Raw genomic sequence first — 288,358 nt, forward strand, 5'->3', positions numbered from 1 at the left:
AAGTGGCTGCTCATAAGCCACATATCACACTGGTAAACACCAAACAATGCCTCGTTCGGTGTAAGGAGTGTAACCATTGGATGATTGAACAGCGGAAAAAAATGTTGTGGGGAGTGATGAATCACAGTACACAACGTGGCAATCCAATGGCAGACTGTGAGTATGGCGAATGTCCGGTGAACATCATCTGCCAGTGTGTGTAGTGCCAACAGTAAAATTCGGAGGCAGTGGTGTTATGGTGTGGTTGTATTTTCCATGTAGGGGGTTTGCACCCCTCGTTGTTTTGCATGGCACTATCACAGCACAGGCCTACATTGATGTTTTAAGCATCTTCTTGCTTCCCACTGTTGAAGAGCAATTCGGGGATGTCGATTGCATCTTTCAACACTATTGAGTACCTGTTCATAGTGCACGGCCTTGGAGGAGTGGTTACACGACACTATGATCCATGGAATGGACTGGCCTGTACAGAGTCCTGACCTGAATACTATAGAACACCTTCGGAATGTTTTGGAACACCGACTTTGTGCCAGGCCTCACCGACTGCCATTGATACCTCCCCTCAGTGCAGCACTCTGTGAAGAATGGGCAGCCATTCCCCAAGAAACCTTCCAGCACCTGACTGAACATATGCCTGCGAGAGTGGAAGCTGTTGTCAAGGCTATGGGTGGGCCAACACTGTATTGAATTCCAGCATTACTGATGGAGGGTGCCACCAACTTGTAAGTCATTTTCAGCCAGGTGTCCAGATACTTTTGATCACATAGTGTAGCTCAGGAACAGTTGAGCCAAACATAATATCATCCCTGAAAGGGTCTCTGGTCACCACGACTAACCAAAATTGATTCAGACATGCAGTTGAGGAAATTATTTGTTATTTAACGTATGTGCGTTGGTGAAAAAGAACTTTTAATAACCAAAGCTGCTGATACTGAGTACTGTACCCTTTCCTAAACAAGATACTAATGTAGTAGCACAACTTTTATAAATTTTGAATTCTTAATTGAAGGACCCCTGGAAGGAATTCAGTGATGATGGATTAACTGATGAACCTTCCCTCATGCTGAAATTGTGCAACTGATTAACAAGGACCTGTGCAATATGGTAGATAATGAAATGTATTGTAATCATATGAGGCATAACTTCCATGTTCTGTGTCTTAGAATAGTGACTGAATGTTCCAATAATGTTCTTTTAGCGTACATCAATACAGCAGGCAACTTTCCATTCTGTCAACTTTTTTCTGTAAAGTAACAATTTGCACACAACCTTAAGATTAAAATCATCCTTCAAGGTACATTAATGGCTTGAATGGTGTAAACAAGCGATTACTGGACCCACACAGCACTCTATTGAATTGCACTGAGGATGCAGCTTTGTCACCTCATGATACGCGGGTGGCTGTACATAGCAATTTCCTTGTTGAGAGAGTTTTGTGAAAGTGGTTTCTGGAATGGGAAAAAGAATCACAATGGAAGTGATAAGGGTGGTGCTACACTTCCTTTCAGCTGCTTATGTCATGTTAAAATATGTAGTGTGAGATGCTATAGTGGCGTGCTATGTGCTAATGTAACAGAAGCATGGAAGCCTTTCAGAACATACAAGATTGTAAGAGTACACATTAACATGTTTGCTGATGTACATATAGTAATGGATGCTTCACTGGCAGGTCAGTGCAGGCAAGGCCAGTTCACATTGACACAAAAATTTGGAAATCATATAAAAAAGTTATTTTATTCCAGCCATATGTAAAACATGTTCCTTATAGATCTTTTTTTTTTTTTTTTTTTTTTTTTTTTTTTAAATCTTGAAGTGTTCCTGCAGACATGTGTGACATGTGAACTCAGCACACCATGAGGCTGCTGACTGCTGCAGGTTAGCTATAGCATAATGAGAATTATAATCAAAAACTAGTTGTAATCAATAGCTAAACTATAAACCAAAGGAAACTCAACCATGTATACTGTACGGTATACAAATTACTGGGTAGGTGCACAGGATTGAAGATGAAGGTACATAACAATCAGTGCATCTATGAATAACAAGGTAGACAGAGCCATTTGTTGCAGGTTTCACAGAGTGTGACTACCTTCCCATTGGTTTCAAAACTTCAGACGCTCTGTAAGTTTCATAAATGTTCAAATAAACACTCCTCCAATTTCTTTCACATTTTTCTATTTCTGTTATCCTTTTCTTGTGTAACTGTCAGACAGTGGCACTTTATATTTCCTTATACCAGACCATTATCTTGCAGTAACCTTTGTTGGCTTGTAGAGCTTTGCAAAAATTCTTGCTCAGCTTACATTCCAAGTAAATGTATAATTGATACATGAATTTGTTTCTTTTTATTGGGTTGGGTTGTTTGGGGGAGGACACCAGACAGCGAGGTCATCTGTCTCATCAAATTAGGTAATGATGGGGAAGGAAGTTGGCCATGACCTTTCAAAGGAACTATCCCGGCATTTGCCTGGAGCGATTTAGGGAAATCATGGAAAACCTAAATCAGGATGGCTGGATGTGGGATTGAACCGTTGTCCTCCCGAATGTGAGTCCAATGTGCTAACCACTGCACCACCTTGCTCAGTTTATTTTTATTATGTTTCCAGTTAGTTTCCTATTCAGTTCTGATGTATTCACCACTGAGGTGTTCAAGAGGAATCAAATAGAAATTTTTGGTACCATCAATTGTTTTATGCAAGTATGAGAAGTAATTAGCTATTTGATCTGAAATGTCTACCCTTTGTTATGTTCAATGATGACTTCTGGTTTTAATTTTTCATTTCCAGACTGGTCTTAGCCTGATGGAACTGTATCTAACAAGTGTTTTGTTGAAAGAAAGACCATGTCTCTTCTATTTTGCATCTACAATGCTTTCAGATGACAGTTTACCTACTACTTAACCATTTTTATGGTATATTTCATAACTGGTAATAGATGCCTTCTGTTCTTTCTCAGTGTCCCCACCAAATTTGTCTCTTATTCAAGGAGTTGTTTTGCAAGAGGAACTGGTGTTGAATAATGTGTAACAACTTTTTGGCCCTCTATAAAAATGATCCATAAGCTGCAGCACAATTCTTTCTGCCAAAATTTTGGACACAACATTTACTCATCCTCTGCAAACTGAATACAATGAATGAGTAACTACAAGCAAGATTTCCTCTTTATTTTGGGCAAAATGTTGTTCTTGACCAAAGCATTTGTGCTCTAATAATCTTCAGTTGTTGGATACATTACATACCTATTTTTATTAACATCTGCAAAATGGCAACTAAACTTCTTGCCAATGCCATCATCATTACAAAGATGTTCATTGTCATCATAACTTCCATTGCTATCAGTTATGCCCACAGCCACAGCTTCTTCAAAATGAAAATCTGATTCTTACAACATCCTAAGTACATCATGAAACCAATCTTTTTTGATATTTATAATTTTGTGACTTCTCACTGGTAGACAGTAAGGGATCCGTTTGAGCTAAGACCACTTATGCTTTATTATACAGTAAAGTAAATCTCAGTCTTCATAGTAAAAAATAAATTAGCAGTCAACTTTACAATGGGTGTAAACTGATATTGAAATTTCATAATAATCAGTAATAAAAATGTTGTTGAAGGTAGAGCTATAAAATACTAAATTAAAAATGTTTAACAATATATTATATCTGATTTCTTGGACACTAGTGACAACATAATTAAGAAATGAGAATTAATGCATACTGAGACAAGAGATGTACAGCAAGTATAACAGTAAGAAGCCACAACTGCAACAAAGACTAGACTGATTATATCTCACCAACCCCACATTGCATCTACAAGCCATGTTGATCCACAGTACATGTTTCATCAATAAGCTGCATATGACTGTGGTTGTACTGTAAAAGCTGCATATGACGGTGGTTGTACTGTAAAACATCTCATCCAAAGATATACGGGGTACTTAACTAAATGGAGTGGAGCTCATGGTCAGTGGTGAACACATGGTGTCTTGTCCACTGGCAGACTTATGGCAGTCAACATGTTAAGCAATATCATTTTAATGGCAATAATCTATGGATATATGTCACATTAAATTTAGTTATACAGTTGTTACAATTCATTGTTGTGTAACTGCTACTTTGAACTGGGAGAAGGGGAACTACAACACATTGGTGAATACTTAAGTTGGTCACTGTGGGTATTAAAACCCAAATATTATACAAAAGCAGGAATTCTTGCCTGCAGTGTCCAAATATTATTCAAAAGCAGAAATTCTCACCCACACTGTCACATCTGCCATACATATCTATATCACAGTTATGTTTATGTAGTTAGTTATTGGTGAGGGCCTCCTTTTGGAGTTCTCTCTATCACATTTTCCAGTGAAGATTTGGAGTATTATATCATATCATATACATAATGGTGCAGAATTTTCTTCATACCATCTCACAGTACAAATTAAAGAACCTTTTGCTTTCTATTCTCACCAGTTAATATTCTGAATGAATTGCTCAAAATATAAAATAAAACAAAAATTTAGTCCTCACATGAAATGAATAGTTCCGCTTCAAACTCAGAATACAAAATAAAACAACATTTTTATTCTGAAAGTTTTGTTACACTGGAAGGCATGTCATAAATATACAGCATTTAGGAAGAAAACAGACTGCATTATGTTGCCATACATGAACCTTACATTTTGTGAGTCTGAGACTGAACCACATACTTGCTTCAGTGGATTTGAGTATTAACTGTCCCATGTCACACAACTGATCCAAAATTTTATAACTGAATATCAGCTGTGCTGTCATCTGGTGGGCCTTTTAATATCAAAGAACTCACCCAAAATTTGATTATAATTGAATATTAGTCGTACTGGCATCAGGTGGGCTTTTCCTGAAAGATAGCAGATCACTGATCAGTTTCTGATTAAAAAGATGAAATGAAATTACACTACTGGCCATTAAATTTGCAACACCATGAAGGCAGCACACAACAAACTTCAAATTGTCATGAAGTGTACTACATTCTTGGATATGCAAATGATTAGCATTTAGCACAACAACACAAATGAGTTAATAATAACACCATCTACAGCCTGTATATAAGGAAAGACTAGCTTAGCACCCACTGCTTCACTCACATAGACTGTGTGGCCAGAGGTTTTTTTGTTTTTATTTAATCAAATTTTCATGTTCTTCACAAATTGCAAAAGGTTCTAAGCTTAAGACCATATAAGCATGGCCTTTTCTGAATGTGCTTCTGAGAAAAAAAAAGCAGTTCTTGTAGCTGGAGTCCAAAGTTCTTGATAGTCTCGCCTTTCGGATTCTTGTGTTGATATTTCCATAGCAACTTTCATTCCCTCACAAATATTTCTTTATATCTGACTGAGAAGTGAAATACCAATTTCCATAAATTTAGCTTTAATTTTTTTTAATGTAATGAAATATGTTCTCAAAATTTTTCAACCCCATTGCACTACCTTAGGGGTTGAATATCCAGAAATACTGAAACAACTACTTTCTTATTTCTAACCGAGGAGTCAAATACAAATTGTCATAGATGTAGCCTTAAAAATCCTTTTATAGTTCTTTAGTAATTAATTATTTTCAAAAAAACTTTCCCACTGTTTTACCCTCTTAGTTGTTGAATTTCCAAAAATGCTGAAACTCATGCTTTTTATTTTCTGGCTGTGAAACCAAATACCAGTTTTCGTAGTTTTAGCTTCCAAATTCCCTTAATAGTTACATACTTTCAAAAAGCCTTTCACCCCCTAGGAGGTATTTTGGACAATCAGTTCTTAAACAATGCATATAATATAAGATCGAAACCCTCACCAGACTTTAAGTTTCTATCCTCAGTGGCTTCGGCTGGGGAATCAGTCTGATCCTATTTCATGCCATCAGGGGTTGAATTTCCAAAAACATTGAAACACATATTTTCTCATCTCTAACTAGGAATCCGAATACCAATTTTCAAAGAATTAGCTTTAAAAATGCTTTTGAAATGAAATATTTTCACAAAATGTTTCACCCCCTATTTCAGCCCCCCCCCTCCCCCCTGTAGGATTTGAATTTCCAAAAACAGTGACATGCATATATTTTATTTCTAACAGAGAAACCAAATACAAATTTTCATAGGTGTAGCTTCAGAAATGCTTGCACAATGAAGTGTTTCCATAAAAGCTTTCATCCCCAATTCACCCTCATAGAGGTTGACTTTCCAAAAACAGTGAAACAATTTTTTTTTATTTCTAACTGAGAAGCCAGCCTAAAATTTTCATAGACTTAGCTTTAAAAATGCTTTCATAATAAAATATTTTCATAAAAACTCTCATCCCCTATTTCACCCCCTTAGGGGTTAAATGGCCAAAAACACAGAAACACGTTTCTCTTTATTTCTACCTTAACTGAGAAGTCAAGTACCACTGTTCACAGATGTAGCTTTGAAAATAATTTAGTAGTTCTTTAATAATAATATATTTTCAAAAAAAGCTTTCACCCAATATTTCACCCCCATAGGGTTAAATTTCCAGAATATGCCGAAACACATATTTCTTTATTTATGACTGAGAAATGAAATACCAATTTTTGTAGGTCTGGCTGGCTTCCAAATTTCCTTAAGAGCTTCATTAAAAAAAAGGGCCATCCCCTATTTCACCATCCCCTTAGGGCTAGAATTTCAAAAAATCCATTCTTAAATGATGCCTAAAGTATGAGATCCACATCTTCTCCAAATTTCCAGTTTCTATCCTCAGCAATTTGGGCTTGGCGATGATGAGTGAGTCAGTAAGTCAGTCAGTCAGGACATTGCCTTTTGCATACAGTGGAACCTTGCTTAATGAGCACTTCCCATACTCCCACAGTTCGCAATTTGTATAACAAGCAAAACAAGTTACAAAAAAATGACTTGCTTAATGAGCCATGTTTTGCATAATGAGTGATGATGATTTAGTGTGATGTCACCAGCGGTTTGTCCATAGTGAGGGAAATGTTCAACAATATAAACACCTATCATTGTCAGCAGCATCACATGAACAATGTCTTTAGTACAGACTGCAGTCTGGGGAGCGCTCTTTCTGCTACCATCTTAGTGCAGCTTGTGCTCACACATTTTTCTGAACTTGTGTTCACACAGTGTTTTTTGTGTGTAAATTTTAATAACCTTTGTAGAAATGTCCCCAAAAATAAAGTCATAAGAAGACAAACATAAGAGAAAGAAAATGCCTTAGAAAAGAAACATAAAATCATTGAGAAACATGAATGTGGTGTGACTGTTGCTGATGTAGCACACACATGCAATAGGTCTTCATCCACTATTTGCACTATCCTTAACAGCGAGTACAGGATTAAGGAGATAGATGCCTCAAAGGGAATGACAAGAGTAGCTAAACACTGGTTTCATATTCTGGATGATGTTGAAAGGTTGCTCCTTGTATGGATAAATGGAAAGCAATTGCAAGTTGAACTATTAACGAGAACATCATTTGTGAGAAGGCATGAATGATTTTGCTGACATTGTTAAGAAGATGCCAGGATCATCAGCTGCCAAAAAAATGTTTAAGGAAAGCTGTGGGTGTTTCAAGGAGCTTAAGATAAGAACCGGCATCCACAGCATTGTGAAGCACAGCGAAACAGCCAGCTCCAACACAAAGGCAGTAGAGAACTTCTTCAGCATCTTAAAGATGCTCGTAGATCCTGAGGGTTATCTGCCACAACAGGTTTTTAATTGTGATGAGACAAGTCTATTCTGGAAAAAGATGCTAAAGCAGAGGAGAATCTATTGCCCTGCTACAAGCCAATGAAAGACTGTCTCACACTGCTATTCTGTGCCAATGCAAGTAGTGATTTTAAAATTAAGCCGCTGCTTGTTTACTATTGAGAAACTCCACAAGCCTTCAAGAAGCGTTAAGTCCAGAAGAGTAGGTTAAATGTGGTGTGGAGGTCCAACAACAAGGCTTGGGTCACATGTGATCTTTTTTGTGATTGGATCAATGAAATGTTATGTCATTCAGTGAAAAAATATTTGCTAGAGATGAATCTGCCTCCCCATGTCTTGCTTGTTATGGACAATGGTCCTGCCCATTCTCCAGGCCTACAAGACCACCTCCTTGAAGAATTTCAATTCATCAAGATCCAGTTTCTGCCTCTCAACACCACTCCATTACTCCAGCCTATGGACCAGCAGATTATTTCTAACTTTAAGAAGCTCTACACAAAAGGACACTTTGAGCATTGTTTTGAGTTGACTGAAGCTGCAAGTCTTACTCTCAGAGAGTTTTGGAAATATCACTTCAACATCGTTGCCTGTGTAACCATGATCAGAAAGATGGGGGCAGTGGTTACCAAGAGAACTCTCACTTCTGCTTGGAAGAAGCTTTGGTTGGAGTGCATTGTCAAATGTGACCCTGAGGTATTTGCATCAGTAACTGTTGAGCCTGCAGTCAACAAGATTGTGTCTTTGACCAAGAGTATGGGACTAGAAGTGGATAACAATGATATCGATGAGCTTATGGAAGATCACAGCCAAGAAATGATTGCCAAAGAGTTTATAGAGTTACAGTGTTTTTCACAGCAGGGAGTTGTGGAGAGGAGTCCTTCAGAGGAGAGGAGGCTGTAACAGCAAAGCAGCAATCTTCTAGCACAATAAGAGAAATGCTGAAAGCATGGGAATCAGTTGCATAATGCATTGAAAATCATAAACCCAATAGAGCAGTGGCTAGGCATGCTACAAATTTGTTTGATGATAATGCTGAGCCACATTTTCGCCAAGTGTTGAAGCGTTGGCAGATTATAGACAGCTTCCTTGTAAAAAAGAATTATGTATATATTGTGAATAATAAAGTACACAATACTTTATATTTAATTTTCTTTGAATAAATAGCATGAATAAGATAAAATGTTTAGTACTTTTTCTGAATGAAACACATTATTATATTTTACATTAATTCATATGGGATAAATTGTTTTGCTTAATGAGTGTTCTGCACTATGAGTAAGATCCTGGAATGAATTAAACTTGCTATGTGAGGTTTCACTGTATAGAAATTACAGAGCAGGTATCTCATTTGGAAATCACATTTGAATGTTGTCCATTCATGAGAAGACCATATTACGCCTCATGTAAGGAGGATGAACATCTATCAGTATGTGTCAGAATTCAAAACTGGCAGAATCATGACCTATCGACACTGTGGAGCATTGTTACATGATACTGCTTCTCATGTTCGTCAGTATCCCATGACTGCCATGTGAATATGAAACTGATGAATTCAGGGCTGCCATACACAATGTCATGCAGGTTCTCAGTGAACCTGTGTGACTAGCACACAGAAACAAATGGCTGTGTTTGTAGCATGAGAAATATTCACATAGACTTTAAGTAGAGCAACTGTTGTTGAGACTTCTCTTAACACAGCAATAGAGAGAGAGACTTGCCTACAGTAGTGTGCATAATGGCAAAACAGGATACAACAGTGGCAGCACATCATCTTTTCAGAAGATTTTCATTTTTGTGTACAGTGTCAAGGTGTACATATTCATAGAGGAACTTTCTGAGTAGAACAAAAGTTGCCAGATTGCAGTTGTTATCGCCATACAGGTCGAGTTTGTGGTATGATGATCTGAGGTTCCACTGGGAACACAACATGATCATCTATAGTATGTTTAGCCTGTAATTTGGACAGCAGGCATTATACGAGGGCGGTTCAGAAAGTAACCTCCGATTGGTCACAGTGCGGGTTGTGGGGGGAGTAGTGACGCCATCTGTGCGTTCACGCACTCAACAGGTCAGTCGGCATCAAGCCGTGGTCGAGTGAACGTCGTACCTGCGCTAGTTTAGTTTTTGTGGCAGTTTGAAATGTGTGCTGCAATAGAAAACCCTGCCAAATGTGAAGTGCGTGCTGTCATAAGGTTTTTTACAGCCAAAGGATATTCTGCAGCAGCTATTCATCGTGAGCTTTGTGCCGTGTACGGACCAAGAGTTATGAGTGAAGGAGTTGTCTGTGAATGGGTACGTTTATTTAAAAGTGGACGAGAAAACGTTCATGATGAAGAGAGGAGTGGTAGACCATCATTGGTGACTGATGAACTCGTTCAGACAGTTGATGCAAAAGTTCGTGAAAATCGACGTTTCTCAATGTCGGAGTTGTCTACTGGTTTTCCACAGATTTCTAAGACTCTCTTGTACGAGATAGTGACAGCAAGATTGGGTTACCGTAAGTTCTGTGCACGATGGGAGCCCAAAATTCTTACCGACCACCACAAAACTCAAAGAATGGCCTCTGCATTAGACTTTGTCACGTTATGAGGACGAAGGAGAACCATTGTTAAACAGAATCGTGACCGGTGACGAAACCTGGATTAAGTACGTGAACCCTGAGACAAAAGAACAATCAAAGATGTGGGCACATTCAAATTCGCCTACCAAACCAAGAAAAGCCTCGCAAGATTTTTCTGCCAGAAAACTGATGGCAACGGTGTTTTGGGATGCCAAAGGGGTGTTGTTGGTTGAATTCATGGAACGTGGTACGACCATTAATCAAGACGTGTACTGTGAAACAATAAAAAAGTTACGACGGGCTATACAGAACAAACGCCGTGGTATGCTGACTTCCGGTATCGTTTTTTTGCACGATAACGCCCGTCCTCACTCTGCTCGCAGAACAACGGCCCTTCTTGAGTCCTTCAAGTGGGACGTTATCAACCATCCACCTTACAGCCCAGACCTGGCGCCAAGTGATTATCACCTCTTCATGCATTTGAAGAAATGGCTCGGGTCACAGCGGTTTGATGACGACGAAGAGCTCAAAGATGCGGTCACAGGCTGGCTCCAGGCACAAGCGGGTGATTTTTATGCAGAAGGAATTTCAAAGCTTGTGAAGAGATACGATAAGTGCCTCAATCGCTATGGAGACTGTGTAGAAAAATAGTGCAAAGATGTAGTTGTAAGATGTATATATTAAAATATTTTTATTTAACTTGGTGTATTTTTTTAAATCAACCGGAGGTTACTTTCTGAACGGCCCTCATATATCTGATGTGTTATTCCCAGTGATTGTACCTTATATTCCAGGTCTCCTCGATGTTATTTTTCAGCTCCTGTTTTCCACGCTGTACTGGTGTACCCCAATACAGGGGGTGTTCAGGTATTACCCTGGCCAGCATAATTTCTACATCTCTCACCCACTGAAAAAATCTGGTCATGGGTTGCTGGTAGATTGACATGCCACCACTTGCCTTTCCCTTTACAGTTTTCATTTTTCAGTTTTATCACATACTAAAAACCTGTGTTCCAGCTCACCAATAAAACCTGAATGGCATTAGATTTGAATCTGTACTAGGATCTGTTAGGCATGTCACATTGTTATATATCAAGAAGTTAACAGTTGCCATAGGAAAAAGTGAAAATTTGTTTGGGAGATTATTTGGTGTTGTATCTGGAAGAGACCAGGAAGTTCAGCAAATCGTGAAGTATCATGTAATATAGTTCTCTGCCACTAAAAAATTATTAAAATAAATTAGCCTTCATGTTTGTCAAAGAATTAGTTAGAACAAGCAGACAGATGATAAACATGTCACATACACTAAAGAGCCAAAGAAACTAGTACACCTACTATATTTTTTACAAATGTAGTGTTCATTATCTTACTTGAACACATCATCTCCAATGAGAAAAAACTGACCAGTCACATCCAGTTTAGTCCAGCACCATCTATTGAGTGTACAAAGTACCTGAAATGCCATCCAGCCACAACCTTTCTTTGTACCTGCTAGTCGTGACATGCAAAGCCATGACTTCTCGTTGGCTGACCCCTTGTGATCGTGCCTGCCACTGGCCATGGGCTGGCATCACTAACTCCTACCACACTGCGAGTCAAGTAGGTGCAGCTTGGGCATCAAGTACTAACTGCCATTCCACCCCCCACGTAGACTCCCCAGTTAAAAAAATCCACTTTATCCAATCCAAGATGGGGATGTTGTTGTCCGTACACCTCCCTTCTATGCATGTTATTTTCGAACACAGAAGAAATTGGAGCATACATGTATTAATACAGCACTAAAGTATCGCTCTTAGTGTGAAAATCCTGTACGACAATATACACTGAAGAGCCAAAGAAACTGGTACACCTGCCTAATATCATGTAGGGACCCCATGAGCATGCAGAAGTGCCACAAAATGATGTGGCATGGACTCAACTAATGTCTGAAGTATTGCTGGAGGGAACTGAAACCATGAATCCTACAGGGCTGTCCATAAATCTGCATGAGTATGTGGGAGTGGAGATCTCTTCTGAACAGGACGTTGCAAGGCATCCCAGATATGCTCAATAATGTTCAAGTCTGGGGAGTTTGGTGGTGTTTAAACTCAGAAGAGTGTTCCTGGAGCCATTCTGGATGTGTTTTCTGTGATGCGCAACCACCCCTCCTCCCCCTCATTGTAGGCACCTCACTCTATCCCACAAAGAATATCCCACCCTGTCAGCCTTGCAATATGGCTATCGCATTTTTTCTATGCTTAGTGCCTTCCCCACCATGCTGCCCACTTGGTCATTTTTTGAGTTCACTCCAGCTACAAGTTGCAAAACAAAACTGCAAATATCTGCCAAAACAACAGAAAAAATGTATGTGCCAACCCATAGGAAAGACACCTGGTAAATATGAGTTACTGTAATTCCATCTGTCACAATAGTGCATCATTCAGAGATACGAGAATTATTTTTAGTTCTTGTTGTGTACATTAGCATTGTATCTACCATTTGTAGAGTCTGTGTGTTATTTATAGATATAGATGGTTCCATGATTTACTTTTATGTGGTGCTGCTGTTGAATAGGTATATAGAGCTGCTTTGTGTTAATCACTCTTTGGAGACAATTTCATATACTGTAGGAGTGGCATCACTTACATGTTGTCAGTAGATTTCAGACCTGTCGTTTAATGCACTGTGTTGATATATTAAACTTTTGATGATCTAGTAGATTGAATGATAGTTTGAAACCAGGCTTTATCTGCAGTGGCAATGAAGTAGAATAAGTTTGTAGCCACATAATTTTTCATTCATTTCTTCAAATACTATGCAATCAGTAATTTTCCATGTGTTTTGCTACAGAAGGAAATTAGACTGGTATTGAATTAATGGATTTTTTTTCAGGTGATAATAGATGAGTTAGTGCGTAACATTCTTACATATGAAAACTGATAGGAGATGGGTTTAGTGTGGTAGGCATCAACCATTTGTCACGGTAGGGCTTTCCACATTTATGTTCTTTTGTGCAATTATCTTGTATTTTAGTTTCATTCCCTTGTTGAGCTAATTTTTCTGTGGGACTTGATTAACAGCAACAAGTGCTATTATACAGAATCATTGCAGTCCTTTATCTTTGATTATAAACACATGTTTAGTTTTGTTTTATGAACATGTGAAGAAACTTTTGAGGTAGTTAGTGTTTTATTTACTTTCTGTGGGGCTAAAAGGAGTCCATACTTTAATGATTGTACTTTTACCTGTTTAGGGGAATCACAAAACATGCTGTTTCAGTACACTGGTTCTAAGACTTCATTTTTACCAGTAATTCAAATGCCATTTACACCCTCATCTGGAACAACTTTTCCAGTGTACTGATGCTTTTGGCAGCTCCTAATTTCTTTTACATTACCTTATTTTAACTTTGTGTTGTTTTTCATGGCAATCAGAGATGAGTTTCAACATTTGTTTCATGGCACAGTTTCTTCACACAGCTGAGGGGCCAGACCACTATAATCTATTCCATCAATCTGTGTTGTGATTTTATATCCATGGCGATTGCCTTCAGTGGCTCAGCTAATTTTGCTCTCCCCTGTCTGATTCTTATCCTCTTGCTGTGTCACCAATGATATTCTTTACTCTTTCATTTTCTGGCTGTACCAATTTCCTATTTTGTCTTTCCCAGCCAAGATTGCTGAAGCATCATGTTTCCCTTCTTGCCATGTCCAACTAGCACTCCTCTCATTTTCTTGCCATTGTGAGTGAGCTTTTCTCTTGGCATAACCAGTATCTATAACACATCAAGCACGCAAGTGCATATAGCTTTTGCAGTACAAAAGCAATTTTATTAATGAAGTTTTTTAATACTGGGAATACTTATGGTGTCATTGTGTTTTATCCAATTATTATATTATAATGTAACATATTCTCAAAGGATAAGATTAATACTTTCAAATTATTGTATGACTTCTGATTGGAAGTCCAGTGATTCTGTGATATGAAAATCAACATCACTTTTCCCCTGAACAATCTGATTGACTACAAACAATTATAAAATTAGACATTTAGTATTGATTGTTATTTACATCATTGATAAATCCCAGAAATTTAACTACATATAAATCCCCCCCCCCTCCCCACTTACACTAACTACAAACAATTGTAACATATCCCTCCCACAGATTTAAGCTCCCACAAGCGTCAATGCCCCACTAACATGAGCCTTATGGAAGGGAGAAGTATTGTACAGGGTGCCAAGCCAGTTATAGTTACTGAAGTAATTCATTGATACTTTATTGAGAATTTTAAATTTACTTTGATTCATGTAGCTGAACCAGCCTACATGCTTAAGTCCACAGCATGAGTTCTTGCAGTGTGTGACCAACAGACTTGACCCTTCAGGACAGAGGCAGTTCTTTCTGGTAAAAGCAGCTGACAGGTTAACCTTTCAGCCTTCTGGTGAATGCACTAAATTACTCATGCCACCGATCTGTCAATAGGGAGGCATTGTTCCTAATGGCCATATCCTGGGGAGAAGAAAACAGTGAAGTCACTCTCTTGGTTTCCATATTTAAGGCAGAACAGGCACTCATCTTGGTTTGTAGCTTTCAGGTGTAGCAGATGGCCTTGTACATTCTGCCATTTGCCTCCATCTCTCCTCTCTCTGACCAGTCACCAGCTAGTTCAATCATGAAACAGATTTCTCTCCTCTTTCTATTCCCATATTCAACTATCACTCAGTCTGTTGGACACTCCTCCAGTCCAGCCTGGACATGCACTTACATACACCTTACTGTCAGAATAAAGTCAAAAGTTTTTCTTACTCCCCTCTTTCATTTCAAACTGCCTCCCTTCTGGCACTCATTCTGATACTTGGTACAGACCACCTCCATACCAGTTGTGGTATGTACATATTGGTGTCAGAAGTTTGGATCACATACCATTTGGCCCAAAAAATTGCTGGAGATCCATGGTCCACATCCAACACTGTGTGGCTAGTCAGAAGTATTCATCACTATTTCATCATGTGAGCTGGGAGCTGTCCACAGTGCACTGCAGTGGCACATTGCTTCATGCTGGTATAAAGTTCACAGAGTCCACTGTGCCACTTGATACATGCCACAGCACAGGCAGAGTTCCAGCACCAGTGGAACAAGCCCCACCATGTTGCTGCGTGCTGACCATGTACATGCAACATTGTTATTGGAGTTGCATACAAATATGTTTGCCCATCACGGTCTGCCAGACAGGGGCAGTTGGAATTTACCAATCTCTGCATGCCACTTCCATGGCTTCACCAAGCACATGGGTGCAGTATGTAGTCAATGCAGCTCACCTACCATTGCTGCCACCTGAAGGTGTTGGCCGTCAGCTGCCCATTTGTCTCCAAAATTAGTTGTTTTTTTCTGTATGGCTTTTCTTTCATTTATACTCTGCCAACCTCTAACTGTTTCTTTTTTGGTGCTAGTTTCATGAAATTTACTTTCATTTTTATCTTATTCACTATATCACATGTTATTTTGACTAGAATCATATTATCACCATTATTAAATTACAAAGCTGTATTATTTTTTGCTTATCGTTTTGGAAATCTACATTTTAAACATTGAGAAAGTCTGTGTAATATTAAACAAGCAGTGCCAACTAAAAATCCATCACCAGAACAGTCATCAGTTTTATTACATACAAATTAAAATTACCTGAATACTGGTGATTCGATAGAGATTTCCTTAAACTCACTATAAAACGTGAGAATAAACAGGCAGAAGCTGACAGAAACAACCCATTCAGATATAGCACTTACTAGGTGCGTTACATATCCACGATCAGTGGGTTTCCATTTCATTGGATCTTCTCCTGAATAGGAAATACAAAATTATTGAGAATTTATGCATCTATGAATATGGCAGCAGCTATATTATTGAACATTACAAATTACTTTCTATGTAATGATTAATAAATTCAGTGTTATACACTACATTGCATTGTATAAGATCCTTACTATACAGTGTCTGATCAGATAACTGCATAATTTCAACTATACTCCAGTTCTTGAAATCACTAATACCCTCTTGTAGGATATTGAACTCTCTTCGACTCAAACACAATATTAGACTGTGATACAAATACACATTTTGGACTCAAGCTTAAGACTAATGAAACTCCAGCTCTTTATACTGCAATTATTATTTTGTGGTTTTAAAATTACATGCTTTATATATACATCCATGTTTGTTCTAATGGGACACAATTAGCAGCCTAAACTAGAAAAATGCTAGCATTGGCATAGTACAATAACTACAGCACCAGTTTTTTTTTTCTGACAGAAAAGTGTGTTATCTCTATGAAATAAGGTATTCTCTGTCATAAAATATAAATTCAGAAGTTAAAAATGGAAATTGTAAGCCATGTTCAGGTCTTCACAAGGGGGCATTGCCTTATTGTAGCACTGACTGTGTGGGCAAAGAGGTCTATGAATTCACATGAAATATCAAAACTAAATGAGTGTCTTCCTAATTTATAACTTATGATCAGCATGCTCAATTTAAGCTGATGTCAAAGCAATATATGATCAAATTCATTCAAGAAAGCTTGACTTCTTTGGATAACTGAACAAAAGTTGTGTACAAAAACAATACAGAGCGAGTAAAACCAAAAAACCTGTGAAAAGAATGCACACACAGACTGCTATGACATGCTATTTGCGATGAACTATGTAAACTCCAAAAGCAAAAAAAGTGCTCTTCAATAGACAAGAAATAATGAGGATAGTAACGCCCTTAAAATAGGTCATAGTAAGTAAAAGTAGGGAAGTTTTATGCTGAAAAATGTGCAGGTGCAAGACACAAGATGTTATTATTAACATGTTGTCGTGGATAACTCTGGCTAGTTTACTAAATCACAGACTGCCACCAAGATCTTTTGTGTCATCCATAATCAAACTGAAATCACAACTGAAATATGGTTTTAGCAAAAAGAAAAAAAAAGGGTAAAGAATTTTAATAAACTTCACTGGGTGATCGTTCTCGATGGAGCAATGACATAGAATTTCAAAGAATTCCAGAATATTGTGAACAGGCTACTTTCAAAAACAACTAAAACAAAAGTGATTCTGTGCACTCATTTCATAGGGGAGACTGGAATAATATACCATATAATGATGGAAAGTGTTGACCAGTGAAGTCATGCTAATATAGCAGATGTTAACTGTTTTTTAAGGAGGAGTGATTATATGGGACATGGACTGCATCTGGTTATGAAAAGAATTCTTTGTAGGAAGATATGTTATTCAGCTGTGCTACTTGGAATTTCGAACTGACTAAACAGTTAGTCAAAATACACAATTGTGTTTGGACATTTCAATGTCAATTTCATGGGTAACTGCAGAAAAGGATAGCAACTGATCAATCAGCTAAGAATGTACAATGCTGATACACATAGTGATTCTTATTAACATTTAAAAACCTCTGAAGTGACATAGGTGATGATCAGACAAATAATTTACTGTAAGACCACAAATGTTGGGAAATACCACAAAAATGAATGACAAACATTGAACATGTGAGGCCACCAGATGACGTATCTTGCCACGCAAGCAGCGATTAAGCCACGCCTGACCATCCCAACCCAAGTCAAGTATTCACATCCGTGTGGCTCTGCAGTTATGTGTCTGACTTCAGTGTGTCAGGCTCAGGGTCTGAGTCATGCATTGAGCAGACAGTATTTTTTTCATCGCATGACACAAATATGTGTTTACATTGAGGTATTAATTTATTAATTTACTTACCAGTTTCATGGTCTCTGCTGGTTTATTGCAAAGTACTGTACAACAAAAAGCTACCATGCTGTGCCACAATCAAATGAGTATAAGCTTCTGAATTGCATCATTACCAGTAAATGACCTGCATTGTCTTTACAAAAAAAAAAAAAAAAATATATATATATATATATATATATATATATATATATATATATATATATATATATATATATATATATATATATATATATATAAGAGGCGAGAGAGAAAGTGAGAGAGAGAGAGAGAGAGAGAGAGAGAGAGAGAGAGAGAGAGAGAGGAGAACAGGAAAGAAACACAGTATAAGAACTTCGTTACAGTAAGGACAATAATTCTTTACCTTCTACATTTACAACAGCTCACATTTACAAAAGGTGTTTTAAATTTGCTCCATTTGCTTCAATGCAACCTCTGCATCATTCACTCATCCATTTACACATGGGCTCAAAAACACCCTCTGTATTATGGATGTGACATTACATGGTCACCATTTGTTATACACCTTAGGGGTATTTCCCAACATTCACAGCCCCAAGTGTCTCCTATTAATTTACTTGTCTTGCACTATCCATGTCATTAGGGTTTTTTTTTTAAATGTTTATAAAGAATGTGTAGAAGGTACCACGAGGTGTTAAAGCAAATGTGAAACTACTGTTGACCAAACATTCATTGATAAATCAAAATGTGGCAATAGAGCTGAGCCCATTGATACAAGTTTCTTTGATCAACAAGCAATTAAATTGATTTTAAAGAAATCTCACAAGAAATGCAATACTGACAAATATGTAGATAGAAGATTAATTAATGATGAAGGCATTAGGGGCTTCAATCACATATTGAAAAATGTCAGCTGGAACAAGGACACTGACAGTTCTGTACCAGTAGAATCCTAAGAAATGTTGATCTTATGTCAAAGCGGTAGGTGGATCAAAACAAAATGTCCAGACACTCTGTGACCAAAATGGTACTGAAACAGAGGATGACAGACTAAAGGCCGAAATACTAAATGTATTTTTCCAAAGCTGTTTCACAGAGGAAGACTGCACTGTAGTTCCTTCTCTAGATTGTTGCACAGATGACAAAATGGTAGATATTGAAATAGATGACAGAGGGATAGAGAAACAATTAAATTTGCTCAAAAGAGGAAAGGCCCCTGGACCTGATGGGATACCAGTTCGATTTTACACTGAATACGTGAAGGAACTTGCCCCCCTTCTTGCAGCAGTGTACCGAAGGTCTCTAGAAGAGTGTAGCGTCCCAAAGGATTGGAAAAGGGCACAGGTCATCCACGTTTTCAAGAAGGGTTGTTGAAAAGATGTGCAGAACTATAGACCTATATCTCTAACGTCGATCAGTTGTAGAATTTTGGAACACGTATTATGTTCGAGTATAATGACTTTTCTGGAGACTAGACATCTACTCTGTAGGAATCAACATGGGTTTCGAAAAAGACGATCATGTGAAACCCAGCTCGCGCTATTCGTCCACGAGACTCAGAGGGCCATAGACACGGGTTCCCAGGTAGATGCCATGTTTCTTGACTTCCGCAAGGCATTTGATACAGTTCCCCACAGTCGTTTAATGAACAAAGTAAGAGCATATGGACTATCAGACCAATGGTGTGATTGGATTGAAGAGTTCCTAGACAACAGAACGCAGCATGTCATTCTCAATGGAGAGAAGTCTTCCGAAGTAAGAGTGATATCAGGTGTGCCGCTGGGACTGTTGCTGTTCACCTTATACATAAATGACCTGGTGGATGACATCGGAAATTCACTGAGGCTTTTTGCGGATGATGCTGTGGTAAATCGAGAGGCTGTAACAATGGAAAATTGTACTGAAATGCAGAAGGATCTGCAGTGAATTGACGCATGGTGCAGGGAATGGCAACTGAATCTCAATGTAGACAAGTGTAATGTGCTACGAATACATAGAAAGAAAGATCCCTTATCATTTAGCTACAATATAGCAGGTCAGCAACTGGAAGCAGTTAATTCCATAAATTATCTGGGAGTATGCATTAGGAGTGATTTAAAATGGAATGATCATATAAAGTTGATCGTTGGTAAAGCAGATGCCAGACTGAGATTCATTGGAAGAATCCTAAGGAAATGCAATCTGGAAACAAAGGAAGTACGTTACAGTGCGCTTGCTCGCCCACTGCTTGAATACTGCTCAGCAGTGTGGGATCCGTACCAAATAGGGTTGATAGAAGAGAGAGAGAAGATCCAACGGAGACCAGCGCGCTTCATTACAGGATCATTTAGTAATCGCGAAAGTGTTTTGGAGATGATAGATAAACTCCAGTGGAAGACTCTGCAGGAGAGATGCTCAGTAGCTCGGTACGGGCTTTTGTTGAAGTTTCAAGAACATACCTTCACCGAGGAGTCAAGCAGTATATTGCTCCCTCCTATGTATATCTCACGAAGAGACCATGAGGATAAAATCAGAGAGATTAGAGCCCACACAGAGGCATACTGACAATCCTTCTTTCCACGAACAATATGAGACTGGAATAGAAGGAAGAACCAATAGAGGTACTCAAGGTACCCTCCGCCACACACCGTCTGGTGGCTTGCGGCGTATGGATGTAGATGTAGATGTAGATTCAATAGTCTTGTCTAATTATAATTACTGTTATAATATTTCATTCCCTCTAAACAGAATTACAATTAACAAAAAATCAAATGCATGGATAACAAGCAAAATCAAAAAGGCATCAGAAAGTGTTTGATATATAAATATTCAAAGCAGAATACTACTTTGAAACCATATGTGAAGTGCAATAGGCATAAGTACCGGGAAGCTGTAGAGGCTGCAAAAAAGCAGTATAATGATTTATACATCAGACAGGGGAACAACAAAATGAAATCAACATGGGAAGCTGTTAATAATCATACAGGCAGCATGATAAAGCAAGTAATAAATTCACCATAAAACACAAAAATGAAATTGTTGCTGATCCACTTCTAATAGACAATGTATTTAATAGTCATTATACTAATATAGCTCAAAATCTGATCACAAGTAAATATAATCAAAACACAATGGTAGAAATTCCAATAGGTGAAAGTACAATGCACCTATATCCAGTAACACTCAAATAAGTACAAAGGGTTATCACTAAATATGCAAAATGTATTTTGACAAAGCCAATTGCATTGTAAACATGCTAAATGGCTAATAAATAAACATATAAACATATGAACTAAACTAAAGACAAAAATGACCTGTGGATTTGATGGTAGCCCTGACAAAAGTATTGCATATACTGGTAGTGCTGGTAATACTGTCCCTCAACTTGTTGACATAACTGGTGACTCCTTTGCCCCTGAAGTGTTTCCAAGAGGACTTAAGCCATAAACAGTAATACTAGTGTATAAAAATGGTGGCAAGTTTGACATCAGAAATTTTAGACCACTAACAATATTATCTTAAAAAAGAATTGAAATATAATGTACGGTATAATAGAGTGTTAGACCTCCTAAACAAAAACGAAGAGCTTATAAATGTGTAGTATGGTTTCAGAAAAGACAAATCAATGCAAATAGCTTTCTTCAGTTTCCTAAAACTTGTTTACAAAGCTGTAGAGGATAATGCAATAATTTGTGGATTGTTTGTGGACCTTTACAAAAGATTTTGACCTCATAAATCATTATCTAGTTCTTTTAAAACTATATGTTTGACGTGTCCATGGAGTTTCCTATGACCTGTTAAAGTCAGATATATCTGATAGGAAAAGAAGAATAGAAATTTATCATGAAGGTAAAGTGTACTGAATATGAAAATGTTAATTATGCCACAGAGTTATGTATTGGGACTATTATTGTTCTTGGTTTTTATTAATGACCTATCATAACAATTTTTGATATTATTTGCTGATGATGCAAGCTTCTTTATGAAAAGAAAGACTGATTATGAATAGCAGCAGAAAACTAATAGAACAACAGATGTAGCAGAAAAATGATTTAAAGATAATTGTCTAATTCTTAATGATAAGAAAACTGTTTGAATGACCTTCTACCATAGAAGAAATAAAACAAAAACCAACACAATGGCTACATTAGGAAACAACGAAATTCAGCAAAATAATTATATTAATTTTTTAGAAATATGTGTCGATTGACATATAAGATGGGAAAAGCAAAAAGTTAAGCAAGTGCATACCTACTAAGAATATTCAATGACTGGTGCAATACTGAAATAAGTGTACCTATTATGCCTATGTGCATAGTCTCCAAACAAGAGAATGGTCTAGTCCAACATGTCAAAACCTACCCTGAAATTTTTCAGATAGGAAGAACATACTGAGAGAAACACACTGTTAACTAAAATGCAATGTGTCTATGGAGTGATGAAAGCAAACATTTTCCTTACACCAGGGACATGTGATGAAACAAACATTAATGCATTAAATTCATAAGGTGTGGTATTGCAAACTGACAATGCAGAAATGACTGAAGTTTAATAATACTGTTCCGCTGATAAAGCTGGAATGAGAAAGAGCTATAGGAAATTATATTGTCATAATTTTCTGAAAAATGCTTTACACTGTTGAAAATTTTTATCGAGAGGCTGAAACACACTATTAGTTCCAGGTGAAATCTGAAGTGTATTAAAAGTATTTTCATTGTCCTCTTGAAGACAGTGGTGTATTATGTTTAGGCCAAGAGCCCAACAAAAACAATGAATTATTTTTTGCAACTGATAAGAAGATATTTTGGATGTAATACTGAAACTTATTCTCTTTGATTCTTCCACACTTTTCTACACAGATTACAATATTTTTGCAGCTGAAAAGTGTTTTTTTTTTTTTTTTTTTTTTTTTTTTTTTTTTTTTTTTTTTTTTTTTTGAGGTTCCTGAAGACATACACTGAAGAGCCAAAGAAAATGGTACACCTGCCTAACATCATGTGGGGCCCCCATCAGCATGCAGAAGTGCCACAACACAACGTGGTCTGGACTCAACTAATGTCTGAAGTATTGCTGGAGGGAACTGACACCATGAATCCTACAGGGCTGTCCATAAATCTGCGAGAGTACGAGGGAGTGGAGATCTCTTCAGAACAGGACATTGCAAGGCATCGCAGATACGCTCAATGATGTTCATATCTAGGGAGTTTGGCGGTGTTTAAACTCAGAAGGGTGTTCCTGAAGTCATTCTGGATGTGTGTAGTGTTGCATTCTCCTACTGGAATTGCCCAAGTCTGTCAGAATGTGCAATGGATATGAACAGATGCAGGTGATCAGACAGGGTACTTACATGCATGTCACCTGTCAGAGTATCTAGACATATTAGAGGTCCCATATCACTCCAACTGCACACACCCCACACCATTACAGGGCCTCCACTAGCTTGAATAGTCTCCTGCTGACATGCAGGGTCCATGGATTCTTGAGGTTGTCTCCACACCCATGCACATCCATCCACTTGATACAGTTTGAAACAAGACTCGTCTGACCAGGCAACATGTTTCCAGTCATTAACAGTCCAATGTCAGTGTTGAGGGGTCCAAGTGAGATGTAAGGCTTTGTGTCATGCAGTCATCAAGGGTACATGAGTGGGCCTTCGGCTCTGAAAGCCCATATCGATGATGTTTCTTTGAATGGTTCACACGCTGACACTTGTTGATGGCCCAGAATTGAAATCTGCAGCAATTTGCAAAAGGATTGCACTTCTGTCACATTGAATGATTCTCTTCAGTCACTGTTAGTCCCATTCCTGCAGGATCTTTTTCTGGCTGCAGTGATGTCAAAGATTTGGTGTTTTACTGGATTCCTGATATTCATGGTAAACTCGTGAAATGGTCATATGGGAAAATCCCCACTTCGTTGCTACCTCAGACATGCTGTGTCCCATTGCTCATGTGGCAACTATAACACCATGTTCAAACTCACTTAGGTCTTGATAACATGCCGTTGTAGCAGCAGTAACCAATCTGACAACTGTGCCAGACACTTGTTGTCTTATATAGGTGCTGCTGCCACAGCACCATATTCTGCCTGTTTACATATCTCTGTATTTAAATAGGCATGCCTATACCAGTTTCTTTGACACTTCAGTGTATATAAAACTGCTGAGACAATAATCCACTGATACTTACTTATCACAGGCATTGTTTTATATGAATGTGTCTTAGAACTCTCCAATGGCAAAGAGACTGTATTGCCTATACCAGTTTCTTTGGCACTTCAGTGTATATAAAACTGGTGAGACAGTAATCCACTAATACTTACTTATCACGGGCATTGTTTTATATTAATGTGTCTTAGCATTAACCATAGGCACAGAGGCTGTATATTTTTTTGCTCAGTATGATAAAGTGCAGTTTGTATGCAGTTCTTGCATGAAACCTGACTGATTGGCTTTATACACAGCATTTTGGGGGATAACAAGAGGCTTCATCTTCACATCAGCTATGAATTTCTCTATAGTATTATTTATTAATGACAGCATTCCTGCATGTTTACTTGTAGTAAACATCGCAATTTTGCAACTTCCTTTTCTGGAAATCAGTAATGTTCACCTCACTTGCAATTCAGAGGGCCTCATAGATCTCCCTCGGTAATGATGCTTTCACTCTCAATAGCAGTTCTAAATCTTTAGAATTGTTTTTCTTTCACACTTTTGCAAAATTCATTATTGTGCATATTTCATGCAAACCCTTCTTACATTTATAAAATTGATATTCAGATTTTGTGAAATGAAACTGGCTTTACACACTGCTTAACTTTAAGTGTTTTCTCCCTCCTTCATTTATCCAAAAAATTTACAGTTTTTGTTTTTCTGTTGCCAAAAGCTATTTCTGTAATGTTTTCTTTGGGCTAGGAAGATACGATATTTTTTTGGGCTTCAATTAGAACAATAGCCAATGTTGAAACACAATTCACAGAACTGTCAGTTATTTCCTGTTTTTTCTAATATTTACACAATTTCTAACTAAATGTTGATATGTTCCAAACGAATGTCCAATAAATTAACTAATAAATAACACTTATTTAGGTCTGCAGGAAAAGTAGGCTAGTTCCAGTGCATACTATGTTCTTCACATTTTATATTTGCAAGGTTGAAAACAATAACTGTATTCCACATTACTGTGAAACTCTGGGACCTGCTCAAAGACCTATACCATTAGCAAACATACGCGAAGAAAACATGAAGAAAATTAATTCATTTTTATCATAATTGTTAACACTTAGTGATATTGTAAAGACAACTGCTAATTATTAAGGATATTAAATGAGTTGCAAATTTGAGTGAATAGTAACTGTGAACAACTGTATCAGAGAAACTATCAAAAGAATCTGAAATTTGCCTTACAAATTATGGCCATGTTGTGCCGTGATATCTGTCTACTGATGTGGTATGGTAGCTCTTGCTGTGTTTAGTGTTCGCTGTCTGCTACAGCTATGGGAGGGGTGTATGTTGCTCCAGCCCCTTGGTGAGCTACAAATTTGGCAATTTTATAACTTTTTTTCAAAAATACTTGTGGCATGTCTTAGCAACAAAAATTTTGACCCAGTGTTGCTTTCAGTATATTGCCCCTGTATAAAAAATTTCAGAGCTCGTTTCAACATATCAGACTGAACCGTTACCTTATAAGGTATGGTATACTATTCTTGGTATACATCACTTTTGCAAAGCTGTCTTTTAAACATGTGACATAAGGGTGAACCAGGATACTTCATAGACTGGCTAGCAACAGACTGTCACTCTGGAAGAGCTGAGAAAAATTTAAAACAGGATGAAGGGCACAATGAAAGGTAGTTGAAGCCTTGATGGAGGATGTACTTCAGCATTCACAGATGCCTGTATTTTATCAGAAGGGCTTGTTTAATGTGGAAGGAATGGTAGCTGTTAAATAGGAGGTACTGTTGATAATTGGTGCACTTTGTATTGACAGAGTCTCTCACATAGCTGTTGAAGAGATTGATGTCAGTCTCATGCAAGATGGTATGCTGAGCTGAAGACGGCGAAATGTTATGGATAGCAGAGAAGAGATTAAGGCTGTTAGGGAATGAGGATAGTATCATAGACCTGGATTCACATCATGAAGATATCATCAACAAGTTAAGATCCTAGATGACTAGAAAGGATTCCTCTAGATGGCCAATAAATACGTTGAAATATGAGTGTGCCATTAGGATTCCCCAAACTCTCATTTGGCTTTGTTTATAAATTTTGCATCAAAGAAGTAGTAGTTGGGTGAAGATATAATTGGTCACCTGATCAATTAATGGCTACCACCAAACTGTGGCCAAGAGGAAAGTTGCCTACCCTGTGGCAGAACTTTCTTCTGAGCACAACATATTCAACTGCAATGGCTCTTTCACAACTCATACCACCTGGACTCCCAACCCCAGTATCAGTGCCTCTAAATTACATGGACAGGAACTGTCTCCTGGCCTGATTCTCTCCTAGCCCCTCTCCCACACCAATCTCCACTTCTCTCCTCCTGATTCTCACTTCAGTTCATCACTCTTATCCCATTCTCTTGCTGCATCTCCTTTCCCACCACCAGTCCCCTCTCCCTCCATCACTCCCTTCCCCCTTGTTCCCCTTACCCACTGCACCCAATACAACCCTGCACAATTGAGCTAAAGAAAAGGAAAAATTTAGACAGCCAGTACAACATAACTATGTATGTGTACTTGTGTTTCTGTCAGTTGGCTTTGAAGGAGTACTTATATTATTTCACTAAGATTTCCAAGGGCAGTGTGTGTGTGTGTGTGTGTGTGTGTGTGTGTGTGTGTGTGTGTGTGTATGTGCTGGATGCATGGCTTAATTATTATTGCCTCTGTGCAGAAGTGAGAACACATGTTATTTAGCACACTATAAGTTAAACTAAATTTCATGGGATTATTATGTTACAGCACATTTGCCTGCTATGATTCAATGGAAATGCTGGAGGGCTATGTGATCAGGCAATTACTCTCCCAGCTGTTAATGTCTTATTTGAGAGTGAAAATGTTACAGTTAATTCAAGAAGTTCTTCAGTTGACCTCAGAAGGCTTAGTGTATCTCACTGCAATCAAGGAAAATCCCTGACTGCACCATACAAAGGGAAAGGAAAAATTTAGCCATCTGGGTTCTGTGTACAGCAGTCAGACATGCTAGTAATAAACAGGAAAGAAAAATATAGCAGTATCGGTGGTAGTTGAAGCAACATTGAGATCTTAAATTATGTTAATAATTTGTAAACTGCTTCATTCCATTTCAGTACAATATACTGTTCAAGTAAGTCATGGAACATGCAATTAGCTATAACAGGATAGAAAATCTGCGGGCTTTGCTTTGAAATTGTGTATCTTTAGAACAATGAAAGTGCTGTTTCCAGAATGTGCCATGTGTGCATGCTGTGCTACAGAGTGATGTATTCATTCTGAAAACCATCCTCTAGTCCACAGCTAAGCCATTTCTTTGCAATACCCTTTTGAGTGCAAGTTCTGCAAGCTACACAGGAGAACTGTGCAATTTGGTAGGTGAAAGAGAGGTACTGGGCCAAGTTTCTTGTTCCATGTCCTGGTACAGGACAGGAGGGTTCAAAATGTCCACCCTTGGCACATACAAAAAATATTGTCAGTGAATTCATCCTGTGCCAAATATAGTAGAATGGATGATGCAGGTATACATATGTGATATAGATTATACATTTAAACTAAAAAAGAGAAGTATGTATTTCCAACCTATCATTTTTTGGCAATGACCAAGCAAAATATAACTTTTGATAGAAATCATGAAATTATCAGCTGTCTGTTTTACATAAAAATATTACAAAACTTTGTTACCAACATAGAATATAAAATTATACTACTCAAGATAAACACAGTGTGATTTGTCACACAATGGTGCAAATATAATTAACACGTGAATGTAAGATCAATCAAAGCAATAACCTTTTTCTTTTAGTATGCAGATAGTTATCAGAATGGTGTGTAACTTTGAATGAAGATCATTGATATGCAGTGTTCATCACTAGCATATCATACAACTGGAAATTCTGGCAAAATGAATGTACACTTTTGTGAATTGTTCTCAAAGGAATTGTACTCAGTGAATCATATGATGTAAGAGTGAGTTCCATCAGCAACAAAAGGGAGGGAATGTGCTCTAGATTATCTGCATTAAAACTAACAGTAGATTCCAAATAATGTTCAAGCCAAGGGATTGGAAAGACCAGATGTAATGTTGAAGTTTATTTGCATAGTTATTGTATCATATCTGTATAAAGTTAGCAGCCTCAAATGGGTCGTAGTTACCTTTGGGAGCTACATCTGTATCAAATGTCAAAGTTGGTTATGTAAAAATTCTATGTAACAGTTCTTCATAATTTATCCTCAGATAGTGACAAAAAGGGCCAACAGGAAATCTTGGATTTTGACTCACACCATCACATAGCCACATTCATTTAGGCTGTCCAGTTCATTAGTCTCTTAGTACATTTGCCATCTGTAAACCTGACTCATTGTTGGCAACAGTGTGAAGGGTGACTCATTCTGTTATATTACTGTTGACTGAGTTTTATCATTTGTGCCACTTTAGTTCTCTAGCTCTTTGTGAGAACGTTCTTTAGTGTTTAATGCATGTAGTCACAGGGGAATGATTGGCAACCATTGTTAACCAACACTGATTGTCTTGCCATGGGTGGTGCTGCCTTTATTATCTTGAAAGTAAACTGGCTCCATAGCTGAAGTTGCTATGTCAGAGTAGTAGAGTGATACTTGAAGGAGGAGGAGATAAATGTTTAACATTCCATCAACAGTGAGGTCATTAGAGATGAAACACAAGCTAAGAATAGGGAAGGATCAGGAAGGAAATCAGCTATGTCCTTTTAAAGGAACCATCCTGACATTTGCCTCATGTAATTTAGGGAAATCATGGAAAACCTAAATCAGGATTGCCTCCCGAATATGAGTCCTTTAGTGATACTTGAACCAGATGTAGAATGATAATGGTGGTAGAAAGTTTCACCACCAGTATGTGGTTGGAAAAGAGAGGGAGGGAGTGAGTGAGTGAGTGAGTGAGTGAGTGAGTGAGTGAGAGAGAGAGAGAGAGAGAGAGAGAGAGCGAAAGGTAGTAGAATCTCAAAACCTTTCATCAGTGTCCCAGTGTGAAGCATCTCACACTGTTAAAAACAGTCTGCTGGATTTTGAAATTAAGCTCAGTGGGCATAGTTGCACTATTCAATAGGAATAGGCTGTGTGTTCTCACTGAGTTTCCTGCTCCCCTCCCCTTTCATTATCAACAACAACACTCACTGTTGAATTTACAGTACCACCATGAAAGCTGCTGGAATGGCCTATTGTCTAAAGGCTTGAAAAATTTCACAAGCCATATAATATCATTATTAAGTTGTCTTGGGAACTGTGTCACCTCACATACTTAACTGTCTGACTGTTTGATACAGATTTTTGAGCTGAGCTGAGTGACAATTGTCATTGAAACTAAGACAGAATTTTCATTTTGTCTTACCTCTATCCAGTCAGTTGCACACATAAAAAATTAACACACAGCCTAATGTGCCATATTCAACCTCTGTTTCCTGCTAAAATAGGACATGACTGATCAACCTTACAAATATAAAATGTGATGTTAAACTGAAATATTAAATGGCAGGGAAAGACTTTTGCACCCCCCTCCCTCCTCCCTACCCAAAAAAAAAATCTCTGATACCTGTTTGTCAGATATGTTGCAGGGTGCCTTACAGTGCATTATTAGATTGTGTTCGTGGGAAAAATTGCATATTTTACTTATTAGCTACGATGAAAACTGTACAGTGTGCCTTTGCACAAGAAAATTGCTACACTCTTTTTCCGTACCAGTACTCATATCTTTATCAGACTTCATACAACACTAAATCATACATAAGGCAGTTATTATTTGCTTTTAAATGTAACTAAGCAATGATTAACATTCAAAAACAAAAGTGGAATAGCATCTCATTTCGTCTAACAAAACGATGTATTGTGACAGGTCACATCTATGATTACTTATAGTGTCTTGAGATTCTTGTCATTATGCTTTTTGCAGTTACACACACAAATCATCTATAACTCAGAAGGGTGATTGATGATTCAGCAGATGTAACAGATTCAAAGTAAGCTGAATAATGAAAGAGGGTACAACAGGGTTTAATGACCTATTGACATTAGAGATGGAGGTGAACAACAACATGGACTTCTGGAGTAAGGAATGGTATCAGCACTTGCTAAGTGTTTCATCCTGACATGGGAAAACAAAATTTTGTTGTAGTTTGGTACAGGTAATTCTGACACCAAAGACAATAAAACAGAACAGCAATAATGTGAAATAATAATCAGTCTTGATTGCAGATTTTTATTAAAAATTAAAAATCGCAGGTCAATGGTAATGGGTTCTAATCATATATAGATTATCATCAGACCATTTCTCTGGAGTGCAAAAATAATTTTCCTTGGAGTGTAAAAGGTACCAAAATTACAAAATCCATCTACACAGTAAAATATGGACACACAATTATAATAAAATAAGAAGCTTCTTATACCATTATGTGGTGAACAGAGACAATGAGGAGAGCACTTACAAGTGTCATTGTTGCCAGAGGTGTCTTCCGACACTTGGTAGTGCTCTGCTCATCATCTCTGCTCACCACCTAATGCTATAAGAACCATCTTATGTTACTATGACCATGCATCCATATTTTACTCAGTACACAGATTTTATAATTTTGATATCTGTTACCCTGAAACAAAAATTATTTTTTGCATTCCAGAGACATGGTCTGATGATGATCTAGATATGATTGAAACCAATTACCACTGACATGTGATTTTCAATTTTTAATAAAAATTTGCAATCAAGACTGATTATTACTTCAAATTATTTAATCAGATCACTGCTGTTCCCAACAATGTTTTCAAAAATGAAGAGCTGATGTACCTCAGTAGCACATTGCCTAATTGTCTTTCAGTCTTTAACTAATACTGAAGGAGATGGGTAGTCATATAACTGACAGCAAGCTCAAATCATAGCAGCTAACATCACTTTATGAAATGTGCTAAAGTACTACAGTCTTCTTTATGGCATAACATTCTCAAAGAAAAAAAGTGTGCTATCATTCTAGTGCCCAATTGTGAGTACCAGTACATACAGCATTCCAACAAGCTAAAGATGCAGAGAACACTCGGGTTCTGACTCATTCAGTCAGAAAATGTGAGTCACAGATTCACAGGGCATTATTACTTGCTTATGGCTCCACTTACAACTTCATGAACTTACTAGTTCTCTTTAATATCCACCCATGAACTAGAATCTTACAGGAAGAATCTCCCTGGATGTGGTGTCATTGAATGCTGTCACAGTGCTGTGAACATGATACTCCATTCCTCTTCAACAAGCTTGGAAATAACAGTATCTGGTTAATGAGATATATATATTGTAAATGTCTTATCACACTAGTGACTGCAAAACCAAGATGACTGCTGACAGTATAATAAAATCCACAAGTTTGTAAGTAATTATAGACTGCTGTTATGCAATATCATGGCACAAATATCATCTTAATATGATAGTTCTGCCTATCTAGAGAGCTACACAGTGTGGTGATTCACTGGCTACCGACAACTAACATCACACCTAATATGCTATAATAATTTATTTTTTATGTCACTCTGTTTCAGGTTCACCATATGTAATTTGTATCACTGATATTATGGCATTTCAGTTACTCACTATGAATGCACCAATTCCATGTCCAATAATATATTTTTGTTGGCATGAAAGTAACAAGAGAGATAAGTTTAAACTGAAGGAGCACACTGCAACAACCATATCCACAAAGCATCAAGAAGAAAACACAGTTATAGAGGGTAATGAAGGAAAACAGTCATATCTCCACTAATTGGATGTGAGATGATTGAAATTACAGAAAAAAATAAATGTTAAACCACTTAATTTAAACATAGTTTTTTTTTATGTCACCTGTGAAACTGTTATCATACCATCAAATATAAACATGGCAATGCCCCCTGGTATTACTGTGGAGAAGCAGCAGCAACAGCATATTAATGACAATAAAAGGCGCACATAAAATAGTTTCTGTTGTTTCATGCGTCGTGTTATTATTGTCTGAAATCATTCATAAAAGTTAAATATTAAAAACACCACTATATTGCAAACTGCACAAGAAAAGTACAGAATGAAGAAATATTTTAAAATTTAATTTCTAATATTAGTGTCTGATACTTTAATAGAGTGTTAAACTACCTACAAACAGTAAAGACATGTATATCAGTAGTAATTTGAAGTGAACATTGCATCAACAATAATATTAAAAAACTGAGTAACAGAGTCTACCTTGAGAGACAAAGGAAATGAGGAGAAAGATCATAACTCTATGACTCAATATTAAATCATATTAGGAATAGTGCAGCCAAGACAATTTTATATAATGGTAATGCAGAGGATCATGTTAGAGGAGGATAACAAGGAAACAAAAACTAGTGCACTGTCCTGTATTAGCTGAACCATCAAAACTGAAGTCAAATTAAAATATCAAAATTACAGCAAAGGTCCCCCAATAGAAACATAAAATGTGAATGAAAATATGAATAGCATAAATCATGAACTGGCCTAGTTGCCATACAAGTGATTATATCTCTTCATGATATAAAGAAATCAAGAGCAAATTGTAACCTCAGTTGTCATCAAACTGAATAATCACGTGGAAAACTCTTCTGTTTACAATAAAGCACACATTCCCAACAGATATTTTAAAAATACTTTTAGTGAAAGTATTGAAAAATGAATAAACTTACCTCAGCTTGATTTAAGAAGACAAAATGGAATATTTCATTATTTATGAGGACATTTTGTTCAACTGTAATACACAGCAAAGGAAACTTTTGAAAACCCATCAAAGCCAGAATAATTCTAATGAATGTGTTTTATTGATTGAAAATGGACTATTACAACTAAACTAGCCTTTCAAAGATAGTAATTCAAATTATTAATGATTGAAAATTACATAGTGTACATAGCTTTCTCCTTTACATGTATTAATGTGCCCATTGGCTCACTCCAACACATCACCTGGTATGCCATGAATGTTCTCGTAAGTTCATTGTTTTAATTCACTCAGAGTCATTCACCAAATCATGAAGACAATTTTTTAGATAGCTTTATATGGGAACAATTTCACACAGTAATCAACTGAGTGATCTCAGATATGAGGGAATCAACACTTAATTTCGACTTGACATTCTTAAGCATAAGGTTTTTCACAACTGTAATTGACTTCCTTGTGTTTCTGGATTTGATGTTACATAATCCTGTTGAAATCAGGCACTTTGAAGTTGCAGAAAATTGTCCAATGAAAGGGTAACAAAAGATTACAGCTTTCCAGCATACTGATCCAAACTGAGAGTCGTTATTACCTGATCATTTTCAGACAATGAAGGTATAATATTACCTGAGAGGAAACTATGCACCATATTGTTGTATTTCATCTGTGTAAAGTGAGTTCCTCAAATGAACTAACATTAAAGTCTACCCAGCGATGACAGTCACCTATTCTATATAACTTACAGGAGGAAACGGTTTATCCTGATATCTACAGGTGACCACACAATCACTGTATTTGTTTATGTTTGTATTCATTCCCCAATAGAATCACAACTGATGATTATTTTCCCCAGTACGTGTATGATCTGTAGCTTGTATGAATGAGAGCATAGGGAGCACACTAAATGGTAAGGTATTCTTTAGCTGATGGTATATTTTCTGCACTTGATTTCAAAAATTCCTCTTTTTTGTGTTATCTTGTACCAGTTACACAGCTAATGTTTTACAGTACAATATTCATGAAAACTACTGTATTCCTGTTCACAAAACCACATCAATCTCTTGTGTTTCTGAACGTATGGATTGTAACTTTCTCATTCAAACAAAACTGAGTGCCAAAATGCTTAGAAAAGATTTGTTCTACATGTATTACTAAATTAAAATCTTCCCACCACATTCTTCTGTTTGTATGTAAAGGCTAATCTCAGGAACTGCTGTAGGGATTTTGGTATGGTTTTGATCAACAGAAGACTGATACACAAGGAAGATTTATATATATGCAATTTATTATTGCTCTGTAAACAAGTCATGTGGCCATAGATACTTAGTGCTACCGCAGCGAAGCAGGGGTGAGTTGCTAGATTCCATGCAAACAATAGCCTTTTAATGTAAAGATTTATTACTTACAACCCCAGAAACAACAACGATGTGTGAATATGTGAATTGCAGAAACATATACCTAAATTTGATGCTATAGTTTCACATATACACTGATGGAAAAAAAATCGCATCAATAAATAATTAATGTAGAGTAATGAAATTTCAGGAATATATCTGACTGGGTAACATATTTAACATATTGATATTGTGAGATCACAGGTTAATGTGAACATGAGACATTGCAAATGTGAAATGCTGATACGTTAATAACCTGTGTAACCACCAGTCTTGAATGCAAGCATGCAAACATTGTGTTATACACCTGCCAGATGTTAGTTTGTGGGATGGAATTCCATGCCTGTTGCACTAGGTTGGGCAATACAAGAATGGTTAATGTTTTTTGTGGATGATGCTGGAGTTGTCATCCAATGATATCCCATATGCTCTTGATTGCAGACAAATCTAGTGAACGAGTGGGCCAAGGCAACATGTCAACACTCTGTAGAACATGTTGGGCCACAACAGCAGTGTGTGGGTGAGCATTATCTTGTTGGAAAACGCCACTTGGAATGCTGTTCATGAATGCCAGCACAACAGGTAAAATCACCAGACTGACATACTATTTTGCAGTCAGAGTCCATGGGATAATCACAAGAATGCTCCTGTTATCATGCAAAATTGCACTCCAGAGCATAAGTCCAGGTGTAGGTCCAGCGTGTTTAGCACACAGACAGGTTGGGTGAAGGCCCTCAACTGGCCTCCTTCTAACCAGCACACAGCCATCACTGGCATTTAGGCAGAAACAGCTTTCATCAGAAAACACAACAGACCTTCAACCTGTCCTCCAATGAGCTGTCAGTTGACGCCACTGAAGTCGCAAATGGTGTTAGTTTGGAGTCAGTGGAATGCATGCTACAGGGCATCTAGCATGGAGCTGTCCTTGAAGCAACCAATTTGTAGCAGTTCATTGCATTGAGGTGTCAACTGCTGCTCACATTGCTGCTGTAGATGCAGTATGAGGTGCCAGAGCCATACATCAGGCATGATGCTCTTCCCTCTAGGTAGTGCCACATGGCTATCTAGAGCCAGTCTTCTTGTGATCATATATTCTCGTGACCACCACTACCATCAATCATGTACAGTGGCTACATTCTGCCAAGTCTTTCTGCAAAATTGCAGAAGGAACATCGAGCTTCTCGTAGCCCTATTTTGCATCCTTGATGAAACACAGTGAGGTGTTGACAATGGCATTTTTGTGGTCTTAAAGGCATTTTTGACTAACATCAATTCACCACATCCAATCTCATAGATAACTAACACTCACAACTGTTACAGCATGTATTTAAAGCACATGTGATTTGCATCATCACAGAGGTGCTACTAGCATCATTCTTATGCAACTGGCATGAAATCTCAATAGATATCATCTTTCAGGTGTAGAAATGCACCTACCAACTTTCATTTATATCTCACAACTCCTTCTTGGTGCTGTGGTTTTTTTTTTTTTTTTTTTTTTTTTTTTTTTTTCCCAAGTGTATATTTGTTCTGTGGAGAGTCATGAAGGCTGAATATTCTTGAAGAAAATTTGTCTAAATAATTTTGACATTCTGAGTGATTGTTAAAGGTCTTACCTGCATCACAAAGTAAACTGTTCCACCAAAAAAACAAACACCAGCACCAACCAAGTGCACAACAAATACACTTCTTTCCTGGAAATTGGCCACTAAGTCTAGTCCCAGACATGCAAGACTACCAATTATTGCTGAAACAAAGTTCAGCTCATCTTTATCTGCCTCAGTCTCTGTCACCTGTCTATATCTAATATAGACACATAGAAGTTCTGTAACAGAATGGAATCCTTTTTCAGCACATTGTTCTTGATTTGCATCATATTCATTGTGACACAGGGCTTTCACTTTAAACAAATGTATAAACCAGAACTACTACTACAATCTTAAAAATGAGATGTTTGATGATATTAATAATGAATGGACAAAAATGTGATGTTACATGCATTTATATATAAATTTTCAGTTCATCTTAATACAAACAGAAATGATAAATTAACACACACTTTCATTACAGGGTCATGTATTTATGTTAAGAACGGTATTGAATTTAAAGTCAGAAATTATATTATCATGCTAAGTGTAGACAAAGACTTTGAAGTGTCAGCAACAGAGATAGTTGCTATAAATATGTCCAAGAAACTAACTGTATTATGTGTGTACCATTCTCCCAGTGGTAATTTAGAAATACTCTTTTCAAAATTTATACACTACTGGCCATTAAAATTGCTACACCAAGATGAAATGCAGATGATAAATGGGTATTCATTGGACAAATATATCATACCAAAATTGACATGTGATTACATTTTTGCGCAGTTTGGGTGCATAGATCCTGAGAAATCAGTACCCAGAACAACCATGTGTGGCCGTAATAATGGCCTTGGTATGCCTGGGCATTGAGTCAAACAGCTTGGATGGCGTGTACAGGTACAGCTGCCCATGCAGCTTCAATACTATACCACAGTTCATCAAGAGTAGTGAACGGCATATTGTGACTAGCCAGTTGCTCGGCCACCATTGACAAGATGTTTTCAATTGGTGAGAGATCTTGAGAATGTGCTGGCCAGGGCAGCAGTAGAATATTTTCTGTATCCAGAAAGGCCCGTACAGGACCTGCAACATGCGGTTGTGCATTATCCTGCTGAAATGTGGGGTTTTGCAGAGATCGAATGAAGGGTAGAGCCACGAGTCGTAACACATCTGAAATGTAACGTCCACTGTTCAAAGTGCCATCATGTGAACAAGAGGTGACCAAGACGTGTAACCAATGGCACCCCATACCATCACGCCGGGTGATACGCCAGTATGGCGATGACGAATACACACTTCCAATGTACATTCACCGCAATGTCACCAAACACGGATGCGACCATCATCATGCTGTAAACAGAACCTGGATTCATCCGAAAAAATGACGTTTTGCCATTCGTGCACCCAGGTTTGTCGTTGAGTACACCATCACAGATGCTCCTGTCTGTGATGCAGCATCAAGGGTAACCGCAGCCATGGTCTCCGAGCTGATAGTCCATGCTGCTGCATACGTTGTCAAACTGTTCGTGCAGATGGTTGTTGTCTTGCAAACGTCCCTATCTGTTGACTCAGGGATCGAGACATGGCTGCACGATCCATTACAGCCATGCGGATAAGATGCCTGTCATCTCGACTGCTAGTGATACGAGGCCATTGGGATCCAGCACGGCGTTTCATATTACCCTCCTGAACCCACTGATTCCATATTCTGCTAACAGTCATTGGGTCTCGACCAACGCGAGCAGCAATGTCGCGATACGATACACCACAATCACGATAGGCTACAATTCGACCTTTATCAAAGTCAGAAATGTGATGGTACGAATTTCTTCTCATTACACGAGGCATCACAACAATGTTTCACCAGGCAACACCGGTCAACTGCTGTTTGTGTATGAGAAATCGGTTGGAAACTTTCCTCATGTGAGCACGATGTAAGTGTCGCCACTGGCGCCATCCTTGTGTGAATGCTCTGAAAAGCTAATCATTTGCATATCACAGCATCTTCTTCCTGTCAGTTAAATTTCACGTCTGTAGCACGTCATCTTCGTGGTGTAGCAATTTTAATGGCCAGTAGTGTACAAAGCCTAGAACTAACGTTGACGCAGTAACATAATATCCTTTTGTGTGGGGACTTTAACATAAATACAGCTAAAACAGATGACACCAGTAACACATTTATGAATATGCTACATAGTTTTGGCATGTCATCACTAATCAACTGTGCAACAATAATAAACACACATTCATCATCTACCACTGACCATGTAGCTACAGATGTAGGCAGAGAAAACTGTGATATACTTCTTAAAAATCTGGGACTGTCTGACCATCTATGTCAGATTATAAAAGTAAAAGCTTGTGTAAAAAAAAAGAATCAAAACTGCATGTATATAAAAGAGTCTACTCTCCATCAGCTTTGCAGGAGTTTTCTTTAAAGTTAACACATGAAAGTTGGGAAGGAGTATATACAGAAATTAAGTGAATAGAAAATTCTCCAATTTTATATATGAGTTTAAATTAAAGTTTGAAGAAACATTTCCCAAAGCATTAATTCCTATTGGAACACCCACCAATTAAAAGGATTACTAAAGAAATTAGAAAATGTGCTCAAACTTGTAAATACCTAAACGCCATTAAAAAGGACAATATTGATCCAGTTTTTTTGCACTACTACAAAAACTAAAAAATAACTCTTGTTTCACAATATTTAACTATATGTAACGTTTTGATAAGGACCAAAAATGATTGTAAATAACTTACAGGTCACAATGTTTAACTACAGGTAACAACAAACTGTATAAATATAAATATATGAATGTACATAAACTGACAACATCCATACATTTTAAAATGTCCACAGATGGCTAAATAAATAAATAAATAAATAAATAAATTATGCCATATTTCTTACACTAGCTGTTTTTATACTTGCCTGCATAAGCTAGAGCACTGACAAACAGTCATTACCTTGATCATCAATTCCCTATTGTCCTATCGTCATTGCTGTATCACGACAAAGGTGCAGCCCATTTTCCTATAAGACCTTGATTTTTTAACCACTTGTTTTATAATACATTTTTCTCTCAACCCCTCATATTTTGGTCCTCTTCTTCAGAAAAAACATTACTTTTGTCCATTGAAATTGTTATAATACAGAGTGTTTCAAAAAGATTCATCCAGTTCACAAGACTATACCTTCTACATGAATGAAGATGGAAACTTGAGATGAATTTTAACGTATGCATTGAAGTTAAAAATTTATCTTGGCATCATTTGCTGATTCATGTGGTTGTTGGTAGGGGTTTGCCATGTGCAGCTAGTTTGGTTGCTCATTCATTTCTCAGTGTGTGAAATGGCGATAACATAGCAAATAAATTCATGTTGTGATCTCTGTTTCAACAGGTGTAATTGAATTGAAACTGTGCATCATGATTTTCATTGAGTACAACACTGCATCTCCTACAGCTTACAGCATTTGATAGTAGCACCAATAATTTCAGTACTCTGATTTTTATGTAATGGGAAACCCACAAGCTTTTCCTTGAGCTCATGCATGGTGTAGATGCATTTAACAGATTTTTGGAAACCATCCACAAAAGCCTATTTGTCACACCAGTCAAGAGTTAGATGTTGCACATGTGTCTGTCTGGCATGTTTTGCAGCGATGTTTGTGTTTCAAACATTCTGGATTCATTTGTTATGAGCTCTTACATTGACACAGCAACAGAAGTTTAACAGTTTAACTGACATAAAAGGAACATATCCTAAGTAAGAATTTAATTCAAATGTTTGATAGGGAATTTAAAGGAACCTGAAGGTATGAAAGACCACCCAAAGGTAAAGAATGTTTATTTATACCTATAAAAATGAAAATAATGACAAATTGAATCCTTCAATATCATGATTTCACTATACCAGATAATATGTGTATTTTAGTAAATAATATCATTAGCCAACACTTTGAAATAAAGATCATGATTGAAAACCATTAAAATATTGATGGGGTTTTTGAACAATGCCTGAAAAATAAATTGATTCTCTGTTTCAAATGCAAATGCATTATTACGGTGTATCTTATTTATTTATTTAACAAAGAAATTCGCCAAACAACCATGAAAATTGAGAAGTTATTTTATTTTGTAATGGCAGTCCAATATACCATCTTGTTATTGGTCCATTACAAAGAAACAAAACAGTAAATTTGCATAAGGTGTTTCAAAAGATTCATCTGATTTCACAAGACTATATCATCTACATGAATGAAGATAGAATCTTGTATTGAATTTTAACTTATGCATTGGAGAACGAAGTTTTTATTTTCATAAGAACCACCTGTTCTTTCAAGTGAATATTGTTTACACTATACAAACACAATCCTGGATTACTTTTCACAATTACATTTAGGTTTCATTTATCTTTTGCAAATGTTCCGTGTTCCCTCCACCAGACCCATGAGAGTCATCCATACAATAATCAAATTCATCTTATACTTTTATGAGCATGCCTAGGGTTACTGCATTCACTGGTGTTGTTGTATATATAGCAAAACACTCAATGCTGTTAGAAGCAGAGGCATATTTCACAAACCCTCACAACAATAAAATATCACATATCATGGAATCTGGCATCCTTGGAGGACAACTGTACATTCAAGATTGATATTACCCTTATGGCCAAACCACTGTCGAGACAGTTTACTGTTGTGGCATGCTTTTAAGTATTGCCAGTGTGGTAGTGCCCCATATTATTGAAACATGAACATTTTGGTATGTTCTCACAATTGTGGAAAAATCCAGATCTTCAAAATATTAAGATATTTGATTTCTTTTTGGCAAAAAAGAATGGGCAGTAACTGTTGCCTTGGTAAATGTCACAAAACACTTGAAGCCTAAGAGTGTCTCTCCCATACTTGACTATAGTATGTCTGGAATCATGGTATCAAGCTCCGTGGAAATTGAGTACCTGTCAGGGGAAATGGATCCACATGGTCATTAGAGGGCATAGTTTTACTGCAGTGCTGTGCTCTCATAGGGAGCATGTTACTCTTCTCACCATGTGAATATGCTGGCCAATAGTGCTCCTCATGGCCAGTATAAATGCGGCTGCCCAGTAAACAGTCAGTCAGTTCTGTACTCGCATCTGATATTGTTGGTTACTATTTGTATTTGTATATACTATAGACTGCTCAATAAAAACCTTTCTTGGCACTTGTTCTTCTCTCTGGCTATGTCCTGGATTGTGTCTCTCTTTGTTCTTGGCCTGTTGACATAATTGTGGTGGAAGATTTTGCTTTGCACCTCGTTGTTGCATAGGTTCCTTTGGGCTTGTCCTAGTCTGTGTCTTGTACACCATCAATCAACCATGCTGAGCTCAGCTACTGCTCAGTATCATGTTCTCTTCTGCAACTGCCCTTCCACCTTGCAGCTTCGTCCATTTCTGTCCTGGGTTATAATGATGAACTCACATCCAGTCACTCACAGATATAACAGTACTTGGTTGTTGTGTTCACCAGATTCTTATAGTGTGGTGGTTCACTTTTCCACATGAATGGCATATAGTCTCATCACTGAACACTGAACAAGAAATGAAATTGTTATCTTCCATCTATATGTATAAAATTAATTCATAAAACACTACAATTAATGTCTATCACCATAATAAGCAGCTTATAACAACACCCATAGTTTAAATATTTTTTCTGATACCTTGTACTTTATTCATATAGTATGCCAAGGGAATATTTCTTGATGGGTTTGTGTAACCTTGATTAGTATGCTAGTTTTTGTACCACTTTTACATGAAAAAGTGCTGTATAACAGGCAGACGTATTTGCACTGTCAGTGATAGAAATATGTAGTACTCAATCACATTTCTATTAGAATAATATGTCCACTGTGCCATTTGCACACATTAAATACATACACCTCTAGTCCATATTATGGTATTACTCTTGTTACTGGCTTATCTTGATGGATTGCTCACAGTACTAGACATTTACTGTTTGCACATATATACTTTCATATAATTTATGAACAATAACTGGGTCTGTAAAATTTACACAAATTATGCCTTATGTCTTCATTTTGGTACTATATTTGTCACTGGCTTATATACAATATATTTATACATCTGTGAAATGAATGTGATTAAGGAGACGTATTTTAGGCTCACAGGAAAGTATTCTACTGGCCCACGATATTACGTATGTGCCATAATAGCATATGAAATAGTCAAGAGCTGAAACAATCTAAGTGTCAACTATAGGTCACATATTTGAAGAGATTCCTGCAAAACTAACAAAGTAAAACTTGTACATGTTTCCAGTAGTGTGGTATGATTCGGATATGGTATCATTTTGGAAATCAGATTTTTTTGACATTCATTGGATAAATGCTGAATAGACATGTTTGGTAGAGTATTATAATTAGCAAGCCCTCACATATGGGTGGTAACCTGAGGTAATTCTGTTATCATTTAATGTATTAAACTCTTTTGAATGTCTGAAGTAATTTTTCTCTCTTGGACATGTGTCAAACTGTGATATGTGGTATGAAGCAAGTATCATGTCACTACATAGCTTTACACACCTCCTGCTGTAAACTACCTTATTTGGGGGGAGTGTGGAGTGGATTCTGCAGCTAGTTCACAGTGAAAAATTTAAAGATATGTTTTCTGGCTGTAAAGAGGTGCCCTTTTAATTTCTGCATACAGTACTCATGTAACTGCATGTATGTTTACATCACCAGTTGGGAACTAAAATGATTCTTCCATATATGGGGTGATAGATTAGATTTACTTTCATTCCAATTGATCCGTAGTGAGGAAGTCCTCCAGGGTGTAGAACATGTCAGAAAAACAATAATACATGACAAACAAATAAGCTAATGTGCCATTCCACAGGTCCCAATGAACACTATATGAAAGAATCATTTTACAAACACTAATGCACTGAATTTAAAATAAAAAAGTTTTTTTCTTTATAAGATAATAAACATGTAATAGAATACTTATTTACCATGAACACATTACTGTACTGATGTGGTGCAGAAGTTAGATTGTACACACACACACACACACACACACACACACACACACACACACACACACACACACACTTATTTACAATGAACACATTACTGTTCTGAAATTGTGCAGAGGTTATATTCAACTTACACACACACACACACACGCACGCACGAAAAAAAAAAAAAACCCCGGTTGGTTCTACTGAGAAGTTAATCAATGGAGTAGAAGGAGTTGGCCACCAATAAATCCTTTAGGATTCTCCTAAAACTGAATTTCATTGTTTGTTAACCTTTTTATTGCTGCTGGCAAGTTATTGAAAACTTGTGTTCCTGAACAATGCACACCTTTTTGTACAAGAGTAAGTGGCTTTAAATCTTTGTGAAGGTTATTCTTATTTCTAGTATTGATTCCAAGAATTGAGCTGTTGGTTTGAAAAAGTGATATATTTTTAATGAGAAATTTCATTAAGGAATAAATATATTGGGAAGCAGTAGTTAGTATCCCTAGTTCCCTAAACGGGCTTCTGCAGGATGTTCCTGAGTTCACACCACATATAACTCTTACTGCACGCTTTTGTGCCCAGAAAACTTTAGCTTGGCTTAATGAATTACCCCAAAAAATAATCCCATATGACATTATGGAATGAAAGTAAGCATAGTATGCCAGCTTTTTCATTTTTATATCCCCTATGTCTGAAACAATTCGCATTGCAAATAGAGATTTATTAAGACGCTTCAGCAGTTCTGTGGTGTGCTCCTCCCAGTTGAATTTATTATCAAGCTGTAATTCCAAGAATTTAACACTGTCCACTTCTTCTACCTGCTTGTCATCATATGTTAGGCATATACTTGTGGGACACCCCTTACAAGTTCTGAACCGCATGTAGTGTGTTTTTTCAAAGTTTAGTGACAAAGAATTGGCTAGGAACCAGTGATTTATATCCACAAATATTTTATTAGCTGATCTTTCTAAGAATACACTTGATTTGCTATTTATTGCAATGTTTGTATCACCGGCAAACAAAGTGAACTTGTCATCTGGTAATGTTACTGATGAAAGGTCATTGATATAGACAAGAAAAAGTAAGGGCCCTAAAATGGAACCTTGTGGGACCCCACATGTAATTATGATGCCTGATAGCTTAATACATGTCACTTTCCTAATAACACCCTTTGTTTCCTGCCAGAGATATAAGATTTGAACCATTTTGCAGTATTTCCTGTTACACCATAATATTCTAATTTACTTCAAAGGATATTGTGATTTACACAGTCAAATGCCTTTGACACATCACAAAATGTACCAGTTGCCTGCAATTTTTTGTCTAATGAATTAAGCACATTTTCACTGTAAGTGCAGATAGCCTTCTCAATATCACAACCCTTTAGAAATCCGAACTGTGACTTTGACAGTATGTTATTTGAAATAAGATGGTTATGAAGCCAATTGTACATTACTTTTTCCAAAACTTTTGAGAATTCTGGCAAAAGTGAAATTGGGCACAAATATGATGCTATTTCTTTATCTCCCTTCTTAAACAGTGGCTTAGCTTCAGCATATTTCAACCATTCAGAAAATATTCCACTGATAAACGACTGGTTACACAGATAGCTTAATATGTTACTTAGCTCAGAATCACATGCTTTAATTAACTTTGTTGATATTTCATCATACCCACTAGATGTTTTTGATTTTAAAGATTTTATGATGGACATTATTTCTGCTGGGGTAGTGAGGGTCAAATTCATATCATGGAAGTTACTTGAAATGTCTGGTCTGAGGTATTCCATAGCAGCATCTAAAGAACCTGACAACCTCATCTTTTCACTAACAGTTATAAAATGTTTGTTAAAAAGTTCTGGAACACTATACACATCTGTCACCAATCTATCATTTACTCTTAATGCTATTTGTCCCTCTTCATATCTGGTTCTACCAATCTCCTCCTTCACTATATCCCATATTGTCTTTATTTTGTTATCTGATATGACTATCTTTTCCTTGTAATATATTTGCTTTGATGTCTGTATTACAGTCTTTAATATTTTGCAGTATTTCTTGTAATGTGCTATAGCATAAACATCAGAACTGTTTCGGATTGACAGATACAGTTTTCTTTTTGTTTTACAAGATACCCATATTCCTTGAGTAGGCTTCTTTGTAGACTTTGCTCTAACCTTGGTTAGTTTTGGGGGAAACAGTGTTCAAATAAGGTAAGCACTTTATTAGCAAAAGTGTTATATTTTTCATTCATGCCGTGAGCATTGTAAACAACAGCCCAGTGAATGTATCTGAGGAGTGTCCTAAAATAATCAATTTTTGGCTTATTGATTACCCTCTTGAGCTCAGATTTAAGTGACAGAGGCAACATGAAGCATTAGAAAATCGACAGGAAATATGTAGATGCGGAATAAATTTCAATCAGTATATGGCCCCTAAGGAGAGTAAAGGTGCCAGTGAACAATTTTTGGTCATGGGATAGTGCATCACGTCCTTGTTTAAAAGAGAGTTGTCTGGAACCTCCCATCTGTTCTTATTGCAACTCTACTAATAATTGATCTATTTATTTGTTTGTCTGTTTTTTGTACTTATTTTTCAATTTCTGTACTTTTCTGAATAGTGTACAAGTGATAGGTGCTTAAATATTTGAGAAACTTAACTAAGTTTTTCTCCACTTAAATTCATTGCTCAAGGCATTATTTTCAATTTACTGATTACCTTGATGCATCTAGTTTTACTAGAAAATCTGATAACCACAATATGTGACTAATTAAACTTTTTACTAAAGTTTCACTTGCAGTTTCCATGTGAGATAGCAAGCATTTATGGACTTAGTGACAACTGAGAAAGATGGGCATTCCAGCTTTTCAGTGACATATTTAAATTTCTTTAAAATTAATGGACTGATGAGATAATAAACATTAAAATTTGGGAGTAGCTACATTTTTTTTCAAAATGATGTGCTTCACTCACTGATTAAGCTATTAATCATGATTTTTGCATAATTTGATGTAATTTTCAATGTTTTGCTTGTAATGCTTGTAATCATAAATAGAATATTCCCAACATGAATGTGTAAAATGTTTTCATAAACTTTTCTAATTTCCTAGACCACCACATATTTCATAAACAACAAAATTACTGTTAATTCTCACAGTTCATTCTGAGTGGCAAAGTGATTACATAGTTTCCAAGGTCACAATATGTTCGTATGCCAGTCATTGAATAGTCGGAAGCCACCCAAAATTTTCAATCTGGGCTCAGAAACAGCATCAGTGACACCTGCATACAACTAGCCCATAAATACAGTATTGCAGAGCCTGTGTTTTTAAGAAGAATGATTTAATATTTCTATGAACATGCATGCACATTCGAAAGAACATCTCATCATTCTTCTTATCCCCAAATACCAGGCACAATGTTCAATTAAAATGTTATATCCTGCACAGCAGTTCCATAATGTGTGTATAAGTTCAGGTAGTGATGCAGAAATGATGACATATGGAAGTTTGGGTCTGGTTGTGAGTTGTGGGTGGATAGCCAAAGCAGTTAGATGGAAATCTGGGTTTGAGTTCCCATCCGGCACAAATTTCCAGTGTCATCATTCCCTCATCCAGCTGACAGTTTTTTGAAATTGCAACTGAAAATACATTTCATGTAGCCCATAAAGAGTATGTAGTCAGGAAGAAAATGCTTAACACCTGTGTATAGCTTTATCATGGAAGTCCTGGTGAAGTGAATAAAGGAGCAATGTCTATGGTCAAAGTGTCTGGAACCTGGTAGTACTCACCTAATGCCTATGTGAGGTTTTGAGAAACTGTGATTAGGCTAAGTAGAGTTTAAAGGTTATTCTGGCATTTGTGTTCTATCTCTATAGTGTCTATGATTTACTGTACTGACACTTGCACAGCTATTCACTATTCACAAAGTTCACATTGAGCATTTCTATGAAAAACATTGGACTGTGTATATATGAAAACATTCATACATGGATTATTTGATGTACTATTATCAAGCAGTGCTGTGTTAACTCTTTTGAACTGATTAATGTGTTTTACTTTATGTACTGCATGTTAAATCATCTTTGTGACTGTCTCAAGCCTCAAGTGTGTGAACTGTTTAAATAATTTACAGGCCTGTTTTCTGAAAATATTGTGTCTAAAAAGGATTGTAGCTTCAGACATTCATGGTGTTTGCCGCTGCATCATCATGAGAGTGTGGTTGTCTACTTGCATAAAAACGTTTTATGTAGAACCAAATCTGGTCATTACAGTGTTTTTAGAGTTAATAAATGTATAAATAAAATACATTACATGGAAATCTGTGTAGTTTAATCATTTCCACAATTCATAGAAACCAGTTTACAGCTGTTCTACAAGACTTTGATCATTAAGACTCTGAGGGCATAATGGACAAACTTGGTAGGCAATATCATAAGATGGATCTTAAATTTTCCCCAATGACTCATGGAATCTGTATATTGACAATATTCATGGTGACTGTAGGACAGGGGCTCAGTGGTCAACTGAAGAGTAACTATGTACCAGTATCATGTTTTGCCTTCTCTTTGTTATCTCCTCACCATTAGCAACATGAACACAGTACACAGTGCTATCATTATAATCATCTACACTAAAAACAAGACACAGTACTTTCACTGTACAAAGATTAGGGGTCCAAGGAAACGGTCCTTTCTAATTAGGCAGCTGAACTTACCCATTTGGCCATTTTCATGGTCCAGTCAGTAATGATACATGAATTTACATTTATCGTATGATAGCATCTTCACAAAGGGATAGCTTGTTGCCAAACAGCTCCTGACTGTAGTCTTATCTTGGCTTCGAATGTACACCCATAAGGTGACAAATAAGACTATGTGCTTATTAAGAGGTGTGCCCTGATTATCAGTTCCTTGCATCTGGGATGAGTTTTGTCTCATCAGGCAGTAGTTCAAAGAGTCTAGAGTATGCAGCTACACAACCAGAAATTTTGCTAATGTAAATGGAAAATGACTTGTGTTAGCAATCTGGGAGGTTTTGAGAGAGACTATATGGCAGAACAAGCAAGGCTTAAGGTTAAATCAAAAGAATGGTAATGATATGAATATTGTTACAGTCAAACAATGTGTTTACATTAACTGATATGGCATTGAGAATTATTCTGAATTTCGTTTTGGTTGTCCCTCAGAACCATGTTCATATGATGCTTGTGCACATGATAAATAATGTATTAATTTATGGTGATGATCACTGATCACAGAAGTTTTCATGCTTGTGCATTTATTATGTACATTCCTAAACAATGAAGATTTATGCTGACACAGGAAATCTGAGCTCATATTACCAGAATTTAAACAATCTTCATGTAACTTATAGTTACACACTATAGGGGACAACTAATTTCCACTAAGATTAAATATGAGTTTAAGTACACTGAAACATATTGTAAAAAAGTATTACAAACTGTCAAAATACTATAGCTGAATTTTCAGAAACAATAAGGTATTATAGACAGTCAAAGTACAACAACAGCTAAATTTCCAGAAATTCCTTCCAAAACTAAAACAGTATTTCAGGAGCAAGAATTTTCAGTTGAAAGAAAACCTAGCTTCTGATTTGCTTCTTTTGTTTCTTAAGGTAGATGGTTATACAGATTACACACATATTCTTCAAACTATCAGCATGTACATTCATTTTATGAGCTACTAATTGCAGCTGACATTTTGTTCTGGCATTATGGAAACAACAATATTGATTTGTATGCAAGAGCTACATTTTGGCTTCTGAAGCAAGTTTGTATTCCAATAGCATTAGTACGGGTGGATTTTAACTTGTTGACTTAGAACCTACCATGCAAAGGGGCAACCAGAGTGATAAATTGAACTGTAAGTTTCAAATACAAGTGAAGATTCCCTGTTCATCAGCTACTGATCATAGATGTTAAAGAGCCAGCATTTGAAGCTGACTACAGAATGATTCTGCTGTCACCAATGTACATTTCACATAAGGACCACGAAGACATGATAAGAGAAATTAGGGCTTGTACAAAAGCATGTAGGTAATTGTTTTTCCGTCACTCTATTTGTCAGTAGAGCAGGAAAGGAAATGACCAGTAGTGGTACAGTGTACCCTCTGCCATGCACCATATGGTGGCTTGCAGTGTATGTAGATGTATGAGGGGCAAACAAATGAAAACTGAACACCAACCACAACTGGACCATGGAATGTTTCTATTCAAAAGTAAACTATTTGTATTTGTATTTCACTACATGCATTAAGACATTTATCCCACTGGGAGATGAGTAACCAGTTCCTGTTTTGTAGAATACAGTCAGCCACTGGTGGATCCACAACCACACCCACTTTTGCACTTCCTTATCTGAATGAAACCAACATCCATGCATGTCTTCCTTCAGGTTGCTGAAGACGTGGTGAAGGATACAGGCTGTACGGATGATGTTGTGTTTTCTAACCAAATGGTTGAAGCATAGCCTTCACCCAACTGGCAGTGTGGGGGTAGAAATTATTGTACAACAGGATGAGACCATCTGATAACATTCCTGGGCATTTTGAGTTTATGGCATACCACAGTTTCTGCAAGGTGTCTTCACAGCACTGTGCATTGACTGTGGTTCCATGCTATAAGAACTTTATCACTAGAGGGCCCCTGCAGTTGAAAAAGAAAGTCATAATGAAAGCAAAAGGAAATGGCTGTGTGAACTAACGCCATGCACAACCAACTGCAAATGAACAATCTGACCTCTAGGTATCCATTATGAAAAATGCACAAACTTCCCAGCACTGTGGTGCATGAAGAAAATTGGCAAGGGAATTCCTGAAATGGAAACTGCATAATGACATCAGATTCTCTTCACCAATGAATGGAGGGTTTGTCTGATGCCTAATGATTGTTGTCAAAAAATGTGGAGGTAGCCAGGGGCCCATGCATCAGTCAACACTGTGCAGTATTTGGTCAGGATCCCCCAGCCTGTTGTGCTCCCATAAAGTCATCATTATGGCAATGGGTTCATATTTCACAGTGATAATGCAGAAATACCCCAAGACCACCTAATGAACTCCTTCCTTCAGGAGACAGGAATCAACAGGACTGAATGGTCTGTGGTATCTCCTTTCATGAATCTGAGTGAGAACAACTGAGACCAGTTGCAACCTGCATTGCATTGGTGCGGAAACCCTCTTCATACTCTGGATAACCTCAGGAGATTTCCAGATCATCATACCAGTTGGTTCTTTTTCTAGCCCTTTCTGTTGGAGTACTTCACCTAGGTACTTAAACTTCTTGACCCTTTCAGTCTTTCCATTGTTAATTATAATCCATTCTGGCCCATTGCTAATGTTCATCATGTGTGTTTTATCTTCTCAAAGGAGGTTTGTAGTCTTACTATCTTTGCTGCATCCTTAAGAGAGTGTACTTTCCTGACTGCTGAGCTGCTGTTGCTAGTAAAAATGGCCAAGTCATCTGTGACTCATAAGCTCCTTTGAATTTGCAGCATAGCTGAAACTTTTCTTCATTTTATTCTTTATGGTTCAGAAATAAAAAGAAAGGAAGAGAGTTCCTCTCCTTGTCTGAGCCATAGTTTTACCCCAGAGGAGTCTGAAATATTGTTTTTGAATTTAAATTTTGATATTTTGTTCGTCAGAGTCTGATTTATCATGTTTCCGAATATATTATCCACCCCAAGCTTCTTCAGAATATTCAGTAATGACCCTCAGTTAACTGAGTCATCGCCTTTTCTGAAGTCAAGAAACACAACCATGTAGTAACTTCTCCTGATTGCCTTGCATCTGAAGATATCCTTGAGATGTATATGGAACACAAGGGCAGATAGTTAGTTTCTCTTTTGGCTTGTCACAGTAGAACTGAGTAAAACTGTTGTAATTTTCCATGTTGTTCAGGTGTAGCTTTTCAGGTTCATCTCTAGAGCACATGCTAAGGGTCTTGATGCCCTTTAAGAATAGACTTGAAGGTTTGATGTAACTCTCTGACATTGTTTTTCCAGAAGTTCTGATCGATAATTCCACCTGTTGTTCCTCATATGATCAAACCCATTGTACTGTAACATTCCTTGCATCACAAAATGCATTAAAATCTGCTTGGTCCTTAGATGAATTCCATTTTTTTCCAGGTGTCTATTCTTTGAGGCACAGCATTTTCACAGGTTTCATTCCACCATCAATGTTTTTGTTTAGGAGCTGCAAGGATTGCGACATTGGCTGCCTGATGAATCAAAGATGCAATGGCAGTTCAATTGTGATGTACTGCTCATTATCTATTTGTCTGCTCTTAAGTTTCATCACAGTATATCTCTGAATTTAGTTCAATTTAGTGCTCTTGAGAGGAATAAAATCATCTTAACCTTGAAAAAAGTTAAACATGGCACCTCACTGTACTTTGACACTCACAATGTTCATAAACAACCAGTATCATGGTAAGTTACCAGATTGTCTTTATATGGGTTATTATTTTGTTTTTATTTCACAGGAAAGTTATTTCTTACATTTCATTAGGCTTACTCTGTCATTATTTGCTCCTCTTAAATCTAACCAACAGTCATTTGCAAGTATGTAGGTGGTACATCACTTTTTTGAGTTAGAGGAATGTGTAAATGGTAAATCATATTTAAGCTCATTCAAAAGCTGAAAGCAGATCTGCATCTGGCTGTGAGCTAAGGAGCACCCAGCATGTAGAGGGAAACAGAGTTCAAGTCCAGGAAAATAAGAAGACAGACTCACAGGAAAAGTATAAATCTCCCAAAAGAATAGTTACAGACTTAAGCTTTGACAAAGCCAAAAAAACAAAGCCTCTCTTTTATTGTAAGGCTTTCACTTGGTCTGGTAAATACCACAGATGATACAAAACTGCAACATAATTTTATACAGATGTGGAAGTTAAACAGATATAGAAATCCTCAGGCAGAGTAAACAAATGTAATTACTTTAGATTATCAAAGAGCATTTGCTAGTGCATATGCCAATAACACAGTCAAATAAAACTACTTTAATATCCTGTCAACATCGATGTCACTGAAGACTGGAGAGGGTTGGAAAGGAATCACTAGTCATGTGGATAAGGATATCTAGAAAAAGCACAAGATATTTAAATACAGATAGATAGATAGCTACTTGGACCCCATTCATCATGAATATGAGTCCTGTATATTAACTACTGTGCACCTTGCTTGGTTGCTGATTTTACTGAGTTGATTGAGTCTTTCTACATCCTTCACAATTTATCTTTATGATGAAATTTTCAGAAAATATGTGCATGAAAAATGAAGTGTTATATCCAATAAAATGACATGTTGCACCAAACTTTATGTAAGTACGAGGGCAGTTCAATAAGTAATGCAACACATTTTTTTTCTGAAACAGGGGTTGTTTTATTCAGCATTGAAATACACCAGGTTATTCCCCAATCTTTTAGCTACACAACACTATTTTTCAACGTAATCTCCATTCAATGCTACGGCCTTACGCCACCTTGAAATTAGGGCCTGTATGCCTGCACGGTACCATTCCACTGGTCGATGTCGGAGCCAACATCGTACTGCATCAATAACTTCTTCATCATCCACGTAGTGCGTCCCACGGATTGCGTCCTTCATTGGGCCAAACATATGGAAATCTGACGGTGCGAGATCGGGGCTGTAGGGTGCATGAGGAAGAACAGTCCACTGAAGTTTTGTGAGCTCCTCTCGGGTGCGAAGACTTGTGTGAGGTCTTGCGTTGTCATGAAGAAGGAGAAGTTCGTTCAGATTTTTGTGCCTACGAACATGCTGAAGTCGTTTCTTCAATTTCTGAAGAGTAGCACAATACACTTCAGAGTTGATCGTTTGACCATGGGGAAGGACATCGAACAGAATAACCCCTTCAGCGTCCCAGAAGACTGTAACCATGACTTTACCGGCTGAGGGTATGGCTTTAAACTTTTTCTTGGTAGGGGAGTGGGTGTGGTGCCACTCCATTGATTGCCGTTTTGTTTCAGGTTCGAAGTGATGAACCCATGTTTCATCGCCTGTAACAATCTTTGACAAGAAATTGTCACCCTCAGCCACATGACGAGCAAGCAATTCCGCACAGATGGTTCTCCTTTGCTCTTTATGGTGTTCGGTTAGACAACGAGGGACCCAGCGGGAACAAACCTTTGAATATCCCAACTGGTGAACAATTGTGACAGCACTACCAACAGAGATGTCAAGTTGAGCACTGAGTTGTTTGATGGTGATCTGTCGATCATCTCGAACGAGTGTGTTCGCACGCTCCGCCATTGCAGGAGTCACAGCTGTGCACGGCTGGCCCGCACGCGGGAGATCAGACAGTCTTGCTTGACCTTGCGGCGATGACGACACACGCTTTGCCCAACGACTCACCGTGCTTTTGTCCACTGCCAGATCACCGTAGACATTCTGCAAGCGCCTATGAACATCTGAGATGCCCTGGTTTTCCGCCAAAAGAAACTCGATCACTGCCCGTTGTTTGCAACGCACATCCGTTACAGACGCCATTTTAACAGCTCCGTACAGCGCTGCCACCTGTCGGAAGTCAATGAAACTATACGAGAGGAAGCGGGAATGTTTGAAAATATTCCACAAGAAATTTCCGGTTTTTTCAACCAAAATTGGCCGAGAAAAAAAATGTGTTGCATTACTTATTGAACTGCCCTCGTACTTACTAGAAGACTGAACACTGTTGACAATTTGGCTTCATTCACTGTCAAACTGTTGTGCTACAGTTTCATAAAAACTTGTAACATGATACTTGACAGAATTAATTTGATTTTGTTATTATGCAAAACGAATCCCAAAGTGATTGTATCTGAACATCCTCTTTTCATATGATGAAATCAGGAGTAAGAGGACAATGGTCATTTGATCAGTTCCAGCTTCATATTTACATCTACATCCATATTCTGCAAACCACTGTGAAGTGCATGGCAGAGAGTACATACCGTTGTACCAGTTTTTAGGTTTTTTTCCCATTCCATTCATGTATGAAGCATGAGAGGAATGATGATTTAAATACCTCTGTGCAAGCTGTAATTAATCTAATCTTGTTCCAAGATCTCTATGGGAGTTGTATGTAGGGACCATAGTATATTTCTACAGTCATCATTTAAAGCTGCTTCTTGAAAATTATAAGTAGGCTTTCTCAGAATTGTTTACACCTATCTTCAAAAGTCTGCCAGTTCATTTCTTTTGATATCTCTGTGACACACTTCAGCTGATTCTGCTGATAAAAGTAACCTGTGACCATTTATGCAGCCCTTCTCTGTGTACATTCAATATCCCCTTTTAGTCCTATTTGGTGTGGGTCCCACACACCTGAAAAATAATCTAGAATGGGTCGCATAAGTGACTTGTAAGCAATCTCCTTTGTGGACTGACTGCAATAAACCAAAGTTTGCTCTCTGCTTTACCAATGACTGAGCCATGTGATCATTCCATTTCATGTCCCTAAAAAAAGTGTTACAATCTGGTATTTGTATGAGTTTATCAATTCCAACTGTGACTCACTGATTTTATAGTCATAGGATACTCTCTTTTTCATTCTGAATATTTAAAGCAATTTGCCAATCTTTGCACCACTCTGAAATCTTATCCAGATCTGACTGAATACCATATTTGTGCAACTTTTTCAGGCTGTACTTCATTGCAGATAATGGCAGCATCAGAAAAAGTCTGCCATTACAATTAGCCTTGTCCACAAGTTCATTAATATACAACATGAACATTAATGGACCCAGCACACAACATGATTGGCGTTTTCAAAATCTTTGCTGGTTGGTATGGAGGAGGTCATTCTGTTTAAGGCACCTCATTACGTTTGAGCACAGAATATGTTCTAAGATTCTGCAACAAATGGATTTTAAGCATGTGTTCTAAGCAGGTAGTGCTACCATTGTAAGAGTTAGCTCTCATGGGTACCATAGTTAAAGTTCTTGAATAATGTTGGTTTTGTTAGTCATGTAATGGTTCAAAAATCAAGGAGCCTAGGCTAGTCTAGCATAGCACAAAATTTTAGTAGATGTTATCTTCATACATAATATGGAAGAAAAATAATAAATTTAACAAAATGAATATGTATTAATATGGCCCCAGCACTTCATGACAGCTATGAGCCCAAAATAACCTTAAACCATCCCCGTTCAGGATGTTCTATGCGTGGGGAAAGAGAGAGAGAACAAATGAGTAATATGTACAGCATAGCAAGTAGCTTCACTTACCTAAGCAAGCAGAGATATTTAGGAGCTGGCCAAAGATGCAGCTTTCAGGTGGCACATTACCGCTGTAAGAGATGTACGGAAATCCTGGATCTACGTGACCTGTCCCTGCAGCAATTGCATAGCTGTAACAAATGAATATAAATGTTTCAATGCTTTCCACACAGTGACCACATTTTCATATTTTTCTGAAAAAAAGTTTCAGCTGAATCTAAGCTGGAGATCTAGAAGGTAAGACCAAAGCAACAACCTTCTGCACTCTTTCATATTTTTCATTTTCCCACAGGTGTACGATACACTGATGTTCAAAAACAGTATGGCCACCTGCTTAACAACGTGTTTATCCATGTTTTCGAACTCTATGTAAAAGTGATTCTGCTTGGAATGAATTTGTCAAATCCTTGTTAGGTTTACAGAGGTATGAGATGTGTATGCACAAGTCGGCAATTCTCTGTTGTTTGTGGGTATCCAAGTAGCTCCTGATAGAATCCCAAAAGTGTTCCATCAAGTTCATTTCAAGAGACTTTGGTCACCAAGACAGCAACGTTGAGTTTACTGTCATGATACTCAAACCATTTTAGCACATTTCTGGTCTTGTGAAATGGACATTTATCCAGATGGAAGATGCCACTGTTGTCGCGGGAAAGACATGAAGCATGAAGGGATACAGGTGATCTGCAATAGAGTTCACATAATCTAGAGCTTTCATGATGCCTTGGATTACTACCACATTTCTCATGTCCCCCATAGCATAATACAGCCTTCTGGCCTGTGTCAGCAGCACAGTGTGTGTTTCGAATATCCATTCAGCTAGATGACAGTGGATCTGGACATGACCATTGACCTAACCTGATATGAACAAGAAACGTGATTCATCTGCCTAGGTGACACTTATAAATTGGTCCACAGTCCAGTCTTGATCATACTATGCTTACTGCAATCGTAATTGACAGAGTTGTTATGTCAACATGGGAACGTGTAGAGGCTGTCTGTGGTGGATCCCAATTATCAACAATGTGCACAAAATGGTGTGTTCTGCAACACCTGTGCCTAAATCAGCATTGCACTCTGTCTTCCAATTGTGGCCTAAGCGATTTTACAGATTTGGCAAATGCCTGCCTTCACATTCTGTGATGAGATGTGGATATCCAAACAATGTATTCTACTAGTTGTTTCACCATCTTTCAGCCTCTTTCCACAGATGCTCATGATACTAACACATGGACAGGAGACCTATTTCTCTGTCTTCAAGACAATTCTGAAGCACCAGGACTTAACAATGTGTCCATTGTCAAAGACACTTATGTCAGTAGATTTTCTCACCTACTGTCCAAATCGTCGCTAGAATGACTCCTCCTTCGTCTCTGGTGTGCTAATTTGCTTTTCTTACTACATCACGTGACCACATCTCCAGGAGGCATTGGGTCTCACCATGGGCTGTGGTCAGAATGTTTCTGTTCATTATTGTATATTACATAGCGTAAAACAAAAATAAATAAAAGTTTTTTTTTAAATTGCAAACTTGTTTTACAAATGACTTGGTGGCCATAGATATACTCTGAAGATCGCGATGTTATATAAAAACCGAAACGAAATTTGTATCTAACATTTACAATACTGCGGGCCGGAGTGGCCGTGCGGTTCTAGGCGCTACAGTCTGGAACCGAGCGACCGCTACGGTCGCAGGTTCGAATCCTGCCTCAGGCATGGATGTGTGTGATGTCCTTAGGTTAGTTAGGTTTAATTAGTTCAAGTTCTAGGCGACTGATGACCTCAGAAGTTAAGCCGCATAGTCCTCAGAGCCATTTGAACCATTTACAATACTCACATAAGCTGAGTTTAATTTTGAGTCTGCCCTTCCTTCTATGCTTTTGCTACATGAGGAGTAGACAGCGATGAAGTGAAGTGAAATCATGTTCTTCAGTTGCACGGTGGTGAGGCGTGGTGACACCAACTTCGAGCCACCGAAAGTAGTGTGCTATCCTGATCCGTCAGCCATCCAAGCTCACAGAGACGGTTAGAGCTAGCTACCGGCATTCCAAACTTGCTCTGTACGAGTACGCTCCGCTGGTATTCGGGAAACGAACGCCGTCTTGTTCCTCAACAATTCTGACACAGTTCAAGAGCCAGTGAACGGTGGACAGTCTTGACGAAGGTGCTGTAAGCGCTCAGACGAATGAATATTATTCTTGAGTGATTTCCGTATACTTCAATCCCGAGAGAAGGTGGTACGACGTGAATTTAAAAAGTAATGGGAATTTTGCAATTTCACGTGTTGTGTTAGTCCATTTCGCTGAATTATTTCATCGTGGTGTTGGTAAACATGTCTAAGAAGTATCTCTACAGACCTGCAGTGTTAGCCATATCGGATATTTAGTCTGTTGTCAGCTGTCAGAAAGATAACATGTGCTTTGGTAGTATCGCCGATTACGGTATTTATTTTGTCTAAAAAATTTATCACAGATTTTGTATTAAATTTTGCTATAAGAGCGGCTTAAAATGCCGATCACGGACGAACGCTGAATCAGAATCAGAGAAGTCCCTGTTGACGGAATATCAATTGACTGATGCCATGAACTCTTTTTTGGATGTACAGTATTGACTATGAAACATGTAACAGCAAAATTTGTTTCATAATTATTGTACTGCGTAAAAAAACACTAGTGAATGCATGTTAGTCAGTAGTCGCTAGATGAAGTCAATAAAGATGAAATTTGCCATAAAAGGGATAAAACATGGGTTTAATACATGAAATCGTACGTAAGGCTCAATTGCTCTGCTGGAAACATTCGGGATCCCAAAGACCAAAGAGTGCTTGACGAGTGAGCTCGAATACAGAGATTACGCTTATAGTGTTCTTCAATTTTAACGGTGTAGTGCACGTTGAGTTCATATCACAAAGTAGAACGTTCGAAAAGGTGTACAGTACCTCTTACATGTCCAACGCCGTTTACTTTAAGAAATCCAAAAATTAAAATCGGCCGGGTCTGTGGCGAAACAATTCAGGCCTTTTGCACCCAAATAATGCACCTGCTCATACTTCGTAGCTCTCTTTGTGAATTTTTGGCTAAAACCAACACTGTAACGGCGCTTCAGCCTCCATATTAACATACACGGTTCCTTGTGATTTTCTTCTGTTGCCAAAAATAAAGTAAACTTCAAAGCGGTCAAAAACGGATTGCTGAGAGGACAAAAAGCTATCCCACAGATCGAGTTCTAGAAGTGTTTTGGGGGTTGGAAAAAATTCTGGTATGTGTATATAGTATCTAATAGGGACAGATTGGAAGGAAATAATCTTGATATTGACGAATAAATAATTATTTCCAAAAACAAAAATTCCCTGTACTTTATGGTGTTCAGAAAGGATAGATAAAATTCAGTTGGTGTTGTCGTGTTTTTTGCTCTTAGAAGTATTTTATCTTGAAGCACTGTAATGGTTGCTGATAGTTAGTATGGGTAGAGGTTACTGTCCCGTTTACTGACCCTTAGCTCAGATAATATAGTTGCTGAAAGGTTCAAGGAAAATTTGAGTCTCATCTGGAATACAATTATAGTTGGTGGTGACTTCAATCTACCCTCAATATATTGGCGTAAATGCTTGTTTAAAGCCGGTGGTAGGCATAAAACATCGTCCAAAATTGTACTAAATGCGTTTTCCGAAAATCATTTTCAGCGGTTACTTGAGGAGCCCAATCAAAGTGTAACTGGTTGCGATAACATACAACAAATAACCATGAGCAAATATGGGGCTTCATGATGGATACGGTGATTAGTGACCACATGGTCGTTGCGGCAAGACTGAATACCTTAACATCCGAATCTACCAGAAATAAACACAAAAACATCTATCCACAAAAAGTAAAATTTGACGAAATAGGACGGCCGAAGTGGCCGTGCGGTTAAAGGCGCTGCAGTCTGGAACCGCAAGACCGCTACGGTCGCAGGTTCGAATCCTGCCTCGGGCATGGATGTTTGTGATGTCCTTAGGTTAGTTAGGTTTAATTAGTTCTAAGTTCTAGGGGACTAATGACCTCAGCAGTTGAGTCCCATAATGCTCAGAGCCATTTGAACCATTTTTGACGAAATAGTTAATGAGTGAACGGCCGGATGTCAGTGTCTAATAGGCACAATATTTCGGGATGCGACCACATTGCCATCATCAGTTCGTCTGACGAACAGACCACTTGGTGGCCGACAAGACACTTTTATCTCTTCCTCCCTCTCCCTCCAACCCGCCATTCTATTCGATGTCCGCACCCAGCATCTCCTACTTCACTCCTCCCGCCGACACACTGTTCCATCCCATGTTCGCGCCCAGGTACGTATGCTGGCGGCACCTCTGCTGTTCCCATGCCTTCCGCCAAAATCAGTTCGTTGGGGGATACCACTTTCCTCTTCTTAATCAGACTAATTGCGGGTTCCAATGCCTTACTACGGACGCAGCCGCTATCACGACTGATCATCGGTTCCCTTACTCAAATCTCGATGGTTTCTTCACGGGCACAGTCGTTAAGGTTGGCGTCCGAGTCAAAACGTTTGCATGGTCGTAATCTATTCTGTGTAATTCCGACAGGCAATGTTTCGTGATTATCGATTTATTAGGCTGCTGCAGTCTGGTGTGCCTTTGGTGTTCTCGGCATCGATTTTCGACATTACACACTGTCTGGCACACAACACACACACACACACACACACACACACATATATATATATATATATATATATATATATATATATATATATATATATATATATATATATATATATATATATAATTGGCAGAGAATCTAATAGACGTCGGATTTCCGTAGTGCAAGGTCGTCTTTGACACTACCAAACAGTGGCCTTGTTTTAGCTGGGGGCGGAAGACCATCTTCAGTTGGTGTTTCCAGAGAATTTGTCCTATCTTTCCAGATAGTGCGCCACAAAAGGGAATAAATGCAAAAACTGCATCCACCTGAGGTTCCTTTTCTGTTTCCGCTAGTTTTACAGTATGGATTGGTGTGTGTCTTCTTTCATTACAAGCCGTGACCCAATGTGCTGTCTGCTCTTCTTTTTATCAGGACATCCAGAAAGGGAAGCACCCCATCCATTTTGACTTTCGTGGTAAAACTAATGGTCTGGTGTATTTGACTAAGATGAGTATGAGGAGGTCATTCAGTTCTTCTCTTCCATTTCGCCATATGACGAAATTATTATCTGCATAGCAGAAGAAGCAGGTAGATTTCCACTGGACTGATTCCATGGCTTCCTCCTCGAAATATTCCATATAAATGTTGCCGACAACTGATGAATGTGGGCTCCTCACCACTACTCTTTCCGTCTGCTCAGAGGAGCTACCATCAAACAATGCTATGTATGTCAACATCAAAAAATTCTTAAAAAGGTTTTGTCGTCTCTATGTTAAATTTCTGGCCAATAAGTTCTAAATATTCTTTTAAAGACATTCTGATAAAAAGACAGACAACTTTGAAGCTCACAAGAATCTCCATATCCTTAAGTTTAAAATTGTTAAGGCATCCTACAAAATCCTTGGCATTGCGAATTTGATGTGAACACCTCCTGATGCAAAGGCTAAGCAAATCCTTTAGGTCCTTAACGAACGAGTACACTAATGTTGCTAACAAAGGGATGTAAGGGCATCCCATCTTTGTGAACTTTTGGCAATTCGTAAGGTCTCGATGGAGCTGATGCTGTTTCTCGTAGCTTCTCAACATGGTCTTCCTCTCCAACCTCTTGGTAGGATTACTGTCGATCTTCTGATATGAACTGTCTTCTAGCAGGCCCTGCGTTTTCTTAATGGAATCATGGTGAGATAGGTCCACAGTTATGATGCCTCTGTCAGCGTGTAAGACCACGATATCTGGATCTTCTCTTAGTTCCGGTACGACTGCCCGTTATCTGCTAGACATATTTGGTTTCAAAGGTCTTTCTCACGTGAGAGCATGACAGGTTTTGTGATGTACAAGAGTGTCTTGAAAAGCAATACCTCTGAATTTTTGTGTGAAAACTCTTTAAGGTTTTTAAATAAAACAGACTTTATTAATATTCTACATCTTTCTTCATATCTGCATATTTATTTCTCTGCATGGTCACCCTGACGACGAACATATTTCTCCCAACAAAGGACATGTTTGGTGAGACTGTCACTGCAGAATGTTTGAATTTGTTGATGGAGCCACAACCTCACCTCTACTTGCACCACTTCATAACTATCAAAGTGAAGTCCTCTAAAGTGTTCTTTAAGTTTTGGAAAACTCCAAGACCTGTCACACAGATTGAGGTTAGCACAATCGTTTCCTTTATTATGAGCATGAACAACCCAACATTGTACATTACTGATGTCGATGCAATCATCACTCTACACAGTTTTCATTCTTCTATAGATTTCAATTGGAGGCACATTTCCTGCAGTTATAAACTTGATTACAGCATACTCTTGCCCAGACACTGACATACTACGTTACACACTGTCATATTACATGCTGCAGTTCATAGACATCTAGCGGCAGAGGAGTGCAACTTGCATCAGCGAAGTGGGAATATCGACCAACTAATTTGCGTGACTTTTAATGCCTCAACAAATATTGAAAACAGAAAAAAAATCGAGGGCATTACTTTTCAGCATTCCCTCCTACATCTTCAGCTGCTTCAGGTGGAAGTCGTGCAGCTGCCTATTCCACTGCACTGCTAATGTTCATGGTAGGTGCAGACTGAAGAGGGGGTGCAAACTTGAGTCCTTTCATAAGAACAGAAATAGTGTCCTCATCCAGCTGCTTTGCTGTGAGATTGATGATAGCCTTGCAGGTTGCATCAGAAGTCTATCTCTCTGACATACGCTCGAATTTTGATGGTTGAGGTCCAGTGGCCTACCTCTATGCAGAGATGGCTGCAGCCCAAGTGATAACATCAATCCATTCCTATGCGCAGAAGGACAACTTTATGACCAGCTGCAGATGTAATGGAAAAAGGTCTTTGTAAGTCAAGTCCAGGCACCAACAGGTAAAGAGCATGCTTTTCCCTACAAATGGTTAGGCTGGCGTGGTATGTTTCCTGATTCTTCTGGCTGGTGCTGAGTCGATATGATATGTTGCCTTGACTAATTTTGACACCACACATTCTTCACAGCATGTCATAAACAATACAAATGCGCTTAACAAACAGCTCCTCCAGTGGCCCAGCTTGTCAATTTTTTCATGCTGTGATACATCTCCTCCCCATAAAGGAATGTGATGTAGTTCATCAGCTTCTCCCAGCATACCTCACAATGGAATAGTTCACAGGGGAAATGACTGAATGTCAGTGTCCATTGGGCACAACATATCGGCAAGTGGTCACAGTGTCATCACCAGGTGCTTGGACGCTGGAGCGATACTTATATCTCTTCCCCCCCTACCTCAGATCCATCTTTCTATCCGTCATCCATGCCCAGCGCTTCCTCCTTCTCGCTCCTCCTCCTGACGCACTGCTCTGTCCTAGTTTTGTGGGCAGGTGCGCATGCTGGTGGCTTTTCTGCTATTCCTCCACCTGCCACGACCAACCTGGAGGAATGGTATGCTCAAAATATTGGTAGATGGGGCACACACCCCCTTTGACAATGAAGGTCTCATCCAAGAACTTGAACATCTGTGGACAGTGTTTCAGAAGAATGGTTACAACCAGTGGCCCATTAGGAGAGCCCTGTGTCACACACCAATTGTAAACCAGCGGAAACAAGAGAGTAACCTCAGGAGGATGCGGCCATTGCATTTATTCCTTTTTGTGCCTCATTATCCGGAAAGATAGGACGAATTCTCTGGAAATACCAACTAGATACAATATGGCCACTGCTTGACAGTGTCAAAGACGACCTTGAACTATGAAAATATGGTTTTATGAGATACCCAGCCAATGTAGCAAGACATACATAAGTCATATAGTGTATATATACAGTATACTGTTGAAGATCGTTGCTGAGAACCCCAGCAGCAAACCTGATACTAGCACCCTAACATGTCGGCAATCACTGAACACCTGTTGGTGGAATTACACGGAATGGTTTTCTTCCATACTAAGGTTCCGATGCCAATGTGTAACTTCTGGGACTGTGTCTTCAATTAACCTATCGATATTCGAGTAAGGGAACCGCTGATCAGTCCTGATAGCAGCTACATCCTTAGTAAGGCATCTGAACCTGCAGTTAGTTTGATTAAGAATAGGATGGAGAAATACAACAACGAACTGGTTTTAGAGGCAGGTAGCTGATCAGCAGAGGTGCCGCCAGTACGTGTACCTGCGCCAAATCCTAGGATGGTGCAATGTATCGATGGTTAGGAGCGGTAGAGGAGACGCTGGGTGCAGACGTCAGAGAGAATGCTAGATTGGTTGGACGGGGGGAAGAGATAGAAACGCTTTACCGGCTCCCAAGCAATCAGTTCGTCAGGGCTCCAAGGGATGATGGCGACGTGGTCGCTTTCCGAAATATTGTGCCCGTTACATACTGACATCCAGCTGTTCACCTGTGAACTATTTCCTCATGAATTACGCTGTGAGAAGTTGAAGAATCACAAATAAAAATTCGCTTGACTCCTTCCTAAGAAACAGTCTCCCTCCCTTAGAAACTAACTATGTAGGTGTACACCACATGTGGCTTAAATTGAAAGAAACAGCACCGACGGCAGCTGAGGAAATTGGAACAGATGTGCCATGATACACAAAACAGGTTATAACTGTGTCGCAGAAGCAACGAAAAAAGCATTCCACATTTAAAACAATGTAAAAATTCAAATTTTGGTGACGTTTTAGAGAAGGTCGAAATTTAGTGTGGTCTTCATGTGATAAGCTGTCTCAAAATGTGGCAGAAAATCCAAAGGGTTATGGTCATTTGTAAAGTACACCAACAGAGAGACACAATTAATACCCTCATTGTACGATGGCAGTGTTAATGTTATCGACGACAGTGCCACTAAAGCAGAGTTACTAAACAAGGTTTTCCGAAATTCCTTCACCAAGAATTCGAATAAAGAACAGCTGCCAATATGAGTAACTTAGAAGTAGATCGCTTCAGTGTAGCGAAGAAACTTAAATCTTTTAATGAAGGCAAGTTTTTCTATCCAGACTGCATACCAGTTAGGTTCCTAAGAGAATATGCTGATGTAATAGCTCCATACTAAGCAATCATATACAGTCGTTCGCTCATCAAAAGATTCGCACCTGAGGATTGGAAAGTTGTAGAGTTCATAACAATACCCAAGAAAGGAAATACAAATAGTTCGCAAAATTACAAACTAATATCACTGAAGTTGGATTTTGGACATGTACTTCGAACATTATGAATTACTTCAACAACAAAAAAATCAGCTATAAACACATAGCACACATTCAGAAAATAGTTTTCTTGTAAAAGTAATGAGTGCTGTTGATTGGGATTTCAAATTGGTTCCATATTTCTAGATTTCCAGAAGGCTTTTGACACTGTTCCATACTAGTGGCTTCTAATCAAATTGTTTGCCTATGGAGTTTCGTCTCAGTTATGAGAATAGATTAGCGATTTTCAGTAAGAAAGGACACAGTTTGTACTAACTAAAGCAAAATCATCAAGAAAAACAGAAATGATATATGGCGTTTCCTAAGGAAGTGACACAAGCCCTCTGCTGTTTTTAACTCACATAAATATTTTGGAGAGAAGCCAAGCAGCCATCTTAAATTGTTTGCAAATGATGCTGTCTTTTACTGTCTAGTAAAATCAAAACCAATTGCAATACAATTTATACAAGATGTCTGTATAGTATAAAAAATGACAACTGCCTCTAACAATAAAAAGTATGAGGTCATTGACATCATGACCAAAAGGAAGCCATCAAATTTCGGTTACTCGATGTTGTTGTTGTTGTGGTCTTCAGTCCTGGGACTGGTTTGATGCAGCTCTCCATGCTACTCTATCCTGTGCAAGCTTCTTCATTTCCCAGTAACTACTGCAACCTACATACTTCTCAACCTGCTTAGTGTTTTCATCTCATGGTCTCCCTCTACGATTTTTACCCTCCACGCTGCCCTCTGATGCTAAATTGGTGATCCCTTGATGCCTCAGAACATGTCCTACTAACCGATCCCTTCTTCTAGTCAAGTTGTGCCACAAATTTCTCTTCTCCCTAATTCTATTCAATACCTCCTCATTAGTTATGTGATCTACCCATCTAATCTTCAGCATTCTTCTGTAGCACCACATTTCAAAAGCTTCTATTCTCTTCTAGTCCAAACTATTTATCGTCCATGTTTCACTTCCATACATGGCTACACTCCATACAAATACTTTCAGAAACGACTTCCTCACACTTAAATCTATACTCGATGTTAACAAAGTTCTCTTCTTCACAAACGCTTTCCTTGCCATTGTCAGTCTACATTTTATATCCTCTCTACTCGATAAATCGCCAAAATTTCAAGGATGACAATACAACTAAACACCTAGGAACTTCAATTATGAACAATTTGAATTAGAAGAATTGCATGGATAATGTTGTGGGGAAGGTGAACCAAATATTGCGTTTTATTGGCAGAAGACAGAAAAGATGCAAGAGATCCACAACAGAGACTACCAGTACTATACATGCAAACTAAGTTGACACTTGGCGTTACGGGTGGTGGGAGCGACCGTAAAGACATAATCCCTCTACAGCCCCTCCCATCAGCCACCGCGCCGAGTATAACTTAGTCTGCACATATATTATGCTTGTCCGTCGTCTTACGGTGTATTGCTGCTAGATAGGTGATCCATATCAAAAAGGATTGACAGAGGGCATCTAAAAAGTTCAAAGAAGGCCAGCTCGTTTTGCTTTATCACGAAATTGGGGAGATAGTGTCACAGATATAGTAAGCGAGCTGGGGTGGCTATCTTTAATATCAAGGCGATTTTCGCTGCAGCAAGATTTTTTTCATGATATTTCAATCACCAGCTTTCTCCTCTAAATGCGAAAATATTTTCTTGACGATCACCTACATAGATGTGAATGATAACTATGATAAAATAAGACAAATAACAGCTCACACTGAAAGATTTAAATGTTCATTTTTTCCACTTGCTATTCAAGAGTGGAACGGTAGAGAAACAATCTGAAGGTATTCCAATGAACCATCTGCCAAGCACTGCACAGAAGTTCTCGAGATGTACATGTAGATGTAGACACCTTGTTAGGTATAAGGGGGCACATTTCAGCACATGTAGACATACTCCACACCAGAATATCTCCACTGCCTTCCTGAAATCTGCCCTGTTCGCCAGCACAATGATTTGCCTCTTCTATCCCTTTGCCCACACTTAAATTTGCGCTCTACCAAAACCAGGGTTTTGTACTTCTGGTACATTACATAAATGAAATAGAAGATGGTAGTATTACCAGTAGTATTGGTAGCACTGGAAGGGAAATAAACATAAATGAATGTTGAGAGAAAAATTAGGAGCTGAAATTTGTTTTCCATTTTTTTCTCATAATTAGAAACGCACATTGTTCAGCAGTAGTGGGGCAAAGTTCAATCTACGCTGCTTTCCATTGTTGCCAAATTTATTCAAGATAGCAGACCCTCCCCATCCTGCCCTCTGGTATAAATGTGGTAACATTGCACTGTTGATGCAACTGCATTATGTCATGGGCTTTCCTCCTTCCCCTTCCCCTTCCCCTACCTCCACTCCCCAATGCCCCATCCCTCCACTATTTGGAAAAATGGCAGAAAAAGCTCGGCCTATGTTGTGGTGTTGTTATGGAAGGAATTAGGGTGTTCACTTTTTATTTAATCATTTTTGGGATTTTGGGGCATTATCCTGTTAAAAAATTTTATTGTGTGTACTCTCCTCGATGTGCAGAGGCAAACTGACATAGCTGATGCTACCACCACTAAAGGGCACTTAAAACTGTAACATCATGGGTTTTTTACCTCCTCCCCTGCCTCCCCTCCTCCATCCATCCCACAACCTAACCTCACCTCCTCCCCCCTCCCCTCCACTTTCCACCCCCACTCAGAAATTGGTGGGAAAAACCGGAAAACCGGTCCAGAGCTGTTGGTGTGGAATGACACAGGATAGTGGTTAAAAAACAATAAATAATTAGTAATAATATATTTATTATTTATAAAAATCCAATTGGCACATTGCTGGGTGAAAGGGTGTAGGGTACTCTCTTTATTTCATCATTTTTGGAATACTGGTACAGTCTAGCTATGATGTCACAATTCAAATGGCCAACCCACGATACTGGCGCAGTCTAACTCCCCTCCCCTATTGGCGGGAAATTCAAAAATTGGCAGAAAATTCAAAAATCAGTGGGAAAATTGAAATGTCTTCCTCTGGCTGTGAGGCTGGGGAGGGGTAGTTGCCATTGATCGAGCGCTGCAGTTTATACTCAACAATCTGTTCAACTTTTGTGCAATAAAATCAGAGAGAATATTATCATCTGATGAATCTATTGATACACCAGACACCACATTTAGTATTTAGATGTTAGCAATTCCTAGAGGCAGCAGAGCTAATAAAGTAAGAAATTTAGCTGATGACAAAAAGACTAGGTGTATTACAAGAATTAACAATAATGATAATCTATGTTGTTCTAGAGCTATAATAGTGGCATTAAAATATCACACAAATACTATCTTGGGTAGGGAACTAAATATAGCTGACATTAAGAAAATAAATGTAGGGGATAAATACAAAGTACAAAAAGAGTTAACCAACATATTATGGAACCACTTAAGAGAACAATGAAGGGATTTACTCTAGATGGTATTGAAAATGCTGAACAGTTACTAGATATCCAAATAAATGATGTATGTGCTTAGAATTAAAATTCAGTTATCTATAGTGATCTGGGGAAAGCAATAAAGATGTATCTGTATAAAAATCATAACTATTTTTGTGTAATTAACAGTATATCAGCATTCTTAGGATCATCATATTATTGTGATATATGTAACAGACCATACAACAAGTAGAACAAGCATGCCTGTAAAGTAGAGATAAAAGTCTGCATATTATGTAATAGAGAAGAATACAATATATGGCAAAAATGCAATAGGTATTGTTACAATGAAGAATGGTTAAAACAATCACTAAGAAGTTTGTGAGACAGTTTATAAATGTCAAAGAAGTAAATGGATTTTTTTCAGATCTAAAGTACATAAGTGTGGCTTTGCAATATGCAGAAACTTATAACAAATAGTAAAAATTAAAAATCATTAATGTTATTTACAGTAAAAAAACATAAAAGATGGTGTTTGTGAAAAACATTTTGGTGAAGAATATTTTCAAAGAATACTAAAACTGTAATAAAGGTGGCTGATATATTAATGGAGAATGCCAATGGTGGAAATGTAAAAAAACAGTAGTAGGTAAACAGTTTAATGTTGTGAAAGGGAACACCACTAATAATTCTTTGTAGTTCTACTTAGAGGTACATGTGGTTTCACCATGAAGCTCAACAAGAAACTGGTATACATATATCGAATCTAATAATAGTTAAGAGTTTTACTGTTTATAAATCTAAAACGTTGATGATATTTGATAAACATCTCAATTATACATTTATAGCTCATTGTGCTAAAGGTCATTGTTTGCAATTCATTCTGCAATATTGTGTTCAAAATACAATTCATACTCATCTACACAGGAACTAAAATGATGTTATTAGAGTTAAAGCATTTAGAACTAAAACTTATAGTTAGCAGCAATTTTTAACAATGTCCACTTGGTAGCTTCCTAAAAACACTTTATTTGACAGAATTGAAGAAAATATACTTCCTATATTCGTACAATACACAAGGAAAATGAAAATACATAGGGTCAATTCCTTGTATCGACGTGTTGACACTATGAAAGCAAAAGATACAGAAACATTAATGAAATCACATTGTCAAAAAGTTAAAAGAAAATTATGTATTCCATATGAGGAAAGAAATTAGTAAATACTGCAATTCCTACATAGATATATTGTGAAGAGTTTGTTTAGAACTAAGAAAACAGTTCCTGGAAGTAGCTAATATTGATCCACTCTGTTACTAAACATTTGCCCAAGTTTTTATGGCTATATACAGATCTCAGTATTTGCCTGATGGAAGAATCGCTGTATTGAGTAAAGAACAGAAAGGAAATTATAGCAAAGAGTCTATTGCTTGGTAACCAGTTAAACAATAATAATATTCAACAGGATGTTAATGGTGGTGAAGTAGATATAGCTGGAGCAAAAGCATATTTTGACAAAGAAACAAATACTGTTTATCAATACTATGGCTTATTTTGGCATAGTTGTTAAAAGTGTTTTAAAAGTGAAACTATTAACAACAAAAATAAAAACTCAAAGGACGACCTACATCAAAAGACTTTAACACAAAGTAGTAAGATACGAAATTCTGGATATAGTTTAGCTAATTTTGGTGATGGTGTGGGAATGTGATTGGATTACTGAGCAGAGTATAAAAAAGTTAAGAAATTAAAACATTTACCCAAATTTCTCGGACCATTGACTCCAAGAGGTACTTTTCATGGTGGTCATACAAACATGATGAAATTAAGATCTAAAGCAGATGGTGTTAAGACAAAAATAAAATATGTCAATGTGTATAGTCTCTATCCACCTGTACAATATTACGATTATTATACTGAATGACACCCAATAAAAATACACTCCTGGAAATGGAAAAAAGAACACATTGACACTGCGAGAGGGCTGTACAAGCAATGATCACACGCACGGCACAGCGGACACACCAGGAACCGCGGTGTTGGCCGTCGAATGGCGCTTCACACGCACGGCACAGCGGACACACCAGGAACCGCGGTGTTGGCCGTCGATTGGCGCTAGCTGCGCAGCATTTGTGCACCGCCGCCGTCAGTGTCAGCCAGTTTGCCGTGGCATACGGAGCTCCATCACAGTCTTTAACACTGGTAGCATGCCGCGACAGCGTGGACGTAAACCGTATGTGCAGTTGACGGACTTTGAGCGAGGGCGTATAGTGGGCATGCGGGAAGCCGGGTGGACGTACCGCCGAATTGCTCAACACGTGGGGCGTGAGGTCTCCACAGTACATCGATGTTGTCGCCAGTGGTCAGCGGAAGGTGCACGTGCCCGTCGACCTGGGACCGGACCGCAGCGACGCACGGATGCACGCCAAGACCGTAGGATCCTACGCAGTGCCGTAGGGGACCGCACCGCCACTTCCCAGCAAATTAGGGACACTGTTGCTCCTGGGGTATCGGCGAGGACCATTCGCAACCGTCTCCATGAAGCTGGGCTACGGTCCCGCACACCGTTAGGCCGTCTTCCGCTCACGCCCCAACATCGTGCAGCCCGCCTCCAGTGGTGTCGCGACAGGCGTGAATGGAGGGACGAATGGAGACGTGTCGTCTTCAGCGATGAGAGTCGCTTCTGCCTTGGTGCCAATGATGGTCGTATGCGTGTTTGGCGCCGTGCAGGTGAGCGCCACAATCAGGACTGCATATGACCGAGGCACACAGGGCCAACACCCGGCATCATGGTGTGGGGAGCGATCTCCTACACTGGCCGTACACCACTGGTGATCGTCGAGGGGACACTGAATAGTGCACGGTACATCCAAACCGTCATCGAACCCATCGTTCTACCATTCCTAGACCGGCAAGGGAACTTGCTGTTCCAACAGGACAATGCACGTCCGCATGTATCCCGTGCCACCCAACGTGCTCTAGAAGGTGTAAGTCAACTACCCTGGCCAGCAAGATCTCCGGATCTGTCCCCCATTGAGCATGTTTGGGACTGGATGAAGCGTCGTCTCACGCGGTCTGCACGTCCAGCACGAACGCTGGTCCAACTGAGGCGCCAGGTGGAAATGGCATGGCAAGCCGTTCCACAGGACTACATCCAGCATCTCTACGATCGTCTCCATGGGAGAATAGCAGCCTGCATTGCTGCGAAAGGTGGATATACACTGTACTAGTGCCGACATTGTGCATGCTCTGTTGCCTGTGTCTATGTGCCTGTGGTTCCGTCAGTGTGATCATGTGATGTATCTGACCCCAGGAATGTGTCAATAAAGTTTCCCCTTCCTGGGACAATGAATTCACGGTGTTCTTATTTCAGTTTCCAGGAGTGTATATAGCCCAAGATATTATTCTAAAAATGATATAGATTTATAAAATGTAAGATATTGGCACCTAAAAGATTGTATCATCCAGTTTTAGCTGTAAGCATAAAAATCGATAAAAATGACAAACTCTCATTTCCTTTGTGTGGAAGAAGGTACAGAAGAAAACATAAATTAATGTAATCAGAATGATGACGAAAGAAGTTTTTTGGAACTTGGACAGCTGGTGAAGTAAGGAAAGCTGTGGAAAGAAATGTAGATGTTTGTGAAGTATAGGATTGCAGAAATAAAAGCAATGTGTTGTTTAAAAATTATGCAAAAGACTTTATGAAAATAAAATTAGAATCCAGTCCACATGCTTTTGAAACCTAAGAGCTGAGCAGCAGAGCAGTTAAACAAAAAGTGGATGTTGAAGTAAATCCTGATAAGATAAAAGAAAATTCAGGAAACTGAGCTGTTGCTAAGATATGTCTAAATTCATTAAGGGAAAAATTTGGACAATGACAAAATATGAGTGAAACTGATCATGTTATAGATTTATGACAATTTTATGTGATATTAATGGATGATCAATTATATAATATAGATATAAATTTTATTAATGGAAATATGGTCCAAAGATTATTATGTAGAAAATAACACTGTCACAAATATTTTTATTGCTGGATTCCCTACACCAAATGCAAGGCTTACACTGAATGGTATGTTCTATAAGCTAGGCAAATCTGTTATTTATTTCGATATGGTTAGTATATTATACGTTGATGATGGTAAAAATACTGTAGAAACAAGAGGTATGTTAGGTGAATGGACTGATAAGTTAGGAAATACTTGGATTACACATTAGTCTTCAATGGGCCCTAAAAGTTACTATTTTGAGAAAAATGATAAAAATATTGTGATGAGGATAAAGGGATATACTTTAAACTTCAAGAACATTCAAAAGCTCAATGACAAATCTACGAAAAGGTTAATTGACAGTGAAGTGAAAGAAAAGGTACAATTAGATTACTACCAGATAACTAGAGATGTAAATATAAAAAACAATCAAAAATCAGGTTAAGAAAGAATTCTCATGTCAGTATGATAAAAGAGTAGCTAAACAAGAGACCGGGATGCCAGACACTGTTGTAGGCATTTTCGAGGTCGAGGAAGACAAAAATGGCGGAGTGACAGGAGTTAAGCTGGGGGGAGAGGAGATGAGTGAGGCGCAGAAGTTGCTCATCAGCAGAGAAGGAAGGTCGAAAGCCACATTGGGTGTTGGGGAGGAGGTGGTGTCAATAGAGATGGCGATGGTTGCGCCAGGGAAGTATGGATTCCAAGAGCTTGCTGAACACCGAGGTGAGACATATAGGGCGATAGGAAGAGGCATCAGATGGAGGCTTGTTGGGTTTGGAGAACATCAGGATATGGAAGGTTTTCCACAGGTCGGGATAGAAGGTGTTGGCGAGGATTACGTTGTAGAGAGTGGCAAGGACTGCAAGGAAGGCGGGAGGGCAGTGTTTGAGGTGGCGGTAGGTAACGCGGTCGTGGCCAGGAGCAGTGTTGCGTTTAGTGCGGTGTGAGACTGATGTCTTGTGTAGCGATGCGAGTGTTTAGTTCAGATGGTGGTAGTGCTGCTCTTTTTTTTTCTTTATTGTAATTTTAAACACCTTATACAAAGGCGGGCTGTCAGCAGCATAGTACGCCGCTCTTCAGCCTTGAGTTTGACAAGAAGTATTAAAAATTGGTGGCACAGGGAATACAGTCAAAACGGCGGGTAAAAAATGTAGACAATAAAAAAACAAAAAAAAAAACATGGAGCCATTCACGCTGGACGATAAACATCACTAACACTAGTTGGCACGGCGCACATAACATGGATGATGGCGACGGCACACGTGAACGGTGGTGGCGTGACAGTGAACAAACACTAAACACAAACGAAGGCACACACACGAGACACTGGTGGCAATGATCTCTGGCGCGCGAATGTTCACTGAGCGTGTGCGAGTCTGGAGGGACCTGCCAAGAGAGGAGGAGGAGGAGGAAGGGGAGTGGGAGAGGGGAGAGCAGAGATGCCATGGGCAGGGGAGATAGGGGGAGGGAGGAAGGGGGAGGGGAAGCCCAGGGGAAGAGGGGAGGAGGGAGGGGACGGGGGAAAAGGAAAGAGAAGGGAAGAGAAGAGAGGGAGGGTGCCTGAAGGTCACAGGAAGGGGGGGGATCAAAGTTGATATGAGGGGTAGATGGAGGGGAGGACGACATCATCAGGGAGGGGGAGCTGGCGGAAGCCACCTTGGGAGAGGGTAAGGAGGGTGGAGAGATGGAGACCGGGAGTGGTGCTCTAAATCTCTGCCCCTATATACAGGTATCCTATAGCAATAGCACTGGGGAATGAAACACACGTACATCAATTTACAAGTCGCAAATCGCATCCTAGCCAACTGAAACGTGTGAAATACGTTGTGCTACATTTTTTACGAGTGTAGTGCTCATTATATTACTTGAACACATCATCTCCAAGGAGAAAAAACTGGCCAGTCACATCTGGTCTATTCCAGCGCCATCTTCCGAGTGCATTGAGTGGCTGAAGAGCCAACCAGCCATAACCTTTCTTTGTACCTGCCAGTTGTGACATGCAAACCCGTGACTTATCGTTGGCCGATCCCTCGTGACCGTTCATGCCATTGGCCATGGGCTGGCGTCACTAACTCCTACCACACTGCGAGACAAGTAGGTGCAGCTTGGGCATCGAGTAAAAAATGGTTCAAATGGCTCTGAGCACTATGGGACTTAACACCTGAGGTCATCAGTACCCTAGAACTTAGAACTACGTAAACCTAACTAACCTAAGGACATTACGCACATCCATGCCCGAGGCAGGATTCGAACCTGCGACCATAGCGTTAGCGCGGTTCCAGACTGAAGCGCCTAGAACCGCTCTGCCATTGCTGCCGGCGGGCGTCGAGTACTAACTACAATTCCATCCCCCACATAGTCTCCCCAGTTTAAAAAATCCACTTTATCCAATCCGAGATGAGGATGTTGTTGTCCATACACCTCCCTTTTATGCGCGTTATTTAAGAAGACAGAAGAAATCGGAGTATATACGCGTTTCCACATCGCTAAAGTATCGCTCTTAGTGTGAAAATCCTGTACGACAGTATACACTGAAGAGCCAAAGAAACTGGTACACATGTACACGCGTAGGGCCCCTGCGAGCACGCAGAAGTGCCACAACATGACGTGGCATGGACTCACTAATGTCTGGGCCCAGGCTCCTTGCCTTTAACGAAGTGATTGCTTTTCCTGACATCTTTTGCAATAACGACTGCGCGAATCGACGGTACCTCGTACGGAAAGAAAGAGCAGCTCGGCCGCGAGCATTTCCGACGTCTTCTTGGGCTCTTATTTGTAATGGCATTCAGACAGTCAAGGGCGCTGCCGATTGTTGCATACGAATGCGAAATACCTGCCTCTAATTTTCTTACTGCAGTCATTTTGTGAGGCGTATATGGAAGGCTGTAATATGTTTACCCACGAAACTTAGAAGAAGCGGTGCAAGAGCTCACCTCTCAACTTCCCTTTTGTCAGAGTATCGCTTACTCCCCATATTCTCACGAATCTTCCAGGCTTTGATGTATAACATTTGAATCCACCTGATTTTCACTAATAATACACTCCTGGAAATTGAAATAAGAACACCGTGAATTCATTGTCCCAGGAAGGGGAAACTTTATTGACACATTCCTGGGGTCAGATACATCACATGATCACACTGACAGAACCACAGGCACATAGACACAGGCAACAGAGCATGCACAATGTCGGCACTAGTACAGTGTATATCCACCTTTCGCAGCAATGCAGGCTGCTATTCTCCCATGGAGACGATCGTAGAGATGCTGGATGTAGTCCTGTGGAACGGCTTGCCATGCCATTTCCACCTGGCGCCTCAGTTGGACCAGCGTTCGTGCTGGACGTGCAGACCGCGTGAGACGACGCTTCATCCAGTCCCAAACATGCTCAATGGGGGACAGATCCGGAGATCTTGCTGGCCAGGGTAGTTGACTTACACCTTCTAGAGCACGTTGGGTGGCACGGGATACATGCGGACGTGCATTGTCCTGTTGGAACAGCAAGTTCCCTTGCCGGTCTAGGAATGGTAGAACGATGGGTTCGATGACGGTTTGGATGTACCGTGCACTATTCAGTGTCCCCTCGACGATCACCAGTGGTGTACGGCCAGTGTAGGAGATCGCTCCCCACACCATGATGCCGGGTGTTGGCCCTGTGTGCCTCGGTCGTATGCAGTCCTGATTGTGGCGCTCACCTGCACGGCGCCAAACACGCATACGACCATCATTGGCACCAAGGCAGAAGCGACTCTCATCGCTGAAGACGACACGTCTCCATTCGTCCCTCCATTCACGCCTGTCGCGACACCACTGGAGGCGGGCTGCACGATGTTGGGGCTTGAGCGGAAGACGGCCTAACGGTGTGTGGGACCGTAGCCCAGCTTCATGGAGACGGTTGCGAATGGTCCTCGCCGATACCCCAGGAGCAACAGTGTCCCTAATTTGCTGGGAAGTGGCGGTGCGGTCCCCTACGGCACTGCGTAGGATCCTACGGTCTTGGCGTGCATCCGTGCGTCGCTGCGGTCCGGTCCCAGGTCGACGGGCACGTGCACCTTCCGCCGACCACTGGCGACAACATCGATGTACTGTGGAGACCTCACGCCCCACGTGTTGAGCAATTCGGCGGTACGTCCACCCGGCCTCCCGCATGCCCACTATACGCCCTCGCTCAAAGTCCGTCAACTGCACATACGGTTCACGTCCACGCTGTCGCGGCATGCTACCAGTGTTAAAGACTGCGATGGAGCTCCGTATGCCACGGCAAACTGGCTGACACTGACGGCGGCGGTGCACAAATGCTGCGCAGCTAGCGCCATTCGACGGCCAACACCGCGGTTCCTGGTGTGTCCGCTGTGCCGTGCGTGTGATCATTGCTTGTACAGCCCTCTCGCAGTGTCCGGAGCAAGTATGGTGGGTCTGACACACCGGTGTCAATGTGTTCTTTTTTCCATTTCCAGGAGTGTAATTCATTTACTTCTAGCTCGCAAATTTTTTTAAATAAATTAGAATTGCTAGCATTGTTGAGCTTCTTAAGTACAGCTTCCATTTATATCGATAAAGTTTTTATTAAGATGAAATAATTATCTGCCATAAATGAACAAAAGTGATAGCAAAAACAATATTATTCAAGCTCCCCATTTTTTCGGCTCCCCATTTTTTCTTTTCCTCTCCTCCCCCCTTTTCCCATCACTGTGTCACCTGTGTAGTGCCGTTTTAAGTGAGTGAGCAGTGTTGTGCATACCCTGTCAGTGCAGCAAACAGCCACCATACTGTCACTAGTTGTGTTTTTTATCTTGTGCGAACCGAAACCAGACTGTCGCCTTGTTTTTTTTAATTGTGCCTGTCTACTTGTTGTGTGTCTTCATCCGTATCGTCGCTGCAGTGTTTTTATATTTTAAATTCCACACCTTTCCACCGTTTTACAGTTTTTTTTATAATGTCACCATTTTATCGCCTTTTTTCTTGTTTGTTTGTCTTCTCATTATGTTTTTTAACTTTTATGTAGGCTGTAGAGAAGCATATTATGCTGCTGCCAGCCAGCTCCCCCCCCCCTCTCGGGGGAGGGGGGATAATCGAAATGCAATAAAGGAAAAAAATGAGCAGCACTGGTATTCGATAGCTGATACCACTCTTGCTCTCGCGGTATGAATTCCGATAGCGAGTAGTTTCAAATCGTATTCTTCTTCATCACTGCCTTCGCTGCCAGTTCTTGCTATGTGTCATAGCTTTCACTGCCAGTCCTTGCTACCCGTTATCACTTTTGTTGCCAATCATCATCTTCCCATCGACATCTCGCCATCGTCACCGATCATCGCCAGCCAGCATTTTCACTGCCAGTCTTGGCCCACATCAGCGTCACCGTCGTTTCATCGCTCATTTGTCATCACTGTCGCCTCCATCTGTTGATCGCCGCCACTGTATGACACCTGATTTAGATGCTTCCATCCCTGTCACATCAGAGACATTCTCATGATTCACAACTTCACCACAGATTGTCATTGTCTTCCCAGCGCCACTTCGGCGGTCGCTCACTGCAGTCAACGCCATTCATCATTATCCATCATTATGGCCCATCCTACTACATCAATCATCTACTCCTCTCCATCTCCTGCTCCCAGTGTGGCCACATGAAGCATGTCCTCTAACTCACCCCCCTACATCTATTCCCCATTATCTATCGTATCCCGACCTACTGCATTAGTTACACATGCATCTCTCTCGGTCTCCAGCTCCCACTATCTTTCCTCTTTCAGCCACAACTCTCCAGCCATATCCACCATTGCTACACATGGCACCGGTCGCCTAGTAAGAGTTGCAACATATGACATCACAAACATTGACTAACTGAGTCTCACTGTGTCAACCAACATAAGCCATGCTGAATGACCTGCAAAACTCCCAGATAACCATCAACAACGACACATCTTGCCACCCCCATCCCTCGGCCATCCTTCCCTCCAGCAGCTGTTAAGAAATGTACAAAATGTCAAACCATTGACATCTACCCCTATCCCATACATAAAAAACCACAAACTGAACCTCATGACACTCAGCATATGGGTACAATGCCTCCTTCTCCAACTTCTTCCCCTACCAGCCACATCTTCATCGTCACCAACCCTGACCCAAAGTTCGTTAAACCCAAATCCCTCACCCTCAGAATAAAAAAATACCTACCAATTCTCCACATCCAAAAAATCATCCCAAGAAAAGATTCCATCTTACTAAAGTCCCTAGACCCCAGCTTCCATACCACCCTCTTCTCCAAAATTAATTGCATTACCTTTGGTCCCAAAGCCTCCTTAACACCTCTCACCTCCACTCCCAACGCCAAAAACTCTCATCGTCCCCACTGTCCTCCCACCCTCATCACAGCGATCATAAAGGTTGACCTTGAGATCACAGAAGTGGCAACAAAATCGAACCTTCAAAATCCTGCCCTCAGTCCTACCACTGTGAAAAGTATCTCTGTTACAATGATCACCTTACTGCACCTTTTGAGAACCCACCTGTCTGTCCACCTGTGCCACTATCTACATCCGACCTAATCATCCCAGCCCCAATGACTTCTTCAAACACATATATCATATCTTTTCCAACTATTTTAATGCCTCAGACCTCAACATATGTAGCAGATAACCCACAGAACTCCAGTGGTGGCATCAGTTTATCGACTTCCTGCATGCTGACATTGTTTCCATCCCACAGCACACCCATTCTAAAAGCATCACCACCCCCAATGTCATCCTAGCATCTCTCAACATTCTTACACACCTCACTCCAGAAGTCCTTGATCTGATTGAAAGCGACCACATACCTGCTCTCCTCACTCTCTCCTCCTCACAACCTCATCCTTGGCTAGACTGAGTGGAGCAACTTCTGTTGCTAGACTATAGCGAAAGTGTCATTTGTATATCCAGAAGTTATTTTCAAGACTGGCTAGAGCTACTCTCTAGCACTTGATCAAAGGAAACTATCTCTCTGCAACTCCCATGCCTCACAGCCAGAGGAAGAAATTTGAATTTTCCAACTGATATTTAATTTCCTGCCAATGTTTGAATTTCCCACCAATAGGAGGAAGGAAGTTAGACTGCGCCAGTATTCTGGGTTGGCCATCTTGGATTGTGATGTTATAGTTAGACTGTGCTAGTATTCCAAAGATGATGAAATAAAGAGAGTATCCACACCACCGATACACAAATTGAATTTTTATAAATAATGATTATATTATCATTAATTATTATTATTATTATTTCTTTCTTTTCTCAGTCGTTAAGTCTGGTCAAAAATGGAAAGTGATGTGGACCTTGATTAAGCGTGACTTCCTTTTAACTGTACGGTATATGTTACATTGCATTTAGGAACTTTTGGGTAATTGAACATGTATCAATAATTACAGGTTTCTATAGTTGTATATATAAGTTTGGATGTAGCTGTATTGCATTGATGTACTGGTGGATATTGTGTGGTATGACTCCTGTAGTTGATAGTATAATTGGTATAATGTCAACTTTATCCTGATGCCACATGTCCTTGACTTCCTCAGCCAGTTGGATGTATTTTTCAATTTTTTCTCCTGTTTTCTTTTGTATATTTGTTGTATTGGGTATGGATATTTCGATTAGTTGTGTTAATTTCTTCTTTTTATTGGTGAGTATGATGTCAGGTTTGTTATGTGGTGTTGTTTTATCTGTTATAATGGTTCTGTTCCAGTATAGTTTGTATTCATCATTCTCCAGTACATTTTGTGGTGCATACTTGTATGTGGGAACGTGTTGTTTTATAAGTTTATGTTGTAAGGCAAGCTGTTGATGTATTATTTTTGCGACATTGTCATGCCTTCTGGGGTATTCTGTATTTGCTAGTATTGTACATCCGCTTGTGATGTGATCTACTGTTTCTATTTGTTGTTTGCAAAGTCTGCATTTATCTGTTGTGGTATTGGGATCTTTAATAATATGCTTGCTGTAATATCTGGTGTTTATTGTTTGATCCTGTATTGCAATCATGAATCCTTCCATCTCACTGTATATATTGCCTTTTCTTAGCCATGTGTTGGATGCGTCTTGATCGATGTGTGGCTGTGTTAGATGATACGGGTGCTTGCCATGAAGTGTTTTCTTTTTCCAATTTACTTTCTTCGTATCTGTTGATGTTATGTGATCTAAAGTGTTGTAGAGGTGGTTATGAAATTGTAGTGGTGTTGCCGATGTATTTATATGAGTGATTGCTTTGTGTATTTTGCTAGTTTCTGCTCGTTCTAGAAGAATTTTCTTAAATTGTCTACCTGTCCATAATGTAGGTTTTTTATGTCGATAAATCCCCTTCCTCCTTCCTTTCTGCTTAATGTGAATCTTTCTGTTGCTGAATGTATGTGATGTATTCTATATTTATGGCATTGTGATCGTGTAAGTGTATTGAGTGCTTCTAGGTCTGTGTTACTCCATTTCACTACTTCAAATGAGTAGGTCAATATTGGTATAGCATAAGTATTTATAGCTTTTGTCTTGTTTCTTGCTGTCAATTCTGTTTTCAGTATTTTTGTTAGTCCTTGTCTATATTTTTCTTTTAGTTCTTCTTTAATATTTGTATTGTTTATTCCTATTTTTTGTCTGTATCCTAGATATTTATAGGTATCTGCTTTTTCCATCGCTTCTATGCAGTCGCTGTTGTTATCCAATATGTAATCTTCTTGTCTAGTGTCTTTTCCCTTGACTATACTCTTTTTCTTACATTTGTCTGTTCCAAAAGCCATATTTATATCATTGCTGAATACTTCTGTTATCTTTAGTAATTGGTTGAGTGGTTGATTTGTTGCTGCCAGTAGTTTTAGATCATCCATGTATAGCAAATGTGTGATTTTGTGTGGGTATGTTCCAGTAATATTGTATCCATAATTTGTATTATTTAGCATGTTGGATAGTGTGTTCAGAGCAAGGCAGAACCAGAAAGGACTTAATGAATCTCCTTGGTATATTCCACACTTTATCTATATTGGCTGTGATGTGATATTATTTCAATTTGTTTGGATATTAAGTGTGGTTTTCCAATTTTTCATTACTATGTTTAGGAACTGTATCAATTTAGGATCTACTTTGTATATTTCCAATATTTGTAGTAACCATGAGTGGGGTACGCTATCAAAAGCTTTTTGGTAATCACTGTATGCATAGTGTAGCGACCTTTGTTTAGTTTTAGCTTGATATGTCACCTCTGTATCTATTATCAGTTGCTCTTTACATCCTCGTGCTCCTTTGCCACAGACTTTTCGTTCTTCATTTATAATTTTGTTCTGTGTTGTATGTGTCATTAATTTCCATGTAATGACTGAAGTTAACATTTTGTATATTGTTGGTAGGCATGTTATGGGGCGATATTTAGCTGGGTTTGCTGTGTCTGCTTGATCTTTAGGTTTCAGATAAGTTATTCCATGTGTAAGTGTATCAGGGAATATGTGTGGGTCTGCAATGTAACTGTTAAATAATATAGTTAGATGTGAATGTGTTGAGGTGAACTTCTTTAGCCAGAAATTTGCTATTTTATCTTTTCCAGGGGATTTCCAATTGTGAGTAGAATTAATTGCTTGGGTGACTTCATGTTACAAAATTATCACTTCAGGAATTTGTGGTATCATCTCATATGTGTCTGTTTCTGCTTGTATCCACCATGCATGCCTGTTATGTTGTACTGGGTTTGACCATATGTTGCTCCAGAAGTGTTCCATGTCTGTTATGTTTGGTGGATTGTCTATTTTAATGTGTGTGTTATCTATTGTCTGGTAAAATTTCTTTGGTTTGTGTTGAATGTTTGATTTTGTTTCCTTCTATTTTCACTATTTTTGTATCTTCTAAGTCGTTTGGCCAATGCTTGTAATTTCTGCTTCTTTTCATCTAATTGCTCTATCGCTTCTTGTTGTGAGATTTCACCTAACCTTTTTCGTTTTTTTTCTGACATTTCATTTCTTATAAATTGTGTTAGCTGGTGATGTCTTTTCTCAGTTTTTCTATTCTGATCTGTAGCCTGTGTTGCCATGCTGGTTTTGTGGGTTTCTTCTGTGTGTTAGTTGGTTCTGATCTCTGCCTAGTGTGTATATTTAGTGTAGTGAGTGCTCCTATATAAACCAGTAGTTGTAACTCTTCCATAGTTGTGTTTTCATTTATTTTGTTGTGTATGGTTGTGTTGATAGTTTTTATTGTTGTTTCGACTTGTGGGTTATTTGGCGGTCTATGTAAGAATGGTCTAATGTCTGTATTTGTGTCTTTGTATTCTATATATGTCAGCTGAAATTTTTCTTCTATATCTAACATGTGTGTCACTTTGTGTTCTATTTGTGCTTGTTCTGGTGGCTGTCTTAACATTTCATTTTCCTCTGATTGTTTAATTGAGCCATGTTGTTCTTTGTTTGTTTGCTCTGGGATGTTTGAGTCCATTACTGTATTTTCTTCTTCTTCTGATTGCACATTATTTTGTTCCAGTATTTGTTGTACTTGTTGTTTGATGTTTTCTAATTCTGACTGGGGTATCCTGTTATTTTTTATTATTACACGGATCTGATCAGCTAGTCTTTGTTCTGTTAAAAATTTTAATTCTGGGTATCTGATAATAAATGTTGTGTATACTTGTGATCTGTATCCAGTTGTGTTGGTTCCTAGGTTTGTTGCTTGGTAATAACAGAACATGAGGTGTCGATTAACTTCATCTGACCATCTCATCCTCTGTCTTTGTTTTCCTTCTAGGGTGGTTGCAGGAAGCATATCCTGCAAAACACCTCTATTTCGATTTAAATCATTTTCCAGTTGGCTAGCAGTGTCGTTACTATTGTTGGCGGGCATAGGGTTCAAGCGTCGTCCCCGACCATGACGGCGCTTGTCCGAGGCTTCTTTAGTTCTGTCCTGAACCAACTAATCACACTAAAAGGGGAGGGGTTAGCCCTATTAGTGGTTTGTTCTTTTCGTCGCCTTTCACGACTGGAAGAACATACCGGAGGCCTATTCTTTTCCCAGGCCTCCACGGGGTTTATTATTATTATTTTGTCCGAGAATGATGAAATCAAGCAAATTTTACAATGTGATAACACCCAGAATAAAGAAAGTAAACTACCCTACATCATTCCACACCAACAACACAGGACAGCGATTTTTCCCGCCAGTTTCCATGTGGGGGTGGGGAGACAGGGTGGGGGGAGGTAAGTGGAGAAGGACAGGTGAGGGAGGGTGAAAAACACAAGACATCACAATTTCGAGATCCCTGCAGTGGTGGTAGTGTCATTTAGGTTAGTTCGGTTGTGTACATGAAAGAGAGCACACATAAGAAAGTTTTCCAACAGGATAACGTCCCAAAAGCCAAAAGTGATAAAATAATAAAAAGAACACTCTATATCCTTCCACATCAACAGCTCATCACAGACTAAGATTTTACCACAATTTTCCTAGTGGGAGATTCGAAGTGAGATGGGATGGGGAGGGGAAGTGGGGGAGAGGAGGTGGGGGAGGGGTCAGAACCCATGACATAATATGGTGATGTTATCAGTGTGACACTGCCACTTCCAAACCAGGGGGCACAGGTTGGGGTAGGTTCTGCAACCGTGAATAAATTTGGCAATAATGGAAAGCAGTGTAGAACAAACTTTGCCCCACTACTTTCAGCTTATTCTTATGTATTTTACAAAATATAAATTGCATTTTATTCGTAATTATAATTAGTTGATAATGTAAATTCGGCGCTTTTATGTAACCAAAACAATTATTTTTGATGCAAGTACAGTTTACTTGCACAGACGTAAAAAATCTCTATAATTATTGTTGTTATTCTGTTCTCAATGGGATGTCGTTCATCATAATCAAAGGCAAGAGTTTCCTGTTATTATTCATAAGTACAAAAGGTGTTTATGAGCAAGAGACACATGTTTTAATAAGCTCAATGAAGTACTGAAATGATTTTTGATATGTTTTTGTTTTGGCGTTTTTTTATGTTACCTGTTTTGATGGTATGATAAATCTGTATTTGCACTACAACATCCCTCTCTTTTACGTTACAAATCAAGAATTTTCGAAAAAAACCTGAATTAAGCAATGACAATTCAAATTTTACTACAAATACTGTTTGTTTTTAAGCAACACACAGCAGGAAAACTATGTAGAACCAAAATTTTCCTTACATTACCTAGCCCTTTATATATGCTCACTCATTTTCTATACAGTTCATCAGTTATGGTTTACACAGGAACCTAGTAAGGCACTGATCTCATACGCAAACAAAGCGATCAAAATGAGATAACACCTGACAGGTATTCAATACACTTAATGTACAGGTAAGAAGGTTGCTATATTAACTGCTGAAGGCTACAAAGAAACCTGTTGTTGTCTATACTCACTTATGGTAGTCTGTAATAGCCTAAAGTAGATTTACAACTTTATCCCTACTACGCTCTGTTTCCTGTGAACAGAAGTACCTATGTACAGTGATACATTCTGTACACTATAGCTAACAGGTGATTCTGAATGATATGGCTACTCTCCAGTCATCGTTATGCTGCACTGAACTAGCATGCAATTACCTGCACTATAGGAAGTTTATTTGCTGTTGCAATCCATAATAATCCACAGTGACTTCTCTTGTCTGCAGCATTTGATTCTGACAGCAGCTATTTTCCCTCAATCATGGTACTCGTGCTACACACTTGAAACAGTGCTTTGGGTAAAGTGCGATGACTGCACGACCTCAGATGCACACGCTGGAGGATAAAACTCTGATAATACAATGATGAGCCAAAACATTACGACCACTGCGTATTGCGAGACTTAATGCTGCCAGTAGGCATTGCGGACACGTGATGTGACAAGGAAAGTACAGGAATTAGGCAAAAATGCGGAAAAGCACTGAGAAATTCCTGCTTGAACATAACTGCAGATGTTAGCCAAGCATGCAGTTTGTGCTGTTGTATTCGACCACAAACGGCACCTGTGCTATGTCCTCAATACGTTGCAACTGCCAGTAGTTAATTGGAGATTGTTAACGCTCGTATGGTGGGTGCTTCCGTTACCACTGCAGCCATAGTCTTGGGTGTTTCAAACACTTATTCCATATACTGGGAATGTAGAAAAACAGCATCCACTAACTGTAAGTCACTACGATGAATGAAGATACATATTGAGTGATCGTATCTGACAGTCACTAAAAGGGATTGTGACGGAAAATACGAGGACAACTGCAAAACTCACTGCAGAACTAAATGTTACACTATCAAATCATGTCAGCACCAAAACAACATGAAGGGAGTTCCACAAGCAGGGAAATACAGAGAAAGTGGAATTCCAAAACAACTCAAAGTTAACATAAGTGGGCCAGTCCCAAATACCATCTACTACAAAAAAATAAAGTCATCCAACTGAATCCTGTCAACCCCTTCTCACTAAAATCAGTTAAATTATAAATTAAATGCAATATTTAAATGATTGACAAATGGTTAATTATAAATTATTAACCGATAAAATAATCTAACACATGAAAAAATTTAATAAATATGAACTCTAAAAATGTATGCCTAATGATTTTTTAAAAATATAGCCTCTAAAAATATAAACACTTATTTCATTCTTAAAAAGTGTAATCAATTATTTATCTTATAAATTAGCTCTACAAATGTAGCTTTCAGATATTGACACTCTATATAAAAATACCTTTCTTATTTTTAAAAATCTAATAAATCAATTAATTTTCATTTTCACACTAACATAATAAATTTTTTATCTTGTTGACGACCTGAATGTAGTTTTCAAATATTCACAACCTATATAAAAATAAACTTGTTTTTTTCATTGTTAGAATATAATTATCTTATAAATTAGAACAAATAAAATACGACTAATTTGTGGCATGAATTTAAATTTAACAGAAATATTTTTGTTGAGAGAAATAATAAATTAATTGAGAAACAAGTTAATTGTAATGTTTGCAAAAATTATTGTAAACCGCTTTTAATTACGAAACATTTGAATAGTTTATAACATAATGATGATATAAATTACATTTAAAGCATTTATGGAGATGATATTTAATATGATTGTGTTCAATATAGTTATTAGGCAACAGAGGTATATATATTATGGGAAAAACTGTAAAATTTGACAGTTCTTTTTGTATGACTGTAACTAACATAGCGAATTATCAGTTTTATGAATACTGTAATTATTTGGAAAATTCAAAAACATTACAAAAAAACTTTTTACCAATAAATGATATTTAAAAAAATTTACATAAATTTGTACATAAATTTGTTTAAAAGTTTCACACTTGATAACAAAATGTGTGTGTGTGTGTGTATATATATATATACATTATGTGATCAAAAGTATCTGGACACCTAGCTGAAAATGACTTACAAGTTCCTGGCGCCCTCCATCGGTAATGCTGGAGTTCCAAATGGTGTTGGCCCACCCTTAGCCTTGATGACAGCTTCCACTCTCGCAGGCATATGTTCAATCAGGTGCTGGAAACTTGCTTGGGGAATGGCAGCCCATTCTTTACAAAGTGCTGAGAAGTATCGAAGTCAGTTGGTGAGGCCAATCCACTACAGGAATGTTATTGTCATGTAACCACACCGCCACAGGCTGAGCATTATGAACAGGTGCTTGATAGTGTTGAAAGATGCAATCGCCAAACCCGAATTGCTCTTCAACAGTGGGAAACAAAGAAGTGCTTAAAACATCAATGAAGGCCTGCCACGCAAAGCAACAAGGTGTGCAAGCCCCAAAATGAAAAACACGATCACATCATAACACCACCGCCTCCGAATTTTACTGTTGGCACTACACACACTGGCAAATGATGTTCACGAGGCATTCACCATACCCACACCCTGCCATCGGATCGCCACATTGTGTACCGTAATTTGTCACTCCACACAACGTTTTTCCAGTGTTCAGTTATCCATTATTTACGCTTGTTACCCCAAGTGAGGTGTAGTTTGGCATTTACCGGCTTGATGTGTGGCTTATGAGGAGCTGCTCGATCAGTAAATCCAAGTTTTCTCACCTCCCATCTAACTGTTATAATATTTGCAATGGATCCTGATGCAGTTTGGAATTCCTGTGTGATGGTCTGGATAGGTGTCTGCCTATTACACATTATGACCTTCTTCAACTGTCGGCAGCCTCTGTCAGTCAACATATGAGGTCGACCTGTATGCTTCTGTGCTGCATGCATCCCTTCACGTTTCCACTTCACTATCACATCGGAAACCATCGACCTAGGGATGTTCAGGAGTGTGGAAATCTCGCATACAGACGTATTACATAAGTGACACCCAATCACCTGACCACGTTCGAAGTCCGTGAGTTCCGCGCAACTCCCTATTCTGCTGTCACGATTTCTAATGACAACTAAGGCCGCTGATATGGAATACCTAACAGTAAGTGGCAGCACAGTGCACCTAATACGAAAACTTATGTATGTGTAAAGATAAAATTATTAATATAGATTTAAAAATTCTCAAATAATATTCTATATTCTATGCTGAGCATCATAAGTTGAATTCTTTTTTCCATAAAGGTAATATGAACTGATGTATCATTAGGAATTTTATCAGTAAATGCAACAAATGATTTCATATAGGTAAAAAGATCATATTGCTATGCTTTCAAGTACCCAGTTTCAACTACTTTTGAAAACAATTATATTTTATGAATTTTTATGTCTTTTAATAACGATTTTACATCTACAATTCCAGCTACTTTTGCACAAGTCTACAAAATTTTTTTACCTAAACGCAGTTTCAGACTGAAATATGCACTACAATTCAAAAACATTCTATAACAGAACTTATTGGTAATAAAACAAAACCAACCAACGAAAGATTGGCTTTGTCACTACTTTCAGAAAATTTAAATAATAATAATAATCTTATCACATATTTTGAAGATATTATCTGCACAGAAGGAGAACATATTTTACAGAATGTGAAACACATATGAAAAATATACAATGTGAAAGTTTTAACAGCTTCTTAAGATCATAATTGTCCAAATTTAACTTGGCCAGTGATGGAGTTAATGCAAAAAGTCCATATTTATTACATTCCAATACACAAACAATTAAATCTATAAATCAAACTATTAACAGACATAAGAACTATAAAGCAAAAATATATAATAATCCTGTTGCTATTCCTTTTAAGACAGAATTATCTGATGTTTAATTAGATACACTTTTCAGAGAGTTACCAGAAATTTTAGAAGAACTTAAAAAAGAGAATTACTATTTATTAGATTTAGACATATGATTTTGCAGGTATTTTTAACAAGGAAGAAAAATGAGAATATTCAACGAATAATTATAACTTTCTAACACAAAGAGGATATAAAAAAGAGTGTAATGTAGTTCTTCATAACAACAATTCTGTAGGAAAAGACTGTTTAGCTTAGATAAATTCTAATTCTAGAGAAAACTGTACTGCATATTTATTTGCCAAATAACAAGTCGAGGAGTTGACAACTTGGTAATCATATTATACATTTGTTCAGACAAAAGACTGAAGGAAACATTTTCTTCTAATTTAGCTATACAAATGATTAGAACCAACAATCTATAATCATATTAAACAAATTTTAAAAAATAACAAAAATTTGAACCATTAACTGATCACTTAGAGTTAATAAAAATAATAGTAAATATTTTGAAGAAGCTCCTCTATATTATCTGCCCTTAGCTAAATATGTCAAAAATTAACAGATAAATTACAAAATAGCTCTAGTCTTATTTATAATAATATATTACAATTTGGTTACTGGGGCAAAAAAAGATGAAAAAAGTTATAGGAATGCAAATAAAAATTGCAACAGATAATAAAGAATAAAGAGAAAAATAGTTAAATATGTTTTATGTGCATTTAATTTTGACTATATGACTATTAATTGTATAGAAATTTTCGGAAGAAACAAATAACATAATTTCTGTAACACAAACATGTTTTATAAAACCTAGGGAAACATATCCTACTAGATCCATTAGTTTGGTTTGTACAATAGCAAAAGATATAAATCCTGAAGATTTACGATTAATGAAAATAAATAATATTATTCCATTTGTGCCTAGATAAAGAATAAATATTACTAACAAGCTTTCTCCATGTCCCATTAAGGAAATTAAACCAATTAATATGGTGTATCTACAATCTACTAAAAAACGAGAACAAGGACTAGAGAGTTTAAGTATACAACATGGAAAACTTGAGTATTTGGATAACATTTCATTGTTAAAGGAAGAACACAAAAGTATTTTGGAGATGGAGAAAAAAGAAGAGAAAAAGAAGGAGAAATAAATAATTTTTCTCTAATATCCTGGTAATGTGTTCTATTCTTGTAAATAGAACTATAATCCTGGTATTAATGTCTTCCTCCATTTATAGTTACAAAATTCACTATAGACAAAAAATTTTAATTAAAATAAATGGAAATAACTAATTATTCCTAAAGATATTGCATCTTGGAAAATGATGTAAATTTTTATATAACCAAGCAAAATTACAGAAAAGGAATGGTTTCTGTTGTTATTTAGTTAATTACAATATAATGTTTACCTCATTAATTAAGTGGAGGTTGGAAATTTATATCGTCCTTGGTATATGTTTGGAGATTATTATATTTGGAAACATATAGAAACTTTAGTCAGGATTAACAAAGAATATCCGAAACTATTGTTAAATTATTTTGAAGAGAGTAACATGCTTATCCAGAAAAATTCGAAACAGTTAAAATAGATATGGATACTTAGATAACGAACACAAGCCTTTCCTTCAATACAATATTGCAGTGCCTGTGTTATTCGAATTACGATCGGAAGTTCCTATTGGACATGCATGCATGAGCTGTAGAATGGAATTACAACAATGAAAATTTGTGGTGGACTGGTACTCGAACCCGGATTACCCATTTATCCAGAGTGCTCGCCTTACCATTTGGCTATCTGTACACGTCTCACGGCCATATGTCATCAGCAGTGTGTCTATGACCTGGACTCGTACATCTGTTATGTATATTCCAGTACAGGAATAGCTGAGAGTCGTGCACGGATAGCCAAATGGTAAGGTGAACGATCGTGATAAGCGGGAAATCCGAGTTCGAGTCCGGTATGGCACAAACCTTTTACATTGTTCTCATTCCATTCTATAGCTGCTGCTAGTCCTTATTCGCAATTGCGAATTCATTTGATATGCAAGCCTTTCCTTGTTCTTATTTGGCGTTGTTTTAATTTTATCTAGCTTGATCTTAGTCTTGTAACTTAAACCTATTTTTTTATTAGAATTTCTTCCTTGAGAAAATAATTGTAAAAGAAACAATCCTGTATATTATCGAATTTAAAAATACATCTATACTCTCCTCGATAATTTTCTGTGGCAATATTGCCAATAATTAGAGCTAATATTTCTTGTGAATTTTCTATTCATTTACAGTTTTTTTATTTTTATATTTCCTAGTATTTCTTCCCTTTTCATATTTTCGATTGTTTCTTTGCATTCTTCTTTATATAATAAATCATTTTTTTCGAAAATAGATAGTGTGTTTAAATTAATTATTCTGAGAAATGAGTGTCCATTGAAAATCCATAGAAGAACCATTTGTTTTTATTTCGAAAAATGGTTCTTTCGTACAATAATGAAATATCTCTAATTCCTGTCAAAGGCTACCATATGGAACACATATAAGTCTTTCATTTTTAAGAATATTTTTATATTCCTTAATTTCTGTAAATTTATTTTTATTGGGATATTTGACAATATACACAAGTTTTTACCATTTTTTCACCCTAAACGCCAACAGCCTTTTCCACAAAAACATAAATTTTATAAAGTCCACATGTGAAAAATCCATCCATTGTTGTATGAAATATTTATTTATTTCTTCTTCTTTTTGTCTTACTTTTGTCTGTTCCCCAGAATACATTTGTGTTCTTCCTTTAAAGATGGTAGATTATCCAAATATTCTAGTTTTCTGTGTTGTGTACTTAAACTCTCTAGTTCTTGTTCTGGTTTTTTAGTAGACTGTATATATACCATATTAAATGGTGTAATTTCCTTAATGGGATATGGAGAAAATTTGTTAGTAATATTTATTCTTTTTCTAGGCATGAATTGAATAATACTATTTATTTTCGTCAGTTATAACTCTTCAAGATTTTTATCTTTCGGCATTGTAGAAAACAAGCTAATGGATTTAAAAGAATATGTTTCTCTAGACTTTATAAAACATGTTTGTTTTACAGAAATTATGTTATTTGCTTCTTTCGAAAATTTTTCACATTTAATTGTCATATAGTTAAAACTAAATGCACATAAAACATATTCAACAATCTTCTCTCTATTCTTTATTATTTGTTCCAATTTTTATTTGCATTCCTATAAATTTTTTTCACCATTTTTTGCCCCAATAACCAAATTGTAATATATTATTATAAATAAGACAAGAGCTATTTTGTAATTTAGCTGTTAATTTTTGCCACATTTTAGCTAATGGAAAAGAATATAGAGGAACGACTACCAAATATTTACTATTATTTTTTATAAATTTTAAATGGTCTGTTAATGGTTCAAATTTTTGTTTTCTTTTCTTTTTTAAATTGGTTTAATATGATTATAAATTGTTGCTTCCAATCATGTAATTCCGTTTTCTATAGCTAATTTACAAGAAAATGTTTCCTTCAATCTTTTTTCTGGAGAATTAAAAATGTGTAATATGATTACCAAGTTGTTTATAAGCTCCTGGACTTGCCATTTGGCAAACAAATATGCTGTTCAGTTTTCTCTAGAATTAGAATTTATCCATGTTAAACAGTCTTTTCCTACAAATTTATTGTTATTAAATATTACATTACATTCTTTTTTATATTCTCTTTACAATCGAAAATTATAATTACTCATTGAATATTAAGATGTTTTTTCCTTGTTAAAAGTATCTGCAAAATCTTATGTCTAAATCTAATAAACAGTAATGCTCTTTCTTAAGTTCTTCTAAAGTTTCTGGTAATTAATAATCTAATTTAACATCAGATAATTCTATCTTAAAAGTAATAGCAACAGGATTCTTATAGTTTTGCTTTATTATTCTTATGATTGTTAATAGTTTGCTTTATAGATTTAATTGTTTGTGTATTGGAATCTAATAAACATGGACTTTTTACCTTAACTCCATGTCTAGCCAAGTTAAATTTAGACAATCAAGATCTTAAGAAGCTGTTGAAACTTCCACAAGCTTGTCTTTTTACAATAAATTTTCTATCAATAAAATATGTTCTCCTTTTGTGTAGATACTATCCCCAAAATTTGTAATAAAATTATTATTACTATTTAAATTTCCTGTAAGTAGTGATAACTGAAATGTTTGATTGGTTGGTTTTGTTTTATTGCCAGTAAGTTCTGTTATAGTACATTTTTATATGTAGTGCATATTTCATTCTGAAACTCTGTTAAGGTTAAAAAATTTTTGTAGATTTGTGAAAAAGCAGCTGGAATTGAAGATGAAAAATTGTTAATAAAAGACATAAAAATTCATAAAAAATAATTATTTTCAAAAGTAATTGAAACTGGGTACTTGAAAGCATAGCAATGTGATTTTCTTACCTACTGGAATATTTGAACTCTACATTTGGGGACTAATTTATAAAATAAAAAAATTATTAGATTTTAAAAAAATTATATTTATAGAATGTATAATTTTCAACTTTTTATTATGTTCATATGTATTATGTCTTATTATGTTTATATGATTTTTTATTCAGTTGAAAATTTGTAGTCAACTGATTTTCACTCATTTTCATATTCAGTTAAATTTATAATTTAACAGATTGTAAGCGAGAGGGTGTTGATGGGATTTAATTGAACTTTTTTTTAGTGGGAGGTTATATTTTGAGCTGTCCCACGTATGGTAGTATGCGAGGCAGTAGCCCCAGATATCATCTACTCAGGAAGACATGGTGTTGGAGCCATATATTGTTGACTCGTGGGCAATGGGAGAAAGTCATTTGTTCAAATGGGTGGTTTCACACTTTAAGTTCCAAGAGTCGAACATGACAAGAGTTTGGTGACAGTTTACTCTGTCATATCGTCCTATTCTGTTAGCTCCTTCGTTATTCTGCAAGACACGTTACTGCCACCAATTACATGACCATTTCAGCTGATCGAGTCCATCCAATAGTTCAATATTTGTTTCCCGGTGGTGATGTGTTACGAGAGAATGGGACCCCTGTTCACACAGCCCACATTGTACAAGACCAGTTTCATGTGACAAAGGATCAATTGTCACATCTCCCCTGATCACCACTGTCACCAGCTCTCAAAATTCTTGAACCTTTGCAGTCTTCATTGGACCCATATGTGCATAACTGCTGCCCATCTCCATCATAGTTACCTGAATTTGCCACTATTTTGCAGGAATAATGGTATAATAATCCCTTTCAGACCATACAGGACGTGGAAGCTGCTTTAAATGCCAGCAGCTTCCCTAGATGATAGTTGCTAGTGTGACAATGTTTTGAGTTTTGGTGTTTTCCTAATTTTGTCCACTCCCTGTATTTCAGCGGAGCAGAGGTGAATGGAGAATCGTTCTACCGATGATACAGTCCGCAAATGAGGAAATCCATTGACATTAGCGACTTTGACAGAGGGCAGATGGTTATGGTGTGGCCCCTGGCAATGAGCATAATGGAAACGGCTGTTTGTGAGTTACTGTTGTGGCCATCTATGGAATGTGGTTGAAGGATGCTGAAATCTATGAGTAGGCAACAAGGTTTTGAACGTCTATACCCCATCACAGAATGAGAAAGTCAGATGCTTGCCCACTTTGTAAAGCGAAACAGACGCCAATCTGTGGCAGATCTGATAACAGAATACAATGCTAGTACAGACACAAGTGTTTCAGAGTACACTTTTGAGCATACATTGTGGAACATGGGGCTCCACAGCAGATAACCCCTAAGGGTTCAATGTTAACCCAACCACATCGTCAAACAGAATAATTGCACTACGTGTAACCATAAGGAAACTGACTATGGCCACAAATGATAGAGTATTATCAAGAGTGGGCATTAGTGTACGCATTTAAATTAATTGCAGCCAACCAAGATCTGTTACACTAAAGAGACTGTCCAATATACTCCTAAAATGGCTAACGAGCGAGGTAGCACAGCAGTTAGCTCACTGCTGGACTAGGTGGATTATCTCTCTGGCCTTTCAGATTTCGGCTTTTTGTGATTTCCCTAAACTGCTCCAGGGAAACGCTGGAATGGTTCCTTTGAATGGGCACGATGTATTTCCTTCCCCATCCTTAACAAAACAGTCTAAACGTGTGCTCTGTCTCTAATGACCTCCTTGTTGATGGGACTGTAATACTTTGTCTTTCATCCTTTTTTTCCGAAAATGCTTTTTAGCTGAACGGTAGAAACTAACAGATTGTAGTTATGGATGAGTTCCAATAATTTTATGGATCATTTAATATGACATGAAAACATGAAGATTCACAGTGCAGTTACTAATTATATTAACTGAAGATGATACTTTCAGTTTAACAGTCAAAGCCAGACAAACTTTAAAGTCCCTATCCCTAGCTGATTATGTTAGAGACTAACTTTCTCTAATGTTTACTGAGTAAAGCTTGACTATTAAGTCAGCTACGATAAAAGTGCTTTAATGCCATTAATTTGTTGGTATAATAAGCTCTACTGCAGAAAGATAGTCGACATATAATATTGCAAGAAGTAATGTTACTAGTAATAAACAGGCCACATGTTTCAATTTTTAGTAATTCTTAGATATCATGTATGAAGTTATATTCTAAAAAGCACAGTAAGTATAAACAAAGACAATGGTGGAACATAAAAAGGAAATTAAACACTTTTTTCCTCAAATCATATTTTTACACCAAATCTCGAAATTCGTCCCTCCAACATCTCTACAAGGTTGACATCATTGAAGAAAAGGAAGTAGTGGAGCAAACTGCATGTAGAGACTAAGGTTCTACTTTTCTCCTTATGTAAACAATCCGGCAACTTTGTCTAATGTCCTTCTATAAACAAACCTCGAACTTGTGCTCTTAAGTTATATTTATGCAAATGTAATTGATGACCATAATGTCAAACCAGCAATAAAAAAATGTCTGTCACAAAATTTCGTCTGGCTAGTACATATGGCAGAAAAAGGACGTTAAAGAGTGGCAATTTGGCAACACTGTAGCCACATGTATGGCAACTAGCTCTGTCAGCAAATATAATTTTGTTGTACAGTTTGTGCAGTGGATAGAGTTTTGGGTTAGAGTGCAGGAGGTCAATTGTTCGATCCTGTATTAATACATATGATTTTTATTTGGGAAATGTAGTCCAGCTGGTATGGTATCTGGCATCTTAATCGTCAACAGCGATTGCGGCGGGTCCTCTAGAAAAAATTTGCACTTACATACTACAATCGTTGAAATGGAATATTGGTCAGCTTTGAAACAAACCCTTTCCACGCTGGGGTCATGAATTTATTTGCACCACTTCATCTACTAGATGCGAAATCTTTTTTCTTTGTACCCTCCTTCAATGGTCCCATAGATTAGTACCAATTATTATTCTTGACTCGTTCAGTTCCATTTCTTTTAGTTAGGACTAGCAACGTGCTTTGCGTATAATGTCTAAACTCGGTTACTATTGGTACGTGTTATCACCATGGTCCCACTAATTATGCCCTTGAACATTGAGTCTGGTAACTGCATGCTGTTTAGTACGTTTCTCAATGCATTATTATTATTATTATTATTATTATTATTATTATACTTTCTCAGACGTTAAGTCTGGTTGAGAATAGAAAGTGACGCGGACCTTGATCAAGCGTCACTTCCTATTAACTGTACGGTATGTGTTATATTGCATTTAGGAACTTTCGGGTAATTGAACATGTATCAATAATTACGGATTTCTGTAGTTGTATATATATGTTTGGATGTAGCTGTATTGCATTGATGTACTGGTGGATATTGTGTGGTATGACTCCTGTAGTTGATAGTATAATTGGTATAATGTCAACTTTATCCTGATGCCACATGTCTTTGACTTCCTCAGCCAGTTGGATGTATTTTTCAATTTTTTCTCCTGTTTTCTTTTGTATATTTGTTGTATTGGGTATGGATATTTCGATTAGTTGTGTTAATTTCTTCTTTTTATTGGTGAGTATGATGTCAGGTTTGTTATGTGGCGTTGTTTTATCTGTTATAATGGTTCTGTTCCAGTATAATTTGTATTCATCATTCTCCAGTACATTTTGTGGTGCATACTTGTATGTAGGAACGTGTTGTTTTATAAGTTTATGTTGTAAGGCAAGCTGTTGATGTATTATTTTTGCGACATTGTCATGTCTTCTGGGGTATTCTGTATTTGCTAGTATTGCACATCCGCTTGTGATGTGATCTACTGTTTCTATTTGTTGTTTACAAAGTCTGCATTTATCTGTTGTGGTATTGGGATCTTTAATAATATGCTTGCTGTAATACCTGGTGTTTATTGTTTGATCCTGTATTGCAATCATGAATCCTTCTGTCTCACTGTATATATTGCCTTTCCTTAGCCACGTGTTGGATGCGTCTTGATCGATGTGTGGCTGTGTTAGATGATACGGGTGCTTGCCATCAAGTGTTTTCTTTTTCCAATTTACTTTCTTCGTATCTGTTGATGTTATGTGATCTAAAGGGTTGTAGAAGTGGTTATGAAATTGCAGTGGTGTAGCCGATGTATTTATATGAGTAATTGCTTTGTGTATTTTGCTAGTTTCTGCGCGTTCTAGAAAGAATTTTCTTAAATTGTCTACCTGTCCATAATGTAGGTTTTTTATATCGATAAATCCCCTTCCTCCTTCCTTTCTGCTTAATGTGAATCTTTCTGTTGCTGAATGTATGTGATGTATTCTATATTTATGGCATTGTGATCGTGTAAGTGTATTGAGTGCTTCTAGGTCTGTGTTACTCCATTTCACTACTCCAAATGAGTAGGTCAATATTGGTATGGCATAAGTATTTATAGCTTTTGTCTTGTTTCTTGCTGTCAATTCTGTTTTCAGTATTTTTGTTAGTCTTTGTCTATATTTTTCTTTTAGTTCTTCTTTAATATTTGTATTATCTATTCCTATTTTTTGTCTGTATCCTAGGTATTTATAGGCATCTGTCTTTTCCATCGCTTCTATGCAGTCGCTGTGGTTATCAAGTATGTAATCTTCTTGTTTAGTGTGTTTTCCCTTGACTATGCTATTTTTCTTACATTTGTCTGTTCCAAAAGCCATATTTATATCATTGCTGAATACTTCTGTTATCTTTAATAATTGGTTGAGTGGTTGATTTGTTGCTGCCAGTAGTTTTAGATCATCCATGTATAGCAAATGTGTGATTTTGTGTGGGTATGTTCCAGTAATATTATATCCATAATTTGAATTATTTAGCATGTTGGATAGTGGGTTCAGAGCAAGACAGAACCAGAAAGGACTTAATGAGTCTCCTTGGTATATTCCACGCTTAATCTGTATTGGCTGTGATGTGATATTATCTGAATTTGTTTGGATATTAAGTGTGGTTTTCCAGTTTTTCATTACTATGTTTAGGAACTGTATCAATTTAGGATCTACTTTGTATATTTCCAATATTTGTAGTAACCATGAGTGGGGTACACTATCAAAAGCTTTTTGGTAATCAATGTATGCGTAGTGTAGAGACCTTTGTTTAGTTTTAGCTTGATATGTCATCTCTGCATCTATTATCAGTTGCTCTTTACATCCTCGCGCTCCTTTGCAGCAGCCTTTTTGTTCTTCATTTATAATTTTGTTCTGTGTTGTATGTGTCATTAATTTCTGTTTAATGACTGAAGTTAATATTTTGTAGATTGTTGCTAGGCATGTTCTGGGGCGATATTTAGCTGGGTTTGCTGTGTCTGCTTGATCTTTAGGTTTCAGATAAGTTATTCCATGTGTAAGTGTATCAGGGAATGTGTATGGGTGTCCAATGTAACTGTTAAATAATTTAGTTAGATGTGAATGTGTTGAGGTGAACTTCTTTAGCCAGAAATTTGCTATTTTATCATTTCCAGGGGCTTTCCAATTGTGCGTAGAATTAATTGCTCGGGTGACTTCATGTTGCAAAATTATCACTTCAGGCATTTGTGGTATCATCTTGTATGTATCTGTTTCTGCTTATTATTATTATTATTATTATTATTATTATTATTATTATCATTATCGTATGAGTGGGACTGTGGAAATATCACGCCTATTACCGTTAGGAAAACAGTGTTATTCAAAACCGAACATTTCACAATTATGGTGTCGGGATGAATCATGTAGAACAATATCTGTCAGAGGGGTAATGCGCGTTAGGTGCAACAGCGCGCAGGACTGACAGCGTGTTTAAACTGTAATCTGTGTCCACCAGACAGGTATTAGTTGCGAGCGGAGTAACGCGCCCATGACAGACTCCAATGTACATACGTACACGTATCGAATTTTCTCGTTGTAAACCTCTAAACCAGTGTGGCAGATGTATGGCATACACAAACGATTAGTATGTGGATATGCTGCTGGTCCTTGGTGCATCTGATAACTGGGCTGGTGTTGCTTCTTGTGAACATGCTACCACATATCCTCGTCGACGCCATCCAGATAAGAATGTGTTTCGTCGTCTGGAGCTGAGTTTTCGGGAGTCAGGTTCTGTCCTTCCACCATCGCGTGACAGAGGTCGTCCACCCCCCAGCTACTGAGGAAGCTGTTCTGGATGTCATACACCAAGAACCTCAGCGAAGTACACGTAGCGTAGCAAGGCAGTGCGTGTCTCGCAACTCATGGTCATTAGCGTGCTGCAACAGCATGGGCTGCACCCCTATCGTTATGCTTTCACGCAATGCCTGCATCCTGCAGATCGCCGCCGGCCGGGGTGGCCGAGCGGTTCTAGGCGCTAGTCTGCACCCGCGTGACCGCTACGGTCGCAGGTTCGAATCCTGCCTCGGGCATGGATGTGTGTGACGTCCTTAGGTTAGTTAGGTTTAAGTAGTTCTAAGTTCTAGGGGACTGATGACCTTAGACGTTAAGTCCCATAGTACTCAGAGCCATTTGAACCATTTTGCAGATCGCCATATCGAGTTTGCTTTGGTATGAATGCATGGGCCGGAATATTGGGCAACAGGTATTGGGCCCCTACATGTTGCCTGACTGGTTGACTGCAGGAAGGTATCATAAATTCCTCTCAAACTATCTGCCTGATGCGCTGGAAGATGTTCCACTACATATTCGGCAGAGGATATGGTTCCAACATGATGGTGCACCTCCACACTTTGGAATTAATATGCAACAATATTTGGACAAAACATCTCCAGGGAGAAGGCTTGGATGAGGAAGTCCAGTTGTATGGCCACCGGGTTCACCTGAACTAAATCCCCTGGATTTCTTCCTGTGGGGACACCTGAAGGAGAACGTGTACTCTACTCCACCGACAAAGGTGGGAGAATTGGTAGTGTGTGTTCATGCTGCTCTTGTTATTGTGGACGCAGCTTCACAGCGAAGGGTCAAGAGCTGTATGATCCGGTGGGTTGTGCAATGTTTTGACGTGCATGGAGATCGCTTTGAGCATCTGTTGTTCTAAGGACAATGTATTCTGTTGTAAGGGTCTTGCGATCATTAATATGGACATTATTATTGTTAGTGGTGGCTAATGTGCGACTTCCGAGCGCTCATATTACATGTAGCATAAATGACAAGTAGATGTTGTGTTATTGCACTATTGCAGGGCTTCACAACATATGTGCTCGCGGAGCAAGCTGTGAGCAGCAAGGGGCGAGCACGGAGCAGCGCGAGCACGCTACCCCCACTACCGGACCAGAGCAGAGAGTGGGGAGAGTCACGTGGGGCCCACAATAGCTGCCGCCAGTCAATGTAAATCCGCGGCCACCTGCAGGGATATCACTCACGAATTATTACTGCGACAAATGAAACAAATAAAGGAGAATGTACACATGCCACATAATTTTATTAGCTTAGTGTATGCCTCTACATTCGTATTAATTTGTGAACTGTTACACAATAAAAGGTGTCACTGAAGTGTGGGATTCTCGGTTATCTTGTACTTTTTGCCCTTTACAATTGCGTCTATGTTCGGAGTAATTGTTCTTGTGCATTGTAGGCGCAGCGCGCAGTTTAAATTTCGATCAGACAATGCGTTTCTCAGGCGCGTCTAGTTACATTTCATTGCAGAGAACAGTTGTTCACAAACATACGTGGAACCGAACATTGATATTATTGTAGCTGCCAGTTTGTGCAAACGAGGAAATCTATCTTGAGGGAAGTGTCTGTAGAATTCCAAAACGTTTTTCTTGTTCTGAAATTTGTCTCTGTATTCTCTGTCACACTGCAGGTCAATAATTTCTAATTGCAGCTCAGGACGAATCTCTTCAATATTCGCTGAATATGGAGAGGAGAACAGATCAAAATCACTGTCTTGTGCTGTCAGATCTTGAAAGCGTTGATCAAATTCTTCCTTAAGGGCAACTAAACTATGTGAATAACGTTCACAGTCTTTGTGAACATCTTGCATGGATGATAATTTAGGAAAATGAGCTAGATTTCCTGTTTCCAGCTGACTCACCTTAAGTGTCAATTTCATTTTAAAAGCTCATATTCGATCTATGAAATGAGTAATTAGCAGATCTTTACCTTGTAGTGAAATGCTCGAAGCATTCAGATGGCTAGTTAAATCTGCTAAGAGCGCGAGATCACATTTCCATGAAGGCTCTTTCAATTCAGGAACATACATGTTATTTATTTCCATGAACATATTTATCTCATCTAATAGGCAAAAAAATCGATTTAATAATTCGCCACGACTAAGCCAGCGGACCTCGCTGTAATAAGGCAGGCTACCATACTGGCTTTCTACATCCTCAAGATAGCTTTTAAATTGCCTGTGTTGTAGCCCATGCTTCCTATGCTTCCTTATATAATTGGTTGTACGAACAACAACACTCATCACATATTTTAGAGTGATACTCTTTGCACATAAGTTTTCCTGGTGGATCACACAGTGAACGCCTCTTATTTCATTCGGCACGGTCAGTTTTTGCATTTTCTCCTTCAACAGCGCAACGAAACCTGATTTTTTCCCTGTCATCACTGGTGCACCGTCTGTAGACACTGAAACAAAAGAATTCCACGACAATTCTATATTTTCAACACTTTCTTCAACACTACTTAAAATATCACCTCCGGTTGTAGTGTTCTTCATGGTTACTACATTGAGGAGCTCCTCCCTCACCTGGAGATCTCCATTAACACCTGTAATAAATATGCCAAGCTGCGCTGTTCCAGAGATATCAACACTTTCGTCCAGAGATGGAGAATACTCCATAAAATCTTTACAGATATTTGCAAGCTGGCCCTGGACGTCATCTGCCATGTCCTGTATGTGACGCATAATGGTCATGTTAGATAATGGCACAATCCGAAACTGTTCAACTTGAGATGGACACAAATGTTCCGCTGCAACTACCAAACATTCTTTTATTAAATCGCTATCAGTGAAGGGGCGCAGGGATTTTGCTAAAAGCAAAGCAATTTTGTAACTCACTCTGAGAGCTGCCTCAGTTGATTTTTCTTCGTCGTCCAGATCTTCGGATAGCGTCCTTTTAAGTTTAATAACTTCCTGTGCACGATCTGGTCCATCACATTTTCCACTTCCGTAGTCTTTCGCGTGGTACGACATATAATGTCGCTGCAAATTAAATTTCCTAAAAGAATTCAGCGTTTTGTGACATACTAAACATTTTGCAACACCATCTTTTTCTGTAAACAGATATAATTCCTCCCAATGGGGGTTGAACTGCGAAAGCATGGTTGGGGTTACACAACAGCGACTTGACATGATTCTTAACCAGCGAAGTGACTGTTTAGAGCTGATCGTAGTACTTTAAACGTTACACAGTCTGCGCGAATTCAATAGGCATGCTGCGGCCCTATTCAAACGTGCGCACGCATTTCCCCTCCCTCCCTACTCCTCGACCTTGCACCTGCTCGCGAGCACGTGCCTGAGCAGACGCGAGTACTCGCGCTCAAAACCGGCCAGTTGTTAAGCCCTGCACTATTGAAATTGAAATTGTTTGTGTAGTTATTCTATCCTAGGACAGGTCATTTGTTTCAATTGTCTGTTTTGTATTTGTCTAACCACGTATTTGTTATGTTCAATGTTACAAAATTTTGTAAATTTAGGATACATGTGACCTAAGAAACGGTGTATATTACAGTACCAAACGTCAGAATGAAATTAGCAATTAAAAAAATGCGTCCCAACCCGGGATTGAACCCTCGAGCTCCTGCATGCTAACCCAAAAGTCTCTCCACTGCACTAGCTGTCCAGCACGACTAATATGTGCTGACAGAGGTAGTTGCCATACATGTGGTTACAGTGTAGCCAGATTGCCACACTTTAACGTCCTTTTTCTGCCGGATGTACTCGCCAGACGAACTTTTGTGAGAGACATTTTTTTATCGCTGGCGAGTGCACAAATTTCGCTTCACCCTATAAATACGAGGTGCGACAATAAAGTAACGAGACTGATGTAAAAAAAAATGTTGCTTACCGTTTTGGTCAAGTTTAGTATTGTTCCCTTCAAAGTAGTTCCCTTCTGAAACTTCCTGGCAGATTAAAACTGTGTGCCGGACCGAGACTCGAACTCGGGACCTTTGCCTTTCGCGGGCATATTCTCTACCAACTGAGCTACCCAAGCACGACTCACGCCCCGTCCTCACAGCTTTACTTCTGCCAGAACCTCGTCTCCTACCTTCCAAACTTAACAGAAACTCTCCTGCGAACCTTGTCTGCGAAAGGCACAGGTCCCGAGTTCGAGTCTTGGTCCGGCACACAGTTTTAATCTGCCAGGAAGTTTCATATCAGCGCACACTCCGCTGCAGAGTGAAAATCTCATTCTAGTTCCCTTCTGATTGCACTCACTTTTTCCAGCACTTCTTCCATTGATGGTAACATTTCTTGAACTCATCTTCTGTAACATCATCCAAGACCCTCGTCACAGCTTATTGGACATCTTGTGTTGTTTGAAAATGGTGTTCCTTGACCACCGTTTTGACTCTTGGAAATAGAAAAAAGTCGCACGGAGCGATATCTGGTGAATAACGTGGCTGTGGTAGTACTGAAATTTGTGTTGAGGTTAAAAATTGCTGTACTGACAGAGCAATATGGGAAGGCGCATTATCATGATGCAGAATCCAATAATCAGCAATGTTGGCACGGATACGAAGAACTATTTTACGAAGTCTTTCTAAAATTTCTTTGTAGTAATATTGGTTAACTGTTTGTCCAGGAGGAACCCGTTCTCTATGAACAATTCCCTTCGAATCAAAGAAGCACACAAGTATGCATGGTCGTCCACTGCGGTCTTCAACATTCATTCTGCCTTCATTAAACATTTTATGCCTACGAAAAACTTAAGCTCTTGACATAACCTCCTCTCCAAAAGCCTTCTGAAGCTTACCGTAAGTTGTCGTCGCGATTTCACACAATTTAAAGCAAAAAGAAATGGCATACCGTTGCACAATATTATAAGGTTCCATTTCCGTGACGAGAGACACAAACACGTGTTAACTTATTACAGCACAACTTACGACTGAGCAGTTGCACCGATCTGCCGCTTGGACTAGAAGCAGCTTGTAGACCAAGGTCAAATGTATTGTGCCTACGCAAGCCTGCAGGGTTGACACATCTTGCAAAGAAAATCAGTCTCATTACTTCATTGTCGCACCTCGTATAACAGCTACCATTAAATGGTGGACCTAGTCTCGTAAGCATTAGCGCTGAAATCAATAAGAATGTGGGTGGAAAAATTATGTACTTAACAAATAATTATTTCTTTCTTTTTCCTTACAGGCATGGCAAGCTCATCATAGCAGCAGCTGTCTGACATGCAAACAACTTAACACCTTAAACAACAGCACCTGTAAATGTGTCAGCATGGGAATGATGTCAGGTCATGAGTTCTATCTGGTGGTGGTATTCGAAAATCCTAGATACAGTGACCAAAGTAATATTATACCTGGATGAGTGGGTTCAGCTATGTGGTGCTTCAATGCAGATTTCTACTTTATTCCTCAGAATGCACAATCACTCTCAGTGATACTGAGCGATCATATAATTACTGCGGGAGACTTCCTGTGAATAGTTAAACTATTTAATAAAAGAAAGGGCACTCTTCTTCATGGAGACATTTTTAAAAATCTAATATTTGCCGGTCATGGAGTCAAGCATGGTCTAGACTACTGACTAAGCTGGTAACCATATGTCTACAATTTCTTCGACAGAATGCAGAGCAGTCTGCTAGACATGTCACTCAAAACTCTTCACCCATAAGAAGAAACTATAGCTCAACTTAACAACTCATGTTGTGCATTGATGAAAGTAGAAATGTATGAACCAGGAGTGCTAGATGCAGGCACAGAACTACAGTCTTACTTAAACACAGTCGTAACCATGACTGAGTGGATGAAACACCATCATCACAAAGGACTTGTAGTAAGTAACTTACTGGTCTTGCAGAGGTACTGGAAACCAGGAGAAGAAGAAGAATGGCTTGCTCTTTCCCATTAATATTTATGTGCTGTAATTAACGAACCATCCAACTGTAGGAAGAGTCAGTAGTCTAGTTCATGCTGTACTGCATGATTGGCAAATATCAGACTTTTAAAAATGTGCTCCTGTAGATGAGTGCACTTTCTATTGTTAAATAGTTTAACTATTCACAGGAAGTGTCCTGCAGTGATTGTATGCTCACCCAGTATCACTGAGAGGAGTAAGCGTTCTGTGGAATAAAGCAGAAATCTTATTCCGTCACTGTTAACACATCCCAAGGGGGTCTGTTCCGAGTACGTATATATATATATATATTATCTCAAAAACACTATATCAACCAAAATATTTTAAAGCTAATAGAAATGTTTACCTAAACAATGATTTCCTCGCGAATGGAACAAGGATGACAGTTAAATGCCAGATGTAATCTCCACCAAATACCATAATGTGTTACACATCTAATTTTCTGTTTAGGCAGTACAATAATTTCGGAAAGTTGGTGCATTTCCTCCATGGAATCCCATTTAAGTTCCTACAAAACATGTTTGGGTCGCTTGTCATAATACACTAGTATGATTATAAATCTCTGATCACTACGATAGTGTTAGTATTTTGAATCATAAACAACGGATAGCCAGTCACCCTATCAGAGGTGCCTGACTTTGGTGGTCGTGGCATGGGAGCTACTATTGAGTGTGAACGAACTTTTACAATATAAAAATATAGCGGTTCTTCATTGTCATTCAGAAGTCATAACTGCCTGCCAATTTCGTAATTGTGGATGGAGTTTACCACTCATCATCATCAGTTATCTGTTATATTAGCAGGTCCTTTGCCTCTCCATTTTCTGCGATCCATTGCTTCCTAGAAGGCTGCTGTATGTTGTACCGTCCATATGTCATCCAGTATCTGGAATCCCTTCCTTCCTCGCTTCCTTTTCCCTTCTACATAACCTTCTAAAACTGTTTTTATCAGTCCATCATTCTTTCTTAATATATGCCCAATCCTATTTCTTTTTCTTCTCTTTATTTCATCTAGTAACTGTCTTTTCTCTCCCACTCTTCTCAGTACTTCTTCATTTTTTACTCTGTCCATCCAACTTATTCTTTCCATCTTCCGCCATGTCCAGATCTCAAAAGCCTCCAGCCTTTCTCTGTATTTTTGCCTCATAGTCCATGTTTCAGCGCCATATAGAAGAACATTCCATACAAGACATTTTATGAGTCTCTTTCTGAGTTCTCTGTCCAGACCGCTGCAGAAGATTCTCCTTTTCTTATAAAACGCTTCTTTTGCCATTGCTATCCTTGTTTTAATTTCTGTGGTGCACTTCCAGTCGGTGTCTATCCTGCTTCCAAGATACTTAAAAGTTTGCACCTGTTCTAGTGTTTCTCCATTCAGCATAATTTTTATTTCCTTATTTCCTCCTAGTGCCAATACTTTTGTTTTATTTGTGTTAATCTTCATTCCATATTTTTTTCCGTTAGTTGCAATGGTGTCCACCAAATCCTGTAAGTCTTTTTCCCCTGTGGTTAGGAGGACCATGTCATCAGCAAATCTCAAACACCCTACTCTTCTTCCTCCAATTTCTACGCCTTTGTCATCTAATGAGCATTTGTCAATCATATTTTCCAAGTAGAAGTTGAAAAGAGTAGGTGATAAACAGCATCCTTGTCTTACTCCTTTTCCTAGTCTAGTCTAGTCTAGTCTAGTCTTACCACTTTCGAGAAATAATGATGTATTAGTACTTTGTTGGACAACTGCCAATGATGATGATGATGATGACGATGATGTCTGGTTTGTGGGGCGCTCAACTGCGCGGTCATCAGCGCCCGTACACATTCCCACTCTGTACACAGTCCAATCCAGCCACTTTAATGAATGATTATGGAATGATGAGGACAATACAGACACCCAGTTCGCGGGCAGAGCAAATGCCCAACCCGGCCGAGAATCGAACACAACTGACAAATTGTGATGTAACAATTACAGAAAAAGAAATTCTGGTGACAAGCAATTGCATTTCAAAGTCAGGAGGAGGAGAGCTGCGTACGCTTCATATCACGAAAACTATAGACTTAATGGAACATTTGTTAATGACATTTATATTGTGTAAGACAGTACCTGCAGCAATACTCTGACTTACTTCCTATACAGTCCGCTAATGACTAGAGCAAGGTCGGCCACAATGGGTCACACTGCATGTGAGCTGGATGTGCAGGCCACGTGTGGGCCGAAGCTTGGCCTATCTCTGCCTTGCTCGGTCCTTCTCGGAAGAACCCCATGCAGCACAACGTTTCATTTAAAAATGTGGTGTGGCGTTTTCCAGTCAGCACAGCTTTCTTCAGTTCGGCAGAATCGTTGTTCAGTGCTGTTCACCCTTTACCATTTGTTCGTGGTATGAAGGACATTCACAGATCCAGTTGCTGTTTGGACAAAAAGAGGCAAGCTGGGAACTATCGTCATAAGCCATTAAAAATGAATGGAAATGACGGAAGAGAGGCATAAGAATTCTCAATATCTATTATGCAGTTGCATAATCAATAGGTACTGCATATTTGCTATGAAACAACGTTACAATACCATGCAGAAAGAATTTAGAGACTTAGTTGCCAATGATAGAGAAAACGTAACAATGCCATGCAGAAAGAATTTAGAGACTTAGTTGCCAATGATAGAGAAAAAAATTACAACGTTCGACAGACAGGAATCATTGTTCTGTTCATCAAAGAGTACTTTGTGCTAGATTGGCAGGCATGGAGGACGTGTAGAAACTAGTGGTACGAATAGGAAAATTTCTGAAGTCAAATGCATCATTTCACTTTCAGTTATAACAGTTCTTTGTGAAACTAAACGAAGAGTGTGGAGACTATGTACAGGATTTTCATTTTAACTAGAGAAATTGAAATATCTCCAAAACTACACACTGCAATAAAAAATGAGGCTTTCCATTGAAAGTTCCAAAGATGCCCCCTCCACTCATGCACGATGTGGGGTGGGGGTCGAGTGTGGTATCATGGGATGCCCCCTCCAATACAAACAAACTACAATTATAACTTTTCTTGATTGGAAGTGTAGTTTTCGAGATATTTCAGTGCCTTCATTTAAAATCAACGCCCTGTTTATTGCTACATAGTACGTTGGTTACGCCAAGGGGCATGCTTGTAACGATTTGTCGATTTGAAACCCTTTATTGTTGAATATACGAAGGAAAAAGAAGTGCAGGAACGAAAATTAGAAAATATGGAATGTATCACAGACCTTGCATTTTAATTGGACTTGACTGCACACTGTCACAGTAAGCCATTACAAGATGAGAAACAACGTGTTCCTGATTTGATGTGGATGCATTTAAAAAGAAAATCGCATTGTAGAAGAGGCAAATTCTAACAAACACAGCCCATTTCCCTAAACTTTCCGGGACTAAAGAAAACGAGGTTTGAAGAGTTCATTCATTGTGGCCTTGAAAACTTTACAAAGATAATTTTCTAAATATTTTGAAGACAATGCCAATTTTATGCTTGTTTTCAGGCTGCTTTCAAGATCTTTTGCCGTTTCAGTTGAAAGTATCCCTGTGCATGTACGGATGTAAGTGATTTATCAGCATTGTAACCCCGTTTTAAAGAAAATCCTTTTATGTTAAAACCATCCAGGACGTCTACATTCTTTTCCTCAGGTAGAGTTCCGTATCTCTGTAATGAGGCTGCAAAAGTGCTACAATATTTCGATCAACATATGTGTGCGAAAATCCTTTTTTTTAATTATGAAACTAAATAAAGCACGATTATATGGCAAACTAAGTGTGATAATACATGAAACAGTCTGCATCAGTCTGTAGGCCTACAGTTTGTACCATACAAAAGTTCTGCACGGTTCTGTCACATTAATGTGACTACCACTTACGTTCGATGTCAATTTGCAATAATTACAGAAGGCAGGTGTCATCACTAACCATGGAGGATATATAAAGTGTGTCGGAGTGGTGTGTAATAATACAGTGTAGACGTTGTCGTAATGCAAAAACGGAGCTATTTATCTTATGGCCCAAAGGGCATGATCACTGGCTTTTGGGCAAAGGGTGTAATCATTTCCGAAACGACCAAGTTTGTAAACCGTTTGCGTGCAGCAGTGGTTAATGAATACCGTGCATGGTAAAATGACACTGTACCAAACCTGCGTCGAGGCAACTGTTGCCCACCATACGCCATGGATGACAGGGGTGAATGACGGCTACAGAGATGAGTTCTGGCTAATAGACATGCAATTGTTGAGCAGCTGACCGGCCAGATAAACCAAGGGTCTACCAACAGTGTCTCCTCAACGACCATTAGGTGCATGTTACTGCATACGGGCCTCTGTAGCAGGTCCTTGGTTCATGCACTCATGCTGACTGCTGGAATATGCACGCCAATATCGCAACTGTGCGTCTAGTGAGAGGGGGCAGGTGACCTTTTTAGATGAATCACATTTTGGCTATCGACATATACGGCGTGAAACGCCTAAAAAGCAAACACCCTGCAACAATCGAGTGAGTTTTATGGTCTGGAGAATGTTTACGTGGCATTCCCTGGGTGATTTCATAATTCTGGAAGACATTCAACACAAATATGCATCTATCCTTGAGGGACCATATTCACGCCTACATGCATTTTGGTTTTCCTTGGCATGATGGCATCTACTACCAGGACAATGCAATGTGTCATACAGCTTGAAATTTACATGCGTGGCCATCTTGGGTCATAAATTATGGCCATTAAGATTAGGCTAAAATAATCTGGTCATAAACTAGACTTATGTAAACATAACTTAATAGCATACACTACTGCCCATTAAAATTGCTACACCATGAAGAAATGCAGATGATAAACGGGTATTCATTGGACAAAACTGACATGTGATTACACATTCACGCAATTTGGGTGCATAGATCCTGAGAAATCAGTACCCAGTACCCAGAACAACCAGCTCTGGCCGTAATAACGCCCTTGATACGCTTGGGCATTGAGGCAAACGGAGTTAGGATGGAGTGTACAGGTACAGCTGCCCATGCAGCTTCAACACGATACCACAGTTCATCAAGAGTAGTGACTGGAGTGTTGTGACGAGCCAGTTGCTCGGCCACTATTGACCAGACGTTTACAATTGGTGAGAGATTTGGAGAATGTGCTGGCCAGAGCAGCAGTCGAACATTTTCTGTATCCAGAAAGGCCCGTACAGGACCTGCAACATGCGGTCCTGCAGTATCCTGCTGAAATGTAGGGTTTCACAGGGATCGAATGAAGGGTACAGCCACAGGTCGTAACACATTTGAAATGTAACGTCCACTGTTCAAAGTGCCGTCAACACAAACAACAGGTGACCGAGACGTGTAACGTGGATTCATCCGAAAAAATGACGTTTTGCCATTCGTGCACCCAGGTTCGTCGTTGAGTGCACCATCACAGGCGCTCCTGTCTGTGTTGCAGCGTCAAGGGTAACCACAGCCATAATCTCCGAGCTGATAGTCCATGCTGCTGCAAACGTCGTCGAACTGTTCGTACAGATGGTTGTTGTCTTGCAAACGTCCCCATCTGTTGACTCAGGGATCGAGACGTGGCTGCACGATCCGTTACGACCATGCGGATAAGATGCCTGTCATCTCGACTGCTAGTGATACGAGGCCGTTGGGATCCAGCACGGCGTTCCGTATTACCCTCCTGAACCCACCGATTCCATATTCTGCTAACAGTCATTGGATCTCAACCAACGCGAGCAGCAATGTTGCGATACGATAAACCGCAATCGCGATAGGCTACAATCCGACTTTTATCAAAGTCGGAAACGTGATGGTACGCATTTCTCCTCCTTACACGAGGCATCCCAACAACGTTTCACCAGGCAACGCCGATCAACTGCTGTTTGTGTATGAGAAATCGGTCGGAAACTTTCCTCATGTCTGCACGTTGTAGGTGTCGCCACCGGCGCCAACCTTGTGTGAATGCTCTGAAAAGCTAATCATTTGCATACCACAGCATCTTCTTCCTGTCGGTTAAATTTCGCGTCTGTAGCACGTCATCTTCGTGGTGTAGCAATTTTAATGGCCAGTAGTGTATATACCTGGTTCGCTTACATTGGGGTCATAAATTACGCTTACATATATATATAACTCAAGAGCACAAGTGAGCAGTTTCTTTACATAAGGACACTAGACCAAGTGGCCCATTTGTTTACATAGGGAGAACGATGGGCCCTTTGTCTCTATGAGCAGTTTGCTCCACAACTAACGGCTGGCACACCTCAAAAGTTATTCAAACAAAACCGCATTAATCACACCCAACACGCTCGTTTCTGGACAAACATCTGTGCACTCATCGAGGCTGTTGTTCTATAACTACAACTTCATAATGTTGCTTGTCCAGATTGTGGTTACCTAGAAAATTTTGCTTGATTCGATGTCCCCTATCCTTGTCTGACATTATTATCAGGCTGTTTCTAACCACATTATAGAGTGTTCCATGTATCGGGCACCCACGGTCTGGGCACGATCGAACACACTGCTATCGCATGTCTTGTCCAGCCTACGGCTAGTCCAAGGTCTGAGACCATCCTATTCAGCTGTCCCAGTGCAACAGTAGCGCTCCTCTCCAAAGTAGCAACCATCAGAAGCTCAAAAATGTAAGATTCCATTTATTTCACGAGTACATTTCAATAAGATGCTGACAACCTCTTAAAGCCAGAACTGGGAAGGAACAATAAGAACGAAATTCAGCAATCTAGATATTAAATTAAGGTCAGCAACATTTTATTCACACACAGTGTACTACAATAAAATTCGTACATCATCGGAAATCAAACACCATTGTTGGTGGTGGCAAGTTGGAACAGTTATAGTGAGTCACAGGTATTGTTGTTGTTGTTGTGGTCTTCAGTCCTGAGACTGGTTTGATGCAGCTCTCCATGCTACTCTATCCTGTGCAAGCTTCTTCATCTCCCAGTACCTACTGCAACCTACATCCTTCTGAATCTGCTTAGTGTATTCATCTCTTGGTCTCCCCCTACGATTTTTACCCTCCACGCTGCCCTCCAATACTAAATTGGTGATCCCTTGATGCCTCAGAACATGTCCTACCAACCGATCCCTTCTTCTGGTCAAGTTGTGCCACAAACTCCTCTTCTCCCCAATCCTATTCAGTACCTCCTCATTAGTTATGTGATCTACCCATCTAATCTTCAGCATTCTTCTGTAGCACCACATTTCGAGAGCTTCTATTCTCTTCTTGTCCAAACTATTTACCGTCCATGTTTCACTTCCATACATGGCTACACTCCATACAAATACTTTCAGAAATGACTTCCTGACACTTAAATCTATACTCGATGTTAACAAATTTCTCTTCTTCAGAAACGCTTTCCTTGCCATTGCCAGTCTACATTTTATATCCTCTCTACTTCGACCATCATCGGTTATTTTGCTCCCCAAATAGCAAAACTCCTTTACTACTTTAAGTGTCTCATTTCCTAATCTAATACCCTCAACTTCACCCGACTTAATTCGACTACATTCCATTATCCTCGTTTTGCTTTTGTTGATGTTCATCTTATATCCTCCCTTCAAGACACCATCCATTCCGTTCAACTGCTCTTCCAAGTCCTTTGCTGTCTCTGACAGAATTACAATGTCATCGGCGAACCTCAAAGTTTTTATTTCTTCTCCATGGATTTTAATACCTATTCCGAATTTTTCTTTTGTTTCCTTTACTGCTTGCTCAATATACAGATTGAATAACATCGGGGAGAGGCTACAACCCTGTCTCACTCCTTTCCCAACCACTGCTTCCCTTTCATGCCCCTCGACTCTTATAACTGCCATCTGGTTTCTGTACAAATTGTAAATAGCCTTTCGCTCCCTGTATTTTACCCCTGCCACCTTCAGAATTTGAAAGAGAGTATTCCAGTTAACATTGTCAAAAGCTTTCTCTAAGTCTACAAATGCTAGAAACGTAGGTTTGCCTTTCCTTAATCTTTCTTCTAAGATAAGTCGTAAGGTCAGTATTGCCTCACGTGTTCCAGTATTTCTACGGAATCCAAACTGATCTTCCCCGAGGTCGGCTTCTACTAGTTTTTCCATTCGTCTGTAAAGAATTCGTGTTAGTATTTTGCAGCTGTGGCTTATTAAACTGATTGTTCGGTAATTCTCACATCTGTCAACACCTGCTTTCTTTGGGATTGGAATTATTATATTCTTCTTGAAGTCTGAGGGTATTTCGCCTGTTTCATACATCTTGCTCACCAGATGGTAGAGTTTTGTCAGGACTGGCTCTCCCAAGGCCGCCAGTAGTTCCAATGGAATGTTGTCTACTCCGGGGGCCTTGTTTCGACTCAGGTCTTTCAGTGCTCTGTCAAACTCTTCACGCAGTACCGTATCTCCCATTTCATCTTCATCTACATCCTCTTCCATTTCCATAATATTGTCCTCAAGTACATCGCCCTTGTATAGACCCTCTATATACTCCTTCCACCTTTCTGCTTTCCCTTCTTTGCTTAGAACTGGGTTTCCATCTGAGCTTTTGATGTTCATACAAGTGGTTCTCTTATCTCCAAAGGTCTCTTTAATTTTCCTGTAGGCAGTATCTATCTTACCCCTAGTAAGGTAAGCCTCTACATCCTTACATTTGTCCTCTAGCCATCCCTGCTTAGCCATTTTGCACTTCCTGTCGATCTCATTTTTGAGACGTTTGTATTCCTTTTTGCCTGCTTCATTTACTGCATTTTTATATTTTCTCCTTTCATCAATTAAATTCAATATTTCTTCTGTTACCCAAGGATTTCTACTAGCCCTCGTCTTTTTACCTACTTGATCTTCTGCTGCCTTCACTACTTCATCCCTCAAAGCTACCCATTCTTCTTCTACTGTATTTCTTTCCCCCATTCCTGTCAATTGTTCCCTTATGCTCTCCCTGAAACTCTGTAAAACCTCTGGTTCTTTCAGTTTATCCAGGTCCCATCTCCTTAAATTCCCACCTTTTTACAGTTTCTTCAGTTTTAATCTACAGGTCATAACCAATAGATTGTGGTCAGAGTCCACATCTGCCCCTGGAAATGTCTTACAATTAAAAACCTGGTTCCTAAATCTCTGTCTTACCATTATATAATCTATCTGATACCTTTTAGTATCTCCAGGGTTCTTCCATGTATACAACCTTCTATCATGATTCTTAAACCAAGTGTTAGCTATGATTAAGTTGTACTCTGTGCAAAATTCTACCAGACGGCTTCCTCTTTCATTTCTTAGCCCCAATCCATATTCACCTACTACGTTTCCTTCTCTCCCTTTTCCTACACTCGAATTCCAGTCACCCATGACTATTAAATTTTCGTCTCCCTTCACTATCTGAATAATTTCTTTTATTTCATCGTACATTTCTTCAATTTCTTCGTCATCTGCAGAGCTAGTTGGCATATAAACTTGTACTACTTGTACTACTGTAGTATATGTTGCACATAATATGAGCTTGTCGTATTATTTAATATGTAAAAGTAAATAATGTTCCATTTTTGTAGCAGCCAGCTGTAATTTTGTTATGAGAAATAAAACATGTTGTGTGCGCGCAATCGTTCTGCCCCTCCGCTCACCACGCCACGGCCTCTTTTAATGAATATTGTCGGAAATACCCTGGATTTTTGTCTTTTTATAAAAAAAACTCTGAAATATTGTCGTTGTAAAGATGTAAAAGCATTTGCAGTTTTACACCTCTACATGCAGATAAAAACAAATACACAATGAAGAACCTGCATAATTGTTTAAGCATTGGCTTTTTACAAGTCAAAAACAACTACTACACAAATTTTAAGTATGTTAGATTCTTCTCAGTTCCTGAGAATTAGCAAAAATTTTACTTTCTGTTTGATGTGTAAGCGATGTTTTTTTTTCGTCGTAACAGCCTCAGAAAGGGGTTACAGGACACTGATATATCAAATTAAAGTAGCAATCTCCTACCACAGTCACATCAGAATATCCCAGAAACACTATACGTCTCACAGAAAGATCATAAATTTAATGTAAAACAGTAGTTAGTCTAAAACCATGAACAATTTGTAAATGAATTTACAGATTATTAAATAATTAGGCACCGCAGATAATGATGTTTGGAGCATAAAATAAAGTATTAATAATTGGTTTTTCAAAGAGGGAGCGTCGGTAATATGTACCGATTACCGGAATGTCTCGTGGAAAGCTCGACAGACGTTAGTTTGAAAGGTTTCTCTCTGTTTCAAAAATTCCTAGCCACAATTTTAGACTACGGTACCTTCTGTAAACTAGGCACACGAGTACTGTTAAAGCTAGAAATTTAATACTGTCATTAATCATATGTTTTTATAGAGTGGAGCTTACGTTATCAGGAAGGTTGCCAGCAGTAGCAGGCACAGAACCACAGGAAGAAATTGAAGATGGCGGTACGTCATCTCCAGAACTGAAAGATGAAACCTATGTCAGTTAAGTGGATTCTGAAATCGACAGATTTTTTTTAAAATATTTCACACAACATATAAAAATAAGCTTGTATAAGCATTGTAAAATTAAAGACATTTTATTCTTTGTTGATACTGAGAGTAGTACAGAAGATAATGAAAAAGAGTCTCAGTATCTACTGCAATGGAATCTGTAAGTGTAGCTAACGTGCAGCGCAAATTCTTGCGAATCAGTGAGGAGAGCTGCACCCGGATCGAATTGATGCAATAGGTTAACGTGAGCAAGTACACTGGACAGCCTGAGTGTAATTTTTAGGTAGTTTCCGCGCTCGTTTAGATAACTGCCAGGTAGGTCCCCAAATTCCGCCTCATAGAATAAGATACATTTCAAATATGATAGCACATTGAACTAAGTTCACGCGATTCGCAGACAGGTGGTGTTCACGTCCCTCCTCCCTCAGGGTTCCTTGATGACTGTTGTGTCGGGAAGGGCATCCGGCCATAAAGTTAAATAAAATTTGCGAATTCCTGAAAATGCGAATCTCATACTAGACGGGATAAACGTTAGAGGAAAGGAAGTAAGTCTGTTCTGTAGGAGGAGGACAGGCGGTGCTTAACGTCTGGTCGGCGCCGACGTCATTAGGGATCGAGAAGTAATCGTGTGAGAGGAACCACTCCAGAAGGCGACCTGCTGAAATAGAAAGGGAACAATGTTTGAGCTTAACGTTCCTTCGCGTATGAGCTCGTTAGAAACGGAACAAAAACTCATGTTGAACTAGGATAGAAAAGGAAATCGGCTGATTATATTCTCAGAGACAAAATCGTAGAGTTCAGCTTAAGCAGTTCAGAGATTTCAGGGGGAATTTCAAGCTCTAATGTGGGATCTGGATCTGAGCCTGACACCCTCATTCCTCCCAAGTACTAACAGCAGTAAATGATTCAGCAACTGATGCAATGCTCGGTGTCGACATTATTTTTTCATGACCCTTCTCCGCTATTGTCACCAGTTAAGAAATTTTAATTCATAGTATTTTAAGCACTGTTGACCTCCTCTCCTCCTCTCTAGAGTCTGGCTGACAGCTGAGGACTCCAATTGCTACAAGACATGTGACCCTGAAGACTTGGAAGGTCATTTATCTGCTGTGTGGTAACCTTCTTTACCCGTTATTAAAGCTGTCAACGGCCCAGAAATGAGTTCAACATTCATCAAAAAAATTTTTCATCACTTGCCCAAGAACATAAAATGACAGACGGGTATTAATACAAGTTTTAAATCTAATCCATTATAGTTTCTTCTCGAGAAATTCTTTTATTCCATTGACGAATTTTCATTTTACAACTGGTAGCCCGTATAAAAAAAATCATGTGTAACTGCATGACCTGGACTGAAAATTAGTATGTTCATTGTTATTGAAACTATTCCTGGTTACATGTTCTGTAAACTTACTCGTCCTACACCAAAAAAAAAATGAAATGATATATGGAAACTTGACTAAATAGAAGAGAACAATAACTGGTAAGAAATCGTCCACTTCCTTGCAAAGGAACCATCCAAGTGGTCGTCATAATCTGTTACAGGAAAGCACGGGGGCCCTACACTGAGGTGACGAAAGTCATGTTATGTACGTACACAGATGGCGGTAGTATCGTGTACACAAGGTATACTCAGACGATTCATGTGAAAAGGCTTCCTACGTGGTTACGATAGTACGACGGGAATTAACAGACTTTGGATGCGGAACGGTAGTTTGAGCTAGTTGCATGCGGCATCCCCCTTCGGAAATCGTTAGTAAATTCAATATTCCGAGATCCAAAGTGTCAACAATGTACTGAGAATACCATATATCAGGCATTTCCTCTCACCACGACAATGCAATGGCTGGCAGCCTTCTCTTCACGACCAAGAGGAACGGCTTTTGCCTAGAGTTGTCAGTGCTAAGAGACAAGTAATACTGCATGAAATAACCGCAGGAATCAGTGTAGGAATTACGACGAACGTATACGTTAGGACAGCTTGGCGAAATTTGGCCTTAATGGGCTATGGCCTCAGACGACCAACAGCAGTGTCTTCACTAACAGTACGACATCACCTACAGCGGCTCTCCTGGGCTCGTTACCATATCTGTTAGAGCCTAGATGACTGGAAAACCGTGGCTTGGTCAGATGAGTACCGATTTCGGTTGGTAAGAGCTGATGGTAGGGTTCGAGTGTGGCCCAGACCGCACGAAGCCATTGACCCAAGATGTCAACAAGGCACTGTGCAAGCTGTTGGTGGCTCCATAATGGTGTGGGCTCCGTTTTCATAGAATGGACTGGATCCTCTTTGTACAAGTGAACCGATCATTGACTTGAAATGGTTCTGTTAGGCTACTTGGAGACCATTTGCAGCCATTGAGCTCATGTCACATCGAGTTGCTGCACTACACCGGGCTGAAGAAGGTCCAACACGATATTATGAGGTATCCCATGACCAGTGTAAATCTCGAGGAGCCCATCGAGAATTTCAATACCATTCTTCCCGAATACAAAACCAACACCTTTCACGCTCGGTGGGTCACATCCTACATTCGTACTCCACTGAGAATCTGATCTGCAGGAAAATGAATTAAATCTTCAGGCATCAGGAAATGTCTGTTTTAGGCAGTAATAAGTTTCATTTTTGTAATTTATCTTTTATTTATTTATCCATCCATATTTAAGTCTTTGCATGCAGTTGATCTCATGTGTAATTTTAAAAACAACTTTTACTTTGGAGGTTGACATGTTAGAGGAAACATGGTTACATACTATATACTAAACTATGCTCAATCAAATAAATATCTGAGTAAATAAACATTATAAAATGTGCATGTGCTGTAAGAGGGAAGAAGGCTGTTGCATCTGGCTTATGACGTCAGTGTACAGGAGGTCGAGCGGTCAGGACTTGTCAGTGACATCCTGGGCGGACGTTAAACGACTATACAGAAAATTAGGTAAAGAAAGAGAATATATTTTAGTGTGTGGTACACAAGGGGCGCGCTAGGGAGGAAGTTACCAGGTATAGGTCAGTCTAGGAGGACGAACAACTAAATAAGTGGGCAACATAAGGGCAGTTCATGTTAAGTTATGATGGTGGCACATAACGGGGCGCAGAGCCAGAGACTCTGCCTCCCCAAAAAATTAACGTCTGTGCTATTTGAGGTCTGGATCACAAGAGAGAGAAGTAACTGTGTTCTGCACTGCAGAATCTTCTAGTGTCCGCACACGCGACCTGTATACCACGTACGCTAGTGGCTAAAACCGATGGCGTAAATTCGCTAGCGATTTCAGCAGCGGCCTCAAGACGTCTCTTGTCAGCAGCTTACTGAACAGAACCGACACAGAACTGCCTCGGTTCTGAGAGGCAGGCAACTTGCGTCACGTAGGCATAGCGGAAGTTGCTCTGGGAGAAAACTTGTAAAGATTTGACTTGGGCCTTTGAAAGAAAATTTTTTAAATCAATTCCCTAAAATATTTCTTGACTGGATGCCACCCTGTACAACACGGACAAATTCATAATTTCTTAAAAGAAGGTGCACTTAGTCTTACGAATTAATTAATAATTAAGCTTGCCTTTGCACAGTTTTCAAATTATTCAAGTGTATAAAAGGCCTTTCCATTCAGTCACGTCTGGGTTCTGTTTCTGAAGACATTTACTGAGAGCTGATGTGCCTGCGAAGTTGTAAGTACGTCAATTTTTAATGTTTGACGAGTATTCTACGTGTACACAGCTATACCTACACTCCGCAAGCCTCTGATTTACCTTTATGGTCTTTTCGCGAGATAGACGTTGGAGGAAGCAATATATTGGTAGACTCTTATAGGAACGCATTTATCTTCACGTAAATTATTTGGCATTTAGAATTTGTACTGACCTCAATAGATATTATAGTGTTCTTTATGGCTATAAATACGCCTCCAAACCAGTTACAGACTGCCTCTCTTGCAGCGTCTGAGACTAGAGTTGACTGAGATTCTCCGTCACGCTGTCATGCTTACTAAATGAACCTGCAATGAAACGCGCTGCTGTTTTTTGTATCTTTTCTGTTTCCTCTATCAATCCTGTCTGGTACGGATCTTAGAATTACGAGCAATGTTCATGTACTGGTCGAACAAGGGTTTTGTAAGCTACATCGTTTGTGGGTGGACTACTGTTACCGCGAATTCTTCCTAAAACCACAGTCTTGCATCTGTCTTGTCTGCAGTTAGTTTTATGTGTTCGTTTCATTTTAAATCACTCCGTACGCACACTCCTCAGTATTTTGACTTATTCCAGTTATTGTTCTGCAATCGTGTAATCATAAAATAATGGGTCTCCCTGTCTACTTATGGCCAATACGTTACATCTGTTTGTGTTGAGGGTCAACCACCAATTCCTGCACAAAGCGGTCTTCCTGTATTTTGCTACAATTTCTAGATTTGTGACTACTCTGCACAACAGCATTATTCACGAAAAGCCTCATAGCAATTCCGATGTTATCCTCTAGATCATTTACACATATTATGAAAAGTAATGATCGTGTAACACTGCCGTGGCATTCGCCCGAAGTTACTCTTACGTCTGAAGATTTCTCTCCGTTGAGAATGACATGCTATGATCTGTTCGCTAGAAACTCTTCAGTACAGTCATACAGCTGGTCTGATCTTCCATATGCTGGCATTTTGTTCATAGGGCGGCAATGTGGAACTGTATTGAATGCTTTACGGAAGTCAACTAGCACGGCATCAACTTGGGCACCGGTATATATCGCCTTCTGGGTCTCGTGGAAGGACAGAGCGAGCTGGGTTGCAGACTGTCGTTGTTTTCGGAACTCGTGTTGATTCCTACACAGGAGATATTCGGTCTCCAGAAATATGATAACACATGAATCAAAACATGTTCCAAACTTCTACGAGGGCGTGCTGAAAAGTCCCCGAACTTTTTGTGTGAAAACTCTTAACGCTTGTTAAACGATTTCTCAACATAGTTACCCTGGCGACGAATCCATTTCTTTCTACGAGAGACCAGTTTGTTGATACGCTCACTGTAGAATGCTTGACTTCGTTGACGGAGCCACAAACTCACCTCTGCTTGCATTGCTTCATTATTATCAAAGTGAACTCCTCGAAGGTGTTCTTTAAGTTTTGGAAACAGATGAAAATCGGATGGGGCCAAGTCGGGACTGTATGGAGGACAATCAGTGACAGTGAAAACAAGGCGTCTGATTGTTGCAGATGTCGAAGTGCTCGTGTGTGTTCTGCCATTGTCATTCAGAAGCAGAGGGCGCTTCATGTGTGGAGGAACTCTTCGAATTCGAAACTTGATTACAGCACGCTGTTTCTCATGCACCGACATGCAGTACTTACGTTACGCACCACCATATAACACTTTACAATTCCGAGCCCTCCAGCGCCAGAGGGTAGCAAATATGTAGACATGGAGAATAAAGATAGGGAAGGTTAATAACGTTTGTGTTGTTGAAGCTTTAACAGTTTTCACGTAAAAGATTTGGAGACATTACTTTCCAGCACGCCCCCGTACAACAGACCGATGTCAGAGATATAGGCCTATAGTTTTGTGCGCCTGTATGACGACCATTCTTGAAAATAGGAATGATCTGGGCTTTTTTCCACTCACGAGGAACGCTTCGTTCCTCCAGCGACCTACGGTACGCTGCTGCCAGAAGAAAAATAAGTTCGTTCGCTTACTGTATATGTTATCGTACAGGTATCCTGTTAGCTGCTGTGGTCTTTCCTGGGTTGAACCTTTTCAGTTGCTTTTCTGCCTCATTGTCACTTATTTCGATATTTGTTGTTTTGACGTTCGTGCGAAGATTTAAAGAAGGGACTACAATGCGATCTTCCTCAGTGAACCAGCCTTAGAAAAAGTCGTCTAGTATCTTCTCTCTGTCATCCAGCGTTTTGATGCTATTAGGACCACGGAGTGTCTGGTCAGATGGCTTCGATCGGTTTATTTATTTAACATAATACCAAGTCTTATTAGAATTTTCTGTCAAGTCGGCAGAGAGAATTTTATTTTCTAATTCGTTGAACCCCTCACGCATAGCTCTCCTTTCACTAATTGTGGCTTCGTTCAGTTTTTGTTTATCTTAGAGGCTTCCACTACGTTTAAAGTTGCAGTGAAGTTCTCTTTGCTTTCGTAGCAACTCTTTAGCCAGCTGTCAACCCACGGCGGGTCTTTCACAGCTTTGCTCGGCCTCTTTAAGGCGTATTCTTCAATACTCTTTATCATTGTCCATTGTCGCTCAGTATTGTCAGTACTGGAAATGAAAGTTTCATGTTGACCACTCAAGGAATCTGAAATCTGTTCCTTGCCGATTTTTCTAAGCAGAAATATCTCCCTACCTCTAAGTATATTCTCATTTACATGCTGTAACGGCCCTGTGATCACTGATTCACTGTTCTACGGTAACTGGATCGAAACGTTCGGGCCTGATGGTGACCTGGTGATCTAATGTGTTATTTTCGCTAGTCGGAGCCCTTATTAGCTGCTCAATGGTGATTTCAGATAAGGCAATTAGAACAATTTTACTCGATTCGCTGTCTCTTCTTCCTTATACTCTTAATAACTTGAGTCTCTCAGTGTATAGTTGGTAATTTGAAGTCTCCGCCTACTACTATAACATGATCAGGAAATTTATACGAACTATTCTCCAAGTCTGCTATGAAACTGTCGTATCGGCCGCCGCACAGCAGCCGTCAACTCGGAGGGCGTGCTACAACACGCGCGGCACACAGCGAGTACCGCTGGCGCCGCACACGATGTCAACTAGAGATGGGGGATCCGCTCTTGAACTAATTCATAGAGTTGAATCTTTCAAAGGAGTGAACAATCAGTGATTCAGAAAAAAAGAACGGTAGCTCCAAACGTTTCCCACGGCAGAGAGAGAGAGAGAGAGAGAGAGAGAGAGAGAGAGAGACACGGAGCATATCAGCAGCGCCTCTGCTGGTCAGAGCACACTGCACGCCACACAACACAGCCAGCGCCGGCCTCTGCCCTGCTTCTACCTTGGCTGCTTGCATTGTGCAGTGCCCCATTGGATTTTGTGTTTCACATATGCCGTGCCGTCTCTGTGCGTCGTCTGCCGCGTGCAGTGTCTGGCGCAGCTTAACTTTGCATCGCACTCTGTCGGCGATCGTTTCAGTCGCACGTCCTGCCCTCTGGGCAGTTGATGCGAGCAACAGGACAGAGAGCCACCTAGCGGATAACATAGGAACTACTTGCAAAAACCTGCTCGCAAGGGAGCGGACGATTTGTCTCGGAGCGGGTGAGTTCACCGCTTCCCCCACCCTCGGAACTCGCCCGCTCAACGCTCACCCCACCGTCTCGACTCTAGCCAGAGCGTTGAGCAAAGCGACTCAGGTGTCACTCTGGTCTCTGCGGTCTCAGCTCATGCAGTAATACAGCTCGCGGCTCGACCTGCTCGACTCAGCGCCTCTGCATCGGAGTTCGTCCCCACTGGATATTGTTCTTCGTAGTAATACCGCTATGTATATTACATTATTATGTTATGTATACATCAATCGTTTTTATTTTATTTTTATTTGTTTAAACTGATTAGATTAGGTTCCTGATGACTCCTCTTACCATAGGATTTTTATTATGGACACTCGAATTTACGCTTTAATTACGAGCGAACCGATAAACGTATCGCAAAATGTGATACACCAATATTTTCCTTGTTTTATTCTGCGTAAGGCTATATGCAGCACTTTCGTTTTACAGTCAAATTTTTTTTTTCTTATTCTGGTACGGATTTTGTGATTTTAGGCGTCTTCGGAAGGAAACGTTCACTTTAAAAATATATGGCTTGCGATGTATTTGTATGAGGTTAATGAAATTTTAATACATTATAGCCAAATATATTGTTAATGTAAATCTCAAGTTACAACATTTTCCGATCACCCAAAAAACCACGATAGTGCAAAATAAATCAATAATCAAAAACTTTGTCATATCGTGGAAATTTCAATAAACAATACAAAATTCTTACTCATTATCTGTGTTACTTCAAAATAGGATCAAATAAGATCAAAATACAGGTATAGTACTGGAATAAACCAAGTTTAAAGGGCAATGTGCCTTCCATTTATTTTCTATTGTAAATGAGTGGTGAGTCATGAAAAAGAGCTAATTCATTTCAGGGATTGAACAGTTCTGATCCAATCTCTGAAAAGAACAGTTTTGCCCATCTCTAATGTCAACAACTGGCGCAAGTGAACGCGCCGTCGCGGGGTTAGCGACAGCGTACACACCACTATCGATACGGATTACCCTGGCGGTGCTGCCCTTGCCACCAGAGTGAGCCACCGTATAAAGGCGCCCTCTACCAACACTCTGATTAGCCGGACCTGCGGATTTAAGCGAGCTCCCTGAGCCCGTTTAACCAGTTCAATCTTCGCCGATGACTGTGTTACTACCCGGCTGCTGGATTCACGACGACCGAACCGTACTGTGGCCTCCCTGGCTGGAAACTGGCGACGCGTCGGTATCGACTGGTTGGCAGTGGTTTGGACCTGTATTCTCTACTAGTGACTCTGATTTCTCCTTGGCGCTACAGCCAGCGAAGTGTTGTGTAGTCAAACTTAAGTTTTGGTTTGAGTGACAGAAGGTCAAATAAATTTGGTTATCACGGAATATTTGTTGTGTTATAGTGCGGACATAACAGAAACGTATCACTATTACTGTTCCTAAAGCATGGAGCTTATAAAAGCATCCGATAAGCATGTTTTATCCACCTTTAACACTTGCCTACACCCAGGGTATCTCACATTCGGAATCACTAACCTCACTCCTCCACAGCCGGCATTCATCGTATCTTTGCGTTATAAATTCTAATCGGGATTTATACTTTCATTGCTATTAAGATCTGGTTTGAGGCAGGTTTCTGACCATAGTACTATGTGAACATTTTCAACGTCTGTAAGTGAGACTAATTCTGACACCTTTTCATAGAGACTCCAGCAGTTAACTAATACTCTATTAACATTTTCTTTCTCCGATTTACTATGACGAATTCTACTCTCTTTAAATAACTGTGATAGTATTCTTCCTTGCCTGAAATCAGAATTTATCTTACTTGTTTTGTGGAGGTATTTATCTATTCTCAAAAACTAAGAACTCATATGTACACGCCACACGGACTCCACTATCCGAGTTGCTACTTCCTTGGTGTAGTGTACTTCTGCCTTATTACGGAGGCGTCCTACAATTCTCCATCCGGCAACAGAGGTCCAGAAATAGGCACCCAAGATCGTCACAGAATCGTCTGAGACTTTGGTTTCAGCCTTCCACTCGGCTGCCCGACATATTCGCGAAACTGTCGTGCCATTCGCCGTCAGTCAAGTGTCGATCGGCCATGACTAGCGACTCGGAAGGCGCCGCGACATTATGGATCCCAAGCAACGGTATTAGCTCCGGGGATGCCAAAGCATTCGTCTCAAGTGCCCCAATGTCACCGCAGATCAGGACAGCAACCTGAAGCCCATCGACAGCGGCCACACAGCTTCCAGCTGTCACAAACAGTTGCCAATTCCCTCTGTATTCGTACTCAACAGGCGCAGTCCCTTTCCATCTTTAATCAGTTTTCGTCTCCACCGCAAGTAATGTAACACTAACGCAACAGTCATGGGTGCAATCTAAGTTCGGCTACTACGCTACCTGCTATATCGGCTGTCGTTTTCTTTTACATGCAAGAGGCAACTATTTATGAATTGTAGCCCGCTGGAATCATTTTAACTGGCATTAACACCGTTTTTTCCCGTGTTTTATGTATAAGAGTAATGGCGGTCTGTTAGCAAGGTTCTAATTCTGTAAAATCAACCAAGAAAAAAAAAGTATGTTCTTAGTAAAATCATCATCTTACGATTTGTTTCGTTTTCTGTCTTAATTACGTTCACACATGGGTTAAGGGTGACTAGGTTCGAACGTATTTGTTCATCTTGCAGTGGTCCCTGCAATTCTTATTGTGTATTTGGTGCACGGTTCATCGAGCGTACACTAACATCGACAGCATCCCATAAATGATCGACTTGGTGAAGATCGGGTCGTCGGGGGAAGATCAGTTGGTCGGAGGGGGAGGGGGAGGGGATCAGGTCATAGTCATCAGTTCACTGGAGTGTTCATCAAGCCACCTGCGTGTGATCATATAGCAGTGACATGTTGTACTGCCCTGTTGAAACATGGTATCTCCATGAGAGTATTATAATGCACGAAAAGGCATCAGACCAGGCTACACGCTGCCAGTTTCACGATCCATTGACAATGTTCGTGGGCCCTTGCTGAGTCGAGGTGTCAGCAAATGGACACGAGTAGGTCGTCGACTGCTGAAGCCTATGCTATTCATTTGTCTCCTTATACCCCGATAGAAACGGATCCCTGACGCCACACATTCAAATCGTCGTCGACCTGGCTCAAATACCGTTGATCACCTTGTCTGGCTTTGCAGAGACGACGTGAAATCCGTTCGTCAAACATTTAGGGTTGTTCTTTGTGGCGGTGTACAGGTGTGGGAACATTTTCTCTGCGAAATTAACATCCAACCAAGACACTGTTGATCTCGGAGATTTTTGTGTGTCTTCCGACATACTTTGACCCACACGTCTTGTACCGATTACTATCACGCGTTGAAAATTGGCTAAATCGCGGCATGGTGGCATCTTCACTAGCCACCTACCTGTAATTGAATACTCAGATACAGTATGTAGGCTTGCGCTACATTGTACCAATGCGTTTTCTGACGTTCACTGTATATACTGACAAATTGGAATTACCATAGGACTGACAGATGTCGTGCTATGCTGGTTTAATGTTTCGTCTTCTTTAAGAATATCACTTCCATTTACTCTTTACGCCCGGTTGTTGACCTGTACTGGCGACTGAGGTGAATGCTGATCTGATGCATCAGATATTTATCATATGACATCGATCACAATAGCCACTAATCTATATTATCCCGTACATTTATTTGATATGTTTGACTGAAGCATTTGCGTTCCATAATATCGAGTTGTCCAGTAAATCGCACACAATAGTTGCAAATGCGTTTGGACTTAATGCACGAAGTTGGAAATTAATTTTGAGACAAGTGCTGATTTTGACAAAAAAATGAACCGAAAGTTTATTCAAAATATCGAGGTCCAGTTTTTACTGAGACACGTATCACCTTGTTGATTACGTTGTCTAGCAACACTGTAAAGCAGCTTAATTAATTCATTAGAACGATTTGTATCGTAGTAAGGACCATTGCACACACAAGATGTTACACGAAGTTTGCTGACCGCATGAGAGTATGAGAGTGTTTTCCTTTTCATACATGCCAATAAACCGGGAGTTTCAAACGTTACATTATTAACAGTTGTGTAACTTCATTGATTGTCCTAAACCACTAAGGAACTTGTTGTATCGTGTCTCTTCACAATAGATCTCAAGTGCCGGGATAAACAACAAGAAGAAAAAGACTAAAGAAGAGGCATCGGTATAACATGCTACATTCCATTTCGGAAATCGTTAGCGAATTCAATATTTCGCGATCCACAGTGTTAAGAGTGTGTCGCGAATACCGCAATTCAGTCATTACCCCTCACCATGGACAACCCAGTGGCAGACGTCCTTCACTTAACGACCGAGAGCAGCAGCGTTTGCGTAGAGTTGTCAGTGCTAACCGACCAGCAATACTCAGTAAAATGACTGCAGAAATCAATGTGGGATGTACAACGAACGTATCCGTTAGGACAGTGTGGCGAAATTTGTCGTTAATGGGTTAGGGTGGCAGACGACCGACGTGAGTGTCTTTGCTTACAGTACATCGCCTGCATCGCTTCTCCTGATATTGTGACCACATCAGTTTTACCCTAGAAGACTGAAAAACCGTGGTCTGGTGGGAGGAGTCCGTCATCTTACCAAATAACAATGGAATTTTTATGGATGACAGTGCACCATGTTACCGGGCCACAATTGTACGTGACTGATTTGGAAAACATTCTGGACAACTTGGGCGAATGATTGGACCACCCAGATCGCCCGACATGAATCCCATTGAACATATATGGGACATACTCGAGAGGTTATTTCGTGCAAAAAATTCTGCACCAGCAACACTTTCACAATTATGGATAGTTATGGAGGCAGCATGTCTCAGTAATTCTGCAAGGAACGTCCAGCGACTTGTTAGTCCATGTCACGTCGAGTTGCTGCACTACGCCAGGTAAAAGGAGACTCGACACGATATTAGGAGATGACTCTTGTCACCTCAATGTAACTCACCCATGATAAAAGCAGCTTACGAAACACTTTTAACGCCGGTTCTCGAGTACTGCTCGTCAGTCTGGGACCCTTACCACATTGCATTAATAGAAGAGGTAGATAAGATCCAGTGAAGAGCGGGATGTTTCACCAAGAAACATTTAGTAATAGTTGTAATAGGAATAGTAGTAGTAGTAGTTGTTGTTGTTGTCTTCCTTATCCGTGGATCACTTTAATAAGGACGTTGGACATGCCATGCCATTACAATTTAAAAATAATAAAAAATAACATAATTATTATGTACAGACGTTTGCGTAGTTACAGGTCTAGCTTGCCAAGGATGCGACAGATATTTTTTTTGTTTATCCTTCACAGTTACGGCCTGTTACATGAGAAGCTACAATAGGCCAGACAATTCAAATTTTTGTGTCTAATAATAAATGCACATATTAGTTATTTATTCCTGATACTTAATAAAAATATACAGTAAGAGAAAACGCTAACACAACAAAAATGTAAATACTACAACCACGTACTACTACTAAGAAACTACAGAAAAACCTTGCATGAAACTACAATAAAACCCCAGCTTTTAATGTTACTGTTAGTGCTACAGAATCTGTTCTGTTTTTGTTCATTTATTTTGGTGCATTTAACTGGAGATGGTTTCCCCGCTACTAGATCCGCCTTCATATTACCCCGCTCAACAGTCATTGTCTGCTGGATTCCTTGGGCATAGAACGGCATGTCAGCAGCATTTCCGGTATAACAAGTAATTCCACGATTCACTCTTTCGTCATACACTGAATCGCCAAAGAAACTGGTATAGGCATGATTATTTAAATACAGAGATATGTAAGCAGGCAGAATCCGGAGCTGCGGTCGGCAATGCCTATACGAAACAACAAGGGTCTGGCGCAGTTTTTAGATCGGTTACTGTTGCTACAGTGGCAGGTTACCAAGATTTAAATGAGTATGAAGATGGTGTTATAGTCGGCGCACGAGTGATGGGACACAGAATCTCCGAGGTAGCGTACGACCATTTCACGAGTGTACCGTGAATATCAGTACTCTGGTAAAACATCAAATCTCCGACATCGCTGCGGCCGGAAAATGATCCTACAAGAACGGTACCAACGGCGACTGAAGAGAATCGTTCAATATGACGAAAGTGGAATCCTTCCACAAATTGCTGTAGATTTCAGTGCTGGGCTGTCAACAACTGTCAGCATGCGAACCATTCAACATCGATATGGGCTTTCGGAGCCGAAGGCCCACTCGTGTACCTTTGATGACTGCAGGACTCAAAGACTTACACCCCGCCTGGGCCCGTCAACACCGACATTGGACTGTTGATGAATGGAAACATGTTGCCTGGTCAGAGGAGTCACGTTTCAAATTGTATCGAGAGGATGGATGTCCACGGGTATGGAGATAACCTTACGAATCCATGGATCCTGCATGTCAGCACGGGACTGTTCAAGCTGGTGGAGGCTCTGTAATGGTATGACGCGTGTGCAAAAAAATGGTTCAAATGGCTCTGAGCACTATGGGACTCAACTGCTGTGGTCATAAGTCCCCTAGAACCTAGAACTACTTAAACCTAACTAACCTAAGGACAGCACACAACACCCAGCCATCACGAGGCAGAGAAAATCCCTGACCCCGCCGGGAATCGAACCCGGGAACCCGGGCGACGCGTGTGCAGTTGGAGTGAAATGAGACACCTGATACGTCTGGATATGACTCTGACAGGTGACACGTATGTAAGTATCCTGTCTGATCACCTGAATCCATTCATGTCCATTGTGCATTCCGACGGACTTGGGCAATTCCAGCAGGACAATGCGACACCCACACCTCGAGAAACGCTACAGAGTGTCTCCAGGAACACTCTTTTGAGTTTAAACACTTCCGCTGGCCACCAAATTCTCCAGACATCAACATTATTGAGCATATCCGAGATCCGGGATGCCTTGCAACGTGCTGTTCAGAAGAGATCTCGACCTCCTCGTACTCTTATGGATTTATGGATACCCCTGCAGAATTCATGGTGACATTTGCCTCCAGTACTACTTCAGACATTAGTCGAGTCCATGCCACGCCGTGTTGCGGCACTTCTGCGTGCTCGCGGGGGCCCTACATGATATTTGACAGGTGTATCAGTTTCTTTGGCTCTTCAGTGTAGAACCTGCAGTATCGTCCATGATGCGCCATGTTGAGTCGCTCCTCAGTGCTGCTTTGGAATCCAACATCGTTAATATTTGCGGCTATTATCCGCTGCGTCTTCGTACGGCGCACAGTCCAACCATGTGTGTTCTGGAGTGTCCAAGCTGCTACAGACGCAACTATCATTTCATCTATTTTTTTTATATAGATACGGGCCGTCAACAGTCTGGTAATGTATCAAGTCACGGATCAAGGAATCTCATTTTGAGTCTTTTCTCGATGTTAGGGAGAATACATATGTTCTCCTGCCTGTTCCTAAAGTGTCCCACTCATTTTGCCACAGTTGTAATATGCGATCTTGTATGAACTATTTCGTTTTGGTCCCAGTTCCAAGAATTCTTCGAACGTTCATTTGATTGTTTTACATGAACCACTAAAGGGCTCCCCTTTTCTTGATTTTCAGGTTCAATGGACATAGTCCTAGTATTATTAATGGTACATCATTCGGGGTAGTGCAGTAGGTGCCTGTTAACTACGTGGGAGTATTGAAAAGTAATGCCTCCGATTTCTTTATTTTGAGAAAAGTCTTAAATCTTTTTAAATAAAACAAACGTCATTAACATTCCACATTCTTATTTTTCATGTCTATGTCATTTACAGCCCTCTGTCTCTAGAGGGCTCCGAATGGTAGCGTGTAACATGGCGCTGTGTAACGTAACACAGCCGTTGCGAATTTCGAATTCGAAGAGTTCGTGCTCTCCTTCAGCATGACAATGCCAGACCACTCACGAGCGCTGCAAGACATCGGCAACAATCCGACGTCTTGGGTTCACTGCTATTGATCATTCTCCATACAGTCCCGTCTTGGTCCTATCCGATTATCATCTATTTCCAAAACTTAAAGAACACCTTCGAGGACTTAACTTTGGTAATGATAAAGCGGTGCAAGCAGATATGAGATCGCGGCTCCGTCAAAAAAGTCAAACATTCTACAGTGATGATGTCAACCATTTGATTTGTCGTTGGGAGAAATGTTTCGTCGCCTGGATGACTATCTTGAGAAATAAACAAGTAGACGTGAAGAATACAGATGTAGAATATTAATACAGTTTTTTGTTTAAAAGCTTTACGAGTTTTCACATAAAAGATTCGGAGACATTTCTTTTCAGTACACGCTCGTATGTAGCACTTCTTGTTGAACTCTTCTGACAAGCGAGGCTTTTGTCACAAGCTGCAATGTGTGAGCCCAAACGTCGCACCATATCCTACGACTGATGCTAACATAGACTGGTGGAAGGCTCTGATTGTTTTCAAGAGAAATAGAAATTGCCTCTTTGCTATTGTTATGGTTTTGTTCATCACGTTTGTAACTTTTCCTTCTGCCTCCTCTACACGATGTGCAAAGTTGCAACGTTCGTCTAGGAATGCTCCTAGATATCTCTTCACTGTGCTTCTTCTAATAGTTACATCGCTTAATTTTATTTTAAAATTTCTTGGTAGGATTCTTTTCAGCAATAGGTCCGTAGTTTTGTGAGGTACTAGTTACAATTTGATAATTCGACGCCATCCGTCTAGTTCATGAAGCACTACATTACATTTGTCTTCAATAATTCTTCTGGAGTCACCGCTTAAAACGAACAACAAATCATCTGGAAATACTACAAGTCAGCTTAGGTTAACGCAGTCATGCCAATTCTGTAGTATGGGATCCAATGCTACATCCCAAGACTTTGGGCCACACACTGATCCCTATGGACAGCCTTTTGTTATTGTCTTCCTTTCGTGGGCATATTAAAGATGAGCCTTTCTTCCGCGGCAGTAGTCTTTTAGGCAGTTGTATAGCACCTTTGGACACTCGAACTCCCTAAGGCGACCAAAGAAAGACGGCCACCATAGGTTATCGAAAACGCCAGCAAAATCGATCATCGTCGGTATGGAGTACGTAGAATGCCATAAGAAGTGCCAGCATATTATGTGGAGCTAGAAGAGTGGGAGAAGAGTTGAAATCAGATGTGTTGTGTTCGCAAGAACCGTATGCTAAGGCACCAAAGGTCCACAGTATGCAGATAACTGCCCAGATAGTCACCCAAGCTTCATCGCCTTGTTAGTTGCGTCTTCAATTGACTTGCCTCTTCTAAACCTGTACAAGCGAGGGCTCATCCTGTGTAGCAGTCTATGGTCTTGTAATGTCTTGCATAACAGTTTTTCAAATATCTTGCCGAGGGCGTTCAGAAAACAAATTGGTCTGTACGATTTGGGTATCATCGGATTCTTGTCTTGGCCTCCACTTATATTCACCCCTTCAAGATCCTTTCACATTGCAGGGATCTTTCCTTGCAAAAGACACTCATAGTGCAGGTCACGTAATTAAAAATTTAATTGGTCGCGTAAGACTTATGTTACTTCGGCAGGAATCCCATTCGGTCCTGCAGATTTTATCTTTTTCAGTCTTAAAATTACTTCCCTAATCTCTTCTTGTGCTGATCTCTCGTCTTTTTCTTCATCGTCAGGAAGCAATATTTCCATTAACAGGGCAGCTGACTGTTTTCAACTCTTCGTTACTGTTCCATCATTTCTTTTGAGAGTGAATACGAGTGTTGATGAAAGTATTTTCTCTCAGACTATTTTTATGGTATTCCCCAGCGATCGGTTTCTGAGTTACTCTACACTAATTGTTTCCAACGTTCCATTTTTGTTTCCCATAACTCTTCCTTAAAACGTTGTTTAACATGCCTGTACCTATGCAGCCTTCGGGTTCTTTCCTCTCGGGTCTTGCTGCTCTAGTATAGCTTCCTGGCTCGTCTTCTTTCACATGCAGCTTCTGCAGAGTCTCGGTCCCAGTGCAAGGTACTCCTCCAGGTATCGACGCCACCTTTGCTCTATGTATAGTCACCGTCAGTTCTTGCGCTTTAACATCTACGGCACCACCCAACGATAGACTTCCCAGACTCTGAAACACCCTTCCAAATTCTTCACAGTTAGCCTTCTTAATGTTGTATTTTGGCATTTCTCTTCCAATAGCGTGTAGTACTGTGATCACTCGATGTCATTCCACTCTCAACCTTCCAGCCGTTCATATGGCGTACCGCTGAAGTATTTGCTTGAGTAACGTCTGTATTTGGCGTTGCTGCGACACTCCCTTCGTAGGTTGATGGATTTTGAGGTGTATTCAATACCCGTAGTTTGAGTTGCATAATGGCTTCTTCAAAAATGGCTCGGAGCACTATGGGACTTAAACATCTGTGGTCATCAGTCCCCTAGAACTTAGAACTACTTAAACCTAACTAACCTAAGGACATCACACACATCCATGCCCGAGGCAGGATTCGAACCTGCGACCGTAGCAGTCGCGCGGTTCCGGACTGAGCGCCTAGAACTGTTAGACCACCGTGGCCGGCAATGGCTTCTTCATTGCCTTCCATTAGTCAGGCGGCTATGCCACAATACTGACTTCGCGTTTGCATCAGTGGTGTACACAAGAGGCTTAATTCGCCCTAGGTGACTAATATTCTTTTGCTTTGGCAGAAACTCGTCGAGCTCACCACTAACTTGAAAATACATGGAAATTAGGATGCAATTTTCATTTCCTGTTAACATTACCAAACAGATTACGCGTTCCGAAAAATACTGTGATATTCTCGTCACTATGATGGTCTTGTTAAATACTGTTATTGTTGCGATAGGACGTTGCCCTTGGGTGACTATCTGGGCAGTTATCTGCATACTGTGGACCTTTGGTGCCTTAGCATACGGTTCTTGCGAACACAACACATCTAACTTCAGCTCTTTTCCCACTTTTCTAGCTCCACGTAATACGCTGGCACTTCGTATGGCATTCAACTCAACTATTTTTATCTCCATTAGTTATGGTGGATATGTATTAGACAATCTGGTCATTCTCCTCTGTAATCCCACGTTATACGACCATGCGTCATCACAAAACGCTTGCACAACATTTCTAAGGAAAATAATTTCTTCTGGCATGGACCTGTTTCAATAACTTCTCCAGTTTTTCCATTTCTGTTGGCAGATTGTTCACTTTGCGATGGATTCTGTCTACGAAATCATGTACAGGAAAAAGTAATATACTCTCCTTTCTGGTTCATATACCTGACCAGGTGTCTTAACTCTAGAGCAGGAGTATTCGGCGCTTCCAGCCTAGTGAGTTGCATCACATTATTTATGCTTTCATAAATCTGTAGCGGACCTGTTCCGGTCTCTGTTCTGCTGTCTACTTCTCTGTAGCGGGTGTTTCTTGCTGTACGAAGTGGCTCCGAGCCTCCTACTGCTTTTGCTGCAGATTCATATTCTGCACTGGCAAGTCTTCTTTACGTATGTCGGTGCAGCAGTATTTAGCTCGGGCTGTGTGCTGTCGTATTCTACATACAACTGCCCATTTTCTCTCGCCAAATCCTGTTCACCTGTATCATATGCCACTCCTTCTTGCGCCTGTGCTCTTGATTCTCTGTCACACCACATAGTTCTGAATTTTCGCCATAAATTTCTTTTCTGCTTTTTCGTGGATGCATGAAGCTCTACTTCGGTCTCTTGTCACACGCTCTTTTATATGCTGCTTACTGCACAGTTTATGCCAAAAGTTCCTCATTCTTTCTGCTACCCTCCTCCTCGTCGATGTTGATTTATGTTTTTTACACAGACGACACGTAATGGTGTCATTAGAGTCCTGATTATTTTGTTGTGTTATTAGACGCCTATCCATAATCCGTTCTTAAAATGTGTCTTGTTAGGAGGGTTTGATACGTGTGGCATTCATCACTTTCTCTTGCACCTCATGTTGTTCATTATCTTTTCCATGACACCTGGTGTAGCAGTTTCCAGCATGATAGTACTATTAGTTTGTTTGATCTTCTTTATACAAATTTTCTCTTTGGTGAGTTTTATTAAGGCCGTTGGCTTTTGTTGCCCTACCTTTGCCTTTTCGCTTGTTGTCGACTTTATGAACAAATAATTTTGTTACATAGTTTGTACTACTGTGATTTTAGCAGCAGGAGTTGTTTTCGCATCTCTACTAGGCATCATTAGCACTGCACTTGTATACGTTTTCTCTGGTTTTTGTGATTTTTCTCTACAACTCTCATTTTCTTCTCTTAGTTGTTTCACTCTGTCAATTAATAACCCCTGCTCTGTGCGACCGGTAGTTGGCCGTGACCTTATAGTCGGAACCATCCCTGCGTTTTCCTGAAGCAGTTTATGGCAACGTGAGAAATCGTAAATCAGGACGTAGGGATGAGGATCAGAACACCCATCCTCCTGAATAAAAGGCTACCTTGTTTAAAAAAAGCGCTACCTCGTTCGGTTTATCCCCAGTGTACAATAATGCTTTGCAAAGAAGTTATTTAATAATGTATTTCTACGTTGTTCGTTCATTTCATACTACCAGTCACTACACACGCTATACACACGTTATTTTATCATTTATCAACACACACACTTTCTGCTGACATCAAGACCACGTTGCCGATGTTCGGTTTCCATTTTATGTACCGTAAGTGCCCATATGATAGCCTGAAAGACTGAGTCAGCATCATTCTATGATGAGTGAGATGTTGATCTCAGAAAGATGATAAGGTGCTGGTATTATACATTATACATTGCATAGCTTTGGGAGTAAAGTTTTCCAGAAATGAAAAAACCTGAAGAGAAGAAAAGAAGGAAAAAAATTGGCGTGGATGTGGAATTGATTTCGTTATTATTATTATTATTGTTATTATCACTATTACTGTTATCATTGACTTGTGTTATAATTTTGTCCAAATCCCTATTAGGTGTTATCTACGTGATCCTTCATTGTAAAGATGCATTGTTTAACAGGTAATTTTTAACTGCTGTTTCAGATAAGTTCGTTTTAGCAGTTTCTTTAATTTCCCTGGACAGTTTATTGTACAGTTTTACTCCTTGCTAGAAAATGCTGTTTTGAGTTTTATGTTTATTCTTTTTTGATAGAAGTAAGTTAAGTCTAGATCTTGTTCCGTGGTCATGGACAGATCTGTATGTCCAGTAACCATCAGTGTTGTTTTTGATGTGCATAACTGATTGGTAAATGCACTCACGTTGTGTAGTTGACATTCTCAGTGTTTTGAACAAATCTTTACAATGAGCTATTAATTTTGGTCATTATTCTTATGGCTCTTTTCTGTAGTTTGAAAAGTGTGTTTATATTTTGTACATTTGATACCCAGAATAGAATTCCATAACTAAAGATTGAGTGTACATACAGGGTGACAATTATTGAACTATATGAAAAAAACTTAAATTTGTTATAAACTACCGCGTGCACACACTTTATTCAACATGTAAACGTCACTATAAATATTCGGATTTATGTTATGACATGTTCGATATGCCTACCATCGATGGCAATGATGTGGCGCAGACGAATAGTGAAATTCTGAATGACCCCCTGAAGTGTCGGAAAATCGATGCTGTCGACGACCTCCTGAATGGCTGGTTTCAGCTCAGTAATACTTTTGGGGTTATTGCTGTACACATTGTCTTTAATATAGCCCCACAAAAAGGAGTCGCATGTGTTCAGATCCGGAGAATATGGAGGCCAATCGAGGCCTATGCCAGTGGCCTCTGGGTACACCAGAGACAGTATGCTGTACCCAAAGTGCTCCTCCGCTCTCCTGCTTCGATAGGGTCGAGCTCCGTCTTGCTTGAACCACATCTTGTCGAAATCAGGGTCACTTTGGATAATGTAGTTGAAATCATCTTCCAAAACCTTCACGTGCCGTTCGGTAGTCAACGTGCCATCAAGGAATATCGCACCGATTATTTCGTGACTGAACATGCACATCACACAGTCACCTATTGAGGGTGAAGAGACTTCTCGATCGTGAAATGCAGATTCTCAGTCCCCCAAGTGCGCCAATTTTGTTTACTGACGAACCCATCCAAATGGAAGTGGGCTTCGTCGCTGAACCAAACCATACAGGCATACTAATTCTCATCATGTCCCACGGCCATCCGTGCACTCTGAACGTCCTAACGCAAACCGTTCAGAAGCTATGTCGATTTTATTTCATATAGTTCAATAATTGTCACCCTGTATGAACAGTATGTAACTATGATACACTGGTTGTTGCATACTGATGACAGGACCCTAAGGGCGCAACATCCTGATGACATTAAGATTGCAAGTATCTTTGCTTGTTCACATCACTTCAACTGAGAATCCTTAATTTTATGTTCGTTACGCAGTCTATAGACCTACCACTACATTTCATTTAACAGTGTCATTTTCGTCTTCAAATAGTAATTTGTGGCGTTTGTTTACTTTATGTTCAATGTCATTTTATTGCATATTAACCATGTGTGAACTTACTTGAATGTTTCATTTGCTTTCTTATTAGCGGTTTTCTTGTTTTCTCTGTAACTACAACATTTCTGTAATCACCAAAGAGTTTTTTTCTCCATGACAAACAGTACTGGGAAAGACATCGCTGTATATCAGGAACAATATTGGTCCTAATTGGCAACTCTGAGGACTCATATATTAATGTAGTTTGGTTCCGATAAGTGTTTTACTAAAAGTTAACCTCATCTGAGCTTTGTATTATCTCGGCTCTTTGTACCTTATCTGCTAGGTATGACCGGAACCAGTCTTTAGCTACGCCTCTTGTTCCTAATGATTCTAGATTGTTTAATAGAATTTTATGGTCAACAGTACCAGAAGCTTTCGCTATATCTAAGAATACACTTGTGACACACTCACCCTCGTCAAGAGCAAAAAGTATCACTTTTGTAAATTCTGACTGTTGCTCATTACTACAAAAAGGAGATTTCGAAAATGAAAAATGGTAAAATAAAAATGTTTCATAACATCTCGGGAATACCATACTGAATATCGGGCAAGAAAATTAAATTTCAATGATGTCGACGATACGGAACTGTAACGAACGTCTACTTTGGGATCGACGAAATTTTAAGTCTCTCACCCACCAACACATTACCACGTTGATGCTTCATCGGTTGTTAAAATCACCAGCATTTTAGGATAAAACTTATCCAACAGTGTAGTGGCGATACCATCGTACTTCAAAGTGGTGCAAAGATTATCAGCTTTCTATAAAAACCCAAAAAAGTAAATTTATGTGCTTCACAAAACGGAAAAACATAGTATCATATGACTACAATAACGACGAGTCGTCACTGGAATCAGTTAGCTCACACAAATACCTGACTATAACAATGATATGAAATGGAGTAATCACATAAGCTCAGTTATAGGAAAGACTGACAGCACATTTACTTTCATTTTCAAGATACTGGGAAGACGTAGTCTGCAAAGGAGACCGCTTCAAAATCACTTGTGCGTCCTAATTCAAATCGAGCGCGTAGGTTTCAGTTTTCCCTAATGGGCTAAACAACTCGTTTGTAATATCGTGATGTGTCTATTTCGCGAAAAGTTTAAATGAAACTGCATTTACTCTCAATTCGGGTCAAGATCACAAAATAAAATTCACCACATAGGTCAGCGAACTGTACACGCGCACTTTTAGCACTCAGTCTGAGAGTAAAAGCCGCACATAAATTCACACCCTTTTTATGCATACAAAATTCAAAACAATCTTTATATTAAACAAATAAATTATGGCATGCAATTACTAATTGAACATTTCCAATTCTGAGTAAACCTCAAGAACTTGTATTTGATAATCAATAAAATTTTATCGCCTGAGAGAAATTATTAGTTTGCTAAAACGGATTCAGATTACTGTGAACTCGTGTCTGGACGATGACGTCACGAATCGACACTTGCTTGGAATGAACGAAATACCTGTACTGAAAAATACTGTCCGTTGAGTAATTTACTGACTTTAATAACAAATTTGGTGCCCCTTGCATCGCTACAATGTGTCTAGCTCCATCTACCACTCCGCGTTCAAAGCCCGTTAATTTGCGTAGTGCGGCCATAATCACGTCCGGAACCTTTGCACATTAATCACCTCAGTACAAATGACAGCTCCGCCAATGCATTGCTCTTTTATATCTTGTGCACGCGAAACTACCTCCTTCTGTTATGTGTGTATCGCTACCCCATGACCTTTGTCACCTCACTGTACATTTCCTTCAGATTCCTCTCGAGCATCACGGAATGGCATCTGATTTTCCTACAGTTAGTTTTAAGTCGTCATTCCACTTTAGATCGCACCAGACGGTTACTTCTTGCTATTTCCAGTGGTTTATGGCCAATACTGCAATCGTACAGTAATGGATTTCTTCGCCTATTTATATGCAATACATAACATTTGTTTACGTCCTGGATCAACTGATAGTCCCTTTAATAATAATAATTCACCGCAGATCTTCCTGCAGTTCATAAAAGTGCTCTAGATTTGCAACCTTCATACTCTGTCACTGCAAACAGCTTCCGACGGTATCCACTAGATCATTTATAGTCGGATGTCCCTCCTAAGAGTCGTCAAGCGCATTTTCTCTGGTGTTTCAGCAGATATTTCCAATTTTGTTTTTGCATTGTGTAGATGGACTCAGACCAAGAAAAAGTGTTCATCACCAGTTTCATGGGAGGCCCAGTGCCGAAGAAAGCGTCGGTTTGTTTCCCGTTACAAACAAAATGATTTTTAATGGGGATTCTACTTGCCCATTCGACAGGGTGCTCTGAGCTTTGAGTAGTGCGATATTCGTTTTATCGATATTTACTAACAGGAACAGTGAAACACAAAAAATAAACGGAAATCCAGCAGCTATCCAGTAGCGCTGCACGCTTGGCGGTAGCAGTCAGAGCGGACCAGGACATTGCTGTCGCTGCTGGAGCGCTGGTTATTCTTTGAGACTTACTATCCCTGTTAATACACACACACACACACACACACACACACATATATATATATATATATATATATATATATATATATATATATATATATATATATATATATATACTCCTGGAAATGGAAAAAAGAACACATTGACACCGGTGTGTCAGACCCACCATACTTGCTCCGGACACTGCGAGAGGGCTGTACAAGCAATGATCACACGCACGGCACAGCGGACACACCAGGAACCGCGGTGTTGGCCGTCGAATGGCGCTAGCTGCGCAGCATTTGTGCACCGCCGCCGTCAGTGTCAGCCAGTTTGCCGTGGCATACGGAGCTCCATCGCAGTCTTTAACACTGGTAGCATGCCGCGACAGCGTGGACGTGAACCGTATGTGCAGTTGACGGACTTTGAGCGAGGGCGTATAGTGGGCATGCGGGAGGCCGGGTGGACGTACCGCCGAATTGCTCAACACGTGGGGCGTGAGGTCTCCACAGTACATCGATGTTGTCGCCAGTGGTCGGCGGAAGGTGCACGTGCCCGTCGACCTGGGACCGGACCGCAGCGACGCACGGATGCACGCCAAGACCGTAGGATCCTACGCAGTGCCGTAGGTGACCGCACCGCCACTTCCCAGCAAATTAGGGACACTGTTGCTCCTGGGGTATCGGCGAGGACCATTCGCAACCGTCTCCATGAAGCTGGGCTACGGTCCCGCACACCGTTAGGCCGTCTTCCGCTCACGCCCCAACATCGTGCAGCCCGCCTCCAGTGGTGTCGCGACAGGCGTGAATGGAGGGACGAATGGAGACGTGTCGTCTTCAGCGATGAGAGTCGCTTCTGCCTTGGTGCCAATGATGGTCGTATGCGTGTTTGGCGCCGTGCAGGTGAGCGCCACAATCAGGACTGCATACGACCGAGGCACACAGGGCCAACACCCGGCATCATGGTGTGGTGAGCGATCTCCTACACTGGCCGTACACCACTGGTGATCGTCGAGGGGACACTGAATAGTGCACGGTACATCCAAACCGTCATCGAACCCATCGTTCTACCATTCCTAGACCGGCAAGGGAACTTGCTGTTCCAACAGGACAATGCACGTCCGCATGTATCCCGTGCCACCCAACGTGCTCTAGAAGGTGTAAGTCAACTACCCTGGCCAGCAATATCTCCGGATCTGTCCCCCATTGAGCATGTTTGGGACTGGATGAAGCGTCGTCTCACGCGGTCTGCACGTCCAGCACGAACGCTGGTCCAACTGAGGCGCCAGGTGGAAATGGCATGGCAAGCCGTTCCACAGGACTACATCCAGCATCTCTACGATCGTCTCCATGGGAGAATAGCAGCCTGCATTGCTGCGAAAGGTGGATATACACTGTACTAGTGCCGACATTGTGCATGCTCTGTTGCCTGTGTCTATGTGCCTGTGGTTCTGTCAGTGTGATCATGTGATGTATCTGACCCCAGGAATGTGTCAATAAAGTTTCCCCTTCCTGGGACAATGAATTCACGGTGTTCTTATTTCAATTTCCAGGAGTATATATATATATATATATATATATATATATATATATATATATATATATATATATATATATAAACGAATGACACACTAGACTAATTTGGAACAGCGTAAAATTCCCCTTTAACAATCATTTTGTTTGTAACGGGAAACAAACCGACGCTTTCCGGCGACACTGGGCGGCGCATGATGGACTCGGTGAGAGCTTTGTTTGGGCTGAGTCTAGCTACACAATACAAAAGCTAAACTGCGAATATTTGCTGAAACACCAGAGAAAATGCGCCTGACGTCTCTTCGAAGAGACGCCCTGTAACTGTAAAGAGCAACGGCTCTCTAACATTTCACTGGAGTACTCCAAAAATTACCTTTCCATCTGCCGATCATTCACGCGCGACTCATGGAATACCACTTCTTACAGTCGTACAGACAGTGGGATTCTCATGTACCACCGTGTCAAGATGTAATGTCTCTTGCAGCGGTCCGATGTAATGTCTCTTGCAGCGGTCTCTTCGCGATATTTTCAGAAATTTTATAAATTATATTACTCAGTACATATCTCGAAATATCTCTTCTTATCTTACCGATTCCTAAACTTTAATATACGATAATTATCAATTCAATGTAGTTCCAAGCCCTATTATTCTTTGGAGCGTCCATTTACTCCATGGAATAGCTTCTCTGCTATCTATGTTTTCTGTTATGAAAAGAATGATTGAGATCTTGCCGATTAGCCGTGAAAGAAGGAGGATGTATATGTATGTATTGTTGAGCTAGTCGCCATCTTGATGAGATTCTGTATGAGAAGGAATTTAATACATGAACTAAACTAAAGTAAGTGTGTTCGCGTATTATTTAACTGATTATTATTGACAGTGTCTGCTTACTACGCTGTGTTGCACGGGATCAGTGGGGAACGTCTGATTTACACTGGACGAACCTGCCGTTTTGTATGCTCAAGATATCCAGTTACTTCAAATAAATAGGCTAACACGGTCTTACCAGCAGATCTCTAGTCTTCCCCATGTGATCACCGAAAGTTAATAATTATTACAAATGTTTTCAGGAGATCGACTGACAATTTTCGTCGCACCGAGACTTCGAAATTGCTTCACTGCCTTATGGAATTTAAGTTAAGCTCAATTTATAATCAGGGTAGAACAGTATTGAACTGTGTGAATGAATGTGATAAGCCTGCTTTGTGAATGAAAATTCCCTTAACATACGCATGTTTTTACTATCCTGATCAGTGAAGCTAAATCAGGCCGGTGTGAGAGAGGTTTTTAAATTTTTTGAATACCACAAAAAGAATATTAAAAAGGGCAACCTAAGAGTGCTTCGATTCAGGAAAAATAGCCATAGCCATAATTAACAGTCGTTGTAAACAACATGTTGATGATGGAAATCGCCTTTGACAATGTTGAGTTATTACAGCGAGCAGGCTGGGACAATACAGTAAATCATTTATCAGTTCTTTACTGGGTAATAGAAGAGAGAGACAAGCCTACCACACAGAGCTGTGGAGTATGGAAAAGGATAGCTCTCACATGCACCTCTGTTCACGTTTCAGGACACGTATCCTGCTGGCTATTAAAATTTCAGCACTGTGAAGGCGGCATACAGCAAAAGTCAAATTCACATGAAGTGGTTTTAGGAGGGCCGTACTCAACGCCATACTTGATCTCAGCGACTCCACGTGGCTAGGGCCAGAGAGAACAAATTGTTCGCTCCGATGTAAAGGATCGTGCAAGCACGCCATGAGCCAGAAAATGAGTTTATTTGAAGTTAGACCACTATATAGATAGAAAATGCGACGACTGTTGGACCACCACAGACTGTCAGCACGGCGACAATTGTGCGGCTTCCCTTGACACAGCAGCAGAGAAAGGCGCACTAACAGAGATGTGTCACACACAAGTCTGGAAACAGGAATGGCACCACATCGTGCTTTCAGGCGAGTCGAGATTCTACATACACATTACGATCGACTTGGAGGCTCTGAGGAGACAGAACCTTGCCAGATTGCAATTGTTATCGGCCATTGGGTACACAACACGACCACCTCTGGTTCGCATAACCGGTAATGTAAACAGCAGTCACTGCATTTCTTTCATGATAGCGCTGGTGGCTGTACCCAATCATGGAGGTCTCTGTGACGTTATCTTCCAGCAAAATAAAGATCGCATGTTTTTCGTGTTCTGGAAAATTCCGGTCATGGATTTACTAGAGAAGGACGTATGACAACTGTTCACCCACTATAGTTGATAAACCCCGGCATCGAATTGAAGCAACATGGAATGACCCACCTGTATTTGTCTCCGAAACTCAGTTTGGCGCGATACTCAGCTGGGTTAGAAACATTTTACTGGCAGAGATGACAGTCCTATTGAACTGAATTTTGTATTCAGTATGTCTCCAAATCACGAATACCTTTGATAGCGTATTCGTCCTACTACGGTGTGTACGCACAACGAGGAAAATTTCTCCTTTTTTTTTTTTTGCTATCTTTTGTAGTGTAGCAATTTTAATTCCCAATGGTGTAGATTGGCATGTCACAGGAATACCGCAGATGGTCACACTAAGCATGGAGAAGGTTCACGAGGTCTGATGAGTTACGGTACACACCCAAGGAAGGAAGATTAGGTCTTAACCCACCCGTCGTAGAGGCCATTGGAGACGGAGCATAAGGTACGATTGGAGGAGGACTGGGAGGGAAACTGGCCGTGCCCTTGCATAAGTGATTAAAGGAAACCACAGAAACCTACATCTAGACGGCCGGATGATTTTTTGAAATATCTGTTTCCCGAATATGAGTTCAGTATCTTATTAATACACAATCTCGCTTGGTACAGGGAAGAGGCTCGTAACTTGAGGCAGTATGTAGCTTGAGCCAATCATATATCTGATCTATAACCTCAGCTTCTTCGCGCCAAAGGTTGACTACTATTATATGAGTGTAGTCGGTCGTTGTTTCAGGAGTAAAGAGCAATAATTTCATTTTCCTACATATATCGTTTCTTTTTCCACATAAAAGTAAGTTTTTCTGTTCTTAGTTCACTGTTATTCCAGCTCTATCTGTACAAATAAAATTAAGCTTACGTGGTTAATATTTATGATCTACATTAATCTTAATAACCACGCTGTGTGTTTTTCCATTAGTTTTTTATTTTAGACTGAGTTAGTCATTTATTGAAGCGTGAGGAAAATTGTGCCTTGACCCAGCGGGTGATAACGCACAATGATCGTGGCCCAAAGTACTTTGTAATAGACACTTACAACATGGCAATAGAGATTAGCAATAAAGAAATATTACATAGCCTTCACACTATAAAAGTAATTTGTTGCTTTTAAAGGTTTATTAACATGAATTTTTCGGCTTAAGTTGTTAACCAGAAAAATTATTTTAATGTGTGTTTACCTGGGCGTTCAGCTTGTTAGTCCTGTATTTATGTTCATAAAGTCCATTCATGATATATGATTCGTCCACTTATTTTAAGCCCTGGTCATGGTACAAAGTTACATTGTACATTGATCCACTTACAACATTTTTAAAAATTACCCCTATGATACAGCCTTCTGATAAATTGATTAAGTGCTGTAATTCATTTGATAGGAAATAAGAAAAGTAAACAAATGCTTAGATACGCACATCAAAAACCAAATTACTGCGTCTGCTGTAGTAGTCGAAAAAAACATACACGGAGCACAAGCCCTTCCCACGTGTTAAGGACAGAGTATTGGTACGCTGAAAACTGCTTGCCATTAGGGCAAGGTAGGTGATGGAGGCATCTCGTGTGAAAATGTGTAAATGAGACTCCTTACAAGTCTGACACTGTCTCTCAACGTCGAATAATACAATACGTCCATTTTTTTCGCCTACAGCAACCACCAGAAGGCGACCACTAGCTCCAGTATGATAACTCAGTTGTTTCCTAAGTGTATCAGAATAGTTCGAGCAACACTCTAAGGATATGAGGGTGCCTGTGCCACTTTGACCTCAGTCCCATTGAGCACGTCTGAACGTCATCAAGCGAGTAGTACGCCCCTTTGGAACAGCTCCGTCCACGAATGGTGGACTGTGCTTGAGCAGCCATCGATCCCCAACGCTTTTGGTGTACCGTGATGTCCATGCCACACACGTCGCCGCCGTCATCAGAGCTACTGAGAATGTGTGTGTAACTCAATTTTTCGTGAATATAAATGTAAACGTGGACTGTGTCAGAAGTCACCTGCGGCTAATAGAGTCTCACACCCAACCCAATAACAGTAGAGCTCGCGCAAAATACTTAAAGTCCAACGTACGTGCAGAAATACATTCTCGTTCTCACAGTCAGTGCCGGGCGAATCCACCCCTTTGTTCCGAAGGGGCGGCCGCATTAGATTGTTGTCACGTGCTCAATATTTTTGCACTGACTTTCCGATTTCATTCTGTAGTCGGAGACTAGTGAATTGTCGAATTATTGGTCACACTGATATAACCTGTTTATACGGTCATTTGGAGACTGATAGTTGTAGTTAGAAGTTCAGCATGTGAGCAGGCTTCAGCTATTCAATTGCATTCTCCAACTGCATGGTGCGAGCACACACAACTGAACCCCCACCACTACGATTATCCCCTCCCCTATCATGCCATCTGCCCAGGTATGGGCCAGATTATTTTATGCGCACTATAACTTACTGTAGCAGATCTTCCACTAAATGATTTAAATCGATTTCTTGTAATAATCTATTCGTTACGAAGCTTCCAGCTACTATTTGTGGGCCATCGTCACTGGATATGTAGCGATAAGAGACAGAGAAGCAGTGGGGGAATGATATTGAGGGTTTCAATCAAAGGCTTCGTCGACTCTGTGACGGTCTTAGCTGCAGATTTCTCTAGATCTACGTTATCGTGTGGGGATTTGTAGGACTCCCCTTGATGTGTCAGGGGTGCACTACACAAAGGAAGCAAAAAGAAGTCTCATGCGTTCAGATCCGGAAAATATGGCAGCCAATTGAGGCCCATGCCAATGGCTTCTGGGTACCCCAGACCCAGAATGCGGTCCCCAAAGTGCTCCTCCGGGATATCAAACACTCTCCTGCTTCGATAGAGTCGAGCTCCATCTTGCATGAATCACATATTGTAGAAATCTGGGTCACTTTGGATATTGGGGATAAAATCATCTTCCAAAACTTTCAGGTACCGTTCCACCGTGCCATCAAGGAATATCGCACCGATTATTCCGTGACAGGACATTGCACACTACACAGCCACCCGTTGAGGGTGAAGAGACTTCTCGATCGCGAAATGCGGATTCTCAGTCCCCCAAATGCGCCAATTTTACTTACTGACGAACCGATCCAAATGATAGTGGGCTTCGCCGCTAAACCAAACCATACGGGCATATTAATTCCCATCATTCCCCACAGCCAACCGTGCAGTTGAACGTCCTAATGCAAACCGTTCAGAAGTTATGACGATTTTATTTCACATAGGTCAATAATTGTAATCCCGTATTTCCGCCAACATATTGGAAGTAGATTGAAGTCACCACCGACTATAAATGTGTGAGTGGGGTACCTGTTTGAGATGATACTCAAGTTTTCTTTGAGCCGTTCAGCAATTAAATCGTATGAACCAGAGGTCGGTAAAAGGAACCAATTATTAATTTATTCCGGCTGTCAGATATAGCCTCTACGCATACTAACTCACAGGAAGTGTTTACTTCAGTTTTTCTATAAGATAAACTACATCTAACAGCAACATACCTACCACCACCAACTGTGTTTAATCTATCCTTTCTGAATGCCATTAGGACCTTTGTGGACATTTTGGCTGAACTTATCTCCGGCTTTAATCAACTTTCGGTCCCTATAACTATTCGAGCTTCAGTGTTTTCTATTAGCGCTTGAAGCTCCTACGACAGTTTACAGCTACGATACTGATTTTTGCTACGCTGATTGTTACCTTCGCAAGCCGCCTTTTTCTGGAGCCTGCTGGGCTCCCACCTAACCACCATCAAGCGCTCGCACCATCCTGGCTCATAGCTGCCTTTCCCTGCACTGGGGGCGCTATAGTTGAGTTCTGAGAGCCTTTGACTCAGTATCACACCAATGCTTATTAGAGAAATTACTGTCATATGCAGTATCTAAAGAATTCTTTGACTGGCTTGAGGATTTCTTAATAGGGATGACGCAGCGTGTTATTTTAGATGCAGAGTCAACAGAAGGTGTAAAAGGCGTGTCCCGAGGAACTAAGTTAGGAACCTTACGATTCACGCTGTGTATGAACAACCTCCCAGGCAATATTAATAAGAGTGTCAGATATTTTGCAGAATATTTAGTTACCTACTGGAGCGCCAAAGAAACTGGTATAGGCATGCGTATTCAAATACAGAGATATGTAAACAGGCAGAATACGAAGCGGCGGTTGGCAACGCTTATATAAGACAACAAATGTCTGCTACAACCGAGTTAGAAAACTGCTGCGGAATCAAAGGGAACTTCACAGCAAATATAAACATAGCCAAAGCCTTGCAGACAAACAAAAATTACGCGAAGCGAAACGTAGTGTGAGGAGGGCTGTGCGAGAGGCGTTCAATGAATTCGAAAGTAAAGTTCTATGTACTGACTTTTTGGCAGAAAATCCTAAGAAATTTTGGTCTAACGTCAAAGCGGTAGGTGGATCAAAACAAAATGTCCAGACACTCTGTGACCAAAATCGTACTGAAACAGAGGATGACAGACTAAAGGCCGAAATACTAAATGTCTTTTTCCAAAGCTGTTTCACATAGGAAGAGTGCACTGTAGTTCCTTCTCTAGACTGTCGCACAGATGACAAAATGGTAGATATTGAAATAGACGGCAGAGGGATAGAGAAGCAATTAAAATCGCTCCAAAGAGAAAAGGCCGCTGGACCTGATGGGATACCAGTTCGATTTTACACCACAGAGTACGCGAAGGAACTTGCCCCCCTTCTTGCAGCGGTGTACCGTAGGTCTCTAGAAGAGCGTAGCGTTCCAAAGGATTGGAAAAGGGCACAGGTCATCCCCGTTTTCAAGAAGGGACGTCGAACAGATGTGCAGAACTATAGACCTATATCTCTAACGTCGATCAGTTGTAGAATTTTGGAACACGTATTATGTTATAGTATAATGACTTTCCTGGAAACTAGAAATCTACTCTGTAGGAATCAGCATGGGTTTCGAAAAATACGATCGTGTGAAACCCAGCTCGCGCTATTCGTCCACGAGACTCAGAGGGCCATAGACACGGGTTCCCAGGTAGATTCCGTGTTTCTTGACTTCCGCAAGGCGTTCGGTACAGTTCCCCACAGTCGTTTAATGAACAAAGTAAGAGCATATGGACTATCAGAACAATTGTGTGATTGGATTGAAGAGTTCCTAGATAACAGAACGCGCATGTCATTCTCAATGGAGAGAAGTCTTCCGAAGTAAGAGTGATTTCAGGTGTGCCGTCGGGGAGTGTCGTAGGACTGTTGCTATAAATGACCTTGTGGATAACATCGGAAGTTCACTGAGGCTTTTTGCGGATGATGCTGTGGTGTATCGAGAGGTTGTAACAATGTGGCGGTTAGTGGTGGTGGCGGTTAGTGTTTAACGTCCCGTCGACAACGAGGTCATTAGAGACGGAGCTCATGCTCGGGTTAGGGAAGGATTGGGAAGGAAATCGGCCGTGCCCTTTCAAAGGAACCATCCCGGCATTTGCCTGAAGCGATTTAGGGAAATCACGGAAAACCTAAATCATGATGGCTGGAGACGGGATTGAACCGTCGTCCTTCCGAATGCGAGTCCAGTGTGCTAACCACGGCGCCACCTCGCTCGGTTTGTAACAATGGAAAATTGTACTGAAATGCAGGAGGATCTGCAGCGAATTGACGCATGGTGCAGGGAATGGCAATTGAACCTCAATGTAGACAAGTGTAATGTGATGCGAATACATAGAAAGAAAGATTCCATATCATTTAGCTACAATATAGCAGGTCAGCAACTGAAAGCAGTTAATTCCATAAATTATCTGGGAGTACGCATTAGGAGTGATTTAAAATGGAATGATCATATAAAGTTGATCGTCGGTAAACCAGATTCCAGACTGAGATTCATTGGAAAAATCCTAAGGAAATGCAATCCGAAAACAAAGGAAGTAGGTTACAGTACGCTTGTTCGCCCACTGCTTGAATACTGTTCAGCAGTGTGGGATTCGTACAAGACAGGGTTGATAGAAGAGATAGAGAAGATCCAACGGAGAGCAGCGCGCTTCGTTACAGGATCATTTAGTAATCGCGAAAGCGTTACGGAGATGACAGATAAACTTCAGTGGAAGACTCTGCAGGAGAGACGCTCAGTAGCTCGGTACGGGCTTTTGTTGAAGTTTCGAGAACATACCTTCACCGAGGAGACAAGCAGTATATTGCTCCCTCCTACGTATAACTCGCGAAGAGACCATGAGGATAAAATCAGAGAAATTAGAGTCCACACAGAGGCATACCAACAATCCTTCTTTCCACGAACAATACGAGACTGGAATAGAAGGGAGAACCGATAGAGGTACTCAGGGTACCCTCCGCCACACACCGTCAGGTGGCTTGAGGAGTATGGATGTAGATGTAGAATGGCAAGTTATCAAGATTTAAATGAGTTTCAAAGTGGTGTTATAGTCGACGCAGGAACGATGGGACACAGTATCTCCGAGGCAGCGATGAAGTGGGGATTTTCCAGTACGACCACTTCACGAATGTGCCGTGAATATCAGGAATCCGGTAAAACATCAAATCTCCGACATCACAGCCGCCAGAAAAAGTTCCTGCGACAACTGGACCAACGGCGACTGAAGAGAATGATTCAACGTGACAAAAGTTCAACCCTTCCACAAATTGCTGCAGATTTCAATGCTGGGTCATCAACTAGTGTCAGCGTGTGAACCATTCAATGAAACATTATCAGTATGGGATTTCGGAGCCGAAGGCCTACTTGTGTATCCTTGATGACTGCACGTCACAAAGCTTGACGCATCGGCTGGGCACGTCAACACCGACAGTGGACTGCTGATGACTGGGCACATGTTGCCTGGTCGGACGAGTGTCGTTTCAGATTGTATCGAGCGGATGGATGTGTACGGTTATGGAGTCAACCTCATGAATCCATGGACCCTGCATGTCAGCAGGGGACTCTTCAAGCTGGTGGAGGCTCTGTAAAGGTGTGGGGCGTGTGTAGTTGGAGTGATATGGTACCCCTGCTACGTCTAGATATGACTCTGACAGGTGACACGTACGTAAGCATCCTGTCTGATTACCTGCATCCATTCATGTCCATTGTGCATTCCGACGTACTCGGGCAATTCCAGCGGGACAATGCGACACCCCTCACGTAGGGAAAGGCTACAGAGTGTCTCCAGGAACACTCTTTTGAGTTTAAACACTTCCGCTGACCACTAAATTCCCCGGACATGAACATTACTAACAAGGGAACCTCCCTATCGCACCCCCCCCCCCCCCCCATTTAGTTATAAGTTGGCACAGTGGATAGGCCTTAAAAAACTGAACACAGATCAATCGAGAAAACAGGAATAAGTTGTGTGGAACTATGAAAAAAATAAGCAAAATATACAAACTGAGTAGCCCATGCGCAAGATAAGCAACATCAAGGAGAGTGTGAGCTAAGGAGCGCCGTGGTTCCGTGGTTAGCGTGGGCAGCTGCGGAACGATAGGTCCTTGGTTCAGGTCTTCCCTCGAGTGAAAAGTTTATTTTTGCAAAGTTATGATCTGTCCGTTCGTTCGTTGACGTCTCTGTTCACTATAATAAGTTTAGTGTCTGTGTTTGGCGACCGCACCGCAAATTGAAGTCCAGGCCGATTTGTTTAGTGTAATGCAATCCCTAAATCTGTAGGTCTGTATCATGCAGTGCACTTAATTCATTTCTGGCTTTAATAAATTGTCGGTATACATGGTTTTCTAGTTCACTGAATTTCTGTCTTCGGGTTCCACCTCGTTCCACGACTTCTTTGCAATATTTAATTGTGCTTTTTCCCTCCATCCCTTTAAATTTCTTAAATTTATTTGTTACTTCACTCCATAATCTAAATTTGCGTCTTTTAATTGGTTTGGATAGTAACCTGTATTGGAGCGTTTCCTTCATGTAACCCAAAGAAATACCATCAGATTGAAGTCGCAGTATTTCCTCTTCGTGTTCTTCGTACGGATCGTCAACAATCTCATCATCTGGTACATACAGCCCCGCAGCAATCAGCAAAGTATCGTCATCACCACACGTACTGTTTCTCAACAAATGTAGGAAATAATCATACAAATGTTCGGCAATCGTTCGATCCAGTAAGGAACTTTCCGATTCCTTACAGTTCGGAAAATATTCATTGACCTTGTTATTGAAGTCGCGAGCTATATTTGCTGTATTCATATTGCCCACGGAATACATCTCACGTATTTAATGCACTCTCGTCCAAAGTAGCGAACAGTCAACTGCCAGCCAGGGAGCCTCGTTAGCGGGAATACTCTCTCTTCCGTGAGCTGTAGTCGACTGACGTCGTGTGTTTCGATGTTTGTTTAGGTGTAGCGTCCCCGTACTACGGCGCAGTTACCTCGCATCGGACGGACAGACGGACAGATAATAATTGTCTGAAAATAAAACCTTAAACTTTTCACTCGAGGGAAGACTTGAACCAAGGACCTCTCATTCCGCAGTTGCTCACGCTAACCACGGGACCACAGCGCTCCTGAACTCATAATATCCTTGATGTTGCCTATGTTGGGCATGGACTACTCAGTTTGTCTATTTTACTTTTTTTTTCATAGTTCCACACAACTTCTTCCTGTTTTCTCGATTGATCTGTGTTCAGTTTTTCAAGGCCTATCCACTGTGCCAATTTATAACTAAATCTGAAGGGGGGTGCGATGGAGAGGTTCCTTTGTAATCATATATGGGGTTCCTTGCAACCTGCTGTTCAGAAGAGATCTCGACCTCATCGTACTCTTACGGACTGATGGACAGCCCTGCAGGATTCATGGCGTCATTTCCCTCCAGCATTACTTCAGACATTAGTCGAGTCCATGCCACGTCGTGCTGCGGCACTTCTGCGGGCTCGCGGAGGTCCTACACGATATTAGGCAGGTGTATCAGTTTCTTTGGCTCTTCAGTGTACAATGAAGTGCACCTGAAAAAAAACTATACAAATGACCAGCAAAATGTTGATAAAATTTCAAAGTGTTGCAAATATTCTCAGTTTGCTGTAAATATTCAAAAATTTGCTTTAAATATTGACAAATTTAAAACAGTGCACTTCACAAAATGCAAAATCTTAGTATTCTGTGCCTACCATACCAATGAGTGCGAATTGGAATCAGTAAACTCATACAAAAGCCCGAGTGTAACAATTTGTAGGTATATAAAACAGAATGATAACGTAGGCTCAATCGCAGGTAAGGCAGGTGGCAGACTTCGGTTCGTCAGTAGGATATTGGAGAAACGTAGCCTGTCTACAAAGCGGATTGCTTATAAAACACTCATGTGATTCATTCCAGATTATTGTTGAATAGTGTGGCACCCGCACCAATCAGAACTAATAGGAGATGTAGAATGTATACAAATAAGAGCAGGATGAATTATCGCGAGCTGCTTTGGCTCACTCGAGAACGTCACATAATGTTGAGAAATCTGAACTACCGGACTCGCGCAGGCAGACGTCAAATATCCCGCGGGCGCTTACTTACAAAGAGGTGAGGAATCTCGGAAGGATACTACACTCCAGTACGTACCGCACCAGTAAGGACTGTGAAGATAAATTTAGAATAATTACAGCGTTCATAAAAGCATTTAAACAGTCATTTTTTCAGAGCTCCATATACGAACGTTTGCCATGTACTTAATAATAGACGTTTGCAGAGTATGAATGTAGTTGTAGACGTAGAATTGTAGATGATACATGGTGGTCGTTCTGCAGATCACTTCTGTCGTCCTTTTTGTTGATGGGTGTGACGTATGCTCTCCCTCTTTGTCGCTGTGGGCAGACTTTTGTTCAACAGATGTATAATAAATAATTTCGCTTCAGATATAGAGTCCGACAGGAAATCCGTCTGATCCTGGGATCTTGCAGCGTTCTGTAGCCATGTACCCATCGATAGTTTCTACGCAGTAACATCTCCAACACATATTCTACAATACATTTTTTATCAACTATACTAAATCGCTTGAACAAGGGAGTAATTCAGGGGGTGGTGTGAACCTGCTGGTAGTAGATGCTGGCTTTAAGCATTGTCTTAATAATTTCGTGGCGTGTGACATCATACTTGAGCAAAACGATGTGAAACACGACACTGACAGTATTGATTGTTTGGAATGTATGTTGCGACGACAGTCTGACCTGCTGCATAACCCGAGTGCCAGGTCACGTTGGAAGATGACAGTTTGGTGTGAGTTGGCGAAGGCAACGGGAATGATGTCATGGCAATAACTATTATTCCTACCATGGTGTATATTTTACGCATATTGGATTTCGATAAGTGGTATATATCTCCCATTTTGATAGCGGTATCAGCAGGCAGGTGCGAATCCAGAGTTCGGTTCTGGCGGGGGGTACGTTTTCTTACGGCCTCTCCACCGCTTCACCCAAATAAAACTTACCGACATTATCACTTTTAAAACTGCCGCAAGTGCCTTTAATCTTAATAGTAATAATAATAAAATTATAAAATTCTTAATACAATAACAGTAAATCAATTACTTACAATGGCAACCAAAATTAAAACAACAAAAAAGCTGTTTTTCCGTCGTGTGTCTAGTTCACGATATAATCATACAAACTGTCAACAGATGTCGTTACGATTGTGTTCTGCACAGAAGGTGGCATTACGAACAACGGACAATCACGCCACAAATGACGGCAGGGCACTTATCAAGTGGGGTAGTGGTTACAGGGTAGTCACATCCACAATCGCTGTGTACAGTCACGGACGGTGCAATAAGGCACAGAGAAGACGCCTACAGACTCTCTGCTGCTATCAAAATGGGAGACATAAACCACTTATCGAAATCCACTATGCGTAAAATATACACCATGGTAAGAATAATAGACTGGTCTCCAGGATACAGTTTCGGTCTCTCTAAACCGCCGCGAAACAACAAAAGCAGAAAAGTCGCAAACTCATGTGGCCCGATGGCTTAATGTGAATCGTGTGTATATATAAAATGTCATAATTCGTTTATGCCAGTGCTTAGTAAATCGCTTTACCATAACGTCCATGGCCGGCCGGAGTAACCGAGCGGCTCTAGGCGCTTCAGTCTCGAACCGCGCGACCGCTACGGTCGCAGGTTCGAATCCTGCCTCGGGCATGGATGTGTATGATATCCTTAGGGTAGTTAGGTTTAAGTAGTTCTAAGTTCTAGGGGACTGATGACCTCAAATGTTAAGTCCCATAGTGCTCAGAGTCATTTGAACGATTTGCCATAACGTCCATGAAACTGCAGTTCACAGAATTATGGTATTTCGAAAGTACAATGATAAATACATGTGAAATACAGTTAGTTAAAGAAATATGTTAGCAGCAAATTCTCACAACTTCAACAACGCCACAATTTACATAATGTAAAATAGGGGTGTGCACTCAGACTTATCAGTGTTCCACTAAACACTACCACTATGAACAAAAGTCTACAGACTATGGCTATATGATAGTGTAGATGAGCGGAATGCTGTTTCCTTTAGTTATCCCCACCTATGTTCGGGAAGTCACTCTTCCTGTTATTTTATTTCCTGAGTGTAGGCTGTTTCTTTTTGTCTTCCCTTACTCATCATCCCGTGGTTTGCCGGTTCTTCGCGCGGACTCATGAACCATGTTGGATTTGTTGTTGATAGCAGGTACAAATGGTTCAAATGACTCTGAGCGCTATGGGACTTAACATCTCAGGTCATCAGTCCCCTAGAACTTAGAACTACTTAAACCTAACTAACCTAAGGGCATCACACACATCCATGCCCGAGGCAGGATTCGAACCTGCGACCGTAGCGGTCGCTCGGCTCCAGACTGAAGCGCCTAGAACCGCTCGGCCATCAAGATAGCAGGTACAGCCAGTCTACGAATGAGCTCTTTCAACTGGTTACATTGTTACTGGGTCAGGCTGCAACTCACCGAACAAACAATTGAAAAGCATCCTGTGTTAAACGTAGCTTGTATTTTCTAGAATGCCCAAGTGTCTTCTGTAAAAATCAATTTATTTTAGACGGTTCGTCTTGTACTATGTACTGAGAACAGCTTCAGATATTGAAAGACACCTCTAGGCCATTAAAATGAGTATGGTTTGGTGGATAACAGGCAACTGCCTACTTGCTCATATTACCAAGAAAAATATTTGTCAGAGATTTGATCCATCGCTTATTACAGAGAAAATGGGGAATAGAAAGGAAGATTAGGATTTAACGTCCCATCGACGACTAGCTCATTACAGACGGTGCATAAGCTCGAATTGGGAAAGGAAATCGACGGTGCATTTCCAAAGGAGCCATCGTAGGTTTCGCCTTAAGTGATGTAGAGAAACTGCAGAAACCCTTTTTAAAGAGAAGTGGAGTCCCTCCGAGCCTACACTTGCGTGGTGACCATTACAAAAATTTTAACTGTCATCTTTGGGAAAGAATTAGAATTTATATTAGCAAATCTCAGGATGTGGATCTATGATTTTCTCAAGATATCTGAGGGCGATCATCTGTTAATTTGGTTGCATATGGGAGATGGTACACAGAAACTTTTGTTGTGGAAAAACATCCTCTCCGAGAGTCTGGATGGATGGCAGGGCTGATGTTGGAATTATACTGCTAACAGTGATAGTTCATGCAAAGTTACAAGGATTATTAGTATTAGGGAAGTTACCATTGTTGCTGGGCACCGACAGTGTCTTCTGGGCCAATAGCAGCGGTCTCAATAATGTAATATGACATGGTCGTCGTCAGATTGGTTAATTTGATTATGAAATCAACCGCCCAATTTTCGATTTGTGGGATTTGTTTGTGATTTTTGTGTTTTCAGTTCCTCTGTGCCAGCACGTTGTTTGGCTGTATCTAATTGGAACTGACAGAGCCAGTCAAACATGCTGTGATACAGGGATTTGCTGACCTAGTATTGTGTGCGCTTTTCAGTTGAACTATCTATGGGTGATCAGTTTTCCCTGCTAAAGAGTGCCTTTCACTATTATGCCTCCCTCCACCCATTCCTGAGTGAGTGGAAACCCAAAATTTGGAGGGAAGGACGGTGATTTCAACTGATGGACTCCAGTGCTTTACCACTGCGTCACCTCGCTCGGTCAAAAATCTAAGGGAAAATGACTTCGCTGGTATGGACGCACACCACTGCTTTAAAAAGTAGGTAAGACCTGAGAAGTAATGTCAGACGAATAAGTGGACAACCTGTGATGATATGACTTCATAAACAGTATGAAATTCGATGGATCCTGCATGAAAGACGAGATAGACAGGGAAAAGTGGCATTGTAAGTTACGAATAAATTGATCATATTATAGCATCAAACGTTCATACCAGTTGTGATCGTTGACTACAATATATAGGACACCCTAGCATTGTCTTCTATGCCCGTACAATATCGCACTTTGAAATATTTGCTGGAACATTACCCTCAACAAATTCAAGAATACAACAGTAAAATTGCACGAAACTACCCACAACATTCTATTTCACTGATCCTGTCAGAGTAATAACGTAATTCTTGGTATTGTTAAAGTCATTGTAAACAGTAAGTCACGCCAGGCACAAGTAGTCAAAAGAAAAACAGAAATTCTCTGACTAAAACAAGAAATTCGTTTGCTCCATGCTAAAAAAAAGCCAGCTGAATGCACGCTATATAAAACTCACCTTGAATTAGCTAACCTCATAAATAATCAGCCCATTTCGATAAGATCACACACGGAATCAAGTCATACATACAAACACTAATGAAGCTCAAGACAGAAACACCAAACAGAAAACTGAATCACACCATGAAAAGCACCACACCACTGAGTAAAGAAATTTGTCACCCAGAACAATAGGAAACCCGACTAAAAATACTGAATGCATAATAAAACAAGAAGAGAAGTAGGAAAACCCAAATTTCAGTGCCAACTTGACAAGAAACTGTTAGTAGAAGAAACAAACATATATTCAAGAAGAACAAGACTTATATCACCCATTTTATCGAAAGACTTTCGCCAACTAAACAGAAAACTAAAAGAACATAAAGCAATCATCACCAAGGGAGATAAAGGAAACAACCTAGTACTTACACTCCTGGAAATGGAAAAAAGAACACATTGACACCGGTGTGTCAGACCCACCATACTTGCTCCGGACACTGCGAGAGGGCTGTACAAGCAATGATCACACGCACGGCACAGCGGACACACCAGGAACCGCGGTGTTGGCCGTCGAATGGCGCTAGCTGCGCAGCATTTGTGCACCGCCGCCGTCAGTGTCAGCCAGTTTGCCGTGGCATACGGAGCTCCATCGCAGTCTTTAACACTGGTAGCATGCCGCGACAGCGTGGACGTGAACCGTATGTGCAGTTGACGGACTTTGAGCGAGGGCGTATAGTGGGCATGCGGGAGGCCGGGTGGACGTACCGCCGAATTGCTCAACACGTGGGGCGTGAGGTCTCCACAGTACATCGATGTTGTCGCCAGTGGTCGGCGGAAGGTGCACGTGCCCGTCGACCTGGGACCGGACCGCAGCGACGCACGGATGCACGCCAAGACCGTAGGATCCTACGCAGTGCCGTAGGGGACCGCACCGCCACTTCCCAGCAAATTAGGGACACTGTTGCTCCTGGGGTATCGGCGAGGACCATTCGCAACCGTCTCCATGAAGCTGGGCTACGGTCCCACACACCGTTAGGCCGTCTTCCGCTCACGCCCCAACTTCGTGCAGCCAGCCTCCAGTGGTGTCGCGACAGGCGTGAATGGAGGGGCGAATGGAGACGTGTCGTCTTCAGCGATGAGAGTCGCTTCTGCCTTGGTGCCAATGATGGTCGTATGCGTGTTTGGCGCCGTGCAGGTGAGCGCCACAATCAGGACTGCATACGACCGAGGCACACAGGGCCAACACCCGGCATCATGGTGTGGGGAGCGATCTCCTACACTAGCCGTACACCACTGGTGATCGTCGAGGGGACACTGAATAGTGCACGGTACATCCAAACCGTCATCGAACCCATCGTTCTACCATTCCTAGACCGGCAAGGGAACTTGCTGTTCTAACAGGACAATGCACGTCCGCATGTATCCCGTGCCACCCAACGTGCTCTAGAAGGTGTAAGTCAACTACCCTGGCCAGCAAGATCTCCGGATCTGTCCCCCATTGAGCATGTTTGGGACTGGATGAAGCGTCGTCTCACGCGGTCTGCACGTCCAGCACGAACGCTGGTCCAACTGAGGCGCCAGGTGGAAATGGCATGGCAAGCCGTTCCACAGGACTACATCCAGCATCTCTACGATCGTCTCCATGGGAGAATAGCAGCCTGCATTGCTGCGAAAGGTGGATATACACTGTACTAGTGCCGAGATTGTGCATGCTCTGTTGCCTGTGTCTATGTGCCTGTGGTTCTGTCAGTGTGATCATGTGATGTATCTGACCCCAGGAATGTGTCAATAAAGTTTCCCCTTCCTGGGACAATGAATTCACGGTGTTCTTATTTCAATTTCCAGGAGTGTATGAGTGAAACAGAATACATCAGCAAAACAGTGCCAGGCACTTTATTGTGAACAGCAGAGTAATCACGTAGATGTAGATGAATTCATAGAAGAGACCAACTTCATTAAATTAATCAGTGATCTCATTATGTGGTACCAAAGAAACATACAAAAGCTTCTGAAAGCCCTCAAAATTAGCATCACAAAAATTCAAACAAAATATATGACAGAAAAAGAATCAAAAAGCACCCAAGCTAAGTAGTCCACCAAAAATACACAAATACAGCTGCCTGATTGGACTGGTAATTAACTTGAAAAATGCACCATCTTACCATCTTGCTAGACACACATTTATATATTATTACAGGAATTGTACACTGTCACAAACAATAGGAGCCTACAGACACCAACAAACTGAGAGAAAAGATAAAAAGGCATAAATATACCACCAACAGCAAATTTATATCTTTTGACATCACATCCATGTTCACAAATGTGCCAGTAGGATAAACAATCATCATTATTAAAGAACAACTGCAGAAACAAGGAAACACAACAAAACACACTCACATGGAGCAGAACCCACTCTAAAGATCCTAACAGAACACAACTACTTCGATTTCAACATGGAGATCTATTTACAAGAAGACCAACCAGTGAGATCATCTATCAGTGGTCTACTGCAGACATATTTCTGAACCACGTTGAAAACAAAATATTCAGTGAAATTATACATCTATAGCAATACAAGATTGGGTATTGATACCATTATGTGGCGGCAACATTTATTTGGAAGATGAATCAGACACCCGAATAAAACTACTACACAGTGACATAAACAGTACCCCCAAAATAAAATTCACAATTGAAAAAGAAGCAGACATGAAATTTAATTTCCTAGACATCACCATATACAGAATCAACACTAAACATAATTTTGGAATAGTTATAAAACCTACAGTCAAAAGTACGCCCTTCACAACCAATCCAATCACACACTGACACACAAACATTCAAGTTTCATACACATGCTACACAGGTTTAACAGAAATCCACTGGACAAAATCAACTATATACAGGAACTAAGCACAATACACCAGACAGCAAGAGAGAATGGGTACAACACACAAATAATAAACAAACTGAACAACAAAATAAAAAAGCAAATTAAAAAGGAATAAGCCATACATAAATTACTAGCTATGGCAAAGACCTATGAACACCAACACATGATAAACACAGAGAGCACACGAAACCAGGAACATCTTAAAAAAAAAGAAAAAAGCATTGTGCACTCTAATATAGGGCATAAAGATGTCCACAGGGTGTGGAACATTCTGAAGAAACAAGGACTACAAACATCATTCTGCAGAGAGAACCCAGTACAGAAAAATTTCAATACTAATAACACTTCCACAGACAAATTTCCCAAAGCTGGAATCTACCAGTTAACCTGCAATTAATGTCACTCTGTCTACATAGGCCAAACATTGAGAAATTTTAAAACTAGATATTCTGAGCACTTCAGAGTGTTGAAAAGTAGCAGTACACATTCCACTTTTGCAGATCATCCCACACAAGAAAACCACAACCCAAACAACACTGAGGCTGATCTCAAGATCCTCAGAGAAAGCAATAGTCTCTATCAAAAGGAGAACTAACACAATTAAAAACAATTATACGATGAAAGAAATTATTGAACGAAAATAAAACACTGTGCAACAAAATCACTGTTTGGATTCATGTGTTATACAAAGACACTTCCTCATATGACACATTCAAACACCCTTCTAATATCCAAAAACATCTGGTTCTCAATCCCCTTCCCCCTTTTTCTCACACACACACGCGCACACACACATCACGTAAGTTATCCCCCAGCGGACACACAAAATAGTTCCCACCAAACATCCATAATTAGCGACACACTTAACAGAAACAAAACGATGAGCAAGTAAACGGCGACAATAAAATAGCGCCTCTCTATGAGTATGACATCGTAAGTGCTTGCTCATATCCCGTTTTGTGTAAGAAACGTTTGACAACAGGTGAGAGTGAAATAGAGTGTATACAATCGCAACAGAAAGAGAATACCCACCAGAGATGCACAACTGGACGAAAAACCTAACAACAGTGACAGACATAACTAAAACTCACGAAAATGTATTTTTAAAAAATTAGAATTCCTTTATTACTACTCTTCAAATGATGTGCTTTCAAAACGACAAAAATGCATTAAGACAAGCCGACTTGTAGAATCCACATGCGATGTAATTTTTGGAGAGCAATCGGAACCAATTAAACAAAATGTACCGGCTATAGCATTTAGGCATAAAACAGAAAAACAACCATGAACTTTGTATGCTGTTTTATAGAAATAAATCGAGATCCACAGAGGATGACACATAGGTGTCGAAACCTGTGTAGGTAAATAGAAAAAAATGCTTTGTGTTTCCATAAGACAGAGTTTAAAAGTTCAGATACCCTCAATGGTCGACGTCTAAGGGTACAATCGGCTCACAAATACTGTAAATGTTACACGTATCGTCATGTGATCGTGTTATCGATAGTTTGCACTTATCACTGATAACAACCCTGGTGGTGTCTATTGTCGGGCTGTATAAGTTTCGGAACGTCATTTCACTGAAGTTGAGCTTCCAGCTTTTCCTGATAATGTTTATCTTCGTATTTGACGAAGTCACGAACAAGATCTTAAAATCTGATGAAACAGGCATAAAATGGAATCCGCAAGACAATCTCGAAGATCACGAGCTTGCAGATATTTGTCTCATCTCCAACACCTTGAGGCGATGGCACCGAACATTCATGAACTATTCAAAGAAGTACATCATAAAGATGAAATACATTCAAATACAGAATACAAACAACAATGACTAAAAAGGAATTAGTGTCAATACAGGTGATGAAGATACCAAACGTGAAAAATCTTCGGAGAACTGCGATCGATGTGTAAATCTACAAATCTCAGGATCCTTTCCGCTAGAAATGTATTATCGGATGTTGGGTTGGCTTACTGGTTATGCCAGAATTTTTGGTAACGATTCTTGCTGCCACGTTCCGGTGACCGTTGATAAATGCATTCGACAAAAAAATCACCGATCGCCTTGGTTTTTTTAAATGGTCTCATCTTGGTCCAGAAATGAGTAATCTAACCAGCAAGTTTTAACAGCTGCAGCCTCACAAAACAAATAAAAAGTTTTTATGCGATATATGCCATAGCTTAAATGCATCCACGATCTTGATATAGATGTCCGGGATGGTTGTCTACGTCAGCGTTTTGTGCACAAGACTTTCCAGCCAAATTCTGTAGTAAGCGTTTTGCATGTCGAGGAAAACCGCTGGCGTCTACACGGTGGAGTTAAAGCCCTTGCTGACGTTTTCTGTGATCCTAAGAACTTTTAGTACGGCCGACAGGTGGGAAGCGAAACCTAACTGGACGTATTGTCCCGACCGCTGCCAGAGGCTAGGAAATGCGGTGGAGGATCAAAGATTCTAAGAACTTCGCCATGGTATTCAGAAGACAAATGGGCCTATTATGGGTAGGGACTGTAGGATCCTTCGAGGGCTTGGGAATGGCAATTAGTCTGGCTTGCTTCAACTATGGAGAGGGGGGGGGGGGGGGGCACGGCCAGTTGTGAGACAGTGGTTCAGAATGTTGGTGAATAAAACCAGTGGCTTGGGCGGGAGCCGACGGAGGTGTTCATTTAAGATGCTCTCCAAGCCGGGAGCCGACTGCCCTCGCTTCCACCGGAGGATCCGTTGGACTTCTGCCGGTGATGTAAGGTGAGGGGCAGTAAGAGGTGGTCTGTGTCTAAGAGCGGTAGTGCATCATGGAGTTCACCAGGCGTAAGATCCTGAGCCAGCATTTGATTCTGCCGACTAGAGTTCCCACGACACAGAGGGCGTCATAGTTAAGCCATCTACCGTGTAGATGGGAAGGTTGGTCTTCACTGCGGAGCGCCTCAGGACCCGGGCAATAGCCCATTCTGACTTATTTTGGAGAAGAAAGGCGGACATATTGTCCTCCCGTTGTTCTGTTTTCCAATCGGAGAGGCGGCGGCAGAATTCACTTTGTAAATTTGCTCTTTTTTTTTTTCATAGGTTCATATATCATTGTATTGCACACGTTGAAGGTGTGGCGGTGGGACTAGAAGTCCCGTACCACCCTTCCACGGTGTAACTTCAAGTTTGCCGGTAAGACGCTACACAACTGCAGAGCTAGTTAGAGTTGTGGCCGTATCAAGGAGTACACAGAATGAGTGGCCATATGAAAACACACATTATTAGTGGCCGTACCAGGGATGCTGTTAGCCATGGTCCGATCCGAGTCCTCGAGGATTGGTAAGTTTTTGGTTCACATTGCTACTTTTATACCAAAAATTGGCGAGAAGACGCATTCGCAAGGCCACAGCTACATGAGCGACCACTGTCGAGTTACGCGCCCTCTTCCAATACTGTTCCACTCATGGCGCGCGGGCTCATGCGTAATGTGACACTACATGCGCAAGCTCTCTCTCTCTCTCTCTCTCTCTCTCTCTCCCTCCCTCCCTCTCTCTCTCTCTCTCTCTCTCTCTGACTGTGCAATCGTGAAGTTAAAATTCAGATCGCAAAATTAATGAAATCAAACGCCGCTAGACGTGTAATCGGTGATAAAACGTTTTCTTTTTTGAAGAAATTAAACAAATCACCGTGTCGCTTGCCTTTTCTAACTAAAAGCCGCCATCACGATTAATAAGATCTCGTGCTAAATGTATTTCCACCGATTCCTTAATAACTGAATCCCAGAAGGATCTCGTCGAGGCCAAGACTTCCGTGGCAGAGTAATCCATGGAATACCCTGTACAGATAGAATACTCAGTTATGGCTGAATTACTGAATTGCTAAGGACGAGCGTGGCCATCATGTTCAACGCATCTTTCACGCACTGTGCGCGTTGTGTGACCAGTATAAGCTTTGCCACAGTGGCAAGGTATTCTGTGGATTCCAGCCTTCCGCAATCCCAGATCGTCTTTTGCCGAACTGAGAACAGTACACTTCTCTGTAGGAACGCCCAGGACTTGAACCGTTCCTTCTCCTCTTGATTTCGTGGGTGGTCACGTTTCTTCTTCCTTAAAGCTGTGCTGATCTAATGTGGAGAATATTCATAATCTATGAGCACTGATTGTAGGTGTTCCATATCCTTTGCAAGGCTGTTTCTATCAGACACAACATGTGCCCGGTGCACCAACGTTCAAAGGACACCCATAGTTTGTGATGGGTGGTAGCAGCTAGACGCCTGCAAATACAGGTCTGTATGCGAGGGCCTAAGACAAACGGAGTGTCTCTATGATACATCCAGTTTCCGTCTGATCAAGACGTCCAGAAATGGCAGCCAGCCACTCTTCTTCACTTCCATCGTAAATTTGATACTTTCGTGGATAGAATACAGATGCTGTAAAAAGCGTGATAATTCTTCTTCACCGTGGGGCCACCCTACAAAAGTACCATCCACGTATCACCTGAACACTTTTGGTTTAAGTTCTGCCGAATCAAGTGCCCTCTCCTCAAAGTCTTCCATAAAAAAGTTCTGTACCAGGGGGGAGATAGATCTACCCATGGTACCACCATCAGTTTGCTCAAAATATACACTGTTGAATGAAAAGTATGTTGAGGAAAGGGCATGATGAAATAGCTCTGTTATATCAGCTTTGAAGTTACTACTGATGAGAGCGCATTCCGACAGAGAACCCGCATGTAGTATCACAGTACACAGGCGCCTGCGTGCCATAGGCGAAACAATATTCGAAGAGGGCGCGTAACTCGACTGAGGTCGCCCATGTCGCGGCTACCTTTGTGCATTCGTTCGCGCCAATTTTTGGTGTAAAGGTAGCGATGAGAACTACCAATCTCCGATGCAAAACACTCGCCTGAGTATGGCTGAATGGCTGTCAGTCGAAATATCGTGGCACGAAGTCAACGTTATCCGGCTGCTATCCCGAAATTTCGTGGAATACCCTTTACACCGGGAAAATTTCAAGAATGAAACCTGCAGAAGATCAACGCTTGGTGCAGGGACTACCATTTGAACCTGAACGTAAATAAATGTAACACATTGCACACATATAGGCCGATTATTGTTCGATTACACGATTGGTTGTCAGTCACTGGGGAATTGCTACAACCGTTAAATATCTACGAGTATTGTGTACGGAGTTATTTCATGTAGCACAAGCACACAAAACTAGTCGTAGGAAAGGAAGACTAACCGAGATTCTTTGGAAAAATTCCAAGAAAATGGGTTCACCCTCGAAAAGGGTAGAATACAAAACCCTCATTCGAACGGTTCTTAAATATTGCACTACAGCCTGGGACCCCTACCAGGTAAGTTTGGTGGATAGAGATACAGAAGGTATAATGAAGAGCAACATATTTCGTCAGAGATTCGTTTGGTAATCACTTACGGCAAATGCTGGCATAGTTCTTTTGAAAAGACGCGACCGATTTCCTTGTCCAAGCTTAGCTTGCGCTTCGTCGAGGACGGGACGTTAACCTGTAATTTTCCTTCCACTTCCTTAGATTCTGGTAAATTTCGTTTTATTTGACAACCCATTATTCTTAAACTACCATCATTAAACCTAACGCTCCCATCGCCAGACACTATATGACGCCTTCATCCCTCTAGTTGTATATTTCGTCTTCAGGTTTCATTTTTTCTAGAAATCATTTCTGTAAAATTACGTCAGGCAGACAGAATGGTCAACGACAATATTTATGCCGTAGGCGTTTTGAGTATTCAAAACTACTAACCAATTTTAAAATGCTCGTATAGCCTCGTGTCCAGTACACAGTCTCTGTCCAAAGTAGTGTGACGTAGTTTCGGTCCCAAAGACCAATAAAATGAAAGCCTGAAGCACGTCAGTCAACTGGTTTGACAGCACCCTTCGTACTGATAATGTTGTACGCCTTTGGCGGGTTTTCCGATAGTGCCCATCATGCAGCTCACTCTCCAACATCAAAGTCGGTTCGCTTGATACATGTCGAATGATTCTATGTCAGTAAGGGTAAACATTATTAGCAAGTAGATACACGCGTTTGCTTTGGTGGCTGCCTTCAGCCTGGAGTTTCAGTACAACTGAAATGGTGGGAAATTTATAAAAGTGCTTGTGATATATCATTGCGTATGCTACAACTGTTTGTTTCTACATTCAACAATAGCGGCTCACTGAATATATTTAAAAACGATGCACCTAGGAGAATTCCGTGTGATGCCTGTAACATTTTTCTTTTAATTTTTCCTTGGCTAGCTTAGTGGGTAGTCTTACATGTCGAGTGACAAAAATCGTGGGATAGCGATAAGCACGTGAGCCGGCCGCGGTGGTCTCGCGGTTCTAGGCGCACAGTCCGGAACCGTGCGACTGCTACGGTCGCAGGTTCGAATCCTGCCTCGGGCATGGATGTTTGTGATGTCCTTAGGTTAGTTAGGTTTAAGTAGTTCTAAGTTCTAGGGGACTAATGACCACAGCAGTTGAGTCCCATAGTGCTCAGAGCCATTTGAACCATTTGATAAGCACGTGTACAGATGGCGGTGGTAACGCGTACACAAGGTATGAAAAGGCAGTGCACTGACAGAGCCGTCTTCTGTACTCAGGTGATCCATGTCAAAAGGTTTCCGGTGTGATTATGGCCGCAAGACGGGAATTAAAAGACTTTGAACGCGGAATAGTGGTTGTAACAACACGCATGGGACATTCCTTTTTGGAAGTCGCTAGGGAATTCAGTATACCGAGATCCACAGTGTCAGAGTGTGCCGAGAATATTACATTGCGGGCATTACCTTTCACCACGGAAACGCAGTGGCCGACCGCCTTCACTTAACGACTGAGAGCAGCGGCGGTTGTGTACAGTTGGCACTGCTAACAGACAAGCAACACAGCGTGAAATAACCGCAGAAATCAATGTTGGACGTACGACGAACGTCTCCGTTAGGACTGTGCGGCGAAATTTGGCGTTAATGGTCTATTGCAGCAGACAACCGATGCAAGTGCCTTTGGTAACAGCACGACATCGTCTGCAACGCCTCTCCTAGTCTCGTGATCATATCGGTTGGACCCTAGACGACTAGAAAACCGGGACCTGGTCAGATGAGCCTCGATGTCAATTGCCAAGAGCTGATAGTAGGGTTCGAGTGTGACGCAGATCGCACGGAGCTACAGACCCATGTTGTCAATAAGGCACCATGTACGCTGATGATGGCTCCATAATGGTATGGGGTGTGTTTACACGAAATGGACTGGGTCCTCTGGTCCAACTGAACCGATCATTTACTGGAAATGGGTCTGTTCAGCTACTTGGAGACCATTCCCAGATATTCATTTTCATGGTTGACATTGGGCCATGCCACCGGGCCACAGTCGTTCGTGATTGCCTTGAAGATCGTTCTGGGCATTTCGAGTGAACATTTGGCCACCCATCGAACATTTATGAGACATAATCGAGAGGTCAGTTCGTGCACAAAAACCTGCACTGGCAACACTTTCGCAATTGTGGATAGCTATAGGAGCAGCATGGGTCAACATTTCTGCAGGGGCATCCAATGACTTGTTGAGTTGCAGCACTATGCCGGGCAGAAGGAGGTCCGACACGATATTAAGAGGTATCCCACGGATTTTGTCAGTTATTGATGCACTGATCCTTGATTTTCGGAAGGGGCAGGGGAGGGCTGGCAGCTGCACAGTCCACAGCTCTTCAGTCAATTGGCTTTACAAAAATATAGAAGGGTGATTACATAAAAAGTGGGGATAAAAAGAGGGTCGTAAAAACACAGTAAATGGAGATGATGGGAGTTAAAATATACACTAAGATGGGCACATGCACTGGGGGACAGTTAAAAAGTCGACATAATGTTAAAAGAACACAGCTGGCAAATCAAAGTGCACTTAAAAAAACACTGGAGGAAAACCCAAGCTAAAAGTCAGCCACAGGATAAAAATTACACACACCATGACACTTAAAAATCCACTGGAAACGACGGAGCACTCATGAAGAATGAGTAGGGTAGGAGTGAGGTGGATAGGACGGCCATAAATGGTTAGGTAGAAATCATGGAGATGGAAGGAGCGGGTGGTGCAGACTGTGAGGATCGCCTGGGTCTTGGAGGGGTTGATACCAAAACACCACTGGTTGCACTAAGTGGAAAACTGGTCAAGGTGGATTTGGAGGGTACGTTGGGACTGTTGAAGGATAGGATAAAGAAGGGCTAGGAAGGCAGTGACATCAGCAAATTGGAGGAGAGGCGGGAGAGGTTTGGGCATATCAGCAGTGTACAGGACATAGAAGAAAGGATGGAGCCTTCGGGCATGCCGACGGAGGGATAGAAGGTACTGGAGTTGGAATTCTGGATAGTCACATAGGAGGGACGACAGGAGAGGAAGGAAGCAACGAGACAGACGAAATTTATAGGGAGAGCATAGGTCTGGAGTTAGAAGAGGAGCCCGGGAAGCCAGACACAGTCGTAGGTGTTCTTGAGATCAAGGGAAACAAAGATAGCGGAGCAACGGGAGTTAAGTTGGAGAGAAAGAAGATTGGTTAGGTTAAGGAACTGGTCGTCGGCTGAGAAGGATGCCAGAAGCCACACTGGTAAGGAGGTGGTGCTGGTTAAGTGGCGGTGATTATGGTGGGAGAGGATGGTCTTGAAGACCTTACTAAACACAGAAGTGAGGCAGATGGGACGATAGGAAGAGGTATAAGAGGGGGATTTGTTGGGTTTATGGAACAGCAGGACACAGGAAGTCTTCCACAGGTCGGGGTAAAAGCCAGCGGAGAGGTGGACATTGTAGAGGGTAGCAAGGACAGCCAGGAAGGATGGGGGGGGGGGGGGAGGGATTTCTTGAGGTGGCAGTAGGTGACGCCATCATGACCAGCGGCGGTGATGCGTTTGGAGCGGAGGACGAGTGTGATGTCATGTGCAGTGATGGGAGTGTTGATGTCTGAGGGGAGTAACCAATCCAAGTACTGGAAGCTAGGGGCAAGCAGTGGGACAGAGGTGTCAGTGCAGTCAAGGATGGTAGGGAAGAGGGAGCAATCAAAATGGGAATCGTCAGGAATGGAGAAGACCTCAGAGAAGTAGGAAGCAAAATGGTTAGCCTTACTGAGGTTGTCAGGGAAGGGGCAATCGTCGTGGAGGATAGGGTAATGCGGGGTAGGATGGCTACCAGTAAGGCAGTGGAAGGCTGACTGGTACTTGGAGGAGTTGACTGGGTGGGTGGAGTTGAGGTGCGTGCATGTCTGGTGCCAGTCCCGACGTTTCTTTGCTGTAAGGAGGTTCCGGATGCGTCGCTGTAATTGCCAGTGGCAGATGAGTGTATCACGGTCATGGGTGTAGAGGAAGGAGCGGTAGAGCCTGCGGGATTCATGAAGAAGGAGGACAGCCTGTGGAGGAAGCGTAGGGCGGTGAAGGTGGATGAGTTTGGTAGGGACATGGGCTTCCACAGCGTCAGTGATTATTTTCTGAAGGAAGGAAGAGGCATGGGTGATGTCAGCGATACGGTGAAAAGTGAGGGACTGGCTTTCGACCTGTGAGGCAATGGATTCCCAGTAGGCATGCCAGTCGGCGCGGCCGTAGTTATGGATGGACTCTGGAGGGGCAACTGGGTCACTACCAACAGGATCGAGGACGTCCACAGCTATAGGACCAAGGAGGTTGGGGGAAGCGAGGATAACATTGGGGGTGGAGTTACTTTCAGGACGGGTGTGTTGTGGGAGAGGAACAAGGTCACCATGGAGGATGGCAAGGAACTGATGCCACAACCGAAGGGTGGCAGGGTCACGGCTGTGGATGTTGAGGTCAGCGGCAATCACATAGGTGGAGAAGGTACAGTCAACATGGGAAATAAAGTCTGAGGGGAGAGGACCTGCGGGATGGATATAGATAGTGGCACAGGTGATGGTGAGGGATGGAAAAAAGATACTGAGGAGAAGGTGTTCACTTGGGTCATTGAGGAGGGATTGTGGCGGGCCAGGGCGATGCTTGAGGTGGCCAGCAGCGACCCCACCGCGGGCGAGAGAAGGGGATTGTCGGTGCGGTGAAGGAGGTAGGGAGAGTTGCGGACAACATGGTGAGGTTGGAGGAAGGTTAACATTTGCCCTCTGTCAAAGTCTGTTTTGTTAGAGGATTACCCCAGTCGCTGCCTGTATCATCCCTTCAGCGATTCCCTCAGCGCCACCAGAGTGAAGAGAGACTTCGTGACTTTTGGTGAATATACGAGGGGAGTTCAATAAGTAATGCAACACATTTTTTCTCGGCTAATTTCGCTTTACAAAAAGCTACGTATCGACGTAGATGTGGATTTAATGTGGAATATAATGTTATATTATGCGTTCTGTTTTTTTAGTCAGGTTTTCTATTGTTTTGGGTCACAAATTTCTTTACTCAGTGGTGTGGTGCTTTTCATGGTGTGATTCAGTTTTCTGTTCGGTGTTTCTTTCTTGAGCTTCATTAGTGTTTCTGTGTTAACTCTCTCAATCATTCAGCCATCGGTATCATCCTGAGTTAAGTAGAATGGAACTGCAGCCTAGTACTGAAATACCTCGGCAGTAAATACTTCACAATGACAACAAATTCCTCTCTAGTTTGTTTCCATTATGTAGAGAAGGTCTGGCTGCAGCTCCTGTTGATTAATCGAAATAAAATAAAAAAATCTGTAACGTTGCATAGTGTATTCCGAACCTTTAGGGCCAATATTAAGCAGATGGTGAAGAAAATTAACCTGCCTATTTGAGAGAAGCAACTAACGCGTGGAAATTAGGTTAATTTTTTATTGCGGTACATGACATACGTAAACAACATAAACGCATAGCACGTGTTCATAGTGGTGACTGCCTGTCTCAGTCTGTGCATCACAACACAAACGATTGACAGAACTAAACTCTGTTTTCGTAGTAATTTGACCGCATTGCCTGCACGTTACAGGAATGTAATTGTTGATCTACGAGTATTCTCCACTCTACATCCTTCGATACGTGCACTTCACAGGCGAATTTACTGATGCTTGTAGGCGAATCTTCTCCCACACGATTCGTGGTAAAGCTACGTTTTAATTTGTTTCCTAAGAGGGTGTTAATATCCGTCAGAATTTGGAACGCAGCTAGAAAGGGAATCTCATACTGATGATGACGGATAGTGTTTAAGACTACGAGTAAAGAATATGGCCGGCTGGGTGGCCGAGCGGTTCTAGGCGCTACAGTCTGTAACCGCCCGGCCGCTACGGTCGCAGGTTCGAATCCTACCTCGGGCATGGATGTGTGTGATGTCCTTAGGTTAGTTAGGTTTAAGTAGTTCTATGTTCTAGGGGACTGAAGACCTTAGAAATTAAGTCCCATAGTGCTCAGAGCCTCTTTTTTTTTAAAAAAAAAAGAGTATAAGGGAGACTACAGTCGACCGTTCTCTGAAACATTCGGAGCTGAGAGCGCGTTTTCCGGCAGGAGACACTGTCTTACTGTTTCGTTCAAAAATGCCCGAGAAATACCGTTTTCGCGTTTTTATACGAGGCGAAGGGAATCGTTGCTCAGGTTTCGTGTGGAACAGTCGTATTCAGTCGAGCAGAACTCAAAAAAATGCGTATAGTTTGCATACGTTGATGAAATTTGTCTGTGAGTGATTAATCGGTTTATTCGCGGTTGCTGCGCATATTTACGCACGAGATCAATGGACAAATCAGTGTCGCTATCTTAGCCAGTAGCATCCGTTCAAAAAATGGCTCTGAGCACTATGGGACTCAACATCTTAGGTCATAAGTCCCCTAGAACTTAGAACTACTTAAACCTAACTAACCTAAGGACATCACACACACCCATGCCCGAGGCAGGATTCGAACCTGCGACCGTAGCAGCCCCGCGGTTCCGGACTGCAGCGCCAGAACCGCTAGACCACCGCGGCCGGCAGTAGCATCCGTTGATGGGCTATATTTTTACTTGAACAATTGTTAAGGTTACCGTGTACTTTTATAACGTGGTAGTTTACTTTGGGAAAACAATACAGCAATGACAAACTTCAGTGTGAATGTGCAACTGAATTTAAATGCTACTATGAGATTGTTTGAGTCTGGCCATAGTTAGGAAGTGTGTTACATACGAACTCAATGCAAGAAATAAATAGCATGAACTGTTAACCTTCCAAAGCAAATTTTTCAGTTAAATTGAAGAACTGATGACTTTAATATTCATAAGGAAAAGAGACACGTCTCCGTTTAAGCAACATTTTCATGTTTCGTACGATGCCTGTTCTTGCCCATGTCTGACCGCAAAAAAAAAAAAGAAGAAAAAAATAGTTAAGAATCAGCAAAATATAGCAGGAGAGAGCTTACAGGAAGATTAAAATTTCCCTTGCAACGTGTAGTTTTCTTAGGCTCACTCGGCTGTTGGCATTTCAGCTAGCTTTGCCGTGCCAGTAGTGGCTGCCGCAATGTGGCACTCACCATTTGGAGTTTCTCTTCCGTCTGCCCAGCCACCAGCACACTTGTGGGTGACGGCAACATTCCTTTCGCAGTGACTCACAAGTGCGTGACAGTTCATTTTAAAAACGTCGGAGATAAGCAGAGTTATTCCGCGGTATTTTAAACTCTGTCATCGCTTGCACAATGGGCATGCTGACGTATCTCAGGTAGCCTCCTGAGTGTCACTATATGAGGCCATCGCGAAATGCTAAATATCGCACTTGTCGACTTGACGCTAAGCACGCGTCACTAGTTGCAGGAGGTAGCAGTGACTGAATGAGCGTTTCACCACACTTGCTCGGAACACTTAACTATGCTTTACGACTGTATTGTAGGCGATAGTATCATACTGAGAATCGGACCAGATTTGTGTCTGGATACAGCACTTTCGAGGAGACAGGACTCAATATGTTATTCTTAAGGAGAAAAAAGTCGACAGATCGAAATTTAGTTTCCGTAGTACACCAAGGAAGTATTATAGGACCGATACTGTTTACGAGGTACAGGATGTAACAAAAAGGTAAGTTTCACCGTTGAGCTCGGATGGAAGAACAAGAGGCACTAACAAACAGTCACCGACAATGCCGGCTCAAAAGTTGACAGAAAATCTTTTTTTATGCGGTGATTCTCCAGGGTACATCATCGCATTAGGGATTCAATGCAACGGTGGATTGCCGCATGTATCTTTGTTAATAGAGGGCATTTTGAACATTTCATTTAGGAAAGTTTGTCGGCCGCGGTGGTCTAGCGGTTCTAGGCGCGCAGTCCGGAACCGCGCGACTGCTACGGTCGCAGGTTCGAATCCTGCCTCGGGCATGGATGTGTGTGATGTCCTTATGTTAGTTAGGTATAATTAGTTCTAAGTTCTAGGCGACTGATGACCTGAGAAGTTAAGTCGCATAGTGCTCAGAGCCATTTGAACCATTTAGGAAAGTTTGATATTGTAACCAACACGGTATTTTCAGCACTTCCTATGATGAAACGTTTCATGTAATGCTGGTATGCACTGTTTCTGTGCGTTTCCCACAATTAATGTAATTACGATGAGCAGTAACATGTAACATATTTTCTTGGCTTACGTGTGAGGAATGTTTCCTGAAAGTTTGGCCATAACTTCTTTTTACTACATACACATATATAAGCAAGTAAATATGTTACATGGACAAGGGCGCGGAAGCGCTTTATTTCGATGTTGGAGCTCATTTTCTACTGCTCATCGTAATTACATTAATTGTCGGAAACGCACAGAAACAGAACGTACCAGAATTACATGAAACGTTTTATTACAGGAAGTGCTCAAAATATCGTGTTGATATGTACAAGGTGGTCCATTGATAGTGACCGTGTCAAATATCTCACGAAATAAGCATCAAACGGAAAAAATACAAAGAAGAGGGAAACCAGATGGCGCTATGGTTGGCGCGCTAGATGGCGCTGCCATAGGTCAAACGGATATCAACTGCGTTTTTTTAAATAGGAACTCCCATTTTTATTACATATTCGTGTAGTACGTAAAGAAATATGAATGTTTTAGTTGGACCACTTTTTACGCTTTGTGATAGATGGCGCTGTAATGGTCACAAACGTATAAGTACGTGGCATCACGTGACATTCCGCCGGTGCGGACGGTATTTGCTTCATGATACATTACCCGTATTAAAATGGACCGTTTACCAATTGCGGAAAAGGTCTATATCGTGTAGATGTATAGCTATTGTCATCAAAATGCCCAACGGGCGTGTGCTATGTATGCTGCTCGGTATCCTGTATGACATCATCCAAGTGTCCGGACCGTTCGCCGGATAGTTACGTTATTTAAGGGAACAGGAAGTGTTCAGCCACATGTGAAACGTCAACCACGACCTGCAGCAAATGGTGATGCCTAAGTAGGTGTTTTAGCAGCTGTCGCGGCTAATCAGCACATCAGTAGCAGACAAATTGCGCGAGAATCGGGAATCTCAAAAACGTCGGTGTTGAGAATGCTACATCAACATCGATTGCACCCGTATCATATTTCTATGCACCAGAAATTGCATGGCGACTACTTTGAACGTCATGTACAGTTCTTCCACTGGGCACAAGAGAAATTTTTTTGAGAAACATGAGCCACAAAATTCCGAAGAAAAAATGGTTCAAATGGCTCTGAGCACTATGGGACTTAACTTCTGGGGTCATCAGTCCCCTAGAACTTAGAACTACTTAAACCGAACTAACCTAAGGACATCACACACATCCATGCCCGAGGCAGGATTCGAACCTGCGACCGTGGCGGTCGCGCGGTCCCAGACTGTAGCCCCTAGAACCGCTCGGCCACTCAGGCCGGCAAAATTACGAAGATTTTCAAGAGTCTAAAAGTGCGAGAATCATCGCACAATCAGTTTAACAGCTCATGCATCCAAGTTGTTGACAAGAATAATATACAGAAGAATGGAAAAGAAAATTGAGGATCTGTTAGATGACAATCACTTAGCTTTAGTAAAGGTAAAGGCACCAGATAGGCAGTTCTGAAGAGAAGGGAAGACATGTTCATAGGATCTGTCGACCTAGAAACAGTGTTCGACAATGTAATGTGGTGCAAGATGTTCGACATTCTGAGAAAAATAAGGGTAACTGTAGGGAAAGACGGGTGATACACAATATGAACAAGAACCATGAGGGGACAGTAAGAGTGGAAAACAAAGAACGAAACGCTTGGATTAAAAAGGGTGTAAGACAAGGATATAGGCCTTCGCCATTACTATCCAACCTATATATCGGAGAAGAAATGACGGAAAGAGAGGAAACGTTCAAGAGTGGGATAAAAATTCAGGATGAAACGATATCAGTGATAAGATTCGCTGATGATATTGCTACCCTAAGTGAAAATAAAGAGGAATTACGGGATCTGTTGAATGGAATGAACAGTCTAGTGAGTACAGGATATGGGGTGAGAGTAAATCGAAGAAAGACGAAAGTAATGAGACGTAGCAGAAATGAGAACAGCGAGATATTTAACATTAGAATTGTGGATCACGAAATAGACGAGGTTAGGGAGTTCTGCAACAAGGCTGCAAAATAACCCATGACGGACGGAGCATGGAGGACATAAAAAGCACGCTAGCACTGGACGAGAGAAGTCTACTAGTATCTAACATAGGCCTTAATTTGAGGAAAAAATTTCTGAGAATGTACGTTTGGAGCACAGCTTTGTATGGTAGTGAAACATGGACTGTGGGAAAACCGGAACAGAAGAGAATCTAAGCGTTTGAGATGTGGTGCTCCAGAAGAATGTTGAAAATTAGGTGGACTGATAAGGTAAGGAATGAAGAGGTTCTCCGCAGAATCGGCGAGGCAACGAATATTGGAAAACATTGACAAGAAGAAGAGACAGGATGATAGGACATCTGTTATGAGATCGGCGAATAAGTTCCATGGTACTTGAGGCAGTGGTAGAGGGTGAAATTGTAGAGGACGACAGAGACTAGAATGCAACCAGCAAATTATTGAGGACATAGGTTGCAGTTGCTACTCTGAGATGAAAAGGTTGGCACAGAAGAGGAATTCACGGCGGGCCGCATCAAACCTGTCCGAAGACTGATTTACTAAAAAAAAATATATAAATGATCTAGTGGATAAGCTTTCGCAGACGATGCTGTTGTCCATAGCCATGTTGCAACGCCAGAAGACTGTAGCGAACTGCAGAAAACCTGCGGAGGATCAATACATGTACAGGGATTGACAGTGGATCATGAATTTAAATAAATATAACAGACTGCCCGTAAATACATGAAAAGATCCATTACACTTCGATTACGCGAAGGGCGAAAAATGATTGGGAACAGTAGCTACCGTAAAATACCTAGGAGTAACCACCTGGAACAACCTAAAATGGAATGACTACACAAAACAACTTGTAGCAAAAGCAGATTCCAGACTATGATTCGGTGGAACAGGCCAAGGAAATGTAATTCATACTCGACAGAAGTGGTGTACAAAACACTTGTTCGACCGATTCATCAGTCTGAGACAATTACAAGGTTGCGTTAATAGAAGAGATAAAAAGAGATCCAACGAAGAGTGGCACGTTTCGCAAAGGGGCGTTTACTTGGCGCGAGAACGTCACAGAGATAATCAACAACTACAGTGGCAGTCGCTACAAGATAGACGTATTGTATTAAGGAGAAGGTTACCGATTAAATGCCGTGAGCGTACGTTCCGAGAACATATTACTACCTTATACATATATGTAGGGAAATGACTACGACCAGAAAATCGGAGAAATTAGAGCTCATACGGAAGTTTACCGACAGTCTTTATTCCCACGCACCATTCACGAATGTAGCAGAAGTACCCTCCGCCAACACACCGTAAGGTGGCTTGCGGAGTATAGATGTAGATATGGATGTAAAGTACAGGCACTCTAAAGTGTCTCCATTTAGTTTTGTTTCACGTCTCCCATATCCTAAGAACGCTTCCCTTTTATGTGACTTCTAATAAGGAACAATACAAAGTCGCATAAGCATAGATCTATTGCGTGTGGTGGTAGAAAAATCGTTCCCATCTTTTCGGCTGGAAACTTCCAGGTATTCTGTGTTGCATGGCTGAGAGTGTTGTTATGGAGGACCCAGTTGTCTGCTTTCCGGAAGGCAGGCAATTCTTTCTGCAGTACCACGCCATCCGTTGTAGCACTTGCAGGTGATAATGCTTGGTAACTCACGTACCTTGCGGAACAAATCTGCTGGGGTATCCCCTTCATGTCGAATAAACAAACCTACGTTGTTTTCATATTTGCACTCACCTGATTTCATAACTTTATTCCTGGTGAATAAAGCAATCTTCTACTGGCTCGATTGTTTCTTTATGTCTGAATCATGCCTGTCCAGCTCAAGCTGTTGATTTCGCTGCAGGAAACATAACTTGCGTACCAGTGTTTTAGAGACAGTTCCAGCGTTTAAGGGAAAAAGGACAACTTGCACCGCACTGTAGCGACCGAGTACAACGAACTGCACTCACTTCCGACATGTAAGAAGCAGTATTTGCTCACGCGTGTGAGGAGCAATCATCTGATGCCTGCATAGAAGCTGAACGGCGCCACTATGAAGAGTTCTTCAGAGTGAATGTAGCAACTTGTGCCAGCTGAGTAGATAAATAAATAAAAAAATGTGTCCACTTGCATGTCTATCAGAGTCATCAGACAAAGGATAAATTTGAAATATTCTCATGTTCGCTTACACCTCTGCAGTTGAAAATGGTTCAAATGGCTCTGAGCACAATGGGACTTAATATCTGATGTCATCAGTCCCCTAGAGTTAGAACTACTTAAACCTAACTAAGCTAAGGACATTACACACATCCATACCCGAGGCAGGATTCGAGCCTGCGACCGTAGCAGCAGCGCGGTTCTCGACTGAAGCGCCTAGAACCGCTCGGCCACACCGGCCGGCCTCTGCAGTCGTTTCTGGACTATAGTGAACTAGCTCAGATTGATTCATTTTCTCTTCTCCGTTATTCTTGAAAGTTTAGACACCACATTAACGTGACCACCTGTCAAAAACCGAAAAAACCTTCTTTTGCAATGGGGCCGCTGAGAGACGTGCTAGAAGAGAGCCACTGAGATTGTGGAAGAAACCGGCAGCGACGTGGAGCCATGCTGACTCCAGTGCCGTGGCCAGCTGCGCTAGGTTTCTCGGTTGAGGATCCATGGGGCATACAACCCGATTGAGGTGGTCCCACAGATTCTCAATTGGGTTTACTCTGGGGAGTTCGGTGGCCAGGGGAGTACGATAAACTCATTGGTGCTCTTCGAACCACGCACGTACACCACGAGGTGTATGACACGTTGCATCATTCTGCTGATAGATGCCATCGTGGTGAGGAAAAACATTATGCATGAAGAGCTGTGAATCGTCCCCAGGGATACATGCATACTTGTGTTGACCCATTGTACCTTCCATAACGACCGAATTACCCAGGGAATGGCACGGAAATATTCTCCAGATTATAACGCTTCCTCCTCCGGCCTGGACCCTTCTACATCTACATCTACGTGATTACTCTGCTATTCAAAATAAAGTGCCTGGCAGAGGGTTCAATGAAACACCTTCAAGATGTCTCTCTACCGTTCCACTCTCGAACGGCATGCGGTAAAAACGAGCAGTTAAATTTTCCTGTGCGAGCCCTGATTTCTCTTATTCTATCGTGACGATCATTTCTCCCTATGTAGGTGCGTCCCAACAGAATGTTTTCGCAATCGGAGGAGAAAACTGGTGATTGAAATTTCATGAGAAGATCCCGTCGCAACGAAAAACGCCTTTGTTTTAATTATTGCCACTCCAATTCACATATCATGTCTGTGACACTATCTCCCCTATTTCGTGATAATACAAAATGAGCTGCCCTTCTTTGTACTTTTTCGATGTCGTCCGTCAGTCCCACCTGATGAGGATCCCACACCGCACAGCAATATTCCAGAATAGGGCGGACAAGCGTGGTGTAAGCAGTCTCTTTAGTAGACCTGTTGCACCTTCTAAGTGTTCTGCCAATGAACCGCAGTCTTTGGTTGGCTCTACCCACAATATTATCTGTGTCATCGTTCCAATTTAGGTTATTTGTAATTGCAATCCCTAAGTATTTAGTTGAATTTACAGCCTTCAGATTTGTGTGACTTATCCCGTAATCGAAATTTAGCTGATTTCTTTTAGTACTCATGTGAATAACTTCACACTTTTCCTTATTCAGCGTCAATTGCCACTTTTCGCACCATACATATATCTAATCTAAATCATTTTGCAAGTCGTTTTGATCATCTGATGACTTTACAAGACGGTAAATGACAGCATCGTCTGCAAACAATCTAAGACGGCTACTCAGATTGTCTCCTATGTCGTTAATATAGATCAGGAACAATAGAGAGCCTATAACATTTCCTTGGGGAACGCCGGATATTACTTCTGCTTTACTCGATGACTTTACGTATATTACTACGAACTGTGACCTTTCTGATAGGAAATCACGAATCCAGTCGCACAATTGAGGCGATACTCCGTAGGGACGCGGTTTGGTTAGAAGACGCTTGTGAGGAACGGTATCAAAAGCATTCTGGAAATCTATAAATATGGAATCAATTTGACATCCCCTGTCGATAGCACTTATTACTTCATGAGTATAAAGAGCTAGTTGTGTTTCACAAGAGCGATATTTTCTGAAACCGTGCTGACTATGTGTCAATAAATCGTTTCCTTCGAGGTACTTCATAATGTTCGAAAACAGTATATCTTCCAAAACCCTACTGCAAATCGACGTTAGTGATATAGGCCTGTAATTTAACGGATTACTCCTACTTCCCTTTTTGGGTATTGGTGTGACTTGAGCAATTTTCCAGTCTTTAAGGACGGATCTTTCTGTGAGCGAGTGGTTGTATATAATTGATAAATATGGAGCTATTTTATCAGCATACTCTGAGAGGAACGTGACTGGTATGCAATCTGGACCGGAGGCCTTGCTTTTATTAAGTGATTTAAGCTGCTTCGTTACTCCGAGGATATCTACTTCTATGTTTCTCATCTGAGCAGTTCTTGATTGCAATTCAGGAATATTTACTTCGTCTTCTTTGGTGAAGGAGTTTCGGAAAACCGTGTTTAATAACTTTTCTTTAGTGGCACTGTCATCGGTGACTTCACCGTTGTTATTGCGCAGTGAAGGTATTGATTGCGTCTAGCCATTGGTGTGCTTTATGTATGACCAGACCCCTTACGACGATCGTTGCAGGGTGTTTGCTTTCAGACGTTTCACGCCTTATAAGCCAACGGCCATTTGTCCGATGGAGCATAAAATGTGATTCACCTGAAAAGGTACCGAGCGAGGTGGCGCAGTGGTAGCACACTGGACTCGCATTCGGGAGGACGACGGTTCAATCCCGCGTCCGGCCATCCTGATTTAGTTTTTCCGTGATTTCCCTAAATCGCTCCAGGCAAATGCTGGGATGGTTCCTTTGAAAGGGCACGGCCGACTTCCTTCCCTAATCCGATGAGACCGATGACCTCGCTGTTTGGTCTCTTCCCCCAAACAACCAACCAACCTGAAAAGGTCACCTGTAGCCACTGAGCAGACGTCCAGTTGCGGCATTGGCGTGCAAATTCCAGCGTTCGTCATCGAGAAACGCTGTTGCTAAGATCCATATGCAGCAACTTTCGCTGGACGGTAGTTGAAGAGGCACTGTCGGTAGTCGCTTGGTCCGTCTGGGCGGTCTGTTGCTCATCGGCTGCACGTCTGTTCTCCCGTACACATCTCCGCAGCAGTCGTTCACCACTGTAATCAATGGCCCATGCTGCACCACAGTTGTCTCAGCGCCGGATATGGATAGCGTGATTTTTCCGTGTATGGTATACATTAACCAGTTCTCGAACAGTTTACAAACTAAGCCGTTTCGAAAATGCCAATGATCGTAACCTTTTGGACGTCACCTAAATCGCTCCGTTTCCACATTACGACGATGATTGCGCTGTTTTGTGCGTCCCCTCCAACATGCTTTACATACCCTCCACTGCTACTGCTGTTACCTGCCATCTGTGCGTGGTTATTGCACGTTTACGTAGAACATACGTGGTGGTCACATTAATGTGGCTGGACCGTGTATGGCTATCACATAAACGGCTTCAAATCGTCAGTATGACCATAAATGGTTCAGTCCGCTACACCTTAGCGTGACAATGTACACTGCTTGTTAGTTAACAGTTGCACATTATGAAGGATAAAAAATAACAACATTTAACTTATTGCGTGTATACACTATTATATTTTTAAATGATTTATATGTATACTGGATGCGAAATTTAGTACACAGCACTGCTCTCTCTGGTAGCGATAAAGGCTGTAACCAGGTTGGGCATCGAGTCGAACTGAGCTTGAATGACAGATATAGATATGTCATTCCATGCTGCTTCAATTCAATGCCAGAGCTCGTCAATCGTAGTAGCTGGCGAGGGGCGGCGTGCCAGTCTCTCATCAATTCATGGCCAAATGGTTTATATGGGTGAGAGATTTCGAGAAAGTGCTGGCTAGGGCAACAGTCCAACACACCCTGTATCGCTGTAGCTTAAGTCAGACCGGGCAGCATACGGTCTTGCGTTATCTTGTTGAAAGCTAAGAGACCTCGAAGATATGGCACAGCCAGCTGCCTGAAAACGTCAAAAATGTTGCTCCTACTGTCCAAGTTACTACCTATGCGAACCAGAGGTGATCGTGTTGTGTACTCAATGGCAACCGATACCATCACTCCAGGTGATGGAGCCTAATGACTACGACGATTGCAATCTGGTACCTTTCATTCTGCTCAAGGGAAGCTGAAACATTGGTAGACAAGCCGACACACTGTGCTGCTCCAGCACTGTCCGTGTGGATACTTGTGTTACTGAAAACAAACTCGTTTCCTGACTCAAGGTACGTGAGGCGACTGTACGACCCCTCATGGCCAAACGAACAGCACGTCTGCCTTCTCGGGTGCTAGGCTTACGGGGCCGCCGAGATCCTGCGTGGAGTTGAGTATGGTGCTCCTGAATCTATCGATTCCAAATTCGCGTGACAGTCGTGGCATCCCGACCAACGCGAGTAGCGATATCGCGGAACGATATACCAAATTCTCGATAGGCCACGATACAGCCGCTATCGAATTCCCAAACGTTCCTGTAAACTTTCCCCTTCTGACACGAGACATAACACGAACTTCTCACAAACAACCAACATTAATGCTGTTTCTGATTGGGAAACCTACAGCGTAATCTTTCTTATATTCAGAATGTAGATGACGTACTTACTTTGTGTGGCTGTGAGGAAATGCTAAGCTTTCACATATTCAAGTATGTAGTACACTTCATGCTAATTTGTCGTTTGTTACAGGCTGTCTTCATGCTGACGCAATTTTAATGTCCAGTAGTGTAGTTGACTTCTAACGGATGAAGCTAATGAATCAAAGAAAGGTCTCAAAATTGATATACTTCTCTATTTCATTTGAAAAAGCCGTTAGCGCGAGCAAAAATTTAAAAATCGGTTTTCTTCTTAGGAAATATTTGAAGACAACTAAATTTGGTCAAAAGCCAAATACCTACTCATAACAACATTGCGAGTGCAACTGTAATAGCAGCGATTCTATCGAATGCAGGGCCGACTAGTTTTTCGGCTGTTACGCAACCTATTGTGAGAGCGTATTCTGTTTCTTTGTGTGGTGCAACATCATTACATCACGCGGCAGGAAACTCGTCTGATGAGGAGCAGGTGCGTTACAGTTACTAAATCGCTACAGATTACTTCACCCCAGGGACCACAGAAAAACAAAAGAGAACAAGAAAAATGCGAATACAGGCCAGCGATACTACGTCACCTGTGTGTGCTGCTTCATAGCTGCGGAGCATGCGGCTTTGGTTTCTCGCGCAGAACTCTCGCGGACTGCGCTCTGGCGCGTCTTATCACGCCCCGCCATCTTATCACGCATTTCGCATCCATCAGCAGTTCGACAGACACTATGATCTGATGGATTTTCTACTTGATTCGCTATAAATGTGGAACATGATTGACAAATCTGTCAATGTTCTTCCAGCGTACAGCGTGGAGAAAAACAAGTTGATAATAAATTCGGAGCAGGATAGTGTCCGTCGAATCGAGCAAAACTTCCCGGATAAATATAGATGAGAAATGTACTGTTGTGGAGCTACGGCGACAACCAATCAGCGACGAGCGCGTGGTAGTGTGTGCAATTCAACTAACTTTTCAGTTAATACGTGTTATGGTAAATGACGTATTTACTAATTAATTTAGCCGGCCAGTGTAGCCGAACGGTTCTAGGCGCTCCATTCTGGAACCGCGTGACAGCTACTGTCGCAGTTTCGAATCCTGCCTCGGGCATGGATGTGTGTGATGTCCTTAGGTTAGTTAGGTTTAAGTAGTTCTAAGTTTAGGGGACTGATGACCTCCGATTTTAAGTCCCATGGTGCTCAGAGCCATTTGAACTAATTAATTTAGATGAAGATATTGGTTTCATCTTGAAGAGTAAATATCAGGCAAACTTTAAATTGCTATCTATGACTGGTTACATTAGACCTGGATTTTTTGAGATATTTACTGGATGAAGCTTGGCAATCATATTAACTACTAGAAAACCACCGTAATGCCATTAATTTGTCAAGGCAGTAAGCTGTGCTGCAGAAACGGAACTTCAGTCAGATAGTCGACATGTGGTACTGTAGGGTGTCGTGTCATTAATAATGAAATCTAAAGGTCACGTGTTATAATTTTTGCTGATGTAAAGACAGCAGGAATGATCTTTTATTCTCACAAGTACAATGGGTAGTCATACAGTTTTAATTATCATCACGAAAAAAAGCTACATAACTATGTTTTTGTAGTTCAGTTACACAAATAATAATTATGTGCGTACTGTGCATCTGAACATAAGAAAAAGGTAACATTGAATGAGTCAGACGATGATTCATATTAATAGCAAGGTGATTCAGCTACCACGCCCGGATAAACGCGCGCGTTAGAACGTCGCTTCTGGGATTTGGGGAGACGCCCCGGCACCGGACCGAATCCGTCCGGTAGATCAGGAGTACCGGCAGCATAGATGTGGTTTTTAGGCGGTTTGACACATCTGACTTGGTGGATACCGGGCTGGTACCCTTGTCGCGCTTCAGTTACAGAATTCGCAAAACATTTAGAAAACGTCGGCACATTTTCACATGAGATGACTCTAGACGGAGCCAGACCGGGCACACAAATTCCTTCCGGAGGGAAATGGTGGTCACGGATAGGGCAACCAGCTGCCCTCTACCACTAACTTTGCGAAATCCAATAATTAACATGCCGAATCCGTGAAGACACAGGATAAAGACCAGGCAAAAGTTGTTCACCTCAGTTATAGTATAGCAGGGTGATTCAGCTAAATTGGAACCGGTTTAGATGTCTTAATACTGCTTCGGCTTCGATACAATCTGAGAAGATTGTCACTACCCAACAGCATTATTAACGGCAGAAATAAATGTGTCAAGTTCCCACTTTTTTCAAATGGAATAGTTATACAAATTTCTGCTGTTACTGTCGTAGACCTGAAAAAGACCAGTTCAACTTCATTTTACTCGCCAAAACCCGATCAACAGTTTAGAAGAAATTAAAATATTTAGAACTTACGTTCTATCTGTTTTGAACAGCAGACAGATGGCTGTGTTATGCAGTATTTGTGATTTCGTACACGAATATGAAAATATGTCACGTTCGATAAGGAGGAAACAGTGTGTTGCACCATCGCGACACCAGTATAAAAGGGGTATAGACGAAGTGTAGCTTCTTATTTTGTCTCTGTAGTTCACATGTTCCACCGAGTGCTGGTTACTGTGGAAAAAGTCTTTCATAAACTAACGGAAATTAAATGCTGCACTTGTTTAAGGAGAACGCAGAAGGGACGCAAAAGAACAACTGGATTGTACGCACAACGGTATCCTGACAAACGGTGTCGAACAAGAATGACAATTTAGAAAATGTACAAAAAATCTGGTACTGGAGAGCTACGTAGAGAATTAAGGACCAGTCCTGCAAAGAGAAGGGAGAACGAAACAGATGCTCTGGCAGCTGTTACTTATAATCCACATGTTATCTCAGGAGAAGTAGTGCATCCTTCTAGAATAAGACATTTCAGTAGTTCGCATTTTGCACGTTAACAGTTTCCATCCAAATTGTGTGTCACCTCGTAACGTATCTTGTCATAATTGGATTTTTCACGTATTTTAGGCCGGCCGCGGTGGTCTAGCGGTTCTGGCGCTGCAGTCCGGAACCGCGGGACTGCTACGGTCGCAGGTTCGAATCCTGCCTCGGGCATGGGTGTGTGTGATGTCCTTAGGTTAGTTAGGTTTAAGTAGTTCTAAGTTCTAGGGGACTTATGACCTCAGATGTTGAGTCCCATAGTGCTCAGAGCCATTTGAACCACGTATTTCAGAACTAGATTTTTTAAGTATTATGGAGATGAAAATATTAGAATATTTTCTGGTGTAACAGCTTATAGAGCTGCCAGACTGTAACTGGGGGTTCTTCTCACGGCCAGACAGAGCATGAGCAGAGCCGTATTGTGCTTTTAGCTGGTCGATTATGTGAGGAGCGGATCGCTACGTGAGGTGGTGTCCTGCACTTTGACATATACGATACAGAGGGTGGTCAGAAACAGTCCGAAAAGCTTGTAAGTGTGTTGCAGGGTAGGTTGTGCAGAGAATTAATTGTTAACGGAAAAATCGATGCGTTACACCATTTTCTAGTAAATTAGCATTGACGTTGGCCAATGAGGCCGTTCCATGCGCAAATTCAAGCTGCTCACTAGATAAATTAGTATCAGTTGTTCTCATAGCGTAGTTGATAGCGCACTAGACAACTTAGCCTTTGGCTCCGGTTCGATCCTTACTACTGCCCCATGACCAATTCTTGTATCGGTCTCTTGTTAGGTTTCGAAAAGCAAACGAAGAACACGTTTAGCAATACCGTCTCTGGCGGATCGCTTGAGCCTGCGAACTCAACGGCCGCATTGGCTAACTTCAATGCTAATTAAATCGGAAATATCGCAACAGTTAATTCTCAGCTCAACATACCTGCAACACCCTTACAAGCTTGTTTCTGACCACCCTATATATATCGGAGATGATTCTGAGAATGAGCACCAAATAGTCATAGCTTTAATTACAATTGGCTATAACTGTGGTATTGTTACGATGCAGTAAATTTTTAATTTCACTCAGAAAATGGCAGAGACAGTCACCGAGAATATACGACGAGCTATCCACATCCATAATCCGTAAGTCAGCGTATGCTGCATGGCGAAGCGTACCTTGTACGAGTACTAGTCACTTCCTTTCCTCTTCCACTCGCAAATAGAGCGAGGGAAAAACGACTATCGATATGCCTCCGTACGAACCCTAATTTCTCAATCTTGTCTATGCGGATTTTATGTAAAATGTGCGTTGGCGGCACTTGAATCGTTCTGCAGTCAGCTGGAAATGTCGGTTCTCTAAATTTTTTCAATAGTGTTTCTCGAAAAGAATGTGGTCTTCCCTCCAGGGATCCTCTTTTGAGTTCACAAAGTATTTCTGTAACACTCGCGTGTTGATCGAACCTGTAGGTAACAAATCTAGCAGCCCGCCACTGAACTGCTTCGATGACTTCCTTTAGTCGCTCATTCGCCTTTCCTGCTACCGTCCTTACGTGCTCGTTCCATTTCGTATCGGTTTGCAAAGTTACCCCTAGATAGTTAATCGATCTGAGTGTTTCAAGTAGCATATCACTAATACTGTATTCGAACACTAAGTGATTGTTTTCTGCTCATCTGCATTAACCTCCGTTTTCCTACGTTTAGAGCAAGCTGCCTTTCATCACACCAAATAGAAATTATGTCTAAGTCATCTTGTATCCTCCTAAAGTCAATCAAGGACGATACTCTCCCTTACATTAGAACGTCATCAGCAAAAAGTAGCAGACTGTTGCGCACCCTATCTGTGAGATCACTCCTGACGATACCCTTGAACTCTCGCCGAGGACAACGTACCGGGTTCTGCTACTTAAGAAGTCTTCCAGCCTGTTACCTGTCTGGGAACCTATTCGATATGGTAGGACCAACGTTAACTTTCTGTGGTGCGACGCTGTGTGAAACGATTTCCGGAAATCTAGAAATGTGGTACCTGCCTGTTGTGCTTCGTCCATGGTTCGCAGAATATCGTGTGAAAAATGAGCTAGCTGAGTTTCGCACGAATGATGCTTTCTACATCCGTGCTGATTTGTGACCAGAAACTTTTCTGTCTCGATGGTATTTATTGTATTCGAAATTAGAACATGCTGAAGAATTCTGCAGCAAACCGATGTTGAGACATTGGTCTGTAATTTTGTGTGGCCGTTCTTCTTCTTATTTACAGGAGTCACCTCGGCTTTTTTTCCAGACGTTTCAATCTTTACGCTAAGTGAGAGACTGACGATAAATGCAAGTGAGTGAGGGATCAATGTCGAAGAGTACTCTCTGTAAAACCGAATTGGGATTCCATCCCTACGTAGTGAATTATTTGTTTTCAACTCTTTCAACGGTTTCTCTAAGGCAAGGCTGCCTATTACTATGTCCTCCATAGTATGATCCTCCTGGCTGAATGATTTTGATCTTGAAATTTTCCTTTTGCTGCCTTTTATTGCCACACCAAACTGGTCGACGAGTGGCTGGATAGAAGCATTCGACCAGCTCGGTGACTTTACGTAGGACCAGAACTTTTTCGTGTTCTCGACAAGATCTTTCCTTAAGGTATGATGGTGCCAATTCTTGTATGCATCGCGCATCGTTCTTTTTATAGATGTACGAATTTCTACTAACTTTGCCTGCCGACATTTCCAGTCGAGAGTGTAGTCCTTTGCTTCCTCAGCAGTTTCCCAATTTTGTTATTAATCGACGGTGGGCATTCTCTTTTTTTTCCTTTATTGGATTACTATTCCCCCCCGGAGGGGGGGGGGGGGGGGGGGCGCTTGGAGCAGCGTAATATGCCGCTCTGCGGCCTGCACAAAAGTTAAAAACAGAATTAGGAGATATCATAAAAATAAAAACAGACAGTAAAACGGTGACGGATTAAAACTGGAACAAGGCGAAATATTGCGAAGAGAATATAAAACCAAATGGTCGGTGATGCTGATTAAAACACATAGTAAATAGACAGGCACAATTAAAAAACGCGGCAACAGTTTAAAAGCACACCTAGCGACAGTATGGCGTCCATTCGCAACACTGACAGGGGACGCGCAACACTGAACACGCACTTAAAACAGCACTATAGAGGAGACACGGTGGCAGACGGGGGAGGACCCGCACCGATGAGGGGAAAAAGGGGGGAGGGGGGCGACACAGGAAAAGAGGGAGTTGGGAAGGCAGTGGTGAGGAAAGAAAAACGACCCGGGGGGCGTGAGCCTTCTCTGTCCTTAATGCACTTAATCGGCAAATCAACACGTACTTCTCCAGAGCGTGATTAACAAACAAGATTTTTTAGCGTGCCATGTAAGTCAGCGACACTTCGACACGATCCAGCAGATACCTCTGTGTTGGCTAGTAGTGTACGAAGGAGTGCTGAAAATCAGTGCCTCTGATTTTTTTATTCTGTTCTCAATATCTGTTGAGGTGTTAAATGTCATGCATATTTCTCGGGGGACTTTCCGCTTCGCATGTTGCAAACCTCTGCCGCTAGAGGGCTCCGAAGTGTAGTAGGTAACATGGCGGCGTGTAACGTAACTATGTCGGTGTGTGAGAAACAGCGAGTTGTAATCCGTCAGAAAACTGAAAAATAAATTCGAAGAGCACCCTCTTCTCCAATATGACAATGCCAGACTACACACGAGTGCTGCGACATGTGCAATAATCCAACACCTTGGACTCACTGTTGTCGATCATCCTCAATACTCCGTCTCTAATGACCTCGTTGTCGACGGGACGTTAAACACTAACCAACACACACACACACACCATCCTCAATACAGTCCCGACCTGGTCCCATACGATTTTCATATTTTTTCCAAAACATAAAGAACTCCTCCGAGGACTTCAGTTTGATAGTGATGAAGGGGTGCAAGTAGGGGTGAGGTTGTGGCTCCGTTAATAAATTCAAACATTTTACGGTGACGATATCAATAAACTGGTCTTTCGCTGGGAGAAATGTGTTCGTCACCAGGGTCATTATGTTGAGAAGTAAATATGTAAACGTCAAGCATAAATATTTAGATTGTTAATAGAGTCGGTTTTATTTAAACAACTTTAGATGTTTCCACATAAAAAATGCAGAGTTGTTACTTTTCAGCACCCCATTGTAAACTTTTTCCATTTTCTAGCTACTGAAGAGCTAGATCATTATAATCACCGCCCAGGGAGAGACTGAATTCCCCATGGTGGATTTGCGACCACGTGATGCGGCAAGGAAAGTATATAAGCTGAGTAGAGGCGATTGGGGAATCATTCTAGCCAGGATACGCGCTGCAAATCGAGAAACCCATTGACATAAGTGACTGTGACAAAGGACAGATTATTATGGCCCGGTGCTTGGGAATGAGCATATTAGCAACGGCGGAACTGTATTACTGTAAAGCATTACTGTATTACTGTAAAGTTCATGTATTTTTTTTACTATAAATCCACCGCGATGTCATCCAGATTTTTTCATTTATTAATGGTAGACAACCGAAATCCTATCAGATGCCACACTTTATCTATTTATAGCATGACAGCTGCACCGACTAACTCATTAGAAGGAACTGCAACACACTGCAGATAGGAGACTGTCTAAATGCTTGTTCAGGAGATTATCCTAAGAATGACTTAACCTCATGTTGTCTCCCTCAGTGAAATGGATTTCCTCAGTATAATCGTATACCACCAAAGTCACTGCTCATGGGAGTCCGCCCCCGGTAGCTGAGTGGTCAGTGCGACAGGCTGTCAATCCTAAGGGCCCGGGTTCGATTTCCGGCTGGATCAGAGATTTTCTCCTCTCAGCGACTGGGTGTTGTGTTGTCCTGATCATCATTATTTCATCTCCATCGACGCGCAAGTCGCCGGAGTGGCGTCATATCGAAAGATTTGCACCAGGCGAACGGTCTACCGACGGGAGGCCCTAGTCACACGACATGTAGTCTCTGCTAATCGGCGAAGTGTCTGCTTCTAAGTAACAATATTAGGCGCTAGGCGTGAGAGGGATGTAGCAACTTCACAAGCAGAAGACACAAATAATTTTGTCTCTTGTTTCGGATGTGACATTAGGAAAATAATTTCTTGCCTCAAAGAATTCGTTTTACCGACGAAATAATCTTTACGAATCTACTTCTACATCTACATCCATACTCCGCAAGCCACCTGACGGTGTGTGGCGGAGGGTACCCTGAGTACCTCTATCGGTTCTCCCTTCTATTCCAGTCTCGTATTGTTCGTGGAAAGAAGGATTGTCGGTATGCTTCTGTGTGGGCTCTAATCTCTCTGATTTTATCCTCATTGTCTCTTCGCGAGATATACGTAGGAGGGAGCAATATACTGCTTGACTCTTCGGTGAAGGTATGTTCTCGAAACTTTAACAAAAGCCCGTACCGAGCTACTGAGCGTCTCTCCTGCAGAGTCTTCCACTGAAGTTTATCTGTCATCTCCGTAACGCTTTCGCGATTACTAAATGACCCTGTAACGAAGCGCGCTACTCTCCGTTGGATCTTCTCCACCTCCTCTATCAACCCCATCTGGTACGGATCCCACACTGCTGAGCAGTATTCAAGCAGTGGGCGAACAAGCGTACTGTAACCTACTTCCTTTGTTTTCGGATTGCATTTCCTTAGGATTTTTCCAATGAATCTCAGTCTGGAATCTGCTTTACCGACGATCAACTTTATATGATCATTCCATTTTAAATTACTCCTAATGCGTACTCCCAGATAATTTAGGGAATTAACTGTTTCCAGTTGCTGACCTGCTATTTTGCAGCTAAATGATAAGGGATCTATCTTTCTATGTATTCGCAGCACATTACACTTGTCTACATTGAGATTCAATTGCCATTCCCTGCACCATGCGTCAATTCGCTGCACATCCTCCTGCATTTCAGTACAATTTTCCATTGTTACAACCTCTCGATACACCACAGCATCATCTGCAAAAAGCCTTAGTGAACTTCCGATGTCATCCACAAGGTCATTTATGTATATTGTGAATAGCAACGATCCTATGACACTCCCCTGCGGCACACCTGAAATCACTCTCACTTCGGAAGACTTCTCTCGATTGAGAATAACATGCTGCGTTCTGTTATCTAGGAACTCTTCAATCCAATCACACAATTGGTCTGATAGTCCATATGCTCTTACTTTGTTCATTAAACGACTGTGGGAAACTGTATCGAACGCCTTGCGGAAGTCAAAAAACACGGAATCTACCTGTGAACTCGTGTCTATAGCCCTCTGAGTCTCGTGGACGAATAGCGCGAGCTGGGTTTCACACGACCGTCTTTTTCGAAACCCATGCTGATTCCTACAGCGTAGATTTCTAGTCTCCAGGAAAGTAATTATACTCGAACATAATACGTGTTCCAAAATTCTACAACTGATCGACGTTACAGATATAGGTCTATAGTTCTGCACATCTGTTCGACGTCCCTTCTTGAAAACGGGGATGACCTGTGCCTTTCCCAATCCTTTGGAACGCTACGCTCTTCTAGAGACCTACGGTACACCGCTGCAAGAAGGGGGGCAAGTTCCTTCGCGTACTCTGTGTAAAATCGAACTGGTATCCCATCAGGTCCAGCGGCTTTCCTCTTTTGAGCGATTTTAATTGTTTCTCTATCCCTCTGTCGTCTATTTCAATATCTACCATTTTGTCATCTGTACGACAATCTAGAGAAGAAAACTACAGTGCTGGCTTCCTCTGTGAAACAGCTTTGGAAAAAGACATTTAGTATTTCGGCCTTTAGCCTGTCATCCTCTGTTTCAGTACCATTTTGGTCACAGAGTGTCTGGACATTTTGTTTTGATCCACCTACCGCTTTGACATAAGACCAAAATTTCTTAGGATTTTCTGCCAAGTCAGTACACAGAACTTTACTATCGAATTCATTGAACGCCTCTCGCATAGCCCTCCTCACACTACATTTCGCTTCGCGTAATTTTTGTTTGTCTGCAAGGCTTTGGCTATGTTTATGTTTGCTGTGAAGTTCCCTTTGCTTCCGCAGCAGTTTTCTAACTCGGTTGTTGTACCACGGTGGCTCTTTTGCATCTCTTACGATCTTGCTTGGCACATACTCATCTAACGCATATTGTACGATGGTTTTGAACTTTGTTCACTGATCCTCAACACTATCTGTACTTGAGACAAAACTTTTTTGTTGAGCCATCAGGTACTCTGTAATCTGCTTTTTGTCACTTTTGCTAAACAGAAAAATCTTCCTACCTTTTTTAATATTTCTATTTACGGCTGAAATCATCGTACCGTAACCGCTTTATGATCGCTGATTCCTTGTTCTGCGTTAACTGTTTCCAATAGTTCGGGTCTGTTTGTCACCAGAAGGTCTAATATGTTATCGCCACGAGCCGGTTCTCTGTTTAACTGCTCAAGGTAGTTTTCAGATAAAGCACTTAAAAAAATTTCACTGGATTCTTTGTCCCTGCCACCCGTTATGAACGTTTGAGTCTCCCAGTCTATATCCGGCAAATTAAAATCTCCACCCAGAACTATAACATGGTGGGGAAATCTTCTCGAAATATTTTCCAAATTATCCTTCAGTTGCTCAGCCATAACAGCTGCTGAGCCAGGGGGCCTATAGAGACATCCAATTACCATGTCTGGGCCTGCTTTAACCGTGACGTTCACCCAAATAATTTCACATTTCGGATCTCCGTCAATTTCCTTCGATACTATTGCACTTCTTATCGCTATAAACACGCCTCCCCCTTCACTGTCCAGCCTGTCTCTGCGGTATACATTCCAATCTGAGTTTAGGATTTCATTACTGTTTACGTCTGGTTTCAGGCAACATTCTGTCCCTAGTGCTATATGGGCGTTGTGACCGTTTATTAATGAGAGCAGTTCTGGGACCTTTCTATAGACGCTCCTGCAGTTTACTATTAGCACATTAATATTGTTATTCCCTGTTGCATTTTGACTACTCCTACCTTGCCGCGTCTCAGGAGGCGTCTTGTCGGGCCTAGGGAGGGAATTCTCTAACCTAAAAAACCCCCATATGCACTCCACACGTATCGTGTAATATTGAAGTGGAGAAAAGTCAATATGAGGCCACCGAGATCCGCACTGACTGAGGTATGTAGAACGTCAAAGACAGAGGAATATGAACGTTCAAGTTTCTTCTCTGAAGAAACATTAATAGGCAACAGACTGTCGTAGAGGAAGGAGCATTTGGAGTATGTAGATGTCAGTGATACTACCACGATGTGTCCCCGGTTCACGTCTGCTTAGCAGCTAGGAAGGTACTCACCTAACTCTTTCCTGGTCACAGGATAGGAAATGAAGGTGGTATCAGTTGGCCAGTAAGTTTACCTGATTTGGCGCCACTGGACTTGTTTTCACCGGGGTAATCTGAAATATGTCCGCCGCCGTAGCTAGTGGTCAGCGCATTTGACGGCGACACGGACACCCGGCTTCAATTCCTGGTACTGCCAGGATATTTTCCTTGGTGGGAAGACTAGAACGGGGTGTACTCAGCCCCAGCAACTAAGGAGCTACTAGAGACAGAAGTAGCGGCGCCAGGGTCTGGGACGCTGACAATGGGCAGGAAGCGGTGTATTGAGCCCATGCTCCTCCACGCAGCATCCGAATAACGCCATTGGCAGAAGATGACACGGTGGTCGGTAGTTTTGAATGGCCATTCGGGGCCAGTATATGAAGTCTATCCACAAGCTTTCACTACCTAAGAGAATTTAAAGCTAGGTATTCTTGCAGCATGTGCAACAATATCGAGGAACTCTCTAGAATCTGTGTGGAAGTCTTGGCATTAGTACTTGCAAACGGGTACTGCAATCGTTGGTGCACCTTACGAACACTTGATGGCACATATAAAATTCTATTGAAATGTTTATGGAGACCTTCTTCTGAGATTTCACTTTTCTTTGTTGTTCCTGATGTTATAGATGTAGGTCATCAGTCCTCTAGACTTAGAACTACTTAAACCTGACAAACCTAAGGACATCACACACATCCATGCCCGAGGCAGGATTCGAACCTGCGACCGTAGCAGCAGCGCGGTTCTCGACTGAAGCGCCTAGAACCGATCGGCCACAGCGGCCGGAGATGTTGTAGACTTGCAGTGTTAGTGTGGTAGGAAGGAAGGATGGAAGAATAGGCTTTAACGTCCTGTCAACATCGAAGTCATTAGAGCCGGAGCACAAGCTCGGATTGTTTCAAATATGGGGAAGGAAATCGGCTGTGCTCTTTCTAACGAACCAGCTCGGAATTTGCCTCGAGCGATTTAGGAAATAATGGAAAACCCATATCAGGGCGGTCGGACGCTTGTTTGAACGGTCGTCCTCCCGAATGCGAGTCGAGTATGCTAACCACTGCGCCATCCCACTCGGTACTGTATGTATGGAAATGGAAATCATGTTAATTACGTACATGTAAAGTTATTATTGTACCGTCTTTATACCTCAATATTGCCCGTTCTACAAACCTATTCAAATTGTGACATTCACTTTCCTTTCAAGGCACTGGTAGAAACAAGAGCAGAGCTGTTACCATAGTTAAATAGTGAATGATCATTAGATGCCACATGTTTTGCCTCCTAGTTGATGTGTCGGTCCAACCAGCCAAAGGTGATTAGTATTCGTTTTAAATTAAACTTCCTTATCTGTTTGTAATTAGACTCACTTAGCTGCGTCACAATGGGGTATCCCATCGACAGACGCTGCAGTTCTGTTTTAAACCACACTCTTCCACATAAGACAGCTGTCAGTTTGATATTCAATGCAGAAAAATTCTAAGTTCTAAATATTATAATTTTTCAGAAACTACCAGTCGGATTTTAGAGGAATGAATGCGACTGGTTACGTCTCTTTGTGATCTACGTTAGTGGCTGCAGAGATTACTGTTGTTTCATTTGACAAAGCGGAGCTGATGTCGATACTTCCATAATTAACTCAGCTACGAAAAGAGGCTTTATATCGTTAAGTGAGGTTTTCTTTGCGATGAATTTGGACGAAAACAGAAATAAAATATCTTAAATGATATTGGAAATACTTGATATTAAAAGCTTAGCTATAAGGGAGAGGTTAGATGAGCACCACAATGTAGAGTATTACTCTCATTAAACATTTAGTCATTATTAATTTCGCAACAGCGATGCGTATGAGGAACAGACGAAACTGATAATCAGGAGCAAATTGATTTCAGCAACACGTCAGTTCAGATACACATTCAGATAAGATAAAATCCCATTTTATTCCTTCTGCGATAAATGAAATTCTCTGAAATGTATTTAATATGTTCATGAAATTGCGTAAATTAGTGACTATCCATATTTTCTGATTCTTCATATGTAGTTAGATGAATGGTTTTACTTTCCAGATTATACGCAAAAACAATTACTTTGGAATAGAGCAACGAAATTCGTAATAAAAACCCACTATAATTTTTGCTGGTAACAACTAAGCTACTACTGCACTCCTCATACGAGGAAGTTCTTTAACAAAGTGAGCTCAGGCGTTTTATAGTGCTACTGGAGGTATAGCTTGCAGCAATACACAACGGTGGTGGGAGGAGGGGAGAAAGCTCTGGGTTTAAAGTATCCATCGAAGACGAGGTAATAAAGAGTAAGAGCTCAAATAGTACAAGGATAGGGAAGGAAACTGGTCGTATTCGTTTTAAAGAGACCATCCCAGCAACCACAGCCTACTTTTAAGTAACACTAGTCGCAATCAATTGCTTGCACAGACAGCTCCAGATGGTCTGATGTGACCTGTTGCTTAGTACTGACTCTTAGCGTGCCCTAAAGAGATATTTGGAATCAACAACTCACATTAACGAAGCCTAGGCCTGCCTTCTTATACACGTAAGTGAAAATCATACCAGATATAAAATTAGTAACTACAGGAGGAAATACACTGCCAGCTGCTTTGCCGCAGTGGTAACACCGATTTCCGTCAAATCACTGAAGTTAAGCGCTCTTGGCCTTGACCAGCACTTCAATTCGAGACCGACCAGGTCTGCTAAGCGTTGTTAGCAAGAGGGGTACACTCAGCCATTGTGAGGCCAACTGAGGAGCTAATTGATTGAGAAGTAGTGGCTCCGGTCACAAAAATTGAAACGGTCGAGTGAGCAGTGATAGGACCACATGCCCCACCATATCCGCATCCAGGGACGCCTATCGGTTGAGAATGACACCGCGATCGGTCGGTACCGTTGGGGCTAAGTATTTGGCAACCGTTTTTTTTTAAATACTTTCAGTGAGTCTTGGCTGTTAAAATTCTGACATTGTGTTTCTTTCGGTGTATTCTTCCTGTAAAAAAAAAAAAAATTTCAGGACAGGTTTCGAAGTGAGTGCTAGGACAGTTCCCTCCTTAGAACATCTTCAGGTTTACAAGTTGTGCTTAAGTCATGATATAAAAGGTCTTGTTGTCGTGTGTAATGTAAGAGACCAAAACGTGAAACAATGATTACAAACGTTCTGTCGGCCACCTGGCGAAAATATGGAGAGCAGGGGTGGTATGCTGTATACAGTGAGAAGTCAGATCCGCACACGTAAGTGCCTTACGAGCATCCGCAAGTCTTATTCGCAGATATTAAAATTTCGTAAAATATTTTAACCCTTTCGGTAAGCCGGGGTTCTAAATATCTAATGGTAGCATTGCTGCTGATCTAAACTTTCGTTAGCTGATGTTGGACCTCATAATTTCATTGACTAAGGAACGTAGTGGTCGATTTCAATTCAACATAGCCTGTTATGGAATATGTAGTGTCCGTATAAATGAACCAAACCTGAACACAGTATTACAGAAAGGTAAGAAGAAGCAGGTGAAGATGATATGGGAAATAAGATACTGCGAGAAGAATTCAACAGACCACTGAAAGACGTAATTAGAAACAAGGCCATCGGGGTAGACGATATTCCCTCAGGATGGCTGAGATCTTTGGGGGGGGGGGGGGCACCCATGACAAAATTATTCCATCTGGTGTGCCAGATACATAAGACAGGCAAAATACTCTCAGACTTCTGGAAGAATGTAATAATCCCAGTTCCAAAGAAAGAAGGTACTGACAGGTGTCAATACTACCGAACCATCAGTCTAATAAGTCATAGTTGCAAAATATTTACACGTATTATTTATAGAAAAATGGATAAGACGGTAGTGGCCAATCTTGTGGAAAATCTGTTTGGGGTTCGTAGGAACGTAGGAACACGGGAGCCAATACTGACTCTACGACTTATCTTAGAAGTGAGGTAGAAGAAGGACAAGCATTTGTAGATTTAGAGGAAGCTTTTGACAATGAGGACGAGACCGAATGGTTATTTGCAAGTTACACAGAAACCAGGATGCAGTTGTAAGAGTCAAAGCGTATGAAAGGGGAGCAGTAGTTGATAAGGAAATGAGAAAAGGTTGTAGTCTATTCCCGATGATATTCAGTGCGTACACTGAACAAGCAGTAAAGGAAACCAAGAAGACATTTAGTGACGGAATTAAAGATCAGGGTAAAGATATAAAACATTGAGGTATGTCGATGACATTGTAAGTCTGTCAGAGACAGCAAAGGACTTCAAAGAGCAGTTGAATAGAATTCACAGTGCCTTGGAAGCAGGTTGTAAGATATGCATCAACAAAAGTAAACCGAGGATAACGTAGTCGAATTAAATTATGTGGTGCTGAGGGGTTTAGATTAGGAAATGAGACACTAAAAGAAGTAGACGTGTTTTGCTATTTGGGCAGCAAAATATCTCGTAATGGCCGAAGAGGAGAGGATATAAAACGCGAATTGACTATAGCAAGGAAAGGATTTACGAAAAACTTGGAACATAAATTTAAGTTTTCTGAATGTATTTGTCTCGAGTGCGGCCGTGTATGGAAGTGAAAAGGTCATATTCGACAATGTCCGTCGGTGCATGACGTGTTCAAACCTATCACCATATGAGGATATGTAATGCGCCCAGGTGGGCAGAAACATTGTCGAACATGATCGTTTTGATGGTCCACGTGTTATGGTGCGCGGAGGCATAGTGTTGCTTGGGCGTACTGACCTCCAGATCTTTGAACGCGGTACACTCACAGCTCAGCGTTATTGTGACTCTGTACTTCTTCCAAGTAACATCTAGCTATGTTACTTGGCAGTGAGACATCATGCGAAAGTTACTTCCGTCCGTAAGTTTTGAATACGAGTGTATTTAAGAGGAACATTCAAAAATGGTTCAAATGGCTCTGAGCACTATGGGACTCAACATCTTAGGTCATAAGTCCCCTAGAACTTAGAACTACTTAAACCTAACTAACCTAAGGACATCACACACACCCATGCCCGAGGCAGGATTCGAACCTGCGACCGTAGCAGTCCCGCGGTTCCGGACTGCAGCGCCAGAAGGAGGAACATTGATAGATTCACTGATTTCAGGAGTCCACTCAGCTCTGACTTCATTTTTATGGGTGACGACGAACGACCACATAGAACTGTGCAGATGGAGGAGCTCTTGGAACGAGAAAGTATTCGGCGAGGGCTGGCTTGCCTGTTCCCCCCGAATTAAATCACGTCGAATACATGTGTGATGCGTTGGGGAGACGTATTGCAACATGTCCACATGCACCAATTACCAACCAACACTTGTCAGCCGCGCTGATGCAGGGCTGGAACGCCCTACCTCAAGAAATCCTATCAACCTCGTTGCCGGCATGGGAACACGTTGCAGAGCATGCAATGCCGTCCGCGGTAATCACGCACCTTATCAAGAAATGTGTAAATGTGTCCCACATTTCGTAATGTCCGGGGGATCATCATAAATCTCGGCGACTTCAATGTATTATTCGTCTTTCAAAAACAGTGTCGTTTCTGTTCATCTCATTGCGTATTTATGTCAGTCACATCCTGTAGTATGCTGTAGCAGTTCTTTCTTTGTAAGGTCCATGTTTCATTGAGCTATGTTACTTGGCAGTTACACATCATGCGGAAGTTACTTCCGTCCTTAAGTTTTGAATACGAATGTATTTAAGAAAAACGTTGATAGATTCACTGATTTTATACTGAACCATTAGATCGTATGTGATACACACGTCGGAGTCAGACCATGAAACGAAAATTCTAATCCGTGGAATACGGTAGAAGAATCATCAGGAAGAATTTTTGGCAGCTTTCGGCAAATACATAAATGGCCTCTGTTACTTCAAACGAAACAGGTATGACGCACACGTATGACAGCTACTAATATACGAAGGATATAGGGAGCACGTGTAATTGTGCGGAAAATGGTGAAGAAGAACATGTTGCGCCTTTGCAGATGTCAACGTCGCATCTACGCTCTGCAGGACACGGCGCAGCCGGCCGCGGTGGTCTAGCGGTTCTAGGCGCGCAGTCCGGAACCGCGCGGCTGCTACGGTCGCAGATTCGAATCCTGCCTCGGGCATGGATGTGTGTGATGTCCTTAGGTTAGGTAGGTTTAAGTAGTTCTAAGTTCTAGGGGACTGATGACCACAGATGCTCAGAGCCATTTGACACGGCGCATTAAAGCCAATATATCGGCATTCGGTCTCGAATTTGTAATAATAGCGACTTAAAAAAAATTTGTCATCATCAACCGCATATATTGCATATAGACTAAAATTGTAATGCTGAGAATGAACTTTAACTTAGCCCGTGGTCCCCTTCTGAGGATTTCGGCTGCCTGTTGCGAATCTTTTTATTGGACCCCACTTCTGCGACTTGCGCGTCAATGATGCTAAATGATGATGTGGACAAAACACACAAACACAGGAGTGGAGAAAATCGCCGACCCGGCCGGGGATCGAACTTTGGACCCCGTAATCGAGAGTCAGCAATGCTAATCAAAAGACCACGAGCTGCTGACTTTCGTCCATAATAATTACTATGGTGGATATACCCATGGATATTGGCCCGGCACAGGCTTTTGTCTCCAGTGTAGTTATTTTTGGATATCCGTACCCGTGCCTACCGCTGCCCATGGGGAACTACCCACAAACCATCGCAGAGACGGTATTGACGAATCATTCGTACAGTGAATTTGTAAACTAGGCCTGAGACGGTCAGACTTAACTACTAGCGAGTCCAAGAGTATGACAGGTTCTCAGACGGTTCTCATGTAACCCTTGGTGTTCGTACTAGAGTACTTGAACTGGCAAGATTATTCTGCCTGGATAAGACGAACTGCCGTAAAGACGTTTTGTTAATTACCTCTAGGAGACACTTCTGTTATCAGTTACACCAGTCCCCCATGGGTGTCGTATTGGACGGCACACAGATCACTTAATGTGTGAATGCCGAGTTGTCTGTCTAGAAGCTTTGTTGCAGTCTAGAAGGTCTCTCGGGCATTAGAAACAGAGTGTGTAGTCTGACGCCTCAGTCCACTGCTCCAGAGAGCACCTAATCCTATTTAGGATATCATTTTGTAACAATGATCTTGCTAAGTAACCTCATTCTACCACAGGGTGACCGAAACACACCTTAAGCTTCACCATGCCTCAGTAAACATTCACACTACTAAATCACACGCTCACGAACGACCCTCACCACGTAGAAAAAATTTATTTCTCTGGAATGTGTGATATCACTAGGTTGTAACATCTTTTACATCTCAAAAAAATCGGACCTTTCTTTGATGTGATGTAGTTTTTGTCATATTGCAGTCTGTAGAGAGGGCACTGAGACGGAGCTGGAACTAATTTTTGGTAAGGATGGAGAGACGGTGTTGCCAGTACCATAGTCGAACGAATCTTCTTTATATTATCTTGGGATAATTTATACAGAGAGTAGAAAAGATAAAGTAAGGTTCTGGATTGGAATGTGCGTCTACATGCTGTACTTGGCATTTTAGTAACGAGATTAGAATTTTTCACACCAGCAAGAGTTGCAACGAGAATGGGAGCAGACAACAACACACAAAGGTAGAAACTATACATTAATTTGCTCTGTGACGAAATCCAATTCGCACACAATCTTTACGTGTCTGTCTTCTTTAATATAATTCCCCATACTTACCCACGGTCGCTTTTGCAAACATGTCCTTAGACTCCATATTGTGGAGACTCGTTTCTGCTCTTACAGTAAATAGCAAAGTACAGACCGTCCTTTCTTTGACTCTCTCAGATGTCATGCAATTTCAACAGTTGCCTCGATCGAACTTGTGAAGTCTGGTCACCCATTCTCGACCTGTGTGACAGATCTGTTAGCAACGCAAGATCATAGAACATACGGCACGCTCTTGAAACGTTCTGTCACAGTAAAAAGTAATCATTCATCATATGCTATCTGTACAAATGCAATGGCTGTATGGTGAAAGATAAAGGTCAATAAATAAAATAAAGAAGGAAATGCCGGCCGAAGTGGCCGTGCGGTTCTAGGCGCTACAGTCTGGAACCGAGCGACCGCTACGGTCGCAGGGTCGAATCCTGCCTCGGGCATGGATGTGTGTGATGTCCTTAGGTTAGTTAGGTTTAATTAGTTCTAAGTTCTAGGCGACTGATGACCTCAGAAGTTAAGTCGCATAGTGCTCAGAGCCATTTGAACCAAAGAAGGAAATATTCAACCACCTACGCACCAAAAAAAGGGTTCAAATGGCTCTGAGAACTATGGGACTTAACATCTGTGGTCATCAGGTCCGCAGCTCGTGGTCGTGCGGTAGCGTTCTCGCTTCCCACGCGCGGGGTCCCGGGTTCGATTCCCGGCGGGGTCAGGGATTTTCTCTGCCTCGTGATAACTGGGTGTTGTGTGATGTCCTTAGGTTAGTTAGGTTTAAGTAGTTCTAAATTCTAGGGGACTGATGACCATAGCTGTTAAGTCCCATAGTGCTCAGAGCCATTTGAACTGTGGTCATCAGTCCCCTAGAACTTAGAACTACTTAAACCTAAGTAACCTAAGGACATCACACACATCCATGCCCAAGGCAGGATTCGAACCTGCGACCGTAGCGGTCACGCGGTTCCAGACTGAAGCGCCTAGAATCGCACGGCCACACCGGCCGGCCCTACGCACCAAGTGGAAGTTTGGATAGCGAAGATACATTATAGAACGCGCTATCTTCAGGCGTACGAAAATGATTGCGATTTAGCTGGTATTCAGAGAGGAGCAGTTTCAAATAATGGAAAGCATAGTAGAAAACAGTGTTTCCATTACTTAGTTAACGATGACAGTATTCCTCGGTAGAACAAAACGTTCAGTGTGAAAGACACTCAAATTAAGTAAAATAATCCGAACACAGTCATACATAAACTAAAGGTGATGGCGTGCTATCATCAATAAATGCTAAAACAGCTAGAAGAGTTTGTTTATTTTCTTTTTGTACGTGGGGCCTAAAATTTCTGAAAATTTGATATTGGTCTTCCAAGTGTTTGTGATAATGTAGAAATCGATGTGGGTTGTAGTGCAACAGACCTCGAATAAGGTCATCTGCTCTAGCACCAGACATCAGTTACTAGGTTATCTTTCTTCTTTCCCTTGGGATAAGGAATTCAGAATGAAATAATTTGTTTGTTTCTACAGCTGAAAATAGTTTCCTTTATCTACTATAATTTTTCCTCTGTCTATCAGCAAGCGAAGTATTTATTATTACGACCTGAATGTTCTATGGCGATGATTTTTAGAGACCAACCAATTCTGCATTCCCTTCAGAAGAAAAAAAAAAAAAAACACATCCGACGTGTTGAAACAGACATAATAAATTTTACAACGATGATATTAATGTAAATGATAGAGCACAGATTGGTATCACGTCCTGACTCCTGTACTTCATCGTGTGGACTGAGTTTTCGTTGATAAAATTTTCAGTAGATGAACGATTATGCAAGCAGCGCTTATCAGTTTGTGCGAGCAACGGTTTCTCCGTCACTTACATAGGTTTCTCGCTACGTAGTGATTTGTTAAGGCAAGCGCACAGTTGACTAGGAAGGGCGATCGAAGCAATACCGTTAGCGGTCACTAACTCACCTTGCGTAGTCTTCAACGACCCTGGCCTTATACCAGTAAACTTACGAGGGCGTGCAGAAAAGTAATGCCTCCGATTTTTTTATGTGAAAACTCTTAAAGCTTTAAATAAAACAAAGTTTATTAACAATCTACATCTTTATTCTTCATGTTTACTTATTTATTTTTGAACATAGTCACCTTGTCGATGAACACATTTATCCCAACGAGATTCCACTTTGTTGATACTGTCACTGTAGACTGTTTGACCTAGTTGGTTGTGTCAGAACCTCACAGAAAAACGGATGGGGCCAAGTCGGGACTGTATGGAGGATGATCTGTGACAGTGAACACAAGTCGTCGGAGTGTTGCAGATGTCGCAGAGCTCGTGTCTGGTCTGGCTGGCATTGTCATGCTGAAGGAGCGCTTGCTCCATGTGTGGACGAACTCTTCGAATTCGATACTGGATTACAGCACGCTGTTTCTCAGGCACCGACAGTTACGTTACACATCACCATATTACACGCAACCATTTGGAGCCCTATAGCGACAGAGAGTTGAAACTTGTGTCAGCGAAGTGGGAAACTCGACCGAGTGATATGATGACATTTAGTACCTCAACCTGTATTGAGAACGAAATAATATATTCGGAGGCATTACTTTTCAACACCGTCTAGTATTTCAGTGAATCCTCCACGTCGCTATAGAGAGTGGACACGAACTCCACAGACAGAATGTTAGAAATTTTTCTGAGTACGTTGATGTAAGGGACTCATGATTTTCGGTCGCTCGTTACATAGGAATAAAGTACCTACGTTTCTGTGAAAATACCTTCGTAACACTGGAAAAGGCTGTAATATGCAATTACCAAAACGCACAACGCAAAACACAAAATAATGAACAACCCTAGGACCAAACACGTCTGCACTATGATGGGGTTGCCAACAATGTGAGATCATCTCAAAATAGCGTCGTTGTACCGCTCTTCCATTGCATTCAGTGAACCGACACACGAGGTGAATATCGGCCAACTCTTCATCAATAAGCAACCCACACCGCTGAAAAAAGAACATACTCAAGACAGAACCTCATAGTACTGAATGAAGAGTAAAGAGGGCATTACTGTTGTCAACAGCAAGTACCATGAAAGAATGGAACAAACTTGTTCCGAAGAAAGACACACAGCGCAAACCGTTGATATTTGCGCTGTTGTGCGAATAGTTTCAGTGTACTACAAGAAAAAAAATCAAACGAAATATTATTACTATGTAAGGAGACACCGGAAAACACGGATCCCTTATACCACAATCCTCAGAAAATAGCCCTGAAGAACCTTTGAAATTCTGTCTATGGCGTTCGGTTTCAACCTGTATATGTTACAGGCAAATTACTGACGGTTGACCGTAACTCAATTCAAATCCAATGCTACTAAGTTGCTGGCTAGCCCGTGGACATAACTGCTGGTAGTTCTAGACAATATTTCGCAACTATCTGTTTGAATGTCGATGTGGTTTTCCATTTCGTATACTAAAACAGTAATATTAAAATAGGATTAAACTGTAAGATGTCCGTATCTCCGGAAACCTTCAGTGTCACATCAAGTTTTCTTATTAATTGGTAAACAAGTAGCCCCACTTTTATGAAACAATTTCATGACAAAACTATCGGTAAGAGAAATGAGTTATTCGGAAGAATATTGCAATCATTCGCAAATCACGTGGAAAAATGTGGTGCAATTGGTAAAAAGCCTAGCGTGCGACGTAGGGACGCTAAGCCGCTGGAAGGGCACCAATGTAGCATCATAACACAACAGAGCGGCCTTGGACATCCAGATTGGTGGGTATCGGAGTGAACGACGACCAATGATATGGGAGTCCTGTAAAGTATCGAGATAATTAGCAATTTTTGGAAGCATACTGCGGCCACAAGAGAGATGTGACTATTGAGTAAGAAAATTAGCGAACAAATTTATTTTTTAACTTAATGCCGAACATAGTGAACCGTGAACCACGGACCTTGCCGTTGGTGGGGAGGCTTGCGTGCCTCAGCGATACAGATGGCCGTACCGTAGGTGCAACCACAATGGAGGGGTATCTGTTGAGAGGCCAGACAAACGCGTGGTTCCTGAAGAGGGGCAGCAGCCTTTTCGGTTGTTGCAGGGGCAACAGTCTGGATGATTGACTGATCCGGCCTTGTAACACTAACCAAAACAACCTCGCTGTGCTGGTACTGCGAACGGTTGAAAGCAAGGGGAAACTACAGCCGTTATTTTTCCCGGGGGCATGCAGCTTTACTGTATGGTTAATGATGATGGCGTCCTCTTGGGTAAAATATTCCGGAGGTAAAATAGTCCCCCATTCGGATCTCCGGGCGGGGACTACTCAAGAGGACGTCGTTATCAGGAGAAAGAAAACCGGCGTTCTATGGATCGGAGCGTGGAATGTCAGATCCCTTAATAGGGCAGGTAGGTTAGAAAATTTAAAAAGGGAAATGGATAGGTTAAAGTTAGATATAGTGGGAATTAGTGAAGTTCGGTGGCAGGAGGAACAAGACTTTTGGTCAGGCGAATACAGGGTTATAAATACAAAGTCAAATAGAGGTAATGCAGGAGTAGGTTTAATAATGAATAAAAAATAGGAATGCGGGTAAGCTACTACAAACAGCATAGTGAACGCATTATTGTGGCCAAGATAGACACGAAGCCCACGCCTACTACAGTAGTACAAGTTTATATGGCTCAAATGGCTCTGAGCACTATGGGACTTAACATCTTAGGTCATCAGTCCCCTAGAACTTAGAACTACTTAAACCTAACCAACCTAAGGACATAACACACATCCATGCCCGAAGCAGGATTCGAACCTGCGACCGTAGCAGTCCCGCGGTTCCGGACTGAAGCGCCTAGAACCGCACGGCCACCGTGGCCGGCCAAGTTTATATGCCAACTAGCTCTGCAGATGACGAAGAAATTGAAGAAATGTATGACGAAATAAAAGAAATTATTCAGATAGTGAAGGGAGCCGAAAATTTAATAGTCATGGGTGACTGGAATTCGGTAGTAGGAAAAGGGAGAGAAGGAAACGTGGGAGGTGAATATGGATTGGGGTTAAGAAATGAAAGAGGAAGCCGCTTGGTAGAATTTTGCACAGAGCACAACTTAATCATAGCTAACACTTGGTTCAAGAATCATAAAAGAAGGTTGTATACATGGAAGAATCCTGGAGATACTAAAAGGTATCAGATAGATTATATAATGCTAAGACAGAGATTTAGGAACCAGGTCTTAAATTGTAAGACATTTCCAGGGGCAGATGTGGACTCTGACCACAATCTATTGGTTATGAACTGTAGATTAAAACTGAAGAAACTACAAAAAGGTGCTAATTTAAGGAGATGGGACCTGGATAAACTGACTAAACCAGAGGTTGTAGAGAGCTTCAGGGAGAGTATAAGCGAACAATTGACAAGACTGGGGGAAATAAATACAGTAGAAGCAGAATGGGTAACTTTGAGGGATGAAGTAGTGAAGGCAGCAGAGGATCAAGTAGGTGAAAAGACGAGGGCTAGTAGAAATCCTTGGGTAACAGAAGAAATATTGAATTGATGAAAGGAGAAAATATGAAAATGCAGTAAATGAAGCAGGCAAAAAGGAATACAAACGTCTCAAAAATGAGATCGACAGGAAGTGCAAAATGGCTAAGCAGTGATGGCTAGAGGATAAATGTAAGGATGTAGAGGCTTATCTCACTAGGGGTAAGATAGATACTGCCTACAGGAAAATTAAAGAGAGCTTTGGAGAAAAGAGAACCACTTGTACGAATATTAAGAGCTCAGATGGAAATCCAGTTCTAAGCAAAGAAGGGAAAGCAGAAAGGTGGAAGGAGTAGGACAATATTATGGAAAGGGAAGAGGATGTAGATGAAGATGAAATGGGAGATACGATACTGCGTGAATAGTTTGACAGAGCACTGAAAGACCTAAGGCGAAACAAGGCCCCGGGAGTAGACAACATTCCATTACCTTGGGAGAGCCAGTCCTGACAAAACTCTACCATCTGGTGAGCAAGATGTATGAGACAGGCGAAATACCCTCAGACTTCAAGAAGAATATAATAATTCCAATCCCAAAGAGAGCAGGTGTTGACAGATGTGAAAATTACCGAACTATCAGTTTAATAAGTCACAGCTGCAAAATACTAACGCGAATTCTTTACAGACGAATGGAAAAACTAGTAGAAGCCGACGTAGGGGAAGATCAGTTTGGATTCCGTAGAAATATTGGAACACGTGAGGCGATACTGACCCTACGACTTATCTTAGAAACTAGATTAAGGAAAGGCAAACCTACGTTTCTAGCATTTGTAGACTTAGAGAAAGCTTTTGACAATGTTGACTGGAATACTCAAATACAGGGAGCGAAAGGCTATTTACAATTTGTATAGAAACCAGATGGCAGTTATAAGAGTCAAGGGGCATGAAAGGTTCAAATGGTTCAAATGGCTCTGAGCACTATGGGACTCAACTGCTGAGGTCATTAGTCCCCTAGAACTTAGAACTAGTTAAACCTAACTAACCTAAGGACATCACAAACATCCATGCCCGAGGCAGGATTCGAACCTGCGACCGTAGCGGTCTTGCGGTTCCAGACTGCAGCGCCTTTAACCGCACGGCCGGGCATGAAAGGGAAGCAGTGGTTGGGAAGGGAGTGAGACAGGGTTATAGCCTCTTCCAGATGTTATTTAATCTGTATATTGAGCAAGCAGTGAGGGAAACAAAAGAAAAATTCGGAGATGGTATTAAAATCCATGGAGAAGAAATAAAAATATAGAGGTTCGCCAATGACATTGCAATTCTGTCAGGGACAGCAAAGGACTTGGAAGAGCAGTTGAACGGAATGGATAGTGTCTTGAAAGGAGGATATAAGATGAACATTAACAAAAGCAAAACGAGGATAATGGAATGTAGTCGAATTAAGTCGGGTGATGCTGAGGGTATTAGATTAGGAAATGATACACTTAAAGTAGTAAAGGAGTTTTGCTATTTGGGAAGCAAAATAACTGATGATGGTCGAAATAGAGAGGATATAAAATTTAGACTGGCAATGGGAAGGAAAGCGTTTCTGAAGAGGAGTAATTTATTAACATCGGGTATAGATTTAAGTTTCTGAAAGTATTTGTATGGAGTATAGCCATGTATGGAAGTGAAACATGGACGATAAATAGTTTAGACAAGAAGAGAATAGAAGCTTTCGAAATGTGGTGCTACAGAAGAATGCTGAAGATTAGATGGGTAGATCACATAACTAATGAGGAGGTGTTGAATAGGATTGGGGAGAAGAGAGTTTGTGGCACAACTTGACTAGAAGAAGGGATCGGTTGGTAGGACATGTTCTGAGGCATCAAGGGATCACCAATTTAGTATTGGAAGGCAGCGTGGAGGGTAAAAATCGTAGAGGGAGACCAAGAGTCGAATACACTAAGCAGATTCAGAAGGATGTAGGTTGCAATAGGTACTGGCAGATGAAGAAGCTTGCAGAGGATAGAATAGCATGGAGAGCTGCATCAAACCAGTCTCAGGACTGAAGACCACAACAACAACAGTGGAAAATGTGGTGCCACCAATGGTAATATTGCTGGTTACGGTTGGTGTCGTAAAACAAAGTGGAAATAATAATTTAGAACTCAAAAGGAATAATTGAAGATCTCTTGTTTCATTTAATCATCAAGATCGATGCGTCAAGATCGACCCACGCAGGCGGAGTTCACCGTCGTCTTGAAGATGACACTGTGCATATAATACGCATGTGTAGCAGAATACTTTCTCAAAGTAGAAAATTCATTAGAACACTGTTTCAAAATTAAGACTTGGGAATTGCAATGACGAAGATTAAGGTTTACATTTCGCTGATTCTCTTACCTACATTTCATCGGAGTCAGATTACATCATATGAACAGATATAAAAAAATCCGATATATAAATAAACACTTAAAAATTAAACTTAAAGTCGAAACACTTACAAAGTGGTGGCACCTTACAACGAAATATGAAAAATTGCCAAATATTTGCAAAACGTTTTGACAGACTCTCAAACTGCATAGTTCCAAAAGTTAAATTACAATTTTCAGCCGGCCGCGGTGGTCTAGCGGTTCAGGCGCTCAGTCCGGAACCGCGCGACTACTATGGTCGCAGGTTCGAATCCTGCCTCGGGCATGGATGTGTGTGATGTCCTTAGGTTAGTTAGGTTTAAGTAGTTCTAAGTTCTAGGGGACTGATGACCACAGATGTTAAGTCCCATAGTGCTCAGAGCCATTTGAACCATTTTACAATTTTCAGCAATAACAGAAAATAATGAGTAAGATTTCGTACCACGAGAACTAGAAATTCAAGAAGCCATCAAACACTCAAAAGCAACAAAGAAACTGGTGGAGACTAAATCATAGCAGAATTATTGAAATGGTCAAAACCAAAGATTATAAGTGATTTACGCCTGCTTTTTGAGAACATTTGGAAAGCAGAAAAACATTCCAGTCTAGTGGAAAATGTCATTAATCCACTCAGCACATAAAAATGGTAACAACAAAAATGTCAAAAATTACACAAAATATTATCAAAAATTCTCCTGAATAGAGTTGAAGAAACATCAGACAAGTAACTGGAAGAATATCAAGGTGGTTTTCAAAAGGGAAGATCCTGCATGGAACAGGTTTTAACTTAAAATCAATAATTCACAACAGAACGTCAACCAGCACTAGTATAATAGGATCATTTATTGATTATAAGCAAGCATTTGATTCTGTAGACAGAGAAACAACAGATAAAATCATTAGTGAATTTGGCGTTAAGCCAAATTAGTAAACACAATTCGTGAAACTTCATAAAAATATAATATCCACAATGCGGTTTATGGGACAATGATCTCAGCCATTTGAAATAAAAGCTGTGCCAGACAAGGTAACGGTAAAATGCCCGAGGGATGACTCGAACCTCCGACGGGGCAGCGGCGCGAACCGTGGCAAGGCGCCTTGGACCGAACGGCTCTTGATCAATGTATCAATCACGTGCAGTGGGAATATTAATGATAAAGTGACTCAGAAGTAATTGAAATATGGATCTGAGTATCGAGGTCAGTCGAATATGAAATGTAAAAACCGATGTCATCCCATCAGCATTGTTGGCGTGGGATCAGTAACACACAACCTGAACGAAGGTCTAAGTAAACACAGTGAAATACAAAATGTAGTACTTTTAGGAACCGTCCGTATCTTGCGTAGGATACTTAAAACCATTTAAGTCACCAGGTCCACTCCTGAGGAAGCTGAAAGTAACCTGTAGTACACCTGGCTGTATAGGACAATGTAATTCCTGTTACGAAAAATGAAGACAATAATGATAATATTATTATCGGACACTTATTGCTACAGCATGTCATGTTATTTTACTAACAGAAAAGAAGAATCTACTCTGAGTGATTAGGGTGAATACTGTACTTCAAGATCGGAATGCAAGGAAAGCCATAAAGTACAAAATAACTGTTTGAGACTTTTAATTTTTTATGAATTCGCTTTATAAGAAAAAGTTATTCCTCCTGCTTTTCGGTCCCTCAGTCATGTTTTCGTAACTATTTTAACATTACACCGTATACAACCACAGCGACTGACAAACCATTTTTGTGCTGACAGAAACCAGACTGATTCATTTCTTACACTGAATTTTGAATGAAATTAGCTACTATGAGCTCTTTAGTCTTTAAGATGCGTTTTTCTGGATTTCCTCCCCAGCAGAGAACTGAGAGAGATACTAAGCTAGTCCTCACTTACTGAACTTCCGCCTCATGTGACTGGCTTCATGTTGCTAAACTCGGTTTGTTATATCGTTATTTTATGAAGGCGACCGTCAGCTGTGTTTCCGCGATGCCATCCCGCTCTGGCGCGTGGATAAACCTCCAGAGAGAAAAGACAGTGAGTTTAAAAAAAGCTGAAGGCCTAGTGGGGGCGACGCTCCTGGGGTGCGTTGCTCACAAAAACAGGACATCTTTTCCTTACCACCCGAAGAGACATAAAGAACCGCCGCGGTCTTCTCTTCCCCACTCTCGTTCTTCGTCCGATGCTGAGAGTACTGTGGTACGGGCAGTTCGTAATGCAGTGTAATCGAGATGTTTCCGTCTAAAAGTCATCACAATTCAAGGAATTAGCCGTGAAATCAACATAAGTGTAAATTATTTTGTAAAGTTTTCCGTGAATAGCCTTTCGCTTATTAAATCGCGGGTTCGAAAGACAAGAAGATGCCCCGTTCTGCACAGCTCGACTGGCGTCACACCAAGCCTGACCAGGTAACAAGCAGCTAGCTGCACTTATACCAGCCTATCTCTCGTTCTTCGTATCGACCACTCTTTTCTGGCCCTATTTCGTGTTCAGTGTGACAGCTAATATTTTTATTACTCTCCACTTTTGCGATCGCGTGGTGGCGTGGCACACAGTCTCTTGATCGAACTTACTTTGTGTTTAATTTTTATCTTTTCATGTTCTATTCTTATTCTCGATAATCAAACCAAACTTAAGAAATAATAATTGTGTTTACCTTGATGATTAACTGAATGGCTATTTGGAATGCATATTATACAGCGTGTTTCAAAAAGATCTATCCGATATCAAATGGCTTTATCTCCCACACGAATGAAGACAGAAACTTGGATTAAACTTTATTTATGCGCAGGACTACAAAGTTTTTATTTTCAAAATAATCGTCCGACTTTAAAATCTATTTTACGAGGGTATGTTGAAAAGTGATGCCTCCAAATCTTTTAATGTGAAAACTGTTTAAGCTTTTTATATAAAACAAACGTTATTAACATTATACATCTTTACTCTTCATATCTAAATATTAGCAGCACTCTGCCGCTAGATGGCTCCATATTGTAGCATATAACATGGTGGCGTGTAACGTAATTATGTCGGTGCGTGAGAAACAGCGTGCTGTAATCGCGTTTCGAATTAGAAGAGTTCGTCCACACATGGAGCACCCTTTCCTTCAACATGAAAATGCCAGACCACACGTGAGCGCTGCGACGTCTGGAACAGTCCGACGTCTTGGGTTCACTGTCATCAATGTTCCTCCGTACAGTCCCTACCTGACCCAATACGATTTCTGTCTGTTTCCAAAACTTAAAAAACACCTTCGAGGATTTCACACTGGTAGAAATGAAGCGGTGCAAGCGGAAGTGAGGTTGTGGCTTCGTGAACAATGTCAAACATTCCACAGTAACGGTATCAACAAACTGGTCCCTCTTTGGGAGAAATGTGTTCGTCGCCAGGGTGACTATATTGAGAAATAAATATGTACACCTGAAGAATAAAGATGTAGAATATTAATAACGTTTGCTTTATTTAAAAAACATAAAAAATTAGGAGACATTACTCTTCAGCACGCCCTCGTACAAGCATACGCAAACTTATTACGATTACTTATAGGGTCAAAACTCTCATTTATCTTTCACAAATCCTCTATGTGCCATCCCCCACACGCAAGTCAAATATCCAGCTGATAGTCAAACGAGTCCCTACTTCGCTCGCACGTCTGGAGTTAACGCATTCACTGCTGTTGCTATAGTGTGACGCAGTTCACCAAAAGCTGTTAAAAGAGAAGGCACATAGGCGCAGTCTTTCATAAACCGCCACATACGCTGGGGTAACCAGTGGATTTCCCAGTTATATAAATAACAAGTATCTTTGAACTTGTGGAGTCGTAAGAGAATGCTCTGAGCTGCAGGAGGTGCAGTACGGTACTGTAGACGGGAATCGTGCGCCATCGTAAATGTACTGCACCTCTTGAAACGAAGAACACAAAGCGATTTTTATGTTGCTGTGTTATTATCAAGCCGGCCGGGGTGGCCGTGCGGTTCTAGGCGCTACAGTCTGGAACCGCGTGACCGCTATGGTCGCAGGTTCGAATCCTGCCTCGGGCATGGATGTGTGTGATGTCCTTAGGTTAGTTAGGTTTAAGTAGTTCTAAGTTCTAGGGGACTGATGACCACAGCAGTTAAGTCCCATAGTGCTCAGAGCCATTTGTTTTTATCATCTCGACTCGACGTCATTTGATGATGAGCGAGAGGGAGGTAGTTAGCTGCGCAAGGGAGACCACTGCCCGTATCTACATGGACCGGCAAAGTACAACTGGCACCAAGGTAAATTTTTATTTTTGATGCGTAAGTTAGAATTTGTCCCAAGTACAGAAGGTATACTTGTAAAATCGAATGAATCTTTTTGTAACTACTGTGTTATGACTTAGAATTCGGAATCAAATACCAGTTACGAGAGCAGAGTTATGAACAAGAACTAAAACTTCACATTGAAAGAATTTTTATTGAGGAAACAAGAAGCACACGAGGAACTGATCTGCCTGCTTAAGCAGAGTGCTCCTGTTTATAGGTATGTCAATGTTCCCTCAAAATAACAGTAGTTCGTAAATATGTAAATACCAGAACCTTACAGGAACAAGATATGCGAAGTCATAAGTAACTACAGGAAACAGAAATCGAATCAGTGACCCATACGTCGCCTGCCAGCAGCTATAACTGCGGCTCTATGGTGACCTGCGCACAGCACGCGCCAATACTCATAAACTGTATTTTATTATTTCTGTATCAGTAAACTGGCTGTTATCATCCATCTATTTGTAACTTCCTGCCACAATATTTCGGCGCAGAGTCTACTTGCCATCTTCAGGTGATTCTGGTGAAAACTCCCTGAGCTCTGGTATTTAAGGCACCTCCGTGGTGGATTCAATTGTTGCGCGTGCGCTACTTGAGCGCGTTCGATATTGCTGCGTCGCGCGCCCTCCGTGGTGAAAATTCGCCGCATCGATGTCAATTCGATTGTCTTCCTGCGGTTCCATCACAGACCTAAGCCGGCTATGGAGGATACGAAGTTTTTCGACAGTTGGATTCCATACCGAATTCAACTGATAACCGCCGTCACGATTAATAAGAGACTCATTGTCAGACAGCCGTATTTCAACAGATTCGTTAATAATAGAACTCCAAAAGTTAGACGTATGGGCCACAATTTTTGTCATATTGTAATTCATGGCAGGACCAGCGGAAATACAGTGTTTGGCGATGGCAGACTTACAAGGCTGAAGAAGGCGAGTATGCCGTTGATGTTCTACAATGCGGTCCTGCACAGTGCGCGACGTTTGCCCTATATAAGATTTGCGGCACTTGCACGGAATCCTGTCGAAAAATTTCGTGTCCTCCGTAGCCGGCGTAGGTTTGTGACGGCACCGCAGGAAGACAATCGAACTGACATCGATGCGGCGAGTTTTCACCACCGAGGGCGCGCGACGCAGCAATATCTAACGCGCTCAAGTAGCGCAGGCGCAACAAGTGAATCCACCATGCATGTGCCGGAGGGGCCTTAAATACCAGAGTTCAGGGAGTTTTCGCCAGCATCACCTGAAGATGGCCAGAAGACTCTGCGCCGAAATATTCTGGCAAGAAGTTGCAAACATCCGACAGTTCGCCCTAAATTTTGTGGAACAATATGTACGCCGGGAAAGTTTTAAATCTCACATCTAGTGACTTCCGTATTAACAGAGTTTTTCTTCGTAGAGGCTTCAGAAAGTAAGTTACACAAGTCGTCCCACACTAAGACTACTGCGCGACAAGAGTAGCGCACTGACAGAAGAGAGTACATGCTCCGCGTCTCCACCAGAAGCAGTTCTGCTGCACTTTGGATAACAGATACATTGCGGCATCTGAGAGAAATGGCCCGGCAACTGGAAACGGGCTCCAAAGTTCAAGAATACGGAGCGCTGCTATTCTTGTGAGAACATTGTCTGAATTGCACACAGATTCGCTATGGATTCTGGTTATTTATGGACCAAATGCATTTTCGCGTTCAGCGGTAGTGAAGAGTGCCAAGAACTTGACTAAAGCCTCACAGACGTGGGTGATGCTGATCGGTAAGTCAAAATCTTGCACCATGCTATTTCCGTCTTCTCGGCAAGCTGAAAAAACATCTAGGGGGAAAAAGACTTCACAGCGATGACAACGTGGTAGGGAAGGCGAATGGTCGATTTCGGTTTGTTGGGAGAATTTTGGGAAAGAGTGGTTTACCTGTAAATGCGACCGCATATAGGACGCTGGTGCGACCTATTCTTGAGTACTGTTCGAGTGTTTCTTTTTCCTCAGTTTGCAATTTTTAACTTTTTTCGTAATTTTTCTCCAATTTTTAAATCTTTTTATACATGCTTTCCATTTTTAACTTTTTAAATAATTTCTATAATTTTTTTCCAGCACATGGTGTTTATCTTTTCATGGTTCAAATGGCTCTGAGCACTATGGGACTCAACTGCTGAGGTCATTAGTCCCCTAGAACTTAGAACTAGTTAAACCTAACTAACCTAAGGACATCACAAACATCCATGCCCGAGGCAGGATTCGAACCTGCGACCGTAGCGGTCTCGCGGTTCCAGACTGCAGCGCCTTTAACCGCACGGCCACTTCGGCCGGCTATCTTTTCATGTATACATAGTGTGCCACTTCTTAAGAAAAAAAACAAACAGTGTATTTACACACAGGCCTCGTATTTACTCAAGCATCCACACTCAAACACAATCACGTATATAAACACAGACGCGTAAGCAATCACACATGCAGGCACACCACACAAGACACACGTACGATATTTACACTATGATAAAAGAGCCATACTATTCGCCACAAACTCTGATTCAGCCAGTTATTCACTCTCTCTCTCTCTCTCTCTCTCTCATTCACACTGTAGAAGTCCCCCATGCCCTCTCGCGTTTCAAGTAAATAGTGTGATTATGGGTGGGTTTCGATCCCGCCACCACAAATGGCTCTTTTATCGTCATGAGGTGACAATCCGAATTTAGATTGTAACACAAGTGCACACCTCATGACCTCACGATCGAATACTAGTTTGCTGTATCATATGCGGAAGTTGCGGTGGAGTACTGTGAACACCACCTTACAGGCACTGCAAGTAGTCTTAGACCGTGACGACACTTGATTCTGCACATCGCAAACCCTTAATCTGCCTCTGGGTGGCCCCATCTATTGTACGATGCGCATACATTTTGGATCTTAGACGCACAAATTCCTCAATCGGCAATCTATTCGCCTCAGCCGGCCGAAGTGGCCGTGCGGTTAAAGGCGCTGCAGTCTGGAACCGCAAGACCGCTACGGTCGCAGGTTCGAATCCTGCCTCGGGCATGGATGTTTGTGATGTCCTTAGGTTTAACTAGTTCTAAGTTCTAGGGGACTAATGACCTCAGCAGTTGAGTCCCATAGTGCTCAGAGCCATTTTTTTATTCGCCTCATCTTTCATTAAGACGATAACCTTCTTGTTCTAGTAAAGTTTATCGGCTGTGTATCCCAATGAGTGGACCGCATTTCTTCAGTCAATAGATGAAGCTATCTGTATCCATAGAAAGTAACTTTCGTTGCACGAAATGAAAGCCAATATCCACTTGATATGTATCTGCCGATCTGCCAGCGGGCCTCATCCGAGATGTGCAGGCAACCTCGTCTGTGGCTATCGAGCATGCAGTGCGCAGTTTCCTGCATGTTGTAGCTCACTTCGGCACCAACAACGACTGTCGCATGGATTCTGAGGCGATCCTCAGTTCGTACAGTCGGGTTGTGGAGGTGCTGAAGATTGTTGGCCTCAGGCGCAGGGTGCAAGCAGAGCTCGCAGTTTGCAGCATCTTACTCAAACTTGATCGGGGTTCTTTGGTTTGGAGCCAGAAACACGCAGATCATGTAATACTGGTTGGAGGCGACATTAACCTGCTGAGTATAGACTGGGATGTATATGGACCCATTGTGGGGGTTCAGACAGATAGTCATGTGAAATACTTTAGAACACGTTTCCTGAAAATTGTCTTCAGCAACTAGCTCGGCAGCCCACGCACAATGAAAATATCTTAGACCTTGTAGCTACAAATATGGCGGACCTTATCGATAGTGTCAGTATAGAAGCGGGGATTAGCGATCATCATGTCATAATAGCAACTATGATTACGAAAGTTAATAAATCAGTCAAGAAGGCTAGGAGAGTGTTTCTGCTAGATAGAGCAGATAAGCAGTCATTAGTATCTCACTTAGACAGTGAATTTTAATCACTTCGTTCCAGTAAGATGAATGTAGAGGAATTATGGGCAAAGTTTAAGCAGATTGTAAATCGTGGTCTTAAGAGTTAAATGCCTAGTAAGCGGATAAACGATGGAAGAGGCTGACAGTGATTTAATGACGAAAGTCGCATGATGCTGAAGAATCAGAGGTTGTTGCACTCTCAGTTGAAAAGCGAACGCGTAAATGATGACAAGCGAAGGTTAGTAGAGATTCGTGCGTCTGTAAAAGATCTATGCGCAAAACATCCAAAAACTACCACCATGAACCTTAGCAAAAGATCTGACACAGAACCACAGAAAATTCTGGTCGTACGTAAAATCGCTAAGCAGGTCTAATGCTTCCATTCAGTCCCTTGTTGACCAGTCTGGTGTGACAGTTGAAGATAGCAAAACTAAAGCCGAAGTTTAAATTTCATGTTCGAGAAATCGTGCACACAGGAGAATCCTAGAAATATTCCGTCATTTGTCCATCGGACAGACTCCCGTATGGACGACATAGTAATAAGCATACCTGGCGTAGAGAAACAACTGAAAGATTTTAAAACAAATAAATCACCAGGTCCGGTTGGGATCTCAGTTCGATTTTACAATGAGTACTCTATGGCAGTAGCACCTTACGTAGCTTGCATTTATCATGAATCTCTCGCCCAGCACAAAGTCCCAAGAGACTGGAAAAAAGTTTTGCTGACTCCAGTATAAAAGAAGGGTAAAAGAACGGACCCGCAAAATTACAGACTAATAACCCTAACGTTCGTTTACTGCTGAATTTTTGAATATGTTCTCAGTTCGAATGTAATAAACTTTCTTGAGACTGAGAAGCTTATGTCCACGAATTAGCATGGTTTTAGAAAGCATTGCTAGTGTAAAATGTAAATGTCATGTGACTATGGCCTCCCGTCGGGTAGACCGTTCGCCGGGTGCAAGTCTTTCGATTTGACGCCACTTCGGCGACTTGCGCGTCGATGGGGATGAAATGATGATGACTAGAACAACACAACACCCAGGCCATGAGCGGAGAAAATCTCCGACCCAGCCGGAAATCGAACCCGGGCCATTAGGATTGACATTCTGTGGCGCTGACAACTCAGCTACCGAGGGCGGACATTGCTAGTGTGAAACTCAGCTTTCCCTTTTTTCACATGATATACTGAGAACTATGGAATGAAGAGGTACAAGCTTATGGAATAAGTTCACGGATATCTGAGTAGCTCGAAAAATAGAACCCAGTATGCTGTCCCCGACAGGGAGTGTTCACCAGAGACAAGGGTATCGTCAGGAATGTACCAGGGAAGTGTGATAGGACCGCTGTTGTTCTCGATATACATAAATGATTTGGCGGACAGGGTGGACAGCAATCTGCGGTTGTTTGCTGATGATGCCGTGGTGTACGGTAAGGTGTCGAAGTTGAGTGACTGTAGGAAGATACAAGACGACTTATACGAAATTTCCAGGTGGTTTGACGAATGGCAGCTAAATGTGGAAAAATGTGAGTTAATGCGGATGAGTAAGAAGATCAAACCCGTAATGTTCAAATGCAGTATTACTAGTATCCACCTTAACACAGTCAAGTCATTTAAAATCTAAGCGTAACGTTGCAAAACGATATAAAGTAGAACGAGCATGTGAGATCTGTGGTAGAGAAGGCGAACGGTCGACTTCGGTTTATTTGGAGAATTTTAGGAGAGAGTGGTTCACCTGTAAAGGGGACCGCATACAGGACGCCGGTGCGACCTATTCTTGAGTGCTGTTCGAGTGTTTGGGATCCGTACTAGGGCCGAATGAAGGAAGACATCGAAGCAAGTCACAGGCGCGCTGCTACATTTGATACCGGTTAGTTTGAACAACACGTAAGTGTTACAGAGATGCTTTGGAAACTCAAATGGCAGTCCCTGGAGGGAAGGCGGTATTTGTTTTCGAGAAACACTATTGAGAAACTTTAGAGAACCAGCATATGAAGCTGACTGCCGAACGATTCTTCTGCCGCCAACACACATTGCGCGTAAGGTCCACGAAGATAATATACGAGAAATTAGGGCTCATACGGAAGCATATAGATAGTCGTTTTTCCCTCGCTCTATTTGCGAGTGGAACAGGAAAGCAAATGACAAGTAGTGTTACAGGGCACCCTCCGCCATTCACCGTACGGTGGCTTGTGGAGTATTTATGTAGACGTAGACGTTCACGCAGCGGTTCTCGAATGGCTCCGTGACCAAGGAACGGATTTCTACTGTCGAGAAACTGAACGATTGGTAGAATCCTCCGACCACTGTTCACAGGGACTTAATACTCTCTTGAAAAATAGTATAATGTGTCTGTTCACTCTGTTGTGTAGTGCAGCCTTCAATAAATGTTGCTTGGTCTGCCATAGTAATGTTTGACTTGTTTATTGAAGTCCCGTCGTACTTTTGAATGGAAAAGACTTGCCCACCACTAACACCAGATGTCGTCGAGCTACACACAGACTGACATTGGTATGATATATTTTGAGAAACAGTTATTTTCTCATAGAGTTTGCATTTCTTTGTTACCATTGTATAGTTAGTAAATATGAAACGACCAAAAAATTAGTCGACACAGTAAAAGAATGCTGCTCTTGGAGAAAAAAGGTCTGAATGATTGAAATGTATTGTACACTTCTTTCTATTCCTCTCAGGTTGAATCAAAGTACACGTTTTCAGTCGTGGCTGGTTCAGAAGACTGCCAATCCAAGGCCGAAACCGATCAAGGTTGAAAACTTGTTCTGTCTGAGACATACACAAAGAAGTCTACAGATGCTACTATTTTTGCATTGATAATGTCTTTTCTAGAAAGCAGATTTGTATATTAAAAAACTAATTTGCGACGAGTTTCAACACTCATCAGAATGAATAAGAATTTGAATTTGGTGAGCTCTCTTCATCAGTCAACTTTCATAGTGCCCGTGGTATTTGAAGCAGAACGTTAAAGTTTGTCCAAATTGCTTGGTAGGGACCGAACGACTACGCTTGGTTCCTCCCCTCCTACTTGACATGGCCGTGGATATTGCTCCTAGTGTGATAAGCTATCAGCTATCTTACTCGGGTATTCTCTTCGTAATCTTGAAACAAATATCGTTATCGTTTCGAAATGCAGGTCATGATCATTTTCATTAACATGCCTTGTCAGCACAAGGAAACTGTCCTGCATACATTGTACTGTTGTATTCGGAGTCGTTAAATCAATGTTAACTGCTTCAAATATGAAGTTGAGAAGAGACTGGAATAATTTGGTGAGCTCTCTTCATGTGATTATTAGGTTATTTCTCACTCTCCTGATGTCTCGAACGACCTCCATCTATTTTTCGTTTCTTTTGGCCTGAAGGCCATACAGCCACATGCTCTTATTTTTTGCGTAGCTGCTTGTCCGATTCACAATTAACATATTCACGTGCGAATGTAATTCAGTTTTTTCTTCAGTGAGCCCACATACTGAACCGGCTGTTAGATACGCTCTTCCTCCTGTACATTACCTTGTACTGTCTCACTTTGTGGGTGCCAAAAGTTTATGTCTGAAAATTGTATTTAATCAAATGGACATTCAGACTTTAATTTATATAATAGTTAATTGTATGGGATTATTTTATGCGTGAAGGGTTCAGTTAATTCTTTGAGCTGTGTGTTAGGCTTGTTCCTTCAAGCCAGTTAAAAGATGCTACAGTTTTGAAAAACAATATCTCTTCGCTTATGAACCTTATACATTTTCCACCACGTTTTTGTAGTTGCCTCAATTGTCGAAACAAAGATTCTAACTTGGAATGCAGCTTCTCATCTCTTGTACCAGAATTCGTACTCTTCCCCAATTAATCATTACTTCCTGCGCAGCTAGGATCGCACTTTGATGTGCAAATTGTTGAAGAAACCCTTTGACGTTTGTGTGGCAGCTGGTAGTTTAATTACAATTATCTCATGCAAGCAACATCCGAGAAAATAAGTTATTTCCCATAAACGAACTGAAGAAGAAGCTATTGTGCTTGCTACGACTACTGCATCCCCTCGAATGTGAAAGTGTACTGAGGTGGCCGGGATTTGGTCGTAAAAAAGAACAGCTCGGTGTGTATACCTGTATTAGAGTCACTGAGCCGTCATGTAACCTCTCGGATGTAATATGACAAATGAGAATGCGTTCAGTTAAAGAAACTGAAGTAAGGTTTCAGATTTTAATTGATTGCCTTTTAACAGAATACTAACAGTTTTTCTTTCTTTAGTGGGTATTATGCTGCATTTATTCACACCAAATGGAAATTGAGTGTAAGAATTTCTGGATTTCTGTACTATACTTTCGTATAGGCAAAAGCGTCGGCAGGAAACGAGTGTTTGCAGAAATAGGTCAGATCTAAGGAAAAAGTCAATAACTTGGCTAAGGCATAAAGCACTTGGAGCGAAAGATGAACATACTCTTACCACGGTAGTGCCGCATAAAACTACAACATGCAATATACGAGGCTAGCCTTTTTCATTTAACAAACGCCCACTAGATGGTGCTGTTGGAATGGAAAATTAATATTAGTTCAAAATGAATCATTTATTATTGTCAAAAGAATGACAGCTCGGAAACCGGTAGAGTAATTTATTTATAGTGGACCTTTAGGAAACAGCGTTGTGAAACAAATGAAATTCCACATGAAGGTTTCCGTTGTGTTTATCTTTTTTTATTATGTTCTAAATTTAACTTAGCAACAATGCCTCAGTCGTATTGTACAACTGTTGGTGATCCGTTTTAGAAATGGATCAGGAATACATGTGGCATACAGAACAAAAAACATACTGTAGAAAAGATTACAAACACACAACATAACGTCAGATAAATTCAGAAAAGTATATATTAGTTTATGTGCGACAGACATGTAAAAATTTCAGAATCAGATATTCTGAACACTCTCCACATTTGCAGCCCACCTCATTGAAAACAGTCACCATACTAGTGGCGTAGAAACAAACCTCCAGGTCCTAGCACACAGTAACCGTCAGTATTATTTATTAACATCAGAAGAACATTTCCACAATCAAAGAGCTATTACACCGAGAAAAACTCATCGATGACCAAACAGTACTCTACAACAATTAATTATTCAGCACTATAAGCGAACTATCAAACAACACACATAAACATACACAGACACGCCCACATACAGAAAATATAACTGAACAAAAGCAAACTTCGGTGGGTACAATCGAAAACAAAATAAAGAAACAAATGACGGCCAATAGCGTACCTGTACCGCAAATGTGTGGTGAAACGTGCACGTAAGTCACAGCAGTGAAATAACAACAAACGACTACGCGAAAGCGTTTAAGTAAACTCCGATACAGATCCACAGCACAGTCTATAAATGACATATCGTACCAGATAGGTTTCCAGAATAAAAACGAACTCAATTTTACTGACGCCTGTAGGTCGGTTTAAATATAATAGAAACAAGAACAGCTCATATAGCAGCCAAATACAAATAAAGTACAACTCAGAACTGGTCAACTGTACTAATAATAAGCGTCAAATGAAGCATATGTCAGCTTTTTTTATACACAGTTTTTACACTACTGACCATTAAAATTGCTACACCACGAAGATGACGTGCTACAGACGCGAAATTTAACCGCAGGAAGAAGATGCTGTGGTATGCAAATGACTAGCTTTTCAGAGTATTCACACAAGGTTGGCGCCGGTGGCGACACCTACAACGTGCTGACATGAGGAAAGTTTCCAACCGATTTCTCATACACAAACAGCAGTTGACCGGCGTTGCCTGGTGAAACGTTGTTGTGATGCCTCGCGTAAGGAGGAGAAATGCGTACCATCACGTTTCGAACTTTGATAAAGGTCGGATTGTAGCTTATCGCGATTGCGGTTTATCGTATCGCGACATTGCTGCTCGCTTTGGTCGAGATCCAATGACTGTTAGCAGAATATGGAATCGGTGGGTTGAGGAGGGTAATACGGAATGCCGTGCTCGATCCCAACGGCCTCGTATGACTAGCAGTCGAGATGACAGGCATCTTATCCGCATGGTCGTAACGGATCGTGCAGCCACGTCTCGATCCCTGAGTCAACAGATGGGAACGTTTGCAAGACAACAACGATCTGCACGAACAGCTCGTCGACGTTTGCAGCAGCATGGACTATCAGCTCAGAGACCATGGTTGCGGTTACCCTTGACGCTGCATCACAAACAGGAGCACCTGCGATGGTGTACTCAACGACGAACCTGGGAGCACGAATGGCAAAACGTCATTTTTTCGGATGAATCCAGATACTGTTTACAGCATCATAATGGTCGCATCCGTGTTTGGCGATACCGCGGTGAACGCACATTGGAAGCGTGTATTCGGCATCGCCATTCTGGCGTATCACCCGGAGTGATGGTATGGGGTGCCATTGGTTACACGTCTCGTTAACATCTTGTTCGCTTTCAAAAGTTCAAAGTGCGGTTCCAAAATGTAGCGCCTAGAACCGCTCGGCCACCCCGGCCGGCCATTGTATAAAGGCTGGCCATACTATGGACTATGAAAATACAAAAATACTCTGTCAATCCTCCTACTTCTGGGACTGCGTTGCTAAAGAGGCCATCGAAATCCGACTACAGGACGATCTAATTAATAAAGACAGCGGCCTTCAACTTAGTCAGGCTTGGAACCCTGCACTCAGCCTGGAGAGAAACATGCGGTCCCAGAGATCGAGGACCGCCCCCGACGGCGGTAGCAGGGAGACTGCAGACCCCAGTTCAGACCCAGGCGCCGCTTCCCCCACCACCATCAGTAGCCGCCGCGCCGGCCGCATCAAAGACACCAGGAGAGGAACGGTGGAGGGGGTAACGGCTAGTATATATAGGGCGCCGAAAGGAACAGCACAGCACTCGTCAAGAACCACCTGAAGATGGCAGCGTGTACGTCTGCCGAAATATTGTGGAGAAATTACGACGCTACCCGGTCGGATACCCGAGAACTGTTCAAATCCTAAATCATCTTTGCAGGCAAAATTGTAGTGGAGTTGGTCTGCCGTTGGCTTCCTGCGACCTGTTATGAAGTGTCAAGCGTACATCTGTATCGTGTGGATGACTGATGAGTGTTCGTAGAGTGTACTGATGAGTTTATGTTATGGTTGAAGGGAACGGAGAGGGTGAAACTCGGTGCTGGCAGATAGCCTACTCCTCTCGGATAGCACAGAGGAGACTGCCACAATTTTAACGTCCCCATTCGATGGATGGATCACCGTCAATAGCGGCACAAGCCCTCACTTCATAAGACACTCTGGAGTGATTTCGAATATACTCCAGGACATTGGCGCAAAGACTGATGATCAGTAACTTTATGCCATCATCTCTCCTCCCCTTGCCGGCCAAATAGTGGCAGTCAAAACGTTCCACTACCAGGATTCGAACTGGCGTACCTCTGATCGCATGTGACCGCACAACCGTGCATTAGCTATCTTTTTTGTGTGAACAGTAGGGTGCTCAGTTTAGAGGCATTGGAGACAGGTTGGGCAGAAGTCGAAACCCGAGGCCTGGCCACGATGCCTCCCCGTTCCCATCCCTGAACCTCTTCCATCTAGTTTCTTTTTTCATATTTTTTCTTTTTTTGTTTTACCGGAAACGGAAAATAAAACAAAATGCTTTTATTTGTACAAGCATAAATACAGCAGAAAGGCCTTCCTTCCCGCGGAATCAACACGAGAAATTACACTCGAACAATGCGAGCAAAGGTCTTTATTAACAAGGTGTGGGAAACATAATAACAATATTACTGAAGTAAGCTAAGAGGTGTCTATACAAAGAGAGAAGAAGGTGCGAAGGTATGATAACACTTGCAGGCACCTGCTCGGCAGATGGGGCGTGGAGGCAGAGTGGGAAGGGATCAATATGCGAGGCCTGGCCACGGTGTCCCCGGCACCACTACGGGGAAGAAATCAAGGAGGAGGACACAGTAGAGCTGGGGAAGTGACCAGCGTGATTTGGTATAATGCATAGAAGAATGGTGCGTGTGTCCATGCGCCTACTCCACTGTGGGTTACGATATAGAAACGGGGCGCGGAGAGTCTCAGATGTCAGCAGGGGGGAAAGGGGGGGGAGGGTCGACAGCTTGTGGCACCATCCAGCTGAGTGGGGGTGACGTAAAGATCGCGCGAAGGTAATTGGCGAGAAGGCGCGGTAGCGCGGTTGGTGCCCGATATCACTGTGAGCGGTTTGTAAGTAGAGCCAGAAGTCAAGGCGTGATTTATCAGCATTATTATACGTGTAAGTGACCGTCCATCCCTTGACCCATACAATCGCATGATTTTTGGTGGTCGGGAAATACGTATCCTCGGGATGGATAAAAGACCGTGGGTCAATGGAATCCGGCGGAACGCGGAGGTAACAAGCAACAAACTGTCGACCCAGTTCCCAGACGTCACTGATGGCAGCACAAGTCAGTTGGTGGGCATCGTCATCCACGAGGTGGCAAATTGAACAAAGTGGAGTGTCCGTTAGTCCGATGGCCTGAAGACGTTGATTTGTGGCGAATTTTACAAAGGCGACGTGGTACCTTGTTGCCCGGACGTTGGAGGGAAAAAAAACTCTGGTAGATGTGACGCCAAACCGTTGGCCACCGCGTCGATGGATGCTTGAGTTCGATGGTGTTGATGGATATGTAACGAAGCAGTGGGACGTAAAAATCTTTGGTTCGAGGAAGACGCGTGCTCGGTAACTGAGTGTGAGCATAACTGAAGTCGACGATGAAATCAGAAATGTGCGTCAGATGGTGCGTGATGTGGCCGACTTGTACTGGCGGCGTTGTCGTCGCGACCTCGGCTACGAAGTTGTGTAATGTATTAACACGGCATTAATAATAATAACAACAACATTAATAATAGGTTTACATCATTACTGAGCACTTCCATATAACATAAGGTCCAAGAAATTGTAATTCACAGAAATATAGCATTTGAAACTCATTCTCTCGAAAGTTTGAGAAGTACATGTGTTATGCAATTAATTTAAGAACTAAAATAGCAACAAACACTCACAACTTTGAAAATATCATAATTTACAGAACATAAAATCGAAGTATGTGCTCACCATTATCAGAATTTCACTTTACGCTAAGATTGTGACCATAGGTCTGAATACTATGATTATGTGAGTGTGTACATGAGGGCCGGCCGGGGTGGCCGAGCGGTTCTAGGCGCTACAGTCTGGAACAGCGCCACCGCTACGGTCGCAGGTTCGAATTCTGCCTCGGGCATGGATGTGTGTGATGTCCTCAGGTTAGTTAGGTTTAACTAGTTCTAAGTTCTAGGGGACTGATGACCTCAGAAGTTAAGTCCCATAGTGCTCAGAGCCATTTGAACCATTTTTGTGTACATGAGGAAAATGCTGTTTCTTTCAGTCTTTTCTACCTAGGTTACGGAAGGAAATCTTTCTGTTAATTTTTTTTAGTGGAGTGTCTTTCCCTGTCTTCTCTCACTCAACTTCAAGTGGTTTGTCGGTTCTACCTGTGGACTTACAAACCGTGCACGATTTGTTGTTGGTAGCAGGTCCGGTCAACCCTGGAATGTGCGCCTTTACCTGGCTAGAATGCTACCTATCAGGTCCTAGGCGCATCCACGTGGGTAGGCCAGACACACACAAGCAACTGAAAAGTATCCTGTGTTACAAGTAGCATGTAATTTACATAATTCCTGCCAATTTCATAACCGGTACCTTTCATGCTAATATATTCTCCGAAAGTTAGATGCGAAATTTGTACGTTTAGTTATCTAGTTAGTTAATTACATGTACCATAGATCATATGAAAGATTCTGGTACCTAAGTGATGTGGAACGACTTAGTTTACAGGATATGTATAAGTGATTTGTGTCAACATTAATTAAAAAATTAACTTTTGTCCTACTCATCCAGCTACACTTAAAAAGTAGTGCTTTTTATATTCTACCAGTTTTTAAATAAAAATTCATCCATGGAAGTAAGGAGTTGTCCAGGAGAAATTATTTGAGGTCAGGTACAAAACTTGCTTTGGTACCTCTGCGTGTGTAAAGCCATCAATTCTATAAAACTTAAGTTTTATTAAGAGAATAACACGATCTACTCCATGAAACGCCTAAGAAAGATCACCAAAATAGCAGCTGGTGGTGTGTTACTATTAAAGGCTTGCAATAGTTGATGAGTGTTCAAAAAATGTTCAAATGTGTGTGAAATCTTATGGGACTTAACTGGTAAGGTCATCAGTCCCTAGTTGATGAGTGAAGATATAAATAACACAACAGAAAGAAGAGCAGCAATTGATCGCAGGATCCGTCGTTTTATTACAGCAGATCTAGATGTCAACTATTACATAGTCATCTTCGGTGCACTTAAGCACAGGTGACATTGGCCGTAAGTGTCACGTAGTAAACAATACTGGTGTAGAGCTGATAGAACTCCTTTGATGTAATAAGTACAGTTTTTTATACTTGATATATGCACAAATTGAAACGCTTCTATGAAATCATTTGTCGAGAGAGTGGTGGTTATCTCATGACATGTGCTCCCCCCCCCTCCACCGCGCTAGACTACACATAAGAAATTTTCAGAATTTCCATACTTTCCACGAAAGCAGCCAAAAGTAACCCTGTGAAAATACCAACTGCCCCGGTAGCCTAGAAATGAACCACGCTTTCTAGCTCATATAGTGTAAGGTTACTAGTTGTGGATCAACGTTTCTGGACCGATAGTTTTCCGCGTGAACGACGGATGGCTCCCCGGGTAGGTTTTTTTAAGCACTACAGCTTGGCCTTGCAAGCAGCAGTGAGTTGGAGAATCCAACGGGTTGTACTCGGAGATTGTGGCTCGCAGTTCGAGCAGAATTTTGAGAAGAAAATTAAGATACGGAAGTTTAAAATGACACTATTTTCTCTTTATTTCATGTACAGTATTAAAATTCATTAAAGATAAAGGTAACTATATTTAAGTTTCAAGAAAAAACATCACAACATATATTGATGCTTCCCACTGTGTTTACAGGGATGTTGTCGACAACCATGCAATAGTACTGTTTCTCGACTGGAGAGCGCGCAAAAATGTAAATGCATTTCAATGTAATTGTCTTCCTACGTACAAACTACGCGTTCAGAGTGTGTAAAATGTCGTGATATTGTATTTATTAACATAATGTTTAAAATCCATTATTATTTATAATAATTATATTCAAAAGACTTACTTTTTTAAAATCGTCAACAAAGTTAACTGTTCTGGACGTCAAAAATAATTTAAAACTAAGCTAGTGCACTTGTATAACAATAATACTAATAAGAACTTATTAATTTCATTCTGAATCATGGTCCGCTATAGCGTCGTAATAATTTTATAAAACACATTAAAACACACTTAAAGTAATACTCTGTATTTTTTTTTTTTACGTGTAGGTGTAGAGAAATTATACTGAAGAAGAAATGGAAAGAGCAGTTAGTGCTATAGAGGATGGAAGCCTATCGCTAAGAGAGGCTGAGAGTACATATGGAGTACCATTCAATACTATTAGAAGGATAGTGAATGGATCTGTTGAATTAGGATGCAAGAGACCTGGACCAAACGCTTTCCTCGGGGAAGAAGCTGAGCAACAAATTTACGAAACGGTTGTAGAGTTGCAAAAAATGGGATATGGTTTGAGTAGAAAAGCTCAAAATTGCAGGAGAAGTAAATGCTAAAAGAGCGGTCAAATTTTCAAAAATGACTTGTCGTCCAAACGATGGGACAAGAGTTTCATGATGCGGCACAATTTAATACTTCGGCAACCAGAAACTCTTGCCGCCGCCCGCTCCAGCATGGAGCAGAAAAAACTAAAGAGCAATTCTTTGAAAAGCTGACGGGTGTAATTCAGTAACTTCGTATTACAAGTTGCGATATCTTCAACATTGACGAAACTGGGTTAACGATGGTCAATAAAGGTGATAAAATTGTTGCTCCAAAAGATTGTAAAACAGTAGTGATGAGAAAAAGTGGCTACGGAAGCGAGAAAAGAACGCTTGTGGTCACTACTAATGCGACTGGAACTGTAGTTCTACGACCAATGGTCATTTATAAGCGATGCAGGTTAATGAAGACCTCATGGACGGAGCACCAGAAGATACCATTTTTGCAACTTCGCCAAAGGGATATATAGATTCCGAACTATTTTACAGATTTTGTATGTCCATCCATTTGATTGGATGTCTTGGGGACCAAGACCGTTCACTATTGTAAGAAAATGAAACACCTACAGCCGTCCTTATGGTCATATTTATTGTGCAGCTACCAGATTCGGCGTTTCAATGCGCCATCTTCAAGTCTTAGTTGATGCTGAAGGGGTTATCGCGAAAACCCCTTATGGTCATATTTATTGTGCAGCTACCAGATTCGGCGTTTCAATGCGCCATCTTCAAGTCTTAGTTGATGCTGAAGGGGTTAGCGCGATAACCCCTTCAGCATCAACTAAGACCTGAAGATGGCGCATTGAAACGCCGAATCTGGTAGCTACACAATAAATATGACTATAAGGACGGCTGCAGGCGTTTCATATTCTTACAATATTTTACAGATTGTTGGTGAAATTCACTGCGAAAATACCTCCCTAGCGACCGGTACTTCTGCTTCTAGACTGTCATGCATCCCGTCTATCCCAAGAAACTTTGCTGCTGGCTAGAGAAAATAACATTCATTTCATAGTGTTCCCTCCTGACAATACTCACGTATTCCAGCCACTGAATGTTGGGGTTTTTGGGCCCCTGAAGAATAATTTTCGGAAGAGTGCACTAAACCAATGAGGAGAAACAAGATGAAATACATAAACAGGTACGACTTCTGCAAGGTGCTAACTCCAGCGTGGCAAAAAGCAGTGACTCTTGGAAACATACAGAGTGGATTTAGAGGCAGTGATGTCTAGCCATTAGATCCTTCTGCCTGTCCATATTCATCGACTAATGGAAGAAAATCGCCCTACATCTGCACCTGCTGTGCAAGAAGGTTATCCACAACCCAGATGTTCATCCAACGAAAGAGGAAAGACCCTCCTGCCGCCAGGGTTCAGATATTGAAAGAAACGATGACACCAGAGAAGGACGTGACAAGGCGCTCAAGAAGAGTCACCAATACAAGATGTGTACCGTCACCGCTACGGTCGCAGGTTCGAATCCAGCCTCAGGCATGGATGTGTGTGATGTCTTTAGGTTAGTTAGGTTTAAGTAGTTCTTAGTTCTAGGGGACTGATGACCTCAGATGTTAAGTCCCGTAGTGCTCAGAGCCATTTGAACCATTTTGAACCACGAAAAGTCATCCGAAAGCTCAGAGACAGCCGAAGACGATGACACTGTCTGTAGAGTATGTGGTGCAGCATTTAGAGATGACTGCGATGGTGGAAGTTGGATCCTGCGCAATAAGTGTAAATTGCGGTTATCACCAAACACGTCCGCCTCCGGTAGCTGAGTGGTCAGCGTGACGGAATGTCAATCCTAAGGGAGATTTTCTCCGCTCAGGGACTGGGTGTTGTGTTGTCCTAATCACCATCATTCCATCCCCATCGACACACAAGTCGCCGAAGTGGCGTCAAAATGGTTCAAATGGCTCTGAGCACTATGGGACTTAACATCTGTAGTCATCAGTCCCCTAGAACTTAGAACTACTTAAACCTAAGGACATCACACACATCCATGCCCGAGGCAGGATTTGAACCTGCGACCGTAGCGGTCACGCGGTTCCAGACTGTAGCGCCTAGAACCGCACGGCCACAATGGCCGGCGAAGTGGCGTCAAATTGAAAGACTTGCACCCGGCGAACGGTCTACGCGATGGGGGATCCTTATCACACAACCAAACATGTCAGAATTTGGCAAACAATAGTCCCCCAAAATGTTTCACATGTGAAAATTACAAATAGGCCTAAGTCTAACTTGGAACAGGCAACTTCCTAAAATTGAACGCTACTGCACCTATAACATTGTTTGCACATTGTCATTTCCGATACTGCATTTCACAATATCTTGTGCCATTTCCATTCATATCCTACTTTTGACACACCTAATAACTTCACCAGAGAATGTTTTATCAGTATTCGCCGGCACTGACGTACTTCTTATGACATTTTCTACCAGTGTAAAGAAAGTGAATCATTGTCAATAACAGATCCGTAACTAGTGCCGGGGGTCTAATTGTGGATCATTGCTACTACTTTAGTTTTTTAAGAAAAACCAGTATTCAACCCAAGTTAATATGAATTCATATGTTCCTCGGATACAGTAGACGAACTAACTAATATATTGTATGCAAACCTTCCTATGTCCGTCTATTTCCATTCGAGAAATATGAGTTGATGCTTAGGCAGATCCAGGACGAGTTACCCTACCCTATCCCCCGCAGCAACGCTGCTTAAGACAGTGGTCTCACATCAATGAGAACCGAAAATCGCATTCCCGCCCAAATTTTTGTTTTCTGGGGTTTCCCTTAAATGCTACAGATGAAAGCCAGGATTGCTCTTTGCTCATTCCGAGTCTATACTGAGTCGATTATGACCTCGTCGTCGATGGAAAACAAAACCCTAATATTCCTTTCCTTGTCTTAATATTCAGGGCTGCGAGGCTCAGTTTCCCTTTCCGTGTCCCCAGTTACGTTTATCCGTGGTTTGCCAAAGCATTTCGGGAGAATGCCTGCTAATTCGATACCCCATTCTATCTAACTAAGCCAATGATCAGTCTCTAGCGACAGCGATTTCGGCAGTGCGTTTAATTCTCTTCTTTATCCCCTTTCTCTTGTAAAAGGTACCTGTTGCTTGTGTAATTATTTCAGTAGGGAGTAACCTAATGTAATCCTTAAAGATATTGCCACGTTTCGAACTCCTACTTGATCAGACTGAAAGTAATTTCTTGAATTTGTTATTTGAAAGCTACACACGTCAAAAAAAGTTTGCATCACCCCAGTTCCTAGAACTCCTGAAGATAGACAGTGGCTGTGCCTGAAGATAGACGGTGGCTGTGGATATTGTAACACAGAGACAGTCCCTTTGACTGTTCAGAGATGTCATAAACTCGCCCAAAGATGTAAACAACCATGCATGAGCGGAACCTATTAGACGGAGGGTGTCCGACAGCCGATCAGTTCCAGTCATTCCACCAGGAAGAAGGTACGCGGCTTGTGTTGTCTGTAGCTCAACCATGCCTAGACGGTCACTACCCCAGTTCGATCGCGTCCGCATTATTACTTTGTGCTAGGAAGGGCTCTTAACAAGGGAAGTGTCCAGGCGTCTCGGAGTAAACCAAGGCGATGTTGTTCGGTCATGGAGGAGATACAGATAGACAGGAACTGTCGATGACATACCTCTCTCAGGCCGCCCAAGGGCTACTACTGCAGTGGATGACAGCTACCTACGGATAATGGCTCAGAGGAACCCTAACAGCAACGCCACCATGTTGAATAATGCTTTTCGTGCAGCCACAGGACGTCGTGTTACGACTACGACACCATGCAACGCAGTACAGATGGGCCCAACAATATGCTGAATGGATCGCTCAGTATTGGCGTCACGTTCTCTTCACCGATGGGTGTCCATATGCCTTCAACCAGACAATCATCGGAGACGTGTTTGGAGGCAGCCCTGTCATGCTGAACGTCTTAAACACACTGTCCAGCGAGTGCAGCAAGGTGGAGATTCCCTGCTGTTTTGGAGTGGCATTATGTGGGGCCGACGTATGCCGCCGATGGTCATGGATGGAACCGTAACGGCTGTACGATACATGAATGCCATCCTCCGACCGATGGTGCAACCATATCGGCAGCGTATTGGCGAGGCATTCGTCTTCATGGACGACAATTCGTACCCCCATCGTGCACATCTTGTGAATGACTTCCTTCAGGATAACAACATAGCTCCACTAGAGTGGCAGTATGTTCTCCAGGCATGAACCCTATCGGAAATGCCTGGGATAGATTGAAAAGGGCTGTTTATGGACGACGTGATCCACCAACCACTCTGAGGGATCTACGCCGAATCACCGTTGACGAGTGGGACAATCTGGACCAACAGTGCCTTGATGAACTTGTGGATAGTATGCCACGACGAGTACAGGCGTGCTACTGGGTATTAGAGGTACGGGTGTGTACAGCAATCTGGACCACCACCTCAGAAGATCTCGCTGTATGGTGGAACAACATGCAATGTACGATTTTCATGAGCAATATAAAGGGCGGAAATGATGTTTATGTTGATCTCTATTGCAATTTTCTGTACAGGTTTCGGAACTCTCGCAACCGAGGTGATGCAAAACTTTTTTTAGATGTTTGTATCTAGTGATTCACTTTAAATCAAATTCTGAAAGCTTTTTTCAAAACTTTCCGAGCAAAACCCTGTAGGAAAGCTAGGAAAACAATGGATTACTCGTTGTCGACTGTGTCTGACAGGCCTTGTTTCATTATAATCTCTCCGACCACTTATGCGATGTTAATCATGTGACATCGTTGATGTCCAGAAACAGTACAATTTTTAATTTTTTTCTTTTGAACTGAAGGCCATACAGCTAAAGCAGTAGAACTGTTACACCGTAACCCATGTAACAAGATTTTCTCATTATATTTCCTTGGAACCGACAGATAGGTATCAGACTTGGTTTGAGTTTCCAACATACATCAGCGAGTATTACTGCAATGATTTCTTGAACGCTGTTATTGTCTGGACGAAAGCTACATTGCTGGCCATTAGAACTACAATACCAATAAGGATAAAAAAATAACAAAATTTTACTTTTTGTGCGTTTGCAGTATAGTAGAGAGAATATATGATTCAGTCTGTAAGTGATATGGAGGTATACAGAGCGCGGAATGTAGTAGTCAGAGCTGCCACCTCTGGCTAGAAAGAATAACCTGATTGGGCATCAAGAGGAACTGAGCTTGGATGACAGATACGGGCACATCATTCCCTGAGTCCATCAAACGTAATGGATGGCAAGTGGTAGCGTGATAGGCAACCCATAACCAGATGCCTTCAGTGGGTGAGAGATGTGGAAAACGTGCTGGCCAGAGCAACAGTCGAACATCCTCTGTATCGAATTAGGTCAAGACACACTGGGCAACATATGGTCTAGCGTTATCTTGTTGAAAGACAAATTCACGGCGACCTCGAAGATGGAGGTGATCGTTTTGTACACTCAACGGGCAACCCATAGCTTCACACCACTTGCCGGTCGCATGTGACGACGACGAACGCACACTGGCAAAGTTCAGTGTCCTCGGAGACTCCACACACCTATATGTCAATCGTGATGCTGTGCGCAGAACTTGGACTTGTCTGAAAAGACGAGTGGTGACAATAACGTACTTTGTATAGTCATTAGGTATGCCACAGACAGCGCGGGTATCTCTACTACAGCATCTAAGGTTCAAAAATGGCTCTGAGCACTATGGGACTTAACATCTGAGGTCATCAGTCCCCTAGAACTTAAAACTACTTAAACCTAACTAACCTAAGGACGTCACATACATCCATGCCCGAGGCAGGATTCGAACCTGCGATCGTAGCGGTCGCCCGGTTGCAGACTGAAGCGCCTAGAACCGCTCGGCCACCAAGGCCGGCCAGCATCTAAGGAAGTCGCAACAATTATCACAGTGCTGACAGTCCATGGCGATCCAGATGTCGTCGCACTGTTGGTGTGGATCATTGTCTGAGTGCAAACAAGCCCATTTTCTGGATTCGGCATGGCCAGGTGAACAAGATGTCTGTCATCTCGGGCGCTAGTCGCCTAGAGATGTTCAGGTCCTGCGGGGCGTTGAATATGATTCTCTTGAACCTATGGATTCCATATTCGTAGGACATTCACGGGAAATCAACCAACACGAACAGTCGTGGAACGATGAAATGCAATCTCAATAGGCCACAGTCTTGCCGCTGTCAGATTCCGACATTCACTGGTAGACGTTTATTCTTATTCCACGATCTTCTTACAAACAAGCATCTTTCAAACGCTATCTGTGAACGAAAAACCCTCTGCCTACTAACTGTTTCGATAGAAACCGTAGATCGCGTTATTCTTACCTTGTTACGCTGAACTGCTAATCAGTTTGACGTTTCATGGCGTTGCAGTTTTAATGGCTAGAAGTGTAGGTAATGATTTGCGATATTCATCAGTCGACTACCTCATGCAGCGGGGTAAATGTTCAGCAACAATAACTGTGTTTAATCTGTGAAGCAGAAGTTTCTTCATGTGTCAAATTAATAGTTGTATGGTCTCATTACAAGACCAGTCATATGACTTACCCCTGCTAGCATAACTTCACTCACCAGACACACTAGACGGTAGCATGCATGAAAAACGTTTATGTGACCTTTATATTCCGCTGCGCATTTGTGACTGGGGTGCTTCTTTGGAGGTGATATTTTAACTGTACATAATGCGTTGCGTCTAGTATTCATCTTCTATGCAATGGTTGCACAACAAATACATGTGCGCAATTTTCAATAATACCGAAAGCACTTCATATATTAGACGGAACTGTGATATATATTTATTAAAAGTGATAGCGAAGATCTGTCTGATCCTAGCTCCTCAGGTGAAGATTCTTGATAAGAAGGAAGGATCTCCACAAGTAATACACAGGAAGACGTCTTCAGACTCGGCAGAAAGTGCTTATTATATCATTATTTTTAAATTACATTTTGTGTTACCGCTAAGCTGCATCATGCTTTATTAATCACATACTGGACTGTTGTAAAAACATATTCCATTTTAAATAGTAATTGCGAAGAACAACCGTATTTTATGTTACATAGTTGCAGGCCTTTTGGAAACCCCATGTCTCATAATGTATGTATTTTCTGAGTATTCGTTGACACATTTGTATACAGTACATTTGATAAGCAAGAACGACGCAACTGCAAGAGGAGCTGTGTACCAAACATTCGAAAAAAATTTTTGTTTCATAACGAAAACTAATAACACGCAATATTGTTAAAATAATATAAGCGATATTAATGGAAAGAGTGCGTCCAACTCGCTCAGCATGGCTCCACAGCGTTGTTCCAACAGGAAGGTGGAAACTATCTATTATATTTCGTCGCGCACCATTCATCCGTTCACAGATACACTTTCTGTGTGTAAACGACCAAGAAAGACTAAGTATTATACGAAGCCACGTGGTCCAGTTAACGCAGTGCTTAAAGAATTGTTAGGTAGATTGGTCATCAATATGATAGATCATATAAAATTCATGTACATGAGAGCAGTGTTACTCCAAGTAGTCAGTTCAGAAAGACGGGAACTGACGCGCAAAATCTAGATAGGCTCTGATGGCCGCGCTGTTTGGCGTCCAAAAACCAAGTCCATCGTAACATCCGTAAATGATGTGACGTTGGCAGCAAATTTCACCAAATTCTGCCCTAGGCCATCGTGTGCGTGTCACACAATGGGAAGGTCGACACACCTTATCTAAGCCACATGCAATGCAGGTCATAACCGCATTACCCAGTGATGAAATCACGCGATTTTCTTAGGAGTGGCCGAGGAAAACATTTCAGACCAACCACCGCCAAGAACTGACACAAAAATCCCTCAGAAGCTGGCAATAAGTGCGTCAGTGAAACCATCCCTACCCTTGGGGTTATGAGTCACATACATATCGCGGTCTAAACGACAGTTCAGCGTTCGATGAGCAATAGGACGACGTTCTTGACAACTTTTGACACTGCGCACACCCCCGGACGGTTCAACCGCACTCTAAAGATGTCGTGGGGCTGCAGCCCAATTAAACGAGATCTGACCCCTTTGGAGTATAGTGGGATCGCAATTTTTGTTCTGGTATACAAGGTGGAACCAATAAGGACCACTGAAAACCATTCGACGAAATTTGAATGCGATCCGAAGCAGTAAAAGTTGTTTATGCTTTTCCAGTTCTCCTATGTCGCGTCCTCCGGTCGTGTGATCACAAACGAATGTAACATTGACATGTGCGTGAATAAAAGGCAAAAGGCTTCCTCTAAGCCCGCCCAGTTCAGTACACCCTCGGTGCTACCCATAACACCTTTTCTTGAGCACTTTAAAAATGTACATGTCAAAGTCTTCGATATCCATTCAGCTAAGTGGTGCCTCACAGCTGCTCTAGCATCTGAGGGCAGGCAACCCCACCCAAAGAGAGTCGAAGAGGTCTACCGCCTGAGGACAGGCGTCCACCTCGACACCCCTTAGGTGGAGTTGCCTGCCTCAGTTAGTCGCAGCAAAAACCTATTTTCCGTACAAAACAAGACTTACGTCGTGACTGGAACCCACTGAATAATATCAAGTATAATATCGAGAGTTTGAGAAATTACTCAATTAAGTTCTTGTACCAGATGAAACTAGCTACATAATTTGGCTGAATAACAGAAGGATCGGAAACTAAAATGTACGAAAGCCTGAAAACACGCATACATGAAGCTGCAAATGAAGCCATCGGAGGAAAAAATAGTTCCAGAAAGATATAGGGAAGATAACCATGGTGGAGTTAAGGCATAGGAAAGATTGTAGATGAGAAGAAAACTGCTTATGAGAAACGTTTATCTTCACAAAACACTCAATATAGATTAAATTATAATCACACATGGAGAATGGTGCAGAAATGAGTAACAAAGACTAAGAAAAGTAGTGAGAAGAGACATGCCAACTTACGATCCTAATAGTACACAACACAAAGTAAATAAAGCATGGAGGGTAACCAAATGAATGTTATCGCAACATAAAGACTTAGTAGAAATGATTCTTATCTCCATAGAGGAGTGGAAAACCTATTACAAAAATCCCCTAACGGAATATAAGGCAGAATTCACGACCGATTATGAAAACCATTCTGCTAGCTCAACAGAAACCGGACAACAAACTAATATACTCAGCAGATGTAAGTAAAGCTCTCCGAGAAATGAAAAGTGGGAATGTTCCAGAAAGTATACTTGTGAAACTCTTAAAGGAAGGCCCGACAGCAGTTTTAGAAATTCTGGCAGAAATATTTCATAGATGTTGAAAAAGTTATTTCATCCATATTGATATACATTATAATACTTTTCAGTAGAATGTTTATAAATGAAGGCAATAAAATACTGATTTAACTTACTTATAATTTGTATATTTCTTAAGTCATTCTTTTGGCAGAAATTTGCACGAATGTTCTCATAGGAGGAATTAACATTCAATGTAATAAATTATTTCAAATGTTTTCTCTGCCAATGTGTAACTTGCTAAGACATTTAAAATTTGTGGGTATATAATTCTTCATTATAACTTCGTAAATACGATTATGACAGTAATGTGAAAACAGTCACTAATTACACTTCTGGAAAAAATTGATGTGACAGGAAGGTTATCATTGCAGGACTATATGATAACAAATTCAGACCAAATGAAACACACATGCTACAATAAAGGGTGCCAAACATTCACATCAATACACAGTGTACCCCCCCCCCCCTCTAGCGGCAATACAGGCTTGTATTCTCACATGCAAATGATCTTAAATGTGCTGAATGACATTCTGCAATAGACTGTCCCAAACATCTTGTACCCTTTGTTATGCAATAGTTTTTGCAGGCTCCGGACGACGAGTAAGTTTCCTCATCACCATGTCCCACATGTATTGTATTGGCGAGAGATCTGGTGCTGATGTTGGCAGGGGCACTTGTTATACATCATGAAGAATACGTTGCCCGCAGTAGCCTTATGTGGACGTGCATTGTCCTGATGAAAATGCGCATCGCCCTCCTGCCGAGATGGCTGCAGCACAGGGATAACAATCTGTGCGATGTAGCAGGCACTAGTTACTGTAGGCAGCAGAAACATCAGATATGACCACGAACTGTAACTGATGGCTCCCCACGCCATGAGGTCTGGGGTCAGACCCGTGTACCGTGGGTGCATGCACTCCGGAATAGGCCACTCACCAGGTCTACACCATAAAGCTGTACGTCTATCACACGTATAAAGACAGAACCTACTCTCGTCATTTCAGAGGACAGAGCGCCATTTCACATCCCAGTCAACCTTTTCAGGATACCAGAGCAGCTGGGCTTGTGGTTGCTGGTGTCGACGTATCGGCGGCTGCCTAGCCAGACGCATATTTGATCTTAGTTCTGTTCCAAGTAGACGGTGTCCAACAGTCCTCGATGACAAAGCAGGTGCAACATGTGCCCGAATTTCCTACTTGGATGGTGTTCGGGTGGCCAGCGCTACTAGAAAAATGCATCGATCTTGACTTGCGTTTGTGCTGCGCAGACATCCAAAGCCTGGTCTACAGGTCTGGGAATGTTCCTCAGACCACTGTTGAAAGTAGCACCCAAAATGTGCAGGCAATTCGTCGATGTGCCTAGTAAGCTTCCCGGAGACTGTAAATGCCACCGCCGGCCGTAGTGGCCGTGCGGTTCTAGGTGCTACAGTCTGGAGCCGAGCGACCGCTACGGTCGCAGGTTCGAATCCTGCCTCGGGCATGGATGTGTGTGATGTCCTTAGGTTAGTTAGGTTTAATTAGTTCTAAGTTCTAGGCGACTGATGACCTTAGAAGTTAAGTCGCATAGTGCTCAGGGCCATTTTGTAAATGCCACCCTGTTCAAATGGCTTCGGTTGTTCAACAGAAGTTCGTATTCGTCGGTGGGGCATATTTGTACCCTAGAATAAAAGTTGAAATCACTGTTCACCCCTAAACTAAGTACAGCTACTGTCTGCAGAGAAAAAACAAAGGTCTCACAGACAAGCCACCTGAGCGCCTCCTCGTCGCCGGTGACCGTGACAAATGAATGACAAGTATGAGCATATTACACCTGGTGCCACTGAACACAGTCCTGGGAAGTGCTGCATTTTTTTCCGAGCAGAGTGTTATACGTTTACATAAGAGCCGGTGCCAGGTCAGTTTCACTCAGTTTTGTAGCACATTTTGCGGCAGTTACGAGGCAGTTCTGTGCCAGTTTTGCGTAATTTTGACATTGTATTTTCTAATGTGACATTATAGTGTACATGTCAAGAAATATGGTGTTTTATTTATTATTTGGTTAACATACCTGATCATTTACTCATGCAAGAATAGAGGAACATCACGATGAAAAAGATAAGTATTTTGAAGTTCTGCATAGAGAAAGGAAAATGAAGATTGTCTGGACGGTCTTTTTCTCTTTCAAAAATGTACCTGATTTTTTTGTTCTATGCCCAGTTCTCAATTTCGTCATTAGATCATACGAATGGCATGGAATTTTCGTATGCTCTGATACAGGGCGGTATACAGCACTATCGTTTACCTCAGAAATTGAACTTAATCTCAGGGGCTGCGGTACTTTTTGATCGCAGTGGCCGCAACACGTTATACGTAAATTCAATGACATCGCCGTAACGTCATGATGAAGTTGACTACTAAACATGAAATAAAAAGCAAAACACAGTTTTAACAGAAAGTTGTTGGTTTCTGAAGCCCATGTTTGGAGCGGATAGGAAACTCGGCTGCTTAACCCAAGTACGATGTGTGTAACCCTCGGGATTGACACTTCTCCCCCTCTGTTTCGAATGTCTTTAGTTCATAACGAAATATCCCCGGTAATACGAAGTAGCGAACTGCAGAAAATTAATTAGCATATAAAAAGCTGTCAATGAAACCAAAAGTACCGACCTTTAGGTAACTTCAAAGGCGACGACAGCTCAGTGTACTTGACAGAATCTCGACTCCGCTGGCTGGGCGTTTATATAGATTGTCGGCGTAGCGGTTGATGTTAAACACGAACTAGCTTATCGAGCAGCTGTCTTTTACTTTCATCCGGCCACGCGGACCTTCTTATCTAGCATTCGCGAGATGCCGCGTGTGGTTTGGCCGTGTGTGTTGATTACGATATCATACATACTCATCTCTAGCTGACAGGCCGATTGCAGCTGCCTCTCGTCTTGTCCAGTAGAGGGCATATCTACTGACTAAGCTACAGGGCCGACTTCGCGAGTAGTATTTCCTATCAATATGAACCATAACCTTTGGGTTTTTTAAGTGCACATCGCTCCACAATATCTTCCACTGGTATCTCACTAAAAAGTTACAACACAATGTTCCCAGAAACATTAACAGATAGAATAGCGATAACGACGGTGACGCTGTTACTACTGCTTGTGACGATTATCGAGACGGGCATGATAACTGCGATCTAGCGAAATCCGCACACGAGAATAAATCATGAAGAAAAACACACAATGGCGAGAAACTTCTCGCAAAGACCAATTTGTGGGGCAGGTAACTGTTTCTACATCTGCATTTCACAAGCCATCGTGCGGAGAGTGCATAATGTCACAGATTTAGTTCCCCATATTTGTTCCATTGGAGAATGTAATGCAGGAACAAAGGTTGTCGAAACTCCTCTATACGATCCCAGTTTCTCTGATTTTCTCGTCTTGGTTATCAGGCGAGATGTATGTTGGAGAGGATGTGACCAGTATGTTTGTGCCGTGACTCATTTTGGAAAGTGGGTTCTCTGAATTCTGTGGGTAAGCTCCTCGCAGTGCACGATGCCTGTCTTCTAGACTCTGGCATTGCAGTTTGCTGGGCATTATCCTACACTTTCACGCTGACTAAATAGTCTGTGATACATCGCACAGCTCTTCTTTGAATCTTCTCTGTCTTCTCCGGTAATCCAACATACAGTATTTAGAGTCCTAGCCCTTCAAACAATAATAAAGAACTGATCGATCGAGAGTTTTGTAAGCGACCTCCTCCATAGCTGAATTACACTTGCTTGACATTCTTCCAATGAACCTCAGTGTAGTATCTAGCTTCGTCATGGCTAGATTTATTTAGTCTTACCACCTTAAATCAATGCAAATAATTGACGGTTCTGTTGGATTCCAGTAACTGATCGCCAATACCGTAATCAAACAATATCAGTTTTTTTGTCTATTACGCAAACATCACCTTATATACTGATGATCCAAAACATTGTAACTATCGCTCACCGCGATACTGAACACCCTCTGTTTGGCGCTGCGGACGTGTGACGCGGCAAGGAAAGTATAAGCGACGATCAAAAAGTTTCCGTTTGAGGATGTTCCTGTAGCATATATGCAACGCAGCGCGATTCTGATGCGGGTATATATGCACCGACATGTAGGCAAGAGGTTAATGTGGCCTTCGAATAAAACTTTTTGATCGCTCCCTACACACAGAGTGTAAGGGATATAATTGTAGATATTTTTATATTTGGTACCTTAATACATACACACATTAGTGTGCTTTTTAAAATTTTTTTTACTGTCTGTTAAACTGTCTTCCTAGAAGTCACTAACTTCACGACCTGATGTTTTGTGCATGGTCGTAACTGCACCAATTAGTGGACTACACCTGTCAGTGTTGACTAAACCTTTTGTTTCGATACGTCCACATTGCAGCACCTGCCTTTGCTGCTCAAGGGAAAATAAGCTTTAATGGCTTGCTCCTGCCACATTTGCTTGGAGGTACTGCCCAATCTAAAAACACACTAGTTCTAATAGCTATAATAAACAGTCTGCAAATGACGTAATACTAATGTAATGTCGTTCAGTACGCCGTCTTCAGGCACCAATAGAAATATCTTCACTTATTCCAATGACACTCTCAAGAAGCATAGCAGAAAAAAATGAGGAATCATTGCAGCGAAGATACGAGCCACGCAAATGGGGGAACTAAACAGAGAAATTATACTTACAAAAGGCAGGTTGTTGTGGCCCGATGTCTGAGAACGAATATCTCAGAATCGGCGAAGCTGTTTTGCTGTTCGCATTCTACAATTGTGTGCATTTATGGAAAAAGATTGAAGTGCGCGAGTACGCGAAAAGGTGTTGGGCGTCCGCGCCTCATCATAGAATATGGATCTCGAAGGCTTGCACGCTCTGTACAAAAGGATAGGAGGTGATATGTGGCAAATCTGATGACAGAGCACAATGCTGGTGCAGACACAAGTGCTTTGCAGCACACCATTCAGCGCATATTTTGGATGTGGGGCTCTGCAGCGGACAACCTACACGTTTTCTCGTGCTGAACCAACAGATCGTCAATTACGATTGCAGTGGGCAGGGGATCGCTGAAGCACCACAACAACTCTGGACATTATTGCTGACTGCCTGCACCCCTACACAATTGATGTCTTTCCCGACTGTGATGGCGTCCTCCAGGGGTATAACAGTTCATGTCACAAGGCCAGGGTTGTGGTGTAGTGGTTTGAGGAGCATGATAGGCCACTGAAATCGCCTAACCTGCACCTTGATCGAAGAAATCTGGGACACCATCGGGCGCCAGCTCTGCTCCCACAAGCCACCATCGAGTAACATAACTGCTCAGATAGCGGCCAAATATAATAATATCATGGTTGAGTAGTAAGGATGTGACAGAGTGGTGAAAAAGGGATATCGTGTTTGTCCGTACCCATGGCCATACAGTATATGAAGTTGCTGGTGTTTTGCAATGGACTGTTCAACTTGTCTACACAAACACATGTGGCCAAGAAACATGACGTAAGAACTGTTGTCGGTAAAAGATCCTGACTGAGAGGGACTGGTAACTCCTTTCACTCCTTAAGAATAAAAATCGCTTCCCAGCCCTACAGGAATTGCTGCAGAGAGTGTACGAAGGTCTATTGCCACCTGTTGGCGAGAGAATATTGCTACGGGAACTGCATGCAACGAACCTGTGGAGTTGGGCACCATGCAAGAGGCCAACAGAAAGTTCATCGGGCTGGAAGAATTTGTGACTGGTTTTCCAAATACTTCCCACACTATTATATCTCGATTGGCCTGCAAAATCACCTGACTTGAACACCATAGAAAATCTTTGGGCAATGTTGAACAGCGGGTAAAACTCCAACATTAACATCCCTGCAGTTTGGTGGAAAAGCCTCTGCAAGTGGCTTAACCTCGATGCAACATACCTGCACAATCTTGTGGACTCACTTCCTAACTGAGTCCGGGTGGTTATCAAGTCTTCATGGACTAGACGAGAAGTTCGTTATTCATGTATATTTCATATTCCACATCTCCTCCTAAACTACTGGATCGATTTCTACCAAACTTGTTACATAGATATCACTTACTGTCTGGAAAGAACTGCTGTGGAGGAAAGAACCACGTACTTCACAAAGGGGTGGAGATGGGGGTGAAAAAGAAGTGTAGCTCATGACTCATGAATGGCCAGATTACATTGTTCCAGTATTTGAGAAAGATTTATGCACAAGTCTATCCATAATTTCAAATCTTTGCGAGGTATTTGCTCACTCATGCCCCCTCCCCCACAAAATGATGAAGGGAGAAACTTTATCACTTACTACATTTTCACTGACATGTAATAAAACTACTGCATCTGGCATGACTTTTACTTTATTACATTTTTACTACTACCTCTATTTCCAGCAGATTTTCCAGACAATATTAGTAGATGAAAATTGAGAACGCCACCCCCATACGGGGCGAGTAATACGATTTCAATCTACTACTGATGAAAACTTTTCCACAACCATCTTCAATCAAATGAATTAATTCACCCACATTAAGCGAACAAACAAAAAAAAACAAAAATTATTTTCCGTTCTTAAAATATTTATAATTTTCTATTTCTTCATCTTTAAAAAAATCCAATAAAGATTCTGTCTTATAAATTATGACAAAAACACTTGTAGTGAACTCGTTTTTCTCTTTTTAAAAACCTAATGAATTTCTATATATAAATGGAATTATTTATTAAGAACCTCAAAAATGCAAACCAGTTCCAGTTTGTACAAATAGTTGGTGTGTGTGTGTGTGTGAGAGAGAGAGAGAGAGAGTGACTATTGAAATATTACAAATGGTGAAAATATATGTTTGGGACTCAGCAACGAATTTACAATTATTATGCCAAATGAAATTAATTAATGGATATGGTTTTCAGTTTTCTAAGAAGGAAATATTAATGTGATATACAATGGAAAGGAAAAATAATGAGATTTACAATCTTGAATCCAGTACATAAATTCAGCTACTATTTTCGTAGAAAATATGATCTAGAATTCATAAATTAATATTTTGAGAATAAAGTGATATAAATTTTTAAAATTTTATTTTTAAAATCTAGTAAGTTATTTCCTTGTAAATTATTTAAATACTTATAAATTAGTTCTCCCAATTCCAGTATTCGCCTAATTTTTCCATTTTTTAAAATGCAATAAATTTTTATATTCATTTTTTAAAAATCTAACAAAGACTTTTATTGTTGATTAGAGCAAAAGAGCTCCAGTATTCAATTAATTTTTTTCCATTTTTAAATAAATTTTTTTGTCTTTTAAAATGCAATACATTTTTCCTTATAAATAAATATGCAAATAAAAACAATTTTTTTAAAAAATTGTTCTAGAATTAAATTTTTATATAATATTACTAACTACAACTATATGAACACTAAATATAGTAAAAGAATTTCTTTAGAACTCAATACAGAATTGAAAATTCTTTGCCAAAGGTATAAAGTAAAGTAACCGATTTTTTAAAGATGCAAATACAAAAATAAAATATATAGGAATAAAAAACAATGAATTTTATGAACTGGAATTCACTAATATGTTGAATGTGCTCAAAGCTCACGACTTTTGTAAAAGTAATTTCAACATAAAGGTACTTATTGACTTTTTAAAATAAGAAAACTTGAGCGTATATTAGAAATTAAACAATCATAATATTTTTATATTTATAATTAAACACATCATGAGAAATAGCAAAATGGACAATCCATAATGTTTCTGTAATATTCATATTAATGGAGATTAAATATGCTAAACTGAAAGTTTCAGACGGAGAGTTAATTATTATTTTGTTGAAAAAGCATTTAAAAAATTACAAACTATTAATTTTGAAAATAATATAAATTCAATTGAACCTTACCATTTCTCAAATGCAACAAAAACAAAAATTATGAATACAGTTAAAGAAAATTTTAAAAGTATTCAATGGTTTGAAAAAAACATTTAATATATTTTGTGAGTACAATATGTAGATAAATGATAAAGCTAAGGATAATGGACATCAAACCCAAAATTATAGGATTAACAAAGAAACAGATACAACTAAGAAATTTAAGATAGGGAAAAAGATATTTTTACAGAAATCGAGGATCAAGATGAAAATTAAACAGAAGTATTAGGAAATTCTTGAGTGATTAATAGATACCTTCCCTTAAAAGCAAATAGATTTGTATTAAAGCTAAAAATAAAGATCAAAAATCTATTCTGCAGTCTGCAGAGCCAGATTCAGTACAACAGATGGACAGAAATGTAAAAGTCCACATAGAAGAAGCAATTATAAAGAATCTGTTATGGAATCTCCGAACAATTAGCCAACATCTCATTTCCCATTAAAATTGATGATAATACAAAAAGATAAAGTTATGTATAGAGGACCAAATCGTCATAAAAAATTTATTAAATGTATTAAAAAAGAGTTAGGAAAGAGTGAGAGAATTTATTCTGATATTGAAGAAATTATATCATTACAATATGAACAACGATCAAAACATAATAAATCTAAAATTTGTTCTTTGTTTAGAAAACATAATGCAAGAAAGAATTCGTCATCATGAGTATATGATTGAAAATATATAAATCAGATATGTAATAATTGTAATTTAAAATTAAAACACCCTTATTTTGTATCAATCTATTTACATAATGGTTCTGGCTATGATTCTAATCGTTTATGGCAGAACTAGGTTGGTGATGAAAATGAAATAGATTTAGTACCAAACAATTAAATAGATTTATTAATTTTTGTAAACAAACAGGAAATTTAAAAATTAGATTTATTGACATGTTCAAAGTCATGGCTAAAAGCCTCAATAAATGTTCTTAAAATTTAAGAAAGAATCGAATGAGAAACATTTAAAAAATTTCCAGACTATCTAAGAAATTTAGTAACTACAAAAGGAGTTAACACTTTTAATTATGTAGATATTTGGTAAAAATCTGTATAAACGAAACTTCCACTGAAAGAAGAATTTTATAATAACTGAAATAATTGTGGTATTAATAAAGGAGACTGTAATCATACTAAGCAAATTGGCACAAATTTAACATAAAAATTTATTAGATTCATTTATATTTAGACAGGTGTTTCATTATTAGCTGATGTTTTTAAAAAGTTTAGAATTACTTTTTTAAAAGCTTACAATTTAGAACCAGATTGAAATTTAACAGCTCCAGGTTTATCTTTTGATTTGAGGTTACAAATAAATGAACAACCACTTGATTATTAGATGATTATGATATGATTTCAATGGCTGAAAAAGGAAAAACAGGTATATCACAATATGTAAAGAAATGCTAAAGCAAATAATAGAGATATGATAAATTTGATAAAAATATTATATCGAAATTTCAATATCTCTCGATGCAAATAGTTTATATGAATATGCTGTGACTCAACATTTTCAATATGGAGGTTTTAAATGTTTTTTTTTTAAATTCAAAAACATAATTGAAGTTTGAGACACCACTTAAATTGGTTATATTTTTGAGCAGATTTACAATACACAAAAGTTTACATGATTTTCATAAAGATTTATGATTAGCTCCCAAAAATATATCGTTCCAGTAACTTATGAAAAAAATTATTAACTACTTTAAATAATAAATAAAAATTTGTTTATTACAGAAATCTTAAATTATATTTATTAGTAGCAATAAAAATAACAAAAATTTTTATAGTTTTAGAATTTGAGCAATTTGAGTGGTTAAAAAGTATATAGAATAAAATATGGAAATGAGGATTAAAGGAAAAAATTATTTTTAAAAAGATATCTTGAAATTAATTAATAATTCGGCTTTTGAAAAAACAATGGAAAATGGGAGACACACACGAGCTATAAAATTTGTCTCAGATGGTAAAAAAAAGCTTGACATATTAATAGCTAAGCCACATTTTGAAAATAGGGCAATATTAAATGAAAATTTAGTTGGTATTGATATTAATAAAAACACTTTTTTAAAATTAAAAGTCCTACTTATACTGGAACAAGTGTACTTTTTTGACAGAATTAATACACAATTTTATAAAATTTTATTATGAAATCAAAATGTAGAGAAAATACTGATCATTGTTATCAAGATACTGATAGTTATATCTATAATATCTATCAATAATTAATTATTTTGGTACTAGTGATCATCCAGAAAATAATATTTGTAATATGCCACAAGTTAATGAAAAGGTGTAGGAAAAATGGAGGATGAATGCAGCAGAGAAACAATGAATGAATATTGTTATTTATGAGTAAACATTTTTGCTTATAAAATTAGTAACAAAGAAGAGAACAAATCAAAAGTGTTAAAGAAATGTGTTGTTAAAAATAAGACAAGTTTAGGAGATTATAAAGATTGTTTGTTTAAAAATAAAGAATAATCTAGAACTGTGAATTGAATACAAAGTTATAAACATGAAGTTAACACAATTGAGGTCAATAAAAAAAACAAAGAGTCAACACGATAATAAAAGCCTTGTCGTACAAAATAAAACAGATACATTACCATATGGACATTACAAAATTCACATGTAATGTGTTAATGCTTTTATTAAAGAACAAAACCAGATTTACGATATTTTTATTATCTATAAAATTCACAATTAACATATTCATGTTTTCAGTTAAAAATAGGCAATTATATGTACTTTAATTCCTAAATTTTATTCCCAACCATCATAGTCTTCTTTTACATTCATAACATCAATAACACTTGAAAATTATTTTTATCATAATTGGTGTGTATGTAATAATTAATATTTCTGTACATATATCAAATTACACTTCTGATGTTTCTTTCCAAATATGCATTATGTTAAAAATTCCTAACTCTTCCCAAACTTTAAATAGACCAATTTTTATAGAATTACTTTTTATTTTTGTTATATTCTAGAACACTTTTTTACATTGTTTGAATAGTTGTTGGATTCCTGTAAATCAATTTAAATGTTTAATTACTTGACAGTTTATACATTTTGTGAACTTGGGTGTTCAGCATCTTTCTTTGTCTTCATCATTTTAAATAATAATAATATTTTGGAGTGTTTGACACATGGAATACGTTCTAAATGTTCTTTTTATGAATATTTAGAAACATATTTTCCGCATACACAAAGAATGAGTGTTTCATTATGTACATTTTTATGTTATTCATTTAAACAAAGTCGAAACATTAACCTATAGCCATCGTTTGTGTATTCCTGTGAAGTAAAATACTTAATACATTGATCTGATTTGATTTTATCAAGGAAGCAAAAACAGCATTCTTCAAGCCCACTGCTGCCTACATCGAAACAGAGTTTATTGTGTGGTATCATTCCCTATATCTCTAGTAAAGGCAACCAATGCCCTTGACAGTGCAAGGAGATCCTTTACCAGTGCTTTGCTAGACACAATTTCTTCAGGTCTGGTTGATCCAAATATTCTGTGTCTTTTAATCTCCAATGCCTCGCATTTGAAGATCAAATGTGACATGGTTTCCTCGCTCACACCACACATCCTGCATTTGGGCTCTTCTTATATTGTCCCCATTGTATGTAGGTGTTGTTTGAAGTTCCCATGGCCTGTCAATAGTCCAACCATGACTGTCGTCTCTTTCCCGTTGAAGCACAGGATTGAGAGACTTCTCTTAGAACATGGCTGTGACATCAATATCTTGCTATGTTTTTGTTTTTGGACCTTAACCCAATATTCTACATGCTGTCTCCATATCGAATCTTGTAGTTTTATTTTGATCATCGCCTTGGTGATTGTCAGGACAGATTCCAGTCCAATAAATTGTGTCATCGCCCCTATCCTGGCCAATCTATCAGCTTGCTCATTACCACTAATCCCCGGTCTGCCCCTGGTAGCTGAGTGGCCAGTGCAACGGAATGTCATACCTAACGGCCCAGGTTCGATTCCCAGTTGGGTCGGAGATTTTCTCTGCTCAGGGACTGATTGTTGTGATGTCTCTATCATCATCATTACATCCCCATGGACAGACAAGTCGCCGAAGTGGCTCAACTCGAAAAACTTGCACCAGACGAATGGTCTACCCAATAGGAGGCCCTCGCCACATGGCATTTCCATTTTATTATCCCCAAGTGACCAGGGACCCACAATAGGTTTACCCAATTGCTTTCCCTTAGCTCCACAAGGAATTTGTGGAATTCTGCCGCGATCTTTAATCTTGTTGCAGAGGCTGTCAGTGCTTTCAGGGCTGCTTGGCTGTCTGAATAAATGAAAATACTATGACCTCTGTAGCACCTCCGCAAATTCTCCTCCATGCACACCCTGATGACCGATATTTCTGCTTGAAAAATAGTGGCCTTCTTCACTAGAGATGAAGCACTGTCAGGCCTATGGCTGCACTCAGTATACCCTGGCCCCAACACCTTGATATTTTTTCGAATCGTCAGTGAACAAGACTATGTCCCTAGTACAGTGTCGAAATTTGTTCTCCCAGAGCTCTCTACTTTCAATTACTACATTAAAAGACTTGTTGAAGCAGCTGGGAGTTATTATATAGTCGGCCAGCATTTCCCCAACCATACCTGTGTGTACCTCACTCAATATTTTAGTGTGAGAGTCTGGGTACACCAGTGGGTTTCAGTTTTTGCCAGTCTTTAACCTGTGTGCTCCAGCAGCTGTTTCCATGTTTACCCACAGGTGTAGTGGGGGTATCTCCAACATGGTTTGCATCCCAGCAGTGGGTGTGCTGCTAATTCCGCCTGTAATGGCTAATCAGGCCAATCTCTGCACCTTAGCAACCTCCTTAGTAGCTACTTGCTGATCTATCTTTTTCCACCACATTGTAGCCCCACAAGTGATCATAGGTCTTACTGCCGTGGTGTATATCCAGTACATACTCTTGGGGATTAAGCCCCAGTTTTTATCACAAGCACTGCTGGTACTCATATGGATATCTTTCTCCTTGGAACAGGTGCACCTTACGTTAGGGATCCACAATAGTTTCTCATCCAGGGTTACACCTAGGCTTGGGATTCCAAAATGTGTGTTGGATCTGCTTCCTTGTAAACTGTACTACAACACTCTTCTTAGGTCTGACCCTTACATCCTGTTTCCTGCACCAATTTTGCACAGTGTTCAGTGCTCCTTGTGCCATAGCTCTGACTATTTGAAAATTTGCCAAGTATTACTAAGACAAGATCGTCTGCATATACCTGGCAAAGTACTGTCTAGAGTTTAATTCTACAATGAATCCAAGGTTCCACAGTAGAGGGGACAGGACCCCTCCTTGTGGAGAGCCTCTGATGGTGTTGATTCCCACTATTTCTTGCATCATGGTGGCTTCTACCTTTCTATCACTTAGGATGGCTCTAATCCACCTACATATGGTTGTCTCCAAGCCATGCACTTCTGCTGCCTTAACCATGGATTCGAAGATCATGTTCCTAAAATCCCCTTCGATGTCCAAGAAGATGCAGAGGGCTATTTCCTGAAAGTTTAGTTCTTTCTCCACCTTCCCAACAAGTTGGTGGAGTGCAGTTTCACACGATTTTCCTGGTTGGTATGCATGTTGGTTTATGTGTAGAGGGACACTTGTTAACCTCCTCTCCCTAAAATGCACGCTGACCAGCTTATCTAATGTTTTAAGAAGAAAGGAGGACAGACTGATTGTTCTCATATCCTTGGTCTTGGTATGATCAATTCTCCCTGGCTTTGGACTGGAGACAACCTTCACCGCCCTCCAGACATTAGGAATGATTCCTGCTGCTACACTAGCCATAAATAACCTGCATAGGAAGTGCACCTCTGCTTGTTGCAGGAGCTCTGGAAAAATTACATCGGGGCCCGGTGACTTGAAAGGTTGGAATGTTCCCACCGCCCATTGGATTTTAATATGGTTAACACATTCTCTGGCAGATTCCCAGTTCTCCCTTCGAATACCTGAAAACCGATATCTCTCTGGGATATCGTCCTGGTCTATGTTGTCTGTCATAGTACATTGAGGAAAATGAGTCTTGAGGAGTAGTTCCAGCGTTTCATGTCCTGTCCTTGTATACTCCCCATTGTCTTTACTTAAAGTTCCTCCTGGATTAATTGGTATCCTAGTGAGGATTTTGTGAAGCCTGACCTGAGCAGCCTACCCTCTACCTCCTCACAGAATACCTCCAAGCATGTCTGCTATGCTTGCTTAGTTGCTAGATTGCATTTTATAATGGACCTCCGATATTCTGCCCATTGTCCTTTCCTTCTCGCTAGGTTAAACAGTCTTTGTACCTGTTTCCTATGTGATTCCAGGTTGTTGTTCCACCAAGATACATTCCTATTCATGCACTTCTTGGTGATTGAGGAGTTCTTATGGTATGAGGTCATGATGGCAGAGGTCACTGCCTCTGCTACGTCCTCAAACTCTACTGGATTCCTTATTTAAGTACTGACTTCCGATAGGCTTGAGTCGAGGTCCCTCCTATACACCTCCGAGTCTGTTATTCTGGGGCTCCTATAAGACATTGTTTAATGCCCATTTCAACCTCGAACTTAATATACCTCTTCCCTTCTTATATTCCTTAATTTAGGTTCCTTGCCCCTATTGAGGATCTCTATGTTATTAGCTAGATGGAATTCTAGAAGATTCTTACTTGTACTGTTGGTGTCAGTGCTGTCCCACACTAAGTTTGTGGGTATTAGCATTGCACCTACCAATAGTTGGTCACCCTGTTGTGCACTGGCTTGTGTCAGTCTCCTCACCACCTAAGAAGGAGGAGCACTGTCCTTGTAAGGAAGGTATGCTGAGGCCATTACAAATACCCTCGTGATACCTTCCTCACGTTGCCACATCCTGATGGTCACTAAGTCCCTAGAACGAAAGTCTGCCATTGGCATGAAAGGGATTCAATTTTTTACATAAACGCATGATCTGGAGTTTCTTATATTTTTAGCATAAACCAGTTTACCTCCAGTGCCGCCAAGGCCTGATACACCCCATTTATATCCTGAATCAGGGCTACATCCACTTCCTGTCTTCCTAGAAGACGACTCTGGACAGCAGTGGCCTCTGTACTGTGTTACAGATTTATCTGCAACACATTCAGTCTCCATCGTACCACCATTGTCGCTTCTGATGTCTTTGATTAACCTGATAGCAACCTGCGAGAACCCAAAGAATAATCTCAGGTCCTGTTCTCACATTGCCCTCAGGGACTTCTCTCCGACTTCCACCACAAGGGTTTGGCCGTTTGATGCAACCTTCCAGTTGATTCCCTTCCAATCCTCTGTCGAGACATTTGGGTTTTGAAAATCTATTTTCTCAGCCAGAGTCTCTGGAGATGCATCCTAAAGGAGTTTTGGCACCCAGATTAATATCTTTGCGGTCTTGAAGAGCTCAGCCACTGCCTTTACCAGCAGCTTCACATCCTCCCACAATGATATTAGGGCCACTTACTGACCACTTCACAGACAAAGACAAGAGCACCATGATACAGATAGACTCTCCTGTATTTGGGTCCTAAACCAGCGTCTCCCCAGACATCTGAAAGAGTGCCATCTACACGAGCTCCTCCTGCTGCGAGATGATCTTGAGCAGTGGATAGCCTTGCTGGATAACTTGCATCCTAAAAACTGAGACTGCAGTACTATAGGTCTGCTTCCGCAATTCTTGCCTTGGTTTTTTCTGGATACGTTTATGTTGAGAAGTGAGAGACTTAGATTCCTCCCTTGTTCTCTTACTGCCTGCCCTCGATGTAGAAGGGGTTTGTACACCCCTTTCACCCTGGGAAAGTCTTTTCTTGGAGGTCTTGGGCTCAGGCCCTTTTAGTTCCCTCTACTTTTGTTTAGGAAGCCACTCTTTTCCTTCCTTTAGCTTTTGTTACCTACGAAGTTTCCTCCTCTGAGCCCCAGACAAGTCTTTGATCTGAATATTGTCCAACTTCTTAGTAACCATTCCCACTTCTTGAACAGGCCTGTCCCCCTGTTCAGCTGAGGGAATGTGTTCTATCGGTTCCAGCACCAATGTTTGGGTGTCTGAAGTATCAACTTGTCCCTCAGTATTACTATTTTCTTTCGTGTATATTTCAGCCCCACAAGACTTGGGGATCTAATTGGTCCACCCCACAGAAACCCCACACAGAGTAAGGCTACTTACTCATGGAGGTCGCTCGGTATCCTGGAGGTCCCATTCACGCTACTTACCATGTGCCATTTACCCCTCAGCATGGATCTCATCATACCTTGGGTTGGGTATTGAGGAATTGGGAAAGGACAAGGAGTGGATGTAGGATGACAGGTCGTTGTGGGACACTCTTAGTCTGGTCCATCAGCCAAGACATTACCGACTATAGATTCCCACAGACGGCATAGTCCTCAGCTTCCCATGAACACACACACCTCCCCACCTGCACGGACAGTGCTACTTCAAGGTGGTGTCCCCCAGGAAGGATCAATACATTTCCCAACACTATATCTTTTATATCTTATATTTATTGGCTTCTGGTTATATAGAAAAAAGTTATTAGAAAAAACAAAGTTAAAAATAAAACAAATTGTAATAAAACTTTTTAAATAAATTCAATCATACTTAGAACTTAAAAATAACAAACTTAAATATAATGATAAACAACTTTTAATAATTAGCGATGGAAAATTTAATCCTTGGTTTACAGCTATGGATGTAGCTGAAATATTAGAATATGAAAATACTAAACAAGCTATTATTACTAATGTTGTCACTAAAGATGAAAAAAAATATAAAAATTTTAAAGGCACAATACAACAGATCATTAATTATATACATCCTCAATCTATATTTATCAACAAATCATGATTATTTCTTTAATTTTTAAATCACAAAATAGAGAATCTTATATTTTTTTTAAATTGTTACTATTGAAATTCTACCATTAATTCGAAAAAAATGCAGAATATAAAATAATGGTTAATGTAACACAAATCTATGAAGGTCAAATAAGTTATTCAAAAGATCTAAATAAAATTAAGAATTATTATTTTAAAAATTTTGGCAGATCTATAGAAATATTAAATGAAATAAATGATGCAATAAATAGAATACTACCACATGTTCTACATCAAACTGAAACTCATAATTTAAGACTGCCTTTAAATATTTTACGATTATATGATGATAACTTTAGATATAGCTATTAGCTTATAAGAACAAAAGAAAATGGCTAGAAAACAAATAAATGAAATTATAATTACATATCCTGAATGTGATGAACTGTTAAGACACAGTTATTATACCAATTCAATTAATCAAGAATGAAGAATTAAAGAAAATTTAAGAACTGAGTGTAATCAAAATTATATTAATATGTTAGATATACCAAATCAGTTTGTTAATAACATAACAAATCAGAGTCTTTCATTTATGAAATAGCAATTATAATAGCACCATTGAGATGAATCAAATTATTATTCTCGTCAGTTACAGTTAATTCTAAATCTTGAATTTATTGTGAGTAGGAACAAATGAAGGAAAATATGGCTTACAGATTATTGGAGTGCCAAATAATAGTTGTGATTTAAAAGAAGAAATAATACCTATTTCTGGATGAGTGTAATCGTTATATTTTACAAATATTTCAATAGTTGAATTAAAAATCACTATTAATTAATTCAGAAGAAACTATTTTTGGCAAATTATTAGCAATAATTATTTTCTATAGCTGGAATAGATAGTTTATTAAAGATTAAAAATTTTCCAATACTATATTTTATACCCATATATAATTTAAGACCTCTTTCAGTAATAACATTATTTAAAATTTTAACTTCTGCAATATATATATATATATATATATATATATATATATCACAATATATTTTTTTGATTTAATACTTTGAGTAAAGAAAGTTGTATAATAATTAACTGAAGGCAATTTTTATAATTACCATTTACATACTTAATCGCTCACATGAATTTGTCAGTTCATTTATTATTAATATATTATTATTATAGCAACTGAATGAAAAAATTATGGGCACCAAAAATGTTAATTTGTGAGAAACATATTAAAAATGAACATGGTAGAATTTTACCAAATTCTATTCGATGTGAAATAACTGGTCCATGCAGATGTGGAAAAACAACATTAGTAATTGACAAATATATTTTAGTTTCTGCATAGTGAAATTGGGTTCAAATAATTCAGCGATATATTTATTCTAAACCTTTACATCCAACAAAGTACTCAGAATTTATAAAAAGTGTAAAAAAATTGAAACTAAAAACTGTGAAAAACGTGTTACTTTTATTGAAAATAATGATGGATTATGACATTAGATGAATGTGAAGATAATTCAGTTGTTTTATTTGATAATTTTATTCTTGAAAAATCAAGATATAGTTAACGAATACTTAACCTGATAAAGACATAAAGGAATTGATTGTTTTTGTTTAGCCCAAATATATCGAAAAATACTATAAGATGCAGATGTGGAAAAACAACATTAGTAATTGACAAATATATTTTAGTTTCTGCATAGTGAAATTGGGTTCAAAAAATTCAGCTATATATTTATTCTAAACCTTTACATCCAACAAAGTACTCAGAATTTATAAAAAGTGTAAAAAAATTGAAACTAAAAACTGTGAAAAACGTGTTACTTTTATTGAAAATAATGATGGATTATGACATTAGATGAATGTGAAGATAATTCAGTTGTTTTATTTGATAATTTTATTCTTGAAAAATCAAGATATAGTTAACGAATATTTAACCTGATAAAGACATAAAGGAATTGATTGTTTTTGTTTAGCCCAAATATATCGAAAAATACTATAAGAATTAGTAAGAGATAATTTAACTTTTTAAAATATTTTTGGACAACACAATACAAATTCAAATCATATATATCATGAATTTGTTGGTGGCGATGTAAAGTTTGATGATATAAAGGAAATGTGTACTAAATTTTAAAATAACATTAAATTTAGAAATATTACAATAGATGTGACAAACAGAGTAATGAAAGAAAATATGGAAATGAGAGTAAAGATTACAAAAAAATAAATGAACATGTTAAAAATATATAAGTGTAAGACTTTTAAAACATTTTAAAAACATACACACAGCAGAAAAGGTAAATATGTTAAAAATAAGAAACAAAAAGTTAGAAAACATTTTAAAAAACATAAACATAAAAATAAGCATTAAATATAATCATTAAATGTTAGATGTAAAATTCAGCTGTGGAGTAATAAATCATTAACGTTTCTTATACCTATTAACAACATATGACCAAGAGGTTCTTAAAAAGGCTATGCGAAATAGAAAAATTAAGGAATAGTTAAAAAAAGAATTAAAAACACGGAAGAAACAACTTACAATTGAAAATTAAGAAATTAAAAAAAGATCATCATGTTATTGATGCAACTGAAGGCATAAAAATTAAAGTTTTATAAGTAATAGACGAAAATAAAGGAGTTGAAAAATAAATCAACCATTATCATCATCAACAACCACATTATTTCGAAGAATTTAATGACATGCCACCAATTAAACAAAATGACATAAATTATTCTCTAAGCGAACCAAGATACCAAGATTTATTGAATGAATATGAAGAAGAGATGATACAAAAAAGTTTAAGTAAAGAAGAACCATCATTTAATATTAATAAATAAATGTAAGTGAATGAAAGCTAGTCTGTATCAACCATTGTGAAAATTAAGTTTTTGAAATAAGAACTGTCAGCATAATTTAAATACATTGGTAGAGTTCCAGCAAAATCCGATACATATATTGTAACAGTTAACTATAAGTCATATTAAGCCACAGATGGATTATTGAATTTAAAAAACAGATAACAGTGAATGGTATGAATGAAAACTTTTATGCTGACGATGTATCAGATTATGTGGATATATTGCATCAGTCATTTGCCCTATATTCTGATGAGAAGCCCAATAAAATAAAATCAAGTATAGGCCATAATCATTTGGTAATAGAACTCGTCAGCATTAATTTTTCAAAAAAATTATCAAGGGATTTGAACTAAAGGAAAGATGTAAAATTTGAGGAATATACAGAAAAAGTATTTGAATATATTTGGAAGAACGGTGTTAGAGATTAACTTGATAAATTTTCTGCTATTCATGGAGAAAAATTGGATGGAAGTGAAAATTATCATGACGGCAAATTTGGAATAACAATAATGTCAAGAAATTTAGTGTTTTAATAACTATTAATTTAAAAAAGAATTCCTTATTTAATAGATTTTTTGTGTAATTTACCTCACATATTTTGGAAGTCAGAAGAATATGGAAAATGTTCACTTAATATTTCAATTAATAAATTACCTTTTGAAATTCATATTCTTGTGGTTAAGGACTAAAATTAGAACAATGATTATGTAGGGGCGATAAAGTAATAAATCGATTAGATGAAGCTTGTAAAAAATATGATAGTTCTTATAAAGGTACTAAAGATGCAGAAAAAAACATGAAGCAGGTAAAGACCTTCACTAAACAGTAATGGAAACAATGTATGCTCAAGGTGCTACATTTGGTAAACAATTAGCATCGAGAACAATTAACAGAATAATGTGTAGAAAACGAATATTAGGAATGGGTCTCAAAGTTGATAGTTGGAGATTATAATTTTTTAAAACAAAAAATTTTATAATTGTTTTAAATAAAACAATTTTACTAACGTTTTAAAATTATAAATTTACTAAATCTATATGTATTTTTTATCTATATAAATGAATAATTTTTACAATTGGTTATTCTTTTCTACCAAGTAGTATAACAAAATCTAAAGCAATTAAAATTAATCGAAATTATGATCATAAATAATATTGGTTATTTGTAACTGATTCTCAAAAAAGAAATGAGGAAAAAAGTTATTGGCTATTTAAAGAAAAGTGGAAACAAGTTCTGGATTAACAAAACGTGAATGAGTGTTTCTACCATTACTTTTAGCTACATACCATATTTATCTAGTTCTGCTACGATAGCTGGTAGTATTACTGTCACAGAAAAAAAAACAGATGAAATCCAAGAAGATAAATACATATAAAAACAAGACAAGACATAAATTACCACCGCAGAAGTTGGAACTAGAGTACAAAAATTTGAAAAAACATATTTAAAAATTTAAACCTTATTCAAATTTCGATTTAGAAAATCTTGCTAAACAATGAAAAATCAAGCAATTTAGGGGCCTATTTATGATTGATGAATTTCCAAATGAACCAAATTAATTTGAGTGAGGTATAATAAATTTAAATATTTCTGATAATATTGTTACTGACTGGACATATTTTATAAAAAAGCGAAAAATATAATACTTGTTTTTGATTCTTTTAGTGGAAATGTACTAAAAAATTAATGAATTGTTTTGGGAGAGTTAATTCATATTATGATGTTGAAGGGTACAAAAATTTTTATAAGTTTATTTGCTGTCATTTACGACTTCTTAATGTTGAAACTACTATCATTCAATTCTAAATGTAATGATGGTTTTAATTTAATAAATGGGCATTACTGATGATAAAATAAAAATAGAAAATGCAGAATTACAAAAATTCATAGTATCAAAAATTAATAAAAAGATAAATTGAGAGGTGTTAGATTAAAAAATTAATACAAAAATTTAAAAAATGAATTACAAAAAGAAATACATCGAAAAACAGAAAATTCAATTAAATATTAATTAGCTATGAATCAAACATTAATAGATATTTAATAAAAATGAATTCGCAGAAATTTGTTCAAAAACTATTACCAAAATTAATAAACATTAATTAGAAAAGGAAAAAGGTCTAAAAATTGAAACTTTTGTGAAACATGAATTAGAAACAGTAAAAAGTTAATGAAAAACTAATAAAGATAAAATAGCCAAATTAGAATTAGAAATTAGTAAAAAACTTAATAAACATTAATGTCTATAACAAACAATAAAATCAATAAAATATGGAAAATGTAATGTAATATGTATATTTATTAAATATTAACTAGCTATAGAATCAAAAATTAATTGAGATGAATTAGGAGAAATAGAATCAAAGAACAATACAAAAATTAGTAAACCTCTATTAGAAAAAATAAAATTGAAAAGATCTTAAAATAGAAAATTTAATCAAACATGAATTGGAAACAGAGACAAAACTTTATACAAAAATTTATAAACAGAAATTAGGAGAAACAGAATTAGAAGTTAAATAAAAACTTAATGAGCATTAATTTCAAAAATAAGCAATAAAAGCAATATAAAATGGCAAATTTATTGAATTATGAAATATTATTAACGAATAATTCGCAATACATACTAAAATTAATAACAAAATTAATAAAGATGGATTAGGAGAAATAGAATCAAAAACTAATACAAAAATCAGTAAACTTTAATTAGAAAAAAGAAAAATCTAAAAATAGAAAATCTAATGAAACATGAATTACAAACAGAGTCAAAACTATATACAAAAATTAATAAAGATTAATTAAGAAAAATAGAATCACAACTTAATAAAAACTTAATAAACATTAATATCAAAAAATAACCAATGAAATCAATGAAAATGGATAGTTTAATGAATTATGAAAAACTTTTCATCAAACTAAGACGAAGGTTATTTTAAAAAATAGAAGAGTAGTAGAAGTGGGTGATTCAGTTAGTCAATATGGTGCTAAATTTTTGACATCTATTAATAAAAGAAATACAATTTGTGATAGTGATTATTATTAAAAGGTACATAATATGAATTCAACACTTCTTTATGCTTTAGATTCATTTAATTGATTAAAAAATGAATTATACAATAAATAGATAACTGAATTCACATTTGTGACTGGAAATGAACAAAAAACTGTAGTTTCGAATATGTATTTATTCTTTAAACAGTCGTTAGAATTGGTAAAAATTATTCGTTATTGAACATTTACAGAATTAAAATCATTCAGTATTGAAAGATTAATTAGCATATTAAAAGCAAAAAATGTAGAAAAATTCTGACTTGTGAGGAAAGGAATTAGTAAGAAAACTTTTGATGAATGCAATAATATAAAAAATTAAAAAACTGAAAGCAAAAGACGTAACCAAAGAAATTGGAACATTTTTAGTGTGAACTGTTTGTGTAGTAAATTTTGAAGGTACTAAGCCTAAATAGAAATAAAGTGATAAAGTAAGAACAACTAAATCAAAAGGAATTTTTGAAAATGTCTACACAGCTAACTGATCAACAGAAATTTTCGACATTGAATAAGTTATTCTTTCTAATCCTGTCCTATACAAATACAAAAGTTTTAGTCAGACAAGATGTGAAAATAAATTTTTATGAACAAGAACTACAAGAAACTAATTATCGATATTTATATTTCGATGAAAAAATTATAATAAAGGATGATAAAATTTTTGTTAACTGGCTTAGTTTTATAACTCTCATAACAGTTGGGTAATCTATAATTTTTTAACTAATTTTAATCCTTGTAAATGAACATAATTGAGAGCTATCAGTTTCATTCTTTTCGTGTTAATGAAAAAAGTGAAGATAATTTAAATATTATTGATAGAAGTACATAAATTAATATAAACAATGGAGATGGTTTGGTTCATCCAAATCATGCTCACATATATATGGGTTTTAAAATTATTCAATCTGATCGTTTAGATTACCCTACATATAGTGAAAGATTTAATAAAAAATTAATTTAAAAGTATGTTACACAGTTGTTTTATTTTGTAACTGTAAAATAATTATATTTATTCAAGAATAGGTTAGTCATTCTCTTCTTTGTCTGTTTTATTATTTTAACTTCGTGTCCCTCTGATTACATTTATCTATAAGAACATATACTTGATAATGATTAGATAATAAGTAAAGTAAATTAAGTACTTTACCCAATAGAAATTTTTGCTCGGTTTTTATAAAGATTATAAAGAAATTATGTGGGAAGGTTATTTAAATGTTATTTTTCTTTCAAGTTTTAGTGCTGGAGATGCTAGACTTAAATAGCCTGATAAAAAAAATAATTATCGTTAGAAGCAAATACACGTTACCAAAATAGGAAAAATTGTCATCGAAAATATGAAAATTAGTTTATGTATTGTGTAATACGATCCTAATTATGAAATTGAATTTGAACAAGATAGTTTAAAATTATGCTAAAAAACCAATATCTTTCTTTGAATTACAAACTATAGAATTCGCCTGATTGAGTTATAAAAATAATTTAGAGATGAATATTTGTTTAAAAGCAAAGGGAATCAAATTTTTCCTCAAGAAATGTGGTATTTAGATTCACCAAATAATTTTCTTTAAATCTTACTATTCATTCCTTTATTTTAAATGATTAAAAGAAGATATTGATATAAATGCATATAATTTCATTAAGAATTATCCTACTTATATTATGACACCAAGGTTATAATATTGTGACAAATCAAAATAAAGCTCTCAAATTATGTGCTACTGTTAATGTTAAAAGATCTAATGATAATTTAGCTAATGTAACTTTCTATGGAAAGAAGAATTTAAGTTATGATTTTCAACATAGAATTATAACTGTGAAGTTTTAAAATATTTATATCCTTTGGTTAACTATAAAATTCATAATTCTCCACCATATATCTTGCAGTCATAGACAAAATATTCAGATTCTTTGGTAATTGAATGGGAAGCTTTTAAAAATAATATGTAATCAAAAATTTAATCTTCTAATATTTTGTTTCAATTATGAAATTCATAATTCTTCACTATGTCTGTTACCTAATAATAATAATAATAATGATCTGCTGTATTTCATACAGTCATAGCTAAAAAAATAGTTTGATTTTTAATTCCTCTCCGAGTATCCATGTTTCTTTCCTCATAATAATTCAAAGTTTTTTACAGTAATAAAATAATTCTGGAATTTTTTTACTTTCGTCCCAAACATCCATATCTGTTTTGTGCCAATTATAAAATTTTTATATATAACATTCTCAATTCCATTATTATGTTTTTCACTTCTCAAATGTTCTGTAATGAAAGATGGCTTACAATGGTATTTGCAGACAGTACATTAAACCTGTTTCTCTCTTGGTTTTTTGTTTCTTTCAACCTGAATATTTTTGTGAAATTTAAATCTGTCCCACATCTTAGTCATATTTTATTTGTTATAATTTAGTAGATTTTTGAAAATAGAAAAAGGCCTAGAATACAAGGTTTGTTATAATTCATAAGATAAAATTTTTAATATATTTTTCAAAATGAAAGAATAAAAATTATTAGGTGTTTTAAAAATAAAAAATAAAGAGAAATATTAGATTTTGAAAAAGGCTGCTTAAAGTCAATCGATGCATTCAGTGTCCTTATTTCTGATTTCTGTGTATTGATGTTTTCACAGAGCTCAATCCCTGTTCCAGACTGTTTTAAAACTTCGTTTAAATCATCAATATCATTTGCATCAGGTTCAATTTCCACAATTTACTTTTTACCATTAATTTCCAGATGCAGTTTATTGTTAGCCTCTGTCATATTTGGGATGGTGTTGTATATGTCTCCAGTCCAATCAGCGCTATACTTCAATCTGCAATGCTTAAATCAAGTGGTGGGAAGTAATTTGCGTGTAACACAGACGATCATTCTTTTAATGTCAGAGTGTACAACATTACATCTAAACATCAACTGGTGAATGGATGCTTAATGATCATCCTTATACATCATTTTTAAACGTCAATATGAACATGATGCATAGATGACCACACAGGAATGTATTAAAGTCTTCTAGCGTGGAAAATTGTAGAGTGCATGTGTTCTACCTGTGAAGTATCGTTGTAATTCTTCTGGGAGTTGCAGGTCGCCGAATGAGTCGAAATAATAGATGTATTTCTTTTTTAACATATGCTACCCATTGAGTCCAGGTCTTCCTGCTACTTCAAGATTCACAATTCTGCATTGTCCTGATTTCCACATAGTCTTCAGTAATGTGTTTCACATAAACTCACCTCGGAATCTCTGAATGCTGAATTTCTTCATAACGAAGATCTGTACTTGTAAGCACCCTATCTGGTAGGACTGCTAGGGGCTTTTTTTGTTTATGAAGAGACCTAGGCCATTCCTGTGTGGTTTCAAGGATAATCCTTTTCTGATCACTGCAGCCTCCAGCATGCGGTTATGTCTTCCAGCCTCCTTGTGCATTCTTGACTGTCCTGGCAATAGCCGCAGTACCCTCAGCCAGTGAACTCACCACTGTGAGACCAGCTAAGGCAGGAATTAGAAAGGGAATAATTCCACCCAACATCTTGGGTCCTGGTAGAACTATGTGCAGCTTAACTGATTTTCCTTTTCTTGCTTATTTCTGCTCCAGGGTGCTTTTAGCTGCATACAACGCTATCATGATACAGTTCATCATGCATCCTTTGGCTGTTATCTTCTTCTTCAGTGCCCTACGTGCAGCAACCATAACGTGGCTGAACTTCTTCATTCCCAAGCCCAACTTCACTTTAACACACACAGTTTTTTCAACTCCAAATGATGCATTGCGTTGACCTACATCAATATCCCTTCTCTCACGTATAGCCTCAGGTTTATCAGCTGAAATTTGATTGGGGGTGTGACGAGCTTTATTTACTGTGTATGCAATGTTGTGTTCCATACACATACTGCTTCATGGAGCAGATTTATCCCCTTATCACCGTGTGCCAATCGTTTTTGAAGTATTGTTCCAGGTCCACAGGAGTTATATTCAGGAATGTGTAATTCGACTGGTAGTTTGTCGAGAATACCGCCTCCTCCTCTGATGCATCTCCCATGTTATGCTACTGAGGTGGTTGTGGTCTGCTCACTATGTTATATAGCAAATTGTTACTGTCGCTCCATCTGTTTTATGATGCGAGAAAACCAAGCCATTTTACTAACACTCTATTCCCTCGATGCTATATGACCCTCTCTACGAGATGCACATGTGGTTCTGAGCTCTTCTGTAACTCTTCTGTGTAAAAGCATCCTACAGTTTCAGTACCACTGCTGTCCTTTAAGAGGTAGGTTCTAGGATTCGTTCTGTGCAGTTTGGGAACTGTGAATATCTCGGTTGACCAGTTTGGCATGTATGACTCCTCAAATGCTGTCTTGTGTTTTGAAATACGTACTAAATCACCCACATTAAATTGCTGTTTGCGCGGATCTAACATTTTAATACGATTGTATACTGTATCTAGAAGTGTATTATCACGAACATTGATTGGTCTGACTTTTATTGTGCGATGTTTGCGTTGATTATACTGTGCAGTTATTTGCAGGTAGATATCGGTCCATTGGTGTGAGCCACGAAGGTTGAATTGCATCCACATTTTGGCTTTCACTGTTCTGCTCAGGTGTTGCATGATACTCGCCTTCAGGTGGGTGAATGTCGAGTAGTGACGTATTCCATACTGCTCTATTAGAGTCTTGAAGTATTTATTGTAAAACTCCCCACCGTGATCTGTTTGAAGGATGTTTGGACTTCGACTTGTCCCCATCTGCAGCAATCGCTCAAACACATGCGCGACATCCTTCCCTGTTTTTTCTTTCACGGCTGATGCCCCGGCAAATTTAGAATAAGTGTCAACGACCATTAAAATATATTTCAATCCGTTATTTACATGTGAATAGTCCCTCATGTCGACAAGATCCGCTTCCCAGAGGTCGGCCAAACCCTTAATCATAACATAAATTTGAGGGTATGCTTTGCATTCTGGTTTGTGCAATTCTCGAACTACAGTTTTGATTCGAATGAGCTGTATTACTGGCGCCAACTGTTGCCATGAGCCGTCACAGCCGATCTATTAGCTCATTGGGGTCGTCGTAATGTATTTACTGTGGGAGTCGATTACTCACTCTTTTATGCTGAATGTCAGTCCCATGCAATATACGTTTTATAATGGATTTGTATTTCACATTGTTTCAGCTGTTTGCATTCTTGTGCAGATCAGGCTAAAGCAATATTTCACAATAAATTTCCACATTTTTAGGCGAGTAATATATAGTTTTTGTGGGTCTTAGGAAAATAAGGTTCAGTAGACTGGGTGTTCTTTGAAACTGTCTATCACCAATCTATATTGTTTTTTAATTTAAAGTTATAGGCTATATGCCCAACATGTATGGTTTTTCATCACTGACACTGAATGTTTTGTCTAGCCTAGCGTCACTGTGATGATTAATGAAATCAGCAATATCGTAATCATCATCGTTGTGGAATTACGCTGAGAGTTCTAGAGATCCAGTAACTGGTTTAAAGGTTTCACACAGTGTCTCGTCCCACTTGAAATGCCTTAACCTCAGCAACTGTAACTTCTCTCAAATGGCCTACTGTGCCTTGAAGACTTTATGCTTAGTTGACATCTGGTATACTAATCGAACTTATGTGCTGCGTGAGATTTTATAAATGCGCTCTTCTTATGCTGCTTCCCCTTCTAGATAACAGTTTTTTTCCCTTCAGTTAAGTCGTCTACTTTCTTTTTCAATGGCATTAACCCGTTCACACAATGTCCCCCTATCATAATAGCTATGTGCCCTTCATTTAAGTCGCTTACTTTATTTTCGATAGCGTTTACCCCTATCGTTCAGTGTATTGTTCAGTCTCATAAGGATATGACAATAAGTCTCCAGTTACTTGCACACACCTACAACTTTACATTCGCGAATTTGAATTTTCGTGTCCATGTAAAAGCGAATGTTTTGTCTATGTGCACCCATCCTATCAGACTGCATGCATGCAGCTCCTGACCCACCGTGAATTATCAAAAGCGGTGGGTGAGACATGGTTGGTAATGATCCTCCAGTACTTGTGGATGCCCTCCGGGGAACGTAACTCGGGCTTGAGTGCCGCACCGTCTCGTTGATGTCAAACTCCACAACATAAGACCCGGGTCAACTTCCATAACATCTCCGGGCTGTGTTGAACGGTGAGGGTTGTCGTTGTGTCAAGGAAGGACGTAAAACTCCCGTCAGGGTAGGACGTTAAACGCCCCCAACCCGAGGCGAAAGCAATAGGTGCGTGGCGCAGGGGAAGCTACATTACGAGAAACACATCATGTCTCTCCTGAGTTGAGCGCAGTGGTCGAGCGAGAGTATGAGGGTAAGTCTAACGACGATCCCGGAACCCTGCGGTCTTGCTGCTGCAGTTCCTCACGTCCTAGACGACATTACAAGTCTCCCATCAACCCAAGGCGGAAGCAAAGAGTGCATGACGCAGGGGGAGCTACGCAAAAGGGACACAACATCTGTCCCTTCTGGGCTCTGGGTTGAGCGGCGGTGTAGAGTGGGTGCGGCGTGTTGCTGGCCTTGGTTGTAACGTGCTGCGCCTGCCCAGCGCTGCTGCTCTCCAGATCGCAGGGACAGGCCACCAGCTGTGTCTCTGCTGCCAGTGGCCTGGTTTGCCGTCATGGGATCTTGTCCGAAGTCAGCAAGTGTGCCTCGCAGCGCCTCTTTGTCTTCCGAGGCATGATCTGCCAAGCCCAGGAGGTGGTGACACAGCCTAGGTTAGGTTAGATGGGTCCAGACTCCCAAACGACTGGGTGACCGGCTCACCACCTGAGTAAGAGTGGGTCCTTGACCGCAAGGTGGAAGCTCGGGCTAGTAGGGGGCGAAGGGCGAGGGGTGCATCCGTCTCTCCGGAGTGCGGGGTGCACTTGCCGATTGCCGATTCTTTCCAACACAATGGATGGCAACATGTGTAGACTGAACAAGTTTGTAACAGTGGAGTGCTGTAGGTAAATGAATGTGTCATCTGATTGCATACAGAGTGCAGAGTCATTGTACTCTGTTGTAATGGACAGAGTCAGAGCAGGACAGTAAATGTTCAGAGGAGGACGGCTCAGATGATACTTTGGTGGTTAACTGCTGCTTGATGTAGGCTTTTGCACAACACCTCTGTAAACTGCACTCTAACACTTTTAGATGCAACTTAGATCTCTATCACTACATGCCAGTCTCTGTCTGCAGTTGCTTCTGTAGCAATATGTAAATGTGAGATTGGCGGTGACAAGGTGCTGAAGGGGACCAGTGTGTTGGCAACAGTGCGTTGAACCCAGTAGCTCTAAGGGGTCCTTGGTCTAGGGGCGAGGCTGGTGGGCGAGCTGCATTTTACTTTACTCCCCCCATGTGAGGGGAGCCAGTCTGGGGTAAGAGACGTGTCTGCGCACACAGGCTCAAGAGAGTAATGCCTGCCATGACCGTGAGAAGAGTGCTGCGGAATATGTTATTACGCTCTGTTGGGGCATATCGAACTACTCCTGGGGGACTATATTGGTGTTACTGGAGCTGTGTTAATGGGGCTGCAGCAGCAAGACCGCAGTGTTCCGGGATTGTCGTTAGATATTAAGATCCGGAAACAGGCAGCAAGGTACTGGATAACTAAAGGGAAAATTGAAAAGACTAGGGAAATTATGGGGGTACACGTAGGTGATAAATTTGCAATTAGAAGAAGGAGGGAGGAGCTATGGCAAGAATCACGGGAAAATGAAGACACAGGGAGACGGGTATTTCGACTGCTGCCCAATATCACGGAAAGATTAGAGATGGGGTACTTTGAGCCAAACAGAGGTCTACTGCGCCTCCTTACAGGCCATGGACCATATCTAACATATCTATGTCGATTTGGTAAAGGGATACACCAGCGTGTGACTGTGGCGCTCAAGACGGCACACCCGAACACATCATCTATGATTGCTCATTATATGATGACGTGGCGAAATAATTGAGAGTTCAACTACCTAACAGCAACACCTATTCCTTAATACGACGTGCTGACACCCTTCATGTATTAATCAGTTTGGCAAACGAGGTATCACACAAGATTACGAGTGAATTTATTAGGAACCAAAATGGTTAATAAATAAATAATCGGCAAAGACTAAGGTGCACCTGCCCAATACCGCCGGGCGCGGAATGACCGATCGCCGTCACGACCGATATCCGCCGCGCTTCAGGACCAGGCAAGCAGGTGTATCAGAATTCGTCAACAGTTCCAGCACTCCCAATTAGATAGTAGATGTTAATAGTAGTATAAGTTAGAACACAGACAAACTAACAATACTAACAAGACTAGGGACTGCAGCGATTTTAAGTAACTCGGCTAGCCCAGTGCCAGGAGCACGCCCACTGGGATTAGCTCGGTGGGCAGGGCATAAACAGTAGGTTTGCAGCTTAACTGGCGCACTTGTAACGCTGCAGAGTAGATTAGCATTAGTGTAGCTTAACAGATTAGATTAACCTTGTCCACAGAATTGTGCCAGTCAATAACCAAGTAGACGCTGCATTTTGTTACTGTATTAATTAGGTGGTGGGTTATTTTGTATAACTATTATTGTATTGTGTCCATAAAGAATTTAAAGAAAATTATCCATGGTCATGCGTATACTGATGTACTCACCCCTATCTGTGGCTATGTACACTATGTGATCAAAACTAACCGGACACCTGGCTGAAAATGACTTACAAGTTCGTGGCGCCCTTCATCGATAATGCTGGAATTCAATATGGTGTTGGCTCGCCCTTAACCTTGATAACAGCTTCCACTCTCGCAGGCATACGTTCAGTCACGTGCTGGAAGGTTTCTTGGGGAATGGCTGCCCATTCCTCACGGAGTGCTGTACTAAGGAGAGGTAACGATGTCGGTCGGTGAGGCCTGGCAAGAAGTCGGCGTTCCAAAATATCCCAAAGGTGTTCTATAGGATTCAGGTCAGGACTCTGTGCATGCCAGTCCATTACAGGGAAGTTATTGTCGTGTAACCACTCCGCCACAGGTCGTCCATTATGAACAGGTGCTCGATCGTCTTGAAAGATGCAACCGCCATCCCCGAATTCCTCTTCAACGGTGGGAAGCAAGAAGGTGCTTAAAACATCAATGTAGGCCTGTTATGTGATAGTGCCACGCAAAACAACAACGGCTGCAAGCCCCTTCCATGAAAAACACGACTACACCATAACACCACCGCCTCCGAATTTTACTGTTGGCACTACACACGCTGGCAGATGATGTTCACCGGGCATTCGCCATATCCACACCCTGTTATCGGATCGCCACATTGTGTACCATGATTCGTCACTCCACACAACGTTTTCCCAGTGTTCAGTCGTCCGATGTTTACGCTCCTTACACCAAGCGAGGCGTCGTTTGGCATTTACCGGCGTGATGTGTGGCTTATGAGCAGCCTCTCGACCATGAAATCCAAGTTTACTCACGTTCCGTCTGACTGTCATAGTACTTGAAGTGGATCCCGAAGTGTGATGGTCTAGATAGATGTCTGCCTATTATACATTACGACCCTCTTCAACTGTCTGTGGTCTCTGTCAATCAACAGACGAGGTCGGCCTGTACACTTTTGTGCTGTACGTGTCCCTTCACTTTTCCACTTCACTATCACATCGGAAACAATGGACCTAGGGATGTTTAGGTGGGTGGAAATCTCGCGTACAGACGTATGACACAAGTGACACCGAGTCACCTGACCACGTTCGAACTCCGTGAGTTCCGCGGTGCGCCCCATTCTGCTCTCTCACGATGTCTAATACCTACTGAGGTCGCTGATATGGAGTACCTGGCAGTAGGTGATAGCACTTTGCACCTAACATGAAAAACGTAGGTTTTTGGGGGTGTCCGGAAACTTTTGATCACATAGTGTATGTAGGAACTCTTGGAAGTTCCATCTATACCTACCATCATTCAGTTTTCTTGTTTAATCAACAACGAGAAACCAATATTGTGAGCGATTTCAGCAATCTGCACATATCTTTGCAAAACCATTGAACGACATATCTGTTCCTACATGAGCCTGGTAAATGTGTTTTAAATTCAGATTGTCCTGTTTGAATATTATAATTTGGTTTGCATTATCCCTCACCAGGTGGTTTGGTATCCTGGAGTATGTATGACTCGGATAAAATACATCAACAGTCATCTGGTGACCAAAACTAAATTATCGTCGGATTTGATCTTAGTTTTCCACAGTAGTATCGTCAAATATGAACTCTACGTTTGGCTTTACTTTTTCCAGTTGAGGGATATAATTGCCCTAACTGAGTGTCATGTACGTCACACCCTCTACACCCTGCAATATCTCCTGCAATAATTAGCATTTGGGAAGAAACAGCGTTTTTGGATATACAAATACATGCTCAAAGCGGACTCCATCTGGATGTGTTAGCAGCGACATGAGAACATTTGTCTTGCCGCAGTTGGATGGACCTACAATTATTACACATATGTTGTCAAGTAGGAGTATGTCATGCTTCTTCCAGTCTTCTTGCACACAGTCACAGCTCCAATCGCTTAGAATAAAGTCTTGATGTTTCACCCACCCTGTCATGATATCTACTACGTCAGGTAGTGGAGTGCAATGGGTTTTTATAGAAAATAATGAACACTAGGCCCTGCCATGATAATGACCATGTCAGGTACTGGCCTGCGATGGGCTTTTACAGACAATTTAGTTAAGTGACATAATTTTCTGTTGTTGCATGTGCGCAGTGAAAATACTGGTGCCAATAACTTTAGTACTTGCAATATAATGAAAGGTAAGAAATAAAAAGTGCATACATGGTTATATACATTTTTATTCAGTAATTGTACACGGGATACACCAAGTCAACAAGTTCTTTCTTTATCTTAACATCAGTAGAGACGATACAAAATAAAACCTTCTTATAAGCACAGAATTCAGCATGTATTTCTCTCAAATTTATTGTCAGCACATTAATTTTCGTTGGCACCATATTGACCCACTGTTTGGAGTCATCTATATGCACACTGCTCGTACTTAGATACCCTGCAATGTCTCTATACACAGCTTTAACACAAGGCAGCCATCTGTTCAGTCTTTCCAACACAATGGATGGCAACATGTGTAGACTGAACAAGTTTGTAACAGTGGAGTGCTGTAGGTAAATGAATGTGTCATCTGATTGCATACAGAGTGCAGAGTCATTGTACACTGTTGTAATGGACAGAGTCAGAGCAGGACAGTAAATGTTCAGAGGAGGACGGCTCGGATGATACTTTGGTGGTTAACTGCTGCTTGATGTAGGCTTTTGCACAACACCTCTGTAAACTGCACTCTAACACTTTTAGATGCAATTTCGATCTCTATCACTACATGCCAGTCTCTGTCTGCAGTTGCTTCTGTAGCAATATGTAAATGCTTCGAACCACTAGTGGTTAAATTATGCTCTCAAGTGAACAGTAGTGGTGCACAGGGTGTAATTGGTGTCTTCTCGTCCACTACATTCTTACTTTGTCCATCCAGTATCACTGGAATGTTCTGCAATGGCGCATACAAAGGGGTCCAGTACCAACCTGCATCACGCTGGTAACGACTCTTGGTGCACTTCAGCTAGTCAGGGGCTGGCTGGGTGTCTTCAACCGACAGTAACAGCTGACTGTCCTGCTTTATCTAGCTGACCAGGTGCGCAACAGAATCCCAGATCCCAGGGTGCTGCTGCTGCTGTGGGTCCTGGCGGGCTGGGAAACATCGTTGTTACGAACCTCGACAGGTCGGAGGACGTCGCATTCACTGATGAGCAAAGGAGAAAAACCGTTACAAGCGATAATAGCAGCACAAAGACCTAATCTTCCTCCCACAGCAGTAACACGAGCATTAAGCAAAGGGTACTTACTCTTCCGTGGCTTCTTCCTATTCTGCTGCTACAGCTGGACAGTGCTGGATGATCTCGGCTGGAATTTCATGCTGGTTGACTGCAAATGAGGCTGCAGAGCTGCTGAGCCCGCCTTATATCTCTGATGTGATCAGCTGCTGCGTTCCTATTGGCTACTGCCAATTTCAAGTGCCTCTGGTGATATAATTGTGTTTGGGAGTGCACTCAGGCTTTCCATCCAGGAGGACTAGGGTTTGAGTCATGGAAAGGGCACTGTCATTTTGAATATCCCGCCAATTCCAAGGTGGGGAAGGGGGGTGTGGTGGGACGTCAGCACATCGTTGGGACAAAGAAATTGCCAGCAAATTTCCAAATTCCCGCCAACATTCGAAATTCCTGCCAAAATTCAAAATACCTGCCAATAGGCTTGGTGGGGGAGAGGCATGGGGGAGGGAAGGGGAGGGGCAGGGATCCACGTGAAGGCTGAGGAAAATACATGATTTCATCTGGTTGTGGGGGTGAGGGGGGTAATTAACTGATCAATTTAATTAATTTGCATGTAAATTTGGTATCAAAATTGCGCTCGTGCCGCCCTTGCCCTGCTACTGTATTACCTCTACGTCCAGTATATAAAGAAAGATTATTCAACTGGTTTCTATTTCAGAAACTGCATTTGAATGTTACTTGTTTGTGAGAAGATCGTGTTATGCCTCGTGTAAGAAGGAGAAACGTCTACCAACACGTATTGGAGTTCGAAAGCGAAAGAATCGTCGCCTATCGTGACTGCAGCCGAGCAAGGTGGCACAGTGGCTAGCACACTAGACCCGCATTCGGGAGGACGACTCTTCAAACCCGCGTCCAGACATCCTGATTTATGCCGGGACGGTACTTTGAAAGAACACGACCGATTTTCTTCCCCAGGCATTCCTAATCCGAGCTTGTGCTCCGTCTCTAATGACCTCGTTGTTGCCGGGACGTTTAACACTAGTCTCCCCCTCCTCCTACTCCTCCTCGAGACTGTGGTCCATCGTTCCGGGCTATTGGTGTTGGCGTTGGGAGGGATCATGCGACTGCTATGCGAACAGGGAATCGATGAGTTCAAGACCGCAATATTCAGTGCTAATCAGGATATCGTACAGTCGCGTCATATGCATTGAGTCAGGAAGTTGGCTTTTTTCAGTAAGATAAATGTTTACAAGGGCAGTGTTCAGATGTTCAAATGTGTGTGAAATCTTATGGGACTTAACTGCTAAGGTCATCAGTCCCTAATCTTACACACTACTTAACTTAAATTATCCTAAGGACAGACACACACACCCATGCCCGAGGGAGGACTCGAACCTCTGCCGGGACCAGACGCACAGTCCATGACTGCAGCGCCTGAGACCGATCGGCTAAGCCCGCGTGGCCACGGGCAATGCGACGACACCTGGAGGAACATGGACTATCAGGCGGCGGCTGTTGTTGTGGTTTACTTCGATGCTGCAACAGAGGCCCGCCGACAGAGGTGCGCCCAACGACAACACTGAACACAGGAGTGACACCACGTCCTCTTTTCAGTTTGATTCTGGATATAGTGTCGCGATGGACGTATCCGTGTGTATAGGCTCTAAGGACAACCATTGTTGGCAGGCTGTATTTGTCATCGTCACACGAGACCATCGCCTGACGTGGTGGAATAGGGTGCTATTCGGTACACGACACGATCACCTCTTGTATGCAAAGCCACTATTTTGGACAGCAGGCGCTAAAAATCTGACATATTTATGCCAGTAACTTGCGCTCTGTCTTCGATATATCCCTGACTTTATTTTTCGACAAGTAAATGTAAGATCTCATGTTTCCCGCACTGTCCTGACCTACTTCTATACAGAGAATTTTTGATTGGTCACCACGTTCTATAGATCTCTTAACCATTGAAAACATCTGCTCATGGGTTTCCGAGATACCGCCACACCACCACTCGCTAGCCACTACGACTGATATACACTGGCATAATTGAAACCGTATGGTATGACATACCCATATCTGTCACCCAGGCTCAGTTCAGCTCGATACCCAGCGCCATTGGAGTCATTCATGATGCCGGATGCTCTATGTATAAATGTCGCATCATGCGTCTTCAAAAATTACCTACGTAATTAATCGTGCATTCTTTCTATTGTATTTTATAGGCACAATACATAAAATTTCTTTATTTGCTACACTTACTGATATAGAGTACTTCGCATATCCACAAATACTGAATATCCGCATAATTTTGGAAACAACTTCATTTGGCACTTGTTATCACAACATGTTTTGAAGGCAGGTTTCATAGAGCGAGATGGCACCGTGATTAAAGCACTGGACGCGAATTCAGGAAGAAGAAGGTTCAGCTTCTTATTCAGCATTCCAGATGTAAGTAATTTTCCTGAATCATCTTACGACAACGCCGGTATGGTCTATTTGAGAAGGTCACTACCGGTCTCCTTGTGCAATCAAAGGTTACTACGTTCCGTCTCTAAATACGCAGCTCTTTATGGGCAGCTAAACCTTGGATTTCCTTTATTCCATTATCTGTAGCCTCGCTTCATCTGGCTGCATATTGCCTAATTTGCCTTCACTATAAAGTGTGGTGTCACAACAACGTAAACAAGCTTCATAAAATCTCTAGCAAAAGTAGCCTCCAAAATTCTTACATGAAAACACAGTACATGGGTCACAAACACGCGGGTCTGGGATGTTTCACAACGAGATATTGCCACATCACACGGGTTAAATATGCAAAGTACTTAGATGAAATTAACGGGAGTGCTGGTAATGATAGAGTGGCCAATAAAACCCATGCAGAAATTCTCTGTAGAACTGAAGGCGCCCCGGTGGTCCCGGTCGCCTACGGTGGACTGGAGGCCAAGCGGTGACCTCTCCAGTTGACAGGATGCCTGGAAATGACTGTGGACGCGTCAGAAACGCCAAAGAAACATTATTAATTCATGACACCTTTATTCCTGCCGAGTGCAATGAAGCCCGCATAACACAGGCTGGCTGAGCTTGGTGATATCAACGACCTTCCCTGAGTCCTTGCTGACTCGGAGTGATGACACCAGCTCTGGGCCGCACCAGTCTTGCTAAGGCAGCGTCGCGTGCTGTGACGTAGTGGTGGAACGCCCTTACTTCGGCCGTTTGTGGCTGGCGGCGCCCGGCTGGTCGGCCGGCTCGGCGGCGGACAGCAGGCCGCTGCGCGTAGAAGGCTCCGGGTTGGAGTCCCGGCACTGTCGGCACGAGAGGCGTTCTCGTAGTGCGGAGTGTACTCTATCCCACCCCGTCTTCTTCCCTGCTCCTCCTGGTGGCTCGTCTGCGGTGGACGGGCGGAATGGGCTGCGATCCCCCAGCGTCATCGGCTCACCTGGTTGTGATGGCGGATGCACAGGGCCTAGGCCCCGCATGATCTCGACTATGGCTCACTGATGTGGTCAGCATTGGCGGCGAGCGAGTCTGCCGCGATGTCTGCTAATCCTGGGTTGATGATTGACAGCGGCAGCAGAGAGGACCAGAGCTGGTACTGTCCCCTCACGTTTGCTGCTGGAAGGGCCGCCATTACTGCAACATCTCCTTAATAAAGATTAACATGTCGATCACCGAGCTGAGCGCTACGCAGCGTCCCAGTACACATCAAACTGCAAGTCTAACTGGGAGTGCCTTGTTGCTGTCAAAGCTAGCGTATTTAAAGGAAGCACGAGTGCCGTCCTGACGTCATGCTCGTTTGTAATGAACGCTTTTGTTCCACTTCTACTGCTGACTTATTTGTCGTACTCGCCCCTTAGCTGTTCTTGTGACAGAGATACGTGTTGTTACGACAGACTTACGCGAAGTTATGAAATGCAGTACAGCTGACGCTATACCTCTGTCTTACACTCTACGAAAGTCTCCGTCTAACACAAACCCGCGTGCTAAGCACTTCTCTTTCGCCTGTTGTGTGTAACCAGGCCATTACCCCTGCGTGACAACACATTCTGATACATGTGCAATCCTCTTACCTCTTGGCTAACCTACTGCCTCTGGCTCTCGGCATAGGCAACAAAACTTTGACAATATTCCACATTTCCAACTCTTTACTATTCCGTGACACTACAGAGCCTACAAATTCATGAGGAACATCTCTAAAAGGGCTATATAGAGACAGAAGATCGACTCTCATAATTTCAAGTCCAGACAACTGACAGAACGGAATCTGAAAATCAAAAACGCATGGACAAAAGAAAGGCGACAAATCCATAGCGACAGAATGAAGTTTTCGGCAGATGATAAGAACAAGAAAAATGAAACTAACCAACGACTTTACATGGACTTTAAAGGGTTAAACAAAATAATAATAATAACAATAATAATAAGTATTAAAGATTTTGACATACACGATCAAATCGCTGCTACGTGTTCAGCATTTTCTGAAAGTACTTCAAGCCACAATGTGAGTTTTCATAAATCAGGCGATGAGATTAAAGATATGTTTGATGTCAGCCTAGAGTATTCCCTACCAGTCGTGGATTTAAAGGGGTGGTGGGGGTCATGAGGTTCATGAACCCCCTCCCCCTTCCCTTCCTACAAAGAACACTTTATTAAAAGCGTTTGTACTTTTATGTATCTCAATTGCCAATTTTGTTAGATAATTTTCGGAAAATAAACAGTCTAAAAATGGCAAGGAATTTTACAAAATTACAAGTTATGTTTAACTCTGGACATTTTTAAATTGCTCGCTTGAAGGCTAGTCTACATGGATGAGCTAGTGGGCTAACCGACTGCAGAAAGCATTCCATCCAGGAAAAGGAACACTTCCATAGGCCCGTCATACCTATTGCCAACAACAAATCGGATATAGTTCTTAAGTCCACAGGTAGAACCAGAAAACCACAAGAAGTTGCATAGAGCAAGTCAGAAAGGAAAAGGCCCTCCATTAACGAAAAAAAAGAAACTGAAACACAGTCTTTTCTGACTGTAGACAGGAACCACTTAATGACACAGAATCCCTCCGATTTACATATTATCATAATCAATTTTGCAAATTTCTGTTGACAGTCATAGTGCTAAGTGAAATGTTGATAGTGGAGAGTACTTGCACCCTTCGTATTTATATCGTGTAAATTATTAATCTTTTAAATTATTCTAAAGTGATATACTAAGTTTTAATGTATGCAAATTATTGCTATTTTATATAATTTACTGTCATTATTAATGAGTTTTAGGCAACTGTGGTGTGTTAAAGGTGGAAGTAACAGTACGTTATATTTGGGAGATGGAGTCGGGGAAAATAGGAAACTGTGAATCCTCCTCCCCCCCTTACCGAAGAACTCAGTCCTGGATCTGTGACTTCATCCGAAGTTCAGTGACACGTAATGCGGAAGTAGGCAGCGTCCATATGTACCACATATCATCCATATCGAGTAAACAAAAGCAGAAGGGTTTTCCTGTATGTTGTGAAAGATCTGAGGATCATGTAGATAGACAGAGAATAACATAGATAGATAGTTAAAACTGAACGTCACAAGTTGAAAGACAGGTATGAATGTGTTCTCTAAGACGCCCATCAGACTGCGGCTGCTGTTGACTGTACAAACATTCTGTAACAAACACCACCAGCACATGTGAAACGTTTCTCTAGCCGAACTTGGTCCCACTTGTGGCAGTGGCGGATACAGAAAAACCTCAAGGAGGGGGGCGCTAAAGATATCTTGAGCTCCTTATTCGGCGAATAGTCCGTATTTATAATTCTACGTGCCGAAGGTCCTCTGGACAACAAAACAGTAGAATATTCGCGACTTTTCTCGAAGAAATATCGGACAGAATAATGTATAGAGATCACTAGAATGACCGCGACTTTTCTCGTATGTGTTAGCTATCTATGTACCAGACAGAAACGTATAAAATACGATGACGCGGACGCGCGTGCTGCATAGGAAAGTACAACTACTCGATAACTCGATTCAGTCGAGTCGACTGACGAAAGAAACGAACAAGTAGCGTGCAGGCTGACTGGCGACGGCGCATGTGTTTTGCAATGCGGTTGGCCTCCGCAGGGGGGGGGGGGGGGAGGGGGGGGCACCCTTTATGTATCTGCCACTGGGTTACGGGCAGAGTGCAGAAGTAACACACTGTTGGCAGGGTGCAACGCCCAAGGCAAATTACGCGACGTATTGCTCCGCAAAAAAAGTTGCGGTTATAGCGTAGCGGCGCGGCGAGCAAAGTAGCGCCGGTGCTACAGTGCGTGTGATTATGGCTCTGAGCACTATGGGACTTAACATCTACGGTATCAGTCCCCTAGAACATAGAACTACTTAAACCTAACTAACCTAAGGACAGCACACAACACCCAGTCATCACGAGGCAGAGAAAATCCCTGACCCCGCCGGGAACCGAACACAGGAACCCGGGGCGTGTGATTATAGTAGTGCTGCAAGTGGAGCGGCGCAGAGCAGACCAGCACAAAGCAGCGCTGAGCGTGTCAAACATGTTTGTTACACAGAGAGGCAACCACAGCGTTCTAGTGACTCCGGCTGTGTTCAGCCAACGCCGTTGGCATTCAGCTACTGCTGCGGGTAGCAGTAGAATAATGTTGCTGGCCGCGGTGGTCTCGCGGTTCTAGGCGCGCAGTCCGGAACCGTGCGACTGCTACGGTCGCAGGTTCGAATCCTGCCTCGGGCATGGATGTGTGATGTCCTTAGGTTAGTTAGGTTTAAGTAGTTCTAAGTTCTAGGGGACTAATGACCACAGCAGTTGAGTCCCATAGTGCTCAGAGCCAATAATGTTGCTGGCACGGGGACAAAACCGGGGTATCTGCCCCGGGCGGCAATTTCAGGGGGCGCCAAATCCATATTCATGAAGAAAAAAACCTTGATTCACAAAGCGCCTAGCATCCAGCGCACTTTGGTCTATCGATTATTCATATGATTTTGAAATGCATCCCTGTTGCTCTTTGAGCATTTTTAAACACGTTCTGAGTTGATTTCTGAATGAATCATAAATTGATTGTTGAATGTGTGAATAGCGTACCTCATATCTCTGCCAGGAGAATCCGCATCTAGAACAAAAAAACTTTCCCGAAGACAAAAGGGGACGGGCTATACGAGCTGAGCCGAATAAACCCGAACAGGTGAATGACAATCGCAACTGCTGTTTGTTTATGTGGTTGATTCGTTGTGCGAATGATAAGCATTGTTCTACTTATTAGCAAAATCCATAGATTCAGATTACCAGAGTGGAAATAAACGACTAACAGGAATAACATATAAGGAAGATTACATATTATCATCTCGGTGTAGCCAAGAAAATGAAATTTTAGAACCTTCAACATCGCAGCGCGTCAGCAATCGTTGGTTAATATATTAAAAAAAATATAAACCCGCCTCGATTGCGAAAAAAGCACCTAGTGTTAAGTGTTAACCCAGGTTTCGGTGTAGATAACTACACTTTCTTCAGAACAACAATAAAACCCACAAGTGCCTAATAAGACCTTTGTCAATGATTAAATAATAATAATAATAATAATAATAATGTCGTGTGGCGAGGTCCTCCTGTGGGGTAGACTGCTCGCCTGGTGCAAGTCTTTCGATTTGACGCCACTTCAGCGACTTGCGCGTCGTTGGGGATGAAATGATTATGATTAGGACAACACAAGAGCCAGTCCCTGAGCGGGGAAAATCTCCGACCCAGCCGGGAATCGAACCCGGGCCCTGAGGATTGACAGTCTGTCGTGCTGACCACTTTTTTTTTTCATTTTGTCCGTTATGGTTCGTTGTGTTTGGTCGTTGCGGACGTCACATGACATCCGTTCAAGTTCGTTTTTGTTGATCCTTTCACTCATTTTTTTTTATTACAGAGGCCAACCAGCTCTCTGACCGAACACGCTGAGCTACCGTGTCACTCAGCTACCGGGGGCGGATGTCAATGATTAAAAGAACGCCATAGCTATACCTTTATAAACGAAAAAGAAAGGAAAACACAAACAGTACATATGTACAAAGTCAAAACCACTACTTAACTTAATGGCGTACGCTCCACCTCACACCGGCCTATATTCGATGGGCCACGACCCGCCATAAACTGCAGCTACAAACGGTCGCTCACTTACAAGCCTGAACCGCTATGCATGCACATGCGCAAGACAAGGGAAGTTACTTGAATGCGCATGAGCATACGAATACTGAGAAAGTTTATCCATGGCTCGGGGCTAAATAGACCATATATTCCCAACTGTGGATCAACGTATATAAAAAAAATGAAATGGACAGAAGAAGAGACGAGTTAAATAGGAGATGAAACCTAAAAATAACCGCACACGGTTGCTTATGCTAGTAAAGAAAACATATATATGAAGCTACTTATGACAACAGGAGGAACTCTTAAAAACTATACCTAAAGCCAGTAGTTAGCCTGTAGGGGGGGGGGGGGGGGGGGAGGCTGAGGGACGTAATACAAAGACGTGGTGGTAATAAAGATATAAGGATAAAACGTTGGTCAAGCTGTTCATCTTCTTTCTTTTTATCCTCATTTTCCTTTTAAAATGAATGTGATTTTAGCCCGTTGAACACCTCACGTTTTATCCTTATATCTTTATTACCACGACGTCTTTAGATTACGTCCCCTCAGCCCCCCCCCCCCCCCCCACAGGCTAACTACTGGCTTTAGGTATAGTTTTTAAGAGTTCCTCCTGTTGTCATAGGTCGCTTCATATGTATGTTTCTTTACTAGCATAAGCAACCGTGTGCGGCTATTTTTAGGTTTCATCTCCTATTTAGCTCGTCTCTTGTTCTATCCATTTCATTTTTTGATATACGTTGATCCACAGTTGGGAATATATGGGCTATTTAGCCCCGACCCATGGATAAACTTTGTCATATTCATATGCGCATGCGCATTCAAGTAACTTCCCTTGTCTTGCGCATGTGCATACATAGCGGTTCAGGCTTGTAAGTGAGCGACCGTTTGTAGCTGCAGTTTATGGCGGGTCATGACCCATCGAATATAGGCCGGTGTGAGGTGGAGCGTACACCATTAAGTTAAGTAGTGGTTTTGACTTTGTACATATGTACTGTTTGTGTTTTCCTTTCTTTTTCGTTTATAAATGTATAGCTATGGCGCTCTTTTAATCATTGACAAATGTCTTCTTAGGCACTTGTGGGTTTTATTGTTGTTCTGAAGTAGGTGTAGTTATCTACACCGAAACCTGGGTTAACACTTAACACTATGTGCTTTTTTCGCAAGCGAGGCGGGTTTTTAGTTTTTTAATAAATGAAATTTTGACAGAAATTTTTTTCCAGATCGCTGCACTACTAATGGGCATTTATACAGTCACCGGCAGCAGCTCCTTAAGTCCTTTACCCGGAATACCGCGGCAAAAGCGTTGTGCCAACACGTAATGACGCCTAACTGGAGACTAAACGCGGGACAAATAAACTGGTAAATCTGGTAGGGTTAGTGAAATTAACCGGAGGATAAGTTTTGAAAGTGACAGGGATAGTTACAGAATTAGTTATGACAAGATTGTTTGTTAGAACGAGGAAGGAGAAGAAACGGGGACATCAGACAAATTGTATGGAAGAATATGACGATTCCACATTTATATAAAAATTTCGTACTACTACTACTTTTCGAGCTCATACTTGAGAAACTGGAGCATATGAATGAAATGTTTTCTTAACATAAAACTTTTTGCTTGTAGTAGACCTAATAGGTATTTCATACTTTTACTTCCCGAATTGTATTCTGTCGTGTTATTTATGTAAATGAGGTACACAAAATGACCATTTGCCCCAAAACAGTTTCGCTTATTTGGCGTGTGTTACAACTGCTGCAATATTAGAAAGGCCTGTTTCATTGTATCTAGCAGACAGTGACAAAATATACGTAATCAAATCGAGAAACCACTCCAGTCTTGGGTACTGCTCGTATTAACAGCTTTTTCAATCTTCAAATAATTTCCGAGTATGCAGCTGGATCCAGTCGACATTCTGCCACGATATTTCGGCCCAGAGACGTCCGGCCATCATCAGGTGAGTACACAACTACTGAAGAGAAGACGAAATACGCCGGGACAATTTCAGAAGCTTTTTCAGTGTCAGACAACGACATTTTTATTTTTCATGTGGCAAAACGTTTGACGCACTTTGATGGAGTAATAGATTCTTTCGCAGAAAGGAAAGCATACCGTACAAAGCTGTAGCAAGATTAGAGAGAGAAAAATGCTGGGGCCTACGGATTGAAGAAATGTGTAGTGTCTTGATTGTCTCATGTGTTTAATGGTTTGGTTTTATGTTTCCTATATTTAATTTTAGATGACACAAAAGGGAAAGTTATTAGCTAATTGGCAATAAAATGTGCAAATTTTCTGAAGAATTCTTATTCTCCCGGTCACAAATAATCCCAACCAGTATTAATTGTGAGGTGTTTTTTTAACAGGTGTAGGATGTTACATCGGCTGACTGGGAGCAGGAGAGTCACCACAGGACATTTTAATTTCCACTGTCCTAAGTATAGGTTTGATGGCTTCCATTACAAAATATATACGTTTGAATGCCACAGAGCGAAATACAGTGACGTGCTATAGAAGAATGCTGTGTGAAGAGGCGTGGCACTGCATTTTGGCACCCTCAAACCAAACAACTTGTCTCACATTTCCTCGAATATATGTTTCATATATCAAACTCTTCATAAAGATATGCGCTATAAAATGAACATATTTTTGAAAAACCGATTTTTTAAAATTTTTGACGTCCTAGCTCAAACGCTCGAGGGGGAAGAGGGGCGCCAGTATCGAGTTTTTGTCCTGGTTAGGAAATATCGCAGGTCTGGGGCTGCCTTTATGGGACCAGTGAAACAACTGTCATTACAACTGATTCATTTTGGAAATTTATATGATGAGGTGACAGCAGAATTAGAGACTATAAGTACAAAATGCATTTCATTAATCTCGTATTTCTTTCATCGTCTTAAAGCGAGAGGCGTAAATGTTGTGAGAAACACACTAAAATCGTGTATTACTACGTGTGAAAAAGTTTTCAAAACTGTCTCATTTGGAGAGCACCGTTTGAAGGTCTGTCAATGTTTCGTCCTTTGTGATGAATGCCTTGCATAGAATACTCGATGTCTACTGTATGTTGCTCATCGATACTGAGAAATCCTTGTAGGTTAGTGACAGGGTTGTTGAGAACACGTACGTTTCACAATATCATCAGCGAATTCTGGTGAAGTTTTTTTGGTTTCCAAAATATGTTCCACTTAGTGCTCATTATACCAGAAGCACATTCTATTAATCGTTGTGACCCGGAAATGTGTTTGTTGAAATATTCATTCCATGGATCTAAAACACATTGACTGTAATATTTGATAAAGTGCCTTAAGAATGGATATGTCTAATCTCCAATGAATACAATCCAACTGATGTACTTAGTAGTAGGGAGTCTGACGGTATAGTCAGCTCCCCTTCTTGCATCAAGCGAACTACACTAGAAGAATAAAATCTACCACCTTCCTTTTCCTTCCCATGTCACCCACATTGATTATAACGAATTTCCCCTGAGAATCTGCAACTGCTTGTAGTATGATTGAAAGAAAATTTTTATAACTATAAACCATTGTCCCAGAATTTTCTGGACATTCTAGACGAATGTGTTTTCTGTCAACACCATCGACTACAGTTAGAAAGTTCTGTATGTTACGTAAATCATTTATAGTATTTAGAAAAAGGCACTCGCATGTGGTGTGGCTGTAGGCAATCCCACAACACTCTGGTTGTTGACTCCACAATACTATTGTAAATGTCAGAGCCACGTCTCGAAAACTACTACTGGTTTCAAGGAACCTGTAACAATTCTCGTTTTATCAGCTACCCATGGTCCTTAAAAATGATGTTATTTCACTAGAAAAATTTATAGTTGCCTGAATATCAGTTAGATACGGAAGTTACAACTATTAATCATATGGCAAAATGTTCTCGTCTTTGTGTACTATCATTTGCCAAAATCTTGTTTCGATATCTCAAACCGTTTATGAGGTACAAGGAATGTTCCTGTTATTTCATTCTGGCCTCTTCACTGGCGCCCGAGCTTGGGACGAAGCGCTTTACATACGATCCAATTTTCTCGAGACTGATGATAGATAACAATATCCTCCTAAGTTTAAAGAATGGTTCAGCATGTTAGTTACATTTCATATGCAGAAACATATGGTCTAACATGCACCAGACGCAAATTCTTAGCGACCCGTATTTTTCAGTGCAAAGTTTCGAAATTCCTCCAATAGGTTACTTAATTTTGAAATATCACAATAACTATGAGTATTAACGAAATGATAGGCAGTTCATCATGAAGTTGATGAGTAAAGCTATGAGATGCACGAAAATTATTATTATTATTATTTTTAATGAGTGGTTTCTTTAAAATCGTCTGAGAAAGATTGCAAATCGAACGGCTTGCGTATATGCCGTCTACACGGTGAAGCGAGCCTGCCGGCTGCCTCGTTGCTCCCCGTCCCCGCTATATCTGGGCGCGAAGCAGCCAAAGACAGCTCTGCCCGACGCGCAGCTACACTCTGCGCTGTTGGCGTCGCTCCACTATAATCCGGGACTTATTCTGAAGCGTTTTTTGGAGGATCCGGTTTACTTCTCTGCACTGGCACATTATACAATCCGTTTAAACGTCGCCAGCCTCCCTTTCATTCACGAGGCAGGGTTAAATTTCTTGCTACTCCAAAGTCCAGAAGAAAAAGCCCTGAAACAGTCCAAGCATTTTCACAAAGAATTCGAGATCCGACGACTGGACTGGAATGTGTACACCACTAGCTGTTCATACACAGCCTCCAACTGGTTCATAGCAACCTACGCCTGTAATCTTCTCAACAACAGCGACAACAACAACAACAACAACAACAACAAGAATACAGTTAAAAGTCAATAGGGACAGAATGACACAAAACACCACAGTCAAATTTCTACGGAAAGGAATACACTTTTCTGGCTTCATTGAAAACCTCACCAAGTCCGTCTCATTCAATAGAACAACAACAGTCCAAATGGCTTCAGGGCTCCACAACTTAGCTCGAGGATTCTACATACTGATGACACCCACAGTGTGAGTAGTATACGTATGGTTTGTTTTTCCCTTATCTTTCTTTTGTAACGGGCTAACAGCCGTAATAGAATATGCAAAATACTGGAAACATGTGCTGTGCTGCTACTACTGGTGAAACTGTCACTGGTGTAATGGAGCGCCGGCCACGATGGCCGAGCGGTTCTAGGCGCTTCATTCCGGAACCGCGGGACTGCCACGGTCGCAGGTTCGAATCTTGTCTCGGGCTTGGACGTGTGTGATGTGCTTAGGTTAGTTAGGTTTAAGTAGTTGTAAGTTCTAGGGGACTGATGACCTCAGATGTTAAGTCCCATAGTGCTCAGAGCCTTTTTTTTTTTTTTTTTTTTTCAACGGAGCGAATGATGCAAACGTATGAGCAGGGAAATGGAAGACCTACGTAAGCAAGTTGAACCATTACAAGCTGCGGTACAGCAGTCAGGGTCAGGAGAAGCTATAATCGTGTTCAATTTTTCTCCAGCACTTCCTGCTGATTTTGGAGTAATTGTTTTGTTCAGATGAACTCTGTATTTTCTCCTTCTGATTCACTTTCTTGGCTACTCTTCTGGCATTTGCTGTAACACAAAGCTTACGTGGAGATGGCAGTTTTTCAATATTAAGAGACTTCCCATGCTTCTGATTTCTTCGATTTGGCTGGGTATCTCCAAGAACATGTTTGTATTCTTCTAGAACTGACTTGCCACTGGCAAGTTGTTTTAACTGTGATCTTGTGATTACTCCTGGAGAGGCTACACTATTTTCATTGCTTACAGATTTACGTGATTTGTGACATTTCTTCAGCAATATCTTCTAGGTCCTTGTTAACAAATACTTTATAATACCGATTACTTACACAGCTCTCGATCCCTCAGCAGCAAATTTAATAACGCCTTTCTTCCAGAAAAACAACGGAGGATATCACTGTATTAATTAGAGATGTATTAGCTACCGTTGAGTTGTGCAGTTGGATGAATGAAACATGTCTGCGCACAGCCGGCTGGTGATCAATTTCGTTGGTGGGGCCCAGATAAAAAGAAATCAATTAATTTTATAACGGAACTATTCTCAAGTGTTTGTTATAGAACTTTCATTTGTCATACTGCTTTAATCATACTCGAAAAATAGTAAGTGTGGTAGTTATACAGATATAAATGTAATCCACGAACTACAGTAGCTAATGATAAAGAATACATAGAAGTGAGTTCACCATACATTTTGTGTGTGTGTGTGTGTGTGTGTGTGTGTGTGTGTGTGTGTGTGTGTGTGTGCGTGTGTGTGTGTGTGTGTGTGCGTGTGTGTGTGTGTCTGTTATTTTTGGCAGACGCCATCTCTTCAAGAACGTCGAGTAATACACAGTTCGTGTCTATTCGTATCAACGTCCCGTCAAACAGGGCAGGAAGCGTTGCTGTTACTTCATACTCGTATTTCATGTATTCTCCAAGGTCATCATCAAAAATGTTCAAATGTGTGTGAAATCTTATGGGACTTAACTGCTAAGGTCATCAGTCCCTAAGCTTACACACCACTTAACCTAAATTAGCCTAAGGACAAACACATACACCCATGCCCGGGGGAGGACTCGAACCTCCGCCGGGACCAGCCGCACAGTCCATGACTGCAGCGCCCTAGACCGCTCGGCTAATCCCGGGCGGCAAGGTCATCATCGTTGCATACAACGCACAGCAGTCGATGATTTGGATTTATTTCGACGACAGTGTCTGTAATCTTGGCCGTTTTAGGCACAGAGGCAAGAACCCTAATTTTTCATTTTTTCTCTTTAAGTGGACGTCATTGAGCCGCTGCGCTTAGTCGATTACATTGCACACAGACCGAGGGAACGGACTTCGTCACAGAAGACACTATCATCGACTCCCACATCGATAGAGACGGATACCAGAAGGTTGTTACAGCCTTCTAAAGGAGTGTGTGACCGAAGCCATTTCACTGTCTTCCCAAAATCTGCCTTCTACACTGTGCGCGACGCTCGCTGAGTAGTTTGTGGAGCGTTTATTATTGCTTTTAATCACGACATAAAACAAATATTCTGCCAAAGGTTATGGAATATTAACTCTTTCGGAGTCTATTTTTTCCAGAATAACATTTTAACACTGCACAATCGATTATTTTAGCATTTATATTTTCATTTTTTGGCTATAATAGACAGCAATACAAACAATTTGGCGGAGAAATGAAGCCAGTCGGTCACTTGGCCAGTTACTACGGTTACAACTTGAAAATTCCAGTGGATTTTTTGGGACTTTGGGGATTTTGGTCTGGACATCATCATGAGCATTTCTGCCAATTTTCAGGTTGTTTATAAAAGTTTCCGGGTTGAGACGATTTTTTGTCTAATTTGACTGGACTAACTGTATCTCATCGAGAGAAGGTTATTTGGAGGGTGAAGGCAGCAACCTGTATTAATGTTATTTCAAATAAACGTAGGTAAATCTAAGCGTATACTTTGAGCTGACCATCACTAAGGGGATAAAAGCCATCGGATAGCGATATGCACATATACAGATGGCGGTAGTATCGCTTACACAGTGTAAAGAGGGACAATACAATGGAGGATGTCTGACATGATTATGGCTGCACTACGGGAATTAACAGATTTTGAACGGTATTAGGACCAAGACGCATGGGACATTCCATTTCGGGACTCGATAGGGAATTCAATATTCCGAGATCCAAAGTGTCAAGAGCGCGCCGAGAATACCAAATTTCAGGCATTACTAATCACGACTGTCACACAATGGGTGGTGACCTTTACTTAACGACAGACAGCAATGGCGACTGCATAGAGTTGTCAGTGCTAAGAGAAGCAATACTGCGTGAAATAACAGTAGAAATCAATGTATGACGTACGACGAACATATCCATTTGGATAGTACAGTGAAATTCGGCGTTAATGAGCTACGGCAGCAGAAGACGGACGCGAATGTCTTTGTTAACAGCACGAGATCGCCTGCAGCGCCTCCCCTGGGCTCGTGACCGTATCGGTTGGACCCCATACAACTGGAAAACCGTGACTTTTTCAGATGAGTCCCAATTTCAGTTGATAAGAGCTGATGGTAGAGTTAGGGTGTGGCGCAGACCCAAAGAAGACATGAACCCGTGTTGTCAATATGGCACTGTGCAAGCTGGTGGTGGCTCATAATAGTGTGAGCTCTGTTTATACGGAATGGAATGGGTCCTCTTATCCAACTGAACTGATCATTGACCGAAACTAGTTATGGT

General features: G+C 40.6%; 1 protein-coding gene across 2 annotated transcripts; it reads right to left on the reverse strand.

Annotated features, from left to right (window-relative positions):
* Window positions 1–4,554: 4,554 nt before the first annotated feature.
* On the reverse strand, window positions 4,555–240,257 carry LOC126249584 (DNA damage-regulated autophagy modulator protein 2-like). 2 transcript variants are annotated; one of them, XM_049951249.1, is made up of 7 exons: window positions 240,132–240,257; window positions 114,778–114,856; window positions 55,091–55,212; window positions 35,849–36,057; window positions 31,997–32,123; window positions 15,918–16,074; window positions 4,555–4,871 (listed from the first exon to the last, which is right to left on the reverse strand). In XM_049951249.1, exons 2-7 carry the CDS (start codon window positions 114,846–114,848, stop codon window positions 4,829–4,831), a joined length of 729 nt encoding a protein of 242 aa, XP_049807206.1. In that variant the 5' UTR covers window positions 114,849–114,856; window positions 240,132–240,257; the 3' UTR covers window positions 4,555–4,828. The 2 variants fall into 2 exon arrangements, with proteins under 2 accessions (XP_049807206.1, XP_049807205.1); XM_049951248.1 differs by lacking the exon at window positions 240,132–240,257 and adding an exon at window positions 182,134–182,189.
* Window positions 240,258–288,358: the final 48,101 nt, after the last annotated feature.

This window comes from Schistocerca nitens, chromosome 3 (genome assembly GCF_023898315.1).
Source record: "Schistocerca nitens isolate TAMUIC-IGC-003100 chromosome 3, iqSchNite1.1, whole genome shotgun sequence".
NCBI lineage: Eukaryota > Metazoa > Arthropoda > Insecta > Orthoptera > Acrididae > Schistocerca > Schistocerca nitens.

Excerpts from the sequence above, each read along its gene's own strand:
- LOC126249584 (XM_049951248.1), bottom strand. The coding sequence starts at position 182,164 with ATGCTCCGCAGCTATGAAGCAGCACACACAG. Across the intron at positions 114,857-182,133 it reads CTATGAAGCAGCACACACAG|TTCTGGAGATGACGTACCGC; the intron begins GTGACGTAGTAT and ends TTCATCTTTCAG. Across the intron at positions 55,213-114,777 it reads CTGGCAACCTTCCTGATAAC|CTATGCAATTGCTGCAGGGA; the intron begins GTAAGCTCCACT and ends CATTTGTTACAG.